The 288358-nt window shown below is 36.5% G+C and overlaps 3 protein-coding genes and 2 long non-coding RNA genes across 8 annotated transcripts; 2 read left to right on the forward strand and 3 right to left on the reverse strand.

Moving 5' to 3' along the window:
- Positions 1-14159: 14159 nt before the first annotated feature.
- NPBWR1 (neuropeptides B and W receptor 1) lies at positions 14160-19306 on the reverse strand. Its single transcript, XM_074318848.1, has one exon. The coding sequence runs from the start codon at positions 19180-19182 to the stop codon at positions 18202-18204; it is 981 nt and encodes a 326-aa protein (XP_074174949.1). The 5' UTR covers positions 19183-19306; the 3' UTR covers positions 14160-18201.
- A 51998-nt stretch (positions 19307-71304) lies between these two features.
- On the reverse strand, positions 71305-90114 carry LOC141568582 (uncharacterized). Its single transcript, XR_012491741.1, has 3 exons — positions 84596-90114; positions 77758-82774; positions 71305-76517 (listed from the first exon to the last, which is right to left on the reverse strand). It is a non-coding gene; the product is annotated as an uncharacterized LOC141568582 (long non-coding RNA).
- An 8030-nt stretch (positions 90115-98144) lies between these two features.
- Positions 98145-99555, reverse strand: LOC109435030 (uncharacterized). The gene is made up of 2 exons (XR_002135920.2): positions 99402-99555; positions 98145-99301 (listed from the first exon to the last, which is right to left on the reverse strand). It is a non-coding gene; the product is annotated as an uncharacterized LOC109435030 (long non-coding RNA).
- Positions 99556-99867: 312 nt separating this feature from the next.
- On the forward strand, positions 99868-183055 carry RB1CC1 (RB1 inducible coiled-coil 1). Of its 4 annotated transcripts, none has more exons than XM_019712559.2 (24): positions 99868-100008; positions 122430-122544; positions 123496-123615; positions 124845-124971; positions 125170-125340; positions 127831-128033; positions 129738-130161; positions 134613-134783; positions 140459-140643; positions 140808-140994; positions 141080-141161; positions 141437-141498; positions 142798-142901; positions 143316-143442; positions 143532-145429; positions 158123-158288; positions 160716-160824; positions 160927-161167; positions 172445-172499; positions 173493-173540; positions 176172-176230; positions 178127-178263; positions 181258-181328; positions 182087-183055. In XM_019712559.2, the coding sequence occupies exons 3-24, from the start codon at positions 123545-123547 to the stop codon at positions 182162-182164; spliced, it is 4776 nt and encodes a 1591-aa protein (XP_019568118.2). In that variant the 5' UTR covers positions 99868-100008; positions 122430-122544; positions 123496-123544; the 3' UTR covers positions 182165-183055. The 4 variants fall into 4 exon arrangements, with proteins under 4 accessions (XP_019568118.2, XP_019568119.2, XP_019568121.2 ...); XM_019712560.2 differs by having other exon boundaries at positions 178127-178254; XM_019712562.2 differs by having other exon boundaries at positions 158144-158288.
- Positions 183056-237176: 54121 nt separating this feature from the next.
- ALKAL1 (ALK and LTK ligand 1) lies at positions 237177-258680 on the forward strand. Its single transcript, XM_019712558.2, is given in 5 exon segments — positions 237177-237975; positions 254541-254594; positions 256242-256287; positions 256289-256320; positions 257950-258680. Coding segments are annotated over 5 exon segments (381 nt in total). The 5' UTR covers positions 237177-237791; the 3' UTR covers positions 258015-258680.
- The last annotated feature ends 29678 nt before the right edge of the window (positions 258681-288358 follow it).

The raw sequence follows: 288358 nt of genomic DNA on the forward strand, positions 1-288358 counted from the left end.
ACAAGTATGACCTCATCTTCTTTCTCCTTTCTTTCTTCCTGAAAGGAATAGAGAAAAGAGGCTAAAGTTGGGCAGCCATTTTGTGACAATGAAATAGCGAGACAAGTAGCACATGATAGGGATGTGGCAGTGAAGGGGTTAATGAACCCTAGGACATTCATGGCATCATGGAGCCATTGCATCAACTCTGAACTACCGACCTCCACACTTATAAGAAAAATTATCATCTATGAAGGAGTTATATGGAGACAGTTACACACTTGGTTATCATTTATTAATTACTAATAGGCTAACCTATTTTGTAGTCAATCATCCAGGTTTATACCAATATCCACATACCAGAATTAAAAGGAGGTTATGTTTAAATTGATTGTATTAAGAGAAATTCAAATATTTGAGATAATATAAAATAATGTCCAAGTAGCTATTGTTAATTAAAACATCCTAATATTTTAATCATGTAGACATAAGTATAGAATTAAAATTTAAATATCTTAACTATTTTATTCAAACATATTATGAAATTCTAAACAATACAGAAGATTAACATAGTTATTGGAATTATTTCAGGCCAAAATTATCTTAATTGTGGATATCTGTTTTAAAAGTAAATCAGTATTTTTAATTTTGTGGATTTAATTTAACTTTGCAATTTTTGTTTTACCATATCAGACATAGTTACATAACCAGGAGAAAATTTTCTGTTTTATATTTAAAAAAATAACCTAATGAATTTAATATATAAAATATTCTCCTGACTTGAATAATTAATAATTTGAGTGTTTTTTCCCTTGAAAAATTATTTATGTGCTCCCTCTTGTGGCTTCTCTCATAAATGGACTTTTATCTGCTCTCTAAATTCCAGATATTTTCATGTCTTCTTAAAATGTCACAGAAAATTTACCAAAACTCTAAACTATTGATATGAATAATAAAATATTGAGTAAAGCTGCCTGAAACATAATGTTTGTGTTTAAAGATAAATGGTCATTTATTACTACACTCAAAAACATTCATTGAGTGCCTACTGTTAAAAGATGGCACTCTAAACTAGAGTCAACTAATATTTGATCCAAGAATACTCAATGGAGAAGACAGTCGCTTCAATAAATGCTTCTGGAAATATTGAATATTCACATGTAAAAAACTGAAAGTAGACCGCTGTCATACACAATCAACAAAAATTAATTCAAAATGGATTAAAAACATAAATGTAAAACCAGAAACCATAAAACTCCAAGAAAAAAAAAGAAAAAACAGGAAAAAAGCTCCTTGACCTGGGTCTTGGCAATGATTTCTTGAATATGACACATCAGCAACAAAATAAAAAAATTAACAAGTGGTACTACATCAAACTAAAATGTTACTGCGTACAAAGGAAATGATCAACAAAATGAAATGGCACCTTATGGAAACAGAAAATAAATTTGTAAATCTTATTTCTGATAAAGGGTTAATATCTAAAATATATAAATTACCGACAGACTTTAATAGCAAAACAAACAAACAAACAAATAATCCAATTAAAAATGGGTAAAGTACAAAAAACATTGTAGAAAATGTTAAAAGAGCTTTTCTTTTTTTTCTTTTTTTTTAATTAAAGTTTCTTGGGGTGACAATTGTTAGTAAAGTTACATAGATTTCAGGTGTACAATTCTGTAATACACTATCTATATTTCACACTGTGTGATCACCACCAGGAGTCAGTTCTCTTTCCATCACCACATATTAGACCCCATTTTCCCTCTTCTAGAGCCCTTCATCGGCTGGTAACACCTAAACTATTGTCTACCTCTATGACGTTTTGTTTCTTCATTTCTTTGTCTTGTTCTCTTGTTGTTTTCAGTTTCATTTATCACATTTCAGTGAAATCATATGGTTCTCTATTTTTTCTGTCTGACTTATTATGCTTAGAATTATAATCTCAAGAACCTCCATGTTGTCACAAATGACCCTATTTCATATTTTCTTACCGCCAAATAGTATTCCATTGTGTATATATACCACAACTTCTTTATTCATTCATCTATCTAAGACATTTTGGTTGTTTCCATGTCTTGGCAACCGTAAATAAACCTGCAATGAACATTGGAGCACACATGTCTCTAAGGATAAGTGTTTTCAGATTTGGGGGGCAGATACCCAGGAAAGGGACTGCTGGGTCATATGGTAATTCTACTCTTAAATTTTTGAGGAACCTCCACACTGCCTTCCATAGCGGCTTCACCAATCTGCATTCCCAACAGTGTATGAGGGTTCCTTTTGCTCCAAGCCTCGCCAACACTTGTTACTATTTGTCTTCTTTTTTTTAATTTATTTTTTAAATTTATTGGGGTGACAATTGTTAGTAAAATTACATAGATCCCAGGTGTACAATTCTGTATTACATCGTCTATAAATCCCATTGTGTGTTCATCACCCAGAGTCAGCTCTCCTTCCATCACCATATATTTGATCACCCTTACCGTCATCTCCTCCCACACACACCCCCACACCCTCTGGTAACCACCAAACTATTGACTATGTCTATGACTTTCTGTTTCTCATTTGTTTGTCTTGTTCTTTTGTTGTTTTTGGTTTATATACCATATATCAGTGAAATCACATGGCTCTCTGCTTTTTCTGTCTGACTTATTTCGCTCAGCATTATACTCTCAAGATCCATCCATGTTGTCACAAATCTTCCTATATCATCTTTTCTTACCGCTGAATACAATTCCATTGTGTATATATACCACAACTTCTTTATCCATTCATCTATCGAAGGACATTTTGGTTGTTTCCATGTCTTGGCCACCGTAAACAAAGCTGCAATGAACATTGGAGCACACGTGTCTTTATGGATAAATGTTTTCAGATTTTTTGGGTAGATACCCAGGAGAGGGATTGCTGGGTCATATGGTAATTCTATTCATAATTTTTTGAGGAACCTCCACACTGCCTTCCATAATGGCTGCACCAGCCTGCATTCCCACCAACAGTGCATGAGGGTTTCTTTTTGAATCCAAGGTACGTAAGTTTAGTACCTATGTTTTCTTCTATGCAGTTTATTGTGTCAGGTCTTATGCTTAAGTCTTTGATCCATTTTGAATTAACTTTGCTGCATGGTGACAAATAGCAGTCCAGTTTCATTCTTTTGCACGTGGCTATCCAAGTCTCCCAGCACCATTTATTGAAGAGGCTGTCTTTCCTCCATTGCATGCTTTTAGCTTCTTTGTCAAAAATATCTGTCCATATTTATGTGGTTTTATTTCTGGGTTCTCAATTCTATTCCATTGGTGTATGTGTCTGTTTTTCTGCAAATACATGCAGAATTTTGATTATTGTAGCCCTGTAGTACAAGCCAAAGTCAGGAAGTGTGATACCTCCATTATTGTTCTTTTTTTAAGATTGCTTTGGCTATTGGGGTCTTTTCTTGTTCCAAACAAATCTGATGATTTTTTGTTCTATTTCTTTAAAAAAATGCCACTGGGATTTTGATGGGGATTGCATTAAATCTGTATATTGCTTTGGGTAATATGGCCATTTTAACTATGTTGATTCTTCCAATCCATGAGCAAGGAATGTCTTTCCATTTCTTTGTGTCTCCTTCAATTTCTTTCAAAAATGTCTTACAGTTTTCAGCATATAGGACTTTCACATCCTTCGTTAAGTTTATTCCTAGGTATTTTATTCTTTTTTTTATTTTATTTTATTAAATTTATTGGGGTGACAATTGTTAGTAAAATTACATAGATTTCAGGTGTACAATTCTGTATTACATCATCTATAAATCCCATTGTGTATTCATCACCCAGAGTCAGTTCTCCGTCCATCACCATATATTCGATCCCCCTTACCCTCATCTCCCACCCCACACCACCCGCCCCGCTTACCCTCTGGCAACCACTAAACTATTGTCTGTGTCTATGAGTTTCTGTTTCTCATTTGTTTGTCTTGTTCTTTTGTTGTTTTTGGTTTATATACCACATATCAGTGAAATCACATGGTTCTCTGCTTTTTCTGTCTGACTTGTTTCGCTCAGCATTACTCTCTCAATATCTATCCATGTTGTCACAAATGTTCCTATATCATCTTTTCTTACTGCCGAATAGTATTTCATTGTGTATATATACCACAACTTCTTTATCCATTCATCTATCGAAGGACATTTTGGTTGTTTCCATGTCTTGGCCACCATAAACAAAGCTGCAATGAACATTGGAGCACACGTGTCTTTATCTCTAAATGTTTTCAGATTTTTTGGGTAGATACCCAGGAGAGGGATTGCTGGGTCATATGGCAATTCTATTCGTAATTCTTTGAGGAACCTCCACACTGCCTTCCATAACGGCTGCACCAGTCTGCATTCCCACCAACAGTGTATGAGGGTTCCTTTTTCTCCACAGCCTCTCCAACATTTGTTACTATTTGTCTTGTTGATGATAGCCATTCTGACTGGGGTGAGGTGATATCTCATTGTGGTTTTGATTTGCATTTCTCTGATGATTAGTGATGTTGAGCATTTTTCATATGTCTATTTGCCATTTGTATGTCCTCTTTGGAGAAATGTCTCTTCAAGTCCTCTGCCCATTTTTCAATTGGGTTGTTTGTTTTTTGTTGTTGAGTTGCATGAGTTCCTTGTATATTCTGGATACTAGCCCTTATCGGAGGCACTGTTTGCAAAAATCTTCTCCCATTCAGTTGGTGGCCTCTTTATTTTGTCAATGGTTTCTTTTGCTGTGCAGAAGCTTTTAAGTTTCATATAGTCCCATTCGTTTATTTTAGCTTTTACTTCCATTGCCTTTGGAGTCAAGTTCATAAAATGCTCTTTGAACCCAAGGTCCATAAGTTTAGTACCTATGTTTTCTTCTATGCAGTTTATTGTGTCAGGTCTTATGCTTAAGTCTTTGATCCATTTTGAATTAACTTTGGTACATGGTGACAAATAGCAGTCCAGTTTCATTCTTTTGCACGTGGCTATCCAATTCTCCCAGCACCATTTATTGAAGAGGCTGTCTTTGCTCCATTGCATGTTTTTAGCTTCTTTGTCAAAAATTATCTGTCCATATTTATGTGGTTTTATTTCTCGGTTCTCAATTCTATTCCATTGGTCTATGTGTCTGTTTTTCTGCCAATACCATGCTGTTTTGATTATTGTAGCCCTGTAGTACAAGCCAAAGTCAGGAAGTGTGATACCCCCATTATTGTTTTTTTTCCTTAAGATTGCTTTGGCTATTCGGGGTCTTTTGTGGTTCCAAACAAATCTGATGATTTTTTGTTCTATTTCTTTAAAATATGCCATTGGGATTTTGATGGGGATTGCATTGAATCTGTATATTGCTTTGGGTAATATGGCCATTTTAACTATGTTGATTCTTCCAATCCATGAGCACGGAATGTCTTTCCATTTCTTTGTGTCTTCTTCAATTTCTTTCAAAAATGTCTTATAGTTTTCAGCATATAGGTCTTTCACATCCTTGGTTAAGTTTATTCCTAGGTATTTTATTCTTTTTGCTGCAATTGCAAAAGGAATTGTTTTTTGTATTTCCTTTTCTGAGATTTCACTGTTAGTCTATAGGAATGCAATGAACTTTTGTACGTTGATTTTGTAGCCAGCAACTTTACTGTATTCATTCATTGTTTCTAATAGCTTTTTGGTGGAGTCTTTAGGGTTTTCTATATATAGCATCATGTCATCTGCAAAGAGTGATAATTTAACTTCTTCATTCCCAATTTGGATGCCTTTTATTTCTTTCTCTTGCCTGATTGCTCTGGCAAGGACTTCCAACACTATGTTGAAAAGCAGAGGTGATAGGGGACATCCCTGTCGTGTTCCTGAACGTAGAGCAAAGGGCTTCAGTTTTTCTCCATTACTTATGAGATTAGCAGAGGGCTTGTCATATATGGCCTTTATTATGTTAAGGTATTTTCCTTCTATACCCATTTTATTAAGTGTTTTAATCCTAAATGGATGTTGTATCTTGTCAAATGCTTTTTCTGCATCAATTGATATAATCATATGATTTTTGTCCTTTATTTTGTTTATGTGATGTATCACATTGATGGATTTGTGGATGTTGTACCATGCTTGTGCCCCGGGGATGAACCCCATTTTGTCGTGATGAATAATCTTTTTAATGCATTGCTGTATTCGATTTGCTAGAATTTTATTTAGGATTTTTGCATCGGTATTCATCAGAGATATTGGTCTGTAGTTTTCTTTTTTTGTGCTGTCCTTACCAGGTTTTGGTATCAGGGTAATGTTGGCCTCATAAAATGAGTTAGGGAATACTGTCTTTTCTTCAATTTTTTGGAAGAGTTTGTGCAGGATTGGTATTAGATCCTCTTTGAAGGTTTGGTAGAATTCACTAGTGAAGCCATCTGGTCCCGGACTTTTGCTTTTGGGAAGGTTTTGGATGACTGATTCAATTTCGTTACTGGTGATCGGTCTGTTTAGATTTTCCAGTTCTTCATGGTTCAGCCTTGGAAGGCTATATGTTTCTAAGAACTTGTCCATTTCTTCTAGGTTGTTGAATTTGGTGGCATATAGTCCTTCATAGTATTCTTGGATGATCCTTTGTATTTCTGTGGTGTCCATGATAACTTCCCCTTTTACGTTTCTGATTTTGTTAATCAGTGTCTTCTCTCTTTTTATCTTAGTAAGTCTAGCCAAGGGTTTGTCAATTTTGTTAATCTTTTCAAAGAACCAGCTCTTTGTCACATTAATTTTTTCTATTGTCTTTTTGTTCTCTATTTCATTTAGTTCTGCTCTAATTTTTGTTATTTCCTTTCTTCTGCTGACCTTGGGTTTTATTTGTTCTTCTTTTTCTAGTTCTTTAAGGTGTAACATGAGGTTATTTATTTGGGAGTTTTCTTGTTTCTTGAGATAGGCCTGTTATGAGATAAATTTCCCTCTTAAAACTGCTTTCGCTGCATCCAAAAATTTGGTAGAATTTATTTTCATTGTCATTTGTTTCTATGTATCTTTTGATTGCTCCTCTAACTTCTTCTTTGACCCAATCATTCTTTAAAAGTATGTTGTTGTTGTTTTTTTTAAAAAAAAGTATGTTGTTTAATCTCCATGTATTTGTGTTTTTCCCCACTTTCTTTTTGCAGTTGATATCCAATTTCAAAGCCTTGTGATCAGAACATATGCTTGCTATGATTTCAATCTTCTTAAATTTGCTGAGACTGATTTTATGTCCCAATATATGGTCTATCCTTGAGAATGTTTTGTGTACACTAGAAAAGAATGTATAGTCTGATGTTTTAGGATGAAGTGCTCTATAAATGTCAATTATGTCCATTTCATCTAATGTGTCATTTAGGGCTGCTATTTCATTATTTATTTTCTGTTTGGATGATCTATCCATAGCTGTCAATGATGTATTTAAGTCCCCTAGTATAATTGTGTTTTGATCAATTTCTCCATTTAGTTCTGTTAGTAGTTGCTTGGTATATTTTGGTTCTACAGTCCCCTTCACCATTATGAAATGTCCATCTTTGTCCCTTGTTATCTATTTCACCTTGAAGTCTGTTTCATCTGATATCCTTATGGCTATACCTGATTTTCTCTGGGTACCATTTGCTTGGACTGTCAATTTCCACCCTTTCACTTTGAGTCTATGCTTGTCCTTGTAGCTGAGATGTGTCTCTTGGAGACAGCATATGGTTGGGTTTAGGCTTTTGATCCAATCTGCTATTCTGTGCCTTTTTATTGGTGAGTTTAGTCCATTTATATTTAGGGTGATTATTGCTATGTGAGGATTTCCTGTCATTCTATCTTTAGTTTTCTGGTAAGGCTGTGTCTCCATTGTTTCTTTGCCTTTTGTTGTTGTCTATTATTTCTGTTGGTTGTATTCTATTATGTTTCCCTCTGTTTCTTCTTTTATTACAGTATATATTTCAGTTCTGGATTTTTTTTGAGTGGTTACCCTTAAGTTTATGTAAAAGAAAGTTTGATATTTAGAATATTGCCTTTTCTTCAGCGCGCTTACTTTCTCCATTCCCATATTCCGATTCAGGCCTTTACTCTCCCCCTTTTTATGTTTTGGTTGCCACAAATTGTCCCTGTTGATGGTAGTCAAATAGCCTGCTTTAGTATTTCTTGTAGTGCAGGTCGTGTATTCGAAAATTCCCTCAGCTTCTGTATGTCTGGAAAGGTCTTTATTCCTCCTTCATATCTAAAGGATATCTTTGCTGGATATATTATTCTTGGCTCATGATTTCTCTCTTTCAATAGTTTGAATATTTGGTTCCACTCCCTCCTGGCTTGTAGAGTTTCTGCTGAAAAATCTGATGATAATCTAATGGGCTTTCCTTTGTAAGTTACCGTCTTCTTTTCCCTGGCTGCCTTGAGGATTCTTTCTTTGTCGTTGATTTTAGACAGCTTCAATACAATGTGCCTTGGAGAAGGCCTGTTGGGATTGAGGTAACTAGGTGTTCTATTTGCTTCTTGGATTCGAGGGTCCAGTTCTGTCCACAAATTTGGGAAGTTCTCATCGACAATTTGTTTGAATATATTCTCTGTTCCCTTCTCTCTTTCTTCTCCTTCTGGTATGCCCATTATTCGTATAGTGCTCTTTGTGATGGAATCAGAAAGTTCTTGTAGATTTCTTTCATTTCTTTTAAGTCTCAAGTCTCTTTCTTCTTCCATCTGTGTAATTTCCAGGTTTCTATCTTCGATGTCATTGATTCTTTCCTCCATCTGGTCAACTCTACTCCCTAAACTGCCTATTTCATTCTTAATTTCTTCTATTGAGTTCTTAATCTCCAGAAATTCTATTTAGTTCTTTTTTAAAATTTCAATCTCTTTCGTAAAATGCTCATGCTGTTCTTTGATTGTGTTTCTGAGTTCATCTAACTGCCTAGCTGTGTTTTCTTGCATCTCGTTGAGTTTTTTCAGAACTGCAATCTTGAATTCTGTGTCTTTTGAGTCACATATTTCTGTATCTTTCAGTGCCTTTTCTGGAGACTTTTCACTTTCTTTCTGAGCTATCTTGTTGCTTTGGTTATTCATGGCAATTACTGGTTTACTATTTCTCTTCCTAGACATCTACAGGAGTGGCTTCTGCAACAGGTTGATAGGGAGCGGTCTTTCTTTTTTTTTCCACTACTTGTTCGTAGAATGTTTTATTTTTTTCTCCAACTGCAGCTTATTTTTCTTCTCCCACATGGTAGTGCTGTTTTCTCTGCACTATTCCAGCTTTATGGGGGGATTCCCTGGGAGACGGGCTTCTCCTCTGTTAATAGTTCTTCTAAGTCACAAGGCGCAGTGTCCCGGTGGGTATGCGGTGAGCTTTTGATGTTCCAAGCTCTTCCAGCTCCAGATTCAGAGCCTGTATGTTTCAGCAGTTCTGTTACTCCTACAGGGATCCGCCCAGATAGGTGGGGCCAGGCACAGGGTGAGTTGTGAGAATTGACCCAGAGCAATGGGGGCAACCACCACCACAGCCAGTCCTGCTTGCACAGCTCCCTCCCCTTTGCTGGAACTCGTTGGGCTGTGAATCTGTGTCTGTGGTCCACAGTTCTCAGAATAGCAAATATTTCTGTTCTTTTGATCTGACAATGCTACTGTTCCGCTTCTAGCCCATGGCAGGTGGGGGCGGGGCGAGCTCTGGGAGGGGAGGGAGGGTGCAGCTAGTCTCAGTGCCTAAGGCTTCTGTTCTTTGCTCAGCAGTGAGGGCTTAAACCTGTTTTCACCTTTCTTCCCTAGGTTTTTGCTCTGAGGTCTCTGCCATGAGTGTCAGTTTCGTCTATATTATATCCTTATCCCTCAGGCAGGGCTGTGAGCCATAAGGGGAGCATTAGCAGTCTGAATCCTTCCCTCCCCCAAGACTGCCGTAGAGCTCGAGCTCTGGTCTGTGGTTTGTGCACACGCAACCCGCTTCTCTGCACTTCCCACTTCCTTCCTTCCCTGCTCACCCAATTGCACACCTTCAGATGATTTCAGTTGCATGTCTCTTAGTGTTGCCTGTCTGCTGTACAGGGAGTCCTTTGTGGAATTATAGTTGTTCAATTTGTTGTAAATTCCAGGGGAGATTTCAAGAGGCTTACTTCAGGTCACCATTTATATGACGTTATCTATGTTTGGATTTCTTATCCTTGAGGCATTTACAGGGTTGCATTTTGGTTTGCTTATGTAGGCTACTAAGGCATTAGAGTCACCTCAGTCTAATGGCCTCCTTGTTTAATTAATCTAACACAACTGTGTGTCAGATTCTTTTTACCTGTCAAGGATTCAGTGAGAACTCAGGAAACACAATACCTGATCTCAGGGTGCTCACATTGCAGGGGAAATAACAAAGTCAAGGAAATCAATTACCTAGAAGTTGTATCAGAAACAAACAAGTAGTTAAATAGATAATAACAGCAGGTAGCAATATCTTCTTCCTAAGGAGATAAAATTTAAGTTGACCTCAAGGATGACAAGGGATTAGCCATGTAAGAGCTAGGGAGGCATCACAAGCAAAGCAAAGAGCAGGTGTGGACACTGCAGTGGAGAGTGTTAGGCATGTAGATGTGGTGTAGGCCTGCCACTGGGTATGGCAAGCGAAGTTAAAGTGGCCACGTGATGAAGTATAGTGGAATCATGCAATTCCCTCTAGAACGTGGTAAGGAATTTTGATATAACTCAAACTGCAGTGAAAATCTGTGAGATATATTCAAGGCACTGAACAAAACAACATATATGTTAATAGGCTCACCCTTGGTGCTAAATGGAGAGTGGATTAAACAGAAGCAAAGGTCGAAGTCAGAATATCAGTTACAAGCGTGTTTCAGTCATGCTGGCTTGAAATGGTAGTGGCTTGTGCTAGGATCACTTCAGTGAGGAGGTTGTAGAAAGAGAAGAGGGAAGAGAAAGAGGGTTAGGATGAGAAAGCAGAGCATTGAGCACTTATTCAAGGTCTACTTTAAAGGTAGATCAAAAGCCCCTGCTGGTAAACTGGCTATAGGGGCAGAGAAAGGGAAGGAAGCTAAAAGCAAACATACAGATAGAGCTACAGATAGACAAAGGGAGAGTGGAAGGTACAGGTTTGGGGTGAGGCTGTGGGTAGGGAAACAAATGTACTGTTTAAGGGCTGTTATGCATAAGATTGTTTTGAGATATCCAAGTAAAGAATGTTAAGTGGAAGTTAGACATGCAAGTCTAAAGATCAGAGAAACTGTTTGCTGGACAGGAAATCTGGGCATTATCAGTGAATTCAAGGTATTTGACACCTCAGATTTGTTTCAGATCACTGACAGAAGGTGTGTAAAGAAAGAAAAACTAGAACTGAGGGATGCCAACTTCTAAGGTCAAATTAAAAAAGAGGAGGACCAAGAAAGTTGAGTTGACAGTATGTGGGAGCTAAGATTAGAGTGCCCTGTGAGTGGGCAAGAGGTAGGAAGTTGAGACAAAATATGGTTCAACTCTTTCAAGACTGACTATAAAGGGTTGTAGAGATGAAGGATCAATAAATTTAGAGGATACATGTAGGCAAAGACTATTTATTCTTTATGTGCATAAGTTTGTATTTTCTTTCCACAAAAGGTGTTTAAACATACAGAAAAAGTATAAAAAGTAAACATACAGAAAAGTTTATGAAAGTGTTTAAACATATAGAACAGTTGAAAGGAAAGTACAATGAGCACCTGTTTCTCCTCTAACTTTAAACATTTTTATGTATTTGTTTTGTTTTTATAGATACACATACACACATACAGACATACACACATACAAATATTTTAGCTATTTTGCCAAATAGTTTGAAAGTAAATGACAGATATCATGATTCACCCCTAAATGTTTATGTCTTCATATCCTAATAGATAAATTCTGTTATACAACCAAAATATCCTTATCACAATTAAGGTTCTTTTCTAAAAATCCCTAATAATTTCTAAAGTCCAATCCATATTCAAATTTCCTCCAATTGTTTCTGAAATTTACTTTTATAGCTGATATTTCAAATCAGGATCCAGTCAAGTTGTATGCATTGTCTTTAATTATTATTGTTCTTCAGGTTCTTTTAATCTAGAACATTTTTTCTCATCTCTTGTTGGTGTGTCACATTGACTTTTTGAAAAATTCAGCAAGACAGTTGCCTTATAGAATTGTCCCATATTCTAGATTTGTGTGATTATTTCTTTATGGCATTCTTTTCCCTATTCCTCTATCCCTAGTTTTTCTCTGTTACCCAGAAGTTAGTCAAATGTTTGACAAAGTTACAGTTAAATACACCACAGTGGTCCTGTATATATTACAGTGCACAGCATGTATATATATATATATATATATATATATATATATATATATATATATATATATATATATAGTGCGTAGCACATAATGTCAGGTTTTCTGGTCATTAATTGGGTTACTAGACTAAATTGAGTTACTAGACAATCCAACAAGATTTCTAGTTATGTCTTTACCCTTGCAGTTAGCAAGCAATCTTTGGGGTGATATTTTGGCACTGTGAAAATACCTTTGTTTCCAATAAATCTTTCACTCAGTAGTTTTGGTATCCATTGATAAGCCTTTCTTGAATCAATACTACAAAGTTGTTGACATTTGAACTGCAAAATTGTGACTTTTCTAATGATATCATTCCTTCTACATTTCTTAGCTAGCATTCATCTGCAAAGAAGAGTTTAAGGAAGCTTTTTTTTTTCATTGTTGAAGATATTAGAATGTTTGAATGCCAATAAACATTGTGTAGTACAAGCTTGATGTAGATAATTTAGGGGAGAATGGGAATAGCCAAAAGGAATAAGCCATTGAGAAGGTGAGAAGAAAAAGAATAGAGAGCACACTCAGTGTGATTGATGTTTGACTGGGGAGACACTTCCTTCACATGATAGGAGGAAGAAGGGGAAAATGTAAGAGCTTCAAGGCTTAGATTTAAGAAAGTGAGAGAGTAATTCCATTTCTAGCCATACTGAAGGAAGTAATACAAATAAAAGAAAGATGAAACTTATGCATAAAGATGAAAATACCCATTATAGTAATAAGAAAAAAATATCTTAAATAACAATAATAAAGGAACAGTAATAGAGAAATAGTAATGGTTATTATATTGTTAGTCTCTGGAAATATTATGCCATTAGAAATGATGATTAGGAAACCTACAGAAAGATTGGAACCCAGAAAGTGAAGAAAAATCATTTTTCTGAGCACATTATAATTTTTTGAAAAAGCTAGCAGAGGTGCAACTAAGTCATCCTTAAGGTGTCGGGCAAGTTCATCTTTTATGCCTTAAATAGTACAGAATAAACCTAGCTCCCGTAGACTTATCAATTTGGTTCCTCCTACTGAGAATAACAAATATAATTAATTAAACCACTTTTCTTTTTCACTCACTGAGTATAAACATCTTTCTAATGTGATTGCTTCATTCATACAGCCTATACTGAATAGTCTTCTGATAATTCACTGCTGTTTAAAGTAAACGAATTTGTCAAATGGATGAGCCACTTACAATATGTATTTTGTCATTTACTATTTAATAGCCATAAATCCTAAGTCCCTATCTTTGGGAACACTAACCATCTCTCTTATATTGCTGACCATACACAATTTGACACTGAATTCCACTCACTCTTTCCGTGGTGTACACCGATCTAGTTAGTGTAGTCACTGACTCAGCATCAGTATGCCTCTACTGGTCACACAGTGTTTGTCAGAGGATCCAGATTTCACAGAAAGATGTGAGCTGTGATCCACTGGGCCCTCAGGTCTGAGTGCAGAACGGCATTTGAGGCCTTTGTGGGCAATGTAATCTACTCTCACTGCCAGTAGGTATTTGTCAAAAGAGAAAGCCTGTTCTGACTTGTGGGAAGCATGCAGTTTCCCACAAGTTTCTAGGAGATGTCTTCCCTTTTTCATCTTTTTTCTGTTAATTTATGTGATATGTATTCTTGTAACCTTATGAGATATGGTATTTTAAAAAAAATGTCTCTTGCTCTAAATTCAAGGACAATGCTATCCATTTTAAAACTCTGTTCTATAGAAACAGAGGTGCCATTAACACTCTATTTTACATAAATGGTCTGCCCTGGGGCACAACTCCATATGCATAAAGCATGCAGATTACAATGTACTGGTATTTTTGTATTTGATCAAAGTGCAATCACCCCTGATCAAGGAATTTTTCTTCTCATATAAACTTTAACAACACCACACACATTCAAGATTGAGTTAGAACTAAAGTTTTATTTTTAAAAATAATAAATAGGTACAATATGTACTGCTTGATACATTAAATATTTCAAACACATCAATGTTTTCTATGATCTAATAATTCCAAATTATACATTGAAACCAATTTCATCTCTGTTGGAATAGGATGAGATGATTCCTAGAAGAGGAAACAGATGGCTCTGATTGGTTGTGATGGGTCTTTGTGGGCCTGGCCAAATCAATCCACTTCCTTGTATCTCACTTTCTCTTGATAAAAGTGAACTGGCAATTTAAGAAAACTAATCCAAGGACTGGGAGGTCTATGGATGGAGCTGAGCTTCCTGTTCCTCTAGTCCCAACTTCCTGTTAAAACTTACGGTTCCAACTTCCTGGGGGAGGGATATATATATGGGGGCCATCTTGGGAGGACAGTTACTTTTTGCACGTGGGTGGCCAGCCACAGGAGTATGTTCTCACACTGCTACAATGGTTTTGCCTTTTTCTTTTCCCAAATCAACCCTCTTTTGGTGAACTACCTGGAAAACTATTTGTCCAGTCAACACTCTGTATATATAGTGGGGACCAAAATGTCGGACCCAAATCTGCCATAATATAAGACCATTATGTGAAACATTCTCCAGTCTCTTATTTAACATGAATAATCATAGGTGATTGCTATCCATGGTGGGATATTGTTCGTTGTTGTTTTCCCAGCATGCTGCTGAGGAAAGGAGAGTTTTTACTAAGCATGTGGGCTTTTCTGATTAGAGCCTCTACCTCGCATATATTTGTGCCACATCTGTGGTTACTGCTGGCTAGAACAGTAATGTGTATGCTGATAAGCAATCTCTTCCCTTCTCAACCTTCATGTAAGCTGCTCAAATATTCAGGAAATGAGGTTTGTGATTATATGATAAAAGCTTATCATCCTTTTTCTGCCCAGCATATGTTCTAGAGTTTTTGTGCTAATCAGCAGTTATACATAATTTTCACAATCAACCAAAATAAAGGGGAGAAATTTCATTCTTAATTTTGTCCTGTCAAATACTTCTATTTATTCACTGATTATCCATTAGATAACTTTACTATAAGATACTATTTATTATAAAAAATTAATACTGCATATACACTAAAGTGATTGAATTATGGATTCCATGTTCTCAGGCAATAGAATATTCATTTATCACACAGAATGTTTCAGCTCTCATTTTAAACTGAGCTTCTCTCAATGTGGACTAGCAGTGTTTTTGCATACTCAAGAGAAAGCCTAAACGCATACATTGCATAACTTTACTAAAACCAAGTAGACATTTTTAAATAACACAGTTTACATGAGGACTGCAATAATTCAACACATACGTAAAGACTGCAGGAATTCAACACAGTGTTAAAACCTTTGCAATACAATGATCAAAAGACATTCTACTTTTATATAGCTATTGCATATTTATTCTACTTAGGATCTAAGATATAAAAAGGAAGTCTGAGACATGCAATCCGGACTTTTCCATGCTAATATGAAGGCAACAACCCAGAAATAATGACACAAGAGTTTATCCAATGATTTAGAAAGCCAGGGTGAAACTGAACGACTGAGTCCTGTTTAATCAAACATGTGCCACACTAGGACGCCAATCCTTATGCTTTCTGTAGACAACACAGCAATGTCGGTTCGTGTGTTTTTCCAGCAGTCTTATCCAGAAATTCCCAGGCAGTTCCAGGTTGATCTGTGGTAGGGGTGACGCAGTGGACACATGGATCATCACTCTGTTTTCCCCATCGTTGTCCAAAGAATGTCAAAGCACAGTTACTGATTTTATAAGGACAGATGGGGTTTCAAATCAGATGATTGCACCTGGTTCTGTTTGTAGCCACTTTACTCTTTGTTCATCACCTTATATGACACAACAGTTACTCTAAGATTAAAGCTTTAATTTTTAAGAATTACTGAGGAGTCATAAAATAATTTTTGAGTCATGAAGAAAATCAATAAAATATTTCCAAGAAATTTGAAAGATACTGCAGTGAATTCCAAGAGGCCTCTGAGGCCCACTAGCCCAGGACTGTTCAAATGTCATGAACTCCATCATTCAAAATGCATTGGAGATGAAAAACTGTATTTTGAACAACTTTTATCATCTATTATCAATCACCCAATGTAAGGAGGTTTCTAAATTTACATTTTCTAAACTGATAACTATCAATTGTCTCATTGTTCCTGATAACTCTGAGGCTAAAGAAGCAATTCTCATTCACCCAAATCAGAGATGGGGTTTGCATTCTCCCACCCAAGTGATAGCTTTTCCCTTCCACTATTTTTAAAAAGGTATTTTGAACCTAAATAATTAAGCAATTGATTGATGCCCATCGAATTAAGTAAACAAAACTTGCTGGTGACACTAACACTCTCACTCACGCTTAACACCGAGTCATAGGAAGCAATACTTTTAGAAATTTTCATTCCTGTTTGGAATACATCCCAAAGAAAAAGTACCATTTAAAAAACTATAATCAATGACCAGCTCTGCTCTCACATCTGAGTCTTAAACTGCAGAGGGTTGGACAAACCCAAGTGTCAGTCCTCTCTTCATCAACTTTCATTTCCCATAAGTGAAGATAAACAAACAAACCAACCATGGTGCTGCCGGTTTCCCTTGTGATTCCAGAAGGAGGTATTATGTTCACTCGACTACCAGGGGCTGCCTGGGACTACGGAATAAGACATACATAATCCATGTATAGCACCCTGTGGAAAGAAATCCAGGAGAGAGAAATATGAGGGCGATAGTCATTTCAGCTTCCTGGCTCTCCTTAAGGTGAAAGGGATGGAGAATACCAGGAGAAAGGGAATGAAAGAATGAATACACATTTCTCTTTAATCTCATTTTCTCCTCACAGACATGTGTGAGGTTAGGACATATGTATTCATAAAGTTCTCAGTCCTGGAAAACAATACACAAAGAAGTGCAAGGAACTGGTTCAAGACGTATGGAGTGGTCCCCGACAGCAAAGGGGAGTGGGGACAGAAAGAAGCGATGACTAGTAAGCAGGGAGTGTAAAGAGCAGGTTAGCTGGCGCGCTCAACTGCAAAAACAGTGGTCTATTTTAGCACGCTCCGCGCTGGGCCTCTGGCTCCGCAGCGGGACGCCACAATCGCGCGCCTGGGAAACTGTCTCCTGGCCTTTCTCAAGGGAAGCGAGCTGAGTCTCCCAGAGCCTGAGTCTTGGAGCGTTTTTCAGGTAACTGCAGGGGTAAGAAGGGGAAATGCAAAGAAAGGGGCTGGAACACGAAGGGGAAATTACCACTAGTCTTATCAATACCGTAGGGAGTCAGCCAAGCTCCAGCCCCCTCCACCGATGCCTCTGCTACACACACACACACACACACCCTCTCTCCTACTTCCCTCCCTCTCTCGTCAGCCATCCTTTCGCACCTGGGAGGAGTGGGCGAGGAACGCACGAGCCTTGACCCTCTTCTCCATCTGTTAGAGCACTCGGAGAAGGACTAGGGGACCTGGCCGGCTGTTTCCCAGCTTGAGCAAAGCACAGTCTCTGCTAAAAAACGGAAGCAAAGTACAGAGGCAAGCGCGGAGCTGACTCCGGGGGGCAACCACTGCATCCTCTGGCTTCACCTCGTAATAGCGTGGAGGTGTCCACCTAGAGCCGGGGTTGCGCACTGCTTGGAGGGAGGGAAATAGGGGACGGGAAGGGGGTTCCCAGCAATTCTGCCTTCCTCCTCTCCCCTTACTCCCCTCCCATGTCAAGTTCAGGGTCACCTCGGTGACCTTTGGCATTAGGAAGCAGTCAGTGTGTGTTCTCAACCACAATGGTCCTCACACTCCGCGTGCTCTTCTATCACCCCGAAGGCCTGGCAATTTCAAAGTTAGGGTGCAGCCACAGCGCGTCAGATTCACTAGGTCTGAGGCGGAGCCCTAGAATCTGCATCTCTAACAAGTTTTGAAGCTGGAGCGTCTGGAAGATTGTGGGTCAGGGACAGAACTCCGAGCGCCGCAGGGCTGGCGGTGCCGGGAGGGAGGAGCGGGGTGCGCCGGGGCTTCAGGCGGCGGCGCGGCACGCTAGCATCTGGCGAAGACTCCTGCGGAAGCTATCGTCCAGGAAAGCGAATAGGAAAGGGTTGAGGCAGCTATTGGCATAGCTCAGGCTGGTGATGAAGTAGGAGACCGCGATGACCAGCGGCGTCTGTGGGAGGTCAGTGGTGAGCGCCACCAGGGAGCTCAGGTGGTAAGGCGTCCAGCAGAGGAGGCACACGACCAGGATCGCAACCACCAAAGAAGTCACTCGCTTCTTAGCGCGGTCCAGAACCTTGGCGTGACTATCGAGGCGTATGGTGCGCAGCCGGCAGAGCAGGGCGATATAGAGGACGCAGATGGCGGACACCGGGATGGCAAAGCCCAGCACAAGCGTGTAGAGACGGCTCGCCCGCCACCAGAAGGCCTCGGGCTGCGGGAAGACCAATACGCACTGGCGCCGGCCCTGCTCGTCGTCCAGCCCGGCGAAGACCGCGAAGGGCAGCACGACGAGCGTCACAAGCCCCCATACGGCCAGGCTCACAGCGCGGGCGGTGCCGTACGTGCGGCCGGTCACCCGGCGCGACTCTGCAGTGGCCAGCACCACGAGGTAGCGGTCGGCGCTCATGACCGTAAGGAAGTAGAGGCTGGAGAAGGTGTTGTACTGGTCGATGGCCACGATGAGCTTGCACACGATCTCCCCGAAGGGCCACTGCTGCAGCAGGAAGTCCGCGATATTAAAAGGCAGCACGAGAGTGAAGAGCTCGTCAGCGATGGCCAGGTTGAGAATAAACAGGTTGGTGACAGTCTTCTTGCCCGGCGCCCGCAGCAGCACGTACAATACGGCAGAGTTGCCCGCCAGCCCTACGGTGCAGATCACGGCGTAGACGACTGGCACGGCCACGGCCAGCGGCGGCGGCAGAGGGCTCCACTCCTTGGCGCATCCCAGCGCAGGGTCGGGGCGCGACGTGTTGAAGAGCCCCAGCTCGGAGTACGACGCGTTGTGCATCTCGGCGAGGGTAGGTGGGTGAGCGATTCCGCTTGCTCCACCGCCACCCTGCGAGGGTCTGCGGTTCCTGACCGCCCTTTTATCCCACTGTCGCCACGGACTCCGGTGGCTGGAAAGCCGAATAGAAAGCACAGATTAGGCTCGTCGACTTGCAACTTTAGGGAGAGGTGCAGGATGGGGCGGGGGCCGGGGCGGGGGGTGGCGCGGCGTCCCAAACCTGCCCCGTGTGATCGCTCTGCTACCTGTTGAAATCTTATTCTAACCAGTTGAATACATTAAACGAAGTGATACAGAGAAGAGCCTTTACTTTCTTTAGGAAAAACACCCATCTCCCCTGTTTTAGGACACCCTTGGCTGACCCGGGTAATCCCCTGAATTCTGCAATGGCAAGCAGGCGTCGGTCCCCCTAGGTGCTCTGCGCCCTAGGTAACAGCAAGCTCAACAATCTCGACCTCACCTGTCTGGGAAAGGGTCTGCCTTTTCTGGAGCAGGTCAGGAGAGGAGGATGCAGGTTGCTGGGGAGGCCCCGGTGCCAGCCCGCTGAGTGTTGGCCTTCAGACTCCAGGAGGGCAACAACTCGCTCTTCTGTGGATCCCGCAGGAGGGCGGGGAAGCTTAGAGATGGTGCAGCCGCAACTGCTCCGCTGATCTGACTGTGGCCCCCACCATTCCAACCCCAAGTGAAACAGCGGTGCAACAGAGGACAGCATTACTCAAAAACTATTTCAGTTTGGGGAATATAATCAACAATGTTGTAAAGATTTTTTAGGGTGTCAGATGGGCACATGTATTATTAGGGAGACCACTTCATAGACTGTGTAGATGCTTAACCACTGCACTATACACCTAAAGCTGAAGCTGAATAATGCTGCATGTCAACTATAATTATATATACACAGGATATGGAGTATAGCATAGAGAATAGAGTCACTGGAATTGTAATAGATATATACGATGTCAGAGGGGCAATAGATTGGGGAAGAGGGGTTTCCACTTTGTGAGGGGTGAAATGTCTAACTATTGCATTGTTTTGTACACCTGAAACTAAAAGAAAAAAAGTGGAAACAATCCAAATGTCTATCAATTGATGAATGGATGAACAAAATGTGGTATATTTGTACAATGGAATATTATATAGCTATAAAAATGAATGAAATAGTGATATGTGCTATAGCATGGATGAGCCTTGAAAACATTATGATGGGGAGCCGGGTGGTATAGGAGGGTAGACGGGGTCAGATATATGGTGATGGAAGGAGAACTGATTGTGAACAAAAATGTGATGTATACCATAGATGATGTATTACAGAATTGTACACTTGAAACCTATGTAATTTTGCTAGCCATTGTCACCCCAATAAATTTTAACTAAAACTAACTAAATAAATAAAGTTACGGAATTATTTTCTTCCTTACAGTAGTGTAACCTCACTCCATTTGAATTAATAAACAGCTCTCCTGTTAAGAACTGAATTTAAGGAAATCAAAGCTAGAGTGTATTTTAAAATGAGAACAATGCAGTTGACAGTCCCATTCCATTTTTTAAACACCATACCCCTAATTGGCTAATGCAATTTTAAATTTCAAATTACATTCATACTACATTGCTATACAGAAGGAGAAAGTGAATGCAATTTTAAAATGCAAATCACCCATTTTCTAATACTCTGGTCTTCAAAAAATTACAAGATTGTTAGTAACAAATAATAGTCTTTCTAAAAATATATATAAGTAATGACTTTATTAACAAAGACGAACTGCTTCTGAAAGTGTTCATAAAATGTTGCAAGTTGTTCAACACAGTCTGGATTCTGCCCCTAAGAAGAATTACCCAGCAGTCACAGCGCTGTTGCCAAGTGAGGCAGAGCAGGAAGGGGCCAACCTGGGCTCCTATGTCACTGTCTTACTGAGCTTCCAGTTCCTCCTGTCTAAAGCGGAACTGACTGGGCACCTTACCTTTAAGGACTGGATGAAATAAACTAAATATTATTTCTCTCTAATTCCTATTTTCTTTCTCCACCCTCCCTTTGGAAAAGTCAGTAAATTAAAACACAGGATTCTATCCTGCTTCCCTCTAATAAATATCCCTTCCACAAGGGCAGGCAAAAGTCTGAATAAAGTGCATTTTTGGTCCTTTATGATGCATTTTTGGATGAGAGGGACTGAGATACTGAGAAAAAGACTGGAAGTAGCCCATTTTTGGCTCTGGGGGCAGAAATACAACCGTTTTCCTTTATCCACTCAATCCTCTCTTTAAATTGGAATCTACATAAATGTGGCTTCCCTGCAGTTTCATGCTTTGTATGAAGAAAATGACAGGAAAGTCTTAAGCTATGTCCATGAAGAAAAGTATGTGAAAAAACATCATCTAATGTTAAGTGAAATAAAAAGGATTGTATATAACATATAATGCACATATATGTATGCATATACATATATATGTATAAATGATATAGTTTCTTAATTTTCAAATATTCGGAGATTTTCTAGCTTGTCAATTATTGATTTCTAGCTTAATTACACTATGGACAGAAAACATACTCAATTTGATCTCAATTCATTCACATTTGTTGAAACATTGCCCAGTATATAGTTATTTTTCCAAGTATTTCATGTATTCTTGAAAATAATGTGTGCTCTACGTTTGTTAGGTGCAAAACTCTACATTTTGTCAACTAATCAAATTTATTATTGTGTTGCTTAACTCTTTCTTCTAATATTTTTATCTGATTGTTTTATCAGTTACTGAGAGAGTTGTTAAAAATGACTGGTAAAGTTTGTGGATTCTCTAATTATTCTTTTAATTCTGTAGGCTTTACTACATAATTTGATGCTGTTTTATTAGGTGCACACAAACTTAGGATTGTTATATTTTTTTCTGTGGAATGGACTCTTTTATCATTATAAAATATCCTTCTTTAATTGGATTACTACTTCTTGCTGTATGTAGTCTCCTTTGTTTGATATTATTACAGGTATACCAATTGTATTTCTCTTAGTATTATCATGGAATACCTTTTGTTAAATCCTTTTACTTTACACCTTTCCCGTGTTTCTATGTTTCAAATATGTTCCATATAAGCATTATAAAAGTTTTCTAATCCAGTCTGACAATTATGTCTTTGAATTGGAATATTTGGCTCATCATAAATTTAATGAAGTTATAGATAACATTAGGATATACATAATATATTATCCTTTGTTTCTGACTTCTTCTATCTCATTTCTATCCATTTTCTCGTTTCTTACATTCCTTTGGATTAAAATTTGATTTTTTTAATATACAGCTTCATTTATTTCGTTAACTTATTATTTCTACATGCTTTTATTGTTTTTTAGCAGTATCCTATGCAGACATTACAATATGTAGCCTTGACTTTTCAATGTCTAGCCTAAATTATTACTTTTACAACCTTCCTAACAATGCAAGCACACTTAAACTCAATTTATTCCTTTTGTGTTACTGTTAACATGTATTCTAAATCTGTATGTACTTTAAATTCTACAGAACATTACTATTGTTGTTTTAAATAGTCAATATGCTTTTATATGTACCCACATACTATATTTCTGGTCTTCCTGATTCCTTTTCCTTATAATTAAAGAATTCCCTTATATTTTAAGTGCTGTTCTTCAGGTGATAAACTCTTACTGTTGTTGTTGTTTTCTGGCCTGAAATTTCTTTATTTCCCTTTCATATGTGAAAGATGTTTCACTGGCTACGAAATTCTAGATTTTCAATTATTTTATTTCAACAGTTCTAATGATTTTCCTTTCTGTCTTTGTTTCCACTGTATTTATTGGAAAAGTGGTTCCCTGTCTTACTGTCTATAGCTCTTTTGAAGGTAATTTGCCCATTTTTCTGTAATTGTTCTTTAATTATGTTTTTTATTTTGTCTTTCAGAAGCTATACTATGATGGCTTAGGGTGATTTTCTTTCCACTTATCCAGGTTTGAATTTTAGAGCTTCTAAAATCTGTGACTTGATTTTTTATTTCAATTTTGGAAAATTCTCAGCATTCTCTCCTTAAGTTTTTGTTGTGTCCCATTCTCTCTCTTCTCTCTTACTGGGACTCATATTACATGTGTGTTAGACCTTCATTCTCTTTTCTTTGTGTTTCTTACCCTTTCCCTCTCTGTACTTCAATCGGGTCTCCTAAATACTTGATTTTTTGGTTACTCCCCAATACCTTCAAACATCTATTTCAGCCTTTTCTTAATTTTTAAAGTAGTTCAAAACAGGTTTGTGTGATACAAGCTAGTTCATCATAACTAGAAGCAGAAATTAATGTATGAAGTCTTCACACAGCAGGTCCTCGAATAATGCTGTTTTGTTTAACACTGATGAAATGCCATAGGAACTTAACTCTTGTTTATATCAATTAGCCTATGGTAAAATTGATTTCATTATACCTTGTTCCACTTAAAGTCACAGAACCTATTAACGACCATATGTGAGGACTTACTGTACAGTACACCACCAAATTAAAAAGTATGTACAAGGAGGATCACTTTGGAAGTTATATAAATGTCTAACCACTATGCTGTACACCTGAAATGAATATAATAATAGATGTAATTTAACTGTAATTTAAAATTTTTTAATTAATAAAATAATAAACAAACAAAAATAGTATACATGTAGGGAACATTTGATGTCTTGCTCACTGGCATATTTCATCAGTTTGGGCTCAAATAAACATAAAAATTCTCATAAAAAGTATATGTATATATGTAAGTTTCCATATACATAATTATGTATAAATGTGTATAATTATGAAGGATGTACAACAAAATGTTAAAAATATTTCAGTAGGATATGGATTTGGAAGCAATTTTCATTTTCTTTGCATCTTTCTGACTTTGCAAAACTTTTTATAATAAATATATATTACTTTTATAATAATAAAAACCATATTTATAAAAATCGTGGTCATGAAATACTACAGAGAAGAAATTAACAATACATAAGAAGGTGATTTCTCCAGCACATGTGAAATTACTATAATCACAAAAAAATAGTGAATAAATGCAAGGTGTGATCAAAGAATATGGTGAATGTTTAAATTTAAAAAAATTTATTACAGTAAAAGACACATTGTCATTAATCCCCCTCAAAATATTTCCCCCTGGCTTCAAACACAATTATCCCATCATTCTTGCCACTTTCTGAAGCAATTCTGGAAGTCCTCTTTTGTGACTGTCTTTAGTCGTTCTGTCATGGTTTCCTCAATGTCCTGAATCAATTCAAAACATTTACCTTTCATAGTTATTTTGACTTTAGGGAAGAACAAGAAGTTGCACAGTGCCAGAGCCAGTGAATAAGGTGGATAAGGACACACTGTAATGTTTTTATTTGACAGAAATTGCCATATACCAGAGTGATGTGTGACAGGGAGCATTGTCATGATAGAGGATGATTTATGGCACAGTTTAAAACACACCTTCTTTCAACTGTATCTCACACCCAACTGACTGCATTGAACAAGTTGAAACTTGTCACACACTATTACTAAGGTTCAACACACTGCTTCCTGTATTAAAGATCTCTGCCTTTCTTTGGGTGGTACTCAGCAGCAGCATTCACCATATAATTTTTATCACACCTCATAGATATGTAAAATATAAACTTATATAGAAAACATACCTTATATACCCTGAAGCCTACAACATTGCTAAAAAAGAGATTTCCACTGCAGTTGTACTGCTTGAACCAATTTTTTGTGTTAATACAAAATGTTAACTCTAACCACCTCTTATTTTGAAATTTATATAATTAGATACTTGAACACTGATACCAAGAATATTGATATCTAGTGTAATCATTATGTCTTACTTTAGTGCTGTTATATCTTCCAAAATTATTTTTCCATGGCATAGGAAAACAAGGCAGTAATCAAAAGGTAGAAACATTAGAGTCATAGTATTTGTCATGGTGAAAAACTGAATGTTTTCTCCCTAAAATAAGCAACAAGACAATGATATCTTCTCTCAGTACTTGTATTTAATCTTGTATGAGAGGTTTTAGACACTGCAATAAGGAAAGGAAAATAAATAAAAGATATCTAGATTAGAGACAAAAAAGTAAAACTGTCATTATTTCAAGATACAAAAACTGTGCATTAAGAAAATCCCATGGCAGCTACAAAACACTACTAGAGCTAATAATGAGTTTAGCAAGATTGCAGGGTACAAGCTCTATAAGGAAAAAAGAATATCTAATACATTTCTATACACTGAAAAGGTATGATCAGAAATTAAAAATTTAGAAAAAATGTCATTTATAATATTATCATACAATACGAATACTTAGGGATAAATCTCACAAAAGATGTGAAAGACCTATACATTGAAAATTACAACACACTACTTAAAGAAATTAAAGAAGACCTAAATAAATCATGAGATATGTCATGTTCATAGGTCAAAAAACTCATTATTGTTGATATGTCAATCCTCCCCAAATTGATCTTTAAATTAATGCAATCCTACTCAAATCCCAGTAGGGTGTGTGTGTGTGTGTGTGTGTGTGTGTGTGTATTAACAAACTAATTTTAAATTTTATATGTAATTATAAAGGATCTAGAATAATTTCCCAAAAACATTGAAAAAGAAAACAAATTTGGAAGGTTAACACTACCTGATATCAAGACTTATTATAAAGCTACGGTAATCAAAACAGTATGGTATGGTGTAAAGATAGATAAATAGATCAATAGAACAGAATGGAGAGTTTAGAAATAGACCCACACATATATGAACAGCTGATTTTAAACAAAGATTCAAAGGGAATTCAGTGGAGAAAGAATAGTCTTTAAAAAAAAAAAATGGTGGGGAAACAATTGGATAACCATATGCCAAAAAATGAAACTTAATTCATTCTTTGCATTATACGTATAAACTAACTCAAATGGGCCATACACCTAAATGTAAAATTTTAAATTACAAAATTCTGGAGGAGAAAATCTTTGTGACTTTGGATTAGGCTAAGATTTCTTATTACAACATCAACAGCACAATTCATAAAAGAACAAATTGATACATTGGACTTAATTAAAATTAAAACCTTTTACTCTTCAACAGATACTGTAAAGAGAATGAAAAGACAAGCTGCAGAGTGGGAGAAAATACTTAAGTTTATATCTGATAAAGGATTTTTATGCAGAATATTTAAAGAGCTCTTAAAATTTAACAATACAAAAACAATCCAATCTTAACAATGGGTAAAAAGCATGAACACACATTTCACTGAAGAAGATAACTGGATGACAAATAAACATGTGTAAAACTGTCCAACATTATTTATCATTAGGCAAATACTAATTAAAATCTCTATAAAATACTGGCACAACACCTATTTAAGTGGCTAAAATTTAAAAAGACTGAGGACACCAAGGCTAGGAAGAAACTGAAACTCTCATAGACTGCTAATAAGAATGTAATATGGTACAACCACTTTGGAAACCTGTTGATAGTTTCTTAAAAAGTTAAATATACATCTACCATGTAATCAAGTCATTCCATTCCCAGGAATTTACTCAAAAGAAAAATATATGTTCATGCAAGTCCTTGTACACAAATGTTGTTAGCAGCTTTACATATAATAGCTCCAAACTAGAAACAACACAAAAACACGTCAACAGGTTAACGGATAAACAAACAATAATATAGCCATACAATAGAACCCTACTCAACAATAAAAAGGAAGTATTGATACACATCACACCATGGATGAATATCAAAATAATTATGCTAAGTGATAGAAGCCACACACACCCCCAAAAAAACGTTCATTCTGTTTGATTGTATTTATATAAAACTATAAAATCCAACTTAACCTATAGGAACAGAAATCAGATTAGGTTTTACTTGGGGGAAGGGATGGGAAGGCACTCAGGTCAGGAGGAATAGGAATGAGGGATAACAAAGGGGCACAGGGAAACTTATTGTGTATCAATTACAATACCTGAATAAAGCATTTTAGAAAGTAACATATAGAAGACAAAAGATAGGACTTGACCAGAAGTTGAAACTGAGACCTCTACATACAACCCCATGCAAAAAGCTTTAGAAAACTCTGTTTAGCAGTTCGGAGAACAGGAAAGGAAGATCATTCCTAGTTTAGCTGAAGAAAACAAAAACCTACCCAAACCTGAATGCTCCAACCCACGGACCTGGAGTCTAGATTTGCACTACCCGTCTTCTACAAGACTCTCTCTGGCTTGAAATCAGTATAACTTCTGGTCTCAGTCTAGAATTCTGAAGCTGGTGCATGTCTTTTCCATAGTTTTAGTACCTTTTCCATAGTTTTAGTACATCTTTATACTCAAAATATACTTAATATTGTTTAAAGTATTTAAAACACATAAATATTATCATCTACATATACTTCTGCACATTTCTTTTATTTAGATACATTATTTAGCTTTTCTTTTTAATTTCTAATTTTCTTATATGCAAATGACATCGCTTGTTTTAAAAATGTTTTACCTATATCATTGACCCTCCTTCATTTTTTACATTTTTCTCATTCCTAATATTGTTGTTTATACTTCATTTTTTCTTAATGAATTTTGCCTGACTATTTTAATAGACTTTTCCCAAGATTTACCTTTTTGTTTCATTCATCCTATTCTTCATTTTAATTTTTTAAAAATTCATCATTATTCCTTTCTTTCTATTTTCTTTAGCCTTGCTCTTTGTTGTCTTTCTATATTCTGAAAATAATTATTCAGTATCATTTTTACTTATTCTGTGTGAACCAATGTCCAATGAGCAAGTTAGTCTAACACATTTAAATGAGTATTGAGTATAGTACAATAAGATATTCTGGAGTCTCACTTAGATGTCATCAAAAGGCGGCGTGAGGTGAGCCTCTGTAAATCTCCCCCCAAATTTACAACTAATCGAACAACTATAACTCCACAAAGGACTCCCTGCACAGCAGACAGGAAAGACGAAGAGGCCCACTACTGAAATTACCTAAAGGTGGGCAAATCGCACAAGTGGGGGAGGAGGGAAGGGAGAAGTGTGGAGACGGAGCTGTGCGGGTGCAGGTCAAAGACCTAGCTCAGTGCTCTGAGCTCACTGCATCCTGGAACTACCACAGCTGAGGGAGAGGGAAGAACTCGGACTGCTATGGCTCCGTTGATGGCCCACAGGGCTGAGGGGACAGCATATAACATGGATGAATCAAATGCTCACAGAAGACACCTCAGAGAAAAGACTGAGGGAAGAAGGCTGAAAATGGTGGTTTAAGCCCTCACTGTCACAGAGAATGGAAGACTTAGGCACTGAGACTAGCCACCCCCTCCCTACCCTCCCAGAGCTCGCCCTGCCCCCACCTGCCCAATGCTAGAAGTGGAACAGTAGCAGTGTCAGATCAAAAGAACAGAATACTTGCTGTTCTGAGAACTGTGGAACGCAGACACACATTCACAGCCCAATTAGTTCCGACAAAGGGGAGGGAGCTGTGGAAGCAGGACCGGCTGTCGTGGTGGTCGCTACTATTGCTCTAGGCCACCTCTCACAACTCACCCAGCCCCTGGCCCCACCTACATGAGCGGACCCCTGCAGGAGTAAACAGAACTCCTGAAACAGGCGGGCTCTGAATCTGGTGCAGGAGGAGTTTTGTAACTTCAAAAGCTCTCCACATCCCCACAGGAAAGTGGTGCCCTATGACCCAGGCGAACCGCTAACAGAGGAGAAGCCTGCCTTCCAGGGAATCCCCCCATTGTGTGAGAAGCTACAATAGTACAGAGAAAACATAACACTACAGTTGAGACAGAAAAAAAGGCTGCAATTGGAGAGAAATTAAAACATTCTCCTAACACGTACTGGAAAACAAAAGAAAGACTTCTTACTATCAACCTGTAGCAGAACACACTCCTGTAGATGTCTAGGAAGAGAAATAATAAATCATTAATTGCCATGAATAACCAAGGCAATAAGATACCTCAGAAAGAAAGTGAAAACTCTCCAGAAAACGAACTTAAAGATATGGAAATATGTGACTTAAATGACAGAGAATTCAAGATTGCAGTTCTGAAAAAACTCAATCAGATGCAAGAAAACACAGAAAGGCAGTTTAATGTACTCAGAAACACAATTAAACAACAACATGAACATTTTACCAAAGAGATTGAAATTTTAAAAAAGAACCAAATAGAATTTCTGGAGATTAAGCACTCAATAGAAGAAATTAAGAATGAAATAGGCAGTTTAGGGAGTAGAGTTGACCAGATGGAGGAAAGAATCAGTGATATCGAAGATAGAAACCTGCAAATGATACGGATGGAAGAAGAATGAGACTTGAGACTTAAAAGAAATGAAAGAACTCTACAAGAACTTTCTGACTCCACCAGGAAGACCAATATAAAAATAACAGGCATACCAGAAGGAGAAGAAAGAGAGAAGGGAACAGAGAATATATTCAAACAAATTGTCAATGAGAACTTCCTAAACTTGTGGACAGAACTGGATCCTCGAATCCAAGAAGCAAATAGAACACCTAATTACGTCAATCAGAATAGGCCTTCTCCAAGGCACATTGTATTGAAGCTGTCTAAAATCAACGACAAAGAAGGTATCCTCAAGGCAGCCAGGGAAAAGAAGATGGCAACCTACAAAGGAAAGCCCATTAGATTATCATCAGATTTCTCAGCAGAAACTCTACAAGCCAGGAGGGAGTGGAACCAAATATTTAAACTATTGAAAGAGAGAAATTATGAGCCAAGAATAATATATCCAGCAAAGATATACTTTAGATATGAAGAAGGAATAAAGACCTTCCCAGACATACAGATGCTGAGGGGATTTTCTAATACATGACCTACACTACAAGAAATATTAAAGGAGCTTATTTGACTACTATCAACAGGGACAATTTGTGGCAACCAAAACATAAAAAGGGGGAGAGTAAAGGCCTGAACCGGAATATGGGAATGGAGACAGTAAGCGTGCTGAAGAAAATGGAATACTCTAAATATCAAACTTTCTTTTACATAAAATTAAGGGTAACCACTCAAAAGAATTCCAGAACTAAAATATATACTGTAATAAAAGAAGAAACAGAGGGAAACATCATAGAATACCACCACACAGAAATAATAGACAACAACAAAAAGGCAAAGAAACAATGGAGACACAGCCTTACCAGAAAACTAAAGATAGAATGACAGGAAATCCTCACATAGCAATAATCACCCTAAATATAAATGGACTAAACTAACCAATAAAAAGGCACAGAGTAGCAGATTGGATCAAAAAACTAAACCCAACCATATGCTGTCTCCAAGAGACACACCTCAGCTACAAGGAAAAGCATAAACTCAAAGTGAAAGAGTGGAAATTGACACTCCAAGCAAATGGTATCCAGAGAAAATCATGTGTAGCCATACTGATATCAGATGAAACAGACTTCAGAGTGAAAAAGAGAACAAGAGATAAAGATGGACTTTTGACAATGGTAAAGGGGACTATACAACAAGAAGACATAACAGTCATCAATATTTATGCACCCAATCAGGGAGCATCAAAATATACCAAGCAACTACAAAAGAACTAAAGGGAGAAATTGACCAAAACACAATTATACTAGGGGACTTAAATACATCATTGACCTCTACGGACAGATCGTCCAAACAGAAGAAAACATCAGACTATACATTTTTTTCTAGTGTACATGGAACATTTTCAAGGATAGACCATATATTGGGATATAAAATCAGCCTCAGCAAATTTAAGAAGATTGAAATCATACCAAGCATATTCTCTGATCGGAAGGCTTTGAAATTGGATATCAACTGCAAAAACAAAGCAGGAAAAAGCAAAAACACATGAAGTTTGAACAACATAATTTTAAAGAATGACTGGGTCAAAGAAGAAATTAGAGGAGAGATCACAGATACATAGAAACAAATGACAATGAAAATATATCCTACCAAATTTTTGGGATGCAATGAAAGCAGTTTTAAGAGGGAAATTTATATAATTACAGGCCTATCTCAAGAAACAGAAAAATCCCAAATAAATAACCTCATGTTACACCTTAAACAACTAGAAAAAGAAGAACAAATGAAACCCAAGGTCAACAGAAGAAAGGAAATAACAAAAATCAGAGCAGAACTAAATGAAATAGAGAACAAAAAGACAATAGAAAAAATTAATGTGACAAAGAGCTGGTTCTTTGAAAAGATTAACAAAATTGACAAACCCTTGGCTAGACTCACTAAGATAAAAAGAGAGAAGACACTAATTAACAAAATCAGAAATGAAAAAGGGGAAGTTATCACGGACACCACAGAAATACAAAGGATCATCCAAGAATACTATGAAGGACTATATGCCACCAAATTCAATAACCTAGAAGAAATGGACAAGTTCTTAGAAACATATAGCCTTCCAAGGCTGAACCATGAAGAACTGGAAAATCTAAACAGACCGATCACCAGTAAAGAAATTGAATCAGTCATCCAAAACCTTCCCAAAAGCAAAAGTCCGGGACCAGATGGCTTCACTAGTGAATTCTACCAAACCTTCAAAGAGGATCTAATACCAATCCTGCTCAAACCCTTCCAAAAACTTGAAGAAGAGACAGTACTCCCTAACTCATTTTATGAGGCCAACATTACCCTGATACCAAAACCTGGTAAGGACAACACAAAAAAAGAAAACTGCAGACCAGTATCTCTGATGAATACAGATGCAAAAATCCTAAGCAAAATTCTAGCAAATTGAATACAACAATGTATTAAAAAGATTATTCATCACAACCAAGTGGGTTCATCCCCGGGGCACAAGGATAGTTCAACATCCACAAATCCATCAATGTGATACATCACATAAACAAAATAAAGGACAAAAATCATAAGATTATATCAATTGATGCAGAAAAAGCATTTGACAAGATACAACATCCATTTATGATTAAAACACTTAATAAAATAGGTATAGAGGGAAAATACCTTAACATAATACAGGCCATATATGACAAGCCCTCAGCTAATCTCACAATTAATGGTGAAAAATTGAACCTCTTTGCTCTATGTTCAGGAACACGACAGGGCTGTCCCCTATCACCTTTGCTTTTCAACATCGTGTTGGAAGTCCTTGCCAGAGCAATCAGGCAAGAGAAAGAAACAAAAGGCATCCAAATTGGGAATGAAGAAGTTAAATTATCACTCTTTGCAGATGACATGATGCAATATATAGAAAACCCTAAAGACTCCACCAAAAAGCTATTAGAAACAATGAATGAATACAGTAAAGTTGCTGGCTACAAAATCAACGTACAAAAGTTCATTGCATTCCTATAGACTAACAGTGAAATCTCAGAAAAGGAAATACAGAAAACAATTCCTTTTGCAATTGCAGCAAAAAGAATAAAATACCTAGGAATAAACTTAACCAAGGATGTGAAAGACGTATATACTGAAAACGATAAGACATTTTTGAAAGAAATTGAAGAAGACGCAAAGAAATGGAAAGACATTCTGTGCTCATGGATTGGAAGAATCAACATAATTAAAATGACCATATTACCTAAAGCAATATACAGATTTAATGCTATCCCCATCAAAATCCCAATGGCAGTTTTTAAAGAAATAGAACAAAAAAATCATCAGATTTGTTTGGAACCACAAAAGACCCCAAATAGCCAAAGCAACCTTAAGAAAAAACAATACTGGAGGTATCACACTCCCTGACTTTAGCTTGTACTACAGGGGTACAATAATCAAAACAGCATGGTATTGGCAGAAAAACAGACACATAGACCGATGGAATAGAATTGAGAACCCAGAAATAAAACCACATAAATATGGACAGACAATTTTTGACAAAGAAGCTAAAAACATGCAATGAAGGAAAGACAGCCTCTTCAATAAACGGTGCTGGGAGAATTGGATAGCCACGTGCAAAAGAATGAAACTGAACTGCTATTTGTCACTATGTACCAAAATTAATTCAAAATGGATCAAAGACTTAAGCATAAGACCTGACACAATAAACTGCATAGAAGAAAACATAGATACTAAACTTATGTACCAGGGGTTTAAAGAGCATTTTATGAATTTGACTCCAAAGGCAAGGGAACCAAAAGCTAAAATAAACAAATGGGACTATATAAAACTTAAAAGCTTCTGCACAGCAAAAGAAACCATCGACAAAATAAAGAGGCAACCAACTGAATGGGAGAAGATTTTTGCAAACAGTGCCTCCGATAAGGGGCTAATATCCAAAATATACAAGGAACTCATGCAACTCAACAACAACAAAACAAACAACCCAATTGAAAAATGGGTAGAGCACCTGAAGAGACATTTCTCCAAAGAGGACATACAAATGGCAAATAGACATATGAAAAAATGCTGAACATCACTAATCATCCGAGAAATGCAAATAAAAACCACAATGAGATATCACCTCACCCCAGTCAGAATGACTATCATCAACAAGACAAATAGTAACAAGTGTTGGAGAGGCTGTGGAGAAAAAGGAACCCTCATACACTGTTGGTGAGAATGCAGATTGGTGCAGCCATTATGGAAGGCAGTGTGGAGGTTCCTCAAAAAATTATGGATAGAATTGCCATATGACCCAGCAATCCCTCTCCTGGGTATCTACCCAAAAAATCTGAAAGCATTTATACATAAAGACACGTGTGCTCCAATGTTCATTGCAGCTTTGTTTACGGTGGCCAAGACATGGAAACAACCAAAATGTCCTTCGATAATGAATGGGTAAAGAATTTGTGGTATATATACACCATGCAATACTATTCGGCAGTAAGAAAGATGACATAGGAACATTTGTGACAACATGGATGGATCTTGAGAGTATAATGCTAAGCGAAATAAGTCAGACAGAAAAAGCAGAGAACCATATGATTTCACTGATATGTGGTAAATAAACCAAAAACAACAAAAGAAAAGACAAACAAATGAGAAACAAAAACTCATAGACAAAGACAATAGTTTAGTGGTTACCAGAGGGTAACGGGTTGGGGGGTGGCAGAGGAGGGTAAGGGGGATCAAATATATGGTGATGGAAGGAGAAGTGACTCTGGGTGTTGAACACACAATGGAATTTATAGGTGATGTAATACAGAATTGTATACCTGAAAGCTATGTAATTTTACTAACAATTGTCACCTCAATAAATTAAAAAAAAACAGAAAGATTATCTTCAATAGAGTCTCAACCATTTGAAAATGGCACGATCAACTTAACTAGCTATTAGGGAAATGCAAATCAAAACCACAATTAGATACAACCTCACACTTGATAGAATGACTATCATCAACAAGACAAATAGTAACAAGTGTTGGAGAGGCTGTGGAGAAAAAGGAACCCTCACACACTGTTGTTAGGAATGTAAATTGGTGCAGTCATTATGGAAAACAGTATGGATGTTCCTCAAAAAATTAAGAATAGAATTACCGCATGACCCAGCAATCCCTCTCCTAGGTATCCACTACCCAAAAATATGAAAACATTTATACATAAAGGCCTCTGTGCTCCAACGTTCATTGCAATTTTAATTACAGTGGCCAAGACATGAAATCAACCAAAATGTCCTTCGATAGATGATTGGATAAAGAAGATTTGGTATATAGATATAGATATAGAGATAGAGATAGATAGATATATAGATATATATAGATATATAGATATATAAAGATATATAGAGATAGATATAGATATATAGATATATACAATGGAATACTATTATGCCATAAAAATAAGATGAAATACTGCCATTTGCGAAAACGTGGATGGATCTTGAGATTATTATGCTAAGCAAAATAAGTCAGATACTAAAAGTTGGGAACCACATGACTTCACTCATATGTGGGGTATAAAACTGAAAGCAACAAAGGAAAGGAAGAAGACAAAGAAAGAAAGAAACAAAAACTCATAGACACAGACAATAGTTTAGTGTTTGCCAAAGGGTAAGGGCAGAGGGGGTTGGTAGATGAGGATAAACACAGTCAAATATAAAGTGATGGAAAAAGAACTGACTCTGGGTGGTGAGCAAACAATGTGATGATATATAGATTATATACTATATAATTGTGTACTTGAAACCTATGTAATTTTACTGACATTGTCACTGCAATAAATTTAATTTTAAAATGATTTTAAATAAAAGAAAATGGCATCCAGAAATCTCTCCTAGGTTAATTGTGATACATCTAAAAATGGAGCATGGGGGAGGAAGAAGAGAAATAATATCTTCAAATATAAACTTTAAATAGGAAAGATAAGGAAATCTTTTTTTTTTAATTAAATATATTGGGGTGACAATTGTTAGTAAAATTACATAGATTTCAGGTGTACAATTCTGTATTACATCATCTATAAATCCCATTGTGTGTTCATCACCCAGAGTCAGTTCTCCTTCCATCACCATATATTCGATCCCCCTTACCCTCATCTCCCACCCCCCACCCCCCGCCCCCTTACCCTCTGGCAACCACTAAACTATTGTCTGTGTCTATGAGTTTCTGTTTCTCATTTGTTTGTCTTGTTCTTTTGTTGTTTTTGGTTTATATACCACATATCAGTGAAATCACATGGTTCTCTCTTAATCAATCCTGCTCTTTTCTTCTCTTTCATCAACTGCCAGAAACTTTAAGACAACCTCTTCCAAGATTCAACAGCAGGACTCCAGCTTGGGGATCCCCTCTGGTTACAATTGTGTAGGTTGTTTGTTTCTTTTTTTCCCCAACACTTTGACTAAAGCGAAGCAAGCAGATCCTTTGAACCTCAGAGAATGCTTTACTCCACCACAAATATCACTGTGGAAATGACTTATGGTTATCAACATGGTAAACTATGTACACAGTAATCAACAAACTGAAAAGCGAAATAATTTAATGAGTCACTGACTTTTTTATAATTTGACTTATATGATCTATAATCTACTTTTTGATCTTGAAAACAGTCGCTTCTGCTTTCATTTTGCTTAATAAAATTCTTCAGCTAAGGTAGAAAGGAAACAGTAACACAGTTGTAAGAGAATGAGCTGAAAGTGGAAGCATCAGTGAAATGGCTCAAAATGTGGATTTGGTGATGAGCAGACTTGGGAGCCAGTCCCAGCACTGACCTCACCAGATGCTACCTTGTGCCAGTTACTGAACATTTCTAAGCCTCATTTCCCTCATCTTTAAAAATGGTCATAATCAGAATGCCAATCACATTAGAGAATCATGCAGATTTAAATGAGATTGTGGAACTTCCCAGTGTGATCAGTTCCTCGTGCACAATGACAGGAAACAACAAGCTGTAGTGTGAATTTTACTCACACAGAGATGGTCATGCATAATCATTCACACATACAATTCAGTGATAAGACAAAGATGTGTACAGTGCTGGGGCTTGTTCATTCATTCATTCATTCAGCCACTCCGCTAGATCCTGCAGGAGCACATAGTCTTGTAAGGGACACAAAGATCTACAAAGCATGGTGATGAGTGCTATGATAGAATGAGGAAATGGTTAGAGAAGCATCACATGGGGGGAAAGTGACTGGAGGGACTGGGAAATCTACTTGGAGCTGTTGGTTGAACTGAGGGAGAGAAGGCACTCTGCAACAGGAGCAGAATGGGCCAAGGCAAGAAAAACCCTGGATGTGCAAGAAAGAATTTGGTTAGACTATACAGTCAGAACACCTATAAGAGAGATGCAAGAGGGAGACAAGTCGAAAAAGGCCAGACATGAAAGGACTTTATGCAACATTGCATTTTGATTTGATCAATTAGGCAATGAGGAGTCATTAGGCAAAAGCTAGCATTTATAGTTTTTAAAGAAATTGCTTTGTCAACATTTATTTTAGAATGAGTTTCAGGAGTTGTCAAACTAGCAATAAAATCCATTGGGGAAAAATAGTGGAGTCAGAGGATAAGAGATTCAGCATTTGTCTTTGTTTACACACTAACCAGTTGTGTGAAGTCAATCAAGTTTTTAACTTGTTGATGAAGTGAGGAGAGAATACAGAATAATTCACAAAAGATCATCGTACATTAATGTCTTCACATATTGTTGCAAAACACATTTTTCTAATAGCAAATTATTTAAGCTAGCATTTTCTAGGTCATTCAGTATTCTATTCTTGTTCATTTTAACATTTTCTTAAAATGTTAAAAACAGGTAAAATCATTTGTGTGGGGACTAATTTTAATGGTGCACCATAACCTTTGGAGTTATAAAATATTTTACCTAAATATTTGCTCCTATGTGCTTTGCCGAGTGGTACAAATAAATGATACAAACCACATTTGCTAAATTGTGTGAATTTCTAATCACCTTACTGGTAAAACTGTGCTTTATTTCACTGTAGAATTATTTTACAAAAGTTTAACATTTACTTTATAGTTATTCAAATGATCAGCAATATGAGGTCTGACAATTACGTTTGCAAACTCATCCTAGAAAAAGTGCTACATACATCATTGCTGAATATCACTACAGTCACCATCGAAGTACTTCCCTTGGCACCTATGCACTGATGCCAGCACCCAGTCCATACACTCTTCAAAGCAATTTTAGAACTTTTTCTGGAATGGTCATCAGAGCTGTCGTCATATTACCCTTGATGTCCTGAATGTCATCAAAATCTCTTCCTTTCAATATTTCCTTTTCTTCAGGTAAAGAAAGAAGTCATTGGGGGCCAGATCAGGTGAGTAGGGAGGGTGTTCCAATACAGTTATTTGTTTGCGGGCTAAAAACTCCCTCACAGACAGTGCCCTGTGAGCTAGTGCATTATTGTGATGCAAGTGCCATGAATTGTTGGTGACAAGTTCAGGTGGTTTTCGTCTAAAGTTTTTATGCAGCCTTTTCAGCATTTCCAAATAGTAAACTTTGTTAACTGTTTGTCCAGTTGGTACAAATTCATAATGAATAATCCCTCTGATATCAAAAAAAGGTTAGCAACATTGTTGCAATAAGTTCACGAACTTAATTGTCTGACCTCGTATATGTATTTCTGTGTATTAAATTATGATCAAATAGTTGTAAGCTTAAAAGTGATTTCATATTTAAAATTTTTAATTTTATAAGGAGACAGTTGAAATTAGTGTCTTTATTTTGAAAGTTATTAGAAAAATGCATATAATATAATTTACACTGAAATATACTTAAATTCTTATACTAAGTTGCAATAATTTCTATGCCACCAAAGGATGTTGAGAGTGCAGTGCTTAATTAAAGTCTTCAGATGTTTCGTCTGTGAGTTCACCTTTTCTATTATTGCTGGCATTTCTGTGAAGGTTACAGAGGAAAAAGTTCTTAAAAATAAAGTTAATGAGTCTATTTTCTGGACCTCCAAAAGGAAACTGAGACTGTTTGTCAGTTTAATGACAATCTGTCTTGTCAAAGGACAAAGGTAATATGCTCCCCTCATCAGATAGTTTTCTGGCCAGTTATCTCCTGACCTTCTGAACAGCTTTGAAACAGTCAGGAAGAGTCTAGCAAGTGATATTTTCATCTCTCATCCTTTAAACGACTACATTTAAGCACATCTCTTGACATTTACTTTAAAAGTGTTACCTACAACATCCTGTCATTAATTTGATCAAAACCTGGCTTAAAGAGCTTATTTTAATGGACACATTTTGGCTTTAGCATCCTGAGCACCTGTTTCAAGTGAATCACAACTGGAAAAAGTATAAAGGAAAATCAGCTTCTCCTTTATAATGTAATTGAACTCAGCAATCATTTATTGAGCACTCACTCTACTGTAGACACTAACCTAGGTAGGTCTCTTTCTCCAACTCCCCCTTGTTTTTTAATTTATAAATAATTAACATATAACATTATATTAGTTTTATGTGTATATATAATGGCTCAATATATGTATATATTGTGAAAAGATCATTACAATAAATCTAGTTAACATCCATCATATCTATGTATACTTACATGTGTTTTTCCTTGTAATGAAAACTTTTAAGATCTACACTTAACTTTCAAACATCTCCCTCTATGTATCCCAATAGGCAAGCTCATCACACGCTCCCATAAAAGTACTCTTCTTTCAATATTATTAACTTAATGAAACCACCACTCATATGATCACTGTCTACTTCACCCCCCCATCTATATCTAACAAATTATCAAAACATGCTGATTTTCTAAAATTCCTTGCCTTCTCTCCAACTGATTACCCATTTTCAGACCTAGTCTACTACAAAATATTTATTATCCTTCTTCCTCCTATAAGATTTCTACTGTTAACTCTACCTTTCACACAATGCCAAAAGTAATCAGTAAAACTCCCACTTCTGCTCTTGCTACTGTCCTCCAACTACCCTTTCACTGTCTAGCATCAGTGACTACGTCAGTGCAGCTTCACCTGGCAAGCAACGCCTCCTTGACAGGAACTCAACCCATCATGTTTGTTACTTTACTGCTTCTACCCTCACTTCAGACATGACATGACCAAAAGGCTTGTAATTTTCTAGAAAAAGTATGCTGCTTTTCACCTCATTCTTTCATATAAGAAATAGTTATTGATTTTTCCAGTCATGATGGAAGAGTAGGTAAATTCTGTGCTTCCCTCCTCTCAAAACCACATCAAAATTACAACTAAAATACAAAACAACCATAATTGAGAATTGTCTGAAGTTTAGGTGAGCCAAAACCCTACAATGAAGGACATATAAAAGAAGCCACTTTGAGAATGGTAGGCGAGGAAGAGATGTGGAACAGGCTGAGCCAACACCCATGTGTGATCATTAAAAATAGGCAGGGATCTCTCGGTTGCAGTGATTCCCCACACCCCAGTGGAGCAAAGGATCCAGCCCCATACCATGTTCCCCAGCCTAGGGTTCCAGTGCTGCAGAGAGAAGTCCCCACAAGTGCAGGCTGTAAAAAAACAGTGGAGTTTGTGGCTGAGAAAGACGAGGGTGGCTGCAATCCCAGTCTCATGTCTTAAGGGCCCATGCACAGACTTACAGACAAACTCACTCTCTGAGCTCCAGCAGTGGGGCAGCTGCTAAAAGATGCCAGGGACATAAGGGAAGGAACTAAATCATCTGGCTTCAAAGCGAAGACTGGAGGGGAAGCTTTATCCCCAATGGAGGAGCTGGTGGAAGCCATTTTTTTTTGTTGAGTCTTCCCCAGTCCCAGGTTGCAGACACAGGGGTCCACCATATATGAGTCCACATCAACCTCGCTAACACTCTTGGTTCCTCCTGCTCTAGTTATTCCCTGAGACTCCACCTCATCAACTTTTGGGCACACCCATGCCACTACCAGTGGCTTTTCTATACAAATAGCCTGTATTGGCTCATATTGTGGACATTTCTAAAATCTCTCAAAAATTCACAAAACACAAACAAGCAGCATCTGGCCCCACCATGCCCCATACCTCTGGCTGAGCAGCCCTAAGCCCAGCAGTAGTGACAGCTGGCCTTGGTTCATGGTTTAGCCCCTCGAGGCACCTCCAAGTACAGCAAGGGTGGTAGCCATCTGCAGATTGGGTTCTGTTTCATGTCAGGTGGCCCCGGGCAGGTGACAGGTTGCAACTGAACTTAGTCTGCAGCAAGAAAACTTCCAGGAGACCCTGGGGCAGGAACACCTGGAGGCCAGCTTTGGACCAAGCTGGAGCACCACCCAGTCACCTCCAAGGATGACACACCCAAATGACAGACTGGGTAGGAACCAGAGCCTTGCTAAAGTGAATCCTGCTCCATAAGATAATGCTCTGCACCATAGCTCCCCCACTGTAGTCAACAAATCAGACTGAGGGTCAGTATTTCCCATTGACATGCAAACAGCAACTAAAGCTCAATGACAACAGGAGGGCACACACAACCCACACAAGGGACACACCAGGAACACCCGATTCTGGTAACTAGGGAGACTGCCCCCTGGGTCCCACAGGACATCTACTACATAAGTCCACTCTACTAAGATTAGGAGACATAACAGCTTCACCTAATACACAGAAACAAACAGAGGGGCAGCTGAAATAGGGGAAACAAAGAAACATGTCCCAAATAAAAGAACAGAACAAAGCTCGAGAAAAAGAACAAAATAAAATGGAGACAAGAAATCTACCAGACACAGAGTTCAAAACACTGATTATAAAGATGTTCAATGATCTTTCAGAGAACATGAACAAAGAGATAGGAAACAAAAATGGAGATATAAACCATAAAAAACAACCAGTCAGAAATGAAGAATACAATAGTTGAAATAAAGACTACATTACAGGAAATCAACAGATTAGATGAAGCAGAGAATTGAATCAGCAATTTAGAAGATAAGGTAGCAGAAAACACCCAATTAGAAAAGCAGGGGAAAAAAAGAATCCAAAAAAATGAGGTTAGTTTAAGGGGCTTTAAGGACAATATCATGCACATCAATATTCCCATCATACCAGAAGGAAAAGAGAGAGCACAAGGAATTAAAAAATTATTAGAAGAAATAATGACAGGAAACTTCCCTAACTTGGCAGAGGAAATAGACATACAAGCTCAGGAAGTTCAGAGTCCCAAACAAGATGAACCCAAAAAGGCCCACACCAAGACACATCATAATCGATATGCTAAAGCTTAAAGACAAAAAAAGAATCTTAAAAGCAGCAAGAGAAAAGCAGTTAGTTACTTATAAGGGAGCTCCAATAAGACTGTCAGCTGATTTCTTAAAAGAAACATTTCAGGCCAGAAGTTATTGGAATAAAATATTCAAAGTGATGAAAACCAAGGACGTACAACTAAGTTTACTCTACCCAGCAAGGCTATCATTTAATAATGAATGACAGATAAAGAGCTTCCCAGACAAGAATAAGCTAAAACAGTTTATCACCACCAAACCAGTATTACAAGGAATCTTAGAGGGATTTCTTTGAGACAAAAGAGACAGAAAGAAAAAGAGAGAGAGAGGGAAGGAAAGAAAGAGAGAGAGAATATGAATAATAAAATGGCAATAATTACATATCTATCAACAATTACTTTCAATGTAAGTGGATTAAATGTTCCAATGAAAAGATATGGTGTCTGAATGGATAAGAAAAAAAGACCCTTACATATGTTGTCTACAAGAGACACACTTCAGATCAAAACACACACAGACTGAAAGTAAAGGGATGGGAAATTGATAGTTCATGAAAATAGAAACAAAAAGAAAAAAGGTGGGGTAGCAATACTTCTACCAGGCAAATAAACTTTAAAACAAAGGTTATAACAAGAGACAAATAAGGACACAGTAATCCCACTTCTGGGTATTTATCTGAAGATACCCAAAACGTTACTTGGAGGTGATAAGTGAATCCATGTGTTCATTGTAACGTTGTTTACAATGGCCAAGATGTTGAGGCAGCTTGGGTGTCTGTAGATAATGAATAGATAAAGAGTAGGTGGTACATACATATATACAATGAAATATTGCTTGGCCATGGAAAGGAATGGGTTCTTGCCATCTGCTGTGGCATGGAAGGACCTGAGGGTATTGTGCTGTGCGGCGTGTGTCAGACAGAGAAATACAGATGCAGTGTGATTTCACTTATTTGTGGAATCTGAAGAACAAATAAACAAACAAAACAGAAACAAACTCACACAGAGAACTCACACAGAGACACAGAGAACATTTTGATGGTTGCCAGATGGGAGGTTTGGGGCAGGTGAATAAGGGGAAAGGATTGCAAAGCACAAATTGGTTGTTACACAGTAGTCATGGGGATGTAAATTATAGCATAAGGAATACAGTCAATAATATTGTAATAACTATATATGGTTTCATATGGATTCTAGATTTTCAGAATAGTAGATGGGAGGGGATTTGGCAGTAGGGTAATAAAAGATGAGGAATTAGGAAGCACAAATTAGTAGTTACAAAATAGTCATGTGGATGTAAAGTAAAGCATAGGAAATATAGTCAATAATATGGCAATAACTATGTATATTGCCAGGTTGGTACTGGACTAAACAGGGGGATCACTTCTTAAATTATATAAATGTCTAGCCATTATGCTATATACCTGGAATTAATGTAAAATAACATTGAATGTCAACTGTGATTGAAAAATTTAATAAGGGGGTGGAAAGTTCAAGGGAAATAAGAGGTTCAAATTTCCAGGTATAAAACAAATAAGTTAAGGGGATACAATGTAAGCATAAGAAATATAGTCAATAATCTTGTGATAGCATGGTACAGTGGGAGATGGTTGCTGGACTTATCATGGTGATCAGGTATACAAATGTTGAATAACTATGATGTAAACCTGAAACTAATATAATATCATATGTTAGCTATATTTTAATAAAATCTATTTAACAAATGAAAAATATGTATTTATTAATACATATTTAATAAATGTATTTATTAATACATGCCTACTCTACACAAATTGAAAATGCAATGGTGAATTAAATGTCTACATAGAAGATAAGGAGGTCTGCTATTGTCACTCTACTCAACATTGTACTGGAGATTCTAGCCATGGCAATTAGACAAAGAAAGAAAATGAAATATAAGGCATCTAGATTGCATAAGTGGAAGTAAAACTATCTCTATTTGCAGAAGACATAATCTTGTATAGAGAAAATCATAAGGAATATCAAAAAAAGAAAAAAGAAAAAAAAAAGAGTTCAGCCAGGTCACAGGACACAAGATCAATATACAAAAATAAATTGACAGTTCTATGAACTGTCAGTGAATTATTTAAAAATGAAATAAAGAAAACAAATCTGTTTATAATAGTTTCAAAATTGAATGGAATATATAAGTGTAATGAAAGTAGTATAAAACTTATATTCTAAAAACTATAAAACATTGTTGAAAGAAAAAATTTAAAAGGCCCAAATAAATGTAAAGATATCCTATGTTCATGGATTGGAACATTTAATATTGTTAAGATGCAAGTATTCCCCAATTTCATCTACAGACTCAATACAATCCATATCAAAATCTGACCTAGTTTTCTTTTGCAACAATTGACAAGCTTATCTTAAATGTATAAGAAAATTCAAAGACCTGTAAATGGCTAAAGCAATGTTTAAAAAGTTGTAGGAGTCACACTTCCAGACTTCAAAACTTTCTATAAAGCTATAGTAATCAAAACTGTGATATTGGAATAAGAAGAGACATATAAATGAATGGAATATAATTGAGAGTACAGAAATACTTTCCCATTTCTGATCAATTGATTTTTAAGAATAGTCTCAAGACATTTCAATGGAGACAGGATAGTCTTTTTCATAAATGATGTGGGGCAACTGGATATGTTACTTCACACCATATACAAAAATTAACTCAAAATGAATCAAGGACCTAAATATAAGTGCTAAAATTATAAAACTCTTACAAGAAAACACAGACATAAATCTTGGTCACCTTGAATTAAGCAATCGTTTCTTAGATATATGTTCTCACGCAGCAGCCTACCTGTCTGTCCCCTCGTACCTACCCCTCGTACCTGTCTGTCCCTAAAAGAAGGACAGTCTGTGAGACTGATCGTTTTCAGTCTCTTTTCAGGGACTTTGCCTCACCTTTGTGCTTACACCTTATGTCTACCTGTTTGGTCCCAAAGGATGGCTGGTTAATGAATGACGGATAGGATTCCTCAAGGAAGGAACAACCTAAGCCAGGCACAGTCACATAGGGGCCATCAGGAGAACTCACGGGGTTGACCGAGCTGGGCATAGACCCATACCTTCCGCCAGCTAAGGAGAGCTTCTGCTTCTGTGACTATATTCCCACAACCTGCTTAGGAAGAGATTCAATGATGTGATAACATCAGTTCTCCATCTATTCATATCAGTATGTTTCAGCATAAAGGTTTTGTCCCTTGGAGAGGTACATACATCCTGAGACTTATAGTTCCGCTACTTGCAGGCAAGGGTAATTGGTTTGAATCAGTTTCCATGTATAATGTATGAAATTCACAGACCGTGGAGAAAACAACTTTACTTCCTTGTGTGTGCATCAATAAAAGCCACAAGGTGGCCTGATTCGGGGCTCTCAGTCCTTTGAGGCTGTGAGACCCTGGGCCCCTAGTGCATAAATCTCTTGACTTCTGTTTCTTTCTTAACCCTTTGCTGCCCCTTATCGTTCTCTCACTGCCCGTGTTGCACTGGATGCGACAGATATGATACTATAAACATAAACTACAGAAGAAAAAAATAGGTAAATTTTACTTCCTTGAAATTCAAAACTCATGCTTCAAAGAATACATCAAAAAAGTGAAAACTCTCCACACAAATGGAGAAAATATTTGCAAATTTCATATCTGACAAAGGATTTATAACTAGACTATACAAAGAACTCTTCCAACTCAGTAACAAAAAGACAAATCACGCAATTAAATATGGGCAAAAGATATGAATAGACATTCTCCAAAGAAGATGTAAAAGTGACTCAAATGAGCACATATGATTCGTCCCATCTTCATGAATCCCCTACCTAAGACCATGAAACAATTAAGGGGCTTCCTAAGCATTACCAGCTACTACTGTCTATGGACTCCAGGATACGGAGAAATGGCCCGCCCCCTTTACCAACTAATTAAAGATACTCAAACTGCAAATACACATCTACTACTTTGTAACTCAGAGGTAGAGTAAGCTTTTAGCCTTTAAAAACATGCACTGTTAAGTGCCCTAACCTTAAGCCTTCCTACAGGAAAATCCTTTCATTTATATATAACAGAAAGAAAGGGAATGGCTTTAGGAGTCCTAACACAACCCAGAGGACCCTCACAGCAACTAGTAGGCATTTAAGTAAAGAACCAGAACTTGTAGCATGCAGCTGGCTGGCTTGCCTCCGCGCCATAGCTGCAGCTGCCCTTCTGTTTCCTGAAGCTACCAAGCTCACAATGGGACAAGACTTAACCGTCTTTACCCCCCATCACATTCAAGGACTTTTAAATACTGACAAAAGTCACTGACTCACAGATAGCCGCCTCTTACAGTATCAAGCTCTTTTACTAGAAGGTCCTGTAACTCAAATACGGACCTGTTCTTCTCTCAGTCCAGCCACATTCCTCCCTGAGGCAGGAGAGGAGCTGATACATGACTGCCAGCAAGTTTTACTACAAGCCTATCCCCTAGACAATCCAGATTGGACACTTTTTACTGATGGGAGCTCTTTTGTAGAAAATGGCATATGAAAGGCTGGATATGCTGTTGTTACTTTACATAATATCTTAGCGCATGCAAACCTTCCTTCTGGAGCCAGTGCATAACTGGCTGACCTAATAGCTCTTACTCGAGCACTAGAGCTAAGCAAAGGAAAAAGAGCCAACGTATATACTGATTCCAAATATGCCTTTTTAGTATTACATGTCCATGGAAGCATTTGGAGAGAAAGAAGCTTCCTAACTGAACAATGGGTCTCCTGTCAAATATCACCAGGACATGAACCGACTACCACGGGCAGTACTTTTTCCTAAAGCAATAGCAGTTATACACTGCAAGGGACACCAAAAGGGAAGTGATGAGATTTCTGAAGGCAACAGATGAACAGACCAAAGAGCTACAAACGCTGCCAAACTAAGTCTCAACCCTACACTAACTCCTCTAATTTGGGATGGGCTCATAACCCACATTAAGCCCCAATATACTCAAAAAGAACAGAATGGGCTAAGAAAAGGGGCTACACCGCCCAACCCACAGGTTGGTTGCAAGGGGAGAATGGTTGTTTATACCTCCCAGCTGCCAAACAATGGAAAGTTCTAAAAACTCTCCACCAAACCTTCCACTTGAGAAAGGACAACACTTTACAAATGGCTCAAAAAATGTTCACAGGAAAAGGCCTTCAAAAGACTATAAAAGATATTCTCACATCTTGTGAAGTCTGCCATAAGAATAACCCTCTAAAACATCCTCAGACACCCATAGGGGTGCAAAGACAAGGCAAATGACCAGGGGAGGATGGGCAATTAGATTTCACCCATAGGCCCAAGGCCAAAGGATACACGTATCTCCCAGTATGGATGGACACCTTCACCCATTGGGTTGAAGCCTTTTCTTGTAGAACAGAAAAGGCAATAGAAGTAGTTAAGATCCTAATTATAGAAATTATAACTAGATTTGGCCTCCCCAAGTCTCTTCAAAGCGACAATGGGCCTTCTTTCAAATCTTCAGTCACCGAGGGTGTATCCAAAGCCCTGGGAATAGACTATCACCTCCGTTGTGCTTGGAGGCCACAATCCTCAGGCAAGGTAGGAAAGACCAATGACATTATTAAAAGACATCTTAGAAATTATCACAAAAAAACAGCCAAAATTGGACAGCTTTACTCCCCATAGCCCTACTCCATATTCGAAATACTCCAACTAAGTGTGCCCTAAGCCCTTTTGAAATGTTGTGTGGTAGACCTTTCTTAACCAATGACCTCCTAACTGATCATGAGACTATAGAACTAACCCAACATGTAACTTCTTTAGCACAGTTTCAGCAAGCCATCCAACAATTATCAGAAGTGAAGCTCAACTTCGAGCAGATTGAAAAACCCCTATTTAGCCCAGGAGATGAAGTTCTTATCAAGTCTCTTCCTTCTCTATCTCCAACACTAAATCCAGTGTGGAAAGGACCCTACACCATGATTCTTTCTACTTCCACAGCAGTAAAAGACCCAGAATTTGACTCCTGGATTCACCACTCTCGAGTCAAGCCCTGCACGAGTGCACCCAGACACACAGAAGAAAAAAACAAAGGTCCTACATACTCCACTCAACCACTAGAAGACCTAAAACTTCTGCGGTGTACAGATAAGTACTCAGATACAGTCTAGTTTCAAAAATACCGTATTAGGGGGCTCTATTCTCCTTACTGCTGCTTTCATTCTCTTTTTTGCTGCATCTGTTACGTGTATTGTCCTAGATTCATTCAGTCCCTTCTTCCTGCCATTACTTGCCTTGGGCAGGGCGGAGCCTAGGAATACTTTGTATTATTGCTATATTTTAATCAGTCTTTGAAATTTTCTGACATCTAAGACACCAAAAACAATTACTAGAGGGAGTGACATCATAGGAATTTCAGCAGGGAGGTGGTCTTCTTGAGTTCTCCTCTGGAACTTACCACAAATTGAACATCTATAACACACCAAAGGACTCTCTGCTCATCACACAGAACAGCTAAGAGACTCGTACAAGATTACTTGAAAGTGGGTACAGTGGGCGAGCAGGGGAAGAGGAAAGGGAGCAGAGTGGAGATGCAGATCGGCTGTGGAAACGCAGGGGGTCCCAGGACAGAACAGAGACCACAAGAGCAAGGAGGTGGGCTCTTTCCCTGCGTCCCACAGCTGATCTCTCCTGCCGAGAAAGTAGGATATCCCGCATTTGAGGCAGTAACCTCAGCTGAGACTTCCAGGTGGACCCTAGGTCAGACAAAGGACATCAACTCCATACCTGGGCCCCTCCCCCCACTCTCCCAATCCTACCCTTGCCCTTCCAGATACTTAAGCTGGCCCCTGCACTGAAGAGTAGTGTCAGATTACAGAGGAGCCATAGTGCTCAGGATCTGGGAAGACCCGGTGTGCAGCACAGCTCTGACCCAGGGAAGAGGCTGGGAAGAGTGTGACACTTCTGGGCTGGGAGAGGGAAGACCCCCCCTCCCATTTCCAGCCCCCACCCTTTCTGGCCTGCCTAGGGCAGGGCAATTACAACAGCGGACACACTCCCAGGGATCAGCAGTAAGTGGCAGATACAGCTTTGGGCTTTCAGTAGCTCAGAAATCTCACGCCCGCCACACACACACACACACACACACACACACACACACACACACACACAAGAAGTGCCGTAAGACTCAGAACTGGGCACAGGGCTGGTTTTGTTACTCTCTGTATGTATATGTGCAGGAAAGAGCAGAAACCGCACTGACTTTGTAGAAACTACCATCGAGACCCCATACACCCACTCATCTAAAACTGCAGTCCCAGGGTCACTCTGGGCACCAGGTGACCGGCTCTGCCTGCACAAGACGCAGAGGACTCTTTGGTACAGCAGAGGACAACCTGGAGATTGCTTGATGGGTTTAAGACAAGACTGGCACTGCTTTTTTCCTTTTGTTTTGTTTTTGTATTTTTTGATATTTTTGCCTGTGTTGAGTATGGGTTATCGGTTGTTTCCACATGTGAATGTGTTTGTTTTTTTCTTTGTTGTTGTTATTGTGGTGGTGATGGTGGTGTGTGGTGATTTGCTTTGTTCTGAAATTGCCCTACACCAGGGCCCAGCTCAAGAGGCACAAGATTCAACACACCCAGAGGCCAACCCCAGACCAAACCAGAGTACTACTGGGTTTGACCTACAAGTGACACACCCAGAGGGAATTCTCTACAGGCACAAGAGGCCATAGGGGCCAATCCTCATTTGAGCAGTCAACCCTCACGCAGCAGAACACCCTGATGTGGGCAGAGCCAAGTCTCACAACTAGTCAGCCTAGGAGTCAATCCTACCTACTCACAAGATAAAAGCAATTAAAGATCAACTTTAACAGGACACTATACACAACACAAGAGTCACCTTTGGAGCACATGCACAGGAGAAGAAGGACGTGGTGCAAGTCAAATACAAAGGACACATACTACATAAGATAACCCAGCAAAAACCAAGAACCCTAGGGGATCTACATAATATGTCGAAGCAAACACAGAGAGTCAGCCAGAATGGGGAAACAAAGAAACATGTCCCAAGTAAAAAAACAGAAGAAACCTTCAGAATTGGAACCAAATGAAATAGAGGTAACCAACCTATCAGAGACAGAGTTCAGAACACTGATGATAAGAATGCTTAAGGAGCTTAGTGACAACATAAAGGATAGAGAAATCATAATGAGCAACCAGTTAGAACTAAAGAATACAAAAACTGAAATAAAGAACACACTTGAAGGAATTACCAGCAGACTAGATGAAGCAAGGATCGAATCAGCGACTTAGAAGACAAGTTAGCAGAGGTCACCCAAACGGAACAACAAAAAGAAAAAATAATAAAAAACAATGACGATGGTTTAAGAGACCTCTGGGATAACATCAAGCATAACGACATGTGCATCATAGGAATACCAGAAGGGGAAGAGAGGGAGCAAGGATTTGAGAACACATTTGAAGTAATAATGTCCGAAAACTTCCCTAACCTGGTGAAGGAAACTGACATACAAGCCCAGGAAGTGCAGAGAGTTCCAACCGGGATAAACCCAAACAGGTCGACAGCAAGACACGTTATAGTTAAAATGGAAAAGGTTAAAAACAAAGAGACTATCCTAAAAGCAAGAGAAAGACAGCGGGTTACATACAAGGGAACTCCTATAAGACTATCAAACGGCTTTTCTACGGAAATATTGCAGGCCAGAAGGGAGTGGCAGGAGGTACTCAAAGTGATGGAAAACAAAGGCCTACAACCTAGAGTGTTTTATCCAGCAAGACTATCATTTAAAATTGAAGGAGAGATAGACAGCTTCCCTGAAAAGAATAAGCTAAAGGAATTTATTACCACCAAGCCAGTATTGCACGGAATATTAAAAGGGCTTCTGTAAACAGAAGAAAATAAAAACAATCTAACTACAAATTTAAAAAATGGCAATAACTATGTACTTATCAATAATCACTTTAAATGTAAATGGATTAAATGCTCCAATCAAAAAACACAGGACAATAGTTTAGTGGTTGCCAGAGAGTAAGGGGGGCGGGGGGTGGGGGGTGGGAGATGAGGGTAAGGGGGATCGAATATATGGTGATGGAAGGAGAACTGACTCTGGGTGATGAACACACAATGGGATTTATAGATGATGTAATACAGAATTGTACACCTGAAATCTATGTAATTTTACTAACAATTGTCACCCCAATAAATTTAATAAAATAAGATTTAAAAAAAAGAAAAAATACATAGGGTGACTGAGTGGATAAGAAAGCAAGACCCTTGCATATGCTGTATACAAGAGACTCATCTCAGATCAAAAGACACACACAGGCTGAAAGTGAAGGGTTGGCATAAGATATTTCATGCAAGTGGAAATGAAAAAAAAACTGAAATTGCAATACTTATATCAGACAAAATAGACTTTAAAATGAAGACTATATTAAAAGACAAAGATGGGCACTACATAATAATAAAGGGATCGATCTGACAAGAGGACATAACCCTAGTAAACATCTATGCACACAACATAGGAGCACCGAAATATATAAAACAGATATTGACTGACATAAAGACAGAGATCAACAGTAACACTATCATAGTAGGGGACTTCAACACACCTCTGAAAACAAGGGATAGGTCTTCCAGACAGAAAAATCAATATAGAAACAATAGCCTTAAATGACACATTGGACCACTTGGATTTAATCAATATTTTCAGAGCATTTCACCCCAAAGCTGCAGAATACACGTTCTTCTCAAGAGCACATGGAACATTTTCCAAGATAGACCACATGTTAGGCCACAAAACAAGTCTTGATAAATTTAAGAAAATTGAAATCATACCAACTGTCTTCTCTGACCACAGTGCTATCAAATTAGAAATGAATTACAGGAAGAAAACTGGAAGACACACCAATTCATGGAGGCTGAATAACATGTTACTAAATAATGAATGGGTCAATCATGAGATCAAGGAAGAAATCAAAGATATCTCGAGACAAACGAAAATGAAAACAACGACCCAGAATCTATGGGATTCAGCGAAAGCAGTCCTAAGAGGGAAATTCATAGCATTGCAGGCCTACCTAAAGAAACAATAAAAATCACTAATCAACAGTTTATCTTCATACTTAAGGGAGCTGGAAAAAGAACAGCAAAATAAGCCCAAAGTGAGTACAAGGAAGGAGATAGTAAAGATCAGAATGGAAATAAATGAAATAGAAACCAGAAAAACAATACAAAAGATCAATGAATCCAAGAGTTGGTTTTTAGAGAAGATAAACAAAATCGACAAACCTTTAGCCAGACTCATCAAAAAAAAAGAGAGAGAGGAACCAAATTAATAAAATCAGAAATGAAAGAGGAGACGTGACAACAGACACCAGAGAAATACAAAAAATTTTAAGAAATTACTATGAGCAACTATATGCCAACAAATTAGACAATCTGGAAGAAATGGAGAATTCTCTTGAAGCATAGAACCTTCCAAGGCTAACTCAAGAAGAAACGGAAAACCTGAATAGACTGATCACCACCAGGGAAATTGAATCAGTAATCAACAAGCTCCCAACAAACAAAAGCCCTGGACCAGATGGCTTTACAGGTGAATTTTACAACATTCAAAAAAGAATTATCACCAATTCTCCTCAAGCTATTCCAAAAAATCCAGAAGGAGGGAAGACTCCCAAACACTTTTTACGAGGCCATAATCCCCTGATCCCAAAATCAGACTAAGACTTGACAAAGAAAACCACAGGCCCATATCTCTAATGAACATAGAGGCGAAAATCCTCAACAAAATATTAGCGAACAGAATTCAGCAATACAGTAAAAAGATCATACACCATGATCAAGTGGGATTCATCCCTGGTATGCAAGGGTGGTTCAATATCCGCAAATCAATTAATGTGATACACCACATTCACAAAATGAAAAATAAAAATCATATGATCATATCAATAGATGCAGAAAAAGCGTTTGACAAAATCCAGCAGCCAGTTATGATAAAAACCCTTAAGAAAGTGGGAATAGAGGGATCATATCTCAACATAATAAAGGCCATATATGATAAACCCACAGCTAACATCATACTCAATGGGGAAAAGCTAAAACCATTCCCCTTAAGATCAGGAACAAGGCAAGGTTGCCCACTTTCTCCACTTCTATTCAACATAGTGCTGGAAGTTCTAGCCACAGCAATCAGACAAGAAAAAGAAATAAAAGGCATCCAAATCGGTAAGGAGGAAGTAAAATTGTCATTATATGCAGATGACATGATACTATATAGAGAGAACCCTAAAGACTCCACCAAGAAACTATTAGAGCTGATAGATGAATTTAGTAAAGTAGCAGGATACAAAATTAATATTCAGAAATCAGTTGCATTTGCATATACCAATAATAAAATCTCAGAAGGAGACATTAAGAAAACAGTCCCATTTACAATTGCTTCACAGACTATAAAATACCTGGGAATAAATTTAACCAAAGAAGTAAAAGATCTGTATGCAGAAAACTATAAGACACTGAAGAGAGAAATTAAAGAAGATGCAAATAGATGCAAACACATACCATGTTCATGGATAGGAAAAATTAATATAGTTAAAATGTCCATACTGCCTAAGGCAATAATCTACATATTCAACACAATTCCTATCAAACTACCAACGACGTTTTCACAGAAATAGAACATCTAATCCTAAAATTTATATGAAACCATAAAAGACCCTGGATAGCCTCGGCAATCTTGAGAAATAAGAACAAAGTGGGAGGTATAACGATACCTGACATCAAATTATACTACAAGGCTACAGTAATCAGAACAGCATGGTACTGGCATAAAAACAGACACATAGATCAATGGAACAGAATAGAGAGCCCAGAACTAAATCCACGACCATATTGTCATTTAATCTACGACGATGGAAGCAAGAATTTATGGTAGGGTAAAGACAGTCTATTCAATAAATGGTGCTGGAAACCTAGACAGACACATGCCAAAAAATGAAGCTGGACTAGCTCCTTACATCACATACAAAAATAAATTCAAAATGGCTTAAAGACTTAAATGTAAGATCTGAAACCATAAAATTCTTAGAAGAAAACATAGGAAGAAACTTTACAGACATTACCCGGAGTAAGATTTTTACTGATATATCCCCTCGGGCAAGGGAAGTAAGAGAAAAAATAAACATGTGGGATTACATCAAACTTAAAAGTTTTTTCACAGCAAAGGAAACCATCAATAAAACAAAAATGGATCCTACTGAATGGGAAAAGATATTTGTCAATGATATATTTGATAAGGGGTTAATATCACAAATTTATAAAAAACTCACTCAGCTCAACTCCCAAAAAAACAAACAACCCAATTGAAAAATGGGCAGAGAACATGAAGAGACATTTTTCTAAAAAGGAGATACAGATGGCAAACAGACATAAGAAAAAATGCTCAACCTCACTGACCATCAGAGAAATGCAAATAAAAACCACAATGAGATACCACCTCACCCCAGTCAAAATGGCTATCATCAATAAATCAACAAACAACAAGTGCTGGCGAGGATGTGGAGAAAAGGGAACCTTTTTGCACTGTTGGTGGGATTGCAGATTGGTGCAGCCACTATGGAAAACAGTATGGAGGTATCTCAAAAATCTGAAAATGGAACTACCAGCATTCCACTCCTAGGTATCTACCTGGAGAAATCCAAAACTCTAGTTCAAAAATAATTTTGCACCCCTATGTTTATTGCAGCACAATACACAATAGCCAAGACATGGAAACAACCGAAAGGCCCATCGGTAGATGACTGGATTAAGAAACTGTTGTATATTTATACAATGGAGTATTACGCAGCCATAAAGAAGAAATAAATCTTACCATTTGCAATAACATGGAAGGACCTCGAGAACATTATGTTAAGTGAACTAAGTCAGACAGAGAAAGAGAAATACCAAATGATTTCATTTATATGTGGAATCTAAAGAAAAGAATAAATGAATGGACTAATCAGAAAGTTTCAGAGACATGGAGGAAATACTGAAGGTTGCTAGATGGGAGGGGGTTTGGAGATAAGAGGGAAGGTGAGGGGATTAGAATGCAGAGTCAGTAACCACAAGATTGCCACGGGGTTAGGAAAGTTAATTTGGGAAATGTAATCAATAATGTTGTAAACATTTTGTCGGGTATCTAATGGACACTTGTTTCATTAGGGAGACCACCTCAGGGATGATGCAGACACCTGATCACTGCATTGTACACCTGAAGCTGAAGCTGAACAATACTGAATGTCAACTACAATTTTGTGTGTGTGTATATATATATATATATATATATATATATATATATATATATATGTATATATGTATATATGTATGTATGTATGTATGTATGTATGTATGTATATACTTAAAAGAAGCAGAGTACAGCATTAGGAATAGAGACAGTGGAAACGTAATGGCTTTGTGTGATGTCAGAGGGATAGTGGATGGGGGGAGGGAGATTTACACAGTGTGAGGGATATAAATGATAAATGTCTAAGTATTACTTTGTCTTGTGCACCTGAAACTAATAAAGAAAAAAGATATGGGGGACTGAATGGGTAAGAAAACAAGACCCTTACATATGCTGAGTCAAGAGACTCACTTCAGACTGAGATACACACAGATTGAAAGTAAAGGCATGGGAAAAAAAGATATTTAATGAAAATGGAAACAACAGCAAAAAAAGTTGTGGTAGCAATACTTATACCAGGCAAATAGACTTTAAAACAAAGTCTATAACAAGAGACAAAGAAGGATCCAGTCATCCCACTTCTCGGTATTTATCTTAAAACACCCAAAACATTACTTGGAGGTGATGAGTGTATCCATATGTTCATTGCAACATTGTTTACAATGGCCAAGATGTTGAGGCCAAGATGTTTGGTGTCTGTAGATAGTGAATAGATAAACAGTAGGTGGTACATACATATATACGATGAAATATCGCTCAGCCATGGGGAAAGAAATGTGTTCTTGTATTTGCTGTGGCATGGATGGACCTGGAAGGTATTGTGCTGAGTGGAGTATGTCAGACAGCAAAAGACAGATGCAGTGTGATTTTGCTTATATGTGGAACCTAAGAACAAAATAAACAAAGAAAATGGAAACAAACTAATAGGTAAAGAGAACATTTTGATGGTTGCCAGATGGAAGGGGTGTTGGGAAGGCAGTTAAAAAATGGGAAGGATTAAAAAGTACAATTTGGTTGTTTCACAGCAGTCATGTAGGTTATACCATAAGGAATATAGTCAACAATCTAATAAGGAAAACTATTGTGATGAGTATGTATGGTGTCAGATGTGTACTAGATTTATTGGGGTGATAGGAAGTGGCTTGGGGGACAGGATGAAAAAGGTTAAGGGATTAAGACATACAAATTGGTAGTTACAAAATAGTCATAGGGATGTAAAGTAAAGCATAGGGAATAAAGTGAATAATATGGTAATAACCATGTATAGTAACAGGTGTGTACTAGACTAGTCTGGGGGATCATTTCTTAAATTATATAAATGTATAACCACTATGATGTACACCTGAAATTAATATAAAATAATACTGAATGTCCACTGTAATTGAAAATTTAATAAAGCCAAGGGCGGGGGAGTGAAGGGGAATAAGAAGTTTAGATTTCCAGGTATAAAACAAATAAGTCCTGAGGTTATAATGTACAGCATAGGGAATATAGTCAGTAATATTGTGATAGCATGGTACAGTGTCAGATGGTTGCTGGCCTTATCATGGTGATCACTTTTTAGGCATACAAATGTTGAATAACTATGGTGTGCATTTGAAACTAATATAATATTGCATGTTAGCTATATTTTAATATAAATCTTTATAAAAAACATTGTCAAGATCATCAAAAATAAAGTGTGAGAAATTGTTACAGCTAATAGAAGCCTAAAGAGACACAATGACCAAATGTAACATGATATCCTGGATGGGATGGATCCTGGATGAGAAAAAGAACATTAGGCAAAAATTGAGGAAATCTGAATAACATAGAGACTTCAGTTAAGAGTCATGTCTCAATATTTGTTCATTAATTGTAACAAATGTATCAAGATGTTAATAGGGGAAACTAGACATGCGGCATATGAGAATTCTTTGTATAATTTCCCCCTTTTTTCTGGAAATTTTCTATAAATTTATTCTAAAATAAAAAGTTTACTTAATAAAACAAAAACCCTGATATTTTGAGACACTGAGCTTTTTAGTAAGCAAAAGTTACTTAATAAACGTGTTTTCTAGAAATCAATCACTTATATACAAAGTTTTATTTTGTGACTGGGTCAATTCACACACCTGGCATAGATAAACGATGAATTAAGAGGTAAAGATAGAGGGAGGCATTTTCTTATTTGACATCTGACACCTTACCAGGTTCTCCCCACATAGCTGCATTCTAACAACCTTGACTCCACATCTCAGAGATGGATACATAGAATAGACTCGAGGCTATGAGAGCTTTCTAATCTACCAGCAGTGGAATGACAGCCCTGGTCCCTTGCAACACACTTTAGCTCTGCAAACACAAGAGAAAATGATATTTTTAGAATGATTGTGTATATGGTGTAAACAAACTTAGAAGTTCAGGAAATGGTGTACTTCTCTGCAGGAGTATTTGTGTTTATTTGCACCTTGGTTTCTATGTAATCACTTAGCACTGAGGTAGAGAATAGTGCTATTATTAGTCCTAATAGTTTTTGTTGTTTTTCCCTCCATTTCAGAGTACAATGGAAATAGTGTTGATGAATTTTTTAGTCCTTTTTAGTCCTTGTCCTAAAAAGGATATGATGTAGCAACCCATGTGCCCTGGGCACCTAAGTACATTCCTTATATTGTGCCATAGATAGGCTCAAGCAACCCAGATCCATAACGAGCAGTCACTACAAAGCTAACTACTGCAACAGGAATTTGTGTTGTCATTGTTATGGAATTGCTGTTAAGGTCCTACATTCTGAGTTCAGACAGTTGCGTAGGCCAGTCACTGTCTCACTTTTATTACTAAGATGGTCAGAGAATGGGTGCTTTGGGTACAGAGCCCCAGAAAGCAGTTTCCAGGCTCTCGGCCTCACATAGAAAGGTGTTGGCTCAGGTAGTAAATGGCCATCAACTGTGATTGGATGGCCATCAGCTGTGGCTAGTTGGCCGTCAGCTGTAACCAGTGAGCCATTGGCCACTAATATAACTGCTGTGGCTATGCTAGCAGAAAGGAAAAAAATGGGGACTAGCAAGAAGATGGTGGCTGAGCCTGTAAGCGGAGCAATGAGGGTTGAGAATTGTGTGGCTCCTGTTTCCTGTTTCTCCAACCCAGCCACCAGCGAGAATATAGTGGTATGAGTCCCCTACTTATGGCTCCATGGGTGTTCCTTTTTGGCCTCACCATATCGTGCGCTCTTACGTGGGGAGCGGGAGCAGAGACCCCGCTGGACGCCCTGCACGACAGGTGCTACTGCCAAAACCACCCTGTCATGCGGGAGACCCTGCTCGCTGCGCCATTTGTCATGCGCGGAGGCCTTCTCGCTGCGCCATCTTTCAGGCGGGGCGGCCTGCGGGGTCTCTGCTTCCGCTCCCCACACAAGAACGCAGGATATGGTGAGGCCGAAAAGGAACACCCACGGAGCCATAGGTAGGGGAGTCATACCACTATGGTCTCACTGGAGGCTGGGCCCACCAGACGCGTGACCCGCCGTCCACCTCTCTGCCAACCGACCAACTGACGACTCTCCTCCACTCTCTCGACTCTGTTCCTCCCTCTCGGCTCTCCTCTTCTGCTCTCTTCGGTTCTGCTCGGCTCTTCGACAATCCTCGTAGCCGCAGCAGTTATACCAGCGGCCAATCGGCTAACCGGCCACAGCCGACGGCCATCCACCATCCGAGCCAGCACCCTTCCACGTGAGGCTGAGAGCCTGTAAACTACTTTCTGGGGCTCTGTCCCCACACACTCTATTGCATAATCTCCTCCTGCTATCTTCAGTCTACAGAAAGGGAGGCCAACATTGGGGATTGCAGTGTTGATAAGAGAAGCTGCTCTTTCTCTTCCCTCAGAGAGGGCTTCTTAGGCAAGGAAGGAGAGATTCAGGGAGTGCTTTAAAGACTAAGGTTTATACTAAAAGAGGAGACCAGCATTTGTTCTCTGGTTGGATATCTGCTTTCCAGGGACTTGGAAAAGTTCCCCTGGCTACTGTAGCAATGGAAAAGAAAACGAATGAGAGATGAGGTAGTGGAGAACTGCCAGCCACCCGCTTCCTAGTTCTTAAGAGATGTGCAATAGGTCTGAAAGTGTCTGAAGTTTTAAGAGTTGGCCTCAGAAAAGTAGACACTTTGCCACTATAGACTTGTCAGGATCACCTGGTAGATCAGAGAATTCAGCCTGATGTCCCCAGAAGATCAGATAAAAGCTGTCCAAGGACTGCAAAGCTCAGCAGAATTGCAGAGAATGATCTTACACCACGGTGACATGTTGGTGCATCAAACAATCTAACTAGACCCACAGATATGAATTCCAACAGCAGTTACCACCAAACAAATTGAGGGCTACCACCTGCCTCCCATAGACATCTCTTTAAGCATTTTCCTCTCTCTATTTTACTTCCCCAAGGAATGGAAAGAAGTAAATTACTCACTGTTTGGTCTCACCTGGGGAGGGGTGTTTTGAAGTTAAAAAAGAGAGAAAGAAATAGAGGGGGAGGAAAGGAGGGGGAGAGAGAGAGAGAGAGAGAGACAGAGAGACAGAGACAGAGAGACAGAGAGACAGAGAGAAAAAGATTGAACTTTACTTACTGGAATGAGTATTCTAATATCTGACATTGAATACTAAGGTAAGGGATATGGCCAAGCTGGCATTAAGGAAGCCACTTCCTAGTGGGAAAGTGGGTTTCATTTCACCCATTTGGAAGGCAGATATTGGGTAAAGATCTTTATGTTTATACTCACCCACATTGAGACTCCTCAGTATATAAGGTATGACAATTAAGTTCACAAACTTGTTGCAATGATTTTGCTAACCTTATTTTGATATCAGAGGGATTATTCATTATGAATTTGTACCAGCTGGACAGTTAACCAAGTTTACTATCTGGTGTGCTGAAAAAGCTGCATGAAAGTTAGATGACGTGAACTTTTCACCAACAATTCATGGCTCTTGCTTCACAATGCACCAGCTCACACGGCACTGTCTGTGAGGGAGTTTTTAGCAAGTAAACAAATAACTCTATTGGAACACCCTCCCTACTCACCTGATCTGGCCCCCAATGACTTCTTTCTTTACCTGAAGATAAAGGAAATATTGAAAGAAAGACATTTTGATGACATTCAGGACATCGAGGGTAATACGAGAGTTCTGATGGCCATTCCAGAAAAGTTGGTGCATAGTTTCCCAAGGGGAGTACTTCGAAGGTGACCATAGTTATATACAGCAATGAGGTATGTAGCACTTTTTCTAAGATGAGTTCATGAATTTAATTGTCCTACCTTGCACAAGTGGCCCCAAGAAGAATCTAATGCCCACGGGAATGTATATATATACTCGATAATTTGCAAAATACTTTTTTGAGGAAAAATAATAATTGGTGGCTACACTGAGTTCCCACTTCTCACACCATAATAAGAAAATGCTAATATCTCTAAAATTGGTTGTATTAATTTTATCTAAGGCACTGTAGAGCCAGAATCATTTCATTTACTAATGTGAGCATAATTCTTGTGGGAAATAATACATCTACCTATTTAGATTTTATTTACAAATCACAGTGGTTAATATTCTTTAAGCCTTTTCCTCTTAAAAAATACATAGCTCTGCAACATGATAGAACCATAAACTATAAGATGTTAGCTATCATAGGCCTCTTGAGATGTCTGGAAATCTTATGTTACTTTGAAATCAATGTCACTTTCAGGAGTCCACTATAACTCTAGGAACAAGGAGGGTGACTGACATGTCATCAACTGCTGTTGTAGGGTAAAGGAAGTGTGGAGTATAAAAATTCTGAAAGAAGGCATGTCTTTTGGGACACTGCCAGGTTGAAACTACATGATGCAAAATACCCAGAAAAAAAACCATAATAATTCTCTTAGATATCTATTTGCATAGAGACATCTGGATGTTTGACAGGTTGTACACATAAAATGTGAACAACTGCCTAAATTCAACACCCTTTACCCAAATAATGTACATTGCTTGGAAATAGCCAAAGGCCTATAGTATTAAGATGCAAAATGAGCTAACATCCCCTATGAGACTTGTGCCTAACATGAATATAACATATGGCCTCTTAAACACTGACTCAACATTCAGTCACTTTTAACACACAATTGATTTTTGAGATTGGTCTGAATTGCGTAGAGTTTAGAACTAAGTTCCAGAAATGTGAAAAGAAAATATCATATTTGCTATCTTCTAACTTTGAAATAGGAGATTTCATAATGTTTTTAAAATAACTTTTTGGAAAGTATTGATTTAAGATCATTATTTTCCCATAGAGTTGCCACCCAAAATATTTATTTTGGGGGGCTTCACTTACAGAACCATTATAAATAAATGAGATATGTTGGTGACTTGATGTGAAAGTATCCTGCCAAATTCAGGAATGTGCTTTCTCAGCTCTTTGAGTACAGTATCATTCCTTTGGTGGGAAGTATTAGTATCCTTCAACCAATCAAGGATTATGTTCAATGAAATGTATTGGTGACTGAAAAATCATATACCAACTGATATATTTCTCTAACCAACCTCATAAGTAGGTTCTATTATTACCTCATTTTATATAGAAGATGTTAGTACAGAACTAAAGCACAATTCCGGTTATTTAGGTCAAGGTTCATATTCTTTTTTTTTTTTTTAATTTATTGGGGTGACAATTGTTAGTAAAATTACATAGATTTCTGGTGTACAATCTGTATTACATCTATAAATCCCATTGTGTGTTCACCACCCAGAGTCAGTTCTCCTTCCATCACCATATATTTGATCCCCCTTACCCTCATCTCCCACCCCCCACCCCCCTTACCCTCTGGTAACCACTAAACTATTGTCTGTGTCTATGAGTTTCTGTTTCTCATTTGTTCATATTCTTAACCCTCACTGTAATGCTGGGAGTGCAGCCCAAGTTCAAATCCTGGCTCTACCTCTTAGGATGGGTCATTTTGTGTGGCACCATTCCACATCAAACATGTCAGCAAGTTCTGCCAATCCTGTCTCTAGAGCATACCCTGGGTGTACCTACTGCTTTCTATGTCCTTTCTCTAGGTGACTGTAGACTGAGCTCCCTTCCTCCACTTATACCCCAGTCTGACCCCTTCGCCACATAATTGATAGAGTGATTTTCCAAAAGTATAAATCACATACTGTCGCTCCTCTGATTTAAATCTCTTCAACAGATTTCTATTTATTTTAGAACAAAATCCAAACACTTTCCCAGTTCACAGGGGCTGTGGGTAGATATACTAGTTCCCACTCTGACCTCCTCTTTTAACAGCATCTCTTTTATTAAGGTCTGGATAGTCAGCCCTCTCTGTATCTCAGATACAGCAAGCAAGTCCTTTACCACTTTACAGTCTTATAGTTGCTCTTCCTTCAGCCTGAAATGATTTTCCTCATATTTTTGAATGGCTAATTAGTTAATTCTCATCCTGCAGATCTCACAGGATCTGCACACCAGTTGAAGAACATCTTGGTTGTTTCTATTTTTGGTGATTAAGGATAAAGCTTCTATAAAGAAAACATTTATGTGCAGGTTCCTATATGGGCATAAATTTTCATTTCAGTAGGAGCACAGTTGTTGCATTGCATGCTGAGACTATGTATAGTTGTATAAGAAACTGCCAAATTATCTATCAAAGCAGATTTTTTTTTAAATTAAAGTTTATTGGGGTGACAATTGTTAGTAAAGTTACATAGATTTCAGGTGTACAATTCTGTATTACATCATCTATAAATCCCATTGTGTGTTCACCACCCAAAGTCAGTTCTCCTTCCATCACCAGATATTTGATCCCTTTTACCCTCATCTACCACCCTCCTCCCCCCTTACCCTCTGGTAACCACTCAACTGTTGTCTGTGTCTATGAGTTTTTGTTTCTCATTTGTTTCTCTTGTTATTTGTTGTTTTTGGTTTCTATACCACATGTCAATGAAATCATATGGTTCTCTGCTTTTTCTGTCTGACTTAATTCACTTAGCATTATAATCTCAAGATCCATCCATGTTGTCATGCATATTTCATCTTTTCTTTCTGCTGAATAGTATTCCATTGTGTATCTATACCACAATTTCTTTATCAATTCATCTACCAAGGGACATTTTGGTCGTTTCCTTGTTTTGGCCACCTTAAATAAAGCTGTAATGAACATTGGAGCACACGTATCTTTATGGATAAATGTTTCCAGATTTTTTTGGTAGATACCCAGGAGAGGGATTGCTGGGTCATACAGTAATTATTCGTAATTATTGGAGGAACCTCTACACTGCCTTCCATAGTGGCTGCACCAGTCTGCATTCCCACCAGCAGTGTATGAGGGTTCCTTTTTATCCACAGCCTCTCTAACACTTGTTGCTATTTGTCTTGTTGATGATAGCCATTCTGACTGGGGTGAGGTGATATCTCATTGTGGTTTTTATTTGCATTTCTCTGATGATTATTGATGTTGAGCATTTATTCATCTCTCTATTTGCCATTTGTATGTCCTCTTCGGAGAAATGTCTCTTCAGGTAACAATGAAATATTCGTGACAACATGGATGGATCTTGAGATTATAATGCTAAGCAAATTAAGTCAGACAGAAAAAGCAGAGAACCATATGATTTCATTGACATGTGGTATAGAAACCAAAATACTTCTGCCCATTTTTCAATTGGGTTTTTTTTTGTTGTTGTTGAGTTGCATGAGTTCCTTGTATATTCTGGATATTAGCCCCTTATCGGAAGCACTGTTTGCAAAAATCTTCTCCCATTCAGTTGGTTGCCTCTTTATTTTGTCGATGGTTTCTTTTGCTGTGCAGAAGCTTTTAAGTTTGATATAATCCCACTCATTTATTTTAGCTTTTACTTCCCTTGCCTGTGGAGTCAAATTCATAAAATGCTCTTTGAACCCAAGGTTTACTGCCTATATTTTCTTCTATGAGGTTTACTGTTTCAGGTCTTATGCTTAAGTCTTTGATCCATTTTGAATTAATTTTGGTACATGGTGACAGGTAGCAGTCCAGTTTCATTCTTTGGCATGTGGCTTTCCAATTCTCCCAGCACCATTTATTGAAGAGGCTGTCTTTTCTCCATTGTATGTTTTTTGCTTCTTTGTCAAAAATTATCTGTCCATATTTATGTGGTTTTATTTTTGAGTTCTCAATTCTATTCCATTGGTCTACATTTCTGTTTTTCTGCCAGTAACATGGTGTTTTGATTATTGTTGCCCTGTAGTACAAGCCAAAGTCAGGAAGTGCGATACCTCCATTATTGTTCTTTTTTCTTAAGATTGCTTTGGCTATTCGGGGTCTTTTGTGGTTCCAAACAAATCTGAGGATTTTTTGTTCTATTTCTTTAAAGAATGCCATTGAGATTTTGATGGGGGATTGCATTAAATCTGTATATTTCTTTGGGTAATAAGGCCATTTTAACTATGTTGATTCTTCCAACCCATTAGCATGGAATGTGTTTCCACTTCTTTGTGTCTTCTTTAATTTCTTTTAAAAATGTCTTATAGTTTTCAGCACATAGGTCCTTCACACCCTTGGTTAAGTATATACCTAGTTATTTTATTCTTTTTGCTGCAATTGCAAAAGGAATTGGTGGGGTTTTTTTTGTTTTGTTTTTTTCTGAGATTTCATTGTTAGTATATAGGAATGCAATGGACTTTTGTACTTTGATTTTGGAGCCAGCAACTTTACTGTATTCGTTGATTGTTTCTAAAAGCTTTTTGGTGGAGTCTTTAGGGTTTTCTATATATAGCATCATGTCATCTGCAAAGAGTGACAATTTAACTTCTTCATTCCCAATTTGGATGCCATTAATTTTTTTCTCTTGCCTGATTGCTCTGGCGTGGACTTCCAACACTATGTTGAAAAGCAGAGGTGATAGGGGAGAGCCCTTTCATGTTCCTGAATGTAGAACAAAGGGCTTCAGTTTTTCACTGTTAATTATGAGATTAGCTGAGGGTTTGTCATATATGACCTTTATTATGTTAAGGTATTTTCCTTCTATACCTATTTTATTAAGTGTTTTAATCATAAATGGATGTTGTATCTTGTCAAATACTTTTTCTGCATCAATTGATATATTCATATGACTTTTGTCCTTTATTTTGTTTATGTGATGTATCACATTGATGGATTTGTGGATGTTGAACCATCCTTGTGCCCTTGGGATGAAACCAAGTTGGTCGTGATGAATAATCTTTTTAATGCATTGTTGCATTCGATTTGCTAGAATTTTGTTTAGGATTTTTGCATCTGTATTCATCAGAGATATTGGTCTGTAGTTTTCCTTTTTTGTGTTGTCCTTACCAGGTTTTGTTATCAGGGTAATGTTGGCCCCATAAAATGAGTTAGGGAGTACTGTCTCTTCAATTTTTTGGAAGAATTTGAGCAGGATTGGTATTAGATCCTCTTTGAAGGTTTGGTAGAATTCACTAGTGAAGCCATTTGGTCCCGGACTTTTTCTTTTGGGTAGGTTTTGGATGACTGATTCAATTTTGTTACTGGTGATGGATCTGTTTAGATTTTCCAGTTCTGCATGCTTCAGCCAAGGAAGGCTATATGTTTCTAAGAATTTGTCCATTTCTTTTAGGTTATTGAATTTGGTGGCATATAGTCTTTCCTAGTATTCTTGGATGATACTTCATATTTCTGTGGTATCTGTGATAACTTTTCATTTTTCATTTCTGATTTTATTAGTGTCTTCTCTCTTTTTATCTTAGTGAGCCTAGCCAAGGGATGTCAATTTTGTTAATCTTTTCAAGGAACCAGCTGTTTGTCACATTAATTTTTTCTATTGTCTTTTTGTTCTCTATCTCATTTAGTTCTGTACTGATTTTTGTTATTTTCTTTCTTCTGCTGATCTTGGGTTTCATTTGTTCTTCTTTTTCTAGTTCTTTAAGGTGTAATGTGTGGTTATTTATTTGGGATGTTTTTTTTGTTTCTTGAGATAGGCCTGCAATGATATAAATTTCCCTCTTAAAATTGCTTTTGCTGCATCCCCAAAATTTTGATATGATGTATTTTCATTCTCATTTGTTTCTATGTATATTTTGATCTCTCGTCTAATTTCTTCTTTGACTTGATCGTTCTTTAACATATGTTGTTTAATCTCCACGTGTTTGTGGTTTTTCCTGCTTTCTTTTTGCAGTTGATATACAATTTCAAAGCCTTGTGATCAGAGAATATGCTTGGTATGATTTCAATATTCTTAAATTTGCTGAGGTTAGTTTTATGTCCCAATATATGGTGTATCCTTGAGAATGTTCCATGTACACTAGAAAAAAATGTATACTCTGATGTTTTAGGATGAAGTGCTCTATAAATGTCAATTATGTCCATTTTATCTAATGCGTCATTTAGGGCTGCTATTTTGTTATTTGTTTTCTGTTTGGATGATCTATCCATAGCTGTCAATGATGTATTCAGGTCCCCTAGTAAAATTGTGTTTTGGTCAATTTCTCCCTTTAGTTCTGTTAGTAGTTGCTTGGTATATTTCGGTGCTCCCTGATTGGGCCATAAATATTGATGACTGTTATGTCTTCTTGTCGTATAGTCCCCTTTACCATTATGAAATGTCCATCTTTGTCTCTTGTTACCTTTTTCACCCTGAAGTCTGTTTCATCTGATATCAGTATAGCTACACGTGATTTTCTCTGGATACTGTTTGCTTGGAGTGTCAATTTCCACCCTTTCACTCTGAGTCTATGCTTGTCCTTGTGGCTGAGAATAGTCTCGAGAAAGCATATGGTTGGGTTTAGTTTTTTGATCCAATGTTCTACTCTGTGTCTTTTTATTGGTGAGTTCAGTCCATTTACATTTAGGGTGATTATTGATAATGAGGATTTCCTGTCATTCTATCTTTAGTTTTCTGGTAACACAGTGTCTCAATTGTTTCTTTGCCTTTTTCTTGTTGTCTATTATTTCTGTGTGGTGGTATTCTTTGATGTTTCCCTCTGTTTCTTCTTTTATTACAGTATATATTTCAGTTCTGGATGTTTTTGAGTGGTTACCCTTAAGTTTATGTAAAAGAAAGTTTGATATTTAGAGTATTCCATTTTCTTCAGCATGCCTACTTTTTCCATTCCCATATTCCGATTCAGGCCTTTACTCTCCCCCTTTTTATGTTTTGGTTGCCACAAATTGTCCCTGTTGATGGTAGTCAAATAGCCTCCTTTATTATTTCTTGTAGTGTATGTCATGTATTCGAAAATTCCCTCAGCTTCGGTATGTCTAGAAAGGTCTTTATTCCTCCTTCATATCTAAAGGACATCTTTGCTGGGTATATTATTCTTGGCTTATAATTTCTTTCAATAGTTTGAATATTTGGTTCCACTGCCTCCGGGCTTGTAGAGATTCTGCTGAGAAATCTGGTGATAATCTAATGGGCTTTCCTTTGTAGGTTACTGTCTTCTTTTCCCTGGCTGCCTTGAGGATTCTTTCTTTGTCATTGATTTTTGACAGCTTCAATATAATGTGCCTTGGAGAAGGCCTGTTGGGGTTGAGGTAATTAGGTGTTCTATTTGCTTCTTGGAGTCGAGGATCCAGTTCTTTCCACCAGTTTGGGAAGTTCTCATCGACTATTTGTTTGAATATACTCTCTGTTCCCTTCTCTCGTTCTTCTCCTTCTGGTTTGCCCATTATCTTATATTGCTCTTTCTGATAGAGTCAGAAATATCTTGTAGACTTCTTTCATTCTTTTAAGTCTCCAGTCTCTTCCTTTTCCCATTACTGTCATTTCCAGGTTTCGATCTTCAATGTGACTGGTTCTTTCTTCTTTCTGGTCAAGTCTACTACCTAAGCTGGCTATTTCATTCTTAATTTCTCCTCTTGAGTTCTTCATCTCCAGAAATCCTATTTGGTTCTTTTTTAAAATTTCAATCTCTTTGGTAAGCTGTTCATGTTTTTCTTTGATTGTATTTCTGAGTTCATTAAACTGCTTTTCTATGTTTCTTGCATCTCACTGAGTTTTTTCAGAACTGCAATCTTGAATTCTCTGTCATTTAAGTCACATATTTCCATATCTTTAAATTCATTTTATGGATACTTTTCACTTTCTTTCTGAGCTGTCTTGTTGCCTTGGTTATTCACGGCAATTAACGATTTATTATTTCTCTTCCTAAACATCTACAGGAGTGGATTCTGCAACAGGTTGATAGAAAGAGGTTTTTCTTTTCTTTTCCAGACATGTTTTATTTTCTGTTCCAGAATGTTTTATTTTCTCTCTGACTACAGCCTTTTTTTCTCTCTCTCACTGTAGTGGTATATTTTCTCTGTACTATTGTAGCTTCTCACACAACTGGGGCATTCCCTAGAAGGTGGGCTTCTCCATTAACAGTTCACCTGGGTCATAGGGCTCTCGTCCCTGTGGGGATGCAGAGAGCTTTTGTAGTTCCAAAGCTCTTCCTACACCAGATTCAGAGCCCATGTGTTTCAGCAGTTCTGTTTGCTCCTGCAGGGATCCACCCAGATAAGTGGGGCCAGGGTCGGGGTGAGTTTTGAGAATCGGCCCAGAGCAATGGCAGCGACCACCTCCACAGCCAGTCTTGCTTCCACAGCTCCCTCCCCTTTGCCGGAACTAGTTGGGCTGCGAATCTGTGTCTGTGGACCACAGTTCTCAGAACAGCAAATATTCTGTTCTTTTGATCTGACAGTGCTACTGTTCCGCTTCTTGCACCGGGCAGGTGGGGGCAGGGCAAGTTCTGGGAGGGTAGTGAGGGCGCGGGTAGTCTCAGTGCCTAAGGCTTTCGTTCTCTGTGGCAGTGAGGGCTTAAACCACCGTTTTCAGCCGTCTTCCCTCAGTCTTTGCTCCGAGGTCTCTAGCGTGAGCATTGCATTCAGTTGTGTTATATGCTATCCCCTCAGCCCTGTGGGCCATAAACAGAGACCTAGTAGTCCGAGTTCTTCCCTCTCCCTCAGCTGTGGTTGTTCTGGGATGCAGCGAGCTCGGAGCACTGAGCTAGGTCTGCGTGCTGAGCCAGCGCTGCTCCGTCTCTGCACTTCTCCGTTTCCTCCACCCCTGCTCGCGCAATTTTCCCATCTTTAGGTGAATTGAGTAGTGAGACTCTTCATCTTGCCTGTCTGCTGTGCAGGGAGTCCTTTGTGGAGTTATAGTTTTTCAATTTGTTGTAAATTCCAGGGAAGATTTCCAGAGGCTCACCTCACGCCGCCATTTTGATGACGTCCTCAAATTCACTTTGTTAATAGGACACACATTAGTTGAATGAGTGGTGAATGAAAATATGGCTCTACATTTCAAGAAGTTTACTGCAGAGGGATAATTAATAACTGCCACTTAACGAATTCATATCCTTTCCAGCGATTAACCCTATAAACATTATTTCACTTAATCTACAATATGAGGTAAATTTTCCTATGTACTTTTTATAGATTAAAAACGATTTGGAAAGGTTAGCCATTTGCACAAGGTTATGACATAGTGGAGACAGGATTTGGATCCCAACTCTACACTCTTTTTGTCATAACCTACTGCCTTCCAAAGACATTCATTAAATGCCTAATGTGAATATGGAACTATACCGGGGGCTTGAAACTGTAAAACTAATGTGTATCCAGATGATGATCCTACTTAGGGCTTAGTGGAAGAAAAATAAAATAGGCAACAATAACAAAAATAACAACAAATAAAAATTTTACAACCAATTAATCATAGCATTTTTGAATTGGCCCTTAAACACAAAAGGATTGTCTGCATAATTTAGTTTTGCTCAACACTGGGTAGAGCTATTGGGGGTTAGGTATGTTTCCATGGTACGCCTTCAGGTCTTCTATGGTTTTCTACTTACCTTCAGTCCCAGTCCCTATGACTGCTTCCTTTTCCCAAATTCAAATCTCTTGTGTTTCTCACCTTCCCAAGCCTTTCCATTCTGTGTCTAATCTCTGTGTCTAGTCCTCTGACTTTTTTCCTTCATGGCAAATCAATTCTCATTTTCAAAGATTCCCCCTATATGTTTGTTTCTTTTCTGAGGACACAACTTCCCCCATGGCTCTCTCATCATTCTCTATCAAGTACGGTCACTACCCTAACTATTCAAAAAATGCTCTTAAATTTCTAGCCATATTGATGTAGGAATATTTCTGGTGAGTGCTGGGATCGTGTCTCCTGAAACCAAAGAATGGAAACATGGACCAAGGAGAGGTGAGAAGTTTCAAAAGGGGATAATTTATTAATAAGCAAAGAAATGCAGCTCCCCAGTGAGAGGGGGCTCCCCGAATGGGACACCCCCCCCTAAGGCAAAAGCTCTTGCCTGTTTGGGGAAGGGGAGATGGTGCCTTTTAACAGAATTTGTCTACCAGGTTTGTTCTGTTTGCCCATCCTAAAAGGGATTAGCAAAATAACCCATTCCTATCCATCAGATTTGTTCCCTTTATCCTGCCAAAAGGGATTTATGAGATAATTTATTAGTTAACCTCAAGGCGCTGTTACATTTTGTCCTGGAGTGAATGAGTTACTTCAGAACCTGGGGTTTCAGAATATGGCTGTTCTTTTGTTTATTCCACCAGGGACCTTCCTGTCTGCCTAACAACATGCTAACTAACCTGTCTCAATATCACTACTATTTGTTACTGCCAAGTATAAATCTGATTATTCCCCACCATCCATGGAGTCTTCTGGGGATTAGATAAAGCAATCTATAAAAGTCTTATAATAGTAATGGCTCAATCCTTATTAGCTTATTACTTTAGACTTTAATAACTCACAATCGTCTTTTCCTTCCCAACTCCTGCCTTCATTCTGGGTGGTGTTATTGGGAAATTTATCCATTTGATAGGGTAGGTAGATAGATTTAAAAAAGCAGGAGAAGGAGAAATTTAGCCCTAGTTAGAAAGCCCCTTTCTGCAGCTCCTAATGGGGTCAAGACCCGTTGCAGCTGCCCGGCAGTATTCCTGGCTGACACATACCCCTAAGGGATGTGTTTACTGAAGCCCCTAAATCAAAGAAATGCTTTTTTTTTAAATTTATTTTTTAAATTTATTGGGGTGACAATTGTTAGTAAAATTACATAGATTTCAGGTGTACAATTCTGTATTACATCATCTATAAATCCCATTGTGTGTTCACCACCCAAAGTCAGTTCTCCTTCCATCACCATATATTTGATCCCCCTTACCCTCATCTCCCACCCCCCCACCCCTTTACCCTCTGGTAACCACTAAACTATTGTCTGTGTCTATGAGTTTTTGTTTCTCATTTGTTTGTCTTGTTCTTTTGTTGTTTTTGGTTTATATACCACATATCAGTGAAATCACATGGTTCTCTGCTTTTTCTGTCTGACTTATTTCGCTCAGCATTACACTCTCAAGATCCATCCATGTTGTCACAAATGTTCCTATATCATCTTTTCTTACCGCCGAATAGTATTCCATTGTGTATATATACCACAACTTCTTTATCCATTCATCTATCGAAGGACATTTTGGTTGTTTCCATGTCTTGGCCACCGTAAACAAAGCTGCAGTGAATATTGGAGCACACGTGTCTTTATGTATAAATGTTTTCAGATTTTTTGGGTAGATACCCAGGAGAGGGATTGCTGGGTCATATGGTAATTCTATTCATAATTTTTTGAGGAACCTCCACACTGCCTTCCATAACGGCTGCACCAGTCTGCATTCCCACCAACAGTGTATGAGGGTTCCTTTTTCTCCACAGCCTCTCCAACACTTGCTACTATTTGTCTTGTTGATGATAGCCATTCTGACTGGGGTGAGGTGATATCTCATTGTGGTTTTATTTGCATTTGTCTGATGATTAGAGATGTTGAGCATTTTTTCATGTCTATTTGCCATTTGTATGTCCTCTTTGGAGAAATGTCTCTTCAGGTCCTCTGCCCATTTTTCAATTGGGTTGTTTGTTTTTTTGTTGAGTTGCATGAGTTCCTTGTATATTCTGGATATTAGCCCCTTATCGGAAGCACTGTTTGCAAAAATCTTCTCCCATTCAGTTGGTTGCCTCTTTATTTTGTCGATGGTTTCTTTTGCTGTGCAGAAGCTTTTAAGTTTCATATAGTCCCATTCGTTTATTTTAGCTTTTACTTCCCTTGCCTTTGGAGTCAAATTCATAAAATGCTCTTTGAACCCAAGGTCCATAAGTTTAGTACCTATGTTTTTCTCTATGCAATTTATTGTGTCAGGTCTTATGCTTAAGTCTTTGATCCCTCCAGAGATCGCATGATTATCCAATGGTGCTTGTGGGCATTGTATCACTTACTGGACTGAACTGTCATCGCACCCCAACAGTTTACTTAGCATTCCTTAGCATTCCTTTCCACAAGGCTGTACAGTCCTTGAGAAGAAGACCTGGTCTGATTGAAATTTTTCTTTTTTTGGAAACATTTCTGGTGCCTAGTACTGCCTGGACTAAAGCATTGACAGAGACAATTAGTTACATAATCTCATTTATTCTAGCCTAGAACTTGATGAAGTGGTCTCTTGGGACAAATCTATATCCCATCTCCTCAGAGATATTAGTAACTCTATCTGAATATCAAAAGGATCGCTTGTCTTCTTTTACATTTAAATTATATGGCTAGAGGTGGAATGTATGCATAAATACCACAAAGATAATTTAAAGATCTATGAATTTACACTATTATTTCTACAGCATTTGCTTTATTTTTGCCTCCTAATCTCTACCAGGAAAAGGTGATATAAGATTTTTAAAACATAGCTGAGATATTTTTTTCCAATTACTTTCTATTTTAAACACTAAACGAAAAGTACTGAATTTATTTCTTGCCAGCATAAAAAAAATAGTTTGGTCATTTTTTTGAGCATTTAATTTGCTATTAAATAAATTTGAAAAAGAAAATATATTAGAAATATTTTCCTTGTAGATTATTTAACTGTGAATTAAATAATTTCCAATAAAAAAACTATTCTTTGAATGTGAAAACTACCTACTAAGCTTTTGATCAAAGCATACGAAAACCAAAAACATTTTCAAAATAAAATTAGCTTCTGCATGGTCTTTGTACAAAAATCTGGAAGTAGAGCAAAGTTAAATTTCCTTCTTTGTGAGGAACAGCTCTCAGTGGGAATGTGCTAAAGTATTTTTGCACTTGAGAAATGGTAAGAATTTTGACAATTTAAATACATTTCCTGTGGTTGGAATTATATTTCTAAAAATATTTGAAATTTCTTGAAGTTGCTTTGGTTATCTTGTGCTGTGTGATTTCTTAGTCTTTCAATACGTCTGCATGGGTAGACATCAACATAAAATAGGCATGTCTGATTTGCGAATTTCTTTCAATCAACACATAAGAGAATTCTATGGAAAGGAATTATTCTAGAAGAATAAACTGTTGTGAGTTAGATTTCTAATTGTTGAAAGCAGTCACCTCTTAGAATTATTCTTAGCTTATTAACTGTTTCCAAAAGGAATGCTACCTGGTTTTATCTAAGAAATGCAATGCTAAGTTAATCCTTAAATCATTGACTCATTAGACTGTCTTAAGAAAGGCAGTATGAATGGTATTATTTTACAAAGTTTAACACCGAATGTTTTAGTTAAAACAATTGTGAATGCTCTTAGAAATGTGCATCTGAAGGAATGCACCATGAACTAGCTGTCCAGGTATTCACGCTTCCTGTTATAGCATTTCAACTCTGTATTTGCATTTACTTCTTTCTAAAAATTAACTAAATTATCATGATTTACTTGAAGGCCTCCTAACAACTCAGAGGCTATTTCCCTTTTCTCTCTCTACCCCAGGCCTTACAGAGCACATTTACCCTCCTCTTCTGCCAAGGTTAGACAGGAGTTAAAATCAGCTCCACTCTCGCAACAGACATATTGTTTTCACAGTCTCATCCTAAATATCTCACTAGCTCTTCAGAGCAAGCAGTCCTCATCATAGAGTTCAGGCTCCCACTTTGGTTTTCCCCATCCTTCTGTTTTTATTGTAGCTTCCAGGATATCCTCTTTCAATCTCGCTTTGATCAGCTATAATTTACAAGAAATGAAACACATCAATTTTAAGTCAATAATTTTTTTAAAAATTGGTTTGTGTGTTTTTTCCAGGACCTATTAGCTCCAAGTCAAGTTGTTGCCCTTCATTCTAGTTGTGGAGGGCGCAGCTCAGCTCCAAGTCCAGTTGCCGTTTTAAATCTAGTTGTGGGGGGTGCGGCCCACCATCCCATGCGGGCATTCAACTGGCAACTTTGTTGTTAAGAGCACACTGCTCTAATCAACTCAGCCAACTGGCCACTTCCTTAAGTTGATAATTTGATGTCAACAAATTTATAAAGTTATGTAATTACCACCTAAATTATGAGAAAAAAATTTCCATCACTCAAGAAAGTTCTATTGTGCGCCTTTAAAGTTAGTCCCATCCCCTAACCTCTGGAAACCACTGATCTGCCTTTTGTCACTATGGTTTTTCCATTTCTAGAATTTTATATATAAGTGGAAAGCTACAGTATGTAAACTTTTGTACAGGGCCAGGAGTAGTCTGAGGGGAGTGCTTTTGTGTCTGACCTCTTTCACTTAGCATAATACTTTTGACATTCTCCTGCCTTGTTGCCTGAATCTATGGTTTGGTCCTTTGCTTTTGAATGACTAGTACAAATCCATTGAATGACTACTACAAGTTCTTTATCCACTCACCTATTGACGGACATTGAGTTTTTTCTAGTTTTTATTTGTTGTAAAGCTGCTTTAAAGTTCTGCTGTACTGGTCTGTGTGGACATAGGAATTTACGTATTTCTCATGGCTAAATACAAGAGTGGGACTACTGTGTAAGCAATTAATTTTATATGACTGAATTTTTTCTAAATTGTCCATACCATTTTACATTTTTACCAGAAATGTATGAGAGTTACAGTTGCTTTATATCTTTGCCAACATTTCGTATTGGAAGTCTTTTTAGTTTTACAATTTAATGGGTATGAAGTGGTTTCTCAGTATGATTTTTAATTTTAATTTTCCCAATGACTAATAATCATCTTTTCATGTGCTAATTTGCCATTTACTTCTTAGTGAGATGTGCTTGGTTGTATTTATCTTCGTGTTTCTTTTACCTGGGGTTTGTTGAGCTTTGATCTGTTGGTTTATAGTTTCCATACATGATAAATATTCAGCCATTATTTCTTTTTCATTTTTTAAAGTTTTTTTTTTTTTTTTTTAATTGGGGAAGGGGAACAGTGTATACTTCCTGGACTTTTTCCAAGTCAAGTTGTTGTCCTTTCAATCTTAGTTGTGGAGGGCCCCGTTCAGCTTCAGATCCAGTTGCCATTGTTAATTGCAGGGGCTGCAGCCCACCATCCTTTGCAGGAGTCGAAGAGTCCAACTGGCAACCTTGTGATTGAAAGCTCACTGGCCCATGTGGGAATCGAACTGGCAGCCTTCAGCATTAGTAACACGGAGCTCCAACTGATGGGGAAATTGACCTTAAAATGGTTCCCTGCCACGTGGAACTGAGCTAAAATAGTGGCCCCAGTGGAGAGAGAAGTCCCCAGTCTAAGCCCTAGCCCACTTCCACATAACCCCCTTCAAGCCACACCTTTAGCCAATCACCAGATGACACCTACCCCTTCCCCAACTCAAGGAAGTCCCCAACCCATAAAATCCTGCTCAAAACCTTGCTGGAGGCTCAGTCTTTTGGGAAGGATCCCGCTGAGCCCACCGGCATAATAAAGCTGTGTTCTCCCTGATCTCTGTGTGCCGCTTGTTTCTCGGTCTTTGCCTTTTTTCTGCAACACAACTGCCTGAGCCACTGGGCCAGCCCCATTATTTCTTCAAACACTTTTTTTTTTTTTTTTGTCTGAGCCTCCACCTCTTCCTTTCTGAGACTTTAATTATATGTATATATGTGTGAAGTATTTTAGGCCATATTATGTCGATCTATTCATTTTTTAGAAATATTTTCCCGAGTTTCATTTTGGATATTTTCAATTGCTTTATCTCAATTTCACAGTGTATTTTTTTTGCAATGTCTTATGCTGTCTTATCTACTGTTAATCATATCCAGTGTTTCTTTTTATTTTTTTCTGTCATCTCAGATGTTATATTTTTCACATCTAGAAGTTTAATTTGGATCTTTTTACAATTTTCATTTCTTTTCTCCTTATGCTCGTGCTTTTCTCTAATCTTGAGTAGCTGCAGTGTATTTTTTATAGCTTTTTAAATGTCTTGTCTGCTAATTGTATAGGCTGTGTCATTTCTAGATCTTTGTCTGGATTATTTTTTTTTCCTGTTGGTGCTGATATGTTTTACTGTTAGGCACATGGCTGGAAAATTGGTCTATTAGAATTTATTTGACGTGTTTGATCTGCAAGAGGTCAGGCTAGAAAAGACCATAACTTCCCCGAGCAAAAATGGGTATGGAGTTTTATAGAAGGGGTAAAGGAGGTTGTTACCCCTTCAGTGCTTCAGGGGGTTTTCGTTGCATTGTCTGTAGCAACCACCAGTTTTGGGGCATGACCAAGCCCTCCAGCTCCACACCCTAGCCCGTAGGCCTCCATCTGGACTGCCCAGGCCCGCTGATCACCAGCCCCTAGGAGACAAAACACAAAGCAAGACAGGATAAGATGGTTTCGACATTCCAGGCGGCTTCTCCAGGCTTAAGGCAAACACAAGCCTGCAGGTACAAGGTACAAAGCAAGACAAGATGTTTTTTAAGATAAGAAGGTTCCTGTTCCTGGCCTAAATATGGCCTTACATACTGTTTGTTTGCCTGGTAGCTTATGATTAGACGCCAATGTCACTTTTATGTTATTGAATGTTGGATTCTTTTGTACTCATTTAAATATTTTTTAGGTTTTAATTCTAAAACTGTAGGTAAATTACTTGAAATCCATTTGATATTTTTGAGGCTTACTTTTAAGCTTTGCTACGGTGCGCCTGAGGGCGATCCAATTCCTCTTATTCTATCATGGCCAGAAGTGGAAATTTATCTAGAATCCTATTTGATATATATAGTTCTCTCAGGACTTCCTCTGAGTGAAAACATCACAACTTACCACATCATTTCTTAAAAAGCCAGACCATTTTGCCACAAAACTTAGCATAAAACAGACAATATTGAGTGGTAGCTAAGAGTTTTTGAAATGATTCAGACCTGGTTTAAATATAATCTTATTTCTGCCACTGTGAAACCTGGGGTAGTTAAACTTCTTCAGCCTTGATTTCTTCATCTGTAAAATGAGGATAATAGTATGTTCCAGTGGCTGGGTAGATTAAATGAAATAAAGTATGCAGCACATTTAGTGCCATTATCATAACTTAAAACACCAGGTTTCTTAACTATGTCAGGTATCAGATTTTATTGCAGAGAAACTTAAAAATAACCATCAGATAACTTAGCAAAATATATTAAATTATACTTTTAGTCATTTTTTCTCTTTATCGAAGTGTAATTGACAAACCTGTAAGATATTTAAAGTGTACATTGTGATAATTTGATATACTTATGTTATGATTAACACATTTAATTAACTAAATTCTAATTAACACATTCATCACCTTACTATTTATCTTTTGTGTGTATGAGGCCATTTAAGTTCTACTCTTACCACATTTCAAGTATATAATACATTGTTATCAGCTGTAGTTACCATGTCATACATTGGATACTCAGACCTTATTCATCTTATAACTGAAAGTTTGCACCCTTTTACCAACCCCTTCCTATTTCCCCCACCCCTAGTCCCTGGAAACTTGTTTTCTACTCCGTTTCTATGACTTTGACTTTTTTTCAGATTTCATAAATGACAGTATGCAGTATTTGTTCTTACCTTTGTCTGGCTATTTCCCTTAGCATAAGGCCCACAAGATCTATCCATTTTGCCCATGGCAGGATTACCTTGTTTAAGGCTGAATAATAGTCTGTGGTATATATATACCACATCTTCTTAATCCATTCATCTGTTGCTGGACACTTAAGTCGTTTTCCTATCTTAGTTATCATGAATGATGCTGTGACATACATGGAAGTGCAGATATCTCTTCAAGATCATGTTTGTATTTCTTCTGGACATATACCCTGAAGAGGGAATGCTGAATCATGGTCGTTCTTAGTCATTTGTATTTCTTTAGTTACCTGTTGGTGTCATTGTCTTACTTTCTCCTTTTGAGTTATTCATGTTTTTCTTAGTGATTTGTATGACCTATGTATCTAATAAGCATACAATGATTTTTTTGCAAATATTATATCCTACTTTAGTCTCTTTTGTCTAATTACATTTGCAACCATTGTGCTTATTAGACACTTAAAGTTTTTATAGTCAAATCTGGCTTTTCCTTTTAGAGGCCTTCTACTGTTTTGATGCTTAGAGAGATTTATTTATCTAATTCAACGAATGGCTCAAGAGCCAAACAACAAACCTGAAAGGTTCTTTATTATGTAAAGGCTACTCATTATTTGTTAACTATAATAAATATATTATAAGTTTATTTTATTTTGTTTTTGTTTTTTTGGATTGGGGGTAAGGATTTCTTATTTTTCTAAAAATTAAAGTTTATTGGGGTGACAACTGTTAGTCAAGTTATATAGATTTCAAGTGTACAAGTCTGTATTACATCATCTATAAATCCCATTGTGTGTTCACCACCCAAAGTCAGTTCTCCTTCCATCATCATATATTTGATCCCTTTTACCCTCATCTACCACCCTCCTCCCCCCTTACCCTCTGGTAATCAGTAAACTATTATTCCCAACACATGTCTAACTGTGTTTACAAGCAAACCACAACATAACCCACTCTTACCTGTCCCTTCAGATATAAGAGAAACCAAAGACTAAAATGTCTATGGTAGAGTTTCTCAACCTGAGATCCTTGGTTTTCTGTTGGTAAATACTGAATTTTGTGCATTTTTTCTGGGTCAGAATATCTATAACTTTAAACAAACTAAAAGGTTTTATGACCCACTAAAAAGTTACGATCTATAGTTTGGTAACAGGAACTGTTTCGTCTATCTACACTGTCCCATCTCACCCGAAAATTGAAGTCTTCTATCTACTCTTCATGCTGCATTTATTCTTTCTGTTGTCTCCATCCCTCATTTTGCTTGTTTATTTTGAAAAATAAATATTGAAATTTGTGGATTAATACTTTTATTCTATTTTGTGAATCTGGATTGGTGTGTCTCTCATAGAGTATAAGCTTCTTGAGACCTGAATCTGAGTCACTATAGTCAGTTAGTGTGCAATTTTATACCAATGTTTAAAAATAATTTTAATAGGAGTTTTCTAAATCTGGGCTCTGAAATATACCATTTACATCACACAATCTTGGTGCTCATGACATTGTATTATATTTACCAGCTGTTAGTTGGCGGCTAGTGAAAGGGGGAGAGATGGCTTTATTCATATTGTTCTCACAGCTAATGCACTGTGCGAGGCACATATTTCAAACTACAGAACAGTATTAAAAGTGAAAAGAGCTCTCTATCCAACCCCAAATACCTCATTCTGCTCCTTGGCAACAATCATTGTTTATAATTTTTCTTATTTATTTATTTATTTATTTATTTATTTATTTATTTATTCCCCTGGTTTATTGAGACATAATTGACACATAACATTGCATTGCTTTTAAGTATGTAACATAATGAATGGATATATGTATATATTCCGAATGATTACCAAAATAAGTTTAGTCAAAATCCATCACCTCACAAAGTTATAATTGTTTTTCTTGTGATGAAAACTTTAAGACTTACTCTCTTAACAACTTTGACATATATAATACAGTATTGTTAACTATAATCACCAAGTGGTATATTATTTATTTATCCCAGAACTTATTTGTTTTATAACTGGAAATGTGTACCTTTTGACCACATTTGCCCATTTTACTCAACCCCCTATCTCTTGCCTCTGGTAACCACTAATCTGTTTTCTACATTTATGAGTTCAGGTTTTTTAGATTCCACATGTAAGTGAGATCATACAGTATTTGTCTTTGACTTATTTCACTTAGCATAATGCTTTCAAAGTCCATCCATGTTGTTGCAAATAAGGATTTCCTTATTTCTCAATGCTGAATAATATTTATATTTTATATATGAAGGTCTGACAATAAAGTTCACGAACTCATCCTAGAAAAAGTGGTACATACCACATTGCTAAATATTACTATGGTCACCTTTGCAGTTCTCCCCTTGGGAAGCTATGCACTGATGCCAGTGCCTAGTCCACCCTTCAAAGCAATTTTGAACTCTTTTTCTGGAATGGCCATCAGAGCTTTCATTGTATTACCCTTGATGTCCTGAATGTTATCAAAATGTCTTCCTTTCAATATTTCCTTTATCTTCAGGTAAAGAAAGAAGTCATTGGGAGCCAGATCAGTTCCAATACAGTTGTTTATTGGCTAAAAACTCCCTCAAAGACCAATATAATGAAAATTATAAGACATTTTTAAAGGAAATTGAAGAAGACAGAAATAAATGGAAAGACATTCTGTGTTCATGGATTGGAAGAATCAACATAGTTAAAAACGGCTATATCACCCAAAGCAATATACAGATTTGATGCAATCCCCATCAAAATCCCAATGGCATTTTTTAAAGAAATAGAACAAAAAATCATCAGATTTGTATGGAACCACAAAAGACCCCGAATAGCCAAAGCAATCCTAAGAAAAAAGAACAATGCTGGAGGTATCACAGTCCCTGACTTCAGCTGGGCAACAATAACCAAAACAGTATGGTATTGGCAGAAAAACCAGACACATAGACCAATGGAATAGAATTGAGAACCCAGAAATAAACCCACATAAATACTGACAGACAATTTTTGACAAAAAATCAAAAACATACAATGGAGAAAAGACCACCTCTTCAGTAAATGGTGCTGGGAGAATTGGAAAGCCACGTGCAAAAGAATGAAACTGGACTGCTATCTGTCACCATGTACCAAAATTAACTCAAATGGATCAAAGACCTAAACATAAGACCTGAAACAATAAATTGCAGAGAAGAAAACATAGGTACTCAACTTATGGACATTGAGTTCAAAGAACATTTTATAAATTTGACTCCAAAGGCAAAGGAAGCAAAAGCTAAAATAAATGAATGGGACTATATCAAACTAAAAAGCTTCTGCACAGCAAAAGAAACCATCGACAAAATAAAGAGGCAACCAACTGAATAGGAGAATATTTTTACAAACAATGCCTCCAATATGGGGCTAATATTCAAAATATATAAGAAACTCATACAACTCAACAACCACAAAACAAACAATCCAATTAAAAAATGGGCAGAGGATCTGAATAGACATTTCTCCCAAGAAGACATACGAATCACCAATAGACATATGAAAAAATGCTCAACATCACTAATCATCACAGAAATGCAAATAAAAACAACAATGAGATATCACCTCACACAAGTTAGAATGGCTATCATCAACAAGACAAATAATAAAAAGTGTTGGAAGGCTGTGGAGAAAAAGGAACCCTCATACACTGTTGGTGGGAATGCATATTGGTGCAGCAGCTATGGAAGGTAGTGTGGAGGTTCCTCAAAAAATTAAGAATAGAATTACCATGTGACTCAGCAATCCCTCTTCTGGGTTATCTACCCAAAAAATTTGAAAACATTTATCTGTAAAGATATATGTGCTCCAATGTTCATTGCAGCTTTATTTACAGTTGCCAACACATGGAAACAATCAAAGTGTTCTTCGATAGATGAATGGATAAAGAAGTTGTGATACATAACACATTGGAATACTATTCTACAATAAGATGAAATAGTACCATTTGTGACAACATGGATGGATCTTGAGATTATTTCACTGAGTGCAGTAAGTCAGACAGAAAAAGTCGAGAACCATAAGATTTCACTGATGTGGTATATAAAACTGAAAATAACAAAAGAACAAGACAAACAAATGAAGAAACAAAACTCATAGACACAGATAATAGTTTAGTAGTTACCAGAGGTTAAGGGGGGAGAGGGGTAGTAGATTAGGGTAAAGGAGATCAAATATATGGTGATGGAAAGAGAACTGACCTTGGGTGGTGAACACACAATGTGATATATATAGATGATATATTATAGAATTGTACACCTGAAATCTATGTAACTTTACTGACAATTGTCACCGCAATAAACTTTAAATAAAATAAAAAATAAAAATAAAATAAAAAAGAAAGGTCAGGTTTCTAAGGTTTTCACGGTCTTTTCAACATTTCAAAATAGTAAACTCGGTTAACTGTTCATCTAGCTGGTACAAATTCATTATGAATAATCTCTCTGATATCAAAAAAGGTTAGCAACATCCTTGCAACAAGTTTGAGAACTTAATTGTCAGACCTTTGTATATCTCACATTTTCTTTACCCATTCACTTATTGATGGATACTTAGGTTGTTTTCATGTGTTGGCTATTGTAAATAATACTCCAGTGAACATGGGGGTGCAGATAGCTTCTCTTGATTACAGAATTACCAAAGTAGATGGGATATCAAAATATCGTCCATCTTTAGATCTTTAGGAAGATTTACTTATTTATCTGTTGCATTAAGGGGATGACAATCTTGTAGGACTGAATCCTTAACCTGTGGGATCTGATGCCATTTCCAGGTAGACAGTGTCATGATTGAATTAAATTGAAGGACACTCAGCTGTTGCAGAATTGCTTGAAGTGTAGAAAACACATACATCTGATATCAAAGTGAAGTTGTGTTATAGTTGAGCATTGAGTAGAGGAGACACACAGGAGTAATTTTTCTTTACAGTTATTTTCTCGTACTTCTATGGTTTTGGTAGTTAATCTTGGACATTTATTCTTTCTGTAGTCTGTCTAAAGATAATGAGAAATGAGCATCAGTGTGAATGAATGTCCTAAGGTCCCAACACCAGATACAGAATAGTTTCTTCACACCTTTCATATGCTAAATTCCCAATTACAGGAATTTGTTTCTGGACTCACAAATAGGATTTGCAAAATAGTCATATTAGGAACGCAGGAATTGCAGTAGAATTCCATACTGGAATGCAATGGTTAAACGAGTATTCAGATAAGTTGTAGCTTTGTTATAAGGAAGGAAGCAGTGAGGTTTTATAAAATGCTCAAGGCTAAGAATTATAAAATCACCAAAACACCAGTTATTGCTCAGTATATACTTACTGAAAGGAAAGATGAAGAAAAGTAACTGTTTCTCAACCTGGAATGAAACCAGATTTAGGTGTCCCTATGATTCATGGATACCCCAAAATGAAACCCTTATCCTTCTAAGAACTGTTTGTTAGTTTTCAATAACCCTTTCCTCAATCCCCACCCCATTTTTTTTTTTAACTGTGTAAGATTAAGAAGAATTCTGCATTGCAAGATTGATAATGATTCTCTTTCATTTATTGTTTTGTATATATTAATGTATTGCCAGTGTTTTTGTTCACTGAATAGTCATGCACTTGAAAAATTGAGATCTGTTCAGATTTATGCTATATAATACCAAAGAAGCACATAACCAGATTTAAATAATATTGAATAAATCAGATGTGGTGAAAAAATATAGGAAATTCTGTCATTGGTATAATAATCCACAAAGTTATACAGGGGTCCTATGAGATCAAAATAAAGAATAATGTTTTATTCTGTGCTCCAGACATAGTTACTGATCCATTGGAAGTTGTTCTATAATACCGTATGATAGGCTGTTGAGGGTCTGCACTAGAGCATGTGATTTAGTTCCTTTTCATGGGATTTTAAAAATACTGGAGATGTGAAATATACCTTTGTATAATAACTAGATTATCCTCCAAGAAAATGAATTTGAGAGTGGTAAAGTGAGCAGCACAGGCAATAGCTTAGTGACACAATAATTTCGATGATTGTTCATGGAACACATGCACCCATTCTTGGGAAAGGGTGATGAAGAAGGAGCAAAAGGCTTTCTGAGGGGATGCCACATTAGCAATGAAGTAAAATGAAAGTGATTTATCAATTTATGGAGAGCAGGGGTCCTGGGGAGTAGGACTGGCTTAAGCAAAGATAGAAGTTTGGAGGAGTTTGAGGACACAGCTGAAAGAAAGCTGAGGAAGTCCTTTAAAGCCCCTGGTTCAAGACCTTGATATAGAAAAACATTTTGTTGATGTCACTGATTTGCTTGGGTGTATCTGAGGGAGTGTTGGAAAGTAGAGGGTAATCTCATGTTGAATGGGAAAGGAATTACATATTATTGAACTAAGTTGAGAATGAGGTATGTTTGAACACATGTTCTGAAGGAAAGCATTAGACCCAGACTGTCTGGAGATTTGGTTCCTTTCATGGAGAGAACTGAGGTTTGTCCTCTGTGGTCATGAATCCTTTTTTTGTTGTTGTTTTTAGTTGATTTAAATCTCTAAATAGCCCTTGGTCTAGTTCCTTCTTCCCCCAAGACCTATACCTAAACAAAATGGCCCACCATGAGAAAAGTTTTGTGACTTTCTGTGTAGTACTAGAATATTTAAAGGAATAAACAGTTCAAGTTTAATAGTGTCATCACAAAACTATGAGCTGGATAGGATCTTAGAAATCATCTAATCTAGTCTCTTCCTACCAGATAGAAATTTAGGCAGAGATTATACTACATGCAGCAAATTCAAGAAGTAAGCTTTACCTCCCTTTTCAGAGGACTGATACCTGGTTCAAGAATGTGGGGAGTTTTCCTCTTTCAGATCATCCCGCCTAGCAGGAACTGGAATAAAGTGTTTCATACTTGGTCTGGGGGGACAAAAAGGGGGAGAAGGATTCAGCTTTATCTACTGAACTATGATATCATGCCTAATTTTGCTGAGAAAAAAATGATTTCCAGGGAGGAGGGGGGTTGTAGAAGAGAGTAAACAGGGTCAAATATATGGTAATGGAAGGAGAACTGACTCTGGGTGGTGAACACACAATGTGAGATATAGATGATGTATTACAGAATTGTACACCTGAAATCTATGTAACTTTACTAACAATTGTCACCCCAATAAACTATAATTAAAAAAAACAAACAAAAAAAGATTCCCAACATTCTTGGAAGTATAGTATGTTGTCATTGTTGATCTATTACAACACTGCTTCTTCTAAAAATATTTTTCTTTTCAGCTGAATTAAAATTGGATAGTTTAAACATGATTAAAGGTAATATGGGCTTTAATGAAAGCAGAGATTTTATAAATGATCTACAAACAAGCATTCAAATAAAAACCGTGATTAATATTAACTCAACATTTCTAAACGTTTAAAAATTTCTAGCTTACAGTGACCCCTTGTGTTATTTTGAAAAACACGCAGTATGCTATTGTTAAACAAAAAAAACCTGTGAGACAGAAAGTTGTCCTGAAAGGGTTTATTGAGCTATATGCTAGCCAGAAAAAGGACCAGGTCCTGGGGCACGCAGTCTGAACTACCAGCAGCAAGGCTAAAAGGAGAAGACAAACATGTTTGCTGCCTTGGGGTTGATGGGACTCTTTTATATAATGGATTTGGAGACGAAATATGTAAGTTGTTTTGAAAGAATTTACAATGGCCATAGATAAGGAGGTGGGAGAAGGTGAAGTGGGGAAAGTCTAGGATAGGTGGATGGTTCATACAGAAAAAGTATTTCATGCTTCTGGACTGGTTGTGGGCAACAGTTTGGAAAGTCCATGTATGGAAAGTTCATGTATAAGATTGAGCGGTGGCATCTGGTGCTTGGCTATTCTTTTTAGATAATTGCTGAAATAACCACCTGGAATTGATTCAAAGTTTCAACATACATTCAGGAATGTGTGCAGTCCTTTGGTGATTTTGCGCACAACTGTTAACTGATTAACTTTCCTTTTCTCCCACCCTTCCGCCTGCTGTAAGTTAATTTAGGCATCTCAGAATTTTTCTCTTGTTACTACTATTCATATTTTCATCTTTAAAACCATCTACTGAAATAGTTACTGGCAAGACTTGGCAAACTCTATAAAATAGCTCATTTCCAGTGGTCCATGCGGTAAATTGCAAATTTCTCCAAATTAGATTCTGTTAACTAAACATACAAAAGAGCAACATTGTATTAGGTAACACCTATATATGCTATTTTTAAAATTTACAAAAATATCACTTGGAAACTAAATTTATTAAATCTCAGCTACTAAAGCAATTGGAAAAATAGAAGTTATTTTAGGAATTTAAACTTATCTATAGCCTAATATAGTGGAAGGCATTATCCAAAAAAAAAAATACATAAAAGACAGATATTTTTCAAATGTCTTAAAATCCATAATTATGCAGAATTATATGTTCCCTCAAGAACGACAAATTTAAGAAATTAGTCGTCTATGTCATAATATGAGATAAATCTAAATAACTCATACTGCACACCAAGACATTTAACTCTGGATTTGCTACTGTAATGAGAACAAAGTTTTCACCTCAAATCCTTCACAGAACATGGTAGGATGAAAAGGAGAGAAAGAAAAAGTGAGGCGGGAAAAACTGGAAGAAAGGAGGAAGGGAGGGAGGGAGGGAGAAAACAAGGAGATAGGAAGGAAAAGGAGAGAAAATGCATATGTTGGGTTGATTGTTGTTTCCTCAGAGTTTGAGCTTTATCACCACCGAATGTACTGGAGCTAGTACAATGCTTAATATATATTAGGTTGAACAGGTGAAAGGTATTAAAGAAAAAAGTATTCAGTGATACTTGTTAAAGCATAGTAAGTCAGGTTTTATTCAAGGGGACTATTGTGATAGGCATAGGACCTACTACAATTGGGAAGGAGACTGGGCTCAATTCTGAATACCACAAGGGGAAATGAGAATTTATGGCCAATGTGTGTGTGTGTGGGGGTGGGGGAGTCGGGCAGGGGATGGAACATTACAAAGAGGGAACATCAAGGGTAAAAAGGATTCTAAATAAACGGCTCTAGCAGGATTCTTGCTGAAGGCAGGCCAGGGTGAGCAGACACCCCCTGGGGGATAATGGAGGATGAGGAACTTGATGAGATTTTTGAGTGTCATCAGATACTGAGGGCTTATCAGATATCACGGATAGGAGATTTTGTCTAAACTGACTTAGGAGCATTCTTGCTAAAATTGGACAATGCAAATGTTGCTGCAAACAGGTTTGTGGTGTTCACAATAGGAAAGAATTCAAGGATGCACTGAATAAGCCAAGCAAGTGGTAAATTTATTATCAGGTTGGTGCAAAAGTAATAGTTGTTTAAAAGGTTGAAAATTGCAAAAACCACAATTACTTTTGCACCAACCTAATAAAAGAAATAGGACAAAGTCGTGGGAGTGGGCAGGCCTGGAGAAGAGCAACTGATCTGAGGAACAAAGGGTTTTAGGACTTTATTACCCTCAAAATGAGGGTGCGAAATATTCAAAATTTAGGGGTGGTGTTATAGGCATTCCCAGGCAGGTCTTCACTGACCACTCCTTCCTGTCAGGAGGCAGGGTTTGTGTCCTTATTTGACTCTAGTCAGAACTGTCTTGGTGACACAGGGGGAGATTTTTCCTGCCCCTAACGTTGATAATATTATAATCCATTATAATTAGCTAAAGTTCAGGGCAAGATGGTATCCTGTGTCTGCTCTTGGCCACCGACATCTAGTTCTGGCCGGTCTGTTAGCTGTACTTTTTCTTAAGAATGACCTTATCTCCTCCTTCATTTCCTCTCCTCTCTTCTTTCCCCTTGGCCCTATTCTTTCTGCCTGTGGTAACACAGAGACAAACACAGAAGCCCAAATGTCAAGGCCTACTTGAGGATTCAGAAGAGGCTGACTCAAGTTTGGTCAAGGAGACACTCTTTGTCAAAGGGCTGTCAAATACTGGCAATTTTACAAGTTAAACTATTTGAAGCTGACTGATAAAAACTATGAAGAATGTGTGATTTAATGTGTATATTCTCCAGCCAATTTGTATAGAATTGGGTAGATGGGTATAGTGTTCCCAGCCTAAATTTCCTCTTTCTAATCAGGCTGCACCATCAACTAGCCTGGTAGTGACACCATGTATGTGTAAACTTGTGTATAAAGTAGCCCCCCGTTATCTGTTCAATGGATACCTGAAACTGCAGATAGTACCGCACCCTACATATACTATCTTTTCACTTAAGGAAGCACTTTAGGGCTCCTCTTCGGCATATCCTAATTGCCAGCATCAGTACTCTTGCACTTTGGGGCCATTAGTAAGTAAAAGAAGGGTGACTTGAACAGAAGCACTGTGATAACAGCAACAGTTGATCTGATAGCCTCGACAGCTACTAAGTGACTAATAGGGTAGAGGGAGCATCTATTGCGAGGATAAGCATGGACAAAAGGATGATTCACGTCCAGGGCATGATGAAGCAGGACGGCTTGAGATTTCATCATGCTACTCAGAATGGCGCACAATTTAAAATTTAATTGTTTATTGAATTGTTTATTTCTGGAATTTTCCAGGTAATATTTTCAGACCATAGTTGTCTGTGGTAACTGAAACCATGGAAAATGAAACCGCATATAAGTGGGCACTACTGTAACTGCAAAGTATTATGCCACCATGATGGTAGTCTGGAGCCTTTGGAGAAACATAGCAGTGGTAAGGTGATGTATAAAGCTTATGGCCCAGCAATAAGGCAAAACATGCAAATAAGTCTGAGTTGTTAAATTAGGATTATAAGAAAGACCCTCCGCTCAAAAATTTTTTTTCTAGTTGCTCAGACAATTCTGAAAATCCTTATTAGAATACAAGGTTCCTACTAAAATGTAAGAGATCATATAAAAAGCAAATGTTTTTACTAAATTCTGTGATTGTACTTATTTCCTTTCTTGATCCTGAAATTGAAGAATGGAAGCAAAGGGAAAGAGAAGGCTAAAAATAAAAATGAGTTGGTGACAATAAAAATTAATTTTCCTAAAAGCTAGGCCTATGAAAAATACTGCATCAGAAGCTTTTGGTTCTCAAACTGGCCCCCGTACAGGAAGGGAAAGGGGACTGAAGAAAGAGGCAGACCACTCCAGATTTGCAGGTGGCTGATTTAATAACCGGGGGAACTTACAAGGCTTGTCTTGAGCAGCTGCAAGACAAATAGATCTCTGCATCCATCCACCAAATCTTAAAAGTTTATATAGAGGCCTTAACTGCATTCAGTCATATATACTTTCAAGATGGTCTCAACACCACCTTACTTTTTCAAGGTTATATCTTTGGAACAGCTCCCATTGTGGGAACGGTGGGTAGAGCATACATTCCAAGGACAAAGGAGTGGGTAAGGAGCCTCTGAATGCCCTGGGCCACCTTGCAAGTCAACCAGCATTCATGTCCCCTCAATGACCTCCTCCAAGAGAAACAAAAATAGGGAAAGAATCTAGGGTGCTGAGTTGGAGGGAACAAAGGGGGCAAATCAAGGGATACCAAATATGGTCAAACACCAATTTGTCCTCAAGAGAAAGAGACTGAAAAATCATTCATGCATTCTAAATAGTGTTTCAAGACATCAGTTTCTCAGAGATGGAAATTTTAGCAATGATTTTTCACTACCTAAAATCTTTGACTATATGGAACAACCTTATGATTGCACATGGGAGTTTAGTCATGACTTACTGTGTGGAGTGAGGGGAAGAAAAAAAACAAAACAAAAACAGATGTTTCCATGATAATTGTATAGCTGTAAACTGTAGAAGCAAACCTGAAAAAGTTTTTAAATACCTGTCCAAATTTTTAAATATCTATCAATGGACCAATTAACAAATAGTATATCCATATGGACTTTATTATATTCCATATGATAGAATACTACAAAGGCATTAAAAGAAATGCAACAAAGTCTGTATCTAATGACAAAAAAGTTTATATATGTCATCTGTCAGGAGATATATCTCCCCTACTAGTCACTAGGTGATGTCTGATCACCCTGGCCCGCCTTCAGCAAGAATCTTGCTAGATATATATCATCTATCTATGAACAAGACAAGTACCCAGATAACTTCAGAGAAGCAGGGCAGAAGTACCATAAGAGGTTTGTGGTTTCATGAAGATTCAGAGTACAGAAAATGACATTCATTTGTGCAGACCAGGAAAAAATAATTTTTAAAAATTGGCAGCCTATCGACAGGAAGGTGAGCAGAAAAAAATTCCAGGAAAAATAATAGTCTGAGCAAAAGCATAGTTGGAAAGCGGAAGATTATTTCTAGAGCAAATAATAACAGACAAAATTGAGCACTTACCACATGCCATGTGTTTTCAGCTCTTTACAAGTATTATTTCACAATACCCTGGCAATGTTGGTACAGTAGTCCCCCCTTATCCGTGGTTTCGGTTTGTGGTTTGTTACACTTGGTCAACTATGGTCTGAAAATATTAAACGGGAAATTTCAGAAATAAACAATTCACGAGTTTTAAATTGTGCACCGTTCTAAGTACTGTGATAAAATTTCACAGTCCTGCTCTATCCTGCCTGGAACGTGATTCATCACTTTGTCCAAAATAATCTCCATACTATATATACTCCCACCTTTTAGACACTTTGTAGCTGACTGGATTGTCAGATCAACTGCCTCAATATCACAGTGCTTGTGTTCAGGTAACCCTTATTTTACTTAATAATGGCGCCAAAACACAAGGAGAGTCATGCTGGCAATTCAGATATGCCAAAGAGCAGCCCTAAAGTACTTCAAGTGAAAAGGTGATAATTCTCCACTTAATAAGTAACGAAAGGGAAAAAATTGTATGCTGAGGTTAAGAACTATGGGAAGAAGGAATCTTCTATCCATGAAATTGTGAAAAAAGAAATTCATGCTAGTTTTGCTATTGCATCTCAAACTGTAAAAGTTATGGCCATTGCACATAAGTGCTTAGATCAGATGGAAAAGGCATTCAATTTGTGGTAACTACTGGGTAGTATTCAATTGTATGAATTGAACATACCACAATTTACTTACCCACATGCTACTGATAGACAATTATGGTTTTCCCATGTCACTGTATCCTTGTCAATGCCTGGTCCATAATAAATATTTGTTGAGTGAATGAATGAACTAGTGAATCAATGAGTAACAAGAAACTGATTGCAAAGCATGCTAGCCATCTGGCATGGACTCTGAGGGACTGTAGTTAATATTCTGAATTACGAGTTGCAGTGTCTAAGGGAAGATAATAGAGTTGTTGATTACCCAAGGAAATTCAACCCCAATCCAATGCCATCATTTAAAGACTTTAGAGATAAATGGGAGGGGTTGGGAAAGAACAGACTTTTACTGCTTTTGAACTCTGTACTTTTCCAGTTTTCCTAATTTTCATTAATAGCCTCAATCACCAGTTACTCAAAGGAACAGTATACATCAAGGATAATGTTTCTACTTTTAAATGTAAACAGTACCTCATTAGTCATCTTTTCAATTGCAGAGACATGCTCAGCTTGCTAAGGGCCACCACACCCTGTCTATATTTACTGAGTAAAGAATAAATGTGGCTAGGTTGCTTTGTTGTTAAAAGGAAAGACCAATTATTTAAAGCTAAAGTTGAAGTTAATACATTCTGATTTCCCAGTTAGTTTTCACGTCATGACAAGGGGCATCTTCCACATAAGAACTTTCTAACACTGACTGCCCAGTGATGCCAAGTTCTGGCATAGGACATTATTTAATACTTGGGTATGATGCATTTTGTGGTTGGGGCAAAGAAGCACTTACAGTGGTTAATTTTATTGAGGCCATACTTAGAAATTTCTGATCCCAAAGCAAAATGCCACGCATAATTCCTGATATTTAGCTTTCTACCATAAAAATGGAATTCACTCCAAAAGTTTACAATTGTAGATATGAGAGAGTGTTTTAAGAATATTTTAAAAGATGCCAGTCTTGCTCCTCTGCTGTCCTATGTTGTAGACTAGGACTTATCTTAATTGTTCCATCTCCTCTAATTATTTCTGTCTTTCAAATTAAAATTGAGCACCAAGGATTTGCTGATAGAGCCATTTCTGGACAATTTTTCTTTGAGACGATTTCATGTTGACTATGCAAACTATAAACTATTATTCATTCAATAATTGTTAATTACGTGTATAGCACAAGACTAGGCATCTACTAGAGATGCAAGTATGTCTAGAAATGTTCCCTTTAAAATGTATGTGTATACTGACAGTTTCATAATTTGAGACAGTAGTCTTGCCATGAAGTATACTAATGTCCTGGAAAGGAATTCTTATTAAATTAAGAACTAAGAAAAAATTTACAAGTTATTAACTATATTACAATAGCCAAGATATGGAAACAACCTAAGTAAGTGTCCATCTATGGATGAATGGATAAAGGAAATATGGTATATATACATAATGGAATATTACTTAGCCATATAGAGTGAAACCTTACAATTTGCAACAAGGATCGACCTCAATGGCATTATGCTACGTGAAATAAATCAGATAAACACAAAAACTGTATATTTTCACTTCTATGCAGAGTCTAAAATCTAAAATAAAAACCAAGCTCATAGAGAACAGGCTGGTGGTTGACAGAGGTGTGGGGTGGGGAGTGGGAGAAATGAGTAAAGGGAGTCAAAAGGTACAAACTTTCCAGGTATAAGTAAATCATGGGGAGGTAACATATAGCATGGTGACTATAGTTAATAAAACTATATTGCACATTTGAAAGTTGCTGAGTAGATCTTAAAAAGTTCTCAACTCAAGAAAAAAAATATTTTTTGTAACTATGTAAGGGTGATGGTTGTTAAGTGAACTTGTCATGATCATTTTGCAATGTATACAAATATTGAATCATTATAATGTCTATGTACACCTGAAGTTAATGTTATATGTTAAATATACCTCAATTTTCAAAAAGTTACTAATTACATTATACAAATAGCATGTCATTATATTGTTTGATTTTGAGAGAGCACTAATCAGGCCAAGACTGAGACAGCAAAAATCTCCCAATACAAATTACTCATGATATTTAAAATTTTAAACAGAATTTGAGAAAACTCAATTAAGCCTGAATTTGTTTCCACATGTGAAATGGCAGTTTGCTATGTTAGGTTACACAAGGTATCAAAGCACCTGGCATGATACCACACACACACTCAATTTTGTTAGCTCCTTTCTCTTTGTCTGAAATCAGTGGCCTATTTGATATCCGGTACAACACATTTGATACCTAGTACAGATCATTTTTAACACCTTCTCCCTCTAAATGAGGAATTTATTTTTATTAATAATCATCAAATGAAATGAAAATATAGGCTAGACAGAATTGTACACATTAAAATATTTTTTTGTCTTCAAATACTAATTATGCCATAAAAATTTTCAAAATAAAAGTTTAAAAAGTAATAGATTTGTACTTTTTCATAATATGAATTTTTTTTGGAAAAGAGAAAACACAAATACTTCAGAAAAGAGAAACATGCGGGGTTCATAGAATGATTTGTACATAGTGTGATAGAACTGAAATGATTCAATTTCTGTTTAGGCATCTTTGCAGTCACAGAGCTATCATTGTGTATTTTGAATGTACTCATTAAAGGTAGGATTTATATAGTCCCAGAAGTTGAAGACATGAATTAACTTCCCCATAGAATGTTTATTTTTAAAAATATTTTTACATTGAGGTTTACATGCTATTAAAATTTAATAGAAACCACAACATTTATTTATAATTACATCAGTGCTTCTCCTCCTTGGTGATTTGCCTCTCAGGATATTTGGCAATTTCTGGAGACACTTTTGGTTGTTTTAACTGGTGAGGAAGAGAGTACTACTGAAATCAAGTGGGTAGAGAACAGGGATGTAACTAAACATCCTAAGAGGCACAGAACAGCCTCCCACAGCAAAGAATTATCTGGCCCTAGATGACCACAGATTGAGAAACTCGGACTAACAAACGATTTTTTGGGGAGTAGTATTTTTACATTGGTATAGTTTAAGATTGATGGCACATGGTAACAATAAAAGCAGACTGATTATTGTTTGTTAACAGTAACACAGACAATGCACTGCCTAATTGCCTGCATCCAGGACCAAACATTAGATTTCCATTAATTTCTTCTAAAGGACTGCCACTTCCAGTGAAAGTTAAATCAGATTTCTACTCTTAAAGTACTTTTAAACCATTTCAGTGATGGTTAAATGAACCAAAGCTTAGCAACAAGTGATTGTGACTATTCTCTCTATTCATTTAATAATTTCAATTGATTTTTTAAAATGTAATTTAAATGTTTTTAAGTTTTATTGAAATATAACTCACATAGCGAAAACTCAACATTTTAAATTGTTCAATTCAGCGCTTTTTAGTATATTCATAAGATTGTGTAAACATCACCACTAATTTCAGAATACTTTCAGTGCATTCAAAAGAAATCTCGTGTCCATTAACAGTCATATCCTATTTTTCCTTTTCCCCAGCCCCTGGCAATCCCTAATCCATTTTTTGTCTAGAAATTGGTCTAGTCTGGACATTTTATATAAGTAGAATCATAGACTATGTGGCTTTTTTGTGATTAGTCTCTTTCACTTAGTATGTTTCCATGGTTCATCCATGTTGTAGCATGTATCAGACTTCTTTCCTTTTTATTGCCATTTAATATTCCATTTTATGGATAGGCCACATTTGGTATATTCCTTCATCAGTTGATATTTGGATCTCCTCCATTTTTTTGACTACTAAAAAATACTACTATGAACATTTGTGACATTTTTTTGTATGGACATAGGTTCTTAATTCTCTTGGAATGGAACCTAGGTGTGAAATTGCTGAGTCATATAGTAATTCTGTTTATTATGTGAGGAAATTTTTGCATTACGTGCAATTTCCTATTGTATGAGTATGCCACATTATGATACTCCATTGATCAGTTGACAGACATTAAGACGGTTTCCACTTTTTAGTTGTTATGAATAATGCAGTATGAACATTTGTGTACAAGATTTTGTGGAGACATGTTCTTTTATCTCTAGGAGTGGAATTGCTGGGCTATGTGGTAACTCTGGTTAAATTTTTGAAGAACTGCCAATCTATTTCCCAAAGTGGCTGCACCATTTCATAATCCCACCAGCAATACATTAGAATTACAATTTTTTCACATCTTCGTTATTGTAATAAAAACCAGATAGGGCTGTTAAGACAACTAAATAGGTTTATGAATGTAAAGCCCGTGTTTCACATCCAAGACTCACTCACGGGCTTCATAGGCTTCAGTTAAGTTATAGTTTTTAAAAATAAACAATAACAAACTTCACCATTGAGGGATATAGTCAAAATAGTAAGCCACTGAAGTTTATAGTCAAAATAATAGGCCACTGAAGGAGCAAAGAATCTCAAGGTTTGGGACCAAAGTCATCGAATCGAATGTCTTTCAAGCCATCAGAGGGTGGTAAAATCAATTAAGTGGGTCAAGACTAGCACTAGAAAAATAGCACAGAAACGATCAGAGTATATCACATGCGGTCCTTTTGTGTGAAACATGGGTTTCATTGATACAGAGAACTGTATGTGTGTACCAGGGCACACTGTTACAATGTATTTCTTAATGTGGGTCACAAAGAAGAACCTGAAATCAAACTATGGCTTGATGTTTGAATCCAATCCACATCTGTATCTATAAGATGGTTAACTTTTTGCTTTAAGACATTACAGCTCTACTTTCAGACATTTTGCTGAGCTTTCCTTCAAAATAGTAAGACAATTTAATGTGAAAAATGTCTAAAAATGTTTTGTCTCAATCTATTGGTTTAAAACTGTTGAAAAATGAAGCATGCTAGAAGTATTTTCCTGTATGTGTTGCATTAGAAACAGTATTACTCACAAGCTCATCACTAGCTTTGAAGAGTCATTCATAAATTAACTATCATTATCATTAACATGTGTGAGTACCAACAGACAACGGAATAGGACAGCTTTAGGGTCTGTAAATACTACTGAAAACATTAACTTGATAATAATCATAGTGGCAGATGCCTTTAAGTAGTGTATCAACATATTTTACACACTGAATTAGCTATGATCTTAAAAACAAAGTCCAAAACTTTTTAAAAGGGTTCACCTTTTAAAATGAAAAACTGTGATTCATACTTTGAATAAAGTTAAATTATGTCAATCATGGTTGGCTGTTTGAACAAAACCTAAAAAATTAGGGTAATGACACATTATTTGAGAAATATTTAATGCATATACAGAATGAAATATCAAATCAGTTAACAAAATTAAGCTGTGTACCATGATCTTCCCAGTATCCTAATGTAGAGTCAGGTCTCCCTATCTACGAATTTCGTATCTATACACTCAATGAACCAAAGATTGAAAATATTTTTTATATTGTTGCTGACGTGTACTATGTAGTTAGGCCTATGATGGTTGTGTCTGTACTGAACATGTATACTGTCATTATTCCTTAATACTGTATAACAACTATTTACATAGCATTTACATTAGGTATAAGTAACCTAGAGATAATTTAAAGTATGTATATGTGAGAATGTGAGTAGATTATGTGCAAATACACCATTTTATATAAGGGGTTTGAGCATCCCCAGATTTTGGAGTCTGCGGAGGGGTGGGGGTGGGAGGTTGATATCATTTCCAAGGATACTCAGACAACTGTTATATAAACTTGTCATTACAATGATTTCTGAATGGTTCCCTGTATGAGCTTTTGAGATATTTGAGGGCAGGAATTTTAGTCACTTATCTAGTCAACCTTCAAATATTTAAATCACTATGTGACAAGCTCTCTATCAAGTTCTAGGAACTTAAAAATGAATAGTTCCCAATCTAAGTTCACAGGCTTAGAGGGGACACAAAAATTTAGTTGTGTGATATGAAGCAGAGGTAGGATAAGTGATCACTGTATTGTCTAGCAGTTGGAAGCTGGCTGATGTCCAGGATGTTTTAAAGAATGACACTGAAAGGTGAACAAGAGGGAAAGAACACGACATGGAGGAGGAAATTTACATAAGGTACGTGTAAAGGGGAAAAGTGAGGGGGTATATAGCTGGAGAGATGGGTTGGTACCTAATGAAAAGATTCTTATGCTATGTTAAGAAGTTTAAATTGTATCTAATCTACAAAACAAGACCAGTGAAGATTGTTAGGCAGGGAAGAGACATAATCATATTGGTTTGGATGGAGTAAGTGATACTAGTTGGGAAGTGAGTCAAGCTATAAATTGAGGGCCTGAAAAAGGTGTAGGGCAGTCAAGAAATATTTGCGTGTACACTACTGTACACCAGGTATTGGGAAAATATTCCCTCTATTAAAAAAAGTCTTACATTTCAGCAGGTTAGACAGATACTTAAAGACATAACATAAAAATCTAGAGGAACTGTGGGTGTGTTGGGAAGGATTCCTGAAAAAGTGACACTGAAGTTGAGACCTGAAGCGCAACTAAGATTTTAAAGATTGAAACTAATGTCAAGTACTTAGGGTGTTTAGCTATGACGTCCTGTATTATCCCTACACTCTCCTCCTAAAGAGAATGACTTTCTTTTGCCCACACTGTAAATCCATCCAAGAACCTAAATGTTTATTAAATTGAAAAACACATAATGTGATGAGGACAAGATTCTCTTATCTATTTATTCTCCTGTGGCACCTTATATTTGCATCATTTACATTGTATTATAATTACTTGAGAATTTCGAAGAGGACCAAATGAAAGAAAGGCCAGATTTAAGAGCCAAGAGGGAGACACTACAAAAAAGGGGAGAAACAAAAAAAATTAAAAATGACAAATGCTTTAAAAAGTTCAAAAAAAGTATCAGCATTGTCTATTTAACACAATAATTTGGAGGTTTCTTAATCTATAACTTCAGTGAGAATAGGGCAGTAGTGAAAATGAGACTGGATTAAAGACTTCCCATCAAGAAGCTTGGCTGAGAAGTAATGTTGAATGAGGGTATTTTGTTTGTTCTTGTTTTTACTTATTTAGGAAGGGAGAGTACAGACGGTTTTCAATATTCTTTCTTGAAGGAAAATGTCACTTGTTGAGACTTACTCGGGACACATGTAGTTTTAGTAACCTGTAACAGTATTTCCTCTAGATACCTCCATACGTAAAAAAAGAATTAATGTTAATACATTTTCACTTATCACTAGAAAAGAATATGAGAAGCATATAAATTCTAAACATTTACACTCTGGAGAAGGTGTAAACCTTTAAGGTATGAACCAATCATTTCTGGTCATTTCTTCCACCTATGACTAAGGAAGAAGATGAGGAATGAATTAATTTTGTTTCGAAAAAAAGAAGTTAGAGACAAAATTAAAAACATTTTATTATTTATTACATTATCACTGGCATATTCCAGTGATGCTTTCAGTTGTGTCTGTAATGTTGAATGACATTGATCACTAAGTCAAGCACCAATATATTCTTCAGAGGCCTAATATTGTTGTATTTTGTTTACAAATTTTCTGACCAAATCCCTTCTCACTATGTATTTTCTGTGTGCTGTTTACTATGCTGTCCCCTAAGGCATAATAACATGTTAGTTTCTTAATTTTGACTTCTCTGCTGTATCTTGCTGGGGCGGTGTAATAAAAGTCCAGTTTAAAATAAACTAAAATGACTTGCCAAACATAAGATCTCTCTGGGATACACAGGAAATTAAAAACAAAGTGGTAAAAACAGTAAGTCCTTCTCAAACAACTTTCAGATACCCGGTCAGTGTGCTGAAAATTGAAAATTCCCAATGCTTACTAGTTGGTTCAATGAGTGTTATCAGTTTCCACCATGATAAATGAAAGATTGCAAACTTTACTTCCCAATAATAGTATTTAGTGCCTTTGAAAAGGGTGGTAATACTCATTTTTATGCAAACAACTCAAATGTTCTCTGATGACATAGTGGTAGCACTTCTAAGCTTTTACTCATACCACATATTTCTGAATGTAACAGGAATTTAAAGTATGTAATTTGTTTTAGGTGCAACTTCTGTTCCTTAGACTTTCATACTTAAGTCCGTCGCTTCAAGTCATTGCCCGTGAATGCTCATCTTCACAAAATCAGGATTCCCCTTTAACTGTTTCCCATTCATTACAGTACTTACGCTAACTCACTAGAGAACCCAGTATTAATAAGGCTGAAAATCGGCGGTAGTGGCGTGGCGCTTTCATCTTCATTCCGACCGACCGAGCCTTAATTCTCTTCTCTTTTGGATGTTTTCTTTATCTTACCTGGTCTGAGAAAAATTGTGCCGCCCCACACAAGTAGTTACCAGACACCTTTCATCCGCTTGCAGGCCCGGCGGTCGGTCGAGGATATGGTGGGGTTGAGGGTGGCAGTCTAGCCTGGCCGGCCCACAGTTCTCCCGGTACCTCATCCTCTTACAGATCTTGGCCTGCTCTGCGGGCTTCCCCGGGGCGCTCGACGAGGACCTCGGATCTCCGGCTGGTCCCGCTCCTCCCCGACAGGCTGTGGGAAACGACCTTTTATCATCTGGGGCTAAATTGAAAATTCGGCGGGATCGGCCTAGCTCAGGCCAACTCGCTGTAGCGAGGAAGGTCAAGCTCACCTTGCGGTAGTACGCGCCCGGACGGCGACTAGCACCGAAACAGGCCGCCCCAGTGGAACCTTCCTTGGGTCAGGAGAGGACAGCCAAAGTTGCAAGCCGGCCGGCAGCGACCGAAGGCGGAGTCGCCCCCTTCCCAGCAGCCTGTCAACTTCCGGACCTGCGCGTTGCCTCTGTGAGCCTCCCGGGCCAACAGGCGCGCCCCTCCCCCCACTCCCCCGCCCATTCCCGGCATGCTCCGCGGAGGAAGGGACAGAGTCGACAATAACAAACCCAGCGGCGGCCGTGTCGGCGGCCCTGCCGAACCCTCGGCGCTGCCTCAGGGTTCCCCTGTCGTCCCGGCCCCTCGGCTCTGACAGGCCGTGGCCCTCTGTCCCCCGGTCCCCGACCCAGAGCCGAGGGGCCTGACCGCGTCCCTTCTCCGCCCAGACCCCTCCCTCCTGCCCGGAGTTCGGGGCCGCGGCAAGTACCGGGACGCCGGCGGTTGTGTCGGTTGGCTGTGCCGGATGGGCGGTTGGTAGCCGCCGCCGAGGACGAAGCGTCGGCGGAAGATGGTGCCAGGGGTTGCCAGCTTTGTTGGTGCCGCTGGCGGGGAAGGAGGTGTTGCCAGGTAAGTGTCGTAGCTGCCCGTGTCCCCTTCCCCCATCTGGCACCGCGGCCGCGCGGCGAACCCCGGCACAGTGGGCCCGGGGCACCGGGGTCCCCGCCGGACCAGAGCGCCGGTGTGTGCGCCCGCGGGCCCAGCGCATTCGGCCCCGGCAGGTGTTTCCTTGCAGTCGTCTCCCTAACACGACAGCTGGTGGAGGAGACACGCGAGTCAAGTCGAAGCCCCACCGGGCTGAGGGAGGTGTAGGGTGGGCTCGCCGGGTCCGGGCCTGCCTGCTACCTGCTCTGACGGGGTTCCCAGGGTGACTCCTTGTGCGCGCCCCGGCCAGCGCCCGGTCGACTTGCGTGAGTGGCGGAGGGGGAGAGACTCCCGAATCCATCAGGAGTAGCCTCACCCGTCGTCACCACTGTCCGGCTCAGCCCTCATGGTGTCTGAGTTGAGAAACCGGAGAGTGATTGGGCCGAGGCCGAAGGAAGCGTAGTGTGGAAGGAAGCGAGAGATGTGTTTGTCCCGACCCCGGAGTGCTAGGAGCCGTATAAAGTTACTCGTAGGAATGACTCAGCCGCCGCGCGCCCCACTGATAGATTTGGGATGGGGTGTGTATGCAGATTTCACAACTTCCTTGGTAGAAACAGAACAACAGGAGAAATGGCAGCTTCTCAGGGAATATCTTTATAGTTTCTTCCACCGCCTGGTGGATGTGCTGTTTATTGTTATTAGATTATAATTTCATAATCTAGTCTTTTCCATTATGACTCTTTTAAAGTGTAGTCATACCACGAAGCGATGTGGGTCGGGGTGCCAAGGAAGACTAATGTGCTTACTGTTGATAAAGAGTCACGTTACTAGAGACATTAAGCTAGGTAGGAATGTTCGCCTCAAGTGTACTATACATAGAGCAATGATTTGGACCATATGAAAATGTATTTCTCTTGCTAACTATTGTATAGTTTCCAGTTTTTCGTGTGTTGATAGTGCTTGTATGATTTATTCGAAGGGTTGGAAGATTAGCAACTTAGGAGGAGACTACTTTTAAATTAGACAAATCTGAGTTTAATCAAGAATCTCATTATAGTTCTATATTTGATACAAAGAGGGTCCTTCCAATTCTGATATTACTGTGAGAAGAAGGACCACTAGGAAGGTGATTGATGTGATTTTGGGGGTGTTATTTGATCTACAAGTAGATCACTGCTAAGGCTGTGAAGATATTTTTGCTTTCTGTACTTAATGTTGTAACAGAATATGGCCTGAATGAACGTATTTTCTTAGTAATATTCCTGTCATGTTTTTATTTTGGTGTTTATATTGTGTTTTAAAACCTAGGTAGAGTTTTATAAGTGATACTTTATGTTGATAAATATCTGTTGATGGAAATTGGATATGCACAGACCATTTTTTAAAATGTGATTTTATTTAGTCTATTTTGAATCTTTTATGTTGGCTAAAGTTAGGATTAGTTATTGGCCTAATTCTTATATGGTTTTATTGGATGACACAAAGTCAGAGTGCATGGCTGCTTGACTTTTAGCAAATCAAATTCATAAAGTCTGAAAGGGCAGAGGACACAAGACCTTTGTTCTTGAAAAGCCACACTTGAACCTGAATTTTTATTATGTAAGGAGCTTTCATTTGGACTCGAATTTTGAGATTGTCTTCAAATTTTCTAGTTTGAATATTCAATAAATGGTTAAGTACCTGATACATGATTTACTTTGTAAATGTATCTAACTTATGAATGCTAAAAAGGAATGGCTAGTAAAATTTTCTCTTTCGGGTAGTGCTATTCTCTTACCCCAGTTAAGCTTTTCTTGTGTAGTATAGAAAATACTAGCTCCAGAAACTCAGATGAAAATCTAGGTAGCAATCCCTTTCCACACACATTTATTCCTGTAGTTACTTATTTACTACAGATAGACCATTGAATCAGTTAATATGAGCAATATAAGAATGTATAAGAAATTATTCTTGCCTTATAAAGGAAAATTGGAGTCCTGTATAAAAATAATTATAATATGAGCATTTTGGGAAATTTACAGAAGGGATTTGGGCTTTTATAGAGTGTAGGAGGATAGTTCCAGGAGAAGAAAAAGCATGATATGCCATGGGTAAGTCATGGTAGAAAAACAGTGTCTGGGCCACCTCAGCAGGTTTTTATCATGTACCTACTATGTGCCAGGCACTGCTCTAGAAATGCTGCACAGTAAACAAATCAAACCAAATCCCTGAACTCATTCAGGAAAAATAGGGAGTAGTAGATACAGGCTGGAGATGAAAATAAAGCAGAAAAGGGAAGAGATGAACTATCTCTTGGAGGCTTGGAAATTTAGATAAATGGCCAGGGAAGGCCTCACTGATGAGTAACTTTTGAGTAAAGACCTAAGAGAAGTGAGGAAGCTAGTTGTGTGACTGACTCTCTGAGAAAAGAACATTCTTGGCAGGAGGAATAGTAAATGCAAATGCTCTGATATGCTTGGCATATATACAGAAAAGTGAAAAGGTTATTGAGGGTGGATTGTTACAAACGAGGTGAAGAGTGGTAAGAGAATGTGGTGGTAGTGGGGCCTCTACAGATAGTCAGGTTTTTTGGGTCCTAGTAAGGAAACTGTAATGTACTCTAACTCTATGTGCAGAGGCACAGAGATTTGATCCAGTAAACCCAGCAGAGATTTGGTCCAGCAAGGCTGGAAATCAGCTTGGAGCTAGAGTCATTCATTTTTTAATGAAATGTTAAAGTACAAGACAGAGTTTTAGCTCCAGCAACATGAACAGTGAGTAAGAGGAAATTTATATGTAAGCTTCATATGTAAGACTGTAAGAAATAGTGGACCTTTGGAAATTTTAAACAAGATAATTAAAAAATGCAGACTGTTTTGAGAAGCTGGAATAGATGTAATGTTTGAGAAACAGATTGTGGAGTGCTAGTTTGAAGATTTTGTACTTAAATTATCCCTTTCTCTGATTCTTCCATGATATTGTGGACCTGATAAATCTAATTTACCTGTAAACTTGGACCTCTGTTGTCCAGGGCCTTGAGAAGGTGACTTCTTTCCATCCCTCAGTAAAGTTAAGGTTCTGTTAAATTACTTTTTTGCAAGTACAGTACTTGAGTGTCTGTAAAGTACCCTGTCTTTCATTGGTTAGATTCTGCTTTTACAGCTGTTTAGTTGGTGCTCTGAGTGCCCTCAGCCCGCCCCATGATTTTGCTCTCCTTTGAATACTTAAGTTTTATCGATTTGTAGATATTCCACACGTAATTGGTCAGTAATTATCCAGAATATCTGTTGAACTATTAGTCAAATCAATACCATACTGTTGGGACGGACTGGTGGCTTAGTTGGTTAGAGTGCGAGATCTGGGCAACGGGGCTGCCAGTTTGATTCCCACATGGACCAGCGAGCTGCGCCCTCTGCAACTAGAATGAAGTCATTGAGCTGCTGCTCAGCTCCTGGGTGGCCGGATGGCTCAGTTGGTTGGAGCAGGTCCTCTCAACCACAAGGTTGCCAGTTAGACTCCTGCAAGGGATGGTGGGCTGCACCCCCTGCAACTAACAATGGCAGTACGACCTGGAGCTGAGCTGCACCCTCCACAACTAAGATTGAAAGGACAACAACTTGACTTGGAAAAGTCCTGGAAGTACACACTGTTCCCCAATAAAGTCCTGTTCCCCTTCCCCAATAAAATCTTAAATATATATATATATATATATATATATATATATATATATATATATATCATACTGTTGTTAATGTTTCCATGGCTGTTTTAACCGTTTACAATGCAAATTCGTATAGTGCAAATTCCAGATGTACACATCCTCTTTTGATAATTACTGGATGTTTTCATATATTCTTGGCTTAATAGAATGAAGCTAATTCAACATTAGCTACATAGATAATATTGCTTTCAGTTTTTTTTGTTTTTTTTTTTGTAACTCTTAATATCTATTATAAAATGAAACATAGAACTAGAAATTTTGGGTATAGATACAGTTATGTGAGTATTAAGAATTAAAAAAAAAAACAGAATTCACATTTAAAGGAAGTATCACGACTTGGTATTGCTATCCCATAAAAATGACACCATGCACAGTTCTGGATGTCATATCTCAACTGGTGACAATAATATAGGAAAAATGGCTGTGGCTTCTGTGCTATACTTTGGAGGCAGTAGAGCTATTTTGTAGTAGACTTGATTTAAAGTCATTTTAACAGGTCTTTTGAGTTTTTGTTAAGCAGAAGCTATCAAATGATATGACGTGAAAAAATACTTTTAAATGCAATAATACTTATAAAGTGAATTTAGTATTTTATGAATGAGACTAATTCAAAATGACAAAGTCTAATGATACTCATTGGTACAACTTTTTAAAAGACTGTTTATTTACTAATATTTCAAAATCCAAATTACGTTTGTCAAGCATTTTACATAACTTTCATGAATGGTAGACATCAAAATGTGTAATACATTTATATGTACCGGTATGGAAAGATTCTCATACTATATATTAAGCTCAAACAAGTTGCATAGCAGTGTGCCTGATATTATTTCACTTTTATAAAACCAAACTGTTTGTATATACACATGTACTTCCTGTATACATAGGAAAAAAACCTGAAGGACATACTCCAAACTGTTAGAATATTCCTGTTATCTCTATTCTTTTGGTGCTTTTCTTACATGAAGTTACCTGTTTAGTTTTAGTTTTAGTTCATTTTGGAGGCCCTGGATTTGTCTGGAAAGGCTCTCTTTTGGGGAATGTGAGTAAGATGGCTGACCTACTCTGTGACTGAATGTGTTCAGTTTTGGAGGTCAGAAATTATCCCCTGGGATTTTCCCCTTTGTTCTCCCCATATAAGGAAGCTAATTCTAAATTTTGAATAGATTGGACTAGCTGGCAGTAAGCACACTAGAATGACTGACCTAATTATGATGGTGGTAATCTCTCAAAGGGAATTGTAAATCTCCGGTTGATAAATTAGAGAGTTTTTTTAATGAGTATAGGAAATATTTTCTTGTTCTTTTCCTTATAGGCATGAAAGTCTAGTTGTAAACCCTATATAATCTGGGAATACATGCAGTGGAATCAGTATTTAAAAAAATACATCTCTCTTTTCCCCTCTCATTTATAGCTGACTAGATCCCAGAAAGATCCAGGAGGAACAAATATCCTTTCATGGTGTTAGGTTTTTTCCCACCCATATAAGACAATTAGTATTACCTTATGTAGCTAGGTAGGAGCTCTGTAAATTAGAGGCCTGGGTGAGGGAGACTACTGTGGGCCACCTGTGATTAGGGAAGACTTCCCAGAAGTATGAATAGGACCACACTTTTGGACCAGGCTTGGATGCGTAAAATTCAGATAAGCAGAAATGGGAGATATTTTCTTCGGCAGGTTTTGTGTAGGGGAGCAGTTGGAGATACTTCTAGAAAGATAAACAGATTATGAAGTCCTCGAATGTTGGAGTTAAAGTTATAATTGCTGCCATTTTTAAAGCTTTTATTATATTCCTTGCATTGTAAAGGAATCTGAACTACATTATTTCTATCCCTCTCATCCACTCTGTAAAATGTAATATTTCAGTTTATAGATGGTGAACTGATGTGTAAGTTAGATCTGAGTCTCGTTGAGAGAGATGGGATTCAAATACAGATAAATCTTGCCCCAAAGTCTGCCATTTTTGTGCTAATCTGGGTTTATGTCAGAGTTGCCAAATTTACATGCTTAAAGGGACAGGCAGATAATGTAAAAATTAAGTGAAATCATCTGGGTACTGAACCAGGTACTACCCTGAGTTCAGGAGAGGTAGCTGCAAAGAAACAAACAGCATTGTGAGCCATTGGTTTGTGGCCTGCTGTAGGTAACAGTGGGGCTCTAGGGAAGATCCTTGAGGAGGGAAGCAGCCTGACTACTGTGATTGTAACTTGTAGGAGTGTTCAGGAAGAGTTGGAGCAAGATGGAGACTTAAAGGCAGCGAGAAGAGTTTTCATGCTCTAAAATATGTCATTGTGAAATGGGTTAGATTATAAAGGAAAAAATGGGTAGGATTTGGATAGAAATAACAAGTTTGGAGTAACAAGAATAATAGGTTTTGTTGACAAAAGAAGTTAGGGAATAGATTCAAAGGAAAAGCACTGAATTGAAATTTGGACATGTGGAGTTTGAGATAACAGTATGATTTCTCATTGGAGATGCTTAGCATCAGCTAAATGTTAGTCCTGAGCTCAGGACAGATATCTGGATTAATTAGTAACAGTAACTGATGTTTGTATTGCACTGTCATTTGCATAGCTCTTCATGTATGCTTAGATTCTTTACTTTCTCACAACCTTGTGAGATAGGTAGTTTTGTTTTGTTTGTTTGTTTTTTTAATGAGGTCAATCAGGGTCACATAGTCAATAGTGGGGACAGGACTTGAATATAGGTCCTCTGACCCCCAAATCTCATGTTCTTTTCACAGGTCTATTTTCCATTTTATGTGTACATAAAGATAGCAGTTGGAGAACTAAATATGAATAACTATCTAGGGAAGACATGTAGAGTGGAGAGGCAGGACTCCACTGGGACATCAAATTGGGGGCTAGAATGGTGACAGCAGTTGGGGATCATTGTCTTACTCTTAGTTGGACCAACTCTTTTAAGGGAAGCATGTTCAGGTACTTTGTTTCTTTGTATAGAATGTTGGGATTTTTTCTTTTAAAAAACTGGAATAAGTGTTTTCCCTCAAACTATAAATGATTTTTAAGGAGACCAGAAAAGTGAAAGCTCCATATGGCCATTGTTAAAAAGATTAGTGTTAAACTGTCTAGACTTTTTGATGCTTGTGTATACACATACCTGCCTGAGCATTGGTTAATAAAATAAAAATAAAATCCTCAAATAGAATCACGATATATTCTGTAACTTGATTTTCTAATTGACTATATCACTAATCAATATATATAGACCTAATGAACATTTTTAAATGTCTAAATAATGTCACATTATATACTTGTACCATAATTTATTTGACCAACACCTATTCACAGTTTTCTAATTTTTCATTGTTAAAAATAACGGTGCAATGAAAATCATTGGATATATAACTTCGTACACTTGTCTGGTTATTACTTGCTTCCAATATATTTCCAGAGTAGAATTGCTAGTTTACACATTTTAAATTTTGGTACATATTGCCAGATTAAATCTCTAAAAGTTTATATTCTTGTCAAAACTGTGCTGGTGTGCTGCTATCTTCTCAATGCGTTGTATTTATTTTAATCATTAGTTAATCTGAAGGGTGAAAATTGTATTTCAGACAGACTTTACTTTTCTGCATGCTTTGGTTAGCCACCTGTCCTGATACTTTTACTTGAACAGTTTATCCTTTCTCCCAATTTGAAATTCTATTACTGTATATCTGTGTGTATATAAAGATATGTTTGAATCTGTTCTATTCTGTGTTATGTGTCTATGAAAAGGCCAGAATGCTAGTTTTAATTACTGCTATAGTAGGTTGAACATGTTCTGGTAAATGTTCTTTACTGCAGTCTCTGTCTCTCTCTCTCTGTCTCTCTGTCTCTCTGTCTCTCTCTCTCTCTCTCTCTCTCTCTCTCTCTTTCTCTTTCTGATACATACATAATAGTTATTGTCTCAATGGACAGAAACTAAAGACAATATTTAGGCAAAGGACCACATGATCATTTTAAGAAAATCTTATCAATTATTGAGTTACTAACCTGTTGCTTTTAATTTGAAATTGGTTCATGTTAACTTGTGTAATATAATTTCATTTTGTAGAAATTAAGAAATGTTTCTATATAAAATGAGCATTATGCCAAGTTTTAGAAGATCTTCACTATTTGGTGAAAAGCAATACTGTGTTATGTAGTAGGCTTATATTTATAAGTCATATAAAGTTAATAATTTATTCAACAGCAGTTGATTTCTATGCTGTTACTTTATAATTGCATGTAATAACTTTAGTTGTAGATCATTGAGATTCAACCCACTTACAGAACTTAATAGATTTTATTAAATTTTTATTAAAGTTAAGGAAAAATGTACATGAGCAATCCAAACTCTTAAAAGTTGATTAAAACATTAAGTCTTTCTAATAATTGATTTCTTAAAGCAAAGAAGTGATCTGCTAAGTTTATCTTCTTATATTTTAATAAATGTGATCAAGGAAGGTAAACTATTGGTTTCTAGCTGGAACTCAGTTTTACTTTTTTTTTTTTTTTTTTTTTTTTTTTTTAGTGATAACCTCCTTTTTGTGAAGGTGTCATTCTTCACATCTTGCTCATTCTTTCTTAATACTTCTGAATATAACTTTTGCATACCTTTATTATAATGTTCAATTATGTAATTAAGCTTCTTGAAGGCAGATAGCATGTACTTTTCATTTATTTTACTCGTTGGTGACTGGCACATGAAATAAATTAGAACTAGGTTTAATGTATTATCTATATGTAAAATGTATATGGCATTTTATAGAAACTTGGAGGAATCAGCCAGTATACCACTTTCAATTTTCAGATGAGGAAACAGAATTCAGAGAGGTTAAGTAACTGGCTTTCAGGGTCACGGAAGTAAAGATCTGAAGTTAGGATTATAATTCAGATTTCTTTTTACTTCTGTTTAAGGATTTTTTAAATTTCAGGATGATCAAATATGTGCTTGGTTACTAATGTCCCTTTTTGCTTAATGTTTTAACAATTACACACAAAGGAGAGAATTCAGCTTTGTTAGGTCATCATCATATTTTGATAACAAGTATATAGGAATATGTAAATTATACATTCTTGTAAATAGAGACTGTTCCTGTGTATTCTCCTTGAGCCCCTTTTTTTTCTTTCTTTCTTTTTTCAGTTTGGTTCTTATTCTTATCTTTATTATGGCCTTGGCTTCATTTATTGCTTACCAGTGTTTAGGAAAATGTTAGGTAATGTGGCGGTTCAAAGAGAGGTGTAACACATGGCTACATTTTCTCTAACAGTTTGGGGAATATAATGCATTTGGCACTTGGGAAAAAAGTATAACAGGCCATTTCTTTATGTTCTGATTGCAAACACTAGTATTTGATCAGTTGAAATCTGAAGTGTGGGCCTTAGTGTTTACAGAAGATCCTTGACAGACAGTAGATTGGTGAAGATTTTATGGACAAGATGGTTGTGACTTCTTGGTTACAAAATGAAGGCAATGAAATTACAAGAGTGAAGGAATGAAAAACAAAGGCTTGTTCACCTCTTGGGAGATTCGTTTAAATGGCATGGAGCTTCGTGTAGTGAGGCATAGACGGGCAACACTGGAGTGTTAGTCCAAGGAATTTAGACAATTGAGTAGATACTATAAAGTACTTTTAGTTTTGGGAGAAGTAAAATGACAGTAAAATAAGAACTAAGATTGTTTAGTTGGTAGTGTCCTCCAAGATGGATTTGAGATGACATCTGTAGGTGGAGAAGCTAAGTTAGGTTAGAGCAGTAGTAAGCACTGAATTAGATGGCTTAATGGGAGTTAAGTGGAAGAGAGGGTTACACACAGTGACTATTAGATCTGGGGCCAGGGAGTACTTATTCACATACAGTTAACCAAGTTGATTACCATTGGTAAAACCAAAGAGGTCAGTAGGATAAATAATTTCGGGAGGAAGGTATATTTAAGGTAGAGATAATTATTATTGTGTTGTTTTTTTTTAAATTAAAGAGCCTTTTGATACATTGGCTAATAAACTACCAAAAATTAGCTACTTGGATATGATATCTCTCAGTTACTATCTCAGCTTTACTTTGTCATTTATTTACTGCTAATGGTATCCTAAGAGTACTTTTGCTTGTGAGAGGGTATGGGCGTAGCAGACTGGGGGTGGAGGGCAACACAAAAAGTTTTACTTTCTACCCAGAGACTCCCAGATCTTGAGTTGTCCTCCTCCTTACTGAAAGCCTGGTAGGAGGCTAGGTGATCTGATGGGTCTCCCATTCCAGGGCTGGGATTCTACTCCTTGCTGCCAACAGTAGCAGCAGGGTCCCTGGCATGTAGGTGTCCCTTATTGTGTACCCTGATTAGCAAAAGGCAGCACTGGGAGTGGAGTGGGTCTCTGTGATTCCAACTTTATCCCTTGGAATAGTGCCTACGTAGCATGCAGGCTGCAGAGTAAAGGAGGCTCCCATCAGTGTTTCACACGCAGCCATTTTCTTCTTGGCTACCACAGGTAAGTTCTCTGTACATTTCTTTAGCCATGAAGTTTTCAGGAAATCTCATAGTACGAAGATGACCCAGGGTATGGAAGAATTTCCAGTCTTTGTTACATGCCAGGAATCATCTTTTTACGGACCCAAGGAAATCTTGTTCTCCTAGACCCAGGTTCATGCCAGTTGTTTGAGAACCGTACCATGAAAGGTCCAAGGTGGTGGTGGCTGTATAGGAGGTGGTTGAACTTGCCCCCTCCCATGAGCAAACTCAAATATATATGTATATAGAGGGTAGTCACTCCTATGAGACAACTGAGGGCTGAATGGACAGCTTCTGAAGAACAAACAAGAGAAAGAGACCAAATAGAGAAGGCTGGGAAACCTAGGAGCCCTCCTCTGGTAGCTGCAGGAACTCTCTGGGCTGGAGGACCCATTGAGTGCTATTGTTTATATTCCCCTCCACTTCCATAGGGTGGGCAGGAGCTCATTTCGGCCAGTGTCCCAGGTTTTCTAATTGCCTACCTGGTTCCAACTGGCTTCTTAAAACTACCCAGCACGTAAAGCCTACACAGAAGTCTGTCAACATGAGACCATGTTCTGTACAACAAATGAGAGAGGTTGTAGAGAGGAGGCTGGGGAGCTGCGGGAATTCTCCAGGGTCAGAGGTGCTGGTGAGTGCCATTGTTTAAGCCTCCCTCCACCTCCGGGAGCGGGGGCATGCTCTCTATCCAGGTGCTCTGGCCTAACTGCAAGGTTGCTGCAGTTCATTCCTGGACACAACGCCCAACTCCATTTTGGCTCCAAACAAAGGCAACAGGCAGGATCAACAGGGCATTACTATTCGCACCTGGCCTGCTCACCTGGAGCCACTCTGGTTCGGTAGGCCAGTGTCCCAGATGCCTTAGGCACCCACTTGGCTCCTATTGGTCTGCCCAAACCACCTGGCACAGATAGCCTACACAGAGGCTGCCTCTACATAAGGCTACTTTTTCATGGCTGGGAGAGATAGCTATTTTATCTGATTCATATAAACAAACAGAAAAAAAAAAAAAAAATATATATATATATATATATATATACACATATACATATATATATGTATATGTATATATATATATATATATATGTATATGAAGAAACAGGAGACTATCTCTCAGTGAAGAAACAAGAAAAATCTCCAGGACTGAGGAAAAAAAAAAAAAAAAAAAAACCTAAGGAAAATAGAGAAAGTAATTTGCTAACATAGAATTCAAAGAAACAGTCAAAACAGCATAAGGGTGCTCATCAAACTTGAGAATGAAATAGAGGAACTTAGGGAGAACTTCAAAAAAGAGTACAATAAAGAACCAAGCAGACCTAAATACAATAACTGAAATGAAAAACACGATAGAAAGAATCAACAGCAAATTAGCTAATACAGAAGAATGGATCAGTGACGTGGAAGACATACTACTGGAAATCAACTAATGAGAACAGCAAAAAGAAAAATAATAACAGCAAACAAATAGGATAGTTTAAGGGACCTCTGGGAAAACATAAAATGCTCAATTATTCGCATTGTAGGGATCCCACAAGGAGAAGGAAGAGAGAAAGGAACAGAAACTGGTTAAGGAAAGGCCATAACCAGAAATAAGGAAATATGACAAAGGAAAAAATCTCACAAGTAAAGCCAAATATTTAATAAATCCAGCAAATCGGACGTATAAGGAGCTACTATGAAAGCCAAAAGAAAAAATTATTAAACTCAAGCTACAAAAAGTAGTTAAGAGATACTCAATAGTAGAAGATTTAAAACATGACAATAAGATAGAGTGTATGGGAGGAATAAAAATATAAACCTTACAGAATATATTTGAGCTTTAATATATAGCATCATCTTAAATAGACTGCTATAGATATGGAATGATATACATAAACCTTATGATAACCACGAGCCAAAAACCTACAAAAGCTTTACAAAGAATCAAAAGAAAGGAACCCAAACAAAACACTAAAGAAAACCAGCAAACCATTAGGGAAGAGAACAAGAGAAGAAGAAAACAGAGGAAACCTATAAAAACAACAAAAAAGAATTAACAAATGCCAAGAAGTATAATATGTACTTATTAGTAGTTACTTTAAAATGTAAATGGATTAAATGCTCCAATAAAAAGACACAGGGTGGCTGAATGAATTTTAAAAAATGGCTCATCTATATGTTGCTTACAAGAGACTCCATTCAAATCAAAAGACACACAGACTGAAAGTAAAGAGATAGAAAAAGATATTCCATGCAGATACAAATGAAAAGAAAGCTGGGGTAGCAATACTCATGTCAGACAAAATAGACTTTAAAAAAGAAAATTAAAAAAAAGTAAAATATCTACACAACCAACATAGGAGCACCTAAATATATAAAGCAATTATTAATGAAAATAAAGGGAGAAATCCACAGTAATACAGTAATAGTAGGGGATTTTAATAACCCATTCACATCAGTGGACAGATCAACCAGATAGAAAATTCATAAGGAGATAATGACCTTAAATATGACATTAGACCAGATCAATTTAATAGAAATTTATTGAACATTTCATCCCAAAACTGCAGAACACATTTTTTTAAGTGCACATGGAACATTTTCCAGGGTAGATCACATATTAGGCCATAAAACAAGCCTCAGTAAATTCAAGAATATTGAAATCATTTCAAGAATCTTTTCTGACCACTATGGCATGAAACTAGAAATCAACTTTAGGAAGAAAATTGGAAAAAACACAAATAAGTGGAGACTAAACAACATACTGCTAAACAACCAGTAGATAAGAGGAAATCAAACAAGAAGTCAGAAACTACCTTGAGACAAACCAAAATGAAAACACAACTTTTCAACATTTATGGGATATAGCAAAAGCACTTCTGAGAGAAGTTCATAACATACAGGCCTACCTCAAGAAATAAGAAAAATCCCAAATAAACAATCTAACTCTATACCTAAACTAACTAGAAAAAGAATATACAAAATTGGAAGTAAATAGAAGGAAGGAAATAGTTGATATCTGCAGAAAAAAAGGAATAGAAATAATAAATAGAAGAGATCAGTAAAACTAAGTTCTTTGAAAAGATAAACAAAATGGACAAGCCATCAGCCAAACTCATCCAGGAAAAAAGAGAAAGCCCATATAAATAAATTCATAAATTAAAGAGAACTTAAAACTGACAGTACAGAAATACAAAGAGTCATTGAAGAATACTAAGAACAATTGTATGCCACCAAATTTGACAATGCGGAAGAAATGGATAAATTTCTAGAAGTATGTGACATTCCAACATTGTACAATGAAGAAATAGAAAATCTTAACGGACCAATTACTAACAATGAAATTGAAGGAGTATTAAAAAAACTAACAAAAATCCAGAAGCAGACTGTGTAATTCGCAGGTGAATTCTACCAATATTCAATAAACTAATGCCTGTCCTTTTAAAACCATTTCAAAAAAAAAAGGAGGGGAAGGAATGTTTCCAAACTCATTTTACAAAGCCAGCATTATCTTGACACCAAAACCAAAGACAGTGTAAAGAAAATTATAGGCCAATATCCTGATGAACATAGATGTAAAAATTCTACAAAATATTAGCAAACTACATTCAACAATACATTAAAAGGATTATACAGCACGACTATTGGGATTCATCCCAGGGACTCAAGGATGGTTCAACACTGGTATCAGTGTTCAACACCTGTTCAACTGTGTCAGTCAACATGATACATCACATTAACAAAGGATAAAAACCATATCATCTTAATAGATGCAGAAAAAACATTTGACAAAATTCAGCATCCTTTTATGATAAAACCACTCAACAAAATCGGTATAGAAGGAACATATTTCAACATAATATAGGCTATATGTAATAAACCCACAACTAATATCATACTCAGTGGTTAAAAGCTAAAAGCTTTCCCTGCAAGATCAGGAAGAAGATAAGGGTGTCAACTATCACTTTTATTCATCATGGTATTGGAAGTGCTAGCCACAGCAATCAGATAAGAAAAAGAAATAAAACATTCAAATCAGGAAGGAGGAAGTAAAATTGTCACTTGTGCAGATGACATGGTACTGGACATAGAAAACCTTAAAGACTCTACCAAAAAATTATTAGAACTAGTTAATAAATTGAGTAAAGTTGCAGAATACAGAATCAATATACAGAAATCTGTTGTATTTCTATATGCCAATAATGAACACTCAAAAGGAGAAATTAAGAAAACACTCCCATTTATAGTTGCATCAAAAAGCATAAAATACCTAGGAAAGAATGTAATCAAGGAAGTGAAAGACGTGTACTCTGAAAACTACAGGACGTGGAAGAAAGAAATTGAAGATGATAACAAATAAACAGAAGGATATACCTTTTCATGGATTGGAAAGATTAATATTAAATTGTTCTTATTACCTAAATACAAAGGTTCAGTGCAGTGCCTATTAAAATACCCATGACATTCTTTTCAAAATCAGAACAATTCTAAAATTTATATGGAACCACAAAAGATCCTGAATAGCTAACGAAATTTTGGGAAAGAAGTGGGAGGTATCAAATTCCTGATATCAAACTATATTACAAAGCTACAAATCAAAACATAATCAAAACAGTATGTACTGGCATAAAAACATATATAGATCGATGAAACAGAATAGAGAGTGCTAAAATATGTCCTTGCTTATATGGTCAATTAATATATGACAAAGGAGTCAAGGATATACAATGTGGTAAAGACAGTCTCTTCAATAAGTTGCTGGGAAAACTGGTCTGATACATGCAAAAAAAAAATTGGATCACTCTTCCACCATATATAAAATATGGATTAAAGATTTAGAAGTAAAACTTGAAACCATAAAACTAGAAGAAAACAAAGGCAGCAAACTCTTTGACATTGATTGCACTTAGCAATATTTTTTTGGATATGTCTCCTTAGGCTAGGGAAACAAAACAAAAAAGCAAGTGGGACCATGTCAAACTAAAGCTTATGCACTGTGAAGAAAACCATCAATAAAATGAAAATACAACCATACAACTGAATGTTCTCAAATGATACATCCAGTAAGAGGTTAATATCCAAAATATATAAGGAACTCATACTCATACAGTCTCACTCCCCAAAAACCAAACAATCTGATTAAAAAATCAGCACATGACCTGAATAAACATTTCTCCAAAGAAGACATACACATGGACAATAGATATATGAAAAGATGCTCAACATAACTAATCATTAGAGAAATGCAAACTAAAACTACAATTAGATATCACCTCACACCTGTCAGAATGGCTATCCTCAATAACTCAACCAACAAGTGTTGGCAAGGATATAGAGAAAAGGGAAGCTTTGTACACTGTTAGTGGAAGTGTAAATTATTGCAGCTACCGTGAGAACAATATGGAATGGCTCAAAAATTAAAAACAGAGCTGCCACACAATCCAGCAATTTACCTTTTGTGTATCCAAAGAAAACAAAAATACTAATTTGAAAAGACACACGCACCTGTATATTCATTGCAGCATTAGTAGTAATAGCCAAGACATGGAAGCAACTTTGATGTCCATAAATAGATGAACGGATAAAGAACTTGTGGCATGTATATATACACACACACACGTGCACGCACAATGGAATATTATTCAGCAGTAAAAAAGGAAATCTTGCCATTTGTGACAACATGGATGGACCAAAAGGGAGACAGAGAAAGATAAATGCCGTATGATTTCACTTAAGTGTGGAATCTAAAAAAACAAAACAAATGAATAAGTAAAACAAAATAGAAACACACATAGATATTGAGAACAAGCTAATGGTTGCCAGGGGGAGGGGGTTAGGGCAATGGGAATAAAAGAATGGTGGAGGGACAAAAGGAAAAAAAAAAACGGAATCATACACGTTAAAAAAAATTCTGAAAGATGAATAGGAACCAACCACTTGAAGAGTAGGGGGAGGTAGATATGTAGGAGATGACCTTAAGTCCCTGGTCAGTTAGTAGTAATGCTGAGGAGGATGTCTTCAGTCCTATTTACCAAGATTCCTGTAGGCTACTTATAGAAAAAAAGAAGGGCCTACTTGTTGTTGATTCTTGGATAGTCTGTTCATTGCTGCCCCCATACCCTACACCATTCGTTACATCTATCTAGCTTTGTTTTTGTAATGCCTTAGACCTCATAAGAAAAAGAAAACCTTACCATGTCACATTCCAAGTGTTCTGCCATCCTACTCCCCTTAAGCTTGGAAGTTTTTTTGTATTGTATGTGGAAAAATGAAGTCTTAAAAATGGTCTTAGAAAGTGGTATAATTGGTGAGAAAAAAGTATTGGAATTTCTAAAGAAAGAGTTACATGTCAGGTCATACAGTGTGCTTATTGCATATGTTATCGTAGTACATTTACGTTTTTCTTTCCTCCTAGATTGACCCATGGGTTTTCACTCTGGTTGTATTGCTCTCTTGCTACATAACGTGGCAAAATAATTGAACTTTTTTGTATCACAGTTTTGTCATTTGATTCATGAGGAATACTGACCTTTCTCATAGTAGGAATTGTGAGGATATCCTGTAGCTGGTATAGCCTTTAGTTCAAGTTTGCAATTGATGGTAGCTATTTGTTAAGCCAACAATATCCATATCTTTAAAGAATACAGGATAGAAAAGTGCATGCATAAATTTTGGAATCGGTTTTACTTAAAAATAAATACATTTTTTGTAGCTATTCTTTTTGAAAGTAGATATCACCATTCTTTTAACTACCCAATCCTTTAGAAAACACAGTGTCTCCTTTTAACCTGTAAGTTAAAGTCTATACTTTTGGATTTGGCATTTAGGGGCCTTTAATAATCCATTCACCCTTTTCATTTATCAAACTTTTATTGAACACAGTCATATGACTCCCTGCTTATCTCTCTAGCTTCTTCTCTTGCCAATTTCTCTAAGATCTGCATGCCTTTTCTAAAGCTGTACCCTCTGGCTACTCTTCACTTGTCAATATAAGTGCCTTTTATATTTCCCTGTCACTTTTTTAGAAAATACCATGTTTATGTTAAATCTGGCTACTTTTCCTGGCTGCAGACTTTACAAGTTTCCCCTCATCTTTTGTATATCTTTAGTGCCTGGCACTTGAGTGTACAAAATCTATGTTGAGTACGTTTATGGAGTGCTTATCTTAGATGTTATATTGGGTGCTTTATATATATATGTTGTCTTGATTAATTTTTTTAGCAACCCTGTAAGATAGGGATTTCATTTCTTCTGGTAATTGAGGTTTATAGTAGTCTTAGAATTACGTTGATCTTGTTTACTATTGCATTCCAAGTCTAACTTAGTGCATTGTACATAATACGCAGGCTATGAATGGATAAAGTACAAACTCAGCAATAATCAATGATAGTGTTTAAATATACAATAAGTAATATTAGCAAGCATTTAAAAATATGATACTGACAAGGATATAGTGGCCTTTTTAATTGGGTGTATTACCTGAAAAGTATAAATTGGTAAAGGAATCAATCCAATAGCCTTAAAATATTTGAATGCTGTGACTCAGCAGTTTTACTTCTAGGAATCTACTTTATGCATATAATCCTAAGTATAAGGAAAAAATGTAAATCTGTGAGATTAAAAATCCAAACCTTGGCCAACACCTTCAGTGCAGTTTTGTGAGAGACCCTGAAACAGAGGAACCAGCCAAGCCATGCCCAGAAGTTGTGAAATAATACATATGTGTTTTTGTAAACAAGTAAGATTGTGGTAATTTGTTAACTCAGCAAGAGTATCCCGTATCATAGGGATATTACCATAATTGAGTGAGAAAAAAATGTTCATGCATTAGTAAGGAGTCGGCAGATAATAACAATTCGATAACCCCAGTGTCCCTTTTTGGGCTCGTCCTCTTTTGCCAACTCTCCAGTGTTTGAGTGGGATCTCAATCCCTCCTTATTCACCCTGTATAAGTAGCGCACCTACTCCCATGACGGCATCTACCGCCACTGTTGACTGCTGGCTCCCAAAGCTAGCCCACATCTTTCCCTAGACATGAGTTCCCACCCCTCTTAGTATATTTTAGTTAAATAGAACTTTAATATCTGTTTAGTTGGGCCGAGTCATTGGAGCTGCATTTATAGAGTATCTGAATCACCCATAAATTGTAGTGGTGGGGCAAACCTGTTGATGATGAATAAAATGGGAGCCTTACTTATCATAGTGGTTATAATGACGTTGGGAAATCTAGGATGATTTTTCTTTGAGAACAAGCTGAAGAGTGGTAGGTGTAAAGCATGCAACTTCTTAGCAGTCTTCACAAGGATATAGAACAACCCTTTACTAGTATAGGATTATTCGTTCATTTTATTTAGCAATTATTTTAGAGCTGGTTCTTAGGAATGCATCGTCCTTGCTTTAGAAAGCTTGCTATTCAGTAAATGGGAGAAATATGAACAGAAACATCACAGTGGATGTAAATGCAAGCATAGCAGCACACATTCAGTATGAGGTGTGATCAGTCAGTATGGTGAATGTTTAAATTAAAAAAATGTATTACAGTAAAAGACGCATTGCCATTAAGTCCCCTCAAAATACTCCCCCTCGCTTCGAACACACTTATCCTATCGTTCTTGCCACTTTCTGAAGCAGTTCTGGAAGTCCTCTTTCGTGAGTGTCTGTAGTTGCGCTGTGTGCCTGCCTCGATGTCCGGAATCATTTTGACTTTGGGGAAGAGCCAGAAGTCTCACAGTGCCAGATCCGGTAAATAAGGTGGATGAGGACAACCATACTGTTTTCATTTGACAGAAATTCCCGTACCAGAAGCGATGTGTTACAGGAAGTATTGTCATGGTTCCCTCAACAATAACTCACACCCAACTGCACTGAACAAGTGGAAATACTGTTACTAAGGTTTGACGTGCTGCTTCCCATATTGGAGATCACTGCTTTTCCATTGGATGGCACTTGGCAGCAGCATTCACTATATTTTGTGATTACTACGGAAAGCCTCCGTGTCACACATTGCTTCTGGTATGGCAATTTCTGTTAAATAAAAACATTACGGTGTGTCCTCATCCACCTTATTCACCAGATCTGGCACTGTGTGACTTCTGGCTCTTCCCCAAAGTCAAAGTGACCATGAAAGGGATGAGATGGTTGAATCGGACTGCCTGTGTTTGAATCCTCCCTCATTAACCTACGACATTATTTAAGTATTTCTCAGTTTTTTTAATCTATGAGGATGATAATATCTACCTACTGCAAGAATTCTTGTGCGGGTCAGATGAGTGCATTTCATAATAAAGCATTTAGAGTAGTTGTCTGGAATATAGTAAATACAAATGATAGCTGCTGCCGTGAAAATCATAATAGCGGCTAGTTTAAAGCAGCAGAAAAACTTAATCAGCTTGATCATTCTAAACTTGATTTAGGATGATCTCTTTGAAGGCAGTGTGAAGGTTGGTGGACTAGGGATAGAGAGAAAAAGGAGTAGGTGGTAAAAAGCTTTTGTAAATGTCCAGAGACAACCAGGGCCTGATTTCAAGGCAATAGCAGTAGGAATACGAATACATAGTCAGTATATCTGTGAGGAAGATGAAAGATCTAGGATAGTACTTGAGAGATTTGGTGAATGTAGATTCCATCATCAACAACAACAAAATGAAAAGTGAGTACGTTTAGTTCTTTCACTGTGTTAATTGATTTCAAGTTTTTTTCCAAAATGTATCAAAAGTCCACAAAAAACAAAAAGTTGATATTTTGACTATTTTATGCATTTAATAACATTTTGAGCTGCTTTGTACATAAATGACATTTTTATTTTAAACCTTTGTTATATGGTAATAAATTTACCATTATATTGAATTTTAGCAAAAAATACTCAAAACACTAAGTGGCATCAATTAAGATTTAAGTATAGATAAATTAGAATCTAATGGAATTGATGACATAAAAATTTATTATAAAATGTTATACAATATGGCATACAAAACATCTTTGTTGTTAATAGTGAAAGCCACAGGAAAATGTATTCGAATGTTTCAGCAAAAGAGTTAGTGAGCAGAGAAGGTAAGGAGTTTAATTTTAGAAACAGTAATAATGACATGCATATAGGAAAGCAAGTTGGATTTGTTGGGTTTGAGCAGGTTGGATCAACAACTCAGGTCTAGAGAAAGATTTAGGCTAGCTTTGGGAGCCAGCAGTCAACAGTAGTGATATCTGCCACAGTGGGAGTAGGTGAGCTACTTATACAGGGTGAATAAGGAAGGATTGAGATCCCACTCAAACACTGGAGAGTTGGCAAAGGAGGATGAGCCCAAAAAGGGACACTGGGGTTATCGAATTGTTATTATCTGCCGACTCCTTACTAATACATGAACAATGTTTTCTCACTCAATTACGGTAATATCCCTGTGATGTGGGATACTCTTGCTGAGTTAAGAAATTACCCCAATCTTGCCTGTTTAAAACAACACAAATGTATTATTTCACAGTTTCTGGGCATGGCTTGGCTGGTTCTTCTATTTCAGGGTCTCTGACAAGACTGCATTGCAGATGTTGTCCAGGACTGCAGTCCTGTCGGAGGCTTGACTAGGAATGATCTGCTTCCAAGCTCATGGTGGCTGTCAAGATTCAATTCCTTGTAGGATTGAGGCCTTCACGTTCTTGCTGGCTGTTGGCCAGAAGCCGATTTTAGTTTCTTGCCATGTAGGCTTCTCCATATGATAGCTTATTACTTCATCAAAGCTGGCAAGGGAGGGACTCAGCTGGCAAGGTGGGAGTTATAATCTTAAATAGCCGTCATGTAAGTGACATTCCAAACCTTTGCCATATTCCATAGGCTGGAAACAGATCACAGATCTGCCCACACTGGGGTGGAGTGCAGTGGGAATGAGGATTTCACTAGAGTGTGAATACCTGGAGTTGGAGGGGCTCTGTAAGATATCATTTATTTATTTATTTATTTATTTTAACACAAATACAGAAGTTTACATAATTATTATTGTTATTTTAATTTTTATTGGGGAATATTGGGGAACAGTTGTTTTTCCAGGACCCATCAGCTCCATGTCAAGTCATCGTTTTCAGTCTAGTTGTGGGGGGAACAGCTCAGCTCTAAGTCAAGTCGTTGTTTTCAATCTAGTTGTGGAGGGTGCAGTTCATTGGCCCATGTGGGAATTGAACCGGCGACTTGGTGTTACGAGCACTGCGCTCTAACCACTGAGTCAACCGGCCGCTTAAGATATCATTTTTTATTCCTATTTTACAAAAGAAACTAAAACAATTAAGTGACTTGCTCAAAATTACATATAAGTAATGGGGCCAGAATCAAACTCAGGCAGTCTGACTCCACAGCCCAGGGTCTTTTTTTCCCCCCTTTTTCTTTTTTTATTAGTTTCCGGTGTACAAAACAATGCAATCGTTAGACATTTACCCCTCACAAAGTGGTAACTCCCCTCCCCCAATGTCTTGCTCTTCTGATATTGTATATATCTATTGCAATTCCATTGACTCTATTCCCTATGCTGTACTGCATATCCCGTGACTATATATATATATATTAAATTATATATAACATATACATATATTATATATACATTAAATTATAGGTGACATACAATATTATTCAACTTCAGGTTCAGGTGTACAGTGCAGTGGTCAAGCATCTACACCGTCCGTGAAGTGGTCTCCCTGATAAGACATGTACCCATCTGACACCCTACAAAATCTTTACAACATTATTGATTATATTCCCCAAACTGTCTTTCATATCCCTGTGGCAATACTGTAGTTGCCAATTTATGCTGTCTAATCCCTTCCCCTTCTCCGTCATCCCCACCGCCCTCCCTCCTAGCAACCATCAGTTTTTTCTCTATATCTCTGAGACTATTTCTGTTTACTCATTTATTCATTTCTTTAGAGTCCACATATAAGTGAGATCATATGTATTTGTCTTTCTCCCACTGACTTATTTCACTTAGCATAACGAAGGGTCTTTTTTTAACCATTTTATTTTAAGGACTGATAAAAGGCTGTAGGGTTTGGCAGTTGGGGGAGATCTTTAGAGACTTGTATTTGATGTCTTTTAATGGAGTGCTCATGGTTTCAGTGAATGTGCATGCAGGTAGGAAAGAGACTTAAGTAGAGATTACTCTTTCCAAAGATAATTTTAAAAGGAAGAGAACAATAACCATATTGTTATTGTCACATACTGAATTATTTGTCTCTATAATCAGTGATTTTTCTTTTTCAGTTCACGGAGTTTAACCAGTAATGCCATTCAGTTGCCAATGTCAAGGAAAGCAAACATAAGCCAGTTTTAACCTGCTTTTTAAGAAAAGTGGTAGTTCTTTTCACAGTGCCTGACGGTAAGTCATACTTCCTTCCTTTATAATAGTTTTTGATCTAGGGGCTATTTAAAATAATGATTTGGGAAGCATTATTTTTAAAACCTTTGCCTTTTCCTTCTTTTCTGATAATTTTACTCTAAATAAAGCTCACATGGAAAGAACATAAAGATACCTACTAGTTTCTGTGAATTTGTTTATTGTTGTCTTTCACCACTTTCATTAATCTTTGGGATTTTTTTTACCTCCATTTGTTAAAAATAAAATGCAAGGTGTTGAAATCTGTCCCTTTATTTTAAAGATGAAGAAGTTTTATTTTATACATGAGGTTTTGACTTGGACAAGTAGTTAACAGCAGAGTTGTTTTTTAAATATTCTGATTTCCAGACCTGTGTGCTTTCTGTTCTCCACGAGGTGATAAAACTATTAGGGCCAGAGTTTCTGTTGTGGAAGATTTCTAACTCAGAATGGAGATGGAGCTCAGAGGCAGCTGAATGAAAGGAATTGGGGCTAACTCATTTTCCCTAACTTGAAAGTAGTGGCTCCTTTTAATTGCTATTAATAAATTTAACCATAAGACTATTTTTTGTTGTTATAAAGAAAAGCTGGGGGAAGAACTTTTAGAGTTAAGAAGATATTTGACCAAATTTTTATTTTTGTTTTTAATTTTATATTCTTAATATAGAGGGGTACAAGAGACCAGTGTGAAGTATACACATAACTTTTTAAACCACTGCCCTTTTTCTTCCTTAAATTATTTTTTCATGGTAGAACAGTTGATGCTTTTCCCTGGTCTCATTATTGTTTGTTTGTTTTTAAACAACAGGTTTACTAAATTGTCCAGTTACCCATCTTAAACATAAAAACCTGTTTTGGTTTTTTGTTATTTATGTAGTTATAACTGTGCTGTATCTTAATGTGTATTTGCAGTTTTGTTTGTAAATTTGACCACTTTTCTTCTGTTTCTTTTAGTAACTGTACCAGTGTGAGGTGTAAGCTCACAGAATTCAGCAAAATCATCATGAAGTTGTATGTATTTCTGGTTAACACTGGAACTACCCTAACATTTGACACTGAACTTACAGTGCAAACGTGAGTTATATTTTGTTTTTTCTCATCAACTTTGCATTTTGTGCGTCAAAAAGCTAACCAACTATTTGATTTTAAGAAAACTATTTCTTTGTTAATTAAAAGTAGTTAGTTATATGGCAAGTCTTAAATATTTTATCCCAGCATAAAATAGTTATCTTTTTTTAAAATGCTAGTTAAAATTGTTAAGTTGTGCTTTATTCTGTTTGCGTGGCTATATTATTCACAATAAACAACTTCCCTGCAAACATACTGATTTCAAACCAAAGCTATCAAATAAATGTTCTTAGAATAGCTGATTGCTATTCTAAGTTTCATAGGATATTACTAAGAGAATTATTATTAGCTGTATAAAGTAACATGTATCAGTCCCATGTTTTTTGTTAATTTGTTTTTATTCTATTGTATGAATAAAGACAATAGTGTTTGTTTTGTTAATGAGATAATAAAATCAGTTTAATATTTTTAGTCAAATTAGTGGGACTTGTGTGTCTAAAGTTCTGCAGCTGTGCAGGGATTTCAAATATTTGACTAATGAACACCCACTTATATTTGTGAAAAATGGGGAGAGATCTCAGGGTGGGAAAGATATATTTTGAGGCCAAACAGGGAAAATATAGAAATAGCAAATATTTCCAAAGCAAAGACTTGCTAGCAATGCAGAATAAATAAATTTGACACCGAAAATATTATAAATAATTTGTGGAACTAATAATCCTAGTTTTAAAAATGGGATTGTGAAATTATTTTCTTTCTTAAAGTTCTAGTTCTTATAAAATACGATTTTACCTGTAAAGGAATGATTTTTTTTTGAAAGGTAAGGAAAAGGAAACAGTTTTCATATGGTTTAGATTTAATTCAGTTTGTGTAATGTGACATAGAGATTTTTACACACATCCTGTGTTCTGAGTATTTTAGCAGACCTGATGTTAATTTGAGCATATTCCTTTGCTACATTATATAAAGAGCACAAAAATAAATATGTCTACTGTCTGTATTTTATAGACTCACTTTCAGATGTGGCACATGGGTGATTTAGTCATAAAGATCAGCCAGTTGATTATGAAATCCAAGTCCAGAGATAAGAAGTTTATATTTTTTGCTACTGTTTTGGTGGAAAATCTGATTGTGAAATTCATTAATCTATTAGCTATGTTGATGTAGTGCTACTCTGATAATAAAATTGTCATTGGGCAAATGTAAATAACTGACTTTTTACCTTTTTATTAAAGTGTAACAGACCTTAAGCATGCCATTCATAGCAAATACAAGATTGCTATTCAGCACCAGGTGCTGGTGGTCAATGGAGGAGAATGCATGGCTGCAGATAGAAGAGTGTGCACCTACAGTGCTGGGACGGTAGGTGTCCAAGAGCTCTTTCTTTCAGGCATGCTCCAACTTCACATGAGATAGGGACTTGGGAACTCAGTCAGTATTCAAAAGTAAGGTTTTTCTGCTTCATATATTGAGGGCAATGTGCATGTTCAGTATTTGTAACATTTTACTTCAGGTTTTTTTTTTGTTTTGTTTTTGTTTTTTTGCATTTTACCTCTATAGGACACAAATCCAATTTTTCTTTTTAACAAAGAAATGATCTTATGTGAACTTCCACCTGCTATTCCTAAAACTACCTTTTCAACAGAAAATGACATGGAAATAAAAGTTGAAGAGTCTCTTATGATGCCTGCAGTTTTTCACACTGTTGCTTCAAGAACACAGCTTGCAGTGGTAAGATATAAATATTTTTTGATATTATTACTTTATATGTAATACAATTTAAAATTACAAATAGGTGTATTTAATATAATGAGGTCTTATTCATATACTTGGTAATGTTTTCATGAATTTATTAACTTACTAAGCATCAGTGAACATTCTAACAAATGGATTACTACTAAAAGCATTGAAATCTAAATAGCAAAGTAGTCTAAATTATAGAGGTAGCATGTAAAAATACGTGAAAAATAACAAAGTTCTTTGGAAAAAACATTTTGTGGTCGGTATTTCTGGTTTTTAAATTTCAGGACCACATATTATTAGTCATTCTATATTGTCAAACAATGACAAAACGATAGAGTGGAAAGCAGTCTTAAACATGATTTGTTCAACTTCTTTCCTAAATGATGCTATGCAGATAATGACTTCTGAACATTGCTTTCATCAATAAAGTACCTATGTTAGAATAGACACAGAGAGCTTAAAGAACTATTAAAACTGTGATTCTTTCCCCTGGATCCATATTTAGGTCCTAGAGGAAAACAAAGTTTCTTTCCAATGTATACTTCTTGTATTGCTTACAGTCTCCATGGATTGTTTGCCAGTTACTGGTTTTCCTTTTTTACTTGCTAGTATTTAACTATAATATCATCTCTAAGCTATCAGTGGTAAGACTCACTTTAGACCTGAAAATAATGCTATTCTTTAAAATAAACCAAACAACAGTATTTACCTTTTATAAAAATAAATCAATAAAATAATGAATTATTAGTTAATATTTACTTTTTTTAGTTTGTGAAACTACCCCATTTTTAACATAAAAAGAGAATAACCGCATCTCTCTGGAACATACTTAATAAGCATTAGAGTCAGAAATGCTTTTTGAGAAGCTAAAATTATTTTTAAAAACAAATTCTATAAACAGAATTTATATAATAGAGTCCTTTAGATTTGTTTTAGGATTATTAACAAAGGAAGAATTTTGATGTACAGATAAACTAGTAAAACTTTGGGCTATACTATTACATGCCATTTAAAAAGTAATAAAAGTTTGATTTGGTTGAAAAGTACAGATACTAAATATTAATAGAAAAATGTAATGTTAGAAAAATTAAAGAATGAACTACGATATATAATTTTAAGCGATTAGAGAAAAATCAAAAGAACAAATAAAAATTAAACAAAGGCATGATATTAAAACATTACATTGGAAAAATTAAAAAGATTGATAGACATAGAACAAGTAGGTAAATGTAAAAAAAAAATAAGTCAAATTGTGAAAAAGGTAAGTAAAATATGTATTTGCCTATTAATACAGGCTAAGTGATAACACTTCCAGGAGAATATAATAAAACATAATGATATATTAACCACTGTTTATAAGCAACATTGTTTACTATAGCTAAATGATGGAAACAACCGAAGTGTCCATCAGCGGATGAATGGATAATCAAAATGAGGTATATACATACAATGAAATATTATTTAGCCTTAAACAGGAAGGAAATTCTGATGTGAGATATAGCATGGATGAACCTTGAGGACAATATGCTAAGTGAAATAAGCCAAACACAAAAGGACAACTATTGTATGATCCTCATTATATGAGGTACCTAGAGTAGTCAAGTTCATAGAAATGAAAGTAGAATAGTGGTTACCAGCGGCTAGAGAGTGAGGGGAATGTTGAGTTAATTGTTTAATGGATACAGTTTCATTTTGGGAGGATGAAAAAGTTCTGGAGATGGATGGTGGTAATGGTTGCAAAGCGCTGTGAAGGACTTAATGCTACTGCACTGTACACTTAAAATGGGTTAAAATGGTAAATTTTATGTGTAATTTTACCACAATTTTAAAAATGGGAAGTTTTAATATATTTTTATCAGAAAGCTTCCCTGCATTACATACCCCTGTAACCCTTTTTAAAAATCTCTCACATATCTATAGGTCACTTATAATTGATGTTTTATATAATAGTATAAAAATAGAAAATTCACTTTATGAGTCCAGCACTCTGACTTTCAAATTTTATATTGTATATTGATCTTTCCATATCCTTATATTTCATACTTATAAATGCTACATAAATTTCATTTTATAGATATGGTATAAATAGTTTTTGATTGACATTGAGATTGTTTCCATTTCGTTTCATAGTATTGGAATAAAGAACCTTTTAGTATGCTTTATTTGTTTAAGCTCTTCTTGGATAAATTCCTAGAAGAGGAATGAATCACTGCCAGATGATAGATACCATTTTACTTTTGATAGTTATTTCTGAATTGCCCTCTGTAGATGTTCTACCAATATATGCTTCCAGCAGCAATGAATTCTCTTTGGCTACTATCATAACAAGCAGAAACAAGACAAACTAAAACATTCTCTTAACAATGCTTTCTTTAAAATGTGTTTAGAATGCACTCATGCATACATGTACATGTAAGTACATATATGGAAACGTGCACAGAAACATAACCTTCTTTTACTGTTTCTTTTCCAATATAGGAAATGTATGAAGTTGCCAAGAAGCTTAGCTCTTTCTGTGAAAGTCTGGTCCATGATGAACATCTTCAACACCAAGGCTGGGCTGCAATCATGGCTAATCTGGAGGACTGTTCAAATTCTTACCAAAAACTACTTTTCAAGTTTGAAAATATTTATTCAAATTATCTGCAATCCATAGAAGACATCAAGTTAAAACTTACTCAGTATGTGTGCCATTAAAATGGATCATAAGATGTTTGTTTAAAATGTCTTTGCAGTTTATCAGTAGTGTTAGTAACTAATATTTCTAATAGGCCATATGTTTATTATAATTGAAGTTCATTTTTTGAGACTTTCATGATGACTTTTATAACCTCTAAAATTATGGTCAGTTTTACCATATATTTTACAGATTCCCCACATTTCATTTTCTTGTGTTTTTCTTAAATTTTTTTTTTATTGGGGAAGGGGAACAGGACTTTATTGGGGAACAGTGTGCACTTCCAGGACTTTTTCCAAGTCATACTGTTGTCCTTTCAATCGTAGTTGTGGAGGGCGCAGCTCAGCTCCAGGTCCAGTTGCCGTTGTTAGTTGCAGGGGGTGCAGCCCACCATCCCTTGCTGGAGTCGAGGAAACGAACTGGCAGCCTTGTGGTTGAGAGCCCACTGGCCCATGTGGGAATCAAACCGGCAGCCTTCAGCATTAGGAGCATGCAGCTCCAACTGCCTGAGCCACTGGGCTGGCCCTCTTGTGTTGTTTTCTTGTAAAAGGCTCAAAATATGTTTGAAATCTTACACAAACCCAAGAATCTTTGCCTCCTGTCACCTGCTACCAAATTTCCAATAAAGTAAAGGTAAAATAAAAAAATAACACATCTAATGAAAATGGAAAAGTTCTCAAACATTAGACAATGAAGGAAAATTTCATTTTTCTTTTGAAATGTTGCCGTATGATATAGGCTTTCTAAGATAGAAAAAAGCTATTGTGTTCTAACTCTCATTTAGATGGTTTTCTGGTTCTTTGCATATAAGCACATCTGGTACCTATTGCTTCTTTGCTTCTTTTTAGAAAAGCCTAATGAATGTAAAAATATAGCAGTAATTCATGAATGTAGCCCTTTGTTGTATGTGTATATATTTTCAATTTTTTGTGTTCAGTTTTTTGGTTTGATTTTATTATTACCTTGAATTGGAGGGATATTCATTCATTCATTCATTCATTCAAGTGAAGTTTATAAAATGAAGTTTCTGTATTTTGTGGAATGAATCTTTAGAAGATTTTGGTCTTAAGTTGACAATGGGACAAATCTTGGGAAGGAAGGGAATGATTAAGATTAGAAATATCTTTTAAAAGTTTATATAAAAACATTTTCAAGTAACTGTTATTTAGAGTTCTCTTAGATATGTTAATGTGGGAGCCTGAATCATTTTATATATGTTTTTACAGAAGTCACATCATCAAAATTTTATCTTTTCCTCTTATCTTTTGACAATATACTTCTACCTGTCTGTTTATTTTCAGGGTGTGACAAATGTAAGAGTTACCTTAATCTTTATTAGGATTGTTAATTTTATCCCGTGCTTTCAGTATATCAAAAATACTTGACCGATTTAAAGATCAAAAATTATACTGTAAGGGACGGCTATAGTAAATTTGAATTTCTTATACCTTAGGGTTTGATTAAAAACCAGGTGTTCACTTGTTTGTGCTAAACTGGCAACCTTTACCTTAAAATAGAATTTAAATGTGTTGATACAAATCTATCTAACTAGGTTTCTTTTAAAGAACACCTCATAGATTGTATATGTATAACATAATAATAGGTGGTAATATTTGTGTGTGTAACAGTAAAATGCTAATCTTTCAAAATGCTAATCTCTAATTAGAACAGTCCTGTTATTTTACTGACAGATCTTTTGTATTTTAAGTTTAGGAACTGCGGTTTCAGTAATGGCCAAGATTCCGCTGTTGGAGTGCCTAACCAGACATAGTTACAGGGAATGTTTGGGAAGACTGGATTCTTTACCTGAACATGAAGGCTCAGAAAAGGCTGAAATGAAAACCTCCACTGAACTGGTGCTCTCTCCTGATATGCCTAGAACAACTAACAAATCTTTATTAACCTCATTTCACAAGTCAATGGAACATGTAGCCCCAGATACCGCAGATGCTGAAGGTGGAAAAGAAATTAAAGAATCTTGTCAGAGTACTGTCCAGCAGGATGAAACTGCAATAGATGCTAAAGAAGATCTGCCTTTTTTTAATGTTTCTTTGTTAGACTGGATAAATGTTCAGGATAGACCTAATGATGTAGAATCATTGGTCAGGAAGTGCTTTGATTCTATGAGCCGGGTAAGTATTCTTTGATATTTATTGTCATTTTATATATTTGAAATTATATTATTTATATAATGGCAGAATGAGTATTATGTTACAGTAGAAATAATGAGCCTTGGAGTGAGAGATAAAATTTTGTTATCTTTACGGTTAATTTTTTTTTTTTTAAAAACATCGGGAATGATTTACGTTCAATGAAATAAGCACGTTCTTGAGTGGTTAGTTCATGGAGTAACCACCACCCAAAAGAAGATGTTGAACATTTCCATCTACCAAAATATTCACGTGTGCCTCTTTGTAATCACTGTCCCTCCACAGGGAACCTGTTTTTGACTTTTAAAAGAAGAAATATGCAGTACTGCATGTGCCTGAGATATTTTAAAATTCAGAACTTAGACATTGTTTTTATTTGTATTTTGTAATTATAGTGAGCCTGTGTCTTGGATTAAGTTCTCCCCCAAACACACTTACAAAAACTATAAACCTGGGGAACAAATAACTCTTCAAATCTGATACATACTTGAAATGATAGAAAATCTTTGAAGACAGAAAGGAAGTTGATGGGGCACATGTTTCTAGTGATGCAGAAATACAAAATATTTTGAAGGCTGCTGTTGTCTAAAGGTAATTGGCAGAATAGTTAAACTTTTCTAAAAGCGTTCTCAATTGAAAAAGAGTCTTCATCTTTGATTTTGAAAGAAAGGCAGCACATTATCTGGGATATCTGCAAAATAGCACAAATTTTACTTAAGTTATAGGACAGTAAAATAAAAAGCTTGTAAAAATAAATTCTAGGTTTCTTCTTAATTCTTTCAGTATCCATTCTCTTAATGACATCCTTTAGAGTACGCATTTCATTTTAACCATTTATTGTCATCAAAAAAAGCTTCACTTAAGACATTTGGTGGGGCAGGGGATTATAGTGCCAAAAAATGAGTGAAAACTAGTGTTTCTGTATAAACTTTTAACATTTTAGTAGCCTAAAAATTCCATCTATGATTGTGGAAAATCAACGACATGATTGTGATTAGATTTATTAAGGTATCTTTTTTTATAATTCTGCATGAGTCAGAGAATAGGCTACAGACTGAGGAGAACTACTGTTTTAAAGGACTTGAAATTGATTTTGTGTTTGCATATTTAAATGAAATTTAGCAGGGCCATAAGTTTTACTCACTTTGTGTAACAAGAAGGAAGAAACAATAATACTTTTTTGTCTTGATGAAAATTCACAGGAATTTGTACCTACAGAAAACAGAAGTTAGCTGTATATAGTATTTTTACTAGGGGATCACATATTGACCTCTCAGAGGTTAATGGTTACTTTCATAGGACACAGCAACAATGTTTGAAGACTGTGATTTTACATGGCTATTTCATTGTGAAAGCAAAATACAAACAATTTCATTTGGTTATACTCACTTGTTATAAAATTAGTTAACATGGCTTAAAATAATGCCTATAATGTAGCACTTTCTTTAGTGGCACATGCCCATTCGATTAAAAAACATTTGCTCAAAAGTGAGGAAGATTGATTTTGTAGAATTTGCATATTTCAGCTTTTATTTTGCAGAATATGGGATGTACCACATAATATATAGCACTTTGCCATGATGTTTTTATTAGATTAATATTTTTCTCCTTTCAGTAGTTTTATGTATTTATTCTTGATGCCACTATTGTCATTTCTAAAGATTGGTTGAATTGAGTATGGGATTTCCCTCGCATCAGAGATGCTTTCTTTTCATCTCACATTGCATAGTTTTCCAAAACATACTAACCTACTTGATTACCTAACAGCAGTAATGCTATTTGCCAATGAATTTTAAAAAATGTATCATGGTTTGATATTCTTCTGTAAAATAATTTTTTTTTTTTTTTTTAATGGGGGATATTGGGGAACAGTGTGTTTCTCCAGGGCCCATCAGCTCCAAGTTGTTGTCTTTCCATCTAGTTGTGGAGGGCGCAGCTCAGCTCCAAAATACAGTCGCCATTTTCAATCTTTTGTTGCATGGGGCACAACCCACCATCCCATGTGGGAATTTAACCCAACTGAGCCATCCAGAAGCTCAGCAGCAGCTTGTTGTCTTCAATCTAGTTGTGGAGGGTGCAGCTCACTGGCCCATGTGGGAATCAAACTGGCAACCCTGTTCGGAGCTCGCACTCTAACCAACTGAGCCATCCAGCCGCCCCCCAAAGCAAATTCTTTTTAAAGCCATTTTTACAGACGAATCCCAGTTTTAGTAATATTTGTAACATGTATTTCCAACTGTCAAAATCATATATATCTTTTTAAAGAAATTAGTCAAGACATGGGTATTATGGAACTTGCACTAGATTTAGAATCATAAGGGCCCAAATCCTGGCACTGGCATTCATTTATTCTGTCATCCATAATGAGTCATTTGGATCCTCTGTTTTATATTTGTGTTGATTGATAGATGCTAATTTCACAAACTTTCGTTTTTCCACCCTCATATGTCAAGAAGAAATAAGAATTGTTGCTGCATTTTTGTATACTTATTTTCTTAGGTTGTAGTGTATCGAGTTAGAACAACTCTTGGATGTTCTCTTTCAGGTTGTACAACAAAAGGCAAACTGGTTTGCTGATGGTTAATAATTGGAGGCATGTACATTTAGTTCATTTCTCAGCTGTCCAGAATAATACCAGGATAATTTATTGAATCTTGTCTTAGTATTTCATACAGGAGACTTATGATCTTATTGGGATATTGTTTGCTTTATTGCAGTGGGGGTGGATTTAAAGGTAGGATGGGAAGAATGGAGAGGGTAAGAAAATTTTTACAGTTTCTTCTCTTGCAATACAATGATAATGTTAACCTTGCCCAAGTTGAAATTTTGAGTCTGTTCTAGTTGTCTCTTTTAGCCCTTTATCACAGTAATATACAACTAGTGTTTGGTTTGTACAATATTTTGGATTGAAATGTGTGCACATTGGACTCAGTTATCACAAAATTGAGAAAAGTGAGAAAATCTTCACATACACACAAGTTTTAGTTAATACAGTGCAGAGCAATTGCTGCCTATAAATAATGGCTCTGTTAACTTTTTTGGTGGTGTTAGAAATGTAACCTCTGATTAACTACGTTGGTTTCTTGATACTAACAATAGAATAGTTTAGTTTTAACTGCATTTGTATGTTCTCTGTGTACCAGACAATGTACATAAAACAACTTACTGTTATTTTATCTGTAGAGATCAGGAAAGCATCCTGAAGGAGGTGGTATTTGACTAGGACCCTTACAAAGAGGCAGAGATGGGCTTAAAAAGCTAGGCGGGACAATCAGGGTGAACAAAGGTTAGAGCTAGAGAAACACAGGGTTTGTCTGGATGTAACAGGGAATTCAATTTCAAAAGAAGGTAGGCCTGCAAGGATTTATTGATACCAGATCATTGAAGCTTTTGCATGGTTTTTGGATATTATTGTGGGCAGAAGGAAGCCATTTAGGGATTTCAACAGGAGACAACTATAATCAGTTATGAATAGAATATACCATTGTTGATATCCACATGGAGGTATTAGCAAGCAATCAGATACAATGGCTGAAAATTTATGAGAAGGATCAGGAATTAAAAAAGGGTTGGGAGATAGCTCCATAGAAGTTATACTGAAGTCATATAAGGAAAAGTAAAAATAAGCTAAGCACTAATTCTTTCTGGTTCGTCTATATTTATGGATTAGATAGGAAAAGGAGCAGATCAGGGTACTGTAAAGGAACCGTCAAAGTAATACCCAAAAGCTTCTAAAGTTTGGAAAAGATTGTCTTCAATGCTAGGTGTATAAAAGCCGCAAGTAAAATGAGGTCATTGGTGACCTTTGGCTGAATGGTTTTTATGGAGAGTGCATACAAAAAGACTGCCAGTGTGAAGTGTTTTTTCAAGGGAAAGAGGAAAGTATAGTTGATCCAATTCCCTGAGGACATAGAGACCAAGAATAAAGATTTATAGATGATGTAATACAGAATTGTACACCTGAAATCTATTTAATTTTACTAACAATTGTAACCCAAATAAATTTAATAAAATTAAAAATAAAAAAAAAGATTTCTTCAGGAGGGAGATAAGCTGAAGATGTTATGTTTTTGAGGGAAGTTGGATTGAGACCGTTAATGACCAAAGGATGTATTTTTATTTTTAACTCTGCTTTACTTTGTAAGACCTTGAAAAATAACATTTTCTTTGGGATATTGAGACTTGAATAATTTGTGACATTGATAGGTGTAATTCCTGGAACTGTATTCCTAATTATGTATTCTAATATAACCATTAATAATTCTGTTTTATTAACATAATTGTCTTGTTCTTGACCTTCTTGTGAAAAGATAACATAGGTTTCCCTTCTTTTTTGCTTTTCTATATTTTTCTCTGAAGCTATTATCAAAATAGTATGAAATATATTTTAAACTACTTGCACATTTATTCATGTGTGTGTCCTTGTCATTTAGCTCGATCCAAGGATTATTCGACCATTTATAGTAGAATGCCGTCAAACTATTGCCAAACTTGATAATCAGAATATGAAAGCCATTAAAGGACTTGAAGATCGGCTGTATGCTCTGGATCAGATGATTGCTAGCTGTGGACGCCTGGTGAATGAGCAGAAAGAACTTGCTCAGGTGCTTATTTCAAACTTCTCTCAGGAAAAGGAATTGGTACCTTTTATATACAAGTGTTTTCTGTGCAATATCAATTTGGTATGCTCCATGTTTTCACTTCATCCTTGAATATTGTTAATGCAGTATACTTTTCCCATGTAGTTAAAGAAGGCATGTCGTTATTATGATAAACTGAGCTGAGGCTGTTTTAGATGACAACTGAAAACGCTTTGAGCAGCTAGGGAAAAAACGTGTTGAAAGGACATGCTAAAGCAGTCATTGTACTAAACATTTGAGTACCTCCTGCTCCCCTCTCAAAAAAACTAAAAGAGAAACAAAAGAATAAATGAAATTTATAAAGGACAGAAGGAAAATAGAAATCTTACAGAATTTACTAATGCTTAGGTTTTTGGTCTAATTTAGTGCAATGTTCCAAGAACTGTGTTGTCAAATCAGATTTACAACCAAAAGAAGGTGATGGAATTGCAAAGAAGGTTTAACCTTTTCTCCCACAGTAGTGACTTTGTTTAGTTCATGACTGCTTTGTCCTCTCTACCCATCCTGCAAAAACTCTAGGAAACAGCAAAAGAGTTGATTTTCACAGCTGCTTTTCTAGTTTAACTTTCCTCTGCCAGGGTTTTCCCTGTACCTGTGTTCTTTCATTAAAACATATGAATAACCATTTTAGTGGGTACAAATGTATGGTTTCCTAATTGAATTCATTTTGTAATTTCCAGACTCTCTCCTTTTTTCTCTTGATTTTGGATCCAGCCACCTTACTGTGAGCTGAATTTCTTTATCTTGTCTTTTTGCACTGACTGGATGACCAGTACAGTGCTGAGTAATCACAATAATGTGTGTCCTTGTTTAATTCCTGATTTATATAGAAAGTAGCCAACATGTGACCATAATAATGTTTGTAGTATTGTTTTTTTAACTTGTTTAGTAGAAACCCTTTACTAAGCAGATTAACAGTTTTACATTCTACTTCTAATCTTGAATCATCCTTGGATTCTTGGAATAAATTTAATGTCAGATCATACTGTCTTTTTTATGGATTTCTGGATTTATATTAACATTGGCAAACAAAATTATATTGACTTGTGTATGTTTTTCATTTGTTACGTATTTGTCAAATTTTGGCATTGGGTTTATGATGGCCTCAAAATAAGTTGAGAAATCTTTTAATTGGAACATTTAATCCACTTATATACGGTAATTATTGAATATTTGTCTTTAACCATTTCTGATTTTTCTTCTTTTTTTTTTTCAATTCTATGTTCTTTTTTTCCTCTGCTTTTGCCTTTTGGATTATTTTTTAATTTTTAATTTTATTTTATTTTTAATGTTTATTAGCTTTTTTCCCTCCTACATAATATTTGCTGTATTAAAGACTAGTATACATTAAAATATCCCTTAGTATTTCCTTTTAGTGGCAAATTCAGTTTTTGTCATTTGAAAATTTCCATAAATCATCTTTATATCTGAAGGATAGTTTCCTGACATAGACTTCTAGGCTGTTAGAGATTTGCTTTTAGCACTGTACCTTTGGTTTGTTTTTTTTAGGAGTTTTACTACTATATGACAAGGTGTGGCTTTCTTTGTATTTCTCCTGTGTTGGGCTTGTAGTACTACTTGAATGTAGTACTACTGTGGCTTAATGACTTAAATGATTTGGGAACATTCCTAATCAGTTTCTCTTCAAATCTTGCCTTTGTCTTACTCTTTCCCTTCTTTATTGATTCCAATTATACATATATTAGATCTTTCACCTTGCCCTTTCCATTTACCCTTGTTTTCTGTATATATCATCATATCTGTTTCATTTCAGATACTTTCTTTTGACCTGATAGTTCAGATTAATTTTCAGATTCTTTTTCAGCTTTGAATAGCTGTTAAATCTGTATATTGATTTCATATTTTTGTTCTTTATTTTTAACTCTACCTTTTCAATTTGGTTCTTTTATATAGTTTAAAATTACCAAGGTTCAGTCTTACCTCTTTGATCACATTAAGCATATAGTTATTTAAAGTCTATGTCTGTTCACTCCATTACCTGTGCCTATTTATCTATGTATATTTTCTCGTTTCTCATAGTTTTAATTGATGTGATCTTGACTTTTCATGTGCCTAATTAGTTTTGATAAGACAAATCAAATATGAAGCCTAGGTTAACATTTTCTTTTAGAGAGAATTTGTTTGCTTTGGGCATTTGCAGGGACAACTGCAATCTTAGATCACCTTAATCCAGTTTCAGAGATTTAGGTGATTGGAAGTTGTTCTTCCAGTCCTTGTGATGGCCAGTCTACTTTTGTAAACTCTGTTTCCTGGAATATAGCTTTTTGGAGGTACTAATGCAAAGTGTGTTCCATTGTCATTTTCCTTGGCTGGCACTGATGTGATTTTTTTTTTAATTTCCTATCTCCATGGGAAACTACCAGAAGGATTGCTGATCTTATTCTTAGCCTTGGCTCCTCTTCAGGAATCAGCAGTTGTCTCTAGGGCAAAGCACCTCTAGTTGCCTAACCTTACCTCTCTAGGTTTCCTCCTAGATCCTGGCCCCTTCACTGTGTTTTACTATTTCACTGCTTTCTTAGATCTCCATTAACTAATGCAACAGGAAGCTTAGTCTGCATTACCATTACATTATAGTCTACCATGACTAGAGACAACTCCGAATTCCTGATGTTTCACTTCTTCTCCAGTGTCATTCTCTTTAACTCTCCATAGAACGAATCAAACAATTTATTTAACTGTACTTTCTTTGATGATGATTTAGGTTTTCGTTTTTCCTTATTACAAATGTTGTTGTAATATCCCAATACATCTATTTTTATGTGCCTGTTCTGGTATTTAGGCAAAATCTCCAATAATGGAATTGCTGGACCTAGGGTATTTGTGCATTTTAAATATTAATTAGTAATGTTATAATACCACCCATAAAGGAAAAATCAACACTCCTAGTAATTAATGAGGAGAACAGTTCCCTTTTATCAATGTTTGCCTTTTATTTTCTCTGCTTTGTCATTTGCCAACTTCCCTTTAGCCTAATATTTTTGTAAGAATTTATTTTATATAGTCTGGGTAATTCTTTTTGTATTATAAAAGTGGTAAGATTGCTATACAGAAATTTTAAATTTTGATGTAGTTAAATATATGTAGTTATTTGCATGCCTTTAACATCTCCAGATTTCTATATAACTGTTTCTAAGATTGAATAAACCAGGAGTTCCAATTCTCTTATCTTAGGTATTTTCTTTCTTTCTTTCATTCTTTCTTTCTTTCTTTCTCCTTCCTTCCTTCCTCCTCCCTCCCTCCTCCCTCCTCCCTCCCTCCTCCTCCTCCCTCCCTCCTCCCTCCCTCCCTCCCTCCCTCCCTCCCTCCCCTTCTTTTTCTTTCTTTTTCTTTGCTCCTGAAAATCTCTTGTTTTAAAAAAAATATTGCTAATGTTTCTACTACAATTGGGCAGATACATTGAATGGATTTACATTTGGTTGCATTAAAATCTATTTCTGATGTCATCCTCAAGTATGCAGTGGATTCAGCAAATGAAGCTTTGTCATATAATGTAGTCATTTCTTTGGGAGAGTAGTTGCTGTGACAAAGGGAGTAATAGTACTTTTTCATATTCTCAAAGTAATAAAAGAAGCATTTATTTTGGACTTGAGCCTTTATTGTTTGCTTTTCAGGTCTTGACCCTTAAACCTTCTGGAAACCAAAATGAAATAAAATTTAATGGACATCCCTTATACTGTTCATGTGAAAATTAAAAAAACTAATTCTTGATGTCATGATCATAGAAGAATGCTGTCTAAACATCTTCTCTCCCCCTAATTTATTTGCAGCTTTTGCTAATGTTTTAAACTGCAGTGGTAGCTCATAGAATTTAACTTTTAGAACACTTTATTCTAAGTGGAGATAATATTCTTAATTTTTAAAAAGATTTTTCTCCCTGAAGTAGTATAGTCATTTTAGACATTAAGAGGCAATTAAATACTTGTTTAATTATTCTTCAGTTAATACTTCTTGGTGTCCCATGTACTTCTTAATATGAGTGTGTTTAGAAATTATCTTGATTAGCTGGTTACACACCGGGAGCAAAATTGTAAAATAGAGGAAATTGAGGCCCTAGGTAGATGGATTTCAAGTGGGCTTGCCTGAGTGAATCTGACTGTGAGAGAAATGGGGTATAATAAGATTATTTTCAAGGCATTCATGAGAGACAGGAGATACCCTGTTGAAGTTAGGTGGTATGTGGTCACTGGAACAACTTTTCACTCATCTTTACTTGTTTGGTTGCCAGTGGATTTACAGAGGCAAGGTTTTTATCTGAAACACCATTTCAGTAGGCATGCCTTTTCTGTTCCTGCAGTCTTGATCATATCCAGTATATTATGTCTTAGCATGCTGTTACAAATGTGCTTTTGGAAATCCTTTATTAATGGTCTAGAATTTAGATTTGAGGATTGATTCTATACTTTTCTTGGGTTCAGTAAAAAGTAATTGAAACCTATTAAGACTTTGACAAAGGAGATAGAAGCAGTATGTTATTTTTAAATAGATTAAATTAAAGTATAGCAACAGTTGGTCGTATAGCATCTTGAAAAAAAAAGATATAAAGCTACTATTGAAATTGTCTTATTTTCATATATTCAACCATTTTGACTTTTCAGTATACATCATTTAAATATTTACATAATATTTAGAAAAACTTGAAACAGAAAGAACTACTAGAAAGTAGGAAGACACACTTGCTGTCCTTTGCTGATCAATGTGGTTAAATCCCTAGAAAGATAATGATTTACAGTAACAAGTATGTCAGTCAGATGGATGTACAAATCCTGAAACTTTCTATAGCATGTTAATTATTTAGTAAATAGAATAGGAAAAAACATCTATAAGCACAATAAAAATACTTAATAACCTCAAGAGGTTATCAAAGAAGTTATAACCTCTTTGGACATTTTTTTAAGTATATGCTGTTGGGTTTTCATTTGGCTGGTTGTGTGAATAAAAGAAGACTTTAAATATAGCACATTTGTCTAAATTTATATAACCTAAATACATTCCCTACTTAACAAAATAATGCAAAGTTTACCTATGAAAATAAGGGTAGCTAAGAAAAAGTATATATTTTTCCGACCACATAATAAAACGTACTGTAAAATTAGACTTTAGTCATTATTCTGAAGAAAACAAAATATACATATATGTCAGTGGAACAAAATATAGTCTAGAAAAGAAAAGAGAAGAATGACTTTTCAATAAAGTGCAATGTCAGTTGATTGTTTTTTATTTGGGGAAGTATACAACAAACCATTGAATATCATTGGCCAAGATTAAATTATTCTTTTTCATGGCTTAAAATCATTGACCACGTTTTACTTACTATCATGCTCTGACTGACACATATGTTGTTCTAATTTGGCTTTTAAATGTGTCCTTGGATAAGTTACTTTATTTTCTTGGGTTTTATTTTTTTCCTAGCACAATGGGACAGAATTAGATGAGCATAGATTTCTTCAAAACTGAACCTTTTGCTATGACCACATCTACCACATTGAGAAAGAGTAGATTTTAAATTCTTGTTTGAAAGTAGAAGAGTTCTTGTTTAACATAAAGATTTTCCTTCTAAATGAATGTTCATGTTTCTCATGAAACAAAGTTAATACCCTTTAAAATATTTTCTCTCAAAGGGATTTTTAGCTAATCAGATGAGAGCTGAAAACTTGAAGGATGCATCTGTATTACCTGACTTATGCCTAAGTCATGCAAATCAGTTGATGATTATGTTGCAAAATCATAGAAAACTATTGGATATTAAACAGAAGTGTACCACTGCCAAACAAGAACTAGCAACTAACCTACATGTCAGACTGAAGTAAGTGATTCTATTATCTCTAATTTAGGATGTTTAGAGTTGATGTTTTTTAATTTCTTCCAAGTGATGGAATATTTTTCTCTTATCACTATGTTGAAATACTTGATTGATTAACTTGGGATTAGATTTTTTTATAGTTTGTATGTCTCAATTTCATTCTTTAGGTGGTGTTGCTTTGTAATGCTTCATGCTGATCAAGATGGAGAGAAATTGCAAGCTTTGCTCCGCCTCGTAATAGAGCTGTTAGAAAGAGTCAAAATTGTTGAAGCTCTTAGTACAGTTCCTCAGATGTACTGCTTAGCTGTTGTTGAGGTTGTAAGGAGAAAAATGTTCATAAAACACTACAGAGAGGTATGCAAGTTGAAGTCTATGTTAATTGTGTTGTGAGTTTTAATGAATTGCTGCGTGATAGTAACGTAAGATTTCCTCCTCTTAGTGGGCTGGTGCTTTAGTCAAAGATGGAAAGCAATTATATGAAGCTGAAAAGTCAAAAAGGGAATCCTTTGGAAAATTATTTAGTAAGTGTTCTTCATTAATAACTTAAATTTATCTTTTAAATAAAAATGTTTTTATAGATATGAATGTAGCATTATATAGCATTCGTGTGATTTGAATTACCATTGAAATCTATAGATGCATGTTCCTCTCTAGAGTTGAATACATAGTTAAATTTTAAATATGAAGAATTGTCAGAATTTTTTTCAAAAACCAAAGGAGTTGTTTTATTTTAATTTTTTTTGTTTTACTCTAAGCAAAGTTGTAAAATAACCGTATTGTTAATTTCTTTACACAGGGAAGTCTTTTTTAAGAAATCGTCTATTTAGAGGATTGGACTCCTGGCCCCCATCCTTTTGTGTATGTATTTCCTAACCATAACTAAATTCTGTATGTTCAAACCTTTATTTCATAAATAGAGATAGTTATCAAATTTTTTTATCAACATAAAAATGTTTTTGGCTTTAAAAAAGCCAGTTATAAAGCCTTAAGATATATTCATAGTTTTTAATCATGTCTTCATAACAAAGGCGGATAAGTCTTACTACACTATTCAGATTGATAGGAATAGATTTTCTATTTCTTATTTTGTCTTTCTCTTTCTCTGTTTCTTTACCTTTTCCCTCCCTCTTTCCTTTCCCCTCTGCCTTTTTCTACTGTCCTCTCCCATTTCCTTCCCCTTTTCATTCTCTTACTCTCTTACCCACCCACCCACCAGCTTTCTTTTGTTCATGTTTTGACAAATCAGACAGGGTGACTCTTCTGGTAACCTTTATTGAAACCATGAAAAATAAGTTTGGTATATTTCTAAACCAGATTCTACAGTCAAAGAAGTTTAGGAAATGCTGTAGGTTTGTTTATTTATTTGTTTGTTTGTCTGTTTTTCTCCTTAGACATACTGCTTAGCTAGTAAACATGTTTCTGTACTGCAGGATTTCTTAGGACTTTAAATGTGTGTATTTTTTAAAATGGCTAAGAATGACTGATGTAATATATCTGGGAAACCCTATCTAATGAAGAGCATCTTGGCATTTCTAAATCTGCTTAATAATCAAAAACAATTGGAGTTACTTTAAAAGGTGCATTTCTTGGCAGTATTATAAAGAAATGGTAGGACTTACCAGATAATTTTTATTCAGAGAAGCTGAAATTCACTAAGAGCTTATATTTTAGAAAATGGGAAGGTCAAGTGAAAAGGCAAGGAACGAAGTGTTACATGGGAAAAAATTATTTTTACCATGTTAAAACAACAAGGCATGCTAATAGATAATAGGAGTAGATACAGGGCTAGGGCTAGAAAGATCTACCTGATCATGCAATAGGTCAAGGAAAAATTTGGGAATAGTTTATGTACTAGTGAAACATTATTCCATTAATGTTGATGGGAATGCTAGAATTCCCATAAAAAGATGCTGAAAACAGTGAAGGGCAGGAGCAAGCACATTAGTTGATCATCAACAGCTTGTGTCCCAGTTAGTTAAGACTCAGAAAAATAGTATCCCATGTTATTGAATTTTTAATGTAATTTTATTCTATTAAGTGTGAGTAGATCACTTAAAACATTTTTGCTTATTTGTTACACTGAATTTAATTACAGTAAGAAACCACTTATAAATTTGTCCTTTATATTTTTTTGTAAATTATTATTTTTTTGTACAGACACAGAAGCCTCGAAAGTTTGACTGTGAACTTCCAGATATTTCATTAAAAGATTTACAGTTTCTGCAGTCATTTTGTCCTTCAGAAGTTCAACCATTCCTCAGGTAAATATCATTAGTATTTTTAACTTTAGATGTCACCTTGTAATGTTCTCATTATTCTGGAGCTATGGAACGTATGAGCGCTCTGAGGAGATAACAGAATAGAGAACTATTTTATGGTAGACTAGGTCTCCTGTGGCTGCTTTGGGAAACATCTGGGGAATATAAAAATGACCAGAAAATAAAGAAATGAATGTCTTACATACAACTTTTTTTCTAGTAGTTACTCTGACTTTGTATACTGTGAAAGATTTCTAATTTATCATGTTAATGATTATATCTTTGGCTATTCCTGATATTGATTGAAAGAGAATGATAATGCAGTAGTTATTCTTGACATCATTAAAATATTTGGTTGTACTTGTTTTTGTCTTTGGTAAGAAATCAAAAATCTAATTTGGTTACATTCTATTTCAGGGTTCCCTTACTTTGTGACTTTGAACCTCTACACCAGCATGTACTTGCTCTACATAATTTGGTAAAAGCAGCACAAAGTTTGGATGAAATGTCACAGACCATTACAGATCTACTGAGTGAACAAAAGGCAAATTAAGTTCTTTCAAATGATTCACTTTTTTACTGTAAAATGTTTATGTTGCTACAGCTGTTTAAGCCTGTCCCTGTCTTTTCCAGGCATCTACGAGTCAGACATCCCCACAGTCGGCTTCCTCACCAAGAATAGAAAGTGCAACAGGAATTACAACTACTACCTCACCAAGAACTCCTCCTCCATTCACTGTTCAGGATCCCTTATGTCCTGCAGTATGTCCCCTAGAAGAATTGTCTCCAGATAGCATTGATGCACATACATTTGATTTTGAAACTATTCCCCATCCAAACATAGAACAGACTATTCAGCAAGTTTCATTAGACTTGGATTCATTAGCAGAAAGTCCTGAATCAGATTTTATGTCTGCTGTGAATGAATTTGTAATAGAAGAAAATTTATCTCCTAACGTTATAAGTGATCCACAAAGTCCAGAAATGATGGTGGAATCACTTTATTCATCAGTTATCAATGCAATAGACAGTAGACGTATGCAGGATACAAATATGTATGGTAAAAAGGATTCAGGAGATCATGTTTCTCTAAAAGTCCAATTGGAAAAATGTAGGGTTGTTGCCCAAGACTCACAATTCACTATACAAACCATCAAGGAGGACCTTTGCCACTTCAGAACATATGTACAAAAAGAGCAGTGTGACTTCTCAAATTCTTTAAAATGTACAGCAATAGAAATAAGAGACATTATTGAAAAGGTAAAGTGTTCTTTGGAAATAACACTAAATGAAAAACATCAAAAAGAACTACAGTCTTTAAAAAGTGAATATGAAGGCAAACTTGATGCATTAATAAAAGAGAGTGAAGAAAATGAAAACAAAATTAAAAAACTTAGCGGAGACTTAGTATGCCTTGAGGAGGTTTTACAAAATAAAGATAATGAATTTGCTTTGGTTAAACATGAAAAAGAAGCTGTCATCTGTCTGCAGAATGAAAAGGACCAGAAGTTGTTAGAGATGGAAAATATAATGCACACTCAAAATTGTGAAATTAAGGAACTGAAGGAGTCTCGAGAGATGGTATTAGAAGACTTAAAGAAGCTCCATGTTGAAAATGATGAGAAGATCCAGGTGTTGAGGGCAGAACTTCAGAGCTTAGAAGAAAGTCATCTAAAGGAATTAGAGAATACTCTGTACGTCAGGCACACACAGGAGTTCGATAAAGTTATGACAGACCACAAAGTTTCTTTGGAGAAATTAAAAAATGAAAATCAACAAAAACTTGATCAGATACAAAAATCTCATGTCACAATTATCCAGGAGAAAGAACAACAGCTACAGGAGTTAAAACTCAAGGTTTCTGAGTTGTCAGACACAAGATGTAAGTTAGAGGTTGAACTTGCATTGAAGGAAGCAGAAACTGATGAAATAAAAATTTTGCTGGAAGAAAGCAGAGCCCAGCAGAAGGAGACCTTAAAATCTCTCCTTGAACAAGAGACTAAAGATTTGAGAACAGAGATAAGTAAACTAAACCAAAAGATTCAGGATAATAATGAAAATTATCAGGTAGGCTTAGCAGAGCTAAGAACTTTAATGACAATTGAAAAAGATCAGTGCATTTCAGAGTTAATTAGTAGACATGAAGAAGAATCTAAAGCGCTTAAAGCTGAATTAAACAAAGTAACATCATTGCATCACCAAGCATTTGAAATAGAAAGAAACCTGAAAGAAGAAATAGTTGAACTGCAGGGTAAATTGGACTCAGAGTTGCGTGCTCTTGAAAAACAAAAAGATGAAAAAATTACCCAACAAGAACAAGAGTATGAAGCTATTATCCAGAAACTTGAGAAAGACAGAGAAAAATTCATCATGAACCAGGAACAAGACAGACAACAGTTAATTCAGAAGCTTAATTGTGAAAAAGAAGAAGCTGTTCAGACTGCCCTGAAAGAATTTAAGTTGGAGAGAGAAGCTGTTGAGAAACAGTTATTAGAAAAAGTTAAACATCTTGAGAATCAAATAGCAAAAAGGTAAGAATTTCATCTATAATTATAAAATTAAAATACTGGTGATTCAAATTTCAATTTTGTGTGTAATCAATACCTTAATTTATTCATTTATCTTAGGTAAATGTATCAATTGATATATTTATGAAGTAAAAACTTTTACTTTTTAAATAGTTAACGTGTTTTGCAAAGTTTTGAAAATAACAGACTGCGTAAATCCATTAGTGATTTTTAAAAATGGATTAGTACAGTGGTACCTCAGTTTTCAAGCATAATCCATTCCAGAAGACCGTTCAAGTTCTGAGACATTTGAAAACCTAGGCCTGGTTTCCCATAGAAAGTAATGCAAAATGGATTAATCCATTCCAGACCTTTAAAGTCAACCCCTGAAACAGCAAATTTAGCATGAATTTTACTATAATGATACCATAGACCCATGAAATGATACACAATGAAAACAATAAACACAATATACTGTACTGAAAAGCAATAATAAATAAACACAATGTAAAAACAGTACTGTAGATGATAAAAATGAAAATGTAATTTTTTTCTTACCTACAATGATAGTCATGGTTTGGATGGAGGGTCTGCCTTCAATAATCAAAATAGGTGACTGTTCTCCAGGTATTCTGTGGTCCTCTTCCAGAATCACAATAGGTGACTGTTGTTCAGGTGTTCTGTAGCCCTCTTCCATAATCACTGTAGGTGACTCCTCTCCTGCCATTCCTTTCCTTGATTTGTTTACACCACTGACACCTGGTTTAGACTCACTGGATCTTTTCCTCACTAAAAAATTTTCAATTGACATTTGCTTTTTCCGATGTGTTAAAATTTGTCTAAAGTGAGACATAGCATTATCATTGAAAGTGTTAGTGGCCTGACAGCAGCTTTATCAGGGTGATATTTTTCAACAAAAATTTGCATTTCAACCCATTTTTGCACACATTTCTTTGATCAGTGAAGTAGAAACACTTTCTCTTCCCTCCTCCTCCAAAGACAATTCCTCAGTTGCCCCTGTTGCTGCTCCATCAGAATGTGTTGAAGTTCTTCTGTGGTGAGTTCAGTCTTGTGGTCCTGCACTAACTCCTCTACATCATCACTGCTCACTTCCAAGCACATGGACTTTCTCAGAGACACAACATCCTCAATAGGAGCATCCTCTTCAACATCCTCAAATACATGTTCAGGGACAGCGTCTGGCCACAGTCTCTTCCATGCTGACTTCATTGTTCTGTGAGACACATGCTTCCTGCTTTGTCTATGAGATGTAAGCAATGTTGGATATTGAAATGATTCTTCTAGTACTCTCTGAGGGTTAGCTCTGTGTCCATGGTCACCTCCAAGCACCTTTGGAACAGTGCTTTGGTATAAAGCTTCTTAAAATTAGATATGACCTGCTGGTCCTTGGGCTGGATGAGAGGAGTTGTACTGGAGGGCAAAACCTTTACGTTGATAAAACTGAACTCTTCCATCAACTTGTCCTCCAAGCCTGGGAGGTGAACTGGAGCATTATCCATAACAAGCAGGCACTTCATTGGAAGACTTTTATCTTGGAGGCTTTTTTTTATACTTGGCCCAAACTCTTCATGAATCCACTCAACAAAAAATTTCCTGGTTACCCAGGCTTTGCTGTTTGCCCTCCACATCACATGCAATTTGCTTTGTATGACACTCTTTTTCTTAAATACTCTGGGGTTCTCAGAGTGGTAGACTAGCTAAGCTTCAACTTAAAATCCACACTTGCATTTCCACAAAACAAAAGGGTTAGCCTGTCTTTCATGGGCTTGTGTCCTGGCAATGATTTCCTCTCCTTTGTTAGGTAGGTCCTCTTTGGCATTTTCTTCCAAAAGAGGCCTGTCTCACCTCAGTTGAAAACTTGTTGGGGAAGGAAATCCTCTGCCTCTACATAATCTTTAAATTCCTAGACAAATTGGTCGGTGTCTTCTTGGTTGGCACTGACAACTTCACCATGTTTCTTCACCTCATTGTGTATTCCACTTCTCCTCTTAAACTTTTCAAACCACCCTCTACTTGCCTTGAAAATATCACTGTCAGCACTTGTTCCAGGGGTGTTTTTGATGAGGTCAGCATACAAATGTAAAGCTTTTTCACAAATTGTGCTCTCAGAAATGCTGTCACCAGCCAACTTTTTCATTTATCCATCTGAAAAGTATATTTTCCACTTCTTTGATTGTCTGTGTTCTTTGTTTTGTAAGTGTTTTAACACCTCTTGCAACATTGGCTGCTTTAATGGCTTCTTTATTTTTTAAGATGGTACCAATTGTAGATTTGGCAATACCAAACTGTGTTGCCAGATCACATACACGGACACCACTTTCGTGTTTGGAAATAATTTCCTTCTTCACCTCTATTGTTGTTCCGTTAATGATTCTCTTGGCTTTGCAGCTTTTATCCGTTTCTCACAGCAAGGGGTGATTGGCAGAGGGCTCCTGAGATGACATGAACACAGATTGATTGCACACAGTCACAAAAACAAATTGGTTGCAAGAGGGCTACTTAGATTAGATGAACACAGATGATGCACTGGGTTCCACACAGTCACAAAAACAGATTGGTTGCAAGAGAGCTCCTGTGATTAGCTGAATACAGATTTATGCACTGGCTTCCCAATAGTCACAAAAATAAATCGATTACAAGAGTGCTCCTGAGATGAGATGAGCACAGATTGATTGCACACAAAAGAAGCCCAAATATCACCTCCATGTTGCGCGGATGCTCAGGACTTAACAGCCGACAGCTAGGCTTCAGGATTGCATGCAGCAGAAGCCTCATGACATGTTCGACTTCTGAGGCGTGTTGAAAACCAAAGCAATTACTTCCAGGTTTACGGCATTTGTAAACCGAAATGTTGGTCAACGGAGACGTTGGAAAACTGAGGTACTACTGTATTTTGGAAAGAAATGATTTTTTTTTTTAAATTTCAAATGTTCAGGGGCGTCTTTTTCCTTTTTTAATTTGTAAATTTTCTTTGGTTTGTTTGAAGTTTCTTTAACCAAATTCTTCAGTTGAAAATGGCTTATTTTCATTCTTTTTAAATTGTGTATGCGTGTATAAAAGATAACAGTTTCCTCTGAGGAGTGTTGAGTAAAGGCTAAATCCTAGACTGAGGCTATGTTAATCTCGTCATTGTTATTTTCTTGATATTACAATTTCAGTTATTTCCATGGTGGTTCAAAAGATAATGTTTTTAGAAATTTCAGATTTTATACAGTTGTCGGGTTTTTTGCAATTTTATTGTTACTGACTGATGTTACTACCTTCAGATCAGAGAAAATGGTCTTTCCTTTTTCTACTCTTTAAAATTTATTGAGTGGTTTTGTGGCCTAATAAATACTTTCTAGAACATTATCAATTCTATCATTAATTCTTCCAAGTGAATATACTTATAGGTACATGTACATTACATATTTTAACCTCTGTTTCTTACCTTAACACTTTTATACAGTCTCTTGTGATTGACTCTGCTGTGTAATATTTGTATATTGGTGTACAGTTAACCTCTTCTGTTTTGAAAACAGAAACTTTATGCATCTTGGGGGAGCTAGAGGATTTAATACAGGAATTAGAGCCTGCACGAATATTTACAGAGCTGGGGGAACTAAAGTTAAAGAAGTACCCACTGAAGGCCAGGAAAGCTCTTTGTGAAATATGAGGAAAACAGACACATACTTATAAGTATCCACCCAAGCTAATGGTTTCCTTGCTCTCTGGGAAGCTGCTGCAACATTCAAGAATATCTTCCAAGCCCCAGTAATGTGGCTTAATCTGTAGCACCCAGTAGGTAGTTCCCATTTACTTGACAGGAAGCTGCTGTGAAACTGCATCTGGATACAGCCACCTCTGGAGAGTAAACATGGGTTGCTTTTCTACTTTCCAAACCTTGCACCTGTTCTTTTCATTGGCAGACTTGAAGCTATAAAGGGTATTCTGGGAAATAGAGAATCTGCATTACAGTGCAGATGAGATTCTAAAAAATGGCTGAGAGCAAAGGCAAGATGGCAACTGACAGTTTCACACTGTACACCTTATTTTTTAAACTCCGTAATTTTACATATCTTTTTTATCCATATTGGACTTCCAAATAAAGACACTTAATAATGTCATGTTTCCGTCTTAATGTGATTTCAGTTTAAATCTGCCTCAGTTATCTTAACCTCTTCAAAAGGTGAGACTCAAATTTTTGTCAATTCTAGCCATCCTAGAGTGAACATACTGAGTAATGTTCATTCATCATTCTGCGTAGACACAACATCTCTTTGATATTCTGTGTCCCTAAAATGTACGGTTAACTACCATTATCACAACATATAATTACTATATTAGGTCGGTGCAAAAGTAACTGCGGTTTAAAAGGTTAAAAATAATTGCAAAAGCCACGATTATTTTTGCACCAACCTAATACTAGGGGAATGGGAAAACAGAAAAAAGATGAAACATTGATTAATATATAAAGGCTTCACTACTGTAGTCTTTATTTCTGTTACTAGCCTTGTGACTGGTAATTAGGTATTTACAGGTTCTTTCTGTGACCCACTCCATTTTCTACCTTAGACATTACCTCAGCTGATTTTACTTCTTGATCTGAGGGATGATTAATGATCCTTCCTGCAATACAATTGCTGTAGTTTTTCATTTGACTCTATCATTGGACACAGCATTGTCTCTTGACTCTATCAAGAGACACCCTAGGAAAGCCCCTGACTTCCAGTAATATTCCTCCTTACCTTCATTGTATAGGAGAAACTGTTTCCTATTGATAATTAAGTTCAATTATATCAATATATTCTGCAGCCTTCTTCTTTGCATGTTGGTTCAGTGGCATGAGGAGCCCTAATTAGCCAAGTCGTAGTTTAAGCTCCAGTTCAGTGGGACCTTGGTGGTATCTCCTAGTACAGGAATTCTCTTTAGGGGAACTAAATCTGCTCTAAATCAGCATGGCCCAGAATTATAGTGAACATGAAGCAAAATTTTTGCTAATGGCTCATGAGGTAATAGTTATTCAGTTTCTATCCTTGGTTCTCCAACCTATGTATGCTGTGGGAGAATTAATCTCACAAAGTAGTGTTTGGTTCAGAGTATGTGCTGCATTCTTTACCTTGCCATGCAAAATGTCAGCCGTTTGGTACTGTAACGGTTTTCAGTAGTTTGACCTACAATTGTATAGGTCACCTGCTTTAGGGATTGACATATGTGGTAAGATCAGTGACTTCCATGGGCATGAGGCCATGGCTACACATCTTTTACTATAAAATAAAATCCCTTCTTCAGAAGCAATTCTAGAGAAATACCACAGCGATGAATAAGGTATTTTGTTAAGTTCAGGAATGGTTATTTTCTGCAGAAATATTGTGGGTATGGGAGGTAAATCTAGATGGAGAATGATGGACTGTTTTTGTGAGGACAGATTATTGTTTTTTTCGTGATGGAAGTGGCCAAGTATAGCTGACCTGTCACCAGGTGGCTTATCTCCTAAGGGAGCACTGCAGTATCCGGGGCTCAGTGTTAGTTACTAAGTGTGTGGAAATCATGTTGCTGAGCCCATGCATAGCCTTACTTCCTGCCTCTGGACAATTTGTTCATTAGCATTTTGGATAGGACTGGTGTGGCTGCCTAAAGAATTTAACTGATATTCACAGAATGTTCAACTTGCCCATCTGATTATTATCAGGTGTCTTGCAGTGGGACATAATATACATACACATACACACACACACACACACACACACACACTCACTCACTCATACTGTATGCCCATTTCAAGAGGTTTATCCATATTTCCCTTCTGCAAATCTCCTTGTCACCAGATTTCAATCTAGTTCCTTTCAAATTCCTCACTATCCAGCCAAGCCTTTGGCTCTTCTCTATGAATCACTGTAGATCTATGCCCCTGGCTGTTTCTCCTCCTAGGCAACATGAAGTACACTGCTTGACATATTGCCACTGGGAAAATTTCCCTTCACTACTGTTTTTCAGGATCATTCCTCTGTGAGACTCTCAATACTTAAACTGTGCTTTTGAATAGTGTCAGTTTATTGTGCAGAATCTCAGGAAACCAGGTCTGCCAGGTTTTCCCCTGATAGTGAATGCCATAATTGTGATGAAGAGGAAGGAAGCAATGTAGCACCTTGGAAACCTGAACTTCTGTGCTGTTGAGACTTATTTGAGCTTCATCCTATATATACCACATCTACTTGATGATGGAATGCTGCCATGTACACCCAACTTCATAGGTTGATGAGTTAGACAATAACTACTTTAGGATGGGCAGCTTACGTCACATGGTAACTTGGAAGACCATGGTCAGTCTTTTAATCACTATATAGACCCAGTAGCAAGCCATTTCACAAGAGGTAAATAGTTATCTGCTTCAAAATCCTAAGGATCTCAACTGTGATTCTACTATGGAACTTGGCAAAAGTTCCATGCGATAATCCGTTTCTGCTACAGACACTTCAAGCATCTTCTGGAAAATATGGCCCAAGTGGTAGGGCAACTTGCATGTTAGTTTGTGGACCTTACACAGAACAGGCAGCCTTAAAGGTTATTTGTTAAATGAGTCATAGCAACGTACCCAAATGTACTACATAGTGTGTCCAAAATTCATACATGTTCACCTAGCTATAGCTTGTCCCTTCAGCTTAGAGGGAACATTTCATATACCCAGACTACTGGATACTTAGAAATTGTTCTGTGCTGTCAAACTCCTAAATTTTCATGGTCTTGCCCAGGTAAGCTCAGGTAGTTGCTACTTCCTATTTACTAGGTCTACGGAGCATATTGTCATAAATGTATTGAATTAGTGTGGTGTCTTAAGGAATAGCAAGAAGACCAATGTCCCTGCCAACAAGATTTTAACAGAGGACTAGAGAGTTGATATAATCCAGAGATAAGACAGTGAAAGTATATTGCTGTCCCTGTAGGCAAAGTCAAACTGTTTCTTGTGGTCTACACCAGAGGTTGGTAAACTGGCCTGTGGGAATCCAACCCACTGCTTGTTTTTGTCAGAGCTACTCGTATATTAGAATACAGAGATGCATAGTCCTTTACCTATTGCCTGCGCCTGCCTTTGGCATAGTTGAGTGTTGTGACAGAGATCATCATCTGGCTAACTTTTTACTGTTTGTCCCCTGCCCCCCATTCCCCCCCTCTGAAAGTTTGTTAACCCCTGGTCTACACTAATAGGAATAGAGGGGGAAGAAATCACCAATCCAGTAGCTACATGTCAGGTAGTGGTGGCCTTGTTGATTTGCTCCAGTAAAGAAGGCATATGTGAAATAGCAGATTTGCTGGAGTCACTACCTGATGAAATTTATCATAATCCATTACATGTTTTCTATAGGACACATACTTAAGTCAGATAAGAATGTGGTAGAAATCTCCCATGTCATTTGAAGTGAGAGTTTTAGGGATTCTACTTGGTTCTTTCTACCGTAATAGTCCTCTTTCTATGAGTAAGGGGATCCACAGGGATTCTCCAACAGTTGTTTTTATGTCTATTATATTGCAGATTCTGGATGTAAGGAGATATTGCTTACCCATGGTGAGGGGCCCACTGGCCCAAACTCCACTTCTCACTTGACTGTCAGTAATCTGGTGGACCACAGTGTCATTAGAACCCCCTCAGAGCTAATGTGCAGTAGTCCCTCCAAATTGGTTAATTACCTTCCCTGAATACATACTTGCCTAGAAAACCAAAGGTACTTTTGGTGAAGGCGAGAAAGAAGACTTAACAATATAAAATTTTGGCATTGTAGTTGATGACTGACTCAGGTCTTGGAATTGGGAGAGGAATGGTCAGTCTTTTAAGTTAGCCCTCTGAACACCAGATAGCTAGTTTTTAGGAAACAATAAGACTTTATCAGCCCATTCTATTATAGGCTTGGGACAGCTACTGCCAAAGACTTTTCTGGGTCAAAACCTGATTACTTTTTGGGCACTGCTGCCTGTAATGGCACCGTATCATGGCTCTGGTTACGTATCAGTAATTGGCCTCTGTTGCTCCACAATTCTGCAGGAACAGGATTATTGTCATTAAATTCATTGAATTTCATTGGTTTCATCTTCCCTGCTATCCCTGTCCTGCAGGGCACCACTATAGAGAGCCTTTTGAGGTTGTATTTCTCAAAGCCTTACCCCTCCCAGGGTATACATAATAAATCCCTTCCAGTATACCTAGCACCATCATTCTTTGGATGCCTTCCTCTAGACCAGGGGTGTCCAAACTTTTTTCAATGTTTTTTTCCAAGGGCCATATGCGGTAAAATACACAAACAGCTGGGCTACTCACTCGAGGTGAAGTACGTATTTCCTCACCTGGTTTATTTAAGTAAACTAAATATATTTTTGGAATTTGCTGCGGGCCAATAAAAAATGGATTGTGGGCCGCATTTGGCCCGCGGGCTGCAGTTTGGACACCCCTGCTCTAGACCAAGGGTCTGTAAATTTGTTCTTTAAAGGGACAGATAATAAATATTTCAGGATTTACTTGTCATGTAGTCTGCATCAGATTTGTGTGTGTGTGTGACACTCTTTAAATATGTAAAAACCAAGGGTAAGTGGTTCTAACTTTGGTCTCAGTACCTTTTTATATACTTATATTTTTGAGGACCCCAAAGTTATTTTGTTTATATGGATTATATCAATAATTTATTAGAAATTAAAACAAAGGTAAAAGATATTTAGTCATTTAAAAATAATAAACGTACTACATGTTAGCATAAATGAAATTTTTTTTAATGAAAACTGTTTTCTAAGATGAAAAGTAATGGGAAGAGTTGCATTGTTTTTTATATTTGCAAATCTCTGTGTTTGGCTTAGTGGATTCTCATAGCTGCTTCTGTAGCCAGTCTATATCTTTTGATTGAAGTATATGGAAAGTGCAGCCTTTCACTTATATGGACTTGGAAAGAGGAGAATATTTAAATAGCCTTTTCAGATAATTGTGGATATTTTTACTTGATCCTAAATCAAAATCCAACAAATGATAATTTTTCATTGTGGAATATGAATATGTCAGTGGATTTTTTTCACTCTCTTCATGCTAATATCCATTGAAATGTTTTGCAATGGATATTTTACTCATGCATGATTTTGTAGCACAGTAAATTGGCCATTTGAAAACCACTGGTTCACTGAGTGATGCAGATCTTGCAAATGATGACGTTTTATTAACCTAGAAAAATCACTTTTGTATACCTACCGAATTTATAAAAAAGATCTGCGGTACTGGGAAGCTCTCAATCAAGCTCATCGTGGCAGATATAAGTTTTCTAAAATTTTAATTTCTTTTTAAAAAGAGTCACATTTTGTCATTGATAATAACTGTCAGTTCATTGAAATAACAGACTCATGCTGATCCTTTTTGAGAGAATGCCAAAAAAAAAAGTCTAAATAACCAAAGATTGTCATCTTTCAAATAGAAAGTGAACCATGAAAAAGCAGCTAGTTCAGCACACAGTCAAAAGAATTGTACAAGTACTTTCCCATGAGACAAATATACTTTGTAATCGATAGAAATGCTTTAGATATACTTGTCATTTTATCACGCAGAATATTTCAAAAATGTATATTCAATGGTTGGGATTCAATAATAATTTTTACTATATCAAGGATACTCCAAAATAAACCTGCTTTCTTCTTTTTCATTTTGAGCACCTTGAAGTAAAAGATACGATGACTAAAAGTACAGTTTGCTGTTACTGTCATTATGTTAAGACGTCAGCAGTTTTATCATCTTTAAATGTCAATAAGATGTAAAAGACAAATATCATCTTAGTGTTACTATGAAAATAGTTTTGACCTTACTGATCCCCTGAAAGGGTTGTAGTTACCCCCAGGATTCTGTGGATGTATCACACTTTGGGAATCATTGGTGTAAAGGGCCGCATTGTAAATATTTTAGGCTTTGTGGACCAGGTGGTCTTTACCCAAGCTATTCAGCTTTACTGTTGTAGCAAGAGAGGAGTAAGACAATATAAATGGGTGTGGCTATGTTTGAATAAAACTTGAATTACACAAAAAGATAACAGACTGGATCTGGCCTGCAGGCCATCATTTGCCTACCTTGGAGAGTATCTCATCTTGGCATCTTATTTTTGTTGAATGTTGGCCAGTGGGTCCAGGTTTCAGGCAATCAACCTAGCAAACTATTAATTGCTAACATTAAAATTAGACTTTCTGGTAATTACATCTATACAAATGATTTTGGCTTGATTCAGTGTTACGTTTGTCCTTGTTCTAACTCCGATTGCACTGGTGTGAGGTCATTCCTGCCATTAGATCAAAGCAGATCAGAGAATTCTAGGTTTCCATCTTTATGGGTCCCCCCCCCCCAAACAGGATCATATTTGTATCTCTCTGGACTGAGCTTAGAAAACAGAACCTATTTTAAATATTTAAGGAGTAAAGAGTTTAATGTTAGAATTAGAACTTACATGAACTTTGGGAGAGCTGGGAGGTGGGGAGTGAAGGGTAAAGGAGTCAAAGTCCTGGAAATCTATAGGTTCAAAGTCATAGAAATCTATAGGTTTGAAGCACCAAAGTTGCTAATCAGGAATCTACTACAGTTCTTAGGAGACTTCTTTCAACCAATTGTATACTGAGACATCAATGCAAGTATTTACTTAGAAACCCCTTACGAATCATAAGTTGTCAACATGACTGAGCACAGTTATCTCTGGAGAATGATGGATTCTTTCTCTTTAGCATTCCACATTTTGTTTGGATATTTTTCGTTGACAAACTTGCACCCTCAGAATTTACAGGGAAGGGAATTCTGGATAATGTAGTTCTTAGCTTCTCTCTTATGCGGAAGAAGCACTCCCACCAGTCAATTTAAAAAAGGGGGACAAACAATCCATTAGAAAAATGAGCAGAGGATATGAATAGACAGACCAAACAGAACAAAAACAGACTCACAAACAGACCAAAGTGATTGTCACCAGAAGGGAATGGGTGGGGGATGAGTAAAGAGGGGAAAGGGAATATAGTCAATATTGTGATAAGTTTACACAGTGACAGATGATCACTAGAATTAGTGGGATAATCACATTGCGATGTATAAAAATGTTGAAACACTGTATTGTATACCTGAAAGTATAACCAATATAAGGTTGTATATCAACTATACTTAAATAAAAAGGTAAATTAAAAAAAGAATACGAATAGCTTATATGTGAATAGCTGTTCAGTCTAGTTGAGATTAAGGAAAAGCAAAATTAAATTAACTTTGTTGTGTAACTGGGAAAAATTAAATCAATAGTATGCATTATTTTTGAGAATTTAGGGGGAAAGCCTTTCCCACAGCTGTGTACAAAGAAAATGAATGCAGAATATATATGTGTGGTTTGCATATATCTGGAAATGACATACTCTACTGTTCATAGTCATGCTTCCAGGGAGTAGTTGACATGGATCTGGGGGAGTATGGGAGCATTTGAATTTTTAAATTTTAATCTCTTTTTCATTTCAAAAGAAGAGTTTAAAAAACTCATGATAAACTAATTGTATACTAGACACAAATCTAACACAGTTAATGATAGAAGAAAGTTCAGACATCAAGGCAATCTAGTTTGTATTCAATGCAGATTTTCTGATTACTAGAAATATTGGGTATAACAGAACCTTTTGCTACATACATAGTTTATTAATGATGGGAGAAACTATCAACCAGAGATACTTTAAGTTCTTTATATAATAGTATGGAAGTTCCCATCTGATAGCAAATGTATTAGCTTTTTTGAGTTCTACTTTCCAGGCCTTTCTGGGTATTAAATTAATATATGCAAAGCTGGAATTATGTAATTTTCTCCTCTGTTTTTTGAGAGAGGGCGACCTTTGTTGATAAAGTTATTTAAAATTGACTAAATTTACATTTAAAGCAATCAGTTCACTTAGTTGCTTAAATAATTTGGGAATATTTACTAACATGGTTAAATTTTCCTATAGTTTAGCATATTCTAACACTTTTGATGTGATTATCTACTTGGACAAACTTGATGTAAAGGATTATTAGGTTGAAAGTAGATAAGATTAACTTCTATTCCAGAAATTAAAATAATGATTAACTTATTATTGTGCTTTTTTTTCCTTGCTTTGTCCTCTTGTGCTTTGTCAGAAACCCTTTATGGGTTAGAAAGTTTTGAGAGAACTGAATATGAATACAGGAATTGTAGATTTGCTATGTGTGAACATTTAACTTCAGCTTTTGTTTTGTGTTATTTATTCATTAGCTTAAAAAAAATGAACTAAACCTATTTTAAAAATGGAAAACTCTTCAACATATGTAATCTTCGAATATTCATTCATTCATTCTTTTACTTCTCATTCTTTACTACTATTCCTTTTGCTTCTTTAGTTATCGGGATAGTAAAACTGAAATTTGTAGCTGAGCTCTTGAGAGTTATATTGATTTTTATATTGAGAACATTACTATTTGCTGGTAGAAGTAGATATAATAATTCAACCATGTTGGTGTTAGAGAGTATATACTCTCTGAAACTTTTCTGTTGTACTTGTTTCCTTTTACTTGGTAGATAAAAAGAAAGGGTTCACATATCTGTAACACCAGTTAACTACTGTTAGGTTTAAGAAGATCTGTAGCCTTTCTGATGTCAACTAATTACTATATTTGATGTATTTGTGATTATGTCTGCAATTTTGAAAAAAAAATTAAAACTATATTTAACTTTCAAGTTCTGCCATTGAATCTACCAGAGAAGATTCTTCAAGCCTGGTTGCTGAACTTCAAGAAAAGCTTCAGGAAGAAAAAGCTAAGTTTCTAGAGCAACTTGAAGAACAAGAGAAAAAAAAGAATGAAGAAATGCAAAATGTCCGAACATCTTTGATTGCTGAACAACAGGTATGTTATCCTGTCCCTATTTCGTTATTTTAGGCTAAAGTAAACATAAATTAACAAATATAATTTCTTTGTGCAACTGTTAATTTCTTATGTCTTAGATGTGATTTTCCTACATTGATCCTGTTACTATTTATCATCTTCATGATAAAAGCATTTTCTTTTTAAAGGTCATTATGTCATATCGATCCTTCAAAATAAAATAGTCCTAGATTAAAAATTAGGAAATGTGAATTATTTTTCTGGTTAACTACCTTTGTGTTTTTGGATACATCATTTAACCTCTTTAAAACTCAGGTTAGTTTTATTGCAAAACAAAAGTGCTTACTAATACTTACGTGATAAGCTTTAACATTTTATCCTAAATTACATGCTAATTAGTACACAATTTTTGTACTTCCTGCAATTCTAATCCATATTGTAGACTGGTAGTAGATTACAATTAGAACATTGATGAGCATTACTGGTTTACTTATTAATATAGATCAATGGTGAGTGGTAAAGCTTGTGAGGAAAGCAGGGGCCAGACCATTTAGACTATAGGATGCATTATTTGAGAGCTTGTACTTCACCTTAGGTACTGGACAACTGCTGAAGAGGAAATAAAGGAATGATACAATTGGATTATACTTAATCAAGATTGCTCCCCTAGGATGTGGAGAAACAGTAGAGGACTGCAAAATGCAGGCACGTGTAGGAACAGCTGGATGTCTGCTGTTGTAATTCAGGCCAGGGATAATATTTATATACCTTTTATATCCCAAGGAATATATTTCTGAAACTGATTCACATGCTATAGTTGATATACACATTTAATATTATGTGTTATTTTCTTTTTCCTAAAATGGTACTTTTAAATTGTCTTTTTAGAGTTATAAAATAAAAAAATCAATTGGGACAGAAAGAATATATGGAAATATAGTTCAGAACTCTTACGAACTTGATATTTTAAGACCCAGAGAAAGAAAGAAGAACCTGAAATAGGGGCATGAGAAAGAGTAACCAGAAAAAAGAGTGGCTTCATGAAAGCCAAGGAAATTAACTGTTCAGGGAAGGGAAGTAGCCACCAGTTTTAAGTAAGAATTGTAATGAGAAGAGGTCATCAGTGATGTCTCTATTTTAAAAAAATCTGACTGTACCTTCTTTTGCATGATCCATTCTACATAAAATAGATCTTTTCTCTTTCTTTCCTTTTCATATGCTCCTTTGTGAGCACATGCAGTTTCAGATTTACAAAATTAAGCAAGGGATGAATTAACTGACTGAAACCAAAATTATAAAATTGGCAGCTAATTTCAATTTAGATCTTATTTTAAAGCCTCTTTTAATATTTGTAAAATGAGATTAGGAGAGGTGACTTTAAAATATCTTCCAATTTTAAATAGTTGGGATGTTAAGTAGTAATTTCAGTTGATTTGTAACTAGTTTTTATATGGGTGTCTTGAGCTTAGTTGATTCTTACCTTAATTAGCCCTTTGATTCTAATATGTTTAACTTTTCTAAAAATCCATTTGATTTTACAGCAACAGCAAAGATCATGAAAATAAACAAAATGATTACTATACTATTATGAATGTTTACTTTTATGCATAAATAATATATATACAAATGGCTTAATACAAAGACCTATCATAAATGTTCCTTTTGAGGGATCTTCCTGTATGCTTTCTGGCTAGAAATGATATTTAAATCAATGTTTAATCACTAATTTTGATCTAAAAGTGCCGTATTGTTAAATCTCCCTGTTTCCATCATTATTAGCATTATGCATTGATTGAAAGTTCATGGACTCTTAATTTTGGAATTGGAAATGCTGGGCAGATGGGAAGATGATCAGTTTAGATCATTTAATCATTCATCTATTGCTCTTAAGTTTCAAAATCTTAATGGAGTTAGAGCTATGCAAGCAGTTGGATGTGTGAGCTTTGCAGAAAGATTTTATAAAAGTTGAGGAATAACAAGTCTAGCCATTATAAACCAGAGGTGCAGTAGCCATTGTACGTAATCAGGTAAGAGATAGAGATGAGATAGTCATCTCTGAAATGTTATTGTGGCAATCAAGATTTAGCTAAAGACAAAGGAAGATTCCAGAGGAAGGAAGCTCAATAAAAGAGAAGGTAAAGTGTATAACACAATTTGTTGACCATTTTATTTCTTTCCCCCAAATTTAAAATCATTTGCTAATGCTTTTTGCCTAACACTAAATATGTGGACAATAATAGTATGTTTATATGGAACCAGGAAAATATGATAACATTTTATTCACCATAGTATAGCATTTCTATTTAAAAATAAACATCATTTGTAAATTGCACTTTATTTTCTCCACATATAAATGCACCATGCAAAAATATTTGCAAGTTTATTTTTTTTAGCCCTAGCTGCTATGTGCATGCAGATAATTTAGTACTTATCATCCTGTTGTTCCAGACCAATTTTAACACGGTTTTAACAAGAGAGAAAATGAGAAAAGAAAACATAATCAGTGATCTTAGTGACAAGTTGAAAAGTACAATGCAACAGCAAGAGCGAGATAAAGGTTAGTAACATTTTGTAATACGCTATTTTAAATTCCTTTTTAAAATTAAAAATTTATTTGAAGTGTTTTGTAATGCTTATTTCAAGTTGGGTTGCCCTTCAGATTTGATAGAGTCACTTTCTGAAGATCGAGCTCGTTTGCTTGAAGAAAAGAAAAAACTTGAAGAAGAAGTCAGTAAGTTGCGTGGTAGCAGTTTTGTTCCTTCACCATATGTAGCTACAGCTCCAGAACTTTATGGAGCTTGTGCACCTGAACTCCCAGGTGAAACCGAGAGATCAGCCATGGAAACACAAGATGAAGGAAGAGTGGATTCGGCAATGGAGACAAGCATGATGTCTGTACAGTAAGTACATTTGTCTTCAACTGTCTTAAATAATACAGGCTTATAAACCACTAGTTCACTTCTGTAAGCTGAAAGTTCTGAAGATAGGAAATGTATTTAACACTACTGGATGTCCATAGCCCATATATCTGAAAGTTTTAATTCTTTAACCATTTTAATTCTTTAACCTCTAAATATGAGAAATACTTTAACATTACTGATTTTGTATCTGGATGAATCACCTTGGCATGTTTTCATACTATATATGTGCACAAAATGTTTCATAGGCTGCCAGGATAAGTATCACTGCAGTAGTGTTAAGCGATTCTTATTTATAGGAATGTTTAAACTTTGAGGTCCATTACCTAAGAGGAAAGGGCATTACTGTAGTAATGAATATATTTATTTTGGTGAGGGTGTAGGAAGGTGGAGGAGTTATTTGAAAAGTAAATGTATGTAGGTTTCTGTTTAGTTCCAAAGAAAGGACTGAAAACTGGTTGAGTCCTAGAAAGGTATGAGGCTTAAGAATGTGTGTGAAAAATAGAACAAATAAATGTGATTCAAAAAGGCAAAGCATAAACATAAAGAGACCATAGTGTTAGAAAACATAAATGACAGAAATAAGTCCCAATGTATGTGAAATAGTAAACCAATCTATCAACAAAACCTGTCAGAACAAAAAAAGCATCCAAACTACATTCTATGTACGAGAAGCCTCTAAAGAAAAATGATAGAGGGGCAGCCGGATGGCTCAGTTGGTTAGAACGCGAGCTCTGAACAGCACGGTTGCCAGTTCGATTCCCACATGGGCCAGTGAGCTGTACCCTCCACAACTAGATTGAAGGCAACAAGCTGCCACTGAGCTGCCAGAGGGGCAGCCAGATAGCTCAGTTGGTTAGAGTGCAAACTGTCAATAAGGTTGCTGGTTTAATTCCCGCATGGGATGGTGGGCTGTGCCCCCTGCAACTAAGATTGAAAACGGTGACTGGACTTGGAGCTGAGCTGCGCCTTCCACAACTAGATTGAAGGACATTGACTTGGAGCTGATGGGCCCTGGAGAAACACACTGTTCCCCAATATTCCCCAATTTAAAAAAAAAAAAGAAAAAAATGATAGAGAATTTATTGTAATGTGATTGAGTAAGATATATAAGGAAAATAACAAAAAAATAAATAAGCCACCTAAAACAAAAGGTCTTAAAAAGTTAAAGGGGAAATTTCATATATAGAGAGGGCACAGTTCACCATAGGCAATTAATTAATTGTTAATTTATAGTTGCTTAAAAATGTGTGTGAAAAAAATGGTTTAAAACTAAAATGATAACTCTTTAGGGCCACAGTTAAGGTAGGACCCTTCTTTTTTTCAGGGAACAATGAAGTAAAAAATAAAGCAATAGAAAAATAGTTAAGAAAATTAACTATATACCAAATCAACAAAGGAAGTCTCAGAGTTCTAAATATTGATATAATTCAGGCCACTAAACATAAGCAATAATATTAAAAGTAACAAAAAAAATACACACACACACACACACACACACACACACACACACACATTCTTGGGACATGGAATATAGCATAAGGAAGCTAGTGGTACTGTAACAGTTATATAAGATGTCAGATGGGTAGTAGCTTTGTGAGGGGTTATCACTCTGAGGGGTGTAAATGTCTGTTATGTTGCTTTGTACACTTGAAACTAATAAAAAAAAAGTAAAAGGAGTTTATACATCAGGAAATTTGAATACCTATATATTTGTATCTATACATATAGCTTGATAGAAAAATGGAAATTGAATTATTCAAGACTAAACAGAAGTATCAAAAATGAGGGATATATTCAAGGTGGTACACTGGGAGAACTATATAAGCTCAAGAACATTTATTAAAAATGAAATTAATAAAAATAAATGAACTGTGATATGAGCTCACAGCTGTGAAATGAGCTGTGAAATGAGCTCAATAGATGAGCTTAATATGATTAACTAAAAAGATACAAATTTATGGAATGAATAGAATAATAACCACAAGTATGGTTTTAAAAATTATGGAGATTAGGATATAGGTTAATCTCACTTGTGAATATAGATGTGAAAAATCCGAAAGATAATTTTACCGTATTTAATAACCATGGAGAAGAACATGATATAGTCAACTTGACTCAGTAGAGTATTTCAGGAATGTAATAACAATAGTTTAACATTTTAACGTCTCTCAATGTAACCATATTCAATGATCATATGAAAAAGATTATGTGATCATCTCAGTAGATAGAGAAATGGTAATTGACAAAATTCCAGGGCCCGTTAATTAAAAATAATACTTAAAAAACAAAAACAAAAAAAACTTAGCAAACCAGGAATAGAGGAGAACTTGCTTAATTTGAAAGTATATATGAGCACTTACAGCAAGCATTATATTTAATGTTGAAACATTTAGAAGCATTTTCCATAATTTAGGAAGAATGCAAACATGCCAGATGTCACTATCACTATTCAGCAAGAGTAACAAAATTGGCAAGTAAAGCCTGAACTGTCATTATTTCAAGATAATATCCTTTTCAAACCACAAAGACTAACAAAACTATTAGAACTAATAAGCCACTAATAAGGGTATAAGTCATTGTATGTCAAAAAAAGAGCAGTTTGCATATTTACCAGCAAAAGCTAATTTGAATATATATATATATAAAAGATCCCAATAAATATTTAAAGAAATGATTTGTTAGTAATGAATTTAACAAAAAATATGCAAGACCCTTTTGGAGAAAACTATAGAATTTTATGAAAGATACTTAAAGGCCTGAAAGTTAAAGATGGATGGAAATACGGTAATGTAAAGATACCATTTTCTCATCAGATTTCTTCCGTTATTTAATCTACACCCAATTAAAATTTCATCAGGATAAGTTAGGTAAAATCTGCTGTTGGATGCTAAAATTCATATAGAAAAATAAATGCATAAAAATAGTTTATAACATTTTCAAAAAATAACAATAAGTAGGAATTTATCCTGTTAAGATAATAGTCTTAAGCTATACAGATAATAATTAATTCAGCATATTTTTGGTAAAGTCACAGGCAGATAGATTACTAGAATTGGTAGTCTTGAAATAAATCCATGGGTGTATGAAAATATATTTATAGTATTTTAAAGCATTTTGGAAAAATAAATGGGACATTGGAGTAATTGGTTACCCATTGTTAGAGGGTAAGCCCATATTTTACATTATATGCCAACAAATATTGCACACATATTAAAAAATAAAAAAAAATTTATCCTCTGGAATTTCTTAAAATAGGAGACTACACTGAATGTGGAGTAGGGAAGTACAAGGAAAAAAACTAATAAATGTTACATAAAAATTTAAAACTTGAGTACAATAGAAAATACCAGAGAACACAAAAGATTAGTGGTTAATATTTTTAACAAATGATAGATAAAAGTATCGAACATTTAAATAACACCATATCTTCACAATCTTTTCAAAAAAATTGAAGAGAACTCTTCCTAACTCATTCTTTGAGGCCAGTGTTATGCTGATAACCAAAATCAAAGAAATGTGTCTCAAAAAAGAATATCTCTCTCTCTCTCTCTCTCTCTCAATCTCTCTCTCTCTCTCTGTCTCTCTCTCTCTCTCTGTCTCTCTCTCTCTCTCTCTCTCTCTCTCTCTCTCTGTCTCTCTCTCTCTCTCTCTCTCTCTCTCTCTCTCTCCTTCTAAGAACACAAGGAAAATTAATTTTTTACTATTCTATTTTTTTTTAATTAATTTCAGGTGTACAAAACAATATAGTATTTAGGTAGGCACTTGCTTCACGACACAAGGAAAATTTTTATTTTAATGCATACATTTAGTTCCTTGATTGTGATCGTGTCATGGATGTATGCATATGTCCAAAGTCATCAAGATGTATACATTAAATGTGCAGTTTTTTGCGTATCAATTAAACGTCAATAGAGCTAAAACAAAAAAAAACTAGGGTTAGTAATTGCAAACTGGGTCCTTTCCTGATTGCATGTTGCATGTGCTAGATTTCTGCTGTTTCAACCTAGTTTAGAAACCATACTTAATTTTCTATTTGTGTTTCTAACGTTGTAGAAAAACTGTTCATTTTAGAAAAATTAGAAACCATAGGTTAGCACAGTCATCTTCAAATTCTTTCTCTAAACAAGCAACATCAAAATTACTATTAAACTTAGAAATTAAAATCTTGGGACCCATGTTGTCCTACTGAATCAGAAACTGCACATCAATAAATTCGTTTCTACTATATTAAGAAAATATCTCATAACTATAGATGCAGATATTCTCAGCAAAATACTAATAAACAATCCAGCAGTGTACAAAAGGGATTCTTATTGGATTCTTTCCAGAATTGCAAGGTTGGTATATCATCCAAAAATCAATTTATATAATAAACCATATCAGTATCAATGGATGAAGAAAAAGCATTTGACAAAACACAACAGCCTTTCATTATAAACGTATTCAGCAAACTAGGAATTGAAGAGAACTTCCTCAGCCTAATAAAAGGCATCTGTGAAAACCTACAACCAAGGTCATACTCAGTGGTGAAAGATGGAATGCTTTTCCCAAGAAACCAAGGAAAAGAAGATGGTCTTCTCTTGCTACTGGTACTCAATATTGCACTTGAGGTGCTATGAAGGGCACTTAGGCAAGCAAAAGAAACTATAGGCATCTACATTGGAAAGGTAGAAGTAAAACTACCTCTTTCATATATATCTCTATATCATACATAACATGATCTTATATATAGACAATCCTAAGGATTCCATTAAAAATCTATTGGAACTAATAAACTAATTCAGTAAGGTTGCACAATACAAGACCAGTATATAAAAATCTATTGTCAGCCAACCCATCTAAAAATGAAATTAAGAAAATAAATTCCATGTATGATAACATCAAAAAGACAATACTTAGGAATAAGTTTAATAAAAGAAGATCAAATCTTGTACACTGCAGATTGCAAAACCTTGATTCAAGAAATTAAAGAAGACCTAGAAAGACATCTCCTGTTCATTAATTTGAAGACTTAATCTTGTTAAAATGGCAGTACTCCCCAAATTGATGTGCAAATTCAACACAATTTCTGTTGAATATGCCTTTTAAAGCACAAATGGACAAGCTGATCCTAAAATTCATACGGAAATGACAAAGAACCCAACATAACCAAAACAATCTTGAAAGTGAAGAATGAAGTTGCCAACACATCTTTATTTCAAAAATTAATACAATGCTAGGATAATCAAGATAGTGGTGCTAGACACACGCGCGCGCACGCACACACACACTTGAGAGCCCTGAAAATATTTATTGTCAATTGAACCCTTGCATTATAGTCAAGGATAAGACAATTCAACAGGAAATAATAGCCTTTTCAACAAATGGTACTGTGACAGCTGGATGTGCAAAAGAATTAATTGGATCTTCTCTTCATCATATAATACAAATTAACTTACAATGGATCATGGACTTAAATGTAAAAGCTGAAATTATAAAACTCTTACAGGAGTAAATCTTTGTGACTTTACGTTAGGCAAAGCCTCTTTCTACAAAAACTAACATTTAGAAAACACAATTCCTGCCTTTTGTCAAGTTGCTTAAAATATAATTGAGCAATTGTAGAAGAGTTTAAAAGCCTACTGACAGCAAACAGCACAGAAATACAAAGAATCATTAAGAGACAACTTTGAACAGTTAGAAGCCACCAAATTGGATAACCTAGAAGAAATGATACATTCCTAGAAACATACAACCTTTCAAGACTGAATCATGAAGAAACAAAATCTGAACAGACCAGTAACAGACTGGTAAGTAAGGAGATTGGATTGGTAATCAAAAACTTCCCAGTAGGGCTTCCAAATTCCGGACATTTTGGGACCTTCGGGAATCAAGGACAGGAAATCGTATTTCCTGAGAATTCCCGAAATAATATTTTTTATTTAATTTTCATTGATAATCCTGTAATAATGGGTGTAATAGTAAACGTTAATAAACAGAAAAGCTGTAGAAAAGGTGGGGCAACCGGGGTTCGTGGCCCTGGGTGCAGTCTTTCAGAGGTTTCGAACACTCCTATATATAAAATGTCGATGCAAAACTTAAGTAAATAAAATTTCCTAAATGGAGGTCTACCGGAATTTCATGTCTTGCCCTGAGCACTAAACAGAGATCACTATGGTATCATTTTGGCTAGGTTTCTGTTATATTTCAGATTTTCTCAAAATATAAACAATGTAATTAATACAAACTTTATTTAACCAAACCTTGTAATATGTAGTGAGTTTTTACATATTACACAATGTATTAACATTCCCAACCTCATTTAAATATTTATTTATTAAATTAAACATTAATAGAAAACAAAAGCAAGTAGTATTCATTTGAAAATTTAAAAAATACTTCAAATATTTTTTATTTGTCATTTTAAAAATGACACTTTAAGAAACATAGAGCATTAATTGCCTGATCAGACAATCATGATCTTTGCTTTGTAACAAATATATTTGATGTGGAAAAATTTATTTCATTTTCTGTAGACATTGGTCGAATTCTTACGAGTGCGTCTAAAAGCATCTTCAAGTTGGGAGTGAGAGAATGCGTTGCTTCATATAAGCTCATTTCCTTCCTTAGAGAAGCAAATATTTTGTCTGCATGCATACAGCTAGGCTTTGATGTCAAAATTGATATTGCTTTAGTCAATTCACACTTCAGATCAGATTCTGATTTAATGTCAGAACTCTCTGTAAGGACATCCTTTATTTCTTCTCTTGGAACTTCTTCTGCTGTAAATGTTCCTTTAAAAAGTCTTTCCATTAATGTCTTTGCCAGTCATGCAATTTCATTCTTACTTGACAAGGCGAAAAATTCATCCTCTTCCATCTCACATAGACAAGTAACATTGCTCAAGTACTTTGTGAGAGACACAAGATCTCTATTCTACTTTTAACCAATTCACATTTTGTTTCCTTTAAAAGCATTAAGAAAAAATTAAGGAAGATCTATATTGTGCAATGAATATTTATAGCTAAAAAGTGCCACAAAACATTATGATATGAGATTGGAAATTATTGTAATATTGGAATAAAATATTAGCATTGCAAGTTGGTTTTTAATAGACTGACTTACCCACAGTAGCTGAGAGAGCCAAGAACACTCACATACATCACAATTGTCAGCCGCAAACAAACTGATCGAATGTGGTTGGTAGTATCAGCCATCACTTTGTGGAAACAATTCATCATGGAGAACAGAAAACAGTGTATTTACACAGAGAAATATTTATTTTCACAACCCAGGATTTGGCTACAATGTTAAGGTAAAGTACCTTAGATTTCCTTAGTTAATTCACCTGAAGATGACTTTGTAGTCAAATCCTGGGTTGTGAAAATAAATATTTCTCTGTGTAAATACAAACTGTTTTCTGTTCTCCATGATCAAATGTGCTCAATTTACAAGAGCTAAAATTAGCTGGTTTTTTTTTTTTTATGTGATAGATAGCAATAAATAGGAAAAATGTCGAAGAGATACATTGTGAGTAGTATGTTTATTTTCCATTGTGGGTATTACTGGGTTCAAGGAGCCGATTTTCCTGATTACCCGGCCAAATTTTCTCGGGATTCAGGAACAGGAAAGCAAAAAATATTCCCAAGAATGAGCGGGAAGGAATTCCCGCCCGGAAACCTTAACCTCCCAGCAAAGAAATGTCCAGGACCAAATGATGACTTCTTCCAAACATTATTTAAAGAACTAATACCAAACTTCTGAAATACTTCTAAAACGAAGAGGAAGTAACACTACCAAACTCATTTTATGAGGCCAGCATTACCCTGATACCAAAACCTGAGAAGGACACTTATTATAGACCATTATCCCTGATGAACATAGATGCAGTAATCCTCAACATCACATTATTCAACTGAATTCAATTTTACATTAGAAGGATTAGATACCATGATCAGTTGGGATTTATTCCAGGGATGCACAATGGTTCAACACCTACAAATCAATGTGATTAGGGTTTCTAGGTGGGTTTCCCGCCCATTCTCAGGATTTTTTTTTTTTTTTTTGCTTTTCCATTCCCAAATCGCAAGAAAAGTTGGTCGGGAAATCAGGAAAATTGGCTCTTTGAACCCAGGTGGTTGGTAATATCGGCTGTCACTTTGTGTAAACAATTAATTGTAGAGAACAGAAAGCAGTTTGTATCTCGGGATTTGGAAACGGGAAAGCGAAAAAAATTCCTGAGAATGGGCGGGAATTCCCGCCTGGAAACCCTAAGTGTGATATATCACGTTAACAAAATGAAAGACAAAAATCATACAGTCATCTCAATAGATGGAGAAAAAAAGCATTTGGCAAACTTCAACATCCCCATAGTGTATGTACTGGAAGTCCTAACCAGAGCAGTTCGGCAAGAAAGTAAATAAAAGGCATCCAAATAGGAAAGGAAGATATTAAATTATCCATTTATAGATAACATGACATTATATATAGAAAACCCTAAAGACTCCACCAAAAGCTATTAGAACTAGTATATGCATTCAGTAAATTTGTAAGATACAAAATTAATACACAGAAATCAGTTGTGTTTCTATTTACTAACAATGAGCTATCAGAAAGAGAATTTAAGGAAAAATCCCATTTATAATTGCATCAGAAAGAAAATACTTCGGAATAAATTTAAGGAGGTGAAAGATCTGTACACTGAAAACTAAGACATTGATGAAAGAAATTGAAGAAGACAAATAAATGGAAAGGTATCCCATGTTTGTGGATTGGAAGAATTAACATTGTTAAAATGTCCATACTATCAAAAGCAATATACAGATTCAGTCCAATCCCTATCAAAATTTCAATGGCATTTTTCATAGAAGAAGGGAAAAGCAATCCTAAAATTCATATAATCCTAAAATTATAAAAGACCCTGAATAGCCAAAGTAGTCTTGAACAAGAACAAAGCTGGAGGCATCAGACTTCCTGATTCCAAACTATATTACAGTGTTTTAGTACTCAAGCAGTATGGTATTGACATAAAAACAGACATGTAGTTCAGTGGAACAGAATAAAGAGCCCAGAAATAAACCTGTGCTTGTGTGGTCAACTGTATTTGATAAGGGAGCCAAGAATACTCAGTGAGGAAAGAACAGTTTCTCCAATAAATGGTGTTGGGAAAACTGTGTAGCCACATATAAAACAAGAAATAGGACACCTATTTTACACCATATATAAGCATCAACTCAAAATGAATTAAAGACTTGAATGTAGGACTTGAAACCATAACATTTGCAGAAGATATATGGGATGAGCTTCTTGACATTGGTTTTGGCCATGGCTTTTTTAATTTTACACAGAAAGCAAAGGCAACAAAAATTAAACGAGGGACTACATCAAACTGTAAAAAGCTGCTGCACAGCAAAGGGAAAACCATCAACAAAATGCAAAGTCAACCTGTGGAATGGAAGACAATATTTATAAATTATATACTTGATAAATTGTTAATGTACAAAATATGTAAAGAACTCACACAACCGAAAAAAAAAGAAAAAAAAAAAAACAGACAAAAAAGCTTAATTTAAAAAAAGTGAGCTAAGGACCTGAATAGACGTTTTCCCAAAAAAGACATACCAGTTGCCCAAGCACGTGAAAAATGTGCTCAACATCACTAATCAGGAAAATACAAATCCATACCACAATGAGATATTAATCACTTCAAACCTTTTATGATGTGTGTTATCAAAAAGGCAAAAGATAAATCAAACAAGAACTTTCATAATGAGATATCTATTAAGAGTGGCTGTTATTCAAAAAGACAATAGCAAATGCTGACAAGGATGTAGAGAAAAGGGAACCCTTGTACATTCTTGGTAGGAATGAAAACTGGTACAGCCACTTTGGAAAACAATATAGAGGTTCCTCAAGAAATTAAGAATAGAACTACTGTGTGATCCAGCAATCACATCTCTGGGTGTATATCCAAAGGAAATAAAGCCATTATCTTAGAGAGATGTATGTCCATGTTCACTGCAGCATTATTCACAATAGCCAAGATATGGAAATATCATAAGTGTTCGTTAATGGATGAATGGCGTAATAAAATGGTAAATATATATATATATATATATATATATATATATATATATATATATATATATATTTATATATATAATGTAATATAATATATATATAATTGCTATATATAATGTAATGCATTAGTATTTAGCCCTGAGAAAGAAGGAAATCCTCCATTTTGCAGCAGTGTGGGTGAACCTGGAGGGAATTACAAGTACTGCATGGTGTTTGTTCCTGATAGTATGTGGAATCTTTAAAAAGGGGCAGGGGAGTCAAAATCATAGAAACAGAGTAGAAAAAGTGGTTGCCAGGTGCTGCGGTTGGGGGAGTGGGGAGAAGAAGTTGATAAAAGGGTGCAAACTTTGAGTTACAAGATGAATAAGATGTGAGGATCTAATGTATAACATCGTGACTATAGATGATACCACTGTATTTTGGTCAGAAAATAGAACCTCAGTGTTGTCTCCCCCCACAAAAAAGGTAAGTGATGCTGTAATTAACTTGAAGGAGAGGAATCCTTTCACCGTGTATACATATATCAAACCATCACATTGTACACTTTAAATATCTTATAATTTTATTTGTCAGTTATGTTTCAATAAAAAAATTAAAAGCTACACACTATTTCTTTTTTTTTTCTATTTAGTTTTTTGAATATTTTAGTGTGATGGGCAAATTAACATATGGCGTAGTGACTAGCACATTATAGCCACTTATTAATACTCTCAAAGTCCTTATTGAGATTTGGTTTATTGTAAACTGAAGCTTAGTCCTGCTCACTCAAGGGCATGAGGCATTTTGTTTTGTTTTTAGTTTGTATGAAGCCACCCAAGAACTACTGCTGCTTTATCAGTAACATGGGTTCACTCACACATAGGAAGAAGAGTGGTTCTTAATCCCTGAAAAAAACAAAACATAAAAACAAAAAAACAAAAAAAAACACCTTGGAATTTAAAAGACATTATCCTAGAAAAATGCATACACAAATGTTTTACTTATGATTTCAAAAGGTTTATAGGTCTAAGTTCAGGGCCTCTGGTACTATACATGACTGAAATGTACCCTAACTTAAACATGCTGCTTTTAAAAATTTAGAACAGACCCTTAATTTTAAAGTGCTCTGTAGCAGTAGTTAAATTTCTAAAATTCATTGAAGAATGTAAAGGCTAGAATTTTAAAAGACTTACACTAAAATAAATCAATCTCTCTTAGAGAAAATATCCATGTGCTATCTGAAGAAAAACAAAGGATAATGCTGTTAGAACGAGTAAGTAATTTTTTTTCTTCAAGTACAATGTTTAATATGATCAGGGGATACAATTAAATATGCTGAAAAATACTCTATTTGTGTTTACAAATTAGATCATTTTTTTGTGGTTACTATTTTGAGAAGTGGCCAAACAGTTGGCACTATTATTTCAGACCTCTTATTTGTCATATCTTCCCAATAAATGAAGTCTTTATCAGAGAAAAAGATTAGTGGTCTTTATAAAATAAATATGTGGAATAATGGTTTCATTCAGTAATAGCTGAGAATTCATTAAAATGTAAGTATGAATTTTACATGTTTCAAAACAGCATTAAATACTAGAATTGGGCAAAAGTGGAATATATGAATAATGAAAAAATTGTTTTTTATGGAGATTAATTGAAATGAGCGGGGGAAAAATTGATAATAATGGATTTCCTTCCAGTTATACTATTAGATAATATGTAATACTGATTCAAATTTAACATATCTTTGTTCATAGACCACTTCTCATTCCATAAGCTTTTAAGATTTTCAATGTTTTTTCTTTTTGCTTTTTACAATCTTAATTGTATGATAAGAATCTAGTCAAAATGGTTCAACTTTGTGTGCTAGCGTGCATTTTTTTATGTTCACCTACGTCAGAATCAACTGGAGTATATGCTGTAACTGCAGGTTTCTCCTCTTAGAGCAGACTTACTAGCAGAGTCTTTTGAGATAGAGCTCAGCTATTAACTGCATATTTACAAGATCTACAAGTGATAAGATTGTAATGTATATTAAACTTTGAGAACCCTTGGCTTAGGTAAATGTACTAAAATTTTTCTAATTATCTTTCAAGCCAGTAAATAAATAAAGCAGTTGGAAAGGATCCATGAAAAAGAATGTCCCCACTAACCTTTCATACTAGAACTGAGCATTAATCTGAAGATTAATAAAATTTTGACAGTCATTATGTTAAATTTGAGTAGGTGCAAAGATAAACCACAGGTCTCTTTTTTTGTCCTACAGACATTGCAATTGAAAGAAGAAGAAAACAAGCGGTTAAATCAAAGACTGGTAAGTTTTTTCTTTCCCAATTGACCTTAACATTTAAAAATGTTTTACATTGTATTTCATTATAAAGATCTACTATCAAAAGGATATATGATTTGATTAATTTATTTTTAGTTTTAGTTGAGCCATTTTGGTGATTGAATAGTGATTCTTAGAGTGATGACGTCAGGTCAGTTACCCTCTGTGACTGGACCTGACCAAGTGGACTGTCTACCTGATACAATTTTAAAAGCAGTGAACAAAATCAAGACTGCGTTTTCTGATTATTAATAATCTATAATCTCTTAGGGCTTCATAATTACATGTGTAACATCAAGTTAGGATTTTTCATTCAGTCAGTAAATAAGTTAGAGCTACTCTTTATAACCCTTTTGAAGACTAACATGTTTGCTCAAGTGTGAATAATTAATACATTATATCCTTTTACGAGTCTTTTTTTAAACTGAAGGTGTTTGAACCTGACACCTTTCATGAGGCATCTTGTATGGTCTGCTGAATTACCTTGGTTTTACTCTAACCTGTGAATATAACCAAGTACTTGAAAAGTCATTTTTACATTCAACCTTAATGTATTTTAATAATTAGTTCATTTTTCAAATTCTACTAATTTCAGTTTACAAGGTGATAGGAACAGTTTAAGGCCTGTCTTGTAGGGAAACATCTGCTTTCTTTTGTATGCCTTTCTTAATGTGAACAGCAAAAACTAACATATTAATTTTGTAGTGATGTGATTGTCAGTCCTTAATTTATTTCCAAAATAATCTTAAGGTATTTGATATTTCTATAAGTAGAACAAACTGTTTTTCAAAAAGTCTTAGAAGAGTTGCCTATCGCAGACATCACTGAACATTGTGTGTTATGCAGTATCCCCAATAGAATATAAGCTCTGTTTGGCGAGGGTTTTAGTCAGTTTTATTCACTGCTGTATTCCTAGCACCTAGAATAAATAGTAACTGGTACAATACCCAGTAAATGCTTGGGAAATTTTTATGAATGAAAGAATTTTCCCTTTAGATCCAGAGTACCCCACTCCTACCCAGAGAGGTGTCTCAATGGAAATCATACTTTCATATCAATTTATAACTGTATTTACATAGTGTTTTCTCAAATCTAAACCCTCATTTATAATCAATTTATGAAAACTTAAGCTTTTTAAAAAATCTTAAAATTGAATATGTTCTGAAAAATGAGTGGTGAAACTTGTCTTCACTGGCAGCATATACCCAGTTGGATGATTTTGATAGTCAGTTGCTATACACTTTTAGGCCTTTCTATTCATTAGTTGTTGTTATTTTCTTTCTCTTTTATTTTTAAACTAGCTGAAACCACTGCATTGTTCTAGATAGTGTTCAGAGGGAAATAGAAGAAATTCTGAACATCAAAATTAGACTTAATAAACAGAGAAATCCACTTATCTTTTGTTGATTTGTATGACTAAGGCCTTGGGCCCACTCCATTCAGGAAGTATAAGTGTGCTTTCGCTAATTTAGTACTTGCTCAGCATAGTGAATTGTTTTGTTTGTTTGTTTTTTTAATTAAAGTTTATTGGGGTGACAATTGTTAGCAGTTACGTAGATTTCAGGTATACATTTCTGTAATACATCATCCATATATCACATTGTGTGTTCACCACCTAGAGTCAGTTCTCTTTCCATTACTATGTATTTGATCCCCTTTACCCTCATCTAGCACCCCTCTCCCCCCTTACCCTCTGGTAACCACTAAACTCGTGTCTGTGTCTATGAGTTTTTGTTTCTTCATTTGTGGTGTTCTTTTGTTGTTTTCAGTTTTATATACCACATATCAGTGAAATCATATGGTTCTCGACTTTTTCTGTCTGACTTATTTCACTCAGCATAATAATCTCAAGATCCATCCATGTTGTCGCAAATGGTACTATTTCATCTTTCCTTATGGCCGAATAGTATTCCATTGTGTATATATACTGCAATTTCTTGATCCATTCATCTATCGAAGGACACTTCGGTTGTTTCCATGTCTTGGCCACTGTAAATAAAGCTGCAATGAACATTGGAGCACATATGTCTTATGGATAAATGTTTTCAGATTTTTTAAATAGATACCCATGAGAGGGAAAACTAAGGCCTTTTAGGTGAGAGAGGAGGTATTTTATCATCTCACAAAACTTTATTCTCCCACCCTCATTTCAATCAAGGTAATATTGTAGTTGTGTTTTTCCTGGTTAGATGTCAGGCTTTTGAATAAGGTTTTTCTAAAGAGTTTTTTGGGCTTATTCTTTTGCCAAAAGGAAAGATTTTAAATCAATGTTAGAATTTTCAAAGTCTTCTCAAAAAAAGTCAATCTCTTTTCCTGTGGTATTTTTAAGATTAAATATGTAATTGTAAATAAAATATGATTCTATATTCAGTTTTTAATCTAGCCAAATTTGATTTAGAATATAACATAAAGTTAAAATGTCGGTAAATTTGTTGGCTGAAAGTAATTGTTGAAGGAAAGGAATTATATTATGAACCATATAAGTTTGGACTCTTAAAAGCTGGGACACAGATGTGAATATGTGTAACACTGAAATAAATTTTTGCAGTAAGGACCTATTAAATACATATACTGCTTTCATTATATAAGCTTTATGAACTGTTCATTTATTTTTAGATGTCTCAGAGTATGTCTTCCGTATCCTCAAGGCATTCTGAAAAGATAGCTATTAGAGAGTAAGTATTTCATTTATATTTTGTATTTTTTTCCTGTGAAAAAATTTATTGAACTGAATAATACTGAGTTGTTAAAAGTATTTTAGTGGCTATAATCCTTCAGGTATAGGTTTACTGAGCTGAGTGTTTTGTACTCATTGGCAGTGAAAACATTTTATGGAAAAGCAAGGTTTTTTGAAAATTATTATTTCTGGTAACATTAGGATTACATTGGAAGTCATTCCTATTCCAGCTTTAATTATCATTTACACGTAAGTATTCCCAAAGCCTTTTTGATTCTAGTTTACTTTTCAGTTGGTGCCACCTCCTTTAAATTCCACTTGTTGCCTTAGTCTTTTTTTATTTTAGATAGTAGAGTATTGATTTTTTCAGTTGCAATGTTTTCTCACTTTTTTCAGACTTTTTTTCATTGATTTGCTAAAAATTAGTAATACACTATTAAATTGATGGAATAATTTAATAGACAATCTTCATGGACCAAATTACCCCATAGTAATATATTGATTTTGGTGTCTGCTATTTGAAAGGAGGGACTCTGGAATAATAAAGAAAAGCATTTGTTAGTAGCTCATGAATACTGGCCAGTCTCCTATACCTACTTGTCAGAACTGATACAAAAATCAGTGAACTAAATATTTTTAAAAGACTATTTATTTTGTCTATAATAGGTTTGTCAACCAAATTTTATGGTTGTCAAATATTGCTGGTTACTTTAGCTTCTCATTAGAATTTTACCTTTTCTCAGTGATTTGAAAGGGTGGTGTCTGTCTTTACCTACCAGCTTATGTCAAATCAAGTCAGTTTATGGTCTTTCAAATATTAGAGAGAGATGTGCTTAAAACAACAAAATCAAAAAACGTCTCAAAGAGGCCCCATCTACCTTTTTAAAAGGTATTAGCTTCTGGTGTTTAGCCAAAGCAGTGCCTACCACATCTTGTTAGGTAGGCAAGTAGATATTTGTAGGGTAAACAATTAATGAATAAAAGTCTGTTATCATTAAAAGCTTCGCCAGTGATTTTGATAATTTATCAGGTAAAGGACCTACTAAATGAAATTATATTGACAACTAAGGAATCCAAGATTAACTTTCAAGGCCTATTGATATTCTGAACATTTCTGAAAAAGACTCTGAAAAGACAGACACCACTTAAAGCATGTAGGCTGTACCACTTCTTTCTTCCTTACTCCCTTCTTTGAGGCCTTCACCCTAAATACCCATTGACTTCTTTAAACCTAATTAAGAACATGAACCTAGCTCATGGCTTTCTTTCAAACTGGAGAGCCCTATAATTGGAGACTGGAGAAATAGAATATAATAATTTCCTTGTCACTGTGATTATAAATACGCTTCTCCCTCAGAATTTATGTTTCTTGCAAAATGAAAGGTTAAGATGAATATCTTCTTCCTATGATTAGGTGAATTATACTACACTTGATCTTAGCCAAAAGGCCGAGAAGCCTTTCGATTAGATGATTAGATGAATTATAGTGGGTGTTTTTTCTCCCCTTATCCAAGCATTTTTTTGTTCTTTTAAACAGTAGATAGTATCAGAAATATTATTTATAAAAACTTTTAGTCTCTGACAGTCATTGGCATCATGCTTTGAACATCTGTGTATGACCAGCATTCTCATTAAGAGCTGGGTAGAGTAAAAAAAACATAAATACATACATATATATATACATATATATATGTACATGTGTGTGTATATGTATATATATATATGTATATGTATATATATATATACATATACACACATATATCTTGTAAATGTGAAAATTAATATTGCGTTGATATTTCAATATAGTTGAACATGCAGAATATATTCTTAAAGTTTTCAGGGAAGGGTGATAGTAACTTTTTAGGGCAATAAAATAACATTCCTTTTTATTCAGTTTTCAGGTGGGAGATTTGGTACTTATCATCCTAGATGAACGCCACGACAATTATGTATTATTTACTGTTAGTCCAACCTTATATTTTCTGCATTCAGAGTCTCTGCCTGCCCTGGATCTCAAACCAGGTGAGGGTGGTAAGTGTCATATCCATAACTAAAATAATAAACCTGGGGTGGACAGCATATATTAAAGATTTTTCTCCCCTGTTATCTAATTGTATCAGAATTAAAGCACTAAGAGGGAACTCTATTTAATCTCTTTTTTTCTTTTTTATAAAATTTGCATTATCCAGATTATCTTCCTGGATTCTATTGACAATCCAAAACCAGAGTGTAGCTAATGTGATTGGTCAAATATCTCACATCCTAGCAATAGCAGAATTAAATTTTCACAGTTTTCATATAAATACAAACTATTTAAGCTTACATGCTCATTTGTTTATAAAAGCATTACCCTTTTTTTGGCAAAAAAAAATTTTTCTTTTAAGTTGCAAAAATGTCTTTTCTCGCTTATCCTGTGTTTCTATCTTGTTTTTCATTAATTTGTCAATACTTCATTTTTTTAAAAAAAGGCAGCAAAATTACAATATCTATTATTTATTACTTTTTAAAAATATCTACCACGCTTAAATAATTTGCAGTTTTACTGACTGCTTTATTAATTATGATATGCAACTATGGCCCAGTGATTCATGGGTCTGATGTACTGTTTTCTCCAATCAGGTATAAATCATCTAAAGTAATTTCTAAACTACTTAATAGTCTAACCTAAAATCAGGTTCAAAATAAATAGCTCTTTGCTACCACAAGCTGTTTACCTCCCTTTCCCATATATCTCTTTTCCTTCCTCAAAACAGAAGATGAAGGAGAGGGGGTTATTTTTTCAGTGACCTGGTTGCTATCACTGTACTGACCATTATTAATTTTAAGAAGTAATTTTGTCGGCCTGATGTAGTTGCCAAGCCATTTAGGGAAGGGACAGTAGGAGATATCTATCTATCTGTCTATTATTTATCACTATATCTATCTCTGTATCTCTATATCTATCTATTTATCTGTCTGTCTGTCTATCTGTCTATCTATCTCCTTTTCTCCCTCTGACATTGATTCTCTTTTAATGATGTGTGGTACTTGTCTTCAGGTCCAGCTCCTTCTATTCCCGGTTCTATGCCAGGCTTTTGTTTGACTTATAGAAACCATTCTCTGTGTTTCTGTATGGCTATCTGCTGCTTGGCTGCTTTCCTCCTCATTCCTATTCCTACTCTCTCATTAGTTTCTGTTTGCTTTCTTTTCTCCTAGACTCAAAAAATACAAAATTTCAGATGAAATTGTGTTAGGACATAGTTTTCACATTTCGCGGTAGTTCTTCCTGTGGTTTTAACTAACTGTTTCTGGATATATGCTTAGCAGTAGGCCATGATTTCTTTTTACCTTAAAAGCCCATGGGGAAAAAATGTTCACTGTTTGGAAGGAAAGTTTTGCAGTATTGGGCTCATGGAACAATGGTGAAATAATCCGTCCAGTGAACAGGAGCCTCACGTGGGCTGGGTATCCTCTCATCTTCATCCTCAGCTGGTCCCAGAGTGAGATCATATACTTAGGTGAAAGTATGCATATAAACATGTAAACAACATTAGAACAAAAAAGTGATAGGGCAAAAGATTCCCCGCCCCTTGGCCTTTTTTTTCCTATTACTATTCTATTTTTTTTTAATTACTTTTGATCTGTAAAGAATTAAAAAAGACCAGAATTGATACCTTGGGATACTTCACTTAAATAAGATTATTTTAAAAAACAAGATTATATGTCCATTTAGATTGGTGTTCCATTTAGAATGATAACCTGACCTGGTCAAATATTAATTCCTGAACTAAGCCAATGTCATGTGATCAACTCCATCATAGCTGTTGGTGGTGGATTATACACAATGTCCATAGATAAGTACATTTTTCATATGATCATGAAAAATGAGAAGATAAGCTTACAACTTACTGGTTTTATACCTTGAAAACATTGAACTTGATGCATTTTTCTGTCAACAGTGCCAATGCAGTTTTCTTCTTATGGGTTTTTGTTTTTCATTTGTTTAAACTTTTTATTTGAAATGATTTTTAAATTTTACCAGAAAGTTTCATAGTAAGTACAGTACAAAAACAACAAAACACCATATACCTTTGCCCAGGTTCTCCTCTTGTTGACGTTTGCCCCGTTTGCATTATCTCTACATGTGTATGTCTTTTAGTTTTAGATGATTCTTTTCAGAAATTATGACTTGTCTAAAATTCTATATTACTCTTCAGAGTACTTTCAGTATCCTCTGGTCCAGGGACTTTTTTATCTTTCTATCATGTGACAATGTCTATATTTATTTCTGATGGTTTATTCAGGATGTCTTTCAGTTATATCTTGCCAAATTGTGTTTATGGATTAAAAATCAATTCTGGCTTCTGAGGAATATCAAAGGCTTTAGCCTAAACATATAATTTATTGGCTGAATACTTTTGAAATCAACTTTTTTATGACAACTTTTCTTCTGATGAATTTAAAGAGAATGAGTATTTACCTCTTCTAGACTTTGCTTCTGAACTCTTATTTATTGTGTACCAACTTTGTTCACACTGCCATGCCAAGCACTGTGGAGTACAGATGTGAGAAAGATGCATGTACTTCCTGCCCATGAGCACTGGTGTTACAACCATTGCCCCTCAAAAAGCAGTGCTTTGCTTGAACCTAGAAAATAAATTTTTTTCTACATAACTTTGCTTTCAGAAATGGAAAAGGTCATCTTTGTTAGCACTTTTGGTAGATGGCAGTGTTGAGCTGATTTAGAATATCTAGATTTATTTGTTCATGATTATTTGTATTTCTTGAATTTTGTTAGTTCTGTGGTTTGACTTACCATCTATATTTAAGGAGTAAATAAAGCCAAAATTACTGGTTGAAAAGTAAAATGAATTCAGCTTTGTTTTGTAAATTGTTACACACTTTCATGATTTCAGAAGTTGTAAAAGTCTTACACAGTCTTTCACCCTTGAGAATTTCATTAATCTGTCTTGATTCTGGAAGTTATGTTTTCATGAGTAGTTATAACTGTACTTTCAAAAAGAAACTAACAATTTGATTCAATAGCTTCAGGTGCATCTAGAAGACCCTGGGTACTTGGAAAAGTAATGGAAAAGGAATACTGTCAAGCCAAAAAGGTAAAAGCTACATCAAATGATATAAACCTAGGAATTAGAAGATTCTTCTACTGCTTTATATAGAAATCTTTAATATAAAGTGCTCTCTTTGGCTTTTTTGCTCACTTGAGTTAGACTTTGATGAGTGAGTTTAATGAGTGTGAGTTTGAACCCACAATTTTATAAGTATATTATTTATCTTTAGATGGTAGGGTAAATTACCAAGAATTCATTGACCTATACAGGAAAATTACTACAGGTGTCCTATGACTGTTGGTATTTGTGTTTTCATGTGCAAGAAAGGAACACAGCATTCCTGGTGATTAAAAGTGAATCTATTTATAGGTAGAGTTGCTGTTTTCATATTTTCTTTAGGCTGCCCCCATTGAAGAAAGATAATGTAAAATATTTGATGCCTAATATTGCACCTGACTGTAATGTCAGCAATGTCAGTGCAATAAAATCAGTGAAATCTAGTGAACATTTTTTAGCTCACTGCAATACCAGGCTCTTCTGCTCCAAAACACTAATAAAATGTAAACCATGTAGTATTGGAGTTTCTTTGATACTTCAGTTAATGACATATGGCTCACTTTGTGCTATATTCTTCCATCAATATTAGGGGCTCAGTGTATTCTCACCTGGTGAGGGGTGATCTTGTGTAGTGTGATAAAAGCACCCTCCACCCCCATACTCCAGCATTGAGTAGTGTGATAGGATGCTACCTATATAACTTGGTTTAATCCTTTAAGTGATTCCCTTTTTTCTTTCCTTCTTAGGCACAAAACAGATTTAAAGTTCCTTTGGGGACAAAGTTTTACAGAGTGAAAGCTGTGTCGTGGAATAAGAAAGTATAACTCATGAGAGAAATTAGTAACATTCTGTGACATTTTTCTGATTTGTCCTACAGTGCTCATTCATCACTCCAGAAACAGCAGGTCATCCTTTTATACAAAAGTCAGCATGACAATGTACTTCATTGGTGTACATAGTATGCTTTTTAACTGGCTACATCTTAGGAACAATAAATTCATCAAAACCCTTGGCTGAATTAAAATGGTTTTTGTTTTTGTTTTGTTTTTAACCCAAATAACTCTAGAAATGCGGACCAAACGAGTTCATTTTCTCAAAGGGCATACCTTGTGCATTGTGGCTTATGATTAGCCATATTAATTGCCTGTTACATATACATTAGCTTGAACTTAGATATTAAATGTTAGTTATTACCAGCATTTGTCCTTTTGTGAAATCAATATCAGAAAACTTGCACTCTTTAACACATTCTTTATAAAAGGTATAAATTCTTCAAAACTATTTAAAAAGGAGTGTTGCATGCAGATAATCATAATTTTGAGTTTGTCTCTGTAGGTTACTAAAGCAAATTGTTTCATTTATTTTTTTAAATGCCCTTTGATGTTTCAAAACAAAAAGGAATTCAACTTGATTGCCTCATTTTTAAGATCAGCCATAATTAGCAGTTTTCAAAAGCACTTTCAACAGATGGGTTATCTGGGTTCTAAAGGGAAGAGTCTGTGCTATTGACAGTTTCAAATGCAGCACTGAAATCTTCCCAACGTCTTTATTATTCTGTTTAGAATAATCATATTGATGAAATCATAATTCGTGGTTCCGTTTCAGAAAAAAACATATTCATTGTACATTAACCATTTAGAGGTCATTTAATAACAAAATATTGTATTGTAAAAGACATGTAGAATTTTAAAACAATAAAGATTTGAACCTGTAAATGTGTGTGCCTTTTAACGAAGGATACTTTCTTAATATATTTGAGTGATTGCTGGGATGTGGGAAAACCTTGTTCTGTATTATATCAAAAGAAACATGTTTATTACAAAAATGTTCTTTAATTATATACTATGTAACAGAGTAAAACAGTGTTACTTAGAATAGAATTATGTAAACTAGATCTTTAGACAAATTGCCGTGGTGCAAAGGTATTTAAATAAGTTAGTTAAGTTGGATGAGACTTGTTTCAGGTTTATTGTTAGAGAACAATAATAAAATGATTTTTTTTCCAGAAAAATATTTAATTTCTTCATAAAAATAAGTTAAATATTTTTTTAAATATGTATATCTAATAGTACAGAAAATGGAATAAACACCATAGTGTATAGAAAACTGAATTTGACAACCTATTAATGAATAAATGAATGAACTTCACATGTTTCTATTTAATCCTTCCATGACATCTTAATACAAAGAATACCAAAGCAATAAATTACTTAATATACAGAATGGTTTCATTAAGCAGATTTGGTTGGGTCTAAATGAATCAGCCAGGTGGGCTGTTTTTACTTAATTGGTGCCCTTCAAATTTATTATGTCGTTTGTGCTGTGAAATTGTATTGGACTGACACATGACATCAAATCCGTTGTCTCATTAATGTTGCTCTTTAATGCTGGATTTTGTTGCTTATAGTTTTTCTTATATCCATCCTGTCAATGTTCACATACAGTTTTATAAAGCAAAAAGAAAATGCAATTTTCTTTGTTAAAAAGAGGAAGGAAAATGAAACCTGGAAATCAGAACTCATCAATTGAGTTGTTACCTCTGGTCAGTGTCACAGGCTTTGGCATCAGAATATCTGATTTCCAGTTCTAGATCTAACTTTAACTTTGGGCAAGTTGCATAAATTCTGAACACGTTTTCTCATCTTTAAAATGGTGTTATAATAGTACCAACCCACAGAGTTTTGAAGATTAATTGATGTGTAAAGATATCTTCACAAGGCCTGTGAATTGACTATTCAAACTCTAATAGAAATGTACTTTTTTACAAAAAGGAATACTTAAATCACATTTTACTGCAGGTAAACTTTAAGCATACATATTATGTGGATAGTTTTATTTATTTTGGCAAACGTACCTGGATATACTAAGAACAAAATGAACAAAAATTATTTAAACTTTTTATTTATTTAATAAAATTATGCTGTAAAAATAAATTAGTATGACCTTAAACTCCTGTCAGTTTTACCACCTAGAGGTAATTTTACTTTTTTAGCCATTTTTATCTTATTTGCCTGATTATATGACTGTACTGCTGTTTCTTGATAAATCAGTTTACATTGTCTATTTACTTTCTCATGATGAATATTTAATTATTTCATAAGAACTTTCTCTGCTCTTTCATATATAGTATACAGTATGTTCTGTTCTAGTTGGTTCATTAACACTTACCTTATCATGACAATATTGTCTGCTGAGCTAAATCCTGAACTAGGATTACATTTCCTTTCTTGTATAGCCCATAGCCTTTATTTGGAGCTTTTCTTGTTTTATTTTTTGTTTGTTGTTTTCTCTCCTTTGCTATTATTATGTAATTACCTTAGCTTTAATCTTTCCAAATGCTGCTTCATATTTTGGTCTATCAAGTCACATTTTCTCACAGACCTCATTTTGGAACCATTAGCTCTTCAAACTGACTTGGTTGCTCTCTAAGCCCACTATATCATATTCTAAGAATATAAAGTAACATTAACATTTTTGTTAGAAAGCCATTGTTTTTTGGGCTTTTGCTGGAGCTTATGATCAAGTAACTTTCTAGGAAAGAAACAGTGGGAGATAAATTATCTGAATCTTTGCAAATTTAATAGCTCACACTTGAGAGTTTAATTGAATATAGAATTTTTCAGAAATCACTCCATTGTTTTAGCATCCAGGTTATTGTGGAAACTAATGCCATTCTGTTTGTATTCTATGATAGATTAAATGTTTTTCACCCCACCTTTGTGCTCCTAAGAAATCTTAGGGAGCTTTTTAGACCTAGAACTATAACCTGGCATTGTACTGTCTTGCAGTTCCCAATCTCCTTTCTTGCTGCTAGGCAATCAGTGAACCTTTTCAACTTAAGGATGCCTGTGCTACAACACTGGAGACAATTTTTTTTAACTTTTTGTTTTCTCTTCAAACTCTTATTGTATGATGTGTGATCAAACAATATGGTGAATGTTTAAATAAAAAATAATGTACAGTAAAAGACAAATTGCCATTAATCCCCCTCAAAATACTCCCCCTCGTTTCGAACACATTTACTCCATTGTTCTTGCCACTTTCTGAAGTATTTCTGGAAGTCCTCTTTCGTGTCTTTAGTTGTACTCTCATGTCTACTTTGAAGTCCTGAATCATTTTGACTTTGGGGAAGAGCAAGAAATCACAGGGTGCAAGATCCAGTGAATAAGGTGGATGAGGACACACCGTAATGTTTTTATTTGACAGAAATTGCCGTATACCAGAAACTGTGTAACACAGAGCGTTGTCTGATAGAGGATGATTTATGACACTTTAAACTATACCTCTCAACCGTTGCTCACACCTGACTGACTGCACCGAACAAGCTGTAACTTGTCACACACTGTTACTAAGGTTGGATGTGCCGCTTCCTGTATTGAAGATCCCTGCCTTTCCGTTGGATGGCACATGGCAGCAGCATTCACCATATTTCGTGATCACAATAAAAGCATCCGTGTCACACGTCACTTCTGCTTCAGAAAGTGGCAAAAATGATGGGATAAGTGTGTTCAAAGCAAGGGGGAGTATTTTGATGGGGATTTATGGCAATGTGTCTTTTACTGTAATAAACATTCACCATATTTTTTTTTATCACGCCTTATATGTTAAACCTTTTAGATCTGTTTCTTTGTATTCTGATTTCCTTAATGACATTTCAGTTTTCTCTGAGAGTTTCCTCAATATTTTTTTGAAACCATTTTGTTGAAATTTTATGTTGGCAGTTGCAGTTTTACCTTGCAATAGTGCTGATTACCCTTCAGGATAGGATCCGTTACCTTTTTTAAAAGTCTGAAGATAAAAATTGTTTTTCTGTAGTTCTTTTTTGTCTCTGTTGTCTCTGAGACCTTTTTTCTTACTAATTTTGGTGTTTTTATTTCATGTTGGAAGTGTTCTACAATTGTCTGGTGTTCTTACTTATGCCCTCATATTCAAGAGACTGATTGCCAATTCTGTTTTTAATCCCTCTCTGAACCCAGAAAGTAGAGAAAAATTTTAAACCTTTATGAAATCTTAGAAATTATCTGGCCTTGCCCTTTTTGTTTTCATTTTAAAATGAACAATATCAATACTTCATTTCTTTTGTATTCATCTTTTGTTATCGGTATATATTATTACAATTTTAATACAGCTTTTTCCTTTCTTAAAATGTGTATACATTTTTTTAGCACCCTCTGTACACACACATACGTTGAATGTCCATATCAATTTTAGGACTGGCTTTCCATTTTGGAAAAATGGCTGCTAGGATTTTGATAAGGATTGCATTGAATGTGTAGATCACCTTGGGGCAGTATTGCTATTCGTAATATTAAATCTCATCCATAAACATGACATCTTTCCATTTATTTATATAATCTTTTAATTTCAGAAATGTTCTGTAGTCTTTTAATAGAAGCAGTGAAAAGGAGCCTCCTTGTGTTCCTGATCTTAGAGGAAACGCTTTCAGTCGTTCACCATTGTGTATACTACTACCGAGGTTTTTCACATATGACTTGTATTAAAGGAAGCTCCCTTCAATTTCCAGTTGAGTGTTTTTAGGGGTGTTGAGTTCTGTCAAATGTTTTTTCAGTATCCATTGAAATTGTGTTTTTTTTCCCTTTTTATTGTGATATGTTACATTGATTTTCATACATTGTACTGCCTTGTATTCTGAATAGGTCACCCTTTGTCATGGTGTATAATTCTTTTAATGTGCTGCTGAATTCAGCTTGCTAGTATTGTAATAAGGATTTTTGTATCATTGGTTACTGAAGTGGAGGCACCCATCTTCTGAGCATACTAATTCACCATTTTTTAAATACCACTATTGGCCTGATATTTTTAAGAAGAAAACGGGTTCAGAGTGATTAGTGACTTAGTGTTTCAGAAGTAGGAGCTCAGCTGGGACTCATACTCATCATTCTTGACTTCTAACACAATGTTCTTCCAGTTAAGGGAGGAAAAAACAAAAAAAAACCCAGAATTTATGGCTTAATTTTCTCTTGGTTAAAATAGTTTATGTGAATTTCATTACTTTCAGGCATGGGCCTAAAAGAAAAAATAATAGACTGAAAGATAACCATTTGCTGGAAACTAAGTACAACATTTACTTTAATGAAGTAGACTCACACAGTAGATTGGTGATATCCTCCTTCCTGCTAGCTCAAAGTTGGGGGCCTAGAGGCCTTTTTCATTTTAAAATGTATTCAGCAAGTACAAATCCCTTAAAAATTGTGTGGGTTTCCTAGGAAACTTGAGTTTTCTATATGCCCTTTAAAAGTTAAGTCATAATTACCTAGACCCATTTCTGGAATGGTAGAATACTGTGGGCAAACACGATTCTTTAAGAACTACTTTGTCTAGCTCAGAGGATTTACTAAGCACTAACTTGAACCTGAAGTCTTAACAAAGGGCATAGCAGTCATGGCCTTGATTTGATCATGACCCTGAAACCATTTTTTCTTTCTTTTTCCTTTTTATGATGGCAGAGGATGTGTCCAAATCTACCTGGGCTTATCAGGGAAGTATTCATGGGGAGAAGATGTTGATTTCCCCCCGCCTTCTCCTCCCTCCCCCACCCCCCACTCTGGTTCAAGCTGCTGTTTCTCAGTCTAGTTGAGTAGGACACAGCTCCCTGGCCCATGATAGTATTATGAGCCTTGCGCTCCCCCGGCTGAGGCAGTTGGTCGCCAGTCGATCAGCCACTCACAGCAGCTCACGCCAGTAGCCAGTTGCTCACAATGGCTGCCAGCCACTCACGCTGGCCACCGGCCACTCATGGTGGCACATGGTACCCCCCGGCAGCCCACAGCAGCTCACGATGGCTGCTGGCCACCCATGCTGGCCACTGGCCACTCATGGCAGCACACAGTAGCCTAGGGCAGCACACAGCAGCTCATGCTGGCTGCCAGCCACTCACGCTGGCCACTGGCCACTCAAGGCACACAGCAGCCTGCTGCAGCTCATGGCAGCCCTGCTCCAGGGAAAGCTATTTTTCACAATCTTAGCTGTAGAGGGTGCAGCTCACTGGCCCATGTGGGAATCGAACCAGCGACCTTGGTGTTAGGAGCATGGCACTCCAACCACCTGAGCCATTGGGCTGGCCCCCTGAAACCATTTCTTTGAGAATCTTCACCTTGCTGCTGATAGTGGACCCAACTCTACAAGTCCTTAGTGTCCTATAGTTTTGCTAAATTCTTACACACTGAACAGTTTCTTCTCTGTTTCATCTCTTAGATATCTCATTACACAGAGCTGAAATAAATCAACTGACACTTCGAACATTTCTCAGATTTCTCAGCTGAAAGTTCACATTTTTTAAAAATGTTACCAATTGTTTTGCTGCTACATAAGTCACCATCTTTCCAGCTTCTAATAGCAGTTGGTTTACTTCTCCAACCTTCACAGACAATTTGTTCACTATCCTTCCAGCCTTGGTCAGGCAGTGCCAAATGTAGGTTTTTGTTATGGCAGCACCTCATTCTTGGTACCAATTTCTGTACCAAGTGATGTGTTACTGCTCATTCCAAAACAGTGCCTTAAAATAACATTTATTTGCTCACATGGCTACAGCCATCTGTTGATTCAACTTAGGCTGGATGTTCCATAATGCCTTCACTCAAGTGTCTGCAGGTTGGATAGGGCTGTCATCAGGCATGCCTTTGTTCTTTGTGTGGCCTCTGTCAAAATGCCCTGGGTTTCTAAACAGTGGCAGTAGCATTCCTAAAAGTGGCAATGAAAGGCTTGGAAGTCAAATTGTGTCACTTCTACCACAGTCTTGGTCAACCTAAGTTCCAGAGCCAACTCATTCAAAGTGGAGGAGTAGCAGCAATTTTTTTTTAATCCACCAGTTTTTTGGTTTTGTTTTTTTGAAGTTAGGTCTGAAATAGCTATTGCCCTTTAATACTTAGGTACAGATATCCTTGAAGTTTTAAAAGAGCATGTGATTGAATGATGCCTAAAGTCACAAAACAGTAATGTTTACTTAAAATCTAATTTTCATAAATTTACCTATTATACTTACTAGTGATAACTGGGAAGCAGTTAAAATGTTATTAATTAATAGCTTTTGTGTTAGTCATACTCTTAGAATGTGAACATCTTTGGCCAATTAAAACAATACTTTGTATAATTTATAATCTTTATGGGTAAAATGGAAATTCTTTCAAACAATTCTTGACATGAGACTACACAGTCCATTGTAAGCTATTTGGTTTACATACCATAATACCATACCATAATAGATTGAGCTCCACGTGTTTGTTTCATTTTCCCACCCTTAAATAGATCAGGCTTGGTAGCAACATCAGCTCTAATGTTAGTGGAAACAAGTGCAAGCCTCAATGTAACAATGCATGATTAGTCTCCATGTACTCATCTTCTAATTAAAGCAATAATAGGGTGCATGTGTCATGTAAGAATAGACCTACGGATGCCTCTCTTTCTAGGGTCCATGCCCCATTGAAACACTGCCATTAAACTGTTTTAGCAGATGTCACCCTTTTTCCTTCAGAGCAGGGTGCTAGGTGTGCTAGAGGCAGGAATCCCTCCATCCTTACTTGACTATCACTGTAGCTTAGTGTTGGCAATTTAGGAATTTCCAACACTTGGAAGTTCTCAGGAGCCATTTTTACAAATGTTCCGTGTTGCTTCAGAAAGACATCTCCAGTTTCGTGTAATCTAATAGCAAAGATGTTTCTGATAGTCTTAATTCCAAATTGATGTTGTAATGCCCTTTTCTTAAGACTAACTTAGACATGCTGTCTTTTCCTCCACTAGTCATGGTAGTGTTACCCAGTGAATAGTTGATGTAGGTGTCACTTGTAATCTCTTGGGAACTCTGTTCCACGAGTGGATGTATACTGAACCAACTCAAGCTTCTAAGATGAACTGCTTGGTGTCCTAAAGAATGAGTTCTTAAACTTCTACAAAAGTGTAAGGCCTAATCTCAGGCACATCCGATGCCTGAATTGTCTCAGCAATTGCGGTTATACTCCTATAACAAGCTTATCTCTTCATCCCACCTGTTTGAGGAGTATGATTTCTGGAGATGTCACCATATATGTAGGTATTACTTTTAAAACAGGTAATATCTGGTATAGTAGAATGGTCTAGTAGAAATGTATATTTTTTCTGTTTTTATGCTACTATATACTTAATTAGGTCCTTTTTAAAAAATAACACATTTTCATGAATGTTCCTTATATTTAGCCAGTAGTAGTGAAGAATACAAGGGAGCCTGAGCAACTTCTTCAACTGTGACAATGGCCATTTACACTCTGGAAATCTTACAAGAAAGCTCTTTCTAACAATTAGCACTAAAAACAATTGTGCATAATTTAAAATTTTGAGATGACTTGCAAACAACAGTATCATTGCACAGTGAGTAAGAGCACTCAAAAATTTTGCTCTGTATAGAATTACCTCATCAGGGATCCTGGTCTTTCTGTGGGGATCTGGAGTACCAAACAGAGGTCACCTTCCAACCCTCGTGCCTGGTATTTTCCTGAAGCACCTCCACATTAACTGGTGAAAACTACAAACAATTGTGCACTCCTTAAAACGTCAGAGAGGCTTTTCAAACAAGTTTTGATTTTATTGAAAAACTTACTGGTCATTTATTTTAGCCACAATCAGAGTATTCTCAGTTGACACAGATGAAATTTCACATGATGAACTAAGTGGTAATTCCTGGTTCAGAACATAAGGGGTGGGTAGAGGCTTGTGCATATAACTGGAATGTCAAGAAGAAATGTGTCCACTTTTAAAGCATATATATGTTTCCTTATTGAATTATCACTTTCCTTTTAGAAGCATGTCATTGCTGTTCTGTCTTCACAATATCCTGACTCAAACTGTTTTCCTAAAAAAATAAAGATCATGAGTCAGTAGCTCTAGTGTTAACACGTTTTTGTATAAAGGCCGTACGTGTCACAGGGAGTGTGATTTTAGTATTAACCCAAACTATGCTCATTTGTGGTGAGTAATATAGTTGCCAAATGTATATTGTATACTAACAGATGAATTCTTTCTCTTGTTATCAAAAAGTGTGACCAAAAAGTTGCCTGGTGAGCTGGTAATTGGAGCAAGAATTAGTTGTCACATTGCCATCGTAATGCAGTTGTGTAGAGACTAGTGTGGGGACATGCCTTCTAATGCTACTCACGTGCTGACCTATACTCCCCCCAGCTCCCTTTACTAGCTCTCTTCTCTAATCCCTCTTTGGTTAATGCTGCCTTTTTCAATTGTCCAACTACTAACCTTTAAAAAAAGAACTTATTTATAAATTATATGACACATACAGTATTATATTATTAATAGTTCCAGGTGTGCAGCATACTGAGTGATTAGACATGTGTATACCTTCTGAAGTGATCACTACAATAAGTCCAGTAACCTGTCGCTATACATTATTGCGATATGATTGACTATATCCCCTATGCTGTATGTCACATCCTCGTGACTTATAACTGGCAGTTTGTACTTCTTAGTCCCGTTCTCCTTTTTTGCCAATGCCCTACCCCTCTCCCCTCTGGCAACCATCACTTTGTTCTCTGTATCTATGAGATTGTTTCTGTTTTGTTTTTTAGATCCAACATATAAATGAGATCATATGGTATTTGTCTTTCTCTTATTTCACTTAGAAAAATACCCTCTAGATTCATCCATGTTGCAAATGGGAATATTTATTTTTTTATGTCTGAGTAATATTTCATTGTATATGTACCACCTCATCTTTATCCATCTATCAATGATCACTTAGGTTGCTTTCATATCTTGGCTATTGTAAATAATGCTGCAGTGAACACAGGTGCATTTATCTTTTTCAAATTAATGGTTTCTATTTCTTTAGTTAAATACTGCGTTAAATACTGGATCATAAGGTAGTTCTATTTTCAGTTTTTTGAGGAATCTCCATAATGTTTTTTGTAATAGCTGCACCTGGTTACAATCCCATCAACAGTCCATGAGGATTCCCTTTTCTCCACAGGTTTTAGCTTTTTTTTTTTGCTTGTTTTATTTCCTTATTTTTAATTTTTTTTCCATTTTTTAAAAAGTGTAATGTTCTAGTCATGTCTCCTTTAGACTATAACAAAATCCACATTGTTTGGGTTGGACTACTCATTGTTTCAAAATTTCAGCCACTCAGCCACACCCTCTAGGACAATTTCTTTTGATGACTATTGGATTATTTAAACTTTTCTAATTTTATTCAAGTTCTGGAAGGTGCATGATTTCCTACCTGCATGTGTTCTCTATAGTGTTTACTAGAACAAACCAATCTGGAATTGGAAATACCCAGATTACTTACATAAATCTTGAAATTTTCAACACTTTTGACAAGATAAATACCTGCTTAGTGCTCACTACCATATAATGTCTAACTCTTTTAACTACAAAGCATGTCACTAAAACTTTATGATTAGAATGAAGTTCAGAAATTGTCCATTAAATAATACTTGACATCAAAATGATTCTATGTATTCATTTAAGAGTGAAATTCAAAAGTGTTATTTTGGTTAGAAGGGCCAAAGCAGAAAGCCTCTATAGCACTTGCATCATTACTTAAAAGGCTGCAATTGCAAAATGGAAGATTACTAATATTGTACAATACCAATTCATTAAAATTACTTTGCACAATATTTTCTCACAGAGTATTTTCAAAGTTTTTGGGGAGCCCATATAGTCAAGGTTACAATAATGATGTTGAATGTTACTGAAAGTGAAGAGTGGTCACTGTGACCCTTTCCTGGAGCAAGTTCTACACATTGATGTAAGAGACAGCACTGGCATACTTTGAAAAGCTATGGTTTGTTACACAAGGAGTGTGTTGACTTTTCTGCAGTTAGCCTCTTATAAAGTATGACCTGCTTTACTACAGGAAGTAGTCCACATTTTCAGAGATAATACTCAAGAAACTAAATTTGCAAGGTTGTCCTTGTCATTCTGAATCTAGCCTTTGTACTTCAAAGAAATACCAACTACCAACATACCTCATTTTATTGAGCTTAAATTTATTGCACCCTGTGTATTTTGCGTTTTTATCAACATCAAGGCAAGACCTTCCACCAGCAAAAATATTAACAAACTCAGATAATGGTTAGTATTTTTTAATTAAGGTATGTACATTTTTTAGATGTAATGCTATTGTACACTTAATAGACTACAATATAGTGTAAACATAACTTTTATATGCACTAGGAAACAAAAGACTTCATGTGACTCCCTTTATTGTAGTGGTCTAGAACCAAACACGCAATATCTCTAAGGTATGCTTGTATACCTTTTGCTCTAAGGAAAAATTCTGAACCCTATCAAATCAGGTGAACCTGTTGCACCTAACCAGTAGTCCACAGTGATGCTGAGGCCTAGTGCAAAGATGAAACACCAGTGACTGTGCACACTGAGGGCAGCAAGCTGCCTGTGTCTAGTGCTTTTAGTCAACTACTTTCTGTTCATGTTAGGATTTGAATACTGCAACTTGCCCAAGTTTATCAATAATCCCACATCATCAATATACATAGTAAAACTTCTAAATACATGATTTGAACATAACCATCCTTTTTATTTGGTCTTTTAAATGTAAGCATCTTGAAAATATGTTTCCTCTGGGAAATTACGACATCTTATGTGAATCCTGTGGCTTAGAATAGTAGGTATCATAAAATGTAACATTCTGACAAGGGTCAAAACATTTTCAGTTCCTAAAACTGTGTTTAAATATGGACTCTAAATTACGACCCAGACTGGTGGCTCAGGTGGTTGGAGCACTGTACTAACGCCGAGGTTGCTGGTTGGATTCCCACATGGGCCAGTGAGCTGCGCCCTTCATAGCAAAGATTGTGAACAATGACTCTCCCTGGAGCTGGGCTGCCACGAGCAGCTGGAGGTCGGAGTGAGCTACTGTGTGCTGCCATGGGCTGCTGTGTGCTGCCATGAGTGGCAGGCAGCCATCGTGAGTGGCCAGCGGCCAGCATAAGTGACCAGAAGCCAGCCTGAGCAGCCGGCAGCCGGCAAGAGCTGCCATGAGCTGCTGTGAGTGGCCAACCGATGACCATCGACCGACAGCCTCAGCCAGGGGGAATGCAAGGCTCTTAATATCAGCATGGGTCAGGGAAGCTGTGTCCTACACAACTAGACTGAGAAACAATGGCTTGAACCAGAGTGGGCGGGGGGGGGGGGGAGGCAGAAGAAGGGGGAAAAAATAAGTTACTAGTTAATTTATGGAACATTTTTCAGTTCCAATTTTTCCATCTGTAAGAAACAAACCTCAGTTTGTTGTGATGGTAGCAATGAGGGAAAGTAAAAGTGCTATACAAATATTTATACATAGCTAGAAAGATTTCACAAAGATTCTACATGCTTTCAAAACACTAACAAATTAGATGTTGTGGGGTAGTCTTCCTAGGCTGCTTCATCAATTCTATTTTTATTCTGTTTCTAAAAAAAAAAGTATTTAAGTTCCCCTCCATAACCCAGCCCATACCACAAAAGTTAAATCATAGCACCCTGAGACATATATGCAGAGGAGATCCATGTACAAATTGTGATAATTAAGTTCATGAACTTGTTGCAATGATGTTGTTAACCTTTTTTTGATATCAGAAGGGTTAGTCATTATGAATTTGTACCAACTGGGCAAACAGTTAACCAAGTTTATTATTTGGAAGTGCTGAAAAGGCTGCATGAAAAAATTAGATGTCCTGAACTTTTCATCAACAATTCATGGTTCTTGCATCACGACAATGCACCAGCTCACACGGCACTGTCTGTGCAGGAGTTTTTACCCAGTAAACAAATAACTGTATTGGAACACCCTCCCCACTCACCTGATCTGGCCCCCAATGACTTCTTTCTTTACCCAAAGAGAAAGGAAATATTGAAAGGAAGACATTTTGATGGCATTTAGGACATCAAGGGTAATACAATGACAGCTCTGATGGCCATTTCAGAAAGAGTTCCAAAATTGCTTTGAAGAGTGGACTAAGTGCTGGTGTTGGTGTATAGCTTCCTAAAGGGAGTACTTTGAAGGTGACCACAGTGATATTCAGCAATGAGCTATGTAGCACTTTTTCTAGGATGAGTTTGCACATTTAATTGTCAAACATTGTATCTAAGGATACAAAGCACTAAAAACATCTTTGCTCTCTCTCTTATGTTTTCCTTGAGATAAAGATTTTAAGCCAGAAATTTACAAATATTTAAATTTCCATTCCAAAATTAATAGTGTAGAACACTTAAAGATTTATATTCATATTTTGTATTTTAAAATAATTTTAGCAACTATATTAAATATTTTCATCACTGTTTTAGTTTATATCATTCATTAGGTACAACCTTTTTGTTTTCACAATTATGTTTTTCTCTAAAATGAAGTATAATTTCATGAAAAGCATGACATGAAAAATAGTTGTTTTTGTCACAGGAATTAAAATTTTCAGAGAACTAATCATATCATGCAGTAAAAGCAATAAAATGTAGGCACAAAATTGTTTTTTTCATTTCCAAATAAGAGAAGTATATTAACTATCTTGATATTTAAATGGCCCTTCTTGGGCTGTTGCAAATATTTCTTGCATCAGTTTCTAGGATTCAAAAATGACTGAACTGGGAAAGTGATCATATTATATATATATTATATATTCTACCAAGGGAAAAGCATTCATGTCTCAACCTAAAAACATCTTGGGAAATTATTGTTTCACAGACCCAGTCCTGGTTTCTGCTCACAGGGTAAAGCAAAAAAAAGAGAATAAAAAACAAAGAAAAAACAAACAAAACGCACATACATATTTCCTTTAACTTTATTTGACTTATCTTTACAGACTAAGGTCTGCATAGAACGATCTCAGGCAAAAATGTGGTCCCTTTTTTGGTCTTTAATTTGTGTATATTGTGAATGTGAACAAACTGTAGATTTTCTACAGCGCTAATTAGCCAAAATTGACTTCTGTTGGACAATGCACAGTTATTCTAAGCTTATTTTCTTAACAGAAATTTCCTTGCCTGAATGATTCAAGTATCTGTCATTTATCAACAAGCTATTGTGTTAGATGGGACCGCAAAAGGGCTCACCAAACATTTTGAGGAAGCATGAGTAAATTTAGGAAGAGGAAAATAGAAATCCATAATTTCACAATTAAAGCTGTACATACTGCAGAATTTATTTTTATAGGAGCCAAGTGCATTCTGAGATGGAAATAAGAAATTTTCACAAGGCATTAACTGTTCAGTGACCAAGTACTTGAATTTGGTATACTAGTTACACTGGGTGCATCAGAGAAACTGTGATCAATAGTTACATCAGGGGAATTTTTTTTTCAGTTGTCAGTTTGTGAAGAATATATAGAATTTCATTTCATACAAATATCACAGCCAAAGTATCTATAAATATTTCTTGTAGTTAATGTTTTCATTCACAAGCAAGAGCTGAAAACGTACTTTTCTAAATAAAAGATAATTATAAATAGTATACATTGCAAATACAGAAATTGCATAAATATCTGTAATAGTCATTATATTAAATGCCAATATTAAAGATAAACCGATGTGACTATTTTATGCATAAAAAATAGGAAAAGGAAAAGTTAAAATCCCAGATTATAGCACTATTATTTCCCTGAGATCTCAAAACATTTGTACAATATTTTTGTGGGTGTTCAAATATACAATCAGGAATATAGAAAATGAATTATGAATAATGCAAAAATAAAGGCTCATTAGGCATTCATGTAATTTCACTTTCTTTTCTTATTTGTTAATCTTTTTCTATTAAAAAAGTAGACATAATAAAATTTATAGTAAAATATTTCTGGGGTCACCACTCTCAGTGCATATCCTGGAGCTCTCTACCATCTTTGCTCTTATAAATGGATGGAAAGTAAGTCCAAGAAAAGAAAAGTATTCTACCAAGGTGAAAGCATTCATGTCTCAACCTGAAAATAGCATCCTGGTGAATTATTGTCTCATAAATCCAATCCTGGTGTGTGATCACAAGGTATAATAAAATGGAAAAGGAAAAAAAAAGCAGACTTCAGAAATAGACACATATATACAGTTACCTGATTTACTATAATGGTTTCCCTGCAATTCAGTAGGGAAAGTATAGTTTTCTTAATAAAAGGTAATAGATGTCTCCCAAATAAACTTTAATTAAAAAAAATAAAGATAAACATAAATAAAAAGTTTTAAAAAAATAAAATAATGAATAAAATTTTGCCCAGTTGTGACTATCAGCCCAACTCTTTCTTCATTTGAGGGAAAAAAAAAAAAAAAACAAATGGAAAAGAAATGAACCTTGGCCTTAACTGCATACTATACACAAACTATTTGCAACACAGAAAAATGTATTTGAAATGGAGTATAAAATTAAATGTGAAAATAAAGCAATAAAACTTTAAGAAGAAAACATATCTTCTTTTACCTAGGGAAGACAAGAAATGCAATTAAAATAAAAGATTGAAACTTTGGATTTCATTGAAACTAAGAACCTTCTGTTCATCAAAAGACCCCATTAATACAGTAAAAAAAGGCAAGTCCCAGACTGGAAGGACATATTTGCAATACATTCATCCAACAAAGAGCTAGTATCTGGAATATATAAAGAACCACAAATTAATAAGAAAAAAACACACCAAAGAAACCAATTTAAAAATGAGTAAAGACTTGAAGAACTTGGTTCTTCATAAAACAGTATAACCAAATGGCCAATAAGCTGCTAATAAAGTCTTTAATATCTCTAGTCATCAGGAAAATGCAAATCAAAACCACAATGTGATGCAACTACATACCCACTAGACTGGCTTAAATTCAAAAGACTAACAATACCAAGTGTTGCAAAGAAGTGGAACAATTGGAACTTTCATACACTGCAAGGGAGAAAGTAATTTGAAAACATGGCAGTATTTTTTAAAATTAAACATACTCCTACACTGACATGGCAATCCTCTTAGGTATTTACTCAAGACTAACGAGTGCATGTGTTTACAAAAAGACATGCACAATAATGTTTACAGATAAAAACTGGAAGAAACCTAAATGCTTTTCAATAAAAGAATGGGTAAGTAAATTGTGGTATATTCACATAGTGGTATATTATATATCAGTTTAAATGAATGAACTATTCGTATACACAACAACATGCAAAAATATCACAGACATAATAATGAATTTAAAACGACATACAAGAGATTACATACTGAATGGTTCCATTTATATGAAGTCAAGAACAAACAAATGAACCATGATGATAGAAGATAATTTTGTAGAATGGGCATGAGGGAGACTTCTTGAGTGCTAGAAATAGTCTATATTTTCATCAGGGTTGGCTTAAGTGCATGTAGTCATATATATGTTTTACTCATCAATTTTTTAAATACAATGTTTTTTAAAAATATTTTTAAATTAAAATATAGCTAACACACAATATTAAATTAGTTTCAGGTGTACACCATAGTTATTCAACATTTATATACCTAAAGAAGTGATCACCATGATAAGTCCAGCAACCATCTGACACTGTACCGTGCTATCACATTATTATTGACTATATTCCCTATGCTGTACATTATATCCCCGTGACTTATTTGTTTTATACCTGAAATTTTGAACTTCTTATTCCCTGTCACCTTTTTTAAATTTTCAATTACATTTGACATTCAATATTATTTTATGTTAACTTCAGGTATACAGCATAGTGGTTAGACATATATATATATATTTTAAGAAGTGATCCCCCTGACTAATCTAGTACCCACCTGCCACTATACACAGTTATTACCATGTTATTCCCTGTTTTACATCCCCATGACTGCTTTGTAACTACCAATTTGTACTTAATCCCTTCACCTTTTCCACCCTGCCCCCCAACCACCTCCTACCCATCACCCTGATGAATCTAGTACCCATCTGACACCATACATAGTTATCACAATAGTTTTCCTTATTATATAATTGACTATATTCCTTATGCCATACAATATATCCTCATGACTACTGTGTAACAACCAATTTGTACTTCTTAATCTCTTCCCCTTTTTACCCACCCTCCCAACACTCCTTCCATCTGGCAACCATCTAAATATTCTCTATATCTATGAGTTTGTTCTGTTTTGTTTGTTTATTTTGTTCTTAGATTCCACATATATAAGTGAAATCATATTGCATCTGTCTGTCTCTCTTTGACATACTGCACTCAGCACAATACCATCTAGGTCCATCCATGCCACTACAGATGGAAAGAACTCATTCCCTTTTATGGCCAAGCAATATTCCATTGTGTAGATGTATCACCTATTCTTTATCCATTCATCCATCGACAGAAACAGGCTGCCTCCACATCTTGGCCATTGTAAACAATGATGCAATGAACATATGGAAATAACATCCCCTCAAAGTAGCATTTGGGGTTTCTTCAGATAAATACCCAGAAGTGGGAATATTGGGTCCTTCTTTCTCTCTTGTTATAGCCTTTGTTTTTTTAAAGTCTATTTTATCTGGCATAAGTATTGCTACTGCAGCTTTTTTTTTTTGGTTCCATTTTCATAACTATCTATTCTCCATCCCTTCACTTGCAGTTTGTGTGTCTTTCGATCTGAAGTGAATCTCTTACAGGCAGTATATGTAAAGATCTTGTTTTCCTATTCATTCAGCTACCCTGTCTTTTCATTGGAACATTTAGTCTATTTACATTGAAAGTAATTGTTTATAAATATGTATTTATTGCCATTTTCTTATTCATAATTTTGATTTTTTTTTCATTTTAAAGAAGTCACTCTAAGATTCCTTGTAACACGGGTTTGGTGATGATGAACTCCTTTAGCTATTCCTTGCCTGGGAAGCTCTTTATGTGTCCTTTGATTCTAAATAATAGCTTTGTTGGGTAAAGTAATCTTGGCTGTAGGTCCTTGCTTTTCATCACTGAATATTTCCTGCCAATCCACTCTGGCCTGCAACTTTTCTGTTGAGAAATCAGCTGACAGTCTATGGGAGCTCACTTGTAGATAACGAACAGCTTTTCTCTTGCTGCTTTTAAGGTTTTCTCTTTGGCATTTAAATTATGATGTATCTTCATGTGGGTCTGTTTGGGTTAATCTTGTTTGATACTCTGTGCACTTGCTGGGCTTTTATATCTATTTCCTTTGCCACGTAAGGGAAGTTTTCCATTATTATTTCTTGAAAGATGTTTTCAATTCCTTGCCCTCTCTCTTCTTCTTCTAGTACCCCTATGATGTGAATGTTGGTACAACTGATGTTGTGCCAGACGCCCCTTAAACTATGCTAATATTTTTGGAATCGTTTTTCTTTGTGATGTTCTGTTTGGGTGTTTTCTGCTACCTTATCTTCTAAATTGTTGATTTGATCTTCTGCTTCATCTGATTGATTCCCTTTGAATTATTCTTTATTTCAGTTATTATATTTTTCATTTCTGACTGGTTGTTTTTAATATTTTGTATCTCCATTTTTATGTTTCCTACCTATTTGCTGAAGTTATCCTTGAGATCATTGAACATCCTTATAACCAGTGTTTTGAACTCTGCATCTGGTTGATTGTCTGTCTCCATTTTATTTAGTTTTTTTCTGGAGCTTTGTTCTGCTTTTTCTTTGGGAAGCGGGGGAGTGGGAACCCATTTCTTTGTCTCTCCATTTTGGCTGCCTCCCTGTGTTTGTTTCTATGTATTAAGTAGGGGTGCTATGACTCCAGGTTTAGTAGTGTGGTCTCATGTAATAGGTGTCTTGTGGGGCCCTGAGCTGGGTGCTCCAGGTTTGTCCCTTGTGTGGGATGTGTGTGCTCTCCTATTGCAGTTGAGCTTTGGTTGCTATTTTCACATCAATAGGAGGGATTGGCCCTAGGACTCATTAGTTGTGAGGAGTCTCTGTGACTATAGTGAAGGAGCTATTGTGCAAGGGCTGACTCTACGGAGCAGGATTTCCTTTAGCAGAGCTCTGGTGTCTGCCCAGTCTGCCCTTTGGGTGTGTCATCCTTGAGGGCAGCCAGGTGATGCTCCTTCTTGGTCTGAAGCTGTCCACCAGGTGTGCCATTCCCAGGGCCTCCTGGGAGGGGCCCTCTCCAGGACAAACTCAACTGCAGCCTGTGCTCTGCCCAGGGCCACCTGGCATGAGCCACAAAGTAATGCAAAGATGGCTACCACCTACTCTGGGCTTGGAGGTGCCTTGAGAGGCCAAGCCAGGAAGTAAGGCCAGCTGCCACCAGTGCCAGGCTTGGGGCTACTCAGCAAGATATACAGGACACACTGGATACAGATGCTGCTTGTTTGGGTTTTGTGAACTTTTAGGAGGTTTTTAGAAAAGTCTGCAGCATGGGCAAAGACAGGTCATTTGTATGGAAAATTCACTGGAAGCAGCTTGAGTATGCCTAAAAGTTAGGTGGGGCAGGGTCTCAGGAAATCACGAGGGTGGGGCAAAGGAATTGTGTTAGCCAGGTTGATGGAGGTCAGATATGGTGGCCAACTGTGGCTGCATGCCAGGAGAGAGGAGGGCTCAGCAAAGAAACAATAGATTCTGCCAGCAGTTCTGTCTGGGAGAATGCTGCCCTTCCAGCCCTTATCCTGAAGCCAGGATTCTACTCTTCTGTGTCCCTGGCACTTTTTGTGTTGCTGCCCCAGCCTTGGAGCTCTGAGCAAGTGAGTCTGTTAGCAAGTAAGTCAGTGTGCAAGCCCTGTAAGAGGAATGACTGGGACTCCAGCATTCCTCTGTCTCTACCCATGCACAATCTCTGCTGGTGCTCACAGCTAGAAGTTATGGGGACTGAAACCCTGTCCCTGGCTCTGGAACCCTGGGCTGGGGAACCTGGTGTGTGTCTGGGACCCCTAGCACCTCTGTTGGGGGAATTCAACTGAGATATCCCTCTCCATTTTTAACTGTCACAGGGGAGCTTGGACCAGCCTGTTCCACATCTCCTCCCCTCCTACCAGTCTTGAGGTGACTTCTTCTATATGTCCTTAGTTGTAAGACTCCATTTCAGCTAGATGGAAGGCAATTCTCAATGATGGTTTTTCTGTAGTTTAGTTGTAATTTTGATGTGGTCATGACAGGAGGCAAGCACAGCGTTTACTTACTCTGCCATCTTGACTAGAAATCCCCAAAAACTACAATGTTTGATTTAAGTGGATCTATATTTATAATTGTTATATCTTCTTCATTATTGTCTCTTTAACCTCTATACAATATTCCTATTTGTTTTGTATGATGCTTTTAACTTAAAAAATATATTTCTTATATGTCTTATATTTAATTGCTACCTTTGCTTTTTTCAATCCATATTTACCTGACATATCTTTTTTCATCTCTTCATTTTTACCCTTTCTTATGTTTTGTTTTAAGTGTCTCCTGTAGGAAATACATTGATGATTTTTTTAAATTACTTTCACTATTGTTATTTTAGGACTTAATTCTCTTTCTTAGTATTGACAGTATTTTCTCTATTTCCTTTTTATTTATACTTATGTAAAAGTTATGCTCTTAAAAAAAAAGAAAACCTTTCTGGTGATTACATCTGGTTTGTAAAGACCCAATGTATGATTCATTTTCCCACGAGTGTCTATATCTTTATTTATTTATATTTATTTCCATCCTCCTAAATGAAACCTTTCCCTAAAGAAAGTCTTAGCAAGCTCATAAGTTTATTTTGTTTCTCCGGACACTACCCATATTAATATTTTTCAAAACTTTAGTTCCACATTATTTTGACAACCTATTTCTTTTCTAGAATCTCACGTATTGAGTTAAGTCAGAAGAGCCAAATTCATCATGTTTTCCAACCTTGAACTACATCTCTCACTTTGTTTTTGCATGTAAGGATACTGATCTTTAAAGAGGTTAATTGACTGGCCCAGTGTCAGGACCATAAATTCTATTCAGTACTCACCAATTCAACTATTACAGACAAATGGAAATATTCTCATCTCAAATTAACTCCTATCTTAATTTCCCGTTTTCTACCACAGGCAGCATTATTCTCCCTTCTTACTTTCACTTCAGCCTGCGAAATCCATGCTTCATTCATACCCTCCTCACTCATTATCTACTATACACAAGTAATTGTAAGGGGAGGATGTGGTCCCAATCTTGTATCCTTCCAGTCAAGACTGATTCTCCAAAGGGGCCACAGTTTCCCTTTGTTCTCCAAAATTCAAACATTGTAAAAATCATATTGGACCTCTACTCTAAGATATTCAATATACTCATACATGGAAGATGCCTTAGACTTTTAAATTTATTGTCTGCCTTTGTATGTCTTTATCTTGCACTTATCATCCTGTCTTTTCACCTATAACTCTAGGCTATGAGTTCCAGAAAGGCAAGAATGGTGCTTGACAGAGACACTCAAAACAAGTTTATTTTCTTCTTGTCATTTTGGAGAAGTTCTTTACCCTAAATTCAACCTTACACAATTTTACACATCAGAATCCTTTGTCCATGTCTGCTCATAGATAAATATGGTGGACAGGGGGAACTCAAAGAAAGAAAATGGGGAAGAGCTGTGCTTTTTTATTTGTATTATTTAAAAAATTTAAAGTCACTGACACGTTAAAGGGGTGTGCATTGCTCCAATGGTTAACAACATCCCTAGAAAAGATTTGCTGCTAAGAAATTATCTGCCCTTTTTGAAATTCAAGTTAAATCAAATGAAATGATGTACCTTATAGCCTAAGAGGTACATTCATGAAGAAAAGAATCCAGTTTCACACCTTTAATTATAGTGAAAGGATAATAGGAATGGGATGACTTAGTTTGAGGTTTTTAAACCAAACCTCCCTTCTTCATATTGTAGGGGTGCTCCCTGGGTCAACCATGCTGGTGCCAGGTAGTGCTGAATAAAACCTCACAAAGTGCACCTTAGCCCACATCTCACTCCTCAGTCCCTGGCCAAGATCAGCAGTACCTCTCTTTGTGCTCGACTAATCCATCACTGAAGTCTGCAACACATCAGAAGTAAGAAACCTGATTCTACAGAATACTTTTTATAAAGCAGCAGAGGAAAGAGGCCAGTTTATCCAAATCAACACGTTTTATAAATTTAGGCAGAGAAGACATCTGCCTTGCTTTAAAAGGGAAAAAAAAATCAACTTAATTCCTTGCCCAAAATAACATCAAGATGAATTGAACATAGAAACTGTAGACAGCATTTTAAAAGCAAGACCAGTGATTAAGTTAAATACTTGTCACCACCCTGGAAGGGGGAAGACTTTCTAATCTTATGAAGAGAAGAAATCATAAAGAAAATTAAAAAGGTAGATTACTACATGCTAATGAAAAAATATCTTCAGTGATTGAAATAACCAAAATAAAATGGTCAACAGCTCACAAAAGAATTATTATTTCTACAAATATGATAAAGACTTACTATTTTATACAATTAAAAATAAATACAAATTAACAAGTTACTAAGAGCAATAGATAAATGGGTCAAATTATTTCAAAACATATCCCAATAATTTGGAAATTTTTATTTTTTAACTTTTGAATAAGTTGAATCAAAAAAAGTTAAACCTAGAAATTTTGGTGTTCAGTGGTCTAAATCACATACCATTTACTCTGATGGTTCCCTTAACAGTTTAATCCCACTTACTTCTTTTGTGTTTTAATTTCTCTTCAAGGAGAAATTTAACTTTTCAGTAACATCAAAGTCATTATATCAAAATGTTTAATTTTATTTGTGACTTTAAAACCTTTGATAATTGCTATTTGTTGCATACAGATTCAAGCTTGCCCTTCACCTATCATTATTTTTTTTATTTTTTTCTCTTTCTATTCTATTCATTTCTTTGTATTTACAGTGTTTTTGAACTAACTGGTTAATGAACACTACAGTTACACCACGCACAATGGTTTGCGGGAAATTTTATAACTCCAAACCATAATTTGGAGAGCAAAAAGCATAATTAGGAGTTTTAATAAATTTAACAATATTTTGGCAATCTCATCAAACTTGAATTAATCTGTGCTGTACAAATCGTTAGGTCATAGTCCTTGAAGAGTTTTAGGAAACTGCATTTTATCAAGTATCCAGTTCTTTAAAACTTAAAATAACAGCACTTACAGTCCTTTTTACCAAACGCAAGTGATCTACATTCCTGTGTGTCAGGCAATACAGTGAGTATACTGGGTGAGAGATGCCCAGGCTGCCTCGTTTGCTTTCTATCTTTGGAAAACTAGTCTAGACCTCACTTTCCAGATTTAGCTTGTCTCATTAAAATCACATTTTAAACTGCCTGCTACCTCCTAGGGGAAAAGATCTAGAAAACAAAATTTTCTGTTGAGTCCAGCTTGCAATGGCCGTGAACAGTGACCCAGAAAGAAGTCTTAGAAAGTCCAAGTGCATCCTCAGATTAAACATCAGTAAAGCCTATTTTTGTTCCACTTGCATTGCTGAAGAGGGCCACGTGTGACAGTGCTAAAATGAGAATATTGAAGGAATGTCTGTATATACCTTATATTGTTTATGAAAAATTTTAAATTAACATATATTTAGACATTTTTTTAATGGCCTTAAATTAGGAAATTATGTGATAAATAAACATTACCTTAATTATGCTAAGCGAAATAAGTCAGATGGAGAAAGACAAATACCATATGATCTCACTTATATGTGGAACTTAAAGAATAGAATAAATGAACAAACTACTCAGCAACAATCTCAGAGATATAGAAGAAAAACTGAGGATTGCTAGATGGGAGGGGGGTGGGGATGAGGGAGAAGGTGAGGGGATTAGAAAGTACAATCTGTAACCACAAGATTGCCATGGGGATATGAAAGACAGTTTGGGGCATAAAGATTTTATAGGGTATCTGATGGACAGTTGTCTTATTAGGGAGAACACTTCATGGACAGTGTAGGTGCCTGAACACTGCAGTGTACACCTGAAGCTTAAGCTGAATAATAATGAATGTCAACTATAATTTAATATATATAGTCACAGGATGTGGAGTACAGCATAAGGAATAGAGTCAGTGGAACTGTAACAACTATATACAATGTCAGAGGGGTAATAGATTGGAGGAGGAGGGTTATCACTTTGTGAGGGTACAAATGTCTAAGTATTACATTGTTTCATACACCTGAAACTAATAATAAAAATAAATAAATAAATAAATAAATAAATAAATAATAACTATTACCTTGTAAGCATCTTCAGGGCAAGAACAAATCTAATAAAAGTTATTAACATGAACAGTTTAACATCCAGTGTGATTGCCCACCAGCCTGGGGAGTGGTGCGTATGCTGACTTCCAGTGGAAGGGGCTCAGTGTTCCCTGGCATCACTGGGGCTAGGCACAATGACCGCTGAGTGCCTGCATATATGGAAGAGTGCTATTGCTGGCAAATACTGCTTCTTAGATGATCACAGGCCATTTAAAATTCTGGTCCTTTTGTGGTTGCTGCATTCTAACAGATAACTCTGCTTATGGAAAAGTAGGAGTTGTTTATTATCTTAGCAGTTATGTAAAAATGCTTCCAGCCAAGCCATGAAAATAATTGCTCATTTTGCAGAGATGCAAATGTACTGTATATAGATGAGTAAATCCAAATTAATAACAATTTCTCAAGTACGACTCTAAAGAATGTCAGAATAAAAGAACCCACTTGACGGAAAATTAGTGAAATTAGATTTGGCTTAGATGCTTCTGCTCGGTGAATAAATTAATGAAGAATGAAGAAACTAACATGATATCAGGTGAGAGTTGAGAACATGAAGTTAAGCAGACTGCTGACTTCAAATCCTGAGTCTGCCATCGATAAGCTCTGACCTTGGAGCAGTGACTTTCTCCATGATTCAGTTCCTTCATACATAAGATGAAAATGAGGATAATCATAATATTAACAACTCAAAGTAGGGCTGTGAGGATTAAAGTTGTTGTCATATATTAAATGCTTGGAATGATACCGGCATAGTCTACATGATAGATGGTTAGCTATTGTCATTGTATAGCCCTACATACTTCCCCTTCATATAAACACAGGGTAAATATTTTAGCATGTCTTTATCTTTCCTATAATTAGCACATTATCCCAAAATCACATATATTAACACTATAAGGAAAAAATTGTGATATGTTTCAGTAAAATTACTCTGCATTCATACATACCATTAGTGACTCAATCCTCTTAGTGATTTATTAGTAATGTTTTACTGGTGAGTATCAATTATTTAAGAGGTAGGATCTATTAGAAATTGTGACTCAGAACCAATGGAAAATAGCCTAAAACACTCAGGCCATTTTTGTTTTATCAAACTTAACACTGACAACTATTTGTATTAAATATGATCTAAACAACAGCTATTTATTCATTAAAATTGTAACATTATAGATGATGTCATAGAAATGGCAGTGTGAGGTGAGCCTCTTGAAATCTCCCCTGGAATTTACAACAAATTGAACAACTATAATTCCACAAAGGACTCCCTGAACAGCAGACAGGCAAGTCTAAGAGATGCACAACTGAAATCATCTCAAGGTGGACAAATTGGGCAAACAGGGAAGGAGGGAAAGGAGAAGTGTGGAGACAAGGGCCGCATGGATGCAGGACACAGACCAGAGCTCCTAGTTCCCTGCATTCCAGAGCTACCGCAGCCACAAGAGAGGGAGGAATTCAGACATCTAGTCCTCCCCTTATGGCCTACAGTCCCGCCTGACGGATCAGCATATAATATGGCTGAACCCAATGCTCATGGCAAGGAACTCAGAGCAAAGACTGAGGGGAAAAGGGTGAAAACAGAGGTTTAAGCCCTCATTGTCAAGCAGAGGATGGAAGGTTTAGTCACAGAACCTAGCCGATCCTCCTTACCCCTCCCCCACCTGCCCAGTGCTAGAAGCAGAAATGTAGCAGTGTCAGATCAAAAGAACAGCATATTTGCAGTTCTAAAAACTGGAGCCCACAGCCATGGACTTGCAACACAACTAGTTCCAGCAAAAATGACGGAGCCCTGGCTGCAGGACGGGCTGTGCTCGTGAACGCTGCCATTGCTCACAGCCACCTCTCACAATCTACCCAGCCTCATCCCCCGCTCCCACCCCACCTATCTGAGTGGATACTTGCAAGGGTAAACAGAGCTGCTGAAACACTCAGGCCCTGAATCTGGTGCAGGAAAAGCTTCAGGACATCAGAAGATTTCATCCACCAATAGAAGTGGTGTCCTGAGATCCAGGCACCCTACTCACAGAGGAGAAGCCCACCTTCCAGGGAATCCCCCCAATTATGTGAGAAGCCAGAACAGTGCAGAAAAAATATAACACTGCAGTGTGAGAGAGAATAAAAAGCTGCAGTTGGATAGAAAATAAAGCATATTACCAACAACTACTGGAAAGCAAAGGAAAGACCTCTTCCTACGAACCTGTTGCAGAACTCAATCCTCTAGATGCCTAGGAAAAGAAATAATGATTCACTAATTGCTATGAATAACCAAGGTAACAAGGGAGCTCAGAAAGAAAATGAAAAGTCAGAAAATGAGTTTACAGATATGGAAATATGTGACTCAAATGACAGAGAATTCAAGATTGCAGTTTTTAAAAACTCAATGTGATGCAAGAAACAGGCAGTTTAATGAACTCAGAAACACAATTAAAGAACAAAATGAATATTTTACCAAAGAGATTTAAATTTTAAAAAAGAATCAAATAGAATTTCTAGAGATTAAAAATGTAATAAAAGAAATAACCAGCTTAGGTAATAAAGCTGACCAGATGGAGGAAAGAATCAGTGACATCGGAGATAGAAATCTGCAAATGACACAAATGGAAGAAGCGAGAGAGTTGAGAGTTAAAAGAAATGAAAGAACTCTACAACAATTTTCAGACTCTATCAGAAAGAGCAACATAAGAATAATGGGCATACCAGAAGGAGAAGAAAGGGAGAAGGGAACAGAGAGTATTTTCAAACAAATTGTCAATGAGAACTTCCCAAACTTGTGGGAAAAAATGGATCCTCGAATCCAAGAAGCAAATAGAACACCTAGTTACCTCAATCCCAACAGGCCTTCTCCAAGGCACACTGTATTGAAGCTGTCTAAAATCAACGACAAAGAAAGAATCCTCAAGGCAGCCAGGGAAAAGTAGATGGTAACCTACAAAGGAAAGCCCATTAGATTATCATCAGATTTTTCAGCAGAAACTCTACAAGCCAGGAGGGAATGGACTCAAATATTCAAACTATTGAAAGAGAGAAATTATGAGCCAAGAATAATATATCGAGCAAAGATATCCTTTAGATATGAAGGAGGAATAAACACCTGTCCAGACATACAGAAGCTGAGGAAATTTCTAACACACGACCTGCACGACAAGAAGTACTGAAGGACGCTACTCGACCTGCAACAAAAAAGCAAAAGAATAAAAAAAAAAAAGCGTAGTATTATGAAAAGACAGACAGAAGCAGAAAATGGCAACCTGTACACCAAGTAAGAAACTATACAATTAAACATAACATACAGGGTAAAGTAGAAAAAAAAAAGAAAAAGAAAAAGAAAACTTGCTACTACAGTGCAGAAATCAACTCACAGCATAAATAGAGATAATTGTGACAATAAAAACATAAAAGAGGGGAGAGTAAAGGTCTGAACTGTCATAAGAGAATGGAGAAAGTAAGCATGCTGAAGAAAATGGAATACTCTAAATATGAAACTTTCTTTAACATAAATTTAATGGTAACCACTCAAAAAACAAAACAATTCCAGAACTGAAATACATAACATAACAAAAGAAGAAACAGAGGGAAAAATCATAGAATACCACCATACCAAAATAATAGACAGCAACAAAAAGGCAAAGAAACAATGGAGACACTGTCCTACCTGAAAACCACAGATAGAATAATAGGAAATCCTCATATATCAATAATTACCATAAATGTAAATGGCCTGAACTCACCAATAATAAGACACAGAGTACCAGATTGGATCAAAATACTAAACCCAAACTTTTGCTGCCTCCAAGAACACTTCTCATTTACAAGGGCAATATAGTCTCAAAGTGAAAGGGTGGAAATTGACACTCCAAGGAAATGGTATCCAGAGAAGAGCAGGAGTACCAGTCTGATATCAGATGAAATAGGCTTCAGGATTAAAAAAGGTAACAAGAGACAAAGATGGACATTTCATAATGATAAATGGTACGATATAACAAGAAGACATAACAGTCATCAATATTTATGCCCCCAATCAGGGAGCACTGAAATATACTAAATAAGTGCTAACAGAACTAAAGGGACAAACTGACCCAAACACAATTATAGTTGGATAGATCATCCAAACAGAAAACAGATAAATAAATATCAGCCCTAAATGACACATTGGAGGAAATGGACACAATTGACATTTATAGAGCACTTCATTCTAAAACATCAGAATATACATTCTTTTACAGTGTACATGGTACATTTTCAAGGATAGACCATATATTGGGACATAAAACTAGCCTCAGCAAATTTAAGAAGATTGAAATCATACCAAGCATATTCTCTGATCACAAGGCTTTGAAATTGGATGTTCACTGAAAAACAAAAGCAGGAAAAACTACAAATATGTGGAGATTAAACAGCATACTTTGAAGGAACGACTAGGTCAAAGGAGAAATAAGAGGAGACATCAAAAGATACATAGAAACAAATGAGAATGAAAATACATCCTACCAAAATTTTGGGGATGAAGGGAAAGCAGTTTTAAGTGGAAAAATATATCATTACAGACCTATCGCAAGAAAGAAGAAAAATCCCAGATACATAACCTCACGTTAGACCTTAAAGAACCTGAAAAAGAACAAATGAAACCCAAAGTCAGTGGAAAAGGAAATAATAAAAATCAGAGCAGAACTAAAGGAATTAGAGAACAAAAAGACAATAGAAAGAATTCATGTGACAAAGAGGTGGTTCTTTGAGAAGACTAATAAAATTGACAAACCCTTGGCTAACTCAGTAAGAAAAAAAGAGAAAAGACACAAATAAACAAAATCAGAAATGAAAAAGGGGCAGTTATCACGGATGCCATGAAATACAAAGGATCATCCAAGAATACTATGAAGGACTACATGCCACCAAATTCAATAACCTGCAAGAAATGGACATGTTCTTAGAAACATATAGTCTTCCTAGGCTGAATCAGGAAGAACTGGAAAATCTAAAGAGACCAATCACCAGTAAGGAAATTGAATCAGTCGTCTGAAACCTTCTCAAAAGCAAGAGTCCAGGACCAGATGGCTTCACACAATCATTCAAAGAGGAATCTAATACCTGTCCTACTCAAACTCTTCCAAAAAACTGAAGAAGAGACAGTACTCCCCTACTCATTTTATGAAGCCAACATTACCCTGATACCAAAACCTGGTAAAGATAACACAAAAAAGAAAATTACAGACCAATATCTCTGATGAATGCATATGCAAATACCCTAAACAAAATTCTAGCAAATCAAAAGCAACAATGGATTAAAAAGATTATACTTCACGACCAAGTCGGGTTTATCCAAGGGGCACAAGAATAGCTCAACATACCCTAATTGATCAATGTGATACACCACATAAACAAATTAAAGGACAAAACCATATGATTATATCAATAGATGCAGAAAAAGCACTTGACAAGATACAACATCCATTTATGATTAAAACACTTAATAAAAAAGGTATAGAAGGAAAATACCTTAACATAATAAAGGCCATATATAACAAACCCTAAGCTACTATCGTAATTAACAGTGAAAAACTGAAACCCTTTGCTCTACATTCAGGAACACAACTGGGCTGTCCCCTATTACCTCTGCTTTTCAACATAGTATTGGTTGTCCTAGCCAGAGCAATCAGGCAAGAGAAAGAAATAAAGCATCCAAATTGGGAATGAAAAAGTTAAATTATCACTTTTTGCAGATGGCATGATGCTATATATAGTAAACCCTAAAGACTCCACCAAAAAGCTATTAGAAACAATAATGACTACAGTCAAGTTGCTGGCTACAAAATCAAAGTACAAATTCCTATATACTAACAATGAAATCTCAGAAAAAGAAATAAAAGAAACAATTCTTTTTGCAATGGCAACAAAAAGAATGAAATACTTTGGGATTTTATTAACGAAGGATTAATAAAATCAAACTTAATTAACCAAGGATGTGAAAGACCTATATACTGAGAACTATAAGACATTTTTAAAAGACATGGAAGAAGACAAAGAAATGGAAAGACATTCCCTGTTCATTGATTGGATGAATTAGCATAGTAAAATGGCCGTATTATCCAAAGCAATATACAAATTTAATGCAATCCTCATCAAAATCCCAATGGCTTTTTTTAAAGAAAGAGAACAAAAATTCATCAGGTTTGTATGGAACAACAAAAGACTCCAAATGGCCAAAGCAATCCTCAGAAAAAAGAACAATGCTAGAGATATCACACTCCCTGACTTCAGCTTGTACTACAGGGCAACAATAATCAACACAGTATGATATTAGCAGAAAAACAGACTCACAGACCAATGGAATAGAATTGAGAACCCAGAAATAAACCCACATAAATACGGACAGGTAATTTTTGACAAAAACATACAATGGAGGAAAGGCAGCCTCTTCAATAAATGGTGCTGGGAGAATTGGATGGCCACGTGCAAAAGAATGAAACTGGATTGCTATCTGTCACCGTGTACCAAAATTAATTCAAAATGGATCAAAGACTAAAGCATAAGACCTGAAACAATAAACTGCACAGAAGAAAACACAAGAACTAAACTTATGGACCTTGGGTTCAAGGAGCATTTTATGAATTTGACTCCAAAGGCAAGGGAAGTAAAAGCTAAAATAAATGAATGGGACTATATAAACTTAAAAGCTTCTGCACAGCAAAAGAAAACATCGAGAAACTAAAGAGCCAACCAACTGAATGGGAGAAGATTTTTGCAAACAATGCCTCGGATAAGGAGCTAATATCCAAAATATACAAGGAACTCATACAACTCAACAACAAAAAAACAAGCAATCCAATTAAAAAAATGGGCAGAGGACCTGAATAGACATTTCTCCAAAGAGGACATACAAATGGCCAATAAACATATGAAAAAATTCTCAACATCACTAATCATCAGAGAAATGCAAACACAACCACAATGAGCTATCACCTTACCCCAGTTAGAATGGCTATCATCAAGACATGTAGTAACAAGTGTTGGAGAGGCTGTGGAGAAAAAGGAACACATACACTGTTGGTGGGAATGCAGATTGGTGCAGCCACTATGAAACGCAATGTAGAAGTTCCTCAAAAAATTGAGAATATAATTACCATATGACCTAGGAAACCCTATCCTGGATATGTACCCAAAAAATCTGAAAACATTTATCCATAAAGACATATGTGTTCCAATGTTCGTTGCAGCTTTATTTATGGTGGCCAAGACATGGAAAAAACCAAAATGTTCTTTGATAGATGAATGGATAAAGAATATGTGAGGACTTCCGGAAAAATGGCTGAGTGAGGTGAGCCTCCGTAAAGCTCCCCTGGAATTTACAAAGAATCGAACAACAAAAACTCCACAAAGGACTCCCTGCATAGCAGACAGGCAAGACAAAGAGGCCCACTACCGACTGAAATCACCTACAGGTGGGAGATTCGCGCGAGTGGAGGGAGGAGGGAAGGGAGAAGTGCGCAGAGATGGAGCCGCGCGGGCGCAGAACGCAGACCTCGCTCAGTGCACCGAGCTCGCTGCTTCCCGGAACTACCGAGCTGCGAGTGAGGGAAGAACTCGGACTGCTAGGGCTCCGCCAGGGCTCCACAGGGCTGAGGGGACAGCATATAACACGGCTGAACCCAACGCTCACGGCAGAGACCTCGGAGAAAAGACTGAGGGAAAAAGGCTGAAAACGGTGGTTTAAGCCCGCACCGCCAAGCAGAGAACGGAGCCTTAGGCACTGAGACTAGCCGCCCCCTCTCTACCCTCCCAGAGCTCGCCCCGCCCCCACCTGCCCGGTGCTAGAAGCGAAACAGTAGCAGTGTCAGATCAAAACAACAGAAAATTTGCTATTTCGAGAACTATGGCCCACAGACACAAATTGACAGCCCAACTAGTTCCGGCAAAGGGGAGAGAGCTGTGGAAGCAGGACCGGCTGTGGTGTTGGTCACCACCATTGCTCTGGGCCACCTCTCACAACTCACCCTGCCCCTGACCCCACCTATCTGGGCGGATCCCTGCAGGAGTAAACAGAACTGCTGAAACACACGGGCTCTGATCAGGAGCTGGAAGAGCTTTGGAACATCAAAAGCTCTCCACATACCCACCGGGACACTGCGCCCTGTGACCTAGATGAACTATTAACAGAGGAGAAGCCCGTCTCCCAGGGAATCCCCTCATTGTGTGAGAAGTTGGAATAGTGCAGAGAAAACATAGCACTACCGTGTGGGAGAAGAAAAATAAGTTGCAGTTGGAGAAATAATAAAACATTCTACCAACAAGTACTGGCAAACAAAAGAAAGACCGCTTTCTATCAACCTGTTGCAGAAGTCACTCCTGTAGATGTCTAGGAAGAGAAATAGTAAACCAGTAATCGCCATGAATAACCAAGGCAACAAGATAGCTCAGAAAGAAAGTGAAAAATCTCCAGAGAAGGCACTTAAAGATACAGAAATATGTGACTTAAATGACAGAGAATTCAAGATTGCAGTTCTAGAAAAACTCAACGAGATACAAGAAAACACAGATAGGCAGTTAAATGAACTCAGAAACTCAATCAAAGAACAGCATGAGCATTTTACGAAAGAGATTGAAATTTTAAAAAGAACCAAATAGAATTTCTGGAGATTAAGAACTCAATAGAAGAAATTAAGAATGAAATAACCAGCTTAGGTAGTAGAGTTGACCAGATGGAGGAAAGAATCAGTGACATCGAAGATAGAAACCTGGAAATGACACAGATAGAAGAAGAAAGAGACTTGAGACTTAAAAGAAATGAAAGAACTTACAAGAACTTTCTGACTCCATCAGAAAGAGCAATATAAGAATAATGGGCATACCAGAAGGAGAAGAAAGAGAGAAGGAACAGAGAATATATTCAAACAAATTGTCGATGAGAACTTCCCAAATTTGTGGACAGAACTGGACCCTCGAATCCAAGAAGCAAATAGAACACCTAGTTACCTCAATCCCAACAGGCCTTCTCCAAGGCACATTGTATTGAAGCTGTCTAAAATCAACGACAAAGAAAGAATCCTCAAGGCAGCCAGGGAAAAGAAGACGGTAACTTACAAAGGAAAGCCCATTAGATTATCATCAGATTTTTCAGCAGAAACTCTACAAGCCAGGAGGGAGTGGAACCAAATATTCAAACTATTGAAAGAGAGAAATCATGAGCCAAGATTAATATATCCAGCAAAGATATCCTTTAGATATGAAGGAGGAATAAAGACCTTTCCAGACATACAGAAGCTGAGGGAATTTTCTAATACACGACCTGCACTACAAGAAATACTAAAGGAGGCTATTCGACCACCATCAACAGGGACAATTTGTGGCAACCAAAACTCAAAAAGGGGAGAGTAAAGGCCTGAACCGGAATATGGGAATGGAGAAAATAAGCGTGCTGAAGAAAATGGAATACTCTAAATATCAAACTTTCTTTTACATAAACTTAAGGGTAACCACTCAAAATAAATCCAGAATTGAAATATATACTGAAATAAAAGAAGAAACAGAGGGAAACATCATAGAATACCACCACACAGAAATAATAGACAACAACAAAAAGGCAAAGAAACAATGGAGACACTGGCTTACCAGAAAACTAAAGATAGAATGACAGGAAATCCTCACATATCAATAATCACCCTAAATGTAAATGGACTGAACTCACCAATAAAAAGGCACAGAGTAGCAGATTGGATCAAAAACTAAACCCAACCATATGCTGTCTCCAAGAGACACATCTCAGCTACAAGGACAAGCATAGACTCAAAGTGAAAGGGTGGAAATTGACACTCCAAGCAAATGGTACCCAGAGAAAATCAGGTGTAGCCATAATGATATCAGATGAAACAGACTTCAAGGTGAAAAAGATAACAAGAGACAAAGATGGACATTTCATAATGGTGAAGGGACTGTACAACAAGAAGACATAACAGTCATCAATATTTATGCCCCCAATCAGGGAGCACCGAAATACACCAAGCAACTACTAACAGAACTAAAGGGAGAAATTGACCAAAACACAATTATACTAGGGGACTTAAATACATCATTGACAGCTATGGATAGATCATCCAAACAGAAAATAAATAACGAAATAGTAGCCCTAAATGACACATTAGATGAAATGGACATAATTGACATTTATAGAGCACTTCATCCTAAAACATCAGACTATACATTCTTTTCTAGTGTACATGGAACATTCTCAAGGATAGACCATATATTGGGACATAAAATCAGTCTCAACAAATTTAAGAAGATTGAAATCATACCATGCATATTCTCTGATCACAAGGCTTTGAAATTGGATATCAACTGTAAAAAGAAAGCGGAAAAACACAAATACATGGAGATTAAACAACATACTTTTAAAGAAGGACTGGGTCAAAGAAGAAATTAGAGGAGAGATCAAAAGATACATAGAAACAAATGACAATGAAAATACATCCTACCAAAATTTTTGGGATGCAGCGAAAGCAGTTTTAAGAGGGAAATTTATCTCATTACAGGCCTATCTCAAGAAACAAGAAAACTCCCAAATAAATAACCTCATGTTACATCTTAAAGAACTAGAAAAAGAAGAACAAGTAAAACCCAAGGTCAGCAGAAGAAAGAAAATAACAAAAATTAGAGCAGAACTAAATGAAATAGAGAACAAAAAGACAATAGAAAAAATTAATGTGACAAAGAGCTGGTTCTTTGAAAAGATTAACAAAATTGACAAACCCTTGGCTAGACTTACTAAGATAAAAGAGAAGACACTGATTAACAAAATCAGAAACGTAAAAGGGGAAGTTATCACGGACACCACAAATACAAAGGATCATCCAAGAATACTATGAAGGACTATATGCCACGAAATTCAACAACCTAGAAGAAATGGACAAGTTCTTAGAAACATATAGCCTTCCAAGGCTGAACCATGAAGAACTGGAAAATCTAAACAGACCGATCACCAGTAACGAAATTGAATCAGTCATCCAAAATCTTCCCAAAAGCAAAAGTCCGGGACCAGATGGCTTCACTAGTGAATTCTACCAAACCTTCAAAGAGGATCTAATAGCAATTCTGCACAAACCCTTCCAAAACATTGAAGAAGAGACAGTACTCCCTAACTCATTTTATGAGGCCAACATTACCCTGATACCAAAACCTGGTAAGGACAGCACAAAAAAGAAAACTACAGACCAATATCTCTGATGAATACCGATGCAAAAATCCTAAATAAAATTCTAGCAAATCGAATACAACAATGCATTAAAAAGATTATTCATCACGACCAAGTGGGGTTCATCCCGGGCACAAGGATGGTTCAACATCGCAAATCCATCAATGTGATACATCACATAAACAAAATAAAGGACAAAAATCATATGATTATATCAATTGATGCAGAAAAAGCATTTGACAAGATACAACATCCATTTATGATTAAAACACTTAATAAAATGGGTATAGAAGGAAAATACCTTAACATAATAAAGGCCATATATGACAAGCCCTCTGCTAATCTCATAATTAATGGAGAAAAACTGAAGCCCTTTGCTCTACGTTCAGGAACACGACAGGGATGTCCCCTATCACCTCTGCTTTTCAACATAGTGTTGGAAGTCCTTGCCAGAGCAATCAGGCAAGAGAAAGAAATAAAAGGCATCCAAATTGGGAATGAAGAAGTTAAATTATCACTCTTTGCAGATGACATGATGCTATATATAGAAAACCCTAAAGACTCCACCAAAAAGCTATTAGAAACAATCAACGAATACAGTAAAGTTGCGGCTACAAAATCAATGCACAAAAGTCCATTGCCTTCCTATATACTAACAATGAAATCTCAGAAAAGAAATACAAAAAACAATTCCTTTTGCAATTGCAGCAAAAGAATAAAATACCTAGGAATAAACTTAACCAAGGATGTGAAAGACCTATATGCTGAAAACTATAAGACATTTTTGAAAGAAATTGAAGAAGACACAAAGAAATGGAAAGACATTCCGTGCTCATGGATTGGAAGAATCAACATAGTTAAAATGGCCATATTACCCAAAGCAATATACAGATTCAATGCAATCCCCATCAAAATCCCAATGGCATATTTTAAAGAAATAGAACAAAAATCATCAGATTTGTTTGGAACCACAAAAGACCCCGAATAGCCAAAGCAATCTTAAGAAAAAGAACAATAATGGAGGTATCACACTTCCTGACTTTGGCTTGTACTACAGGGCTACAATAATCAAAACAGCATGGTATTGGCAGAAAAACAGACACATAGACCAATGGAATAGAATTGAGAACCCAGAAATAAAACCACATAAATATGGACAGATAATTTTTGACAAAGAAGCTAAAAACATACAATGGAGCAAAGACAGCCTCTTCAATAAATGGTGCTGGGAGAATTGGATAGCCACGTGCAAAAGAATGAAACTGGACTGCTATTTGTCACCATGTACCAAAGTTAATTCAAAATGGATCAAAGACTTAAGCATAAGACCTGACACAATAAACTGCATAGAAGAAAACATAGGTACTAAACTTATGGACCTTGGGTTCAAAGAGCATTTTATGAACTTGACTCCAAAGGCAATGGAAGTAAAAGCTAAAATAAACGAATGGGACTATATGAAACTTAAAAGCTTCTGCACAGCAAAAGAAACCATTGACAAAATAAAGAGGCCACCAACTGAATGGGAGAAGATTTTTGCAAACAGTGCCTCCGATAAGGGGCTAGTATCCAGAATATACAAGGAACTCATGCAACTCAACAACAAAAAACAAACAACCCAATTGAAAAATGGGCAGAGGACTTGAAGAGACATTTCTCCAAAGAGGACATACAAATGGCAAATAGACATATGAAAAAATGCTCAACATCACTAATCATCGGAAAAATGCAAATCAAAACCACAATGAGATATCACCTCACCCCAGTCAGAATGGCTATCATCAACAAGACAAATAGTAACAAATGTTGGAGAGGCTGTGGAGAAAAAGGAACCCTCATACACTGTTGGTGGGAATGCAGACTGGTGCAGCCCTTATGGAAGGCAGTGTGGAGGTTCCTCAAAGAATTACGAATAGAATTGCCATATGACCCAGCAATCCCTCTCCTGGGTATCTACCCAAAAAATCTGAAAACATTTAGAGATAAAGACACGTGTGCTCCAATGTTCATTGCAGCTTTGTTTACGGTGGCCAAGACATGGAAACAACCAAAATGTCCTTCGATAGATGAATGGATAAAGAAGTTGTGGTATATATACACAATGGAATACTATTCGGCAGTAAGAAAAGATGATATAGGAACATTTGTGACAACATGGATGGATCTTGAGAGAGTAATGCTGAGCGAAACAAGTCAGACAGAAAAAGCAGAGAACCATGTGATTTCACTGATATGTGGTATATAAACCAAAAACAACAAAAGAACAAGACAAACAAATGAGAAACAGAAACTCATAGACACAGACAATAGTTTAGTGGTTGCCAGAGGGTAAGGGGGGCGTGGGGTGGGGGGTGGGAGGTGAGGGTAAGGGGGATCGAATATATGGTGATGGAAGAACTGACTCTGGGTGATGAACACACAATGGGATTTATAGATGATGTAATACAGAATTGTACACCTGAAATCTATGTAATTTCACTAACAATTGTCACCCCAATAAATTTAATAATTAAAAAAAGAAAAGAAAAGACAAGAATGGGAATTTGGATTTAGGGAAGAGCAGAGAGGAGAGGATAGAAGAAGGCGAGACTTTTCAATATAGTCAAGTGACAATAGCCGTATAGAACAAGGTACCTCTTACTCTTCAGTTGTTTGAATTGTTGCAATAATACCCCCTTTCTCCTACGACTTCCAACAAAGTTACTTCATCTACCAGGGTGAACATAAGGATAGGAGGTGAGATGTATATCTGAATTCTAATATGTGGAACCCTGACAGAATATACAGGATTGCAAGTATATTTAATTAATCAAACTGATTCAGCGAGAGAAGTTTGGACTGAGGGGAGTCCTTGGGTCTTAGGGTTGCCAGGCATCCTGTATATATAAAACATGCCCTGTAGTTCATGATTTTGTCCTCAAGCTTGTGTTGACTTTTTGAGGTGACCTAAATGCACCATATTCAGTCTTTTCTAATAAATTGCAACATTCCACTGTTGAACTAGAAAAAAAAAAAAAAAGAAGATGTGGTATATATACACAATGGAATACTATTTTGACATAAGAAAAGATGATATAATACCATTTGTGACAACATGGATGGATCTGGAGATTATAATGGTAAGCGAAATAAGTCAGACAGAAAAAGTCAAGAACCATATGATTTCACTGATATATGGTACATAAAACTGAAAACCACAAAAGAAGAAGACAAACAAATGAAGAAACAAAAACTATTCATAGACACAGACAATAGTTTAGTGGTTACCAGAGGGTAATGGGGGAGGGGGATGGTAGATGAGGGTAAATGGGATCCAATATATGTTGATGGAAAGATAACTGACTTTGGGTGTTAAACACACACTGTGAGATATAGATGATGTATTGCAGAATTGTACACCTGAAATCTATGTAACTTTACTAACAATTGTGACCCCAATAAACTTTAAGTTCAAAACATTGCATACATTATGATCCTAAAGATGTTCAAAAACATAAATTAGAAGCCAGCATTTCTCAAGTTACTGCTCACAGCTATATTCTAATGGTTCTAATAAAGTTCTCTTTTTAATTTAGAAAAGATACTTAAACAAAATTATTTTACCAGTAATGATGACAAGACAGAGATAAATCACAATTTAAAGATATTTTCATACAGGATTTCATTTAGTGCTTCTAAGTTTGTTGCATTTTCATTCTAATTCCTTATAAAAAGCCTGTGGAGCAATTTTTAAAAAGGCCTTCAATATACATTCCAAAGTATTTTAATGTAGAGGTACAACTAAGGCCTCAACACCTATTGCTGACAGTGTAGGAAAAAAAATAGTTTAATGTTAGTAACTGAAACAATATCCTGTGAATGAGAGATGCCTTAAATAGAGGTAATTTAGACAGCTATCAGCAATACCCAAGTAGTCTGAACTCCTCTAATCATAAATAAGTGAGAGGACATTTTAATTTTGAGAGATATATTTAGGAAGCACATATTATTACTGTCCATCTGCTCCTCTAAAATATGCCTGGATGTGTTTCCTAGTGGCAGAAGGTGAGACTAGGCAAAATCTCACAATTGTAAGAGTATGGTCCCACTGAAAACAACAATAATTATCTTGCTAAAGTAAGTGTGGGGTTTAAATTATTGGTAATCAAGTTTATGATACTCTATTTCCTCTTTTCCACTTGAGATCTTTGAGTTCTTGTTATAAGAGTGACAATTGCTTTAATAATTAGGGAATCAAAAGAGCATATGAAATTAAACTTGTGTCCTTAAAATTGACCAATAATCACATGCAGAGTGCAACATACCTCTTTATCATATATGTAGTTCAAATCTCTCTTTAAGATGAGGAATAATGGATGAAAAAAGCTATTATAAATATGTATTTGTTACATGTTTAATTACCCAGGTTTTAGTCATACAATAGATATTTGATGGAGTATCCTGCAATTAATGACTTAAAATTTATTCTCTCAATTAGCAGGCAACTTCTCAGGAATACGAAATTTTAATAGATGATTTCTTTAAATGGCATATGATCTTTTCTGTTGTGATTTAGATACAAAGCATGAATTCAAACATTTGCCTTGGCCTCAGTATTCTGAAATTCAAAGTATTTTATTTATTTAGCATTTATTTATTTATTGTAAATTATTTATTTATTTTTTCAGGTATAGTCGACATCCAATATTATTTTATTTTAGTTTCAGGTGTACAGTGTAGTGGTTAGACACTTACATAATTTACGCAGTGATCTCCCCGATTAGTCTCCTACCCATCTGGCAACATTATTGACTATATTCTCTATGCTGTATTTTACGACCTCATGACTATTTTGTCACTACCAATTTGTAGTTCTTAATCAACAGAGTTGTATAAAGTCATGAAATATCAGAAACCATAAAGGCCATTATCACCAAAGACACCTAAGTAATAGTTAAATCTTGACTGCAGTACATATGAATTCCCTAGGAATATCCAACTGATGCTTGAATTGCTCCAAAGATGGAAAAAGTTACTACCACCCAAAGCAGTTCCTTTCATCTTTGCATAGTCTCTAATTCTTAAAATATTCTCCTTGTAACTTCAATTCATTAGTTTCCTTGAAGGCATACAAAACAATTCTGATCCCTCTTCCATAATGAAAACCTTCAAATATCGACAATAACTATCTTACACATCACAGTTCCACCATTAATTTGAACAAATACTTTAACTTACAATGAGGCTTCATTTCCTAGGTTGAAGAATAACTGAGAAAGTGAATGTTAGGCATTCTGAAAAGCTTAAAGTGCACCTCAGAAATTAGTTATAACGTAAGAGTGTTTTGGAAGCAGATAATTTTAAAACAGAATTTTTTTTATGTGGTTATGTGGTTTTGATTTTTTATAAAATTTAACAATTTCCAGGATAAAATGTGAGCTCACAGGACAAGTGGGGTCTGAATTAACCTGATATGAATTATATCAGAAGATGATGATGCCTGCTGTATGTAGCAAAATGCTGAGGAAAGGGGAAGCATAGAATACAGAAAACTTAAGATAATAAGCATGCTACTCAAGCTAAACATGGTGGGGAAAAAAACACTGTATTCCCATCAGCAAAAATAAAGTGGTTACCCTACATTTCCACTCTTGCCTAGATGGTAAGAGGCATCTCTTACAGATATTCTATCTATTCTATCTTTTGTAGATGTTCTAGAGTCTAGATATTTACTGTTATGGATATTTATTTGTTTCCCTGAAACTGGAGGTGTGTATTTTGCTGTTTTTGTAGTTTTTGGAGGGTATCCAGAAATGACAGTAAAGTTCTTTAAATGCCACTCTTACACCATTTTGAACCACACACGCTTCAATTTTCATTTTTGTTTGTTTTGTATTCCACATTAATTTGTACTTTATTTTGCTTAAAATATTGTTAGTTTGAGAAGAAATCCATGGCAATATAATAGAACAATCTTGGCATTTTAATTTCTAATTGATTTTCCAAAATGTTTTTGATCCTTTGGTAGAATTTTATTTAAGATAAATTTACATAGAGAGATATAATATAAAATTATATAATATATATATTATAAATGTAATATAATGTTATATAATATTAGAGGAAATGCTCTGAAATCAAGAGCAATTTTACTTTGGGGGATTCTCTGCTTTTTAGTTTGGGCAACAGCTTTCTAAAGATTTCACCAGAACTGAAGATGGATAAGTGGTTTCAAGTTTCTATAAGATAAAATGAAACAAAAACCAACACATAAAAAGAAGAAAAAGAAACCAAACCAAACTAAACAAAAACAACCCTCTGGGCTGGCCCGGTGGCTCAGACGGTTAGAGCTCCATGCTCCTAACTCTGAAGGCTGCCGGTTCAATTCCCACATGGGCCAGTGGGCTCTCCACCACAAGGTAGCCAGTTCAATTCCTCGAGTCCCTCAAGGGATGGTAGGCTCCGCCCCCTGCAACTAAGATTGAACAAGACACCTTGAGCTGAGCTGCCGCTGAGCTCCTGGATGGCTCAGTTGGTTGGAGCACGTCCTCTCAACCACAAGGTTGCCAGTTCAACGCCCACCAAGGGATGGTGGGCTGCGTCTCCTGTAACTAGCAATGGCAACTAGACCTGGAGCTGAGCTGCACCCTCACAACTAAGACTGAAAGGACAACAACTTGATTTGGAAAGAAAAAAAAAAACCCTCAAGTCTCATGTGATTCCTCACCCCATAAGGCAAAAATAACGAGTAATTTTAGTATAATTCAGAACTATAATTTTATATCTTACCTCCCTAATCAATGGATATTTAGTGTTATTATTTGTAAATAATAGACATATATTTGTGTTAGTGTATATTGATTTTTTTATATTGTCTCAGTCTGAGTACAGAAAAAAACTGATTTTCAACAGAAATTCATGAACAATTTTGATTATTGTTTGAACTACCAGTATTTAGTGAAAAAGGACATTTCCACAGTGTTTTCTTTATATCTTGTTTCACATTTGTGAGAGTTTCCACTAAAAATAAATAAACAAGATAGAAACATAGTAGTCCACTCACTGAATAATGTGACAACTTTTATTGGTGATAGGAGAGCAAAGGGAAAGCAACACTTGAAAACATCACACATTTTTTTAAAGAAAAAAATCTGTTATTGTTTTATGGATTGGGGTGGGGTGGGCAGGAAGGCTTTCAGTGCCCATGGGTCAACCCAGTGTTTTGCTGCCACAGATTTTTACAATTTTCATTTTCATCTTAACTTTCCTCTGGTAAGAATTTTCTTGTGTTTCACATCCTTTCCTTCTGAGTCTTCACTGTCTTCTTATTAATTCTTTCCTGGTTGTCTCTTATTTTAAGCTTCCTGGGCAGATGGTGGCATTTTCCTAGCAGAAAGAACCTGATGTCTTCCATAGTAGACCTCAGCACCATCAGATTTCTGGAAAAGCGTACTATGTAAAGCCTTCCTGTACTGACAGGCTGACACTTGTTTTCTGAACCAAGTTGGGAAACCATAGCATAGGGCACTGCCTCACCCCAACCCATACTGTACTCCCCACTTCCATTTCTAACTGCCTCAGGGTCTGAGGGGCTGCTGCTCTGAGTGCACAACTCCCTCAGTTCCCAGGGCCAGCTGTGCTCCGCTTCCCTTCTGTTCAAAACAGATCCTTAAAGTTTACCCTTATTTTTTTCAGTTTTATTGAGATATAATTGAATACAGCACTGTATAAGCTTAAGGTATACAGCATCATGATTTGACTTACATATATCCTGAAATGATTACCAAAATAAATTTAGTTAGCATCCATAATCTTATATAGTTATGAAATAAAGAAAAAAAATTTTTTTTCATTAAGAAAATGATTGTTTTTTTCCTTTTGATGAGAATTCTTAGGAGTTACTCTACATTATATCCCTAGTACTTATTTATCTTTTAACTGGAAGTTTGTACCTTTTGATCACCTTCAGTCAATTTCTTCACCACAACCCACCTATGCTAACTACAAATCTGATTTCTTTTCTATGAGTTTGGTGTTTTTGTTTTGTTTTAGATCAACATGTAAGTGAGATCATAGAGTATTTGTCTTTCTCTGTCTGACATTTCATTAGTAAATTACCTTCACGGTCCATCTATGAGGTCACAAAGGGTAGGATTTCCTTATTTTTCATGACTGAATAGTATTCCAGTATAGATACATACCACCTATTCCTTATTCCTTCATGTATCATGGATACTTAGGTTGTTTCTATGTTTTGGCTATTATAAATAATGCTGTTATGAATATAGGGATGCAGATTTGTCTTTGACATAGTTCCACATAGTGTTTTTGTTTCCTTTGGATATATTCTCAGAAGTGGAATTGCTGGATCAAATGGTAGTTCTAGTCTTAATTTTTTGAAGAATCTCCATACTGTTTTCCATAGTGGCTGTACCAGTTTACAATCCCACCAACAGTGCACAAGAGTTTCCTTTTCTCCATATCCTCTCCAGCATTTTTCGTCTCTTTTTGGGGCTAGTCATTCTAACAAGTGTGAAGTGCTATCTCATTGTGGTTTTGATTTGCATTTTCCTAATGATTAGTGATTTTGAACATCTTTCCATGTACTTGTTGGCCATTCATATGTTTTCTTTGGGGAAATGTCTATTCAAGTCCATTGCCTATTCATTAATTGGATTATTTGCTTTTTGTTTTTGCTTTTTGCTGTTGAGTTACTTGAGTTATTTATATATTTTGGATATTAATCTCTTATCAGGTATATGTTTTGCAAATAAATTTCCCCACTCTAGGTTGTCTTTTCATTTTGTTGATGGTTTCTTTTGCTGTGCAGAAGCTTTTTAGTTTGATGTAGTTGTACTTGCTTATTTTTGATTGTGTTGCTTGTGCTTTAGGTTCCATATGCCAAAAATCATTACCAAGACCCATATCAAGAAGTTCTTTTCTATGTTTTCTTCTAGAAGTTTCGTTTCATGGTTTCCAGTCTTACATTTAAGTCTTTAATCCACTTCAAATGAATTTTTGTGAGTGGTGTAAGATAAGAATCTAGTTTCACTCTTCTACATGTGAATACCAATTTTCCAGCACTATTTATTGAAGTGACTATTTTTATTCCACTGAGTATTCTTGGATCCCTTGTCAAATATTAGTTGAGTATATATGCGTGGGTTTATTTCTGAGCTCTCAATTCTATTCCATTGATCTATTTTAATGCCAATACCATACTGTTTTACTTACTATAGCCTTATAATATAGCTTGAGATCAGGAAGTGTACTGCCTCCCGCTTTGTTCTTCTTTCTCAGGATTGCTTTGGCTATTAGGGGTCATATAAATTTTAGGATTTTTTTTCTACTTGTGTAAAAAAATGTCAGTGGACTCTTGATGGGGATTACTTTGAATCTATAGATGGTTTTTTGTAAAATGGACAATTTAACAATATTCTTTCAATCCATGAACATGGGATAACTTTCCATTTATTTGTGTCTTCTTTGCTATTTTTCATTCATATCTTGCAGTTTTCAGTGTAGAGATTTTTTACCTCCTTGGTCAAATTTATTCTTAAGTATTTTATCGTTTTTGTGCTATTGTAAATGGAATTGTTTTCTTTCTTTTTTTCCAGCTAATTCGTTAGTATATAAGAATACTACTGATTTTTGTATATTAATTTTGTATCCTGCAACTCTAGTGAATTTGTTGATTATGTCTAACAGTTTTTTTTGGGTTTTTTGGTGGATTTGTTTGGTGGAGTCTTTGGGAAAATATATATATATATATTTTCCATATATATATATATATATATATATATATATATATATATATATATATATATATATTTATCAGATTGCTGGCTCTACCTGAAAGCTTCTGACTCAGTACATCTAGGAGGGATAAAGGATTTTCATTTTGAACAAGTTTCCAAGTGAGCCTTGGAGAACCCCTTTGAAGACTACTGCTTTAGTGTTTATATCTTCTGGAAAATGACAGTTCAAGTGTCTTTTTTAAAAAAGGCCATTGATATATGGGCACAGAATTGAACAGGATGAAAAATAGAAATAACTACCCCATAAATCTGGAGAAGTAGGGGAAAAGTCAGAGTTGAGCATAATATAAATTTTTACAGTAATAGCAATGTGTAAGCAGATCAGAGGAATGGATATCTCAAACTGTAACACTGAGCTTTCAGTGCTGAGGTTCTGGGTAGTAGTGAGTACTACAGAAATATTTGTTCAATGTAATAAAAAGGGGGAAATCTACATAGTAGTAAAGTAATATAGCTAAACAGAGAGAAAACATTCTTTTAATCATTATATATATATTTAATCTCCCAAAAGAGAATTGCAGGTGACAGAGGGAACATAGAAGGAAAATATTCTCATGTGAGATGTCCATGGCATTACCTTGGGATTTAATTGTGAATGAGACAAGGCTGAAACTAAGGTGTCAAAAGTGAAGCAAACAAAATCAATGTACAAAAGTCTATTACATTTCTATATACTAACAATGAAATCTCAGACAAACAAATTAAAAAAACAATTCCTTTTGCAATTGCAGCAAAAAGAATAATATACCTAGGAATAAACTTAACCAAGGACGTGAAAGACCTATATGCTGAAAACTGTAAGACATTTTTAAAAGAAATTGAAGAAGACACAAAGAAATGGAAAGACATTCTGTGCTCATGGATTGGAAGAATCAACATAGTTAAAATGGCCATATAATCCAAAGCAATATAAAGATTTAATGCAATCCCCATCAAAATCCCAATGGTATCTTTTAAAGAAATAGAACAAAAAGTCATCAGATTTGTTTGGTACCACAAAAGACCCCAAATAGCCAAAGCAATCCTAAGAAACAAGAACAATGGTGGAGGTATCACACTCCCTGACTTTAACTTGTACTACAGGGCAAAGATAATCAAAATAGCATGGTATTGGCAGAAAAACAGACACACAGACCAATGGAATAGAATTCAGAACCCAGAAATAAAACCACATGAATATGGACAGATAATTTTTGACAAAGAAGCTAAAAACATACAATGGAGAAGAGACAGCCTCTTCAATAAATGGTGCTGGGAGAATTGGATAGCCACGTGCAAAAGAATGAAACTGGACTGCTATTTGTCACCATGTACCAAAATTAATTCAAAATGGATCAAAGACTTAAGCATAAGACTTGAAACAACAAATTGCATAGAAGAAAATATAAGTACTAAACTTACGGACCTTGGGTTCAAAGAGCATTTTATGAATTTGACTCGAAAGGCAAGGGAAGTAAAAGCTTAAATAAATGAGTGGGACTATATCAAACGTAAAAGCTTCTGCACAGCAAAAGAAACCATCGACAAAACAAAGAGGCAACCAACTGAATGGGAGAAGATTTTTGCAAACAGTGCCTCCAAGAATAAAATACCTAGGAATATTAGCTCCAAGAAGGAGCTAATATCCAAAATATGCAAGGAACTCATACAACTCAATAACAAAACACAAACAACCCAATTGAAAAATTGGCAGAGGACCTGAAGAGACATTTCTCCAAAGAGGACATACAAATGGCAAATAGACATATGAAAAAATGCTCAACATCACTAATCATCAGAGAAATGCAAATCAAAACCACAATGAGATATCACCTCACCCCAGTCAGAATGGCTATCATCAAGAAGACAAATGGTAACAAGTGTTGGAGAGGCTGTGGAGAAAAAGGAACACTCATACATTATTGGTGGGAATGTAGACTGGTGCAGGGGCTATGGAAGGCAGTGTGGACGTTTCTCAAAAAATTACGAATAGAAGTACCATATGACCCAGCAATCCCTCTCCTGGGTATCTACCCAAAAAATCTGAAAACATTTATCCATAAAGACATGTGTGCTCCAATGTTCATTGCAGCTTTATTTAAGGCGGCCAAGATATGGAAACAACCAAAATGTCCTTCGATAGATGAATGGAGAAAGAAGTTGTGGATATATACACAATGGAATACTATTTGGCGGTAAGAAAAGATGAAATAGGACCATTTGTGACAACATGGGTGGACCTTGAGATTATAATGCTAAGCGAAATAAGTCAGACAGAAAAAGCAGAGAACCATATGATTTCACTGATATGTGGTATATAAACCAAAAACAACAAAAGAACAAGACAAACAAATGAGAAACAAAAACTCATAGACACAGACAATAGTTTAGTGGTTACCAGAGGGTAACGGGGGAGGAACTATTTTTTAAATTTCTTTTTCTGAGATTTCATTGTTAGTATATAGGAATGCACGGACATTTGTACGTTGATATTGTAGCAGGTAACTTGACTGTGTTCGTTGATTGTTTATAATAGCTTTTTGTTGGATTCTTTAGCATTTTCTACACATAGCATCATGTCATCTGCAAAGAGTGAAAATTTAACTTCTTCGTTCCCAATTTGGATGCCTTTTATTTCTTTCTCTTGCCTGATTGCTCTGGCAAGGACTTCCAACACTATGTTGAGAAGCAGAAGGTTTAGGCGACAGCCTGTTGTGTTTCTGAGCATAGAGCAAAGGGCTTCAGTTTGTCACTGTTAGTTACGATGTTAGCTGAAGGTTTGTCATATACGGCCTTTATTATGTTAAGGCATTTTCCTTCTATACCCATTTTATGAAGTATTTTAATCACAAATGGATGTTGTACCTTGTAAAATGCTTTTTCTGCATCTGTTTCTTTTTTTCCATTATTTCGTTTATGTGCTGTATCACACTGATGTACTTGTGCATGTTGCAACTTCCTTGTGTCCCTGGGATGAACCCTACATGGTCGTGATGTATAATCTTCTTAATGCATTGTTGCATTCAATTTGCTAGAATTTTGTTTAGGATTTTTGCATCTGTATTCATCAGAGGTATTGGTCTGTGATTTTCTTTTTTGTCTTATACTTACCAGATTTTGGTATCAGGGTAATGTTGGCCTCATAAAATGAGTTAAAGAATATTGTCTTTTCTTCAATTTTTTTGGAAGAGTTTGAGCATTAGATTAGATTCCTCTTTGAATGTTTGGTAAATTTCACTAGTGAAGCCATCTGGTCCTGGACTTTTGCTTTTGGGAAGGTTTTAGATGACTGATTCAATTTCGTTACTGGTGATCGGTCTGTTTAGATTTTCCAATTCTTCGTGATTCAGTCTAGGAAGGCTATATGTTTCTAAGAACATGTCCATTTCTTCTAGGTTATTAAATTTGGTGGCATATAATCCTTCATAGTATTCTTGGATGACCCTTTGTATTTTGTATTTCTGTGGCATCCGTGGTAACTTCCCCTCTTTCATTTCTGATTTTGATTACTTGTGTCTTTTCTCTTAGTGACTGTAGACAAGAGTTTGTCAATTCTATTAATCTTTTCAAAGAACCAATTCTTTGTCTCATTAATTTTTTCTGTTGTCTTTTGTTCTCTATTTCATTTAGTTCTGCTCTGATTTTTATTATTTCCTTTCTTCTGCTGACTTTGGGTTTCATTTGTTCTTTTTCTAGTTTTTTATGGTGTAACATGAGGTTATTTATCTGGGATTTTCTTCTTTCTTGAGATTGGTCTGTGATGATAAATTTCCCTCTTAAAACTACTTTCACTGCATTCCAAAATTTTGGTAGGATGTATTTTCATTCCCATTGTTTCTATATATCTTTTGATCTCTTGTCTTGTTTTATCTTTGACCCAGTCGTTCCTTCTAAGTATGTTATTGAATCTCCATATATTTGTGGTCTTTCCAGCTTTCATTTTGCTGTTGACATCCAATTTCAAAGATTTGGGATTAGAGAATGTGCTTGGTATGATTTCAATCTTCTTAAATTTGTTGAGGCTAGTTTTATGTCCCAATATATGGTCTATCCTTGAGAATGTGCCATGTACACTAGAAAAGAATGTGTAGTCCGATATTTTAGGATGAAGTGCTCTATAAATGTCAATTATGTCTATTTCATCAATGTGTCATTTAGGGATAATATTTCTTTATTTATTTTCTGTATGGATGATCTATCCATAGCTGTCAATGATGCATTTAGGTCCCCTACTATAATTGTGTTTTGGTCAATTTCTCCCTTTGGTTCTGTTAGTAGTTGCTTGGTATATTTCGGTACTCCCTGATTGGGGGCATAGATATTGATGACTGTTATGTCTTTTTGTTGTATAGTCCCCTTTATCATTATGAAATGTCCATCTTTTACTCTCATTACATTTTTTATCCTGAAGTCTCCTTCATGTAATATCAGTACGGCTAAACCTGATTTTCTTTGGATACTCTTTGCTTGGAGTGTCACTTTCCACCCTTTCACTGTGAGTCTATATTTGTCCTTGTAGCTGAGATGTGTCTCTAGGAGGCAGCATTTGGTTGGATTTAGTTTTTTGATACAATCTGCTACCCTGTGCCTTTTTATTGGTGATTTCAGTCCATTTACATTTAGGGTGATTATTGATATATGAGGATTTCCTATCATTCTATCTTTGGTTTCCTGGTAAGACTGTGTTCCATTGTATCTTTGCCTTTTTTTGCTGTCTATTATTTCAGTGTAGTGGTATTTAATTATTTTTCCTCTGTTTCTTTTTTTCTTATGTTATATATTTTAGTTCTGGATTTTTTTTAGTAGTTACCATTAAGTTTATGTAAAAGGAAGTTTCATATTTAGAGTATTCCATTTTCTTCAGCATGCTTACTTTCCCCATTCTCGTATTCTGGTTCAGGCCTTTAGTTTCCCCCCTTTTATGGTTTTGTTGTCATAAATTATCCCTATTTACGCTGTTCAGATAGCCTCCTTCAGTATATCTTGTAGTGTAGGTCGTGTCTTAGAAAATTCCCTCAGCTTCTGTAAATCTGGAAATGTATATTCCCCCTTCATATCTGAAGGATACCTTTGCTGGATATATTATTCTTGGTTCATAATCTCCCTCTTTCAACAGTTTGAAAATTTGATCCCACTCCCTCCTGGTTTGTAGAGTTTTTGCTGAAAAATGTGATGACAATCTAATGGGCTCTCCTTTGTAGGTTACTGTCTTCTTTTCCCTGGCTGCTTTGAGGATTGTTTCTTTGCCATTAATATTTGACAGCTTCTTATACAATGTGCCTTCGAGATGTCTTGTTGGGATTGAGGTAATTAGGTGTTCTATTTTTTTTTTGGATTCGAGCATCCAGTGTTTCCCACAACTTTGGGAAGTTCTCGTCAACTGTTTGTTTGAATATACTCTCTGTTCCTGTCTCCCTTTCTTCTCCTTCTGGTATGCCCATTATTCTTATATTGCTCTTTCTGAAGGAGTCAGAAAGTTCTTGTAGAGTTCTTTCATTTCTTTTACCTTTCAAGTCTCTCTCTTCTTCCGTCTCTGTCATTTCCAGATTTCTATCTTTGACGTCACTGATTCTTTCCTTCATCTGGTCAGCTGTATTACCTAAGCTGGCTATTTCATTCTTCATTTCTTTATTGAATTCTTAATCTCCAGAAATTCTATTTGGTTATTTTTAAAGATTTTAATCTCTTTGGTAAAGTGTTTATTTTGTTCTGTTGATTGTGTTTCTGAGTTCATTAAACTGCCTGTCTGTGTTTTCTTGCATCTCGTTGAATTTTTAAGAACTGCAATCTTGAATTCTCTATCATTTAAGTCAGATGTTTTCATGTCTTTAAGTTCATTTTCTAGACACTTTTCATTTTCTTTGTGAGCTATCTTGTTACCTTGGTTATCCATGGCTATTAATGAATTATTATTTCTCTTCTTAGGCATCTACAGGAGTGGTTTCTACAACAGCCTGATAGGAAGAGGTCTTTCTTTTGTTTTCCTGTAGGTGTTTGTACAACACTTTGTTTTCTCTCTGACTGCAGCCTTTTATTCTATCTCACCCCGTAGTGTTATATTTTCCTTGAACTGCTTGGCCTTCTCACACAATGGGGGGGTTCTCTGGAAGGCAGACTTCTCATCTGTGAACAGTTCACCTGGGTTACAGGGCACCACCTCTGTGGGGGGATGTGGAAAGATTCTGAAATTCGAAAGCTCTTCCTGCACCAGTTTCAGAGCCTGTGTGTTTCAGTGGCTCTGTTTACTCCTACAGTGATCTGCCCACATTGGTGGAGACAGGGGAGGGGTGGCTTGTGAGAGGTGGCCCAGAGCAATGGTGGCGACCACCACCACAGCCAGTCCTGCACCCAAGGCACCCTCTCCTTAGCTGGAACTAATTGGTCTGCAAGTCCATGTCTGTAAGCCACAGTTCTCAAAACTGCAAATACTGTGTTCTTTGATCTGACACTGCTACCATTCTGCTTCTAGCACTGGGAGGGTAGGTGTGCGGTGAGCTCTGGGAGGGTGGGGAGAGATGGCTAGGCTCAGTGCTGAATCATTCCATCCTCTGCTCAGCAGTGAGGGTTTAAATCGCCATTTTCACCCTTCTTTCCTCAGTCTTTGCTCCAAGGTCTCTGCCATGAACGTTGGGTTCAGTCGTGTTATATGCTGATCCCTCAGGCAGGACTGTGGGCCATAAGCAGAGCACTAGCAGTCTGAATTCTTAACTCTCCCATGGTTGCAGTAGTTCTGGAATGCAGGGAACTCGGAGCTCCGAGATCCGAGATCTGGTCTGCCATGTGCTTGTGAGGCTCACCTGTCTGCACTTCCCAAATTTCCTCCTCTCCCCCTCTCCCAATTTGCCCACCTTTAGGTGATTTCAGTTGCACATCTCTTAGTCTTGCCTGTCTGCTGTGCAGGGAGTCCTTTGTGGAATTATAGTTTTTCAATTTGTTGTAAATTTAAGGGGAGATTTCAAGAGGCTCACCTCTTGCCACCATTCTTATGACCGTATTCTTTTTCTTTTCATTAATAAATCTACTGCTTGCTTGTGTGGATGGAAATGGGGCCACATGTTAAACCTGACAAACTCAGGAGACTGAAAATAACCACATAGGATGGTATGAATATAAAAACTACTAACCAAAGTGGGCCATGGTGGGTAGTTGCATCCTTGGCCGGCAGCTTCCTTGACAAAGGTCAACCTTTAAGTAGCCTTAGAATGTAAGAGTAATCCCAGGGCGCACAACCCACCACACCAGAGCAGGAAACTACAAAATCCCTCATTGTTATCTTGTTCCCCAAATACCATCTCTATGTGCTGTAAAATGCTATTAACTATCCTGTACCCACCAATGTAAAAGAAGTGTGTGTCTCTCCATTTTGCTTTTCGTCCAATCCCAGAGTTTTCCTGCTTTGTTTTCTCCCACCCCCTTAATTCATAACCAATGGGTTTCATGTAACCTTCCTCCTTTGATTCTAATGTATAAAATAAGCTGCAAAACCACCATTTTCCGGGGCCTTTTCTCAATCTGTTGAGAATTTGCTTCCAGGCAATTGTTGTCAGTTTGGCTCAAATGAACTCTTATAAGCTTTGTCTTAGGCTGGATGTTTTTTCATTGACAACGAAGAAGACGATCTTGTCTGGGACTTTTAATCACTGTTGTTGCTCCAGTGTTTCCTACTGTGCCTCGTGTATAGTTTGCTTTTAGATCAATTTTGTTGAATGAATAAAAGTGAGCTTCAAGGACCACTTGTTTCAGAACCACCCAGAGAGAGACCTTTGAAATGCAGATTTTTGGGGCACCAGCTACCTGGAACTCAAATCCCTGGAGTTTCAGAATCTGCATTCTTCACAGACTCACACCAAGGGCTTGTTTCACATGCTACATGCAGTCTGAGCAGGACTGAAATTCAATCTCTTCCCTTTGTCAAAGAGAGAATTGAGGCTAAATAGTTTGTTTGAAGTTCCATGGCTAAGGATTCAACAAAAGGTAGAGCTCAAATTGTCAGGCTTAGAAAAGTTAATCAGATTGTTTACTTTCTCTAGTTTCAATGTACCAAAAGCAGAGAAATAGTCCAGCTTCCAGGGTGTTTTTGGTTGTTTTTTTCCCCCCCGTCCCTTATAGGTAGTTGATTTGGAGTCCATTTCTCATTACCATTTCGGTATCACTTCTTCTATTAACATTACTTCACACTGTATTTTTCCCATTGTTTTTCATAGTTGTCCCTAACTTATTATAGCAGAGTTGTGAAAAAGAACTTATTCCACCTAACTAGGGCCTTCTGAGACTCTTCTAACGTTTTTTGCTTTTTTTTTCCCCCCTAAGATCTCTTTTCTGTGTCCCCTATGGTAGAAACCATTATCATATGCCATTACGTTTGCTTTGGAAACACCAGATTCTTATGCTTCTTTAATATTAAAGTGATTGAAAGCAGCAGTCTTCCCCTGTATAACAACTTCCACAAAACAGTTTTATTCAAAGACATGGTTTTATAAAATTCACGTCAAGCTTGCTTGGTTTCCCCAATTTCCTGGACATGTTGGAAATACCAAGTCTAGAAAAATGATTTGAAGGAGTTGGGATTATTTTTCAAGGTTTGTGACTGACAGGATCTCTTTGTAATTGAAAGTTGGACAATGGGTTGTTCCTTCCCTCCTTCACATGTTTTCCACTTAGCAAGTTAGCAATCAATTGATAATGAGATAATTAGCAATCAATTGATTAGGGAGCAATGTAAACATATGCCCATATATACTTAGTATAAAGCAATAAAACAGGCTAATGAAATGACCAAAATCACAATAATTTACAGAGCAGGGTTTGATCAGAGATGCCACTTTATTTTAATCAGAACAAGTGGACTTAATCTCCTTTTTCTGTTGTTAGTATGGACAAAACGTTTGGAGAGCAGTTCTTCATCTTATCAGTGAAAAACATCCAGCCTAAGAGAAAGTTTATAAGAGTTTATTTGAGCCAAACTGATGACAATTGCCGGGAAGCAAAATCTCAACAGATTGAGAAAATGCCCCGGAAAATGGCCGTTTTGCAACCTATTTTATACATTAGAATCAAAGGAGGAGGGTTACATAAAATCTACTGTCGGTAGATTAAGGGGGTGGGAGAAAGCTAAGCGATGAAATCTCTGGGATTGGAAAAAAGTAAATTGGAGAGACAGGTACTTCTTTCACATAGGTGGATACAGGATAGTTAATAGTTCACGTGGAGATATTAATAAGGGACAAAAATAATAATGAGGGGTTCTGTACTTTCCTGCTGTGGGACTGAAAAAAAGGATTACTGACATTCCAAGGATGTCATCTTAGGTGCAAAAAGACAATAGACAGGCCCACTTAAGGTGAAGATTGACTTTATGGAGGATAAAGATGGATATGGCCCACCTTAGTCATTATTATTATTTTTTATATTGACTCCATCCTATGTGGTTATTTTCAGTCTCCTGACTTTGTCAGGTTTAATGTATGGCCCCTTTCCCGTCCTCAATCTTAAGAAAGAAAGATCTAGCGGTGGTCTTAGTCATATTTGTAAACCTTGGTGACTTCACTACCAGGTGCACTGGAACAGGTGACTCTGGGGAGAAACCCTAGCAGGGAGGCCGCCTGGAGCTCAGCTGTGCAGCGGCACTCGCGGTCCTCAGCTCCACTCTGACCCCTGGGGAGAAGGCGGAGCCGCCCGCCCAGCAAGTTGGGCTTCCGTACCCGGCTGGGGTAGTGGGAGGGACCGGCTGGTCAGTGCTTCTGAGAGGAGCAGGGCTCAGTGCAGGGGAGATGAACTCCGCACCTCTCTGTGGTGGGAATCGAGGTCTCGGTCCACTGCAGGCCAAGTCCCAGCTCTGCATTCTTCGGTCCAGACCTAGAAGTTGCCAGTTTTATAGACTCCCATAGACTGGGGCGGGGCGGGAGATAGAGTCCTGGGAGAACGGCCGTGAGAAGCCGGGAATCCCCTCCTGGGCCACCTAGGGACGCAAGCGAAAGCCAGGAGCCTAGTGTCCGGGGCCGGGGAGGCGTTCCGTAGGGAGTGGGGAAGACCAGACTGAGCCCGAGACTCATGTCTGTCCGGGAGGCAGCGCGACTTCTGAGGGTCCTGCGCCCTGGAACTCACCCTTGTCCCGGGACAGCACCGCGGCCTCCAGTCTCCGCCCCGCCACGAGTCCCTGCCCAGGATAAGTCCCAGTGCTGCTCCAGCCCGATGCCACAGGTACGCTGGTGACGGCGGGCGAGCTAGGAGGACTCGGGCTGCCACAGCAGGCTCTAGCTGCCACCCGCTGCCCCTCTCCTGGGCCGCGGACGCTTCACTACCTGTCTCAGGACCAGGCCGCCTTGAGCCTCCTACTGGGTCCTCTCGGCGCAGACATGCGGCCAGCTAAGCTAGGCGCCCGGCTGCCCGCGCTCCTCCTGCTCGCGCTGGCTTTGCACGGTTCCCAGGGGAGCCCCCGGGGTCGCAGAGGAGCACGCGTCGCGGACGAGGAGCCGAAGCCGTGGCTGTTCCTCCCAGTGGCCGGCGCCGGCAGGGCTTCTAGCGTCTCGCGGATCGCAGGTAAGTCCTCCTGCGTCCTAACCGGTCCTTTGCTCTGAGCCTGGGTCGTAAGGAATTCCTGCTAGGTCCGGGAAAGGCACTAGATTTGGGAAGCCTGTACTAAGCACAGTAGAGAACAGACCACCTCTGTAGCTATCTCACACCCTTCCCAGGTGTGAGAGGGCCTTTTAAGCAGGCTGGTAAAGCAACTGAAAGACTTGGGTTTCAAGCCTAGCCAGCGACGCACAGTGGACGGGTGATGTACCTATGAGAGGCTCCTTGTGGGTAAGATTTCTGTTGTTACATGCGCTCACGTGCTCCGGATGCTCCTTTGATTCCCCGTTCAAGCTGGCCACAGGGAAAGGGGGAGGACCGCGCTAATTTCAGCAGGCTGCCCTGGCCTGTGTTAACCCCAACCTTTTCCGGGTCAGTTGAGCAGGCCCCAAACGCTGACTGAGGCTCCCAATTCAGCTTAGGTTCCTGACTACTTAGATGCCCAAGAAGGAGTGGGAAGAAATAAGAGGGAGATAAAACGGTCAATAGAGAGAGCAAGGTGGAGCTCTGGACACTCAGGTTCTTGACTACTTAGATGCCCAAGGAGGGGTGGGGAAGAAATAAGAGGGAGATAAAACAGCCAATATAGAGCACCATGAGACACCCTGAGATAGAACAGCCCAGGGCACAAGGAGGTCAGAGGGGATTGAGAAGAGTGCAGGGTACGCAGAGCAGAAAAGAAGGCAGTGAAGAAAGCAGAGAGAAGCTACTCAAACCTGTCTTTGTTTAGAGTCTGAAAATGGAGGGCAAGTTGGAGCTGCCGGCCTAGGTTGGGAGCAGAGGCCCCGAGTCAGTGCCAAGAGGCTTGCTGAGAGGACACAGCCCGGGCTGCCTGGGGAAGCCCAGCAGGCCCCACCTCGCTGCCGCCTCAAAGTTCTTTTGCCTCATCACTTTTAAGAAAGCAAAGAGGGATGACTTAGTATAACTTTTCTTTCGTAAATAGTTATGAATAGCCCTTCATGAATAGTCATTCGCTCCACAAACTTTTATTGAGTGCCCATTACATGGCAGTAATCATGCAGAGGGCTGAGGCCACCCAGAGGCATCCAGGTGTCTTTGCTCTCTCAGTGTATCTCCTGGGTGTGGAAGGAGGGGGAGGCTGGCACACAGGTAAGTCTAAAGAGGAGGGCAGTGACAGGAGCTAAGCTGAGAGAGGTAATAAGGAGGGCCTGGGTAGCTGCGCTGGGTTGCTGAGCTCCCTTGTCTAAGACCTGTGCAGAACTTGAAATTATTGGTAACCCAAATATTTATCTCAGAGAATGAAATGTCACTTTAGAATGTAAAAGTGGGGGAAGTCTCAAACTACAGAAACATTTATGGGAACACATTAGTTCAGACCTGTTTCATTTAAATTTAACAGATCTTTTCTTTTTGGTTAAAAGACAGTGAAGATTTACTGAAGTGAGTTACAAGGAAAAAACAGAACATTTTGTTAAAAGTTAAAAGTGGTCACAGTCTGAAGTGCTAAAAACTATATAGCTGGACAGAAACTCATCTGTGGGTCCTCTTCAAAGTCCATTGCTTTCTATCGCTGTTTGTGATGGTCTCATCTTTTGATTACTGTACTTTGTTACTATGAGGAGAAAGGGTGGCTCAGTACATCTATATCTCAGTCTGGGTGTGGATCATGGACCAACAAGGGCGTGAGAATAGAAGCCTATCTGGATGTTCTCATGGGTCATATACAGGGGGTGTTGGTAGTGGTAGGGGCCATAGCTCATTCAGAAACATCTCCCAGGTTCTGGAGGCCAATAACTCTCATCCCTGCCAGATGCCGCTGGAATTCTGCCCCTTTCATTCTGTGACATAATAAGCACCACCACCCAGACCAAATATACATGCTCTGAACTGTGAAATATTTGCTGCATGTGCAATTATGCACTCTCTGTTTTCTCTAGGTTAGGCAACCTCCTTAAATACAGATGTGAAGCTCAAGATAGTGTGTGTGTGGGGATCATTCCAGATAGAGGGAGTGGTAAATGCAAAAGCCTGAGGTGAGAGGGTGACCAGTGAGGATGCCATTAAGACTGTGGGTGCAGGGGCAAGAGGACAGGTAAAGAGAGGATGTGAGTGTTAGGTACCCAGGAACACTCAGGATTCACCATCATGTCTCTCCTCATCTCCATAGCCTGCCTGTTGTCCATATTTATCCATCCATTCATTTAGCCATTCAGCACACATCTGAGGTCTCTTAGAGGAGTTTGGGAGTATGACATTAACTAATATTATTGACTCTTGCTCTGGAGGAGCTCAGTTTAGTTAACAAATCCTGCCTTGACTATCTCTAGAATCTGATCCTTTCTTTTTACTGTTCTTCATATCACCTTAGTTCAAGTCTTCATGACAGGGTTCCAATGACTTTCTAGATTGTCTCTGTCACTCCATGAGTGCCCCCTGCCCATCTATTTTATTAGGATAAGAATTAGGAAGTTTGTGTTTTCATAACCTATACTTCTTCTCTCCTCCCTTTGTCTCTGACCATCACACGAGCAGAATGGAGCAAAGAATCCTACTTAAAACTCTGTCAAAAGAAAAGGAGCACAGGAGTACCTGCCCACTGAAATAAAGACAAGATCAGATGTCTGAGAAATGGGCAGTAGTGAGAGTAGAGAATTTGGGACAGAAAAGGAATTAGTGTGAAATATGGGGAGATACAGGAGATTTTAATAAACATTTACATTACTCTGCAGAATTTCTAAAGTCAGATTTTTTTTTTTTTTTTAATATAACGCCTTACTGGCTTGGGGCTTAAGTGAGAATGTGAAGATGATTTTGGAGAGGTTATTCTGAACAATTTCAAAGGAATATTCTTAGTAAATAGTGCTGGCTTGTTCCTCCAAGAAGGTCTTCAGTGCCTTGTCTTGATTTTCAAAGAAAGTTCTAACTTCTCTTGAATTCAGGACATTCAAGTCTTCCTGTGGCCTGCCCATGTGCTCACAGGATGTCACTGTAAGTGCTCCTGTGCCACTCACAGGGGATGGGCCAGCCCCTTGCAGACACCATCTGCTCTGCCTCTGCTATTGTGCCTTCTCCTGGAATGTGCTTTTCTAATGTTTGCCCATTCTAATTCTATGTATCCTTCTAGGCCTTCTTCCTTCATGATGTCATTGTAGTTATTCTGTGTCAAAATATATATATATGATGTAAATTTACTTTGCAAATGTCCTTGGAACACAATCACTCTTCTCTGTGGGGCCTTCTTGGCATTATTTAAAGCAGCAGAGTTTGCCAAACTAAATGTGAAATGGATGATCAAAATTAGGAAGAAATACCCTGAAAAAAGAGGTCAGGCAACAAACCACAAAAGCTGAAGTCACTTTGTGTTGTTCATAGGACTGCCCACGTTAATGGAAGTTCTCATCACTTCTGCTTTGATAAACTGAACTACCAGTACTCCTGTACTCACCTGAAGAAACGGGCCCTGCTGGGGGGAACACCTAAAGGAACAGATCCAATAGATAACCTAAAAGTATTCTGATAAGACTTAAAAAACAACAACAACAACAACAACAAAACCATGTATACTGAATACTGTTGGGACTTGCACAATAGTGGAATTTTGTGTGTACAACCCAAATTCCTTTTATTGCAAGTCTGTTACTATTACATCTGCCAACTTGGTCAGTCCTACCTGGTGAGTAAAAATTTCTTCCATATGAATAATAAAAGTAATTTTCCCTATGTTGCATATCACCAAGAAGGCATTACAGATGGGTACTTTTTAAGTGGTTTATTTGCATAGTTACTTAAAGCTATTTGTTTTACTGAAAACTGTTAGTGTTGGATGAGGTCAAGATGGAAAGGTTATGTATGATATTTTGCTAAGTATATTTGGCAAGTGCTATCACCAGGAGAACACTTAGTATGAGGAGCCAGAGATAAGTTACATGAATGAATTTCTGCCCATTCATTGTGTCTCTGAGTAGTAATGGTTATTTCTTTCCAGGAGCTCATTCATCTAAACTGCTAAGTAGGGAAATTTTGTGCAGGAAGTTGACAGAATCACACATGATGGCTTCTCTTTCCCTGGGATGACAGTCCTAGGAGACTACTTTTCAATCAAGTATTGACTAGGACCTAAAAAATTATTCTTAAATGTTAACTTCTTTTCTTTTGGTCTTCACTTTTATTGCTAGAAATGAGCTCTAAAAGATTTGAAAATATATTTCTGAGATCTTTGTTGCTGTATAGGAGGACAGAAAAATGTGGCCAAGTGACTGGTGCAGAGTCCAGATAGTTCCCTCCTTATCTGCTAATGTAGAAAATATCACAGAAGTGGGAAGTAGCACATTCTGTAGTTTTAGCATTTGTTATAACTCTAATTCTGTATCTGTTGACATAAACTAACAGGAAATAGTAGCTAAAGTACATCTGGTTTGAAAATAGAATCATTTACATTTAATTTTATTAAAATACCATTAAAATATGATTTACTTGGATTTATTGTTAACCTTTTTGGTTAGATTATCTCATTCAGTGATTTCTTTCTCCTTTAACCTCACACCCTGTTTTTCTCCAACTATAGCACTTCTCATACTGTAATTCATATACCTTTGATATTATGTTATCATATTTGTCTGAAATGTAAGCCTCTTTAGGTTGAGCATTGAGGATTACTCAGTTTTTAATACCCTATAACCAACCAAAGTCACAGTACAAAGTTGATGTTTAGCAAGAATTTCTTTTCTATGGAACTGAAATTTTGAAAAGAAAATTTGAGTGTTTATTTTTTTTTAAATTTAACTTTAACAGTAAAAGAATTTGATGTTTTATTTGCCCTGAAGCCAAATTAGGCCTATCACTTTGTGATTTAATCTATGTTGTTCTGAGTCACAAGCTAATTTCTTGGTATTTATAACCTAGTTTAGACAATACAACATTTTCTACCCTTAATGCCTTCTAGAGCAATGGTCCCTAAAAGGCTCTTGTGGCCATATGTCTCAGAATCAATCATCAGGCAAGTTTCAGATGTAATTGTCCTACACCCTGGATATCCTAAATCTCTGAGTGCAACCATATATGTGCATCCTCTTTGAGGATTTGGGGACCACCAGAAAATTTTAATTGGGAAGGGAGGGAAGGGCACCAATGGTACATCAGAATCTTCTGGAAAGTTTCTTTGAGATAAAGACAGTTGCACAACCTTAGCCATGCTTCTATTTCGGTATGTCACTGCCTAGTCTCTCATCCCCATATACACTCACAGCTCTACAGCTACAGTTTCCAGTGTGTTTTGAAATATAATCTGCCAAAAAAAAAAAAAAAAAGCCTCCTTTGTTTATCAGTTTCAGGAACATGGCCATTAAGTCCCTTGTTAGAGAAGCACTATATAAGAACAATGAAGACCTGTGGTACAGGAAACTTTCTATAAACCAGTATTAGTCAGAACTTTTTCTTCTTCTTTCCCTCCCTCCCTGGAAGAAAAGGTTAGGCCAGAGCAAAGTAACAAGGGAAAAAAAGAAAGGTGAACTGGGGAGGGCAGAGTAATGGGGAGGGACCACTGCAGGTGACTCAGTCTGCAGCTCGTGGCTTAAGGAGTATGATTACAGTAAACAGCATGCTATTGTCAATGGAAAAATAAATATTGAGATAAATTTAGTAAAATGACATCATTCAATTTAACTGTTGTTCCTGAATAGTGTGTCCACTGTGAATATTTTGTACTTTTGTTAACATTTTTTTAAAAACTTAATATGTGAGCCTTCAACTTTGCTTAAATTCTACAGATGCATAACACTATTCACTTATTGTGCTACACGCCTACTTCACTCTGGGCAGACAATGTGTTTTCTGTGGATATAAGAGAAGTTATGTGAGCCAACTTTAAGCAAAGTGTCTTATACTTATTAAGTGGTTGTTTCTTGTGAGAGAACAAGAAAAAAACAACACTAATAATGTAAACTCTGAAAGGCCAATATTTTCAGCTTATGGATTTCTAAAAAGATTATCGATAGTGCTGGCCATTGGTTAGGGAGCATGCTGTGAGACAGAAAGCACTGGTTCTGGACTTGCTTGGGTCACAGAGTTTGGGCCCTGGGCAAGGTGCGTCTCTGAGTTTCAGGCGTCTCATCTATGTCACAGGAAACAGCGCATCATGGAGATTCTTGTCAAGATTAAACAGCGGACGCATGTAAAGTACCTGACAGGACTCCCTGTGTACAAGGCAGGAAAGGGTGTTGGATTCTTGCTTGTGGGCGTCAGTGCAATGGCAAATCTGTAAAGGTGAGTGTCATTATAACTGCCTCACAGTGTGGTTATATTTATAGGAGATTTTCTGTTTCCAGAAGACACGCCTGTTCCTAAGATGAGGAAAACAGCCTACATGTTGGGTTTGGAATATTATCCGTGTGTGTAACTCTTTCCTGTGACTATCTCCTATATTATATAATAGATTTAAAAGTGAAGTCTTGTTTGAAAAAGACAGGATTTAGAGTTTGAATTTTAAGTCAAAAGAATATAAATTAATTACTGCATTAAATATTTACTCATTACTACTGCATTAATTGATGAAGTGTTAATATAGTCACTCCTTGAAATATTCTTCATAGATCACAGTATAAAGAAAAGATACTTCAGAAGAAAGAAAAGAAACAAACACATAGGTTAGGTTATATGGAGGACAATGAGTAGTAAACTTACTCTCCATGTTCACAAATTAAATTTTGGTTCCATTATATTACTGTTTGTGACCTTTATCTATGCAATCTTGTAAACCTATTTACATTTCATTCTCAGGAAGAACCTTTTCTAGGAATGCTTTTTCTATGTTAATATCTAAATAAATATTTTTAAATTATTTTGGTAGAACTTTTAACATATAACTTTTAACACATTTCAGTAATGTTCGTGGTAAGGTATTTTGAAATTTAGTTGAAAAAAGCTGACATTAAGGAAAATAAATATACTGGAAAACTCTTGCATGCAAATAATTCCTTTGCTTTATCTAGGGAGGAAATATGTAGAGAAAGGTAGTTTAAAATTGTTATAGAAGATTACAAGGAAATGTATAAGCTTTCCTGTAACCATTTTTTTGCATTGCTGCCAGATGAAATAAAACAAATATGATTAGGTTACCATTTCTTTCAGTATCTACCACCACTCATGTTTTAAAATGTACTCAGGGTTTGTTTTAATCAGGTATGGCAAGACACGTAGACACAGAAATAACCATCATAAGGGAAGAAGTTTTACTCACAGTTCCCTAGAAACAAAATGTCAGTCAGGACCACATGAGGAAGCACAATGACATAATGAAACCAATTTATTATACTATGGGCTAATTTATACAAACAAGAGTTAAGTTCCTAGGCATCTTATCAACGTTACAATGAAACAATGTTATTTGAGGACCTGCTGTAATGACCACACTGTAGTCTTTTCCTCTTCAGAGATTTCTCTCCTTTTTTTTCTTGGTCTAGGGTGCTCTTACCATCTCTTCTTACCTCTACATCTCTTGCTTATCACTTCATGTGTCAACTTAAATATCACTTCTCTGTTTCAGTTAAATCAATCTGCTTTATGATGTTTATACCTTGAAATGAAAATATAAGTGTATTAAACATATGGTTTTCTTGGAAACCTATATTGAGCCCCAGTGAGGTACTGATCATTTCCATTTCAAAGGTAACAACCTACTTGAGGGGTCATGCTCTCAGCTTTCCATTTCTTGAACATTTGATAGGTGCCCTCTTTGCAAAGTACTGTTGTACACACTGCAGGTGATAACAGATGAACAAGACATTGTCCATTTCCTCATAAAGCTCACAACTGTGTGGTGCACAATTTACACTATCATGCTAATCAGAATATGATAATTGCCTTCCCAGAAGTTACAAAATGTGTTACGGGAGTGTAGAAGAGGGGTAATTTATTTAAAAAATGTATGCCTTATGAATCTGAGTGTTATCAGTGTGCTGTCTACAGAGTAAAACTATTTTGGAAGTAGAATTATGTATAGTCTTTGAACACCCTTTAGCCATAATACTTCTATTGCGCTTAGCTGCTGTGCTTTCAGAAAGGGCCAGCAGAGCTTCTTTGACAGTTAAAACGTGGAGTATTGATGCCATGCTTGGTTTTAGAGAGGTATGGGGGAAAGAACTCTGTTCAGGCTGGAATATACTTGATGGGAACACCAAAATATTTACCTAAAGAAATCCTTTCATCTTCACTTCTTAGTTTTGATTGTAAAGCAGAGGCATTCACTGTCAATGCTAGGGGAGCTCCGATTCAGGCACACTCTTGTCAACCCCTCACAATGTTGCCCTGGACTCACGCAGGGCTTCCAAGAGCAGGGAAGGGCTTTTATGCCCCTCATTAACTTCCAGGATATAAAGGAGTGTTAGAATTCCCATGTTTTCATTTTTCTACTGTCTTGTCTCAGTGAGGTCAGAAATTAATGTGGTGATTCCGACTCACTTATAGGGAGGTGACAAACATTCATTTCCCCATCATCTTTATATAATGTCTGACATGCACAGGGGTCAATCTGTAATAAGGACTTTATGAGTTTAAATGTATGACAGCTGAAAAACATTAAGGTAAGGCTTTATTAAAGTTTTAGTTTTCTTTTCCTCTAAAAGAGTTGCGTATGCTACCAAATTGTTTAATAAATTACACTTTCTGGATGGTGTATTTATAATGAATACAAAGTCTGAGATGTAGTTTGATTTATTTTCTTTTGTTTTAAGCACAAAGCATTTAAGTGGGAGAGTGTCATGACCTGAAGTACATTTCAATTCGTTTGCTCTTTCTGCTGAGGGGAGAATGGATTATAGGAAGGAGACCAATTAGAAGGGTGCTGCCCAAGTACAACCACAAAAGTGTGACAGCTTGGACTAGTTTTGTGTTAATGAGAGGAAACAAAAGTGTGTGGGTCTCAGGTAATTTTTGGAGGTGGGTTATACAAAATTAAGTAATGGATTGGATGTAGTACAGAGGGAAAGAGGAAGTCAAGCACATCTTCTTGATATTTGGCCTGAACAAGGGGTAAAGAATGATACCATTTATGAGACTGGGGAACATGGGGAGAAAGAAGTCTGGAGTTAGAGGGAAAATCAAACGTTCAGTTCTGGCTATGCACTCTTGCTAGGTTAAGGTTCCCTAACAGAGCAGTAGAGCCACAGTTTGCTCTCCAGAAGGTCTGGAGAGATGGTCGAGGCTGAAGAGACAGATTTGAAATCAGCTGCATACACAGCCATGAGTTCATGTGTTTAGTGCTTGTTATTATAGTCTATTTGTAAGGATATATATTTTTTATTATTAGTTTCAGTTGTACAAAACAATGTAATAGTTAGACATTTATACCCCGCACAAAGTGATAGCCTCCCTCCCCCAATCTACTACCTGTCTGACATTGCACACAGCTGTTACATTTCCACTGTCTCTATTCCTTATGACATACTCTACTTCCTGTGACTATATACATACATATATATATATATATATATATATATATATATATATATATATATATATATATAATTATAGTTGACATTCATTATTGTTCAGCTTCAGCTTCAGGTGTACAGTGCAGTGATCAGGCAACTACACCATCCATGAAGTGGTCTCCCTAATAAGACAAGTGTCCATCAGATACCCTACAAAATCTTTACAGCATTATTGATTACATTCCCCAAACTGTCTTTCGTATCCCCGTGGCAATCTTGTGGTTCCTGATTGTACTTTTTAATCCCATCACCTTCTCCCTCATCCCCAACCCCCCTCCCATCTAGCAACCCTCAGTTTTTCCTCTATGTCTCTGAGACTGTTTCTAATTAGTTTGTTCATTTCTTTTATTCTTTAGATTCCACATATAAGTGAGATCATATGGTATTTGTCTTTCTTCATCTGACTTATTTCACTTAGCATAATGTTCTCTAGGTCCATCTATATCATTGCAAATGGTAATATTTCATTCTTCTTTATGGCCGAGTAATACTCCATTGTATAAATGTACCACAGTTTCTTAACCCAGTCATCTACTGATGGACATTTTGGTTGTTTCCATGTCTTGGCTATTGTCAATAATGCTGCAATAAACATATGGGTGCATAGATTTTTTTTGAATTACTGTTTTGGATTTCTCTGGACAGATACCTAGGAGTGGAATTGTCGGATCATAAGGTAGTTCCATTTACAGTTTTTTGAGATACCTCCATACTGTTTTCCATAGTGGCTGCACCAATCTGCAATCCAACCACCAGTGCACAAGGGATCCCTTTTCTTCACATCCTCACCAGCACTTGTTATTTGTTGATTTATTGATGATAGCCATTCTGACTGGGGTGAGGTGGTATCTCATTATGGTTTTTATTTGCGTTTCTCTAATGATTAGTGAGGTTGAGCATTTTTTAATGTCTGTTTGCCATTTGTATGGCCTCTTTAGAAAAATGTCTCTTCATGTCCTCTGCCCAGTTTTTAATTGGGTTGTATGGTTTTTTTTGGTGTTGAGTTGAATGAGTTTTTTTATAAATTTTGGATAGTAACCCCTTATCAGATATATCTTTGACAAATATTTTCTCCCATTCAGTAGGATGCTTTTTGTTTTATTGATGGTTTCCTTTACTGTGAAAAAACTTTTTAGTTTGACTTAATCCTATATGTTTATTTTTTCTTTTACTTCCTTTGCCCAAGGGGATAAATCAGTAAAAATCTTACTCTGGGTACTGTCTGTAAACTTTTTTCCTATATTTTCTTCTAGGAGTTCTATGGTTTCAGATCTTACATTTAAATCTTTAATCCAGTTTGAAATTATACTTATATATGGTGTAAAGAGGTAGTTCAGCTTCATTTTTTTTTTTTTTTGTGAATGTCTGTCCAGGTTTCCCAGCACCATTTATTGAATAGATTGTCTTTACCCCAATGTAAATTCTTGCTTCTATTGTCATAGATTAAATGACCATCTAGGTATGGATTTATTTCTGGGCTTTATTCTGTTCTATTGATCTATGTGTCTGTTTTTATGCCAGTATCATGCTGTTTTGATCACTATAGCCTTGTAGTATAATTTGATGTCAGGTATTGTGATACCTCCCACTTTGTTCTTAGTTCTCAAGATTGCCATGGCTATCTGGGGTCTTTTAAGGTTCCATATAAATTTTAGTATTATATGTTCTATTTCTGTGAAAAATTTCCTTGGTAGTTTAATAGGAATTGCGTTGAATCTGTATATTGCCTTAGGCAGTATGGACATTTTAACTATATTAATTCTTTCTATCCATGAGCATGGTATGTGTTTCCATCTATTTGTACCTTCTTTAATTTCTCTTTTCAGTGTCTTATAATTTTCTGAGTACAGGTCTTTTACTTCTTTGGTTATATTTATTCCTAAGTATTTTATAGTTTTTGAAGCAATTGTAAATGGGACTGTTTTCTTAATTTCTCTTTTTGATAGTTTATTATTGGTATATACAAATCAAATGATTTCTGAATATTAATTTTGTATCCTGCTACTGTACTAAATTCATTTATCAGCTCTAATAGTTTCTTGGTGGAGTCTTTAGGGTTCTCTATACATAGCATCATGTCATCTGCATATAATGACAATTTTACTTCCTCCTTACCAATTTGGATGCCTGTTATTTCTTTTTCTTATCTGATTGCTGTGGCTAGAAATTCCAGAACTATGTTGAATCAAAGTGGAGAAAGTGGGCAACCTTGCCTTGTTCTTTATCTTCAGGGGAATGGTTTTAGCTTTTCCCCATTGAGTATGATGTTAGCTGTGGGTTTATCATATATGACCTTTATAATGTTGAGATGTGGTCCCTCTATTCTTACTTTCTTAAGAGTTTTTATCATAAATGGATTTTGTCAAATGGTTTTTCTGCATCTATTGATATGATCATATGATTTTTATTTTTCATTTTGTTAATGTGGTGTATTACATTAATTGGTTTGCAGATATTGAACCAAGATTGCATACCAGGAATGAATCCCACTTGATCGTAGTGTATGATATTTTTAATGTATTGCTAAATTCTGTTTGCTAATATTTTGTTGAGGATTTTTGCATCTATGTTCATTAGGGATATCAGCCTGTAGTTTTCTTTTTTTTGTAATGTCTTCATCTGATTTTGGTATCAGGGTGATCGTGGCCTCTTAAAAAGTGTTTAGAAGGCTTTCCTCCTTCTGGATTTTTTGGAATAGTTTGAGGAGAATCGGTAATAATTCTTTTTTGAATGTTTGGTAAAATTCACCTATAGAGCCATCTGTTCCAGGGGTTTTGTTTGTTGGGAGCTTGTTGATTACTGATTCAATTTCACTGGTAGTAATCAGTCTATTCAGGTTTTCTGTTTCTTCTTGAGTTAGCCTTGGGAGGTTATATGCTTGTAGAAAATTATCCATTTCTTCCAGACTGTCTAATTTGTTGGTATATAGTTGCTCATAGTAATTTCTTAATTTTTTTTGTATTTCTGTGGTGTCTGTTGTCACTTCTCCTCTTTCATTTCTGATTTTATTAATTTGGGTCCTCTCTGTTTTTGGATGAGTCTGGCTAAAGGTTTGTTGATTTCATTTATCTTCTCAAAAAAACAGCTCTTGGTTTCATTGATCTTTTGTATTTTTTTTTTTTTTTTTTGGTCTCTATTTCATTTATTTCCTTTCTGATCTTTATTATCTCCTTCCTTGTACTCCTTTTGGGCTTATTTTGCTGTTCTTTTTCCAGATCCCTTGAGTGTAAGGATAAACTGTTGATTTGAGATTTTTCCTGATTTTTTAGGTAGGTCTGCAATGCTGTGAATTTCCCTCTTAGGACTGCTTTTGCTGCATCCTGTAGATTTTGGGTCATCGTGTTTTCATTTTCGTTTGTCTCAAGATATCTTTTGATTGCTTCCTTGATCTCATTTTTCACCTATTCATTATTGTGTAATATGTTATTCAGCCTCCATGTATTTGTGTGTCTTCCAGTTTTTTTCTTGTTATTGATTTCTAATTTCATAGCACTGTGGTCAGAGAAGACACTTGATATGATTTCAATTTTCTTAAATTTATCAAGACTTGGTTTGTGGCCTAACATGTGATCTATCTTGGAAAATGTTCCATGTGTGCTTGAGAATAATGTTTATTCTGCAGCTTTGGGGTGAAATGCTCTAAACATATCAATTAAATCTAACTGGTCCAATATGTCATTTAAGGTCTCTATTTCCATATTGATTTTCTGTCTGGAGGACCTGTCCTTTGTTGTCAGTGGTGTGTTGGAGTCCCCTACTATGATAGTGTTACTGTTGATCTCTGTCTTTATGTCAGTCAATATCTGTTTTATATATTTAGGTGCTCTTATGTTGTGTGCATAGATGTTTACTAGGGTTATGTCCTCTTGTTGGATCGATCCCTTTATTATTATGTAGTGTCCTTTTAATATATTTTTTATATTAAAAATATAAAAATTTTTAATATAAAATTTTTTTGTCTTTTAATGTATTCTTCATTTTTTAAAGTCTATTTTGTCAGATATAAGTATTGCTACTCCAGTTTTTTTCCCCTCATTTTCATTTGCATGAAATATCTTACGCCAACCTTTCACTTTCAGCCTGTGCGTGTCTTTTGATCTGAGGTGAGTCTCTTGTATACAGCATATACAAGAGTCTTGTTTTCTTATCCATGCAGCCACCCAATATCTTTTGATTGGAGCATTTAACCCATTTACACTTAAGTGATTATTGATAGGTACATAGTTATTGCCGTTTTGTTATTTGTATTTCTGGTCTTCATTAGTTAGACTGTTTTAACCTTTCTTCTGCTTACAGAAGCCCTTTTAACATTTCCTACAATGCTGGCTTGGTGGTAATGAATTCCTTTAGCTTATTCTTTTCTGGGAAGCTCTTTATCTCTCTTTCAATTTTAAATGATAGCCTTGCTGGATAAAGCAATCTAGTTTGTAGGCCTTTGTTTTTCATCACTTTGAATACCTCCTGCCACTCCCTTCTGGCATGCAAAGTTTCTGTAGAAAAGTCATCTTACAGTCTTACAGGAGTTCCCTTGTATGTAACCCACTGTCTTTCTCTTGCTGCTCTTAGGATTCTCTTGTTGTCTTTAACCTTTGCCATTTTAACTACAATGTGTCTTGGTATGGGCCTCTTTGGGTTCATCTTGCTTGGAACTCTCTGCTCTTCCTGGGCTTGTATGTCAATTTCCTTCACCAAGTTAGGGAAATTTTTGGTCATTATTACTTCAAATGTGTTCTTGATCTCTTGCTCCCTCTCTTCACCTTCTGGTATTCCTATGATGCATGTGTTGTTATGCTTGATGTTATCCCAGAGGTCTCTTAAACCATCGTCATTGTTTTTTATTATTTTCTCTTTTTGTTGTTCTGCTTGGGTGATCTCTGGTAATTTGTCTTCTAAATCGCTGATTCGATCCTCTGCCTCATCTTACCTGCTGATAATTCCTTCAAGTGTGTTCTTTATTTCAGTTATTGTATTCTTTAGTTCTAATTGGTTGTTCTTTATGATTTCTCTATCCTTCTTTATGTCATCACTAAACTCTTTAAACATTCTTATCTTCAGTGTTCTAAAGTCTGTCTCTGAAAGGTTGGTTACCACTAATTCATTTAGTTCCAATTCTGGAGGTTTCTTCTGTTCTTTTATTTGTGACATATTTCTTTGTTTCCTCATTCTGACTGACTCTCTGTGTTTGTTTTGATGGATTAGTTAAATCCCCTAGGGTTCTCAGTCTTTGCTGAGTGATCTTACATAGTGTGTGTCCTTTATATTTAAATTGCACTGCTTCCCTATTCTCCTGTGTGTGTGCTCCAGAGGCGACCTTTGTGTTGTGTGTATTCTCCTGTTAAAGTTGAGCTTTAATTGTTTTTGGCTTGTCAGTTGGTAGGATTGACTCCTAGGGTGACCAGTTGTGAGAATTGACTATGCCCACAGTGGATAAGCTGCTGTGTGAGGGTTGACCCCTCAGATGAGGCTAGGCCCTATGGGCTCCTGTGCCTGTAGAGAATTCCCTCTGGTAGTGTCACTTGTAGGTCAAACCTTGCAATATTCTGGTTTGGTCTGGAGTTGGCCTCTGGGTGTGTTGAATCTTGTACCTCGTGGGCTGGGCCCTGGTGTAGGGTGATTTCAGAAGAAAACAAATCAACAAGTACAACAACAACAATAATAAAGAAAAAAAAACAAATATAGTCACATGTAAAAACAACTGATAAGCAACACTCAACACAGACAAAAGTATCAAAAATACAAAAAAAAAAGAAACAAAAATACAAAAAAAGAAACAAAACTAAAGAAACAAACAAAAAATAGCAACCTCCCCCAAAAAGAAACTCAATGCAGAAAAATGGAAAGAGAGAGGAAAAGTAGGGCAATGAAAAGAAAAAAGAAAAGAAGAGAAACGGGAAAATGTGTATGTGTATATATAGGTATATATATGCTAAAATTATATATATATATATATATATATATATATATATATATATGCTGAAAATGATAATACTACTAAAATAAGATAAAATAAAAAAAGCAGCACCAGTCTTGTCTTAAGCCCACCAAACTATCTCCAGGTTGTCCTCTGCTATACAAAGACTCCTCTGCGTCTTGTGGAGGCAGAACTGGCCACCTGGTGTCCAGAGTGACCCTGGCAATGCAGTTTTAGATGAGTGGGGCTATGGGGTGTGGTTGGTAGTTTTTACAAAGTCAGTGCAGTTTCTGCTCTCGCCTGCACAAACGCGTGCTTAGAGCACCACAGCCAGCCACTGGGAGGTGGGTTTATTCCCTGTGTGCCAGTCTCCTGGGCCTTAGGGCACTTCTTCCATCGGGGGTGTGTGGAAAGTGCATTTGCTGAGCTGCTGAAAGCCCAGAGCTGCCTCTGCCACCTGCTGCTGACCCCTGCATGTATCTCCTTAACTATAATTGCCCTGCCCTGAGCAGCCCAGAAAAGGTGGGGTCTGGGAAGACAGGTGCCTTCTGTCTCCTGGCCCAGCCAGGTTTTCCCCTAGGTCACAGCTGCAAACCTGCTTTTTCCAGATCCTGAGCTCTACAACTCCTCTGTAATCTGACACTACTCCTCAGTTCAGGAACCAGCTTGAGATTCTGGAAGGGTCGGGGTAGGATTGTTGTGGGAGAGTGGGGGGAGGGGTCCAGGTATGGAGTTTACTTTTTTTGACCTAGTGCCCAGTTTGAGATCTCAGTTGAGGTCACTGCTTCAAATGCTGTATATGCTGCTCTCTCTGCAGGAGAGATCAGCTGTGGGACACAGGGAAAGTCCAGAGCCTGGCTGCTGCAATCTCTGGTCTTCATCCTGGGGCACCGCAGTCGTGGATGCGGGCAGCAGTCTCCACACGACTCCCTTCCCTCTTCTCCTGCTCGCCCTGTTTGCCCACCTTTAAGTAATCTTCGTGGGAGTCTCTTAGCTGTTCTGTGGGATGAGCGGAGAATCTTTTAATGGGTTATAAATGTTCAATTTATTGTAAGTTCCAGAGGAGAACTCAAGAAGCCCACCTCACTGCCACCATTCCTATGACATTACTCTGTAAGGATATTTCTAATGGTGGAAACGTATTCAAGAAATTTGAAAGCTTTCTTTCTTTTCAGAAATATTCCCAAGAGATTTGAACTTAAAAGACAAATTCATAAAGCATTTCACAGGTAAGCATAACATTTATCAGTGATTTAATTAAATAAAAAGATTGTATGCAAATTATTGTTTGTATATTATATGCATATTGTTTGCATACTGTATGCAAGTTATTATATGCAAAATGCACAGGGGATAAGAAGATAAATATCCATAAGAAGCTCACAGTCCAGTTAGGGAGGTGGATAAATGCGATAAACTTGTATTAACTATAATGTAAACCAGATCTCGATAAGTAATAGAAGTGTAAACAAAGATTTAGGGATACACAGGAAGTGAATAGTTTTGGGAAACTACCAGGAAAGTCCTGCGGTGGACATGATATTTAAGTTGAGCTCTTGGGAATGAATAGGATTTTTCTGGAAGAGAGAGGCATTCTGGTCCAAAGGAATCCTTTGAACACATGGTGTGGTTTGGGGGCAGGACAGGTAGATGATAGGGATTCACTGTGGGGTAAGTTTAGGGAAGGGAGTGTGTGACCACTGGGCAAGAGTATGGTGGAAAGGTAGGTTGGAATCATATTGTGAAAAATCCCAAATGGTATGCTAAGGAACTTAGGCTGTGCTCCCCAGCCAATGGGAACAATGAGTTTTTTAATAGGGGAGAGTCACATTTTCATATGCCACATCATCAGTACAAATGAAAAACTCTCTTATGACACTGTTTTGTTCTTCATGTCAACTTTGTGAATCATTAGAAATCATCCTATGCCCCAAGTTCTAACAAATTATTAAATTATTTTGAACCACGCACTCCCCACCTTTGTTATTGCTGTCACCTCTGATTTCCTAGTCATCCCAGCTACCTTTCATTGTTTTATATCTCAAGCCTATAAACTGGGAGAGATATGGTTTTCTCACTTAACAAAAGCCAAGGGCCATGTTTGTTAATTAACTTCAAACCAATCAACCCACCTGAAGCATGTGGAAGTGTAAGGAACTTCCCAATATCGAGTGCTTCTAGGCAGTCAGTTAGTGGCATGAATGTGGGCTCTTCCACTTCTACCACTTCTAAAAGAGCAGACTCTAGATGTAGGGATGCGTTTAGGTGGGGACTACCTTGGATTTGTGGGGATAGATAAGGGAAATGTCATGGCTCTCTTCACTTTACAATAGTCCTTGACACTAACAAGACAGAAATTACTATAATTAGAAATGTCTCTGCATATAAACATTAATTCCTATTAAATAAAAATCTGGAGAACAGAAAGTAGAAACCAAGGATATTTATTTTTCATTCTTCATATCCACTTGGTTTGCTCTCCATATATATATATATATATATATGTATATATGTATATGTATATGTATACATATATATGTATGTATATATATATATACATACATATATATGGATATATATATATGTATATATATATAGTCTAGAGCTCTTCCCTCTTAATTATTCTAAAGAGTTCTCCTGAAACTTAAGTTTCCGTTATGTGAGATGTTGAGAATGTTGGGTACATTTAGATTATTTTTCACAGGTTACAGCTCACAACCTCCCACAGAGTCTGGGTGAGGAGAAAAGCTCTCCAGCAAGTTCTTGTAAGGGCATTGAGGATGTAAAATTATATTATTTCCATCCATAAAGTGCTAGCAAATTTGTTTGGTAAACATGCCTATGTTTATCATAATCATTCTTTTCCTGTCCAATAGGGCCGGTCACATTTTCAGCTGAATATAGCAAACATTTCCACCAACTCTTACAATACCAGAGATTGTTCAATGCCAACTTGTAAGTAGCTTGGGCAATTTTAAAAATCTTTATCCAAGAATAAATGCATGTAATTTTAAACTTCAACTTTCAATGGGTAGGAAGTAATAGACTAAACATTGTATGAGATGCTATTTATAACATTGACAGTATTTAAATTAAGGTGTCTTGTTGACACTATATGGAACAAAATCACATTTTAATTGGGATTATATCCAAATCTGAAAATAGCCTGATTTCCTTAAGGACGAAAATGTTTGTCAGGATTTAAAACTTTATACAATGGAGTATTACGCAGCCATAAAGAAGAAAGAAATCTTACCATTTGCAACAACATGGATGGACCTAGAGAACATTATGTTAAGTGAAATAAGTCAGAAAGAGAAAGACAAATACCATATGATCTCACTTATATGTGGAATCTAAAGAAAAGAATAAGTGAATGAACTAATCAGAAACAGTTTTGGAAACATGGAGGAAAAACTGAGGGTTGCTAGATGGGCAGGGGGGTGGGGATAAGGGGAAGGTGAGAGGTTTTGGGAACGTACAGAGGGATAGTGGATGGGGGGAGGGGGGTTCACACAGTGTGAGGGATATAAATGATAAATGTCTAAGTTTTGCTTTGTCTTGTGCACCTGAAACTAATTAATAAAAAAAAAAATAATAAAATAAAATAAAATAAAATACATCTTAAAATGAAAAAAAAAAAAAAAAAAGGAGGACAAACATCTTGCTAGATTCTGGTTTTACCATTTCATTGTAGATTTGTAAGAACAACTGTAAAGCTATAATTATTACCCTTCCCTCCAATTAAAGATCCCACCAAAAAAAAAAAAAAAACAAACAAAAAAAAAAAACTTTTATCAGTTTTGAAATTCCTTGGCATAAATAAGTTGCTTTCTCATATAAATAAAAAAAGATGACTGTGAAGTGTAAGTCAACATTTCCTCATAAGTTATTTTAAAGTAAATATTTTTATATCACATCATTTATGCAATGAGTGATAGATTTTTCTGAATAATGGCTGCAAGTGTTTTAAAGGTTGCTCTAATGAATTCTTTTGGTCAGTTAAGTTACTGAAGTATTCCAAACACGATACTTAAATGCTATCATTTAAACTGTCCAAATCATGATTTGTGTGGTAAACCAGTGGCAGTTTTTAAATTCTTTTCTAAACCTAAACTTGCCTTTTAAAGAAAATCAATTTTAAGCATTTCTTGTTTCTTTTCAATAAGATTGTTCATGTTGAGGATTATTTAATTTTACTCAGGATGTTGAGTCAGAATTTTTATAATTTTTTCAAAAACAATTTGTGTTTAATGACTAGGGAAAATTAATCATGTTGGAATCAAGGCAAAATGATGAACTGGCAGCACAGCACAGTGGAGAAACTGCAGGTCTTGGGATCAAACTGCTTTCTAGCTATGAGATTCCTAACATTTTGAGGCTGTTTTCTTATCTGTAAAGTGAAGATAATAATACCTGATTGTGTTATTAGGAGAATTAATGAGAAAATCATGTTAAGCACTTGATATATTAGATGCCTATTAAATTACAACTATCATTGTGAATTAGTGATCATAATTGACATGATTTCCCCGTATTTGTAGTAATTGTATACATAATTTACCTTTAAATATTTTTTGCTAGATTACAAAAGATGTGTTAGATTGTTAACAAGATTAGCAGTGAGTCCACTGTGCTCACAAACCTAGAGGACCTACCCTGTGAGTATGCATTTATTTATTTTTCTTATTCTGTTAAATAGCTTAACTTTCTTAAGAAATTTTGAACAATTTAAAAAACCTGGAAGCTGGTTTTAGAAACAGTGACCTTAATCTGTGCATTTCTCACTTAATGTTAAAGCTTGGCCTAATTAAATGCACAGACTAGTTTATTGAATTAATTTTAAATGCCCTCAACACTGATTGAATTAAGTAAGATAAAGAGCATTTTGGCAGCCTTACCAATCCTGAGTGATTTTAAAAAACCTTTCAACATTTGGTGTTATTTTATTATTGTCCAGAAACTATATGCAGATAGATATTAGAAGAACAAAATTATTTAAAGGTCTACCTTTCCTTAACTGGCCAGAAGATATGATAAAAGTAGAACTGGGTCCTAAAATTTTGGTTTACACAGTATAGGTAAGGAGAAGACAGAAAGCATTGGAAAAGTAGAAGAAAAAGTAAAGGATCAAAAATATAATGAACATGTAATCATCATTCACGCTAGTATATACTTTGCCAGAGTGAAATGGTAAGTCAGAATTTTTCATTCTGGCTAAATTACCCTACGAGCCCTAGGGCAATAGCGTATTTCTATAGCCTAATTTAATCTAATGCAAATTGTAACATTTGTTTACAAAAATAGAATCTATACAAAAGACTTTAAAGAGACTCTTTTTTTTTTTTTTTTTTTTTTTTTTTTGCAAAGATCTTGTAATCAGTTGTTCTTTCCAGAGTAGTACAAAGTCAACATTTTAGAGGGTCAGCATTTCAGTACCATGGACAAATCCAGTTAAAGAAACTGGTTCCTCAGCTTGTGAGAGTGGAAATGAAAGTCATTGAGTACCGGTAGTCTAGAAGTACCCTTGATTGAATATCTCCATCTGGACAGTGTAACCTAATCTATCCCAAATAACTGCATGGGGATTTACTTAACCCATTTTAGGTTTGTTGTGACTGTTTCTGAGATACTCCTGATCTGTTGTTGTTGTTGCTATTCTTATTCTTATTTAAAAACCAATTATAAATTAATAATAATTGGCATTATTAATTCAGCTAAATTTATTTTTTTTCTCTTTTCTTAGATTGAGGAAATGATCTAGATCATTTCAGTGTTCAGTGGCAAGATACTTGAACCACTTCCTCTCAATCTGTCTATCTCAAATCTTTTGAATAATGTAAAACATGAATACATCATGTTTATTAAGCTATTGAAACGATCTAAATCAAGCCATATTTACCTCTTTCTTTGTTTTAATATATTTAAATTAAAAAAACATATTAACTGGAAAAGTTCTCAAAAATCAAGTACTGCATTATCATTTAAAATATTGCATCCAAACTTACATTCTCCTGGGAGTAGATCCATAGAAGACAGAGCTCACAAATATGCACCTTTGAAATTAGAGATTGGAGATTTAGTGACTTCCTCTGTGAAGTCATCTATGAAAGTATCTGTGTCTAATTATTTATTTAACAAAATATTACAATCACAGTATTACATAGTAATAAATTTTAAGAATCTTTTTGAGTTATTTAGGTGATGTCAAGTTCATTTGTTTTGACTTAATCTAGAAACATAAAATCTTAATGGGGAAGTCATCATTTAAAGTACTAAAACTACTGATTAACCCCTGTCCCTTTCCACACACATGAATCTACATTCTTAGTTTTAGACGACAAATTCAGAGTCCACAGATGTTTTTAAGCAAAATAAAATAAAATAAAATATAACTATATTAAATAAATATATAAAGTAGTAACAAACCAGGTCATAAATAACATTTTTCTCCCCCCACCCCCCACACACAGGTATTGCTTAAGAATGTAGATCTAATTTGAAGAAAAAAGTGCCTGGCATCATACTAAATGTAAAAAGAGATGAAACTACTAATTTTATATTATTAAGTTGAGTAAAATAAGAGACTTCTCCAGAAATAGCTGATATGCCATTCTTACCATAGAATGGAGTCTTTCTTGGTTTATATTTGTGTATACAGTAATTTGAAAAATTTTAAAACAAAGTTTAATTCACATATTGCAAATAGAATATTAAAAATTGTTATTCTTTATTTTTGTTACATATTATTTTGTTATATGAATTAACATTTCATATATGTATGAATTATGTATTTAGTTATGTAAATTATGTCTGAGAGTGCCAATAAGAAATGATTTTTATGTGATTTTTAGTAATGTTTGTCAAATAATCGTGTTTGAAATCCACTTTTATAATTCTTATTTAATAATAGTCAAACAAATTTATTTAGAATTTGCTGTCTTTATTTGCATTAATTTGAAATATGAATTTTATTAAAACTGAAATATGAAAAAGCTCGTGTTGTTTTTCTTTGAATTAATGGTATTAGCAGAAGCTATACTATTAAAATATGACTCATGTATGTGTCTATATGTATAAATATGTATTTTCTTATTATCATTAGACAATTTTTGTGTTTTTGAAGTCCAATTACACATAGACTGGAAAGATACGTGCCGTGGAATGAGACGAATATGTGGGTTGCCCGGATGCTCTATTCAGAACATAACAAAACACCCTTATACATTGAATTAGTTTCATTTAAAAACAACAATGAAAAAATGAGAAACCTACAGTAAAATGATAGAAAAGCCCCCATCCTTTAACAGTTGACAAAGTGTGAGTTGCTTAACATGAATAGACAATACAATCATTGACTTTATTACTTTTCTACTGTTTGTGTTGGTATCAACAAGGCATGTATATGTGTGTCTGTACTAGCAATCACTTTCATTTTTCAACATCTTTTGTCTCTCCCATAATTGAATGTATCATGTCTATTTGTGTATTTAAATATATATACCCCTTTGTCCATCAGAAAAAAATCAAGCTCAAAAATGCCCTTTGGCTTCAGGAACATTATGAAACTACATTTTCAATTTTCAGTTTTATTTGTTTTGACCTGTGGCCAAGGACTTACAAATATATAACATTTAAAAAACTTGGGAGGGGGTGGGAAGAATGGTAATGTTTTATAATGAAGAATGAGATGAGCAGCATATTTTTAGTTGGTTGCACTTAGCATAGTAATTATGATATTTACATTTGGGAAAATGAAGTCGTTTTTGCTCATAGCTATCTAGAGAGCTGCAGAGATATTTTTATAAAAGTGAAGAGGCTATTGAATGATTACAAATAATAATTTATTTGTGATACATATATGGCTGAAACACAGAAAATAGCCTGACGGGGTTTCATGTTTGGTATGGTTTCAATTAGGTAAATTATTTCTGATGGAATTCTATGAAATTAAATTTTAAACATTCTCATAGATGACTGATGTGCCTCAGAAATGTATTCTATGCTATATGCATATTTAAAAGTTAGAAAGGTTGATTAAAAATATCTCTTGTTAAAATGATGCTTATTTTACTACATAAAACTCATTTTCTCACTGTATTAACCTCAACAAAGAGAGGTTGGCAGGGTAATGAATACAAAGACTTTAATTTGTCCTCATAGAGAAAACTTTTCTCACATGGGGAAATAAACAATTGAGAAATGAATAGGGTAAAATATTCAAGGCTATTTATTAAAGGTACCATCCAAACATCATAGAAATAATTTCATTGTTTGAGCAGCAAGACAGAAGGTTAACAATGTTTACTCCAGATTACTGAAAGCTAGATGAATGAACTTAGCTGTTCTCAATCAGTAACATAAGGGATTTAGCAGATAGCCCAGTTAATTTCTGAACTATCTGGATAATTACCTGACTTCCACTTCACTTTCTTTGTACATCCTTTGCTTTGAAAGACAAGATGCAGTTACTGAAGAGAGCACCTAGAAGATGGGAAGCATGTTTGATTTTTTTTTTTTGGGGGGGGATGTATGTGTCTTAACACTTTCTACATATTTAAAAAATGATTAATTGGGGCCTGACCGGTGGCTCAGGTGATTGGAGCTCCATGCTCCTAACACCAAACGCTGCTCTTAACACCGAAGGCTGCTGGTTCGATTCCCACTAGGGCCAGTGGGCTCCAAACCACATGGTTGCCAGTTGGACTCCTTGACTCCCGCAAGAAATTTCTCCATTTCTTTGTGTCTTCTTCAACTTCTGTTAAAAACGTCTTGTAGTTTTCAGCATACAGGTCTTTCACAATCATGGTTAAGTTTATTCCTAGGTATTTTATTCTTTTTCCTGCAATTGCAAAACGAATTGTTTTTTGTATTTTTCTGAGATTTCATTGTTAGTATATAGGAATGCAGTGGACTTTTGTATGTTGATTTTGTAGCCGGCAACTTTACTGTATTCGTTGATTGTTTCTAATAGCTTTTTGGTGGAGTCTTTAGGGGTTTTCATATATAGCATCATGTCATCTGCAAAGAGTGATAATTTAACTTCTTCATTCCCAATTTGGATGCCTTTTATTTCTTTCTCTTGCCTGATTGCTCTGGCTAGAACTTTCAACACTATGTTGAAATGCAGTGGTGATAGGGGACAGCCCTGTCGTGTTCCTGAACGTAGAGCAAAGGGCTTCAGTTTTTCACCATTAAGTATGAGATTAGCTGAGGGTTTGTCATATATGCCCTTTATTATGTTAAGTTATTTTCCTTCTATAGCAATTTTATTAAGTGTTTTAATCATAAATGGATGTTGTATCTTGTCAAATGCTTTTTCTGCATCAATTGATATAATCATATGATTTTTGTCCTTTATTTTGTTTATGTGATGTATCACATTGATGGATTGGTGGATGTTGAACCATCCTTGTGCCCCATTGATGAACCCCACTTGGTCGTGATGAATAATCTTTTTAATGCATTGTTGTATTTGATTTGCTAGAATTTTGTTTAGGAATTTTGCATCTGTATTCATCAGAGATACTGGTTTGTCATTTTATTTTTTTTGTGTTGTCTTTACCAGGTTTTGGTATCAGGGTAACGTTGGCCTCATAAAATGAGTTAGGGAGTACTGTCTCTTTTTCAATTTTTTGGAAGAGTTTGAGCAGGATTGGTATTAGATACTCTTTGAAGGTTTGGTAGAATTCACTAGTGAAGCCATCTGGTTCCGGACTTTCGCTTTTGGGAAGGTTTAGGATGACTGATTCAATTTCATTACTGGTGATTGGTCTGTTTAGATTTTCCAGTTCTTCATGGTTCAGCCTTGGAAGGCTATATGTTTCTAAGAACTTGTCCATTTCTTCTAGGTTATTGAATTTGGTGGCATATAGTCTTTCATAGTATTCTTGGATGATCCTTTGTATTTCTGAGGTGTCCGTGATAACTTCCCCTTTTTCATTTCTGATTTTGTTAATTAGTGTCTGTTTCATCTGATATCATTATGGTTACACCTGATTTTCTCTGGGTACCATTTGCTTGGAGTGTCAATTTCCACCCTTTTACTTTGAGTCTATGCTTCTCCTTGTAGCTGAGATGTGTCTCTTGGAGACAGCATATGGTTGGATTTAGTTTTTTGATCCGATCTGCTACTCTGTTCCTTTTTATTGGTGAGTTCAGTCCATTTACATTTAGGGTGATTATTGATATGTGAGGATTTCCTCTCGTTCTATCTTAATTTTCTGATAAGGCTGTGTCTCCATTGTTTCTTTGCCTTTTTGTTGTTGTCTATTATTTCTGTGTGGTGGTATTCTATGATGTTTCCCTCTGTTTCTTCTTTTATTACCGTATATATTTCAGTTCTGGATTTTTTTTGAGTGGTTACCCTTAAGTTAATGTAAAAGAAAGTTTGATATTTAGAGTATTCCATTTTCTTCAGCACACTTACTTTCTCCATTCCCATATTCCGCTTCAGGCTTTTACTCTCCCCCTTTTTATGTTTCGGTTGCCACAAATTGTCCCTGTTGATGGTGATCGAATAGCCTCCTTTAGAATTTCTTGTAGTGCAGGTTGTGTATTAGAAAATTCCCTTAGCTTCTGTATGACTGGAAAGGTCTTTATTCCTCCTTCATATCTAAAGAATATCTTTGCTGGATATATTATTCTTGGCTTATAATTTACCTCTTTCAATAGTTTGAATATTTGTTTCCACTCCTTCCTGGCTTGTAGAGTTTCTGCTGAAAAATCTGATGATAGTCTAATGGGCTTTCCTTTGTAAGTTACCGTCTTCTTTTCCCTGGCTGCCTTGAGGATTCTTTCTTTGTCGTTGATTTTAGACAGCTTCAATACAATGTGCCTTGGAGATGGCCTGTTGGGATTGAGGTAATTAGGTGTTTTATTTGCTTCTTGGATTCGAGGATCCAGTTCTGACCACAAGTTTGGGAGGTTCTCATCAACAATTTGTTTGAATATATTCTCTCTTTCTTCTCCTTCTGGTATGCCCGTTATTCTTATATTGCTCTTTCTGATGGAGTCAGGAAGTTCTTGTAGAGTTCTTTCATTTCTTTTAAATCTCAAGTCTCTTTCTTCTTCCATCCGTGTCATTTCCAGGTTTCTATCTTTGATGTCACTGATTCTTTCCTCCATCTGGTCAACTACTACCTAAGCTTTCCTCCATCTGGTTATTTCATTCTTAGTTTCTTCTCTTGAGTTCTTAATCTCCAGAAATTCTATTTGGTTCTTTTTTAAAATTTGAATCTGTTTCGTAAAATACTCGTGTTGTTCTTTGATTGTGTTTCTGAGTTCATTAAACTTCCTCTCTGTGTTTTCTCGCATCTTGTTGAGTTTTTTCAGAACTGCAATCTTGAATTCTCTCTCATTTAAGTCACATATTTCCATATCTTTAATTTTCTTTTCTGGAGACTTTTCACTTTCTTTCTGAGCTGTCTTGTTGCCTTGGTTATTCATGGCAATTAATGATTTATTATTTCTCTTCCTAGACATCTACAGGAGTGGGTTCTGCAACAGGTTGATAGGAAGAGGTCTTTCTTTTGTTTTCCAGTACTTCTTGGTAGAATGTTTTATTTTCTCTCCAACTGCAGCCTTTTTTTTTCTCTCTCACATGGTAGTGCTATGTTTTCGCTGCACTATTCCAGCTTCTCACACAATGGGGGGATTCCCTGGGAGAGAGGTTGTCCTCTGTTAACAGTTCACCTGGGTCACAGGGCTCAGTGTACGTGTGGGTATACTGAGAGCTTTTGAAGTTCCAAAGCTCTTCGTGCACCAGATTTAGAGCCCATATGTTTCAGCAGTTCTGTTTACTCCTGCAGGGATCCACCCAGATAAGTGGGGCCAGGGGTGGGGTGAGTTGTGAGAGGTGGCCCAGAGCAATGGCAGTGACCACCACCACAGCTGGTCCTGCTTCCACAGCTCCCTCTCCTTTGCCGGAACTAGTTGGGCTGCGAATTTGTGTCTGTGGTCCACAGTTCTCAGAACAGCAATTATTCTGTTCTTTTGATCTGACACTGCTACTGTTCCGTTTCTAGCACAGGGCATGTGGGTGCGGGGTGAACTCTGGGAGGGTAGGGAGGGGGCGGCTAGTCTCAGTGTCTAAGGCTTCCGTTCTCTGCTCGGCAGTGAGGGCTTAAACCACTGTTTTCAGCCTTTTTTCCTCAGTCTTTTCTCCGAGGTCTCTGCCGTGAGCGTTGGGTTCAGCCGTGTTTTATGCTGCCCCCTCAGCCCTGTGGGCCATAAGCGGAGCCCTAGCAGTTGAGTTCTTCCCTCTCCCGCAGCTGCGGTAGTTCCTGGATGCAGTGAGCTCAGAGCACTGAGCTAGGTCTGTGTCCTGGGCCCGCGCAGCTCATCTCTGCACTTCTCCCTTCCCTCCACCCCCGCTCGTGGGATTCGCCCACCTGTAGGTGAATTCAGTAGTGGGCCTCTTCGTCTTGCCTTTCTGCTGTGCAGGGAGTCCTTTGTGGAGTTGTTGTTCAATTAGTTGTAAATTCCAGGGGAGCTTTACAGAGGCTGACCTCACGCCGCCATTTTGAAGACGTCTTGTCAACCTCTTTTCTATAGTCAATTTATGCCTTGATTCGACCAATAATTATTATGCCAATAATTAATTTAAGATAGAAGAATAATAGTCTAAAAAATATAATACTTCTAAAAATATAATAATGATTATTCTATTTGATTGAAATAGAACTATCTTTTTTTTATTTTTTTTTTAAATTTATTGGGGTGACAATTGTTAGTAAAATTACATAGAGTTCAGGTGTACAATTCTGTATTACATCATCTATAAATCCCATTGTGTGTTCACCACCCAGAACTATCTTTCCATTTAAAATTAAGCGTAAATTTGTGTGGTTTGCTTTTTGTAGATTGGAGAAAATTCAGCTGAATCTTTTCTGCCCCCTAGTGGACTTTAATGTCAAAACAGATAAAATAATTTCTAGTTTTTGCAGCAAAGTATTTTACATAGATAAACGTTTAGTTTCTTCTCTTTTATCAAGCATATTTGTGTACGTGTTAAAATAAACTACATTATAAATAACAGAAACAACTTGATTAAGCAAAGAGAAATATTTATGAAAGGATACTAGGGTAACTCATGGCTTCAGACTTTGGCCTTAGAAAGGACAGAGATCCAGGATCCTGGGACCTTAACTGTAATAATTTGTGGAACTTCCCTCGAGAACATTAATAAGATTTAGCTCTTCAAATGTTCAATTTCTATTAAAAAGTTAAATATCTTGGTAGAGAGGAACTGATTTGCCCATACTGGATCATATGTTGAAATCAACAAGTGAGCTTTTCCTGGGAAATAAAACTGCTATTCACTGACTATTTTGTCTCCTAGTGGTTACACATTTCCAACAGTCTGTCAAGGTTTCTCACTTATGTGTAACACTGAACGTCTTTTTAATCTATTTTCTTGAGTTAAGTGCCAAGAAGAGAAGCTGTAATAGGGTCAAGAAGGAGGAAGTTGGGTTCTCTATATTTTACCAATTCTACCACATCACTGATTTATCATCAGTGTGCAAAAGGGCCTTAAGTGGCTCATGGAAGGCACTTGGTTTGCTGTAAAGACTTAGAATCTTCCTCCATCATCATTTGGAGTGATGTTATTATTATAAAAATAGCAGCTTCTAAAATTAGGATTTTAGCTCAGCAGCTTCAAAGCATTTGTGGAGTGAATTTAAATATGCAAATATCAATAAATTAAAAAATTTCTGAAGTGTGTTCTAATGGAAACTATTTTGCGTGTATTAGAGTGAAACACAGAGACAGTTACAATTTATTTTTGAATGTATGCTATGTGCTAAACATTAAACGGAGCGGTTTCTCATGTTATCTTATTTAATTCTTATGGAATTAAATTATGAGGTAGATATCAGTGTTCAGCCTTATTTTAGAGACAAGGGGACTTAAGCAGAGATTTTTAATACCTTCCTCAAGTGTATATAGATAACAAGTAGCAGAGTTAAGATTCGGCCCCAGGTTTTCTGATTCTAAGTCTGATATTCTTTGGGCTGTATTGCATTGCTCTAATAGTCTGAGTCCTTCCCAGGTGAGTCTAAATGCACCCAGTGGGTGTGTCATCATCTGATGTGGCATAGGTCCTTGTATCTGTCAGGCAGACTGGGCAGAAAAGGGAGTTCATGAATCAGCCTGGACAGAGAGGATGAGTTACATTTAAAAAAAAAAAAAAAAAAAAAGCCAAAGACATAACAAGAAAAGGCAAAATATGCAGCGAATCTTAGATGTGAGTCTAGGGTACAGCAGAGACATAAGCTTGGTGTCTGGGAAAGTGAAGAGAGAGCAGAGAAGATTTGATGAGGCTTTATTTTAGATATTTAAGAGACAGTCTGTGAATAAGAGGAGATTAGATATATTGGGGTATGCAGGAGAGGCACAGAGTAGAATTCACTGCTCAAAGGGGCTACCTGGAGCTGGTTGCCTCCCTTTTTCCTATCCCCTGTAACTTGCCAAGCTGCACAAAACTAGGGTTTTTCTGGGGCTTTTTGGTTCTATGTTGTGAGTCTATGTTGAGCGCCTGGAAGTATCTGTGAGGTGATATCCCAGGTATATGCCTCCCAGTCATAGTGGTCTTACAGAATTGAGTAGTGGTAATTGTTGCTGGTGCTTAAAGTCTAGTGTTTCTTGTTCCAAGGATTTTGGTTATATTTCCCAATAATGATATGGGTCCTGGGGCCAAGAAATGGAAATAATATGGTTCTAAGTGTGTTGTCTAAAGCAAGAGGTTGTAAATGGGTTAAGTGCAACTGGAACGGGAAGTTCTAAACTGTGGGCTGATGGGTATATGGTTTCGGATACCTGTGATGTCCCCAAAGATAAGTGCTCCAGATGGCCCAAAGCTGCTTCCTGTTGATTGAGTCCAGCCACTTCTGGTTTAAGCCTATGTAACATGAAGGCTCATTCAGAGGCCAGGTAATTCTTCCCCACTTTTTTCTGATGGTTAAGTACTACCACATGGCCTCTATCATTGTAGAATCATATTATTCCCACTAGATCACGTAAATTAATTTCATTGTAGCATTCCCCACCATTATCTTTGCCTACAGAGCCAAAGATCTTTTCAAGGATGCTGATGGTCCCTGAGGCAATGAATTTCATATTGTCTTAATGAATGGAATTTCTTCAGGGCTCTTATAAGGGATAGCTAGAAGATTGCCACACTAGAATCATATGAAATACCCATTTACTCTAGGCATTGATAAGTTCAGTCTTCAATTAGCCAACTAAAGAGAATTTTTTTTTATTTATTTTTTATTTTATTTTATTAAATTTATTGGGGTGACAATTGTTAGTAAAATTACATAGATTTCAGGTGTACAATTCTGTATTACATCATCTATAAATCCCATTGTGTGTTCATCACCCAGAGTCAGTTCTCCTTCCATCACCATACATTCGATCCCCCTTATCCTCATCTCCCACTGGGACTCAAACCAACCCAGTAAATCCCAGATCCCAGGTGTGATTGTACCTGTCAGTCAATTTAGATAGGCCGAGTCTTACATTTTTAGAATCCACTTCTACAGATGCCATCAGGCTGTCAGTAAGTTTGTCGAAGTCTTTTAACCCTTTGGTGTAACTCTTTCTAGAACAGGCCCCATTCCTCCCTATCTGTGATACTTGGGGATCCCACTCATTATGGCCTCGAGGCAATGAGACATAGGAAGGTGTATCCTAAGAAGAATCAGCATTAGTTTGCAAAACAACTTTTATAGTTATATCACTGAAAGACTTGGATGTAAAGAAGAATTGATTTCCTAGGAAAGAAGGGTAGGGGAGGGAGAGAAAGGAAGTTCAGCGAATTTGGAAGATCAGTTTTAAATTTCATCCATTTCTGCCTAAGTGTCCCAGTTCCATAATCCAGAGTTCCGCTTCTTCTAAGTAGAGCCTTTGTTTAACAAGAGACCTGAAGGAGTCAAGCATTTGCTTGGTGTCTCTCCTAATATTGCAGTCAGACTCTGGCTAAGTTATACGTTAGTTATGTCTACTCTGTGACTAGGGGTTGAGGGACCCATTCAAAGTTTCTTGGGAGGGCTTCCTGATTCTTCTTCATGAAAGCTCTTAATTCTCATACTCATGTTTATGTTCAGATTTTAATTCATGCTTATATTTTTAGATTTCCATTTCCCCCCACTATGCTCTTTATGGCCATCAGGAGAAATAGCATGGATCTGTAACCTTTCTCATCACTACTGTGTCCACAGTACCACAGACAATTTGTATTCTAGTAACTACCCTCCATCTTCATACCACACAATGCTACCAACCGTGACAGTTGAGTAATCCAGATGCTATAGCATGTTGTAAATTTCACTTGATAAGAAGCTAATTCTTCCATTCTTTAAATATATGACCAAGTCCCACCCAATTCTATTATTCAGTTTTGAGAGTCTATTTTCTGAAGTTTTCTGATGGTTAGTATTATGGGTAAACTTGGCTGGGTTATAGTCCTCAGTTATTCAATCCAACATTAATCTAGATGTTGCCATGAAGTTATTTTATAGGTGTGATTAAGTTAAAGATTTTGAATTGGGGAGATCATCCTGGGTTTTCTGGGTGGGTCCAATGTAATCACAGAGTTCCTTATAATAAGGAAGATCAAAGTAAGTAGTAATAGATGTGACAATGGAAGCAAGAAACTGGAGGGATACAAGGAAGGAACCATGAGGTAAGGAATGCAGATGGCCTGTAAAAGCTAAAAAGGGCAATGGAACAAATTCTTCCCTAAATCCTCTACAAGTAATGCAACCCTGTGACACCTTGATTTTAGATTTTTGACTTTCAGAACTGTAAGAGAGTAAATTTGTATTGTTTTAAGCCACTAAGTTACTCATTACTTGGTACAGCAGCAACAGGAAACTAACACAGATTTTGTATCAGAAGTGTGTTACTTCCAGTGCCAATGACAATATTTATTATGATGCCAACAGGAGATAGAATGCATAGACAAAATAAGATAATTTGATACAAACAGAACTGTTTATATCGGTGTACTTGTACAAGAACAAATGATAGTGCAGTAATCAGGGACCTATTATAGAGCCTCTTGGGTTATAGTTACTCCTAGGATGAAAAAATGAGGAGATGGACTGTTATCAGAACTCAAAGGGAGGGTGCTGTATATAGTTGGTTGCCTTTGGAAAAAGTACACTGTGATCTCTCTGATCCCCTGCTGGATTCCCTATTGTCTTAGCCAGAGGCACAAGCTGTTGATGAAATCATACACACCAACCTCCTGGGATAGAGATCCTGGTGGACAAGAATAAAAAGTAGTCCTGGAGGGGCAAATAGAAGATTTATAGTACATCCTGCAATGCTTTTCACTACCTTCTTAAATTTGGAAATTATATATAAGAATTGAAATCAACATTTATGTTTCTAATTATCCACAAAATTACCGAGTCAGTATTTGTTGCATGTGTGTGAGCAAAAATGCATTCTTCTTCACTTCTAAAATTATTATTATTTTTTAAATTAAAGTTTATTGGGGTGACAATTGTTAGTAAAGATACATAGATTTCAGGTGCATAATTCTGTAATATCTCATCTGTATATCACATTGTGTGTTCACCACCCAGAGTTAGTTCTCCTTCCATCACCATATATTTGATCCCATATACCCTCATCTACCATTCTCCTACCCTTTACTCTAGGGTAACCACTAAACTATTGTCTGTGTCTATGAGTTTTTGTTTCTTCATTTGTTTGTCTTGTTCTTTTGTTGTTTTCAGTTTTATAGACCACATATCAGTTAAATGATATGGTTCTCTACTTTTTCTGTCTGACTTATTCGCTTAGCATAATAATCTCAACATCCATCCATGTTGTCGCAAATCGCACTATTTTATCTTTTCTTAGGGCAGAATAATAGTATTCCATTGCGTATGTACACCATATCTTCTTTATCTAATCACCTATAGAAGGACACTTTGATTGTTTCCATGTGTTGGCCACCATAAATAAAGCTGCAATGAACATCGGAGAGCATAAATCTTTACAGATAAATGTTTTCATATTTTTTGGGTAGCTACCCAGGAGAGGGATTGCTGGATCATATGATAATTCTATTCTTAATTTTTTGAGGAATCTCCACACAGCCTTTTATAGCGGCTACACCAATCTGCATTCCCACCAACAGTGTATGAGTGTTCCTTTTTCTCCACACCCTCTTCAACACTTATTACTTGTCTTGTTGATGATAGCCATTCTAACTGGTGTGAGGTGATATCTCTTTGTGGTTTCTATTGGCATTTCTCAGATGATTGGTGATGTTGAGCATTTTTTTCACATGTCTGTTGGCCATTTGTATGTCCTCTTTGGAGAAATGTCTATTCCGGACCTCTGCCCATTTTTAATTGGATTTTTTATTTTCTTGTTGTTAAGTTGCATGAGTTCCTTATATATTTTGGATATTAGCCTCTTATCGGAAGTGTTGTTAGCAAAAATCTCCCATTTGATTGGTTGCCTCTTTATTTTGTCGATGGTTTCTTTTGCTATGCAGAAGCTTTTTAGTTTCATATGGTCCTGTTCATTTATTTTAGATTTTACTTCCTTTGCCTTTGAAGTCAAATTCGTAAAATCCTCTTTGAACTCAAGGCCCACAAGTTTAGTACCTATATTTTCTTCTGTGCAGTTTATTGTTTCAGGTCTTATGTTTAGGCTTTTGATCTATTTTGAGTTAATTTTGGTACACAGTGACAGATAGCAGTCTAATTTCATTCTTTTGCACATGACTTTCCAATTCTCCTAGCACTATCTATTGAAGAGGCTGTCTTTTCTCCATTGTATGCTTTTGGCTTTTTTGTCCAAAATCATTTGTCCATATTTATGTGGCTTTATTTCTAGGTTCTCAATTCTATTCCATTGGTCTGTGAGTCCGTTTTTCTGCTAATATCATACTGTTTTGATTATTGTTGCCCTGTAGTACAAGCTGAAATCAGGGAGTGTGATACCTCCAGCATTGTTCTTTTCTCTTAGGATTGCTTTGGCTATTCAGGGTCTTTTGTTGTTCCATCCAAATCTGATGATTTTTGTTCTATTTCTTTAAAAAATGCCACTGAGATTTTGATGGGGATTGCATTAAATCTGTATATTGCTTTGGGTAATATGGCCATTTTAACTATGTTGATTCTTCCAATCCATGAGCACGGAATGTCTTTCCATTTCTTTGTGTCTTCTTCAATTTCTTTCAAAAATGTCTTATAGTTTTCAGCATATAGGTCTTTCACATCCTTGGTTAAGTTTATTCCTAAGTATTTTATTCTTTTTGTTGCAATTGAAAGCAGAATTGTTTTATTTCTTTTTCTGAGATTTCATTGTTAGTACATAGGAATGCAATAGAGTTTTGTACATTGATTTTGTAGCCGGCAACTTTACTGTATTTGTTTATTGTTTCTAATAGCTTTTTGGTGGAGTCTTTAGGATTTGCTGTAGATACCATCATGTCATCTGCAAAAAGTGACAATTTAACTTCCTCATTCCCAATTTGGATGTCTTTTATTTCTTTCTTTTGCCTGATTGCTCTGGCTAGGACATCCAACACTATGTTGAAAAGCAGAGGTGATAGGGGACAGCCCTGTCGTGTTTCTGAACATACAGCAAAGGGCTTCAGTTTTTCACCATTAAGTATGAGATTAGCTGAGAGTTTGTCATATATGGCCTTTATTATGTTAAGGTATTTTCCTTCTTATGCCTGTTTTATTAAGTGTTTTAAACATAAATGGATGTAGTATCTTGTCAAATGCTTTTTCAGCATCTATTGATATAACCATATGATTTTTGTCCTTTTTTTTGTTTACGTGATGTATCACATTGATCAATTTGTGTATGTTGAATCATCCTTGTGCCTGTGGGATGAGTGCTACTTGGTTATGATGTATACTCTTTTTATTGCCTTGTTGTATTTGATTTGCTAGAATTTTGTTTAGGATTTTTGCATCTGTATTCATCAGAGATATTGGTCTGTAATTTTCTTTTTTTGTGTGTGTGTTATCCTTATCAGGTTTTGGTATCAGGGTAATGTTGGCCTCATAAAATGAGTTAGGGAGTATTACCCTTCAATTTTTGGAACTGTTTGAGTAGGACAGGTAGTAGATCCTCTTTGAATGTTTGGAAGAATTCACTAATGAAGCCATCTGCTCCCGGACTTTTGCTTTTGGGAAGATTTCGAATGACTGATTCAATTTCCTTAGTGGTGATTGGTGTATTTAGATTTTCCAATTCTTTGTGATTCAGCCTAGGAAGGCTATATGTTTCTAAGAACTTGTCCGTTTCTTCTAGGTATTGAATTTTGTGGCATATAGTCTTTCATAGAATTCTTGGATGATCCTTTGTATTTCTGTAGCATCCATGATAACTTCTCTTTCATTTCTGATTTTGTTTATTTGTATCTTTTCTCTTTTTATCTTAGTGAGTCTAGCCAAGGTTTTGTCAATTTTATTAGTCTTTTCAAAGAACCAGCTCTTTCTTGCATTAATTTTTTCTATTGTCTTTTTGTTCTCTATTTCATTTAATTCTATTCTGATTATTATTATCCCTTTTTTTCTGCTGACTTTGGGTTTCTTTTGTTCGTCTTTTTCTAGTTCTTTAAGGGATAACCTGAAGTTATTTATCTGGCATTTTTACTGATGAGTGTAATTACAAAAGTCAGTGCTTCTCCTGGGTGGTGAGACGGGACAGAAATGGAATTTGGTGTTCCAGTAACCATCCAGCGTGATTGGGCATCAAGTTTGGTGAGTTATTTGAAAATGAAATACAAATGTTTATCGTTGAGTTTTTAAATTTTCTCAAAGTTTGTTCTCAAACACTTTGCATGGGTGTCCTTTAAGCCTGGGCCAGTGTGTGACACAAAGTAGGAAAGCCATAGTATTTGAATGAATGAATGCTCTAGCCTCATTCTCAAGGTAGGATCAGGGACAAGCTGAAAAGAGTGAAGGTGAATTTAAAATGTATTTAAAATAGCATTAGTGGGGTCCTTATTTTTCTAGAGATAGATTTACGTGCTTCAAAGAGAACATCAAACATGAAGGAAACTGCAGTTGGGGCCCACTGGAATTAAATCTGAACATTAAACTGTATATCAAAAAGAAGGTGGTGGCTTATCCTTCTTCAAACTTGGAGAATCAGAATAATTTGGCTTAGAATCTTGGCATTTGCCAAATTAAACTAATACCATTTTAAGTCTCAGAACACAACTTGTGATTTCTAATGCTGCTACACATTTTAAACTCCCTGAGGAAGCAAAGGCAATATTTGTTGAATAGTCCTTAAACACTTACACATATTTACACTGACAAATATGGAAAGGTGTAACATTATTATGACAATCTATTTATGATAAATAAGTGAGCTGTGCCATACAAGATACAGTCCCCAGAAGACGATAATTGAGAAAAACATAAAATATCTCTCAAGTGGTAGGTTTTCATAGAAGATATACATTTCCTATGGGTAAAGTATCTGTATTTCATAGCACTTCATAAAGACCAGTTAGAGCTACAGGTTCTATAGGCCTCAGTGTTTATTATTATTTTTTCAATCACAGTATATGAATTATGCCCTTGTATTATATAACTCTTTGTCTGTTTCCTTGGCAAGAGTGTAACTCTATTTGATCAGAGGCCACTCACTATTTCATCTGTAGTACATTGCATTATACCTGGCATACTGGGGGTGCCAAAAAATGTATACACATGACTTGTACTCATCTTTTTTTTTTTAAACATTATTATTGTTTTACATTTTAAGTGTGTTTTTCCAGGACCCATCAGCTCCAAGTCAAGTAGTTGTTTTAATCTAGTTGTGGAGGACGCAGCTCACACTGGCCCATGCAGGGATCGAACTGACAACCCTGGTGTTACAAACATCGTGGTCTAACCAACTGATCTAACTGGCCACTCCATCTTTTGTTATTGGTATATATTGAGTATTGCAATTTTAATACAGTTTTTTTTTCTTAAAATGTATACACATTTTTTGGCACCCGCTGTATATGTGCTGAATGAGTAAATGAACTGTAAAAAGGATATCAGGATTAACTTGTTTCTAGCTTTTTAATTTTATGATCTTATGCAAATGCAGAAACTTCAGAAAATTTTTGCAATATTCTTAAATATAGTTAGAAATATACAAGATATATTTTTGAATTCAGATATTTTCTCAGAATAACTGGCCCAGATGGGGAAAAATTTTTCCCCATCTAATGTAATTCAATAGATATTTATTGATAGTAAATTTTGAGCGAGGCACTTTGACAAGTGTTTTGGAAGTTGAAAGTGAATAAAGTACACTGTCTCTTCTCTCTAAAGCATCAAACTATTCCAAATATCTGGACCTCCCACTGTGTATTCATTGAATCCTGATTCTTTCAGACATAGATTTTTGCATCAAGTTCTGCATAACACAGCTGGTGGCACTTCATGTTAGTCCTCTGACAGCCCACTGTCCAGTGGATTATTACTTGATGAGACTAGAATCCTGTCATCTGTAGATATTTTTTTCACAAATCCTTTCCTGATCACAGCAGCTGGAGGTCACCCTCAGTTCAGTAGTTGTTTTGAGATTCCATTAAATGTATTCCATGAATTTGAGTTATTTTCCTTTGAAAGAACTTGGAAAATAATTATTTTCATATTCTAGTTTTAATTTATACTTGTGTTATGAGGTACCATTTACCTCTAGCAGCATGATGAGGGAGCTAATCCCTCACTTTGACTCTAGGGTTTTATTTACCTTAAGTTAACCAATGTTTCTCTCCAGCTCTGGTGGCCTTAATATCATCCAACTACTATCTTCTCGGGTGAAAATTCAGCCTTCAGTGTTCAAGGTATCTGGAAACACTTAAATTCTGGATGAATGTGTGTAGATTATGTTTTTTTTTAGTCAGCATTTTGTGATAGGGATTAAATACAATAGTATTTCTCAATATTTAGCCCATTTATCTGAAAAACCTCCCAATTTCTATACTGATGTACTATTTACCCCAGTTACTTATGGCTTCATTTTATTCCACTATTACTTTATTGTTTACCCTTTTTAAAAAGTGTTTTGAGTGTTCAAAATGGCAGCGTGAGGTGAGCCTCTGGAAATCTCCCCTCGAATTTACAACTTATTGAACAACTATAACTCCACAAAGGACTCCCTGCACAGCAGACAGGCAAGACGAAGAGGCCCACTACTTAATTCACCCAAAGGTGGGCGAATCGCGTGAGCGGGGAAGGAGGGAAGGGAGAAGTGCGGAGATGAGCCACGTGGGTGCAGGATGCAGACCTAGCTCAGTGCTCCGAGCTCGCTGCATCCCGGAACTACCGCAGCTGTGGGAGAGGGAAGAACTTGGACTGCTTGGGCTCCATTTATGGCCTACAGGGCTGAGGGGACAGCATATAACATGGATGAACCCAACACTCACAGCAGAGACCTTGGAGCAAAGACTGAGGGAAGAAGGCTGAAAACGGTGGTGTAAGCCCTCACTGCCGAGCAGAGAATGGAAGCCGTAGGCACTAAGACGAGCTGCCCCCTCACTACCCTCCCAGAGATCGCCCCGCCCCCACCTGCCCGGTGCTAGAAGCGGAACAGCAGCAGTGTTAGATCATAGAACAGAATATTTGCAGTTCTGAGAACTGTGGTCCGCAGACACAGATTCACAGCCCAACTAGTTCCGGCAAAGGGGAGGGAGCAGTGGAAACAGGACCAGGTCTGGTGGTGGTCGCGGACAATGCTCTGGGCCAACTCTCACAACTCACCCCGTCCCTGGCCCCACCTATCTGGGTGGATTCCTGCAGGAGAAAACAGAACTGCTGAAACATATGGGCTCTGAATCTGGTGCAGGAAGAGCTTTGGAACTTCAAAGCTCTCGACATACTCACACGGACACTGAGCTCTGTGACCCAGGCGAACTATTAACAGAGGAGAAGCCTGTCTCCCAGGGAATTCCCCCATTGTGTGAGAAGCTGGAATAGTGCAGAGAAAACATAGCACTAGCATGTGAGAGAGAGAAAAAAAGACTGCAGTCGGAGAGAAAATAAAACATTCTACCAACAAGTACTGGAAAACGAAAGGCCTCTTCCTATCAACCTGTTGCAGAAGCCACTCCTGTAGATGTCTAGGAAGAGAAATAATAAATCAGTAATTGCCATGAATAACCAAGGCAACAAGACAGCTCAGAAACACAGTGAAAAGTCTCCAGAAAAGGAACTTAAAGATATGGAAATATGTGACTTAAATGACAGAGAATTCAAGATTGCAGTTCTGAAAAAACTCAATGAGATGCAAGAAAACACAGAAAGGCAGTTTAATGAACTCAGAAACACAATAAAGAACAACACGAGCATTTTATGAAAGAGATTGAAATTTTAAAAAAGAACCAAGTAGAATTTCTGGAGATTAAGAGCTCCAGATTAAGAACAAAAGAAGAAATGAAGAATGAAATAGCCAGCTTAGGTAGTAGAGTTGACCAGATGGAGGGAAGAATCAGTGACATCGAAGATAGAAACCTGGAAATGACACGGATGGAAGAAGAAAGAGACTTGAGATTTAAAATAAATGAAAGAACTCTACAGGAACTTTCTGACTCCATCAGAAAGAGCAATATGATAATAATGGGCATACCAGATGGAGAAGAAAGAGAGAAGGGAACAGAGAATATATTCAAACAAATTGTCAATGAGAACTTCCCAAACTTGTGGACAGAACTGGATCCTCGAATCCAGGAAGTAAATAGAACACCTAATTACCTCAATCCCAACAGGTCTTCTCCAAGGCACATTGTATTGAAGCTGTCTAAAATCAATGACAAAGAAAGAATCCTCAAGGCAGCCAGGGAAAAGAAGACGGTAACCTACAAAGGAAAGCCCATTAGATTATCATCAGATTTTTCATCAGAAACTCTACAAGTCAGGAGGGAATGGAACCAAATATTCAAATTATTGAAAGAGAGAAATTATGAGCCAAGAATAATATATCCAGCAAAGAAATCTTTTAGATATGAAGGAGGAATAAAGACCTTTCCAGACATACAGAAGCTGAGGAAATTTTCTAATACACGACCTGCACTACAAAAAATACTAAAAGAGGCTATTCGATCACCATTAACAGGGACAATTTGTGGCAACCAAAACATAAAAAGGGGGAGAATAAAGGCCAGAACTGGAATATGGGAATGGAGAAAGTAAGCGTGCTGAAGAAAATGGAATACTCTAAATATCAAACTTTCTTTTACATAAACTTAAAGGTAACCACTCAAAAAAAAAATCCAGAACTGAAATATATACTGTCATTCAGGGTGTCAAGTGGGGTCTCTGGTCCTGCTCCCCGCACAAGAATGTAGGATATGGTAAAGCCAAAAAGGAACACCCACGGAGCCATAGATAGGGGATTCATACCACTATATTCTCACTGGCAGCTGGGTTGGAGACACAGGAAGCAGGAACTACACGATCCGCAACCCGCCTTTCACTTGTCTCTGCCAATCAACCTCACTTGCTAGCTGCAATCTGCCCTGCTAACTGCAATCCGCTCTTGCTAGTTCAGCCACCATCTTCTTGCTAGCCCCCATTTTCTGCTAGCGTAGCCACAGCAGTTATATTAGTGGCCAATGGCTCACTGGTTACAGCTGACGGCCAACTAGCCACAGCTGATGGCCATCCAATCACAGTTGATGGCCATTTACTACCTGAGCCAGCACCTTTCCACGTGAGGTCAAGAGCCTGGAAATTGCACTCTTGCTCTGTCTCCACACTCCACTCCTACAGGGTCTCACTTCACAATCTATGCGACAAACGTCTTCCGCGAGGGGCCCTGTGCGAGGAGCCTGAGGTGAACGCAATATCCTGGACACAGCCAGGCTCTCTGGACACAGCCAGGGTTTCCCAGGGTACCACCAGTCCTTCTGGGCACAACCAGCCTTCCTGGGTTTCTTAGGGTACCACCAGTCTCCCTGGGCACAGCCAGGGCCTCTTAGGGCACTGCCACTCTCTCTGGGCTCAGCCAGACTTCCTGGACTCAGCCAGGGTTCTCAGGGCACTGCCAGTCTCCCTGGGCTTCTCAGGGTACTGTGTTGGAACAACAGCGACTCACAATCAAGGTGCTTACATATTCTCTATGGCACCCGATCAAGAAACAAAAGCAAACATCCGCTTGTTCCACTACATGGTGACATGTTCCCAAGCAAACAGTCAAGTGGTCCATTAAATTAGGGATAGAAGGCAATTCCCCATAGTCCATAGTCATTCTCCAGGGCTGTCCTGGGGGTGACGGATGACCCCGACCTCACCCTCATCTCCCATGGAGGACTCAGCAAGCATTTCCTCCTGGGACAAGTCCTGCATCCGGGCTGCCTCAGCAAGAACTTTCCAGCCCACAGGGCTGCAACGACCTTCGCATTCTCCAGCCTATGCTGGTTGGAGAACCATCCACGTCTTCCCTTCCACCTTTCACGGGGGTCCAGCTCTCCAGCAGCTGCTCCTCCTGGTCTTCCTGAGACTGAGTGTTCACACGCACAAACTGCTCCACTGTCCTTTGGAGAGCTTTGGCCGGCACCATACCCTGCTCACTGTGCCATGTGTCATGCAGGGTGTCATGCGAGATAAATAAAAGGGATGGTGAGTCAATGGTTTTCAGATTTTAGCATCATCATAATCTCCTGAACATCTTGTTAAAGTACAGATTGCTGAGACCCATTCCCAGAGTTTCTGAGTAAGCAGGTCTGGGTTATGCTCTGAAAATCTGCACCTCTAACAAGTTCCCAGAGATAGATGATGTGTATGTTGCTGGTCTGCAAACCATTGTTTGAGAACTAGTGGTTTCAAAGGTGTTAAGAACAACCAGCCTGAGTGGGTACTTATAAAATACCTAGTTCATTGCACTGTGTTTTCTCTGGGAAAGCTTTTTCCAGAGGCAAAGCCTTCACTTGGTAAATAACCATAAGCTGAAGTTCTTAGAGGTGGAGAATCTTCATGGCCAACTTATTTCTAATTAACAAGTCAGGCCATAATTTAGAAAAAAAGAAAAAAAATGGAAGAAAGGACAGAGTCCCAAAGAGCAGTTTATGCATACAAAAGTTCAGCTTCGGGAGGCCCACGAGGAGTGATGTCGGGAGTGGGAGGCACGGTCTGCCTGGGAGACTCAAGCCTTCAGATGGCACACCAACCTCTTGGCCATGGAAGGCGTTGTCCTCCTTTTGTTGATCTGCTTCTGCTGTTGGCTCCGAGGAGAGTGGAGGAGAGTCTAGGAGTGTCTAGGAGAATCGAGGAGAGTCGAGGAGAGTCGGTTGGTTGGCAGCAAAGCTGACAGCAGGTCCCATGTCATGTGAATCCAGCCTCCAGAGAGACCATAGTGGTATGACTCCTCTACCTATGGCTCCATGGGTGTTCCTTTTAGGCCTCACCATATCCTGTGTTCTTGTGTGGGGAGCGGGAGCTGAGACACTGCAGGCCACCCCACGTGACACCCATATCACCAAACCAAGACTTAATTACAGTTTCGACACTCTAAAAAATGGAATCTTAAACCAATCAATCAGAAGTCACCCCCATCGGCACTAGTTAAGTAATCTGCCTGATAGATCTCTGTCATCCAAAAGGAAAGTAAACTTGCCATAACCAATACTTCTTTGTTTTGCCTAGTATAACTTCCTGATTTCTGCTCCCTTTTGCTTAGTCTTTCATTTTGTATAGCTGTGGGGGCAGAGGCCCAGAGAGCAGTTTCCAGGCTCTCGGCCTCACGTGGAAAGGTGCTGGCTCAGGTAGTAGATGGCTGTCAGCTCTGGCTAGTTGGCCGTCAGCTGTAACCAGTTAACCAATTAGCCACTGATATAACTGCTGAGGCTGCGTTGGTTGGGGAGTCGGTTGGTTGGCAGGCAGAAAAGCGGACAGGAGGTTGCAGGTTGTGTGACTCCAGCCTCCAGTGAGACTATAGTGGTATGACTCCCCTACCTATGGCTCCATGGGTGTTCCTTTTTGGCCTTGCCACATCCTGCGTTCTCATGTGGGGAGCGGGACTAGAGGCCCCGCAGGCCGCCCTGCATGACAAATGGAGCAGCGAGCAGGGTCTCCTTGACAATAGCTCCTCGAAGTTCCTTTTTATTCGCTAGTTCTGAAGCTGCCCGATTCATGAATAGTTAAATAAAGCCAATAAGATTTAAAAAATGTCCTCAGTTGAATTTTGTTTTTAACAGGGTTTCTTCATTTTATTTTTCAAAACCTTCATTGTGTTTTTAGTTTGTGACAGATTGGAGGAAAAATAATGCTAAAAAACAAACCAACCAAAACCTTGTCCACCATACACGTTACTTTCATGAAGTGCCCACATTTGTCCACAAGATGTCGCCTCAATGTCAGAGTTGCTCTTGAAAAGGCCAGAAGTTCTGGACCTGAGCAGTCCTCAGGTTGGCTTTATACTATACTATTCCAGTTAAAGGTTTAGAACAGAATGTCGACCTTTAACAACAATGCAAATGGATTGCTACTTGGTATAAGTCTTTACTCTCAGCAAGCAAATGGAAGGTATAATTCCACTGACGAATGAGTCAAATTTCTGAGAGCCATTGTCGGAGTGTCCTCTGGGTGCTGTAATACCAGGGGCAGTCATGACAGATTGTAATGGCATAGGGGTGCCTGTGATGAAGAATGGTGTTGTAATTGTTGCACCTCCCAGACCATAAGTTTTAGGTCTTAGTATATTTTATGGCAATGGTTCTTAAACTGAAGCACACATCAGAATCACCTGGAAAGCTTGTTAAAATGGGGATTGCAAGGCTGCAGCGCAGATGTTCTGATTTGGCAGGTCTACACAATCCCAAGGAATGGGATGCAACTGGCCCAGGGACCACACTTCGAGAACCTCTGCCCTATGGCAAAGTGCTCGAGCCTTCCAGTTAGATGCTGTTTCAAATCCAAGCTCTGTCTCTGATATCACCGAGTAACCTGGAACAAGAGACCTGAGCATTCCAAGTCTCCATTTCCTTATGTTTAAATGGAAATGCTGATGGTGGTAAGAATAGGTTGGGACACTCTATGTGGATTTTAGCAGACAACCTGGTGTCCAGGGAGAATCTGAATTTTGGGGAGCCTGAAGTTTATACGATTTTGAGAAAGAATACGAAATTATAAATTGGGTAAAAATTATATATTTATTTAGAATGATAAGATAAAGGCAAATACAAATATTTAAAAAGCTGATCAATATCACAATCATCAGAAAATCTAGTAAACTATCATATTTTTATTAATTAATTGCCGGACACATCTTTTTAATACCGTGTTTCCCTGAAAACAAGACTGGGTCTTATATTAAGATTTGGTCCAAAAGATGCATTAGGGCTTATGTTCAAGGGATGTCATCCTGAAAAATCACACTAGGGCTTATTTTCCGGTTAGGTTTTATTTTCAGGGAAACACGGTAGTTATCCTTTTCTGCACCTTAGCCTTCATTTTTTGTAATTGCCTCTTCATATGACAATTATTCTGGACTATGATTTTTCTATACCAAAATTTGAAAGACAATTCAGGCTTACTTCTAGCATGGTTGAGCAAAATCTGTTTTTCTGTTATTAACAGTTTATGAAATTTTTTTCAGCTTCACAGCTGCTAACGTTATTTAAAGTTTTAGGTTGGTTATCAAAATGGTCTCTATCACCTCTCTTTCACACACGCTGTAAGGCTGGGGGGCATTTCACGCTTTCCTGTGCAGGTCCTATAATCTTAAATGCTCTTTGAATTGTTGATTCTCTAACCACTTGAGTGTGGATATCCTTGTTGCAGTATATCAAGGTTTATGTTATTGTATTAATTTCTTATTGTTACTGTAGCAGGCTACTACAAACTTTGTGGCTTAAAACAGCACAAAATTATCCTTTTACAGTTTTGGAAGTCAGAAGTCCAAATGGATCTCAATGGGTTAAAACTAAAGGTGTCAACAGGGCTTTGTTACTTCTGGAGGTCCAGGGGACAATCCGTTTCCTTACATTTTTCGGTTTCTGGATACAGGCTGCATTTCTTGGCTTGGGGTTCCTTCCTGCATCTTTAAGTCCAGCAGCATAGAATTTTCGGTTTCTCTCTGTCTTTGACTCTCTCTTCCACATTTAAAGACTCTTGTGATGACATTGGGACCTGTTGGATAATCAAGGTCTGCTGATGAGCAACCTTAATTCCCATTTGCCATGTGACCTGACATGTTCACAGGTTCTGGGGATTATGACATGAGCATGGGCAACTTTGAGTATCCCATTACTCTGTCTAGCACAGTTATCTTCATAAATGTTGATATTTAAGGTCAAAATAGCAAAGCATGTAACTTTTTCACTGTTCTTATAATTCACTCCCCTACACAGACAATAAAGCAGCCAATTCACTATTTTTACTTGAAATTTGTTTTTTTATCTTAATGAGTTACTGCTTTTAGTCTGATCTGAAAATTAAAAGAAAATTCCCTTCCCGTTATCAGTATAATTTCTATTGATTTTATTGTTGCTCTTTATTAATATTATTTCATAGACTATTACTTTTTTATTTGGCTATTCTCTATACAAATAAAGATGACAAAAGTAGGTACACTAAATACGTGTTCATATCAAGAGGTTGTATATTTTCATTCGTCTTAAAGAAGTGCTCCAAAGCTTCTTTCCAAATTGCATATTAAAACACTATCAACTTTTTTTAAAATTAAAGTTTATTGGGGTAACAACTATTAGTAAAGTTACATAGATTTCAGGTGTACAATTCTGTATTACATCACCTATAAATCACATTGTGTGTTCACCACCCAGTCAGTTCTCCTTCCATCACCATATATTTGATGCCCTTTATCCTTATATCTACCGCTCCCTTCCCCCCTTCCCCTCTGGTAACCACTAAACTATTGTCTGTGTCTATGAGTTTTTGTTTCTCATTTGTTTGTCTTGTTCTTTTGTTGTTTTGGGTTTATATACCACATATCAGTGAAATCACATGGTTCTCTGCTTTCTCTGTCTGACTTATTTTGCTTAGCATTATAATCTCAAGATCCATCCATGTTGTTACAAATGGTCCTATTTCATCTTTTCTTACCACCAAATAGTATTCTGTTGTGTATATATTACCACAACTTCTTTATCCATTCATCTGTTGAAGGACATTTTGGTTGTTTCCATGTCTTGGCCACTGTAAATAAAGCTGCAATGAGCATTGGAGCACACGTGTCTTCATGGATAAATGTTTTCATATTTTTTGGGTAGATACCCAGGAGAGGGATTGCTGGGTCATATGGTAATTCTATTCGTAATTTTTTAAGGAACCTTCACACTGCCTTCCATAGCGGTTGCACCAGTCTACATTCCCACCAACAGTGTATGAGGGTTCCTTTTTCTCCACAGCCTCTCCAACACTTGTTACTATTTGTCTTGTTGATGATAGCCATTCTGACTGGGGTGAGGTGATATCTCATTGTGGTTTTTATTTGCATTTCTCTGATGATTAGTGAGGTTGAGCATTTTTTTATTTGTCTATTGGCCATTTGTGTCCTCTTTGGAAAAATGTCTCTTCAGGTCCTCTGTCCATTTTTCAATTGGGTTGTTTGTTGTTTTGTTGTTGAGTTGCATGACTTCCTTGTATATTTTGGATATTAGCCCAATATTGAGGGACTGTTTGCAAATATCTTTTCCCATTCAGTTGGTTGTCTCTTTATTTTGTCGATAGTTTCTTTTGCTGTGTAGAGGCTCTTAAGTTTGATATAGTCCCATTCATTTATTTTAGCTTTTACTTCCCTTGCCTTTGGAGTCAAATTGATGGAATGCTCTTGAGCCCAAGGCCCATAAGTTTAGTACCTATGTTTTCTTCTATGCAGTTTATTGTGTCAGGTCTTATGCTTAAGTCTTTGATCCATTTTGAATTAATTTGGTACATGGTGACAGATAGCTGTCCAGTTTCATTCTTTTGCATGTGGCTTCCCAATTATGCCAGCACCATTTATTGAAGAGGCTATCTTTTCTCTATTGTATGTTTTTTGCTTCTTTGTCAAAAATTATCTGTCCATATTTATGTGGTTTTATTTCAGGGTTCTCAACTGTATTCCATTGGTCTATGTGTCTGTTTTTCTGCCAAGACCATACTGTTTGATTATTGTAGCCCTGTAGTACAAGCTAAAGTCAGGGAGTGTGATACCTCCAACAATGTTCTTTTTTCTTAAGATTGCTTTGGCTGTTTGGGGTCTTTTGTGGTTCCAAACAAATCTGATGATTTTTGTTCTATTTCTTTAAAAGATGCCATTGGGATGTTGATGGGGATCTCATTAAATCTATATACTGCTTTGGGTAATATGGCCATTTTAACTGTGGTGATTCTTCCAATCCATGAGCATGGAATATCTCTCCATTTCTTTGTGTCTTCTTCAGTTTCTTTTAAAAATCTCTTTAGTTTTCATCATATAGGTCTTTCACATCCTTGGTTAAGTTTATTCCTAGGTATTTTGTTCTTTATGCTGCAGTTGCAAAACAAATTTTTTTAAATTTATTTTTCTGAGATTTCATTGTTAGTATATAGGAATGCAATGGACTTTTGTACGTTGATTTTGTAGCCTGCAACTTTTTTGTATTTGTTGATTGTTTCTAATAGCTTTTTGGTAGAGTCTTTAGGGTTTTCTATATATAGGATTGTTCCTAATAGCTTTTTGTTGGAATCTTTAGGGTTTTCTATATATAGCATCATGTCATCTGCAAAGAGTGACAATTTAACTTCTTCATTCCCAATTTGGATGCCTTTTATTTCTTTCTCTTGCCTGATTGTGCTGGCAAGGACTTCCAACACTATGTTGAAAAGCAGAGGTGATAGGGGACAGCCCTGTCGTGTTCCTGAACATAGAGCAAAGGGCTTCAGCTTTTCACCATTAATTATGAGATTAGCAGAGGGCTTGTCATATATGGCCTTTATTATGTTAAGGTATTTTCCTTCTATACCTATTTTATTAAGTGTTTTAATGATAAATGGATGTTGTATCTTGTCAAATGCTTTTTCTGCATCAATTGATAAAATCATATGATTTTGTCTTTTATTTTGTTTATGTGATGTATCACATTGATGGATTTGTATATGTTGAACCATCCTTGAGCCCCTGGGAAGAATCCCACTTGGTCGTGATGAATAATCTTTTTAATACATTGTTGTATTCGATTTGCTTGAATTTTTTTAAGGATTTTTGCATCTCTATTCGTCCAAGATATTGGTTTGTAGTTCTCTTTTTTTGTGTTGTCCTTACCAGGTTTTGGTATCAGGGTATGTTGGCCTTATGAAATGTGTTAGGGAGTATTGTCTCTTTTCTTCTTCAATTCTGTGGAAGAGTTTGAGCAGGATTGGTGTTAGATCTCTTTGAAGGTTTGGTAGAATTCACTGGTGAAGCCATCTGGTCCAGGACTTTTGCTTTTGGGGAGGTTTTGGATGACTGATTCTATTTCGTTACTGGTGATTGGTCTATTTAGATTTTCCAGTTCTTCATTTTTCAGCCTAAGAAGGCTATATGTTTCCCAGAACTTGTCCATTTCTTTTAGGTTATTGAATTTGGTGGCATATAGTCCTTCATAGTATTCTTGTATGATGCTTTGTATTTCTGTGGCTTCCGTGATAACTTTCCCGTTTTCATTTCTGATTTTGTTTATTAGTGTCTTCTCTCTTTTTATCTTAGTGAGTCTAGCAAAGGGTTTGTCAATTTTGTTAATCTTTTCAAAGAACCAGCTCTTTGTCACATTGATTTTTTTCTATTGTCTTTTTGTTCTCTATTTCATTTAGTTCTGCTCTGATTTTTATTATTTTCTTTCTTCTCCTGACCTTGGGTTCATTTGTTCTTCTTTTTCTAATTCTTTAAGGTGTAACGTAAGGTTATTTATTTGGGATTTTTCTTGTTTCTTGAGATAGGCCTGTAATGATATAAATTTCCATCTTAAGACTGCTTTCGCTGCATCCCCAAAATTTTGGTAGGCTGTATTTTCGTTCTCAATTGTTTCTATGTATCTTTTGATCTCTCCTTTAATTTTTTCTTTGACCCGGTTGTTCTTTAAAAGTATGCTTAATCTCCATGTGTTTGTGTTTTTTCCTCCTTTCTTTTTGCAGTTGATATCCAATTTCAAAGCCTTGTGTTCAGAAAATATGCTTGGTTTGATTTCAATCTTCTTAAATTTGCTGAGGCTAGTTTTATGTCTCAATATATGGTCTATCCTTGAGAATGTTCCATGTAAACCAGAAAAAAATGTATAGTCTGATGTTTTAGGATGAAGTGCTCTATAAATCTCAATTAATGTCCATTTCATCTAATGTGTCATTTAGGGCTGCTATTTTGTTATTTATTTTCTGTTTGGATGATCCATCCATAGCTGTCAACGATGTATTTAGGTCCCCTAGTATAATTGTGTTTTGGTCAATTTCTCCCTTTAGTTCTGTTAATAGTTGCTTGGTATATTTCGATGTTCCCTGATTGGGGGCATAAATATTGATGACTGTTAAGTCTTCTTGTTGTATAGACCTCTTTACCATTATGAAATGTCCATCCTTGTCTCTTGTTACCTTTTTCACCCTGAAGTCTGTTTTATCTGCTGTCATTATGACTTAATCTGATTTTCTCTGGATACCATTTGCTTGGAATGTCAATTTCCACCCTTTCACTTTGAGTCTATGCTTGTCTTTGTAGCTGAGATGTGTCTCTTGGAGACAGTATATGGTTGGATTTAGGTTTTTGATCCAATCTGCTACTCTGTGCCTTTTTATTGGTGAGTTCAGTCCATTGACATTTAGGGTGATTATTGATATGTGAGGATTTCCTGTCATTCTATATTTAGTTTTCTGGTAAGACTTTGTCTCCATTGTTTCTTTGCCTTTTTGTTGTTGTCTATTATTTCTGTATGGTGGTATTCTATGATTTTTCCCTGTTTCTTCTTTTATTGCAGTATATATTTCAGTTCTGGATTATTTTGTGTGCGGTTACCGTTAAGTTCATGTACAAGAAAGTTTGATATTTA

The sequence above is a fragment of the Rhinolophus sinicus genome, linkage group LG14 (genome assembly GCF_036562045.2).
Source record: "Rhinolophus sinicus isolate RSC01 linkage group LG14, ASM3656204v1, whole genome shotgun sequence".
NCBI lineage: Eukaryota > Metazoa > Chordata > Mammalia > Chiroptera > Rhinolophidae > Rhinolophus > Rhinolophus sinicus.

Excerpts from the sequence above, each read along its gene's own strand:
- NPBWR1 (XM_074318848.1), bottom strand. The coding sequence starts at position 19,182 with ATGCACAACGCGTCGTACTCCGAGCTGGGGCTCTTCAACACGTCGCGC.
- RB1CC1 (XM_019712559.2), top strand. The coding sequence starts at position 123,545 with ATGAAGTTGTATGTATTTCTGGTTAACACTGGAACTACCCTAACATTT. Across the intron at positions 142,902-143,315 it reads GAAGTTCAACCATTCCTCAG|GGTTCCCTTACTTTGTGACT; the intron begins GTAAATATCATT and ends ATTCTATTTCAG. Across the intron at positions 173,541-176,171 it reads AGCGGTTAAATCAAAGACTG|ATGTCTCAGAGTATGTCTTC; the intron begins GTAAGTTTTTTC and ends ATTTATTTTTAG.